General features: G+C 41.9%; 1 protein-coding gene and 2 long non-coding RNA genes across 6 annotated transcripts; 2 read left to right on the top strand and 1 right to left on the bottom strand.

Moving 5' to 3' along the window:
* Positions 1-18040: 18040 nt before the first annotated feature.
* On the top strand, positions 18041-37534 carry LOC121170212. Its single transcript, XR_005885935.1, has 3 exons — positions 18041-18254; positions 36218-36292; positions 36735-37534. It is a non-coding gene; the product is annotated as an uncharacterized LOC121170212 (long non-coding RNA).
* A 2196-nt stretch (positions 37535-39730) lies between these two features.
* LOC121167858 lies at positions 39731-212925 on the bottom strand. The gene is made up of 3 exons (XR_005885654.1): positions 212420-212925; positions 45446-45601; positions 39731-40232 (listed from the first exon to the last, which is right to left on the bottom strand). It is a non-coding gene; the product is annotated as an uncharacterized LOC121167858 (long non-coding RNA).
* Positions 212926-213213: 288 nt separating this feature from the next.
* AP1S2 (adaptor related protein complex 1 subunit sigma 2) lies at positions 213214-241714 on the top strand. 4 transcript variants are annotated; one of them, XM_040997524.1, is made up of 6 exons: positions 213284-213400; positions 215398-215576; positions 223585-223693; positions 224965-225102; positions 239521-239529; positions 240502-241714. In XM_040997524.1, the coding sequence occupies exons 2-6, from the start codon at positions 215398-215400 to the stop codon at positions 240547-240549; spliced, it is 483 nt and encodes a 160-aa protein (XP_040853458.1). In that variant the 5' UTR covers positions 213284-213400; the 3' UTR covers positions 240550-241714. The 4 variants fall into 4 exon arrangements, with proteins under 4 accessions (XP_040853449.1, XP_040853458.1, XP_040853467.1 ...); XM_040997533.1 differs by lacking the exon at positions 239521-239529; XM_040997542.1 differs by lacking the exons at positions 239521-239529; positions 240502-241714 and adding an exon at positions 236184-237556.
* The last annotated feature ends 4484 nt before the right edge of the window (positions 241715-246198 follow it).

Raw genomic sequence — 246198 nt, 5'->3', positions numbered from 1 at the left:
CCATATTGGAGTGCCTGAGTTGCAGCCCCAGCTCTGATTCCTGTTCCAGCTTCCTGCAAATGCACACCCAGAGAGACAGTGGTGTCAGCTCAAGTACTTGGGCCCTTGTCATCTGAGAGGGAGACTGGGACCGAGTCCCAGGGTAATGGCTTCAGCATAGCCCAGCCATGACGATTGCAAGGAGTTAGTGAATGAACCACTTGATGGAAGATTCTCTCTCTGTGTAACCACCTTTTAAATTAATATAAACAAGTAACATTTTAAAGCATAATTTTTAGAAATTCTTGTCTTCTATAGAAGTGATCAGCCTACTTTGTGTTAAGTGATCAAATACCCATCTTAGACTTTGTCAACCCTAAGGACCCTGTCTGGGAAAACAGCCAACAAACAATATGTAGATTAATGGATGTGGCTTTGCTCCAGAAAGCTTTATTTACAAAGCAGGATGTTGGCCCACAGGCCAGAGTTAGATAACTTTGCTTCAGAGAAACTTAACTAAAATACATATGGATGAAATGATGTAGTAGGCATATATGCCCCCAAAACTCACATGGAAAGTAGAAGTGGATAGTGGCAAAAATAAAACAAGACTTGACCATTGTAGAGATTCATATCATGTGTCTGGGTGTTTGTATATATGTTTAATTTCTTACCAAAGAAGCTTTTTATACAAAGTGTAGTTTGTGGTTAACATCATTAATCACAGCGGGATGATACGAAGCAGAGTGCCCCAAGAAGGGGATGGCAGCATTCTGCCATGCAGATAGATGCTTCCTCTGCTTCACATCAGTAGATCTGGAAATGCAAGACTGACGTGTCATGACGTGCCCAGGACTTGGCATGAACTTGCTGTATGGTCAAACTAGGAAAATGCCTCTTGGATGCAGTGGAGAATTGGGACAATTTGTTCTTTTTACTGAAACTCACCTCCTTGTTCCCTTCTCCCCAGGGACATATTCATGTCTTTTAACTTTTGTTTGTGGGAGCAGGCATTGTGGCATAGAGGGTTAATCCACTGTCTGTAATGCCAATATCTCATATGGGCCCCAGCTGGAGTCCTGGCTGCTCCACTTCTGATCCAGCTCTCTGCTAGTGTGCCTGGGAAAGCAGTAGTGGAAAATGGCCCAACTACTTGAGCTCCTTCTACCCACACAGGAGATCCAGATGAAGCTCTAGGCTCCTGGCCAGGGCTTTGAGACCATTGGGGAATGAACTAGCAGATGGAAGAACCCTTTGTCTCTCCTCCCCTTTCAGTAACTCTTCCAAATAAATAACTAGCTCAAAGCAAATTCTGCTTGCGTTCCACAGAAGCCATTTGACTGGCCAGCTGCATGGTGATGCAGGCCAGGATCTGCAGGCAGGGCTGATGCCAGAGGATGGAAGGACCGAAGGGGCTGTCTATGATGCTGGATGACGCAGGTCCCCCCTGGAGTTCTGGCAGCCATCCTCAGTTGGTGGGCAATGCTGAGGCCTGGCCCAGAGGAGGAAAGGCCAAAACAGGGAAAGTGACTCGCCAGAGCTTCCACAGCTGACCACTAGGTTCAGGTAATTGGCTGCTGAGCTCTTCTACCACACTGCGTCACCGGAAACAGGGTGGAGCTAAAGAGATGACCGTGTTTCGCAGTTCTCCTGGGAGGGGAAAGAGATCAGTAGGACAAAGGAGAAAAAAATGTGTGCAGAAAGTAAATAGCAAGCTGAAAGTCTAGTGGACACAAGCTGCCAGGAGAGGCAGCTGGGCCCTTGGCCCTCCCGCGGCCGCAGGCCCTGTGTTCTCTGGCTCTTTGTGTCGCAGAGGTTTTTGTTTCTTCGGTTGGTTTTCTTTTTTCCCTCTAGGTAAATAAACAGGCTGCCTCATGTTTATAGTCACATTTCTTTAATATCAAAGTAATTCAGGATGTGGAATAGAAAGAAGCAGAAATGCAGCAAGCTTTCAACATGGTGCCCTTCTCAGTAAACAGGGTGAAACATATTCTCAGGGAGACATGAGGCAAATTCTGCGACATTCTGCTCCCTGCTAGACTTCAGGGTGACCCTTAGCGACAATGAACATGCCTCTGCTTTTGGTCTCACGGCAAAGAGGCTTTCTGTAAGATTGGAACAAAGCTTGATCTATTGTTTTCCAGTTCCCTCTGTCACATCCCACTCCTTGTCCTAACCTCATTGTGCATACCTTTACTCAAAAGCCAGATGCCAGCGTTCAGATCAAACAGCCAACCTGATCTGCTTGGATTAAGCTGACCTCACTCTACTGAGTTGCAAGCAGCCACTCTTCTTGCTGCATGTGTACACTCTCCTCATGATTATGATTAACAATACTCTCTGGGTTTTGTACCATTGGAATCAATTAGCCAAGCCAGGTGCTTTCCTTACTCGTAGGCTAGAAGATGTGGGTCTCAGGGAAGTGGTTGACCAGAGCGCCCAGCTGGGAGGCTGACTTCAGGGGGAACCCTTGTTCTGTCTGCAGCAACAAAGTCGGCTTGCCAAATTTACGAAAGAAAAGTCTTGAAAGTTAAGAAAGCTGAGCCGATTGTAGCAGCTGATGGTATTTATGGGCTTCCACAGCATTTTCTTTGAGACTAAGCCACTTCCAGTGGCTGGGGAAGCAGAACTCAATTAATAATGTTTTTGAACTTTCAATTTAAAAAATCGTTGAGGTGAAAACAATCAGATCACAAAAGAAATGAGGAGCAGCTTTAGTCACTAGGCAATCTAGAAACAGTGCAAGCTGCTCTGGAAGAAAGCCTCATTCACTCCCCCACCCCAGAAACTGGGGCCTGTGAAAAGCAGCATGCGAGCTTCTGCTCAGATGGAGCTGCTGTAGTCTCTCCAGCAGGACAGCGGGGTGGGCCAGGGCTTGGGGGAGGGATGCTCACCCCTCTTCTGCTGGCTCTAGGTGTGTTAAAGAGCATTTGTGCATGTGCATGACAAGGCATTTGGAGAAAGAGTGTGCAAGGAGCTCAAAAGCTTCTAAGTCGAGTAAATGTATGTTTTCTTTTTTTTTACTATTATTGTTATTAACATTGTATTATGTGATACAGTTTTATAGGCACTGGGATTCCCCCCACCCCTCCCACACTCCTCCCCCCATAGTGGATTCCTCCACCTTGCTGCATAACCACAGTTCAAGTTCAGTTGAGATTCCTTCATTGCAAGCATATACCTAGCATAAAGTCCAGCGTCTTATTGTCCAGATAAGTTCAGTGGTCTCTTGGGGAGACCTTCTCTGGTCTGAAGGTAGAGCTAACAGAGTAAAGTTCCGGTCAGTTAAAAGCCCCAATAAAGCATCAGCAACAATATACAACGTTATGGAATTAATTGACATAGTATTGAGTAAACAATATGTTAAAAATAATACAAGTTCAATTCTTCAAAACATCTGGGTTGAGACAGTATCAATGACAGGCTCAAAAAATAACAAACAACCAAACAAAAATTACAGGTTAAATCAAGGCAAACATGTGGTATCTAACCTTTTGGGCTTCACCCATTTCCCTTAGCATTATAGTTTCCAGTTGGTCCCATTTAGCCACAAAGAACTGCATTTTGTTTTTTTTAACAGCTGAGTAGTATTCCATGGAGTAGATGAACCAAAGCTTTCTTATCCAATCTTCTGCTGATGGGCATTTCAGTTGCTTCCATGTTTTTGCAATTACTGATTGTGCTGCTATGAACATAGGGATGCATGTTGGTTTGTCGTGAAACATGTTTTCATTGCATCTTCCCATAAGCTTCTTTAAACGTACTTTCATACATGTAGGAGCATCAGAGCGGAAAGTGGCATTTGCTGAATATTTTCTATAAATGCATCAGACACTATTTGTGATGCCTGTGTCTCTTTGAATTTTGACCCCTATTGGTAGAAAATATTATTAGTCTCATTTTAAAGATGGAGAAAGTGTGGCTAGGAGAGGTGTTTATAACTCGCCCAAGGTGACACCATCAGTGCTAGTGCTTGGTTTCCAAGGCGGGGGGCCTGGCCTGAACCTGATTAACCTGCTCATTCCATTGGGTCTTTCACTGGAAACCCTTGCTATCAGGAGCCAGATACCTTTTAGATCTCTCATAGAACAACTTCTCAACCAAAAGGCTGAGACCAAGTACAGATCTCCTGTCCCATCATTGCTCGGGTGATGAGGACCCAGAGGGCCCAGCAAGCTGTCACAGTTGCTTTGGGTGTGGGTCAACCATCGGAAGCTCAGCTCCTGCTGCCAGTGGCTCCCTTCTCCCCCAAACAACTGCCACCAGCTGGAGAGGAAACCCTGGGAGGAAAAATCATCTATGTCTCTCTCTCTAGCTCTGATTTTAAAATAAATAAATAAACACACACATCTTTACAAAAACTAATAAACATTAGAAAGCAGTAGTTCCTTTTCATAAGGTCATTGTGAAATTTTGTACTTGAAGTTCACAGTCAGTTCCACGATACTGCCTTGAACTATATTTCTGAAAAATTAGCTGTTTCCCATATTATATGCTAAGATTTGGTTTTTCTCTGTAAGCCCTCTGTATTTATGTAATTGATAATATAAAAATATTCAATAGAAATTGTTATACATTAGAAATCATATGATGTCCTATTAAAAAAAAAAACAGGCCACCCAAATTGTTTTTGAAATGATTTAAACAAATTTGAAGTATAAGTTTGACTAGAAAAAACAATCTTACTGGTAAATAGAAGAGATTCTGTTCTGATTCGTGACATGATCAGAAGGGCTATTAGAGTACTAGTAAGGCATGGAATGTAGCTGATATTTTCACTCTCCCCAAAGGAGACCCCAAGTCACAAATTTGACTACAAAGAATTTTTTTTTTTACAAATAATTTATTCCGAAGTTAAGTCAGTATCTTGTGACAGATGAGTGGAGAAATGTGCCAGGAAAGGGAAAAGCCAGCAAGGGCTGCGTTGTTGAGCTCAGGGTCATCACCACGCAATCGCACATCATCCAGGATTTCTCCAAAAGCGTTATGAGTCTCTCAGTGCCTTTGCCCCAACATGTACTTCAGTAAAGAGGGTTTTGGTGGCCAGAGAAAATCCTCAGGAAAGGAGACTAGAAATTGAGTCCGGCCGCTAAAATCGCAAAGCCGGAGTAGATATGGGTGAGAGCCACACAGTAAACAGCTCACAAACAGGACTTAGAAAGGCGATTGTGATGGAGGACAAAGAATCAATCTGTACATTCATTATAATAATTTTCATTGGTTAATATTTTATAGTAGTCCTTGTCACTTGTACTGACAAATATTCCTGCATTGATTAGGGCCATTGTACTTTGTTTATAGGTAAATCGGAATAGCTGGGAAACATGTATAGTTTGGAAAACCATACTACATGTAATTTTATCTTCACAAAATATGAAGTTTTTATGTACTTGGTTGCTAAATCTACGGAGGAGATGGTGATCCCCAATAGAGTTTGGTATTCCAGTACAGTCATGGGAAGAGATGAATGCCCTCACAGCAAAATGGTGTGTAAGGAGCAAAGCACTTGCTAAAGCGAGACTTCCGTTTTGTTTTTCTATCCAATGTGAAGCAAAGTGCAAATGTCACAACTGAGAAGGGAAACTGAGATTGCTATCTCCATCTCATCTACATCTTCAGAGCCATTTTGCCAGTGAATCTCTGTGGGAGAAAAATAGCAGGTGCATTTAGCAAAGCACTCCATTTCTGAAGACCATTCTCAGCAAAATCAAACGGGTTTGGTACTTTATGGTGACTTAGGCCACCTGAAATGGGGCAACAAGTTGAACTTTAGAAACCATTACATTTTTTTCAAGTGATTTCTAAGGAGAGAAAAATCACACTACAGAGCAAGTCTTTTTTTTTTTTTAAGATTTATTTATTTATTGGAAAGTCAGATATACAGAGAGGAGAGACAGAGAGGAAGATCTTCCGTCTGATGATTCACTCCCTAAGTGAGCACAACGGCCGATGCTATGCCAATCTGAAGCCAGGAGCCAGAAGCTTCTTCCAGGTCTCCCACATGGGTGCAGGGTCTCAAAGCTTTGGGCCATCCTTGACTGCTTTCCCAGGCCACAGGCAGGGAGCTGGATAGGAAGTAGAGCTGCCGGGATTAGAAGCGGCACCCATATGGGATCCCGGTGCATTCACGACAAGGACTTTAGCTGCTAGGCCACGTCGCTGGGCCCCAGAGCAAGTCTTTAAAATCAGCAATTCCTCACTGATTTCCCTTTCCTAATGGAAATGACTGATTCACACCTTTGCTGCATTCTATTTTGAGCAACAGTATTCTCCTACATTAAAGAGCTCATCCTTGAAATAAAATATGTTGATAAGGTCTAGGTTTATACCTAAGCTTTGATTCAAACATCTAATGAATTTATATGAGTACACTAATTTGCATAAACATCCTCTGCTGAAGGAAGAAGAGAGTTGCTCCAGTGCGCATGGAAGACTCCAAAGTCATCCCAGGCTATTGCAGGTATTTGCAGAGTGAAGCAGCAATGGGAGATCAATCTCTCTTTTGCTTGCTTGCTCTGTGTGTGTGTGTGTGTGTGTGTGTGTGTGTGTGTGTGTGTGTCTGCATTATTGCCCAAGCAGGTGTCAAACTGCAGAATAGCCTAATGGTTTCTTACGTGTCAGTACCTCAATCTCTGGGAGCACTTCCCATGGTTTCCTGTAAGAAAGAGAGAAAATCACTTTAGAGTTCTCTCTTAAGTCACATTTTCTAAAGCAACGTTAAGAGTACAGGCATAGAAACTGCACAACTACTGGAATTGCCAATGCAAAGGCACATTTACATTTCCCCCTTACATGAAGTATCATTACCATGTCCTAGCCTAGAGACACACGGGAGGTCTGCTCTAATCCGGCTTTTCCATTATCCTAGTGACTCTGAACATTGCCCAGCAGCCAGCTGGGTTCTGCTTGGCTTATTCAAGGACAGTTAGAGTTCAGGCTGATCTTCTTTATCTCCCTAATTGTGGGAGAGAACAAGGAGTCCTGAGGCTGTCCCTGAATCGGGCAGTTGGCCCAATAGTCACTCCTCATCAGCTCCTAAGCCCTTCGGAAGGAGGAGCTCGGTCCCTGGCAGAACCAACAGCTGTGCTAGGAATTTACTGTCTCAGCCCTTTCAGAGTGCTCACTGAAGCCTTGCATGCAAGGGAGACTTGGTGAGGGTTAGAAGAAAAGCTTTGTAAGCTACAAGTTGTCATTACAACTCTATTGAACTCCCTTTCTCGTTCCTCTGCTTGTCTTTCAAATCCCACATTGATTTTTATAGACTTCACAATGTCACCCAGGCTACTCTTGGCAGAGAGTTCTTAATGAAATAGCAATAGTGGGATGCTGTTTAGCAAAGTCAGCAAATATATTACATGAAAGGGCAACTTCCCCTCCCACCTCCGGGGCTCTTCTGAGGCATGTGCACACACACACGTGCATGGCTGTGGTGTGTGTGTGTGTGTGTGTGTGTGTGTGTGTGTGTGTGTGCATGTCTCTGTTGTCTGCTTCCTGGCCAAATACATTTCTGCTGCTCTCTCCCTTTTGGCGTTGCACCTGCAATTGGCTTTTGCACTGTGATAACTCGGTTTTGCTTGATCTGATTATACTTGACTGAAAATGAAAAGCAGTGTTTATGTGACGTATTGGAGGAATCGTAAGGGGAAAATGTTTAACCTTGCAGCAGATGGTAGCAGTTTGTTGCAGGGTTTCTCAGCCTTGTCAGTGTTAGCATTTAGAGCTGAGTAATTCTTTGCTGCTAGGGAGAATTTCCCATGTATTATAGGATGTTTAGCATCATCCATGGCCTCTACCCAGAAGCTAAGCAAGTATGCCAGTATCACTCCCTCCTTCATTTTGCACAACCAAAAAATATGTATGACTGTTGCCAAATATCATCAACACTGGGAAGTGAGGGGTGTTGGAGGATCCCTAACTGAAATGTAAAAGCCAGTTTGTGAAAGACTCTTGGATTAGCGTCAGAGTGATTGTATTGAAAACATGTATATGTTGGAAAACTCACTGGGCAGCCTTCAAGATGGCTCTCAGGGACCCTGCTCCCTGGTCCTCGTGTCTGTTGCCCTTCTGCCCTGCATGGGGCTGTCTGGTGCGACTGGTAGAGGGGGATTATTTTTCCAGCTAGGTCAGAAGGGACATTGTTCTTTTTGATTGCTTGTTCTGGAGGAAAGCTAGCTGCCATGTCAGAAGCCCTATGGAGAACTCCCCACGGCAAGAGTCTCATGGGACCCATCTCCAGCCCTGGGTCAGACCATAGGGCAACTCGAACCCTGGATGACTTTTCTACTGCAACCTCTGGAGAGCCCAAAGGCAGGATGACCAAACAACCCATTCAACAATTCCTGGTATATTGAACTTGCATATTGTTTACTGTTGGTGTTTTAGACTTGTAAGATTTGGAATAATTTGTTTCATTTTCTATTTATTTAAAATGCAGAGCTGGTGTATGATAGATATATCACATATATATAGATATAGATATGTACAGATATATAGATATAGATAGAGAGAGACTAGAAATCTTTCTTCTGATGGTTCATTCCCCCAGATGATCACCATAGCCAGGGCTGGGCCAGGATGAAGCCAGGAGCCAGGAACTCTGTCTGGGTCTCCCCTGGGACTTGAGCTGTCCACCATCTGCTGCTTTCCCAGGTGCCTTAGCAGAACAGCTGGAAATTGATCCCATGCACTATGATGTAGGCTGCAGATGCCCCAAAAGACCTCAACTCACTGTGTCGCATTGCCCACCCTATGGGGGAAAATTGCTACGCAGCAACAGACACCAAAGGAAATTTAGAACAAATATCAGTTTTGAGCACAAGACCATGTCTCTGGAATATCTGAGGATCTTTAGTCAGAGGGACTTTGTTACTTTTCTGGTTAAGCAGAATTTTAGAGCAGAGTAAAATCTTACAGAGCAGACTATTGATAATAGCAGAGCTGACTGAAGAAGAGAAAATGCAAAAAAAAAAAAAAAGAAGTTGCATTTTTTTGTTTGTTTCTTGGGAACAAACAGAAGTGGGATCCATTATTCCAAAAAGAGTAAGATTTGATCAAATACATGTTTAAGTTAGCAGATACGGACATGTTTCAGCTTTGAAAATGTTGATTTTTATTTATTAATAAATTGGGATCCAGCTAGAATGTCCTTATAGGACATTACTCTATTACTTCTTGCTATTTTTAAATAATTATTTTCTGGTATATTTATACATGCAGTTTATATAACTATATTTTTGTAAGATTATTTATTACTGTTAAAAGCTCACACATAAAGTCACTCTTTCTCAGGAATCTGAGAGAGAAAACTTTTCTGCTGCTGAAACTCCTTTCCTGCTAAGCAACTTTCTCAAACCATTAAAAAATTATAGGCTATAAATGGATGAAGCATGGAATGTTCATATGATAGTGTACTAGTTGGTAATAAAAAAGGAATGAGGTGTTGATATACACAAACATTAATGAGTACCAAAATAGTTACACTCAGTGAAAGAGTTCAGACAGCAAACTTTATGACTCCATTTTTAAAATTCTAAAAACTGCAAAGCAACTGATAATATCACAAAGCCAATCAGTGGCTGTGTGCAAATGGGAGGGGGGACGCAGGGGGAGGAGGTCGTGCCTGGAAGAGATGGCTATGTCCCTTACCTAATTATGGTGATTTCACAGGTGTCTACATATGTCTAAAACCTATCAGCTTGTGTTCTGTAAATGTGTATAGTTTACTGTAGCAGTGTCATCTTATAAGGGTGTTTTTAAAGGGATAGACAACATGTCACACAGTAGAAAGAAACGGCATGATCATAAAGAGATGGCCAAGAAGGGAACATGGATAAAAGAAGCGATAGTTATTTTTAAACGTATTATTCAGCTGATTGAACAAAAAGTGCACTGAGATCTTTCAGCTTAAGCTTACTGTTCTGTGTACATTGACAGCAGACCAGACCTGTCTAACACTGTTGGTTCTGAGACACAGAACGAAGCCCATGCCTCGGATCCCAGGCCCTCAGCTAGCTTCCCCTTGGACTGACTGCAGAGTATCGGTGATGTCCCTCATCCTCCCCAAAGACGAAGACCTTCACGCTCTCTTCACAGATTTTCACAGAAAGCAGCACTGCAAGTGAGTGATGCCCTGCCAGGGTCCTGCCTCTGTTTCTTTGGAGATGGTGGATGAGAATTCTTTAGAGATTTTCCTGCTTTTATTGGTAAATAAGACATTAAAACTCATGCTAACCCTCCTTTGTAGCAGCGTTCCCCAACTCTCTGAAGTTAAAACCACAATCACAAGCACAAGACCTGTCCTGCCTCCTTCCTGCACCCAGGGCCTCTCCAGAGCCTGAGGGGCTGAAGAACTGTCCAGAAAAGAATCATCTTGTCACTCTGACTCACAGTTTGCACTGAACAGTGTAGTGAACAGCTGGCAAACTGTTCACTGTTGTTGTAGCTCTTGCCATGAGATTGTGCTGGCAGGGCTCTATGCCAGCTAGCTGTTGACACGCAGATGCTGCATAACACAGCATCACATGTTACATACACACATAATGCACAGTGACACCCAGTGACACTTCTCATTCATGGGTTAGGGCCAGCTGGTCTTGCTGTGGTATAGCTCTGGCTAGGGATTCATTTCGCCTGTACTCATCACAGCTCTCAACATTCTAGAACCTGTATGTTCTCGTTGGCATGGTGATGGCAGAAGTACCAAGAGTACAGATCAGAAACACATTACTATCTCCTAAGATCTAGTCACAGAACTGGCCAGCTCTTACTACTCTCCACACCCTGTTTGCCAAATCAAGTCACAGGGCCACCTAACACCATTGGGGAAGGAAAGCAAACACCTCCCTTGGAGTTTCAGGAAAATAGATTGGGAGGAAAGAATGTATGTGGGATAATAACGTGAACTGCAAGTTGCTCTCTATCTGTTCCTGTACATTTATCATTCTTTCACTGCTGTAGACAAGTAGAAACTTGTGCTTCACAATTTGTAAAGCTGATTTCATGAATTACATGGCTTTGCTTTCTACCATTTTTCTGACAGGTGCAATATTTTTTCCTTTGGTTTATCAGGCTATTATATTAAAACATTATTGGGGGAGGTAAGGCTTTATATTACAGATGGTGCCAATTGGGAATGCATTCAAGTTTAAATAAGATGAAAAGCAACCCACAGTTGCTGGGACAAACAGGAATTTATTTCTCTCACATGACAGAGTGTTCGAAGGCAGGAGATTGGGGCTGGGAACTCCTCAGAGCTGCAGCTCTTCCTCTCTCTGGTCCATGCCTTAGCACGCTGCTTTCTGTCTTCATGGCTATAGGAGGCCTAGAGCAGCTCTGTCCATCAAGTCAGTATTCAAGAAAGGGAGAAAGGGCAAAGGATGTGGCTGCTGACACAGTCTCCCCTCATGCTCAGAAAGCAAACTTCCCCCAGAACAACCCTTAACAAATGCCCATTTATATCTCATTCAAAACGAGATTTTCAGTGTTCTAAGCCAAGAGAACAAGGGTGAAGGTTGTTACAAAGGAGAATTGAGACAACATGCAGTTCCTGCCATAGGGAGGCCCACGTGGTCCTCTGATTTGCAATACTGCTCCCCCTCTAAACCATGCTGACCTTGAGGTAGCCATGTATCAAAAATATAAAGTATATTCCCCTGGGTACCTTGACTAAGAGAAAAAGAACCCTCTCCTGCGGTCTCTGTTTCACTAAGGGACATGTTCATCTGTATTTCCCATCAGGCCACATAGAAATTGGTCTTGAGTTTTCTGCATTGATTAAGACATTTCAAGTTCTCAATCAACTTTATGTGAGAAGACTTCAAGAAGGTTATGCAAAATGGAATTAAAGAGCCAACTGCAAAAACGTGGCCTTTGTGCCCCATGTGCACTCCCTCACCTTCATTTACCCCAAAACCTGAAGAACTGAGGGCCCCCGAAATGTGATCATGTCAATGTAGTCTTTCTCACATTATTAGCTGAAGTGAAAATGGGGATGTTTAAAGATTTTTCAGGATCAGGAAAAAGGAGTTAGAAGCCAAACCAGGACCACCAGTGGTGCCTAAAATATTTCCTATTGAAACTTTCATAAAATGGCCTTTTTTGAGAAGAATACGTAGAGTTGTCAGCAAGGCCTCTTGGGTGAAGAATTCCTGGTGGGTTTTCCGGCTAAAGCTTTTCTTGGCTTTCTCAAAGCAGCTTCATTAGAAGCAGACATCATCATTGTCCAGACCTCTGGAAACTCCACCAGGAGCCACCCACACGCTCAAGTGGCGAGCCTGACTTTTGCTCTGGAACAGTCTTCTTTGGGTCAGCTGACCGTTTGCAGCTCTTCAGAGCCATTGCCTTAGCTGTGGGCTGTGTTCAGGGTCGTTAGGGAAAAGCGGGGCTTCACATCCTCTTGCCTAGGATCTCGACCGCAGTGATGTCCAAGTTTCACTGAACAAGCTCCACTTGTGTAAGCTGCTGAGCTGATTACAAGAGTTTGGGCACCCTTCAAGCAAACAGTTCACTTGAGTTTTTTCCATCTGAATTGTTTCAGCTAAGAAAGCAGAGGTGTCTATGATGTTAATTCCAACCCCTTTCCATCAGCACTCAGACAAGATGAATGATGTCCTTTGCAAGTGAATGTGGATGGTCTGTCATTGCAAGATTCACCTTCACTATCTCCTCATCTTTTCTTCACATGAGTTCCCCAAAGCAGGCATTTACGCTCGGGGTTCAGCTGGCAGACTGCAGGCCAGGGTTCCCGACTCCGGCTGCAGATTCCTGCTGGCTGCTGGTGCCCGCAGGAGACAGCAGGGGCAGCTCCAGGAGTTGTCTTCCCAGCAGCCATGGTGGAGATCCATGCTGTGTTGCTGGCTTCTACCTCCAGCTCCAGCCTTGGAGACCTTTGTGGAGTGAATCAGCACATGGCATTGTTCCCTCTCCCCCTCCCCACCCCATCTTCCTCTTTCTCTCCCTTTTCTTCTCCCTCCCCGACCCAGTATAATTTTGGCAGAATTCATGCCGTCCTCATACTGATTTTTTTTTCCAGACTGGTTTCTTTACCTTCTTAGTGTTGCAAATCTTTGTCAGACACATTTGTAATGAGTTAGTTTGTTTTGGTACTAAAAACTTTGAAATCCATGAAGGCTTTTTTTTTTTCAAAATACACATTTTCCACAAAATTTGGGAGATTAAAGTCTGTTTACTGCTTGAAAAATACTGAAAGACTATTATTTGGAAGTGTGTACTTGAACATGTTACTTAACTGCACTGGATTTTAGTGTCACGATGAAAAACTAGATTAATTAAGAAAAAAAAAAACCCTGCCTCTCAGCACCGTTGAGAAGAAGCACAGGTGTTAGTGGGGAAACTGACTTTGGTTATTTGCAAGTGAATGCATTGCTGAGTGGCACACTTGCTCTGCGGTAAGGCTTCCCACCTCCCGCGATGATTCAGTCACCATTCTGACAAACCAACGGGGAAAAAACAGGCCTGTGTTGTGAAGCCTCGCACCCAGTGCTTCAGGCCTGTCCTTGTTCTTCAGGGCTGTCATTGTTCTAGGGCGCTTGGACTCATTGATTGGGCAATTCATCCTAGAGGGAAGATTGCCAGCAGACTCAGAGCAAAACAAGGCTGCCACTAACAGACCAGCAATCCGTACCCCAACTTGTTTCTCTCTGGCTGCTGGTTCTCCAGTATGCGCCAGTCTTCTGGAATGCTCAGATGGTAAGAAGGTGGGATGAGGGATTTTTTTTAACATGAAGAAAATACAGAGAAATATAAACTTCCCTTGCTTGACCGAGAGTCTCAAGGCCGGACACAAAGCCTTGCCCTGCTCCTGTGCTCTCCCCGCCCTGGCTCTGCCCTGCGCTGCTCTAGCTTATTCGAGAGACGACTGCAAGTGAACTGGGCAGTTTTTGTATGTGTGTCTCCTCTCCAGAGCTAGCATTTGCTTTTGCTGTTTTTCTTCTTGTACTTCAAACGCACTGGCTCTGCCATTTACACATTTCTTGTTTTGTGCTCACTACTCTAATTGGGATTCAGCTCTAACCACTCAAAACAATATTAGCTGAATCAAAAAACAATTAAACTCCTTGATGATTAATTACCCCTGACATTACCCCAGATGAACAGATGTGATCTCTTACAAGATCCTTGATAAGTTGAGTGTTCATGTTGAATTTTTCTCCATTTCCCAGAGTAGAAAACCTCATAGCTTCTTTTTCTCTACCCAAGAATGATCCCAATAATTGTTGAAGTAAGAAGGATAGAGTAAGCTACCATCAAAAATATAAAAAGAAAGTTTTTTCCCAGTGTTAGTACTCAGTGATTCTTTCACATGTGAGAGGGTTTATCCCTGATAACAGTTCTTGAATCAGAGATGTTATTTAAAATTGTTCATTCTCCACATACTTTCCTGTTGGATAATTTCCACATTTTCAGCAGATGGAAGCGTGGGTACTAGCTTTGTTCTCTCACCAGTGGATACACGTGAAGACGACACTGTGACCATGCTGTCTGTAGAAGGGAGGACCGCTCCGAGTCAGCTTCACCCACCTGCTGGTCATGACACAGGAGGCCATGATCTGCCGTTTGTGCGCGTGCGTCACATGGCAGGTATCCATGAACACATGTGCACTGTTGACAGGCTCTAGAAAGAAGTTACTGTAGGATTACCAGGGGAAGAGTGTGAACGGCTTTGTCCTCAGAGACATAAGCTGAGCAACTCTTAGTCCTGGGAAGCGTTTCAAAGTGGTCATGTTCTAATCAGAATTGATGCATTCTTTATCAGCACATTTTCATTTATCTTTACATGGTGGACATATATTTGACATGGAACCAATAGACAGGTTGACCAATAACCAACTGATTACATGTGCAGATCCAGATAGGCAAGCAGATGCCATAAGCTGCCACTATCCCCTTACCCCTTACGTGTTGATCAAAATGTCCACCTTCCCGCAATGTAGCTGTCCGTCTGGGAACCTGCGTGCAGAGGCTGTACAAGGAGCGGAAGACAGGAGAGCAGCCCTTTCTGCATCGGCCCCATCTTTCCAGCCCGACTTTGCAGCAAGCGAACTGCAGGGCACAGTCACAACGTCTGCAGGTGTGTGGGAATATAGACTGTGCTTGTTTATACACAATAGCGGTCTCACTTAACATTCCCATCTGTGCAGCAGAGCAGAATCTGGATGGAAAGTGAATCAACCCGTTGCCCACATCAGAGTGGGGCACCTCCAGCCAGGTGCGTGCTTTTGCCTTGAGAGCTGTGGGAGACCAGCACGAGGCTCAGCCTGTGAGTGTTGTGAAAAAGAAACCAGAATTCTCACTAATTGTCATCATCAGCCATTGTACCGTGATGTGCGGTTAAGTTTTCAGAACTAATATTTGGTGTGGTGCACATCAGTTGTTAGTGTTGAAACATAACTGCTGGTTACCACAGGTCCAACGTGGCTTTGCTCCCTGCGTGGCCTCCCAGCCTCCCCTTTGCTTATGCGAGTGGTGATGGTGAAAAGCCATTTCCTGTCATCTGATTATTACATTCAGCCGCTGAGGGATGGGACTTCCTTCTCTAGCAGAAGTAGTCAGGAAGTAGGGCCCTCCCCTCTGGCCTGCCCTTTCCAGGACACGTAGGCTGGCTGTGTTGGGTGGCAGCCAGTCTGCTCACAGTTTAGTCAGGCTTTGATGGACATTGCAACCCCTCTGGGACAACTAGTAGCTGTGAGGCAGCCGCATTCCAAATGCAGTTGACCTTTGGTTCCTAGTTGTAACTGTGGTTTCTGCTACCCAAATGAGACCTAATATTTCATGCATAGTCAAAGCTTCTCTCACTGCAGGGATGAGCTTCAAGAAATCAAAACGCTGGGGCTTTTCAGCTCCACCAATCAGACATGCTCGGATGCTGGCCGCACGCTGAGGCCTATGCTCCAGACATGGGATTTAAGATTGCTTAGGAACTGAATGCCCTAGGAGTGGCAGTATAATCCCCTAAGAATTTGGGGGGGGGGGGTCACTGGAGCTTCAGGGCTTAAGATAAATTCTTATAGCTGCTATTAGAATTTTATTTCACAAATTTACTTGTTTTTTTATTAGAAACATCAATTTAGTGAGAGAAGGAGGGACAGAATGATCTTACATCCACTGGTTCACTCCAGAGCACACATTGTCTGGCATGTTTGCTATGGAGAGAGTGCCACCTAGTGGCCAATTACCCTAATGTGGCGATTCACAAAATTCCAGGGCTTTGCGTGTTAATAACACTGCAGACCTAGATCAACCTGCAGGGGAGCCCCTGAGCAGGCTGTAATAGGAAAGCCCGCCTTTGGGTGGTGGACTTTAGATCACAAAGTTATCTATTAGGGGCCTCTCAAGAAGAAATTATTAAGGAACTGCAAAAGTTTGCCCAGGTAGGAAGAGGAATCCTGCTGGCGAAATGGTTTCTCAGATACTTGAAGGGAAAGGACTCACTGTTGTGAGGCAAGTTTTTCCTTCCTGTCCCCTGTTGGCAAAATCACCGTAGTGCTCACATCAGGGCACCTGCTTCGCTCACGGACCTGTGATAAAGCTGCAACACAGACTTTACTGCCATGCCTTCAGAAACAGCTACAGATCCTTGCTGGGCTTTCTTGATCCACTCTGCAGGATGGACAGGTGCATTTCCTGTACAAAGACAGGATTCCTCCCTTGGGCTGTCCAAGGTCCCTCCGGAGTGATAGTGGGCTCTGTTGATGTGCAGTAGCACTCTGAAGCAGCTCCTCAGGCAGCTGCCTGCTGTTCTTACGGGTCTCTTAGCATCTCCAGGCTGAGGTCAATTCCAAAAGGCTCCTCTGGGGTGGTGACAGAATTCTCCCCGTTCCAGGTCCCCTGCGGCCCATCTCCCCAGCAGGAGCCCCTTCTGAGCAGCTGCAGCCCAGCTGGCGGCAACCGCACACACCTCAATGCACTCAAGGGCAGTCCTGTCACAGCTGAAGCCTCTGGCTTGGGCGCCTTCACACACGGCTGCACCCAGAGGCCTAGTCGGCCTGCTCTCTGCTGCTCTTCTGATTCCCGCCAGGTGCCACTATTGAAAGTAAACCTCTCTGGTGATTTCTCTCATCACTGTAGAAGATGCTGACATCTTCATAAAGCCACTTCGAAAAACCTACTGCCTGGGGCAGCCCAGCCTACTTTCCCACAGGTTTTCTTTTAGTACTTCCCAACAAGTACTAAAGTCTGTGGATGCTCTAAGATCACCTGCACAGCCAGCTGGCCTTACGACGTGCACTGCTACAAGGAGGCACGTGCACAGCAGATTTGCGATGTAGTTGGTAAAGATCACTGATTACAATGCTCACATCCCATATAGGCACTGGTTCGAGTCCTGGCTGCTCCTCCTCTGATTCAGCTTTCTGCTAATGGTCTGGGCAAACCAGCAGAAGAAGGTCCAAGTATTGGAGCTCCTGCATCCATGCGAGTGAGCTGGAAGAAGTTCCTGCCTCTGGGATTTGGCCTGGCTCCGCCCTGGCCATTGTGGTCATCTGGAGAGTACATCAGATCTCCAGAGTTCTCTGTAAGTCTAAGTAAGTAAATGATGTCTGCTCTAACAGCAGCAGGCTCACTGGAGAGGATAGTAGAAGTGTTTGTGTCCAGTCTAGATGGTTTAATGATATGTCACTTTGGAAGCAATAGCTTATACCTTTCGTATCTTAAAGGGTTTCCATCTGTGACTTTATCTTTTCCAATTACATTCATTCTGATTGATAAACGTGTCTGTCTCAGAATCGCAAAGCTTTGCAGAACAATGCTAATTTGCAGAGAACACAGCCATTGGCTGTCACAGATGAAAATCTCTGAGTGGCTAATGATGTGGGAAAAGTAGTTTGCTCTGTGGATCCAGATAGGCGAGCAGCAGAGCTGGATAGGTGACTAGCTACTTAGATCTGCAGTGTGAAATAAGCAAACAACCAGTTCGGTAGTCTCATATGGATAGGCAAGCAGCAAGTTTGGTCTGGGAATCAGGATAGGGAAGTAGTTTGGCCTGCGGAGCCAGATAGGCAAGCAGCCAGATAGGTCTGTGGAGCCAGAGACACAAGCAGTTAATTAGTTTAGAGTGGGGTGCTGAATGGCTGAAAGCAGTGTTGCCCTCCCACCCGTTGCCAAATGCTTGCTTTCCCATAGTGCACCTGTTGCATCCGGGTCTGTGTGCAAAGGCTATAAAAGTACTGGCAGCTGGGGATGAGTTCGCAGCCTTTCAGCTCAAGAAGTTGGGACTTTTCTTGCTGTGCCGCCTGTTGGCCAGAGCCTCGTCAGCACAGGTACTGGTCAGCCCTTCGCTCTGTGGTCCATCTGCGCTGCATTCATGTTGTGTATTTGGCTGTGCAGGGGGCATTTCACGTTTGCGCGTGCATATTGGCTTCCATGATTATCCTTAAACTGGGCTTTTCCCCCTGTCAATCTATGTTGCATTGACTTAATTCCGAGCCAGTCTGAAGAAGCTGGAAGGAGGCGAGAGAGTGGAGTCTGGGAACTCGACAATACTCTAGTTGCAGGACCTCCTGGTCCTTGTGCCAGCGCCCTTCCTTCCGCGACAGGTTGTCAGCCCTTGCCCAACAGAGGTGCCTTTCCTGTTCATATGCTTGTCTGAGACAGCGAGCTGGGGCAAAATTCCTGCGTAATGGGGAGCAAAAGAAAGGCAAGCCCTCGTGCCCCGGGGTCGGTGGCTGTAGAGGAGTGCCAGCTGTGGAGGATCCCAATCAGGGCTCGTTAAACGCGCCTCGCTTTGCTGGTTTCAGAGGTCTAGTTGAAGCTACTCTGTGGGCAGAGGGAATGAGGCTACAGCGTCGGAAGGTTTGTGTGCTATGCCTGCCAAGTTAGGAAGTCTGGTGTGGCTGGCTGCGGTCCTCCTTCAGCGCGTGAGCGTCCCCGCATCTCCAAACGGGGACTGAAAGCGTTGTGTGTCCTGGGTGCTGGACAAAGTCAAAGAACTCAAACTTGTGTTCTTTGTCCATTACATTCATCTTCAAAACTTAGCTGCCACAACAAAAGGATTTTGAAAACGCATCACTTCCTCATTCATTTTTCAGTTAACATTTTAACTTTTTACCATAAGCTTTAAACATAAATAAGAGGCTTACCAATGCACTGTAAATAAGGACAGTTAAAAAGACGCTTCTCTGTCAGTCGTTACAGTGCGTTCAACAAAATCGAAATACCATAGTTACCGTAGTTTGTTTAAAAAACAACGTAGGAGGAAAAATTCCGGTGTTTCTTTTCCTTTTTTACTTATCTGAAGTGAACAAGTTTCACATATTTCAGGATACACCCTCACTCCTGCCAGTGTTCCGCTCGCCTTCCTCCTCCCCCACCCCCGACTTTTACAGGGCAGTATCTTCCCTTCTCTGAACACCGCATTAGGTAAAGATACCAACACATAGCACGAAGACAAGCAAAACTATTCCTCAGAGTATAAACAAATCCTATGAACAATAGCAAAATCCCTACGTTTCAATCTCACTCACATGAGTTACTGGGAGTTTTGTTCCCTCTGTATTAGTTATCACAGATCGGGGGAACATGCGATATCTGTCTTTTGCGCACTGGCTTATTGCACTAAGCATAATAGTTTCCAGTTGAATCCATTTGGTTGCACAATGCTGTATTTCATCCTTTCTCTAGCTGAGTAGTATTCCACAGGGTTGCTTTATCATCAGTTGATGGACATTTGTGATTATTTTGTATCTTACCTAATGTGAATTGAGCTGTTATAAACATGGGAATAGAGATAATTCTTTGATATGTTGATTTCATTTCATTTGGATAAATTCTCAGTAGTGAGAGTGACTGGTCATATGGCAGATCTAGTTGCACATTTCTGGGGAATTTCCATATGATCTTCCATAATTGTTGTACTAGTTTGCATTTTCATTAATAGTGGATTAGGGTACCTTTTTCATCACATCCTTTCCAGCATTTATTATTTTCTGATTTCTTTTTTTTTTTAAAGATTTATTTTATTTTTTATTGGAAAGGCGGATATACAGAGAGGAGAGACAGAGAGGAAGATCTTCCGTCCGATGATTCACTCCCTAAGTGAGCGCAACGGCCGATGCTGTGCCGATCCGAAGCCAGGAGCCTCTTCCGGGTCTCCCACGCGGGTGCAGGGTCCCAAAGCTTTGGGCCGTCCTCGACTGCTTTCCCAGGCCACAGGCAGGGAGCTGGATGGGAAGCGGGGCTGCCGGGATAGAACCGGCGCCCATATGGGATCCCAGGGAGTGCAAGGCGAGGACCTTAACCACTGCGCCACCTCGCCGGGCCCCTGATTTCTTTTTGATAACCATTCTAATTGGGGTGAGATAGAATTTGATTGTGGTTTTTATTTATGTCCATATGTTGGTCATTTGGATTGCATTGAGAACCGTGTGTTCGTGCCCTATGCCAATGTCTGAACCGGGTTGCTTGAGCTCTTCATGGATCCTGGATATTATTCCTTTAACAGTGGCATAGTTTGTAAATGTTTTCTCCTTCTATTGGCTGACTCTTTGTTGACATAGGAAGGAAACAGGAAAAGCCATTTACAGCTTTTCCATTTTCAGTCTCACATTTCCATTCCACTTCTCCAACAGAATTTTATCCCAGTGAAATTTGTTTTTATGTCTGAAAGACTAGTTGATTACCCTATAACACACACATACATGCATTGTTTTATTTATTTGAGAGCGAGAAGGGGAGAGTCAGAGGCTGGCCTTTTATCCACAGGGTCACTCCCCAGCCGATTACCGCAGCTGCGGCCGGGCCAGAACCAGCAGCGGCATCCCAGCTCCCTGCGCCTGCACAGCACTTGGCCTTCCTCCACTGCTTTCCCAGATGCAGTAGGAGGTGGATCAGAAGTAGGGCAGCTGAGACATGAACTGCCGCCCATATAAGGGATCAGCATTGCTGCTAGCAGCTTCAGCCACTACACCGTGCCAGCCCTTCAATTTTCTTAGTGAAGTGTAGCTTTGCCAGTGCACGGTTGGGTTCAAATTTTAACTCCACTAATAGCTGTGCCTTTAGGCAAGTTATTTAACCTTTTAGAATTTCACTTTCCTCTCCCATTACATTAAGAAGTTAATATTACTTATTTTGTAATGTTGTTATACGAATTAAATAAATCAACATATGGAAATACATAGTCCTGTGTTTAACATATAATAAGAACTTAATAAGCAATGATAAATTGTTAATCTACACATCTTCACTCCATTGTAAGAGCTGCACGTTTTCTTGCCTGTATATTAGACCCATGGTTTCTTCTCCAGTTCTGCCTTCTTACTTTCAGAGGCCCTCACAAAAAACCACCAGAGTTCCACTGATTTTTTTTTCCAAAAGTGCCCCCGAATTTAACAGATGATCACATTATTGCCTTCCTCTTGACTCTCTTCCTATTGTCAAAGATACTGATTTTAAAACAGTGGGAAATTGAGCTTTCTGGCCATTGTAAGTAGCTATGAGGCAATGATACTGATAGACGCATTTTTTTCTCTACGTGATTTTTCATAAATCACACTGTGGTCAGAAGTGTAAGATGATTTATAGTCAATCCTGGCTCAAAAGCTACCTCCGTTGTGATCAGTCCATGCTGGGCTTTTCCTTAATCCTATTAGCTTACTGTAACTTTTCAAGTGGATTTTGTTAGTAACAGTGATCAGCCCTTAGGTTTCCTCAGGGGGCTACCCGGGGGAAGCGGACGACGTCCTTGGGATCGTTTTTCTCCACATTTTGACAGCTCTTTATGAAGTTAAGATCCATATATCCTATGAGCCACAAAGAAGAAAACAGCACAGGTCTAGCTAAAGATTTATGTAAAAATATTGCTTCTTCCCTCTTCATAATAGTCAACACATCCAGTTTGCATCAAAAGGAAAATGGCCAAACGGATTTGATATATGCAAGCTGGGACTCAGCAATAAAATGGAACAGAGCATAATGTATACACTACCAAGCCAGCTGCAGAGCTTTGCTTGGATGAAGTTCTAGAATGTGTGCTTCTAGGAACCAGAGGAGTAATTACCTATGGAGAAGAGGGACTAACTGCAAAAGCCCACCAGGAACTTAATGGGAATGTGTTGAATGGTAGGGGTTCGAACGTGTTTTTGTCAAAAGTCATTGAATACTAAATACAGATACATATGTATATACACACACATACATGTACATTTTATTGAAGGTAAATTATATGTTTCTGCTGAAAGAAAGTAAAAAAACACAGCAGTATTCGAATTTACTGTTGTAAAGCTCTTCAAATATTTCACTTTAACTTCATTTTAATGCTGAAAAATTTCATTAAGTTCCATGTTAAACCTTATGGGGGGGGGGGAGGGAAACCCAGAGTATAGCCTAATTTATTCCATCTTCAGGCTTCCTGGCTGAACCACACTGCTGGTACATGTTGGGTTTGCAGTTAACTAACCTTTTGCCTGTACCATCCAGGCCATTCCACACACATGCTTTTAACCCTTGAATGTGCCATCCAGTTTTGTACCTTAGCACATGAATTAGTTACTTTGTCATCACTACAGCAAGCACTTGACAAAAGTTAGATGTGAAGGAAGAGGATTTGTTGCTGCTTCCCATTTTGGAGCTGAGATCCACGTGGTGTGCGGGGCAGAGCATTCAGGCAGATGGCTTTTCAGATGACTGAGAGTGGCTAGGCCAGCTCAACTCTTACAAGCAATCCTGCCATGACAACCGCTGCCACCACCTAAGGGTCTCCTGCCTCCTAGACTCCATGCTTTCGTTACGTTTTCCCCATTTGCCCATTAAGCTTTACCATAAGACTTTGGGGTACAAGCCTTTGAACATATGGACACTTGGGGGCTCCTAAAATGATATGCAAACCATAGGAGCAGCACTAACATGCACACTAAGCGTCACCACTTCCTCCCAGTACTGGTTGGTCGTGGCCCCAGGATTTGTCATGGAAGTAGACTATCTCAGCACCTTTAAGCAATTTGGGAGTGAAATTTGCAGAGTGCAGTATAGCCATACCTATGAATGCAGCAGGAAAGAACTGCTTCACAACACAGGAGACCTGCATCAGGATAGGCAGAGCCTGGCGGCCTGCATAACTTGTGTAGGAAGCCTTATAATTACCTTGTCATTCTTGATAGAAGGCAGGGCTGGGAATACAGCTCACATGGTGGGGAAGTGCGTGTCTGTGCCCTCTGTTACAGCGTGGCCTTGCTGCCAGCCTGCCACTGTGGGAAGGAAGGGGAGACAGCACCTTCCGCCCTGCACTGAGCTTGAGGGGTCAGGAAAGTTGAACAATCCCAGCTTGGGAGGGGCGAAGAACATCATTGTCCACCGTGGGACAATTAGGAATACACTTAGGGGAAATCATGCAATTTAAGATATTCTATACTTAAAAAACATGAAACATTTAACTTTTCTGATTTTTCTTTGTGAGGAAAAGCACAGCCAAAACCTGTCAAATGTCTCAGAGCAAAGAAAGGTGAGCCTCCAAGCCAGTTTTTTTTTAAAGATTTTATTTTTATTATTTTTATTGGAAAGTCAGATATACAGAGAGGAGGAGAGACAGAGAGGAAGATCTTCCATCCGATGATTCACTCCCCAAGTGAGCGCAACGGACGATGCTATGCCAATCCGAAGCCAGGAGACTCTTCCGGGTCTCCCACGTGGGTGCAGGGTCCCAAAGCTTTGGGCCGTCCTCGACTGCTTTCCCAGGCCACAGGCAGGGAGCTGGAAGGGAAGCAGGGCTGCCGGGATTAGAACTGGCGCCCATATGGGATCCCGGGGCGTGCAAGGCGAGGACCTTAACCACTGCGCCACCTCGCCGGGCCCCCAAGTCAGTTTTTAACTTGGCACACACAACTGAATACATAGCAAACAAAGGGAGGAATCAAGAGCCTTGTGGAAAATGACAACTTCTGAAAGCAGGGTTTAAGAGCTATAGCACTGAGATCCCAGCCCATTCCTGTTGAGTAGTGGTTTATCTAAACTGCAAAACTGACCCAGACCTTAGTGTGAAGTGGCCCTGCTGACCGCCTCAGCTCCTCCCTTTGCTGTGTGTTATCTCAGGCCTGGTCTGTGGGGGCACACACACAATGCCAGCTTGCCACATGGTTATTAGCAACTGCTCCACTTGTTGACCTTCAGTGTGACTGTTGCAAATTTGCTGCAAGAAGACTTTCACACTGGGTTTTCTTTTTAAAGTCCCTTCCCCAAATCTTTAATATTGCTCCATAAAGATTGTGATTTTCTGGGTTTATCAAAGTAAAAATATTTTAATTATTAAAAGCATGACTCCTACAGACTTAAAATGAGCACCTGTAACTGATTTATCTTACTAATGAGGCAAGAGCAGGGGAGTAAAGCTGGCTCAACGGAGGACTTAAGAGGCTATAGTACATAGAGGCACTGAGAGAAGTGAGAGCAATAAATGACTAAAGAGACAAAAGGAGGCCTGGTGTGGTAGCCCAGTGGCTTAAGTCCTCGCCTTGTAAGCGCCGGATCCCATATGGGCACTGGTTCTAATCTCAGCAGCCCCACTTCCTATCTAGCTCCCTGTTAGTGGCTTGGGAGAGCAGTCAATGATGGCCCAAATCCTTGGGACCCTGCACCCGCGTGGGAGACCCAGAAGAGGCTCCTGGCTTTAGATCGGCTCAGTTGTGGCTGTTGTGGCCACTTGGGGAGTGAATCAATGGATGGAAGATCTTCCTCTCTGTCTCTCCTCCTCTCTGTATGTTTGACTTTCCAATAAAAATAAATAAATCTCTTTTTTTTTAAAAGAGACAAAAGGAGCCAGTATCCTGCAGTATAACACAAATGTGCCTTTCGAGGTTGTCTGTGTCACCAAACTTCTTAACCCGGCCAAGAACTTCAAGTGGGATAACCTCTAAGATCCTGAGCCCCAAGCAACAGCCAATGAAGGCACAGCTGCATTCAGGGTGAAAAGCCCTTGGCTGCGCTCTGGCCCTCACAGACCACGCAGGCTTCCTTCTACAAGGGCTCCAAGGATGAGCCAGGGTCATGCAAATAGTTTATACCATGTACTTCATATTCTTCCAGGAAGCATGGGGTTTCACCTTAGCATTCTTCTAAATCCCCAAGAGTGAAAAGATTCTTTCCAGAAAGGCCTTTGCTTGCTGAGTCTGGACCTCTGGCACGATGCCTGGCAATCAAATTCTCCTTGATGACGGGTGGTAAGCGCTAAGCCACCATCCCTGTCAGTATCTGTCTCCTCGCTGCCTGCTTGCCGGAAGTGCCTGGGGAGCAGCCACACAGCCAGGTGGCCTCTGCAGGAAGACATGAGAGGTTGTCAGGTTCTCTGGGTCCACTGTTGGTGTCATCTTCCCTTCCGGACAGCCTGGCACACTCAGGCTGTGAGGCCTCGAATCTAGGCCTTTGATACCACACTGGAAAGATGCCCAGAGCAGGCAGCCTGTCTGTAACTCCATGTTGCTGTCAAGGTTTAGTTGTATGTGCACCTGTCTCCATGCGGTCTAATGCCATCTGACTCCACCTGCTGGTCTTCCCAGAAGCCAGGTAGAAAACTGCAGTAAGCAAAACCACAAACTGGAGACTGTGGCAAAAGGCAGGATGTCTTCCTGCAGTACAGCAGCAGGATGGGGGAAAGGCGTGCTGAGACACGGTCATTAGACTGGCAGTCCAGAACTGTTTCCTGGGCTCCATTTGTTTTTATTTGAAAGGCAGACTTATAGAGAGACAGGAACAGAAATATTCCATCTGATGTTGCACTGCCAAAATGACCACATGGCTGGAGCTGAGCCAATCTGAAGCCAGGAGACTCCTCCAGGTCCCCCACTCCCATGGGTGCAGGGGCCAGAGGCTTTGGGCCGTCCTCAACTGCTTTTCCAGGCTGCAAGCAGGGTGCTGGATGGGAAGTGGAGAAGCTGGGACATGAACCAGGGCCCCTATGGAGTGCTGGTGCCACAGGTGAAGGCTTAGCATGCTATACCACAGAGTTGGATTTCCAGGTCAAATTCTATGTCAATGATTTAGCAGTTGTATCATCTTGAGCAAGTTACTTAACCTCTCTGTGGTTTAGTTTTTCCATTTACAAAAGGTACAGTGAATAAATTTATTTCAAGTGCTTTTTTTAAAAAAAAGTTTGTTTATTTGAAAATTGTAGTGGGAGAGACAGCTTCTATCTGCTGGTTCATTCCATAAATGGCTACGGTGGCCAAAGCAGGACTGGTTCAAAGCCAGGAACTTCTTCCCAGTGTCCCCCATAGCTTCAGGGACCCAAGGCTTTGGACCATCTTCTGCTGCTTTCCCTGATGCATAAACAGGGAGCTGGGTCAGAAGAGAAACAGCTAGTATATGAACTGACATCCATATGGGATGCCGGCACTACAGTGGCAGCCTTACCGGCTATGCCACAGTGCTAGCCACTGAAGTATTATTATAAGGATTGAACGAAGCAACTTTTGTAAAGCAAGTGCAGCTGTGCTCAGCAGCTAGTAAGTGTATAATACACTGAAGTGGGGGGATCGCAGGCGGGCCAGAGCTCTTACAGTTGACGAGACACGCAATGAGATGTTTAAAAGAACTTAATCATGTTTCTCCTTATCTGTGCTAAGTAATAAAATACAAAAATGTCATTTTTGTGAGCAAGATCATTGTCTTGGGGTTGGATTATTGTCTAGACTCCTAGTCACAGTTGATTCTTTAAAAAAAGTTGTTTCTACTTGTTGTGTGTTGGTATCTTTACCTAATTGTGTGTTAAATGAAATGAAGGCATTCCATTGTAAAAATGTGGGGGGGAAAAACAGAAGTAAGGAAGGAGGCAGGAGGTGGGACCCCTGGGCATTTATTACTGTGTTCCTACATCTGTCTCATGAAATTCTGTGAAAGTTGTTGACTTCATATAACAAAAAGAAAAAAGCCCCTAAGGTGTAGAAATCAACACGATACTCCCTGAGCTGTGCTCCATGGGGAGGGGGGTCGGGGCAGAAGGCAGCTGTGCACACAGTGTGTCCTCAGTTGCAAGTCGCAGCTGCGCCCAAGGCGTGTGCTGAGTTTGGTGGGGTTCACTGGCTTTGGGTCCTGCAGAGCCGCACAGATGTGTATCGCCGTGTGTGCCACGCCTTCACACATGCAGGCTTCGGAATGCAGTGGTCAGGAAGCAGGGCCAAGTCTTCGCCTGTACGAAGGCAGCCTTCCTGGCAAGCGATCCGTCCGTTGTGTCGGCTGAAAACAGCCACTGGGCCACATCACGTGGCCTTTCTCAGGAATGGCAGGGGCATCTCTCCGGCTCCCAGCCTCTCCCGAGGCTGTGTGCATGTGTGTCTATGCGGACAGATAGGGTTGCTGTCACCTTCCTCGGGCAGTGTGCTCAATCACCCTCTTGCTCTGCCGCACAGTTCACCATTCATTCCCCGTCTCAGGTCTGCTGCTGTGGCTTTTCTTCTTTGATCCGTTTTTTCACAGATCATTGCTAAAATCCAGCGCTTCCTTCCTAGGCAGTGGGCTCAGCTCTTCTAGACTATTGGCTCAGAGGACAATAGCCTAAAGTGTGATGCCTTGACTTGCAGAGTGGAAGCAGCAGCCCGAGGCCCGTCCTCACCCTCTTTTCTTGAGCTGCCTTCTCTGCTGACATCCAGGAAGGGGTTTGGGCTGAACTTCCTATCTAGCTAAGGATCTGCTCCAATTTTGCCGAGGAAGATTGACTTCACAATCAGACAAAAAGGGACTGAGCCCTGGGGAATCTGTCCCAGACCAGCACCTGCTCTTCTTCCCTGCCTCTCCCCCAAATGCCTTTAGTCCTCTCAGTCTCCTGTGTCCCCTTGTCCCTCAGCACCAGGAAGCAGGTGTTTGAACCTGAACCCTCCGCCTCCTGGGAGTGCCAGACTGCACGTGCTCCTACGCACACGTGCTCTGTCAAGTTTGCTTCAGCAAACTCAGTTACCAAGCCCTCAGAACTGAGGTTTGAACTTCCCTACGAAACCCAATTCTCTATTACTTGTATGAGGTTTGTCTGCTTTCAATTTAGCCTTTAATTGTGGCAAACAAGAAAAGTAGTCCATTGAAAATTGAATTTAATAGAAATATTAGCAGTATTTTATCAAATTATTACATTATTCTAAAACACAGATTTTGCTGTGAAAATGTTCTCTGCATAACTCATATGATATTCCTACATTTAGGGCCCATTTCTTTTTCAAATGTCTCCATTTTAAAATGTATCAATTCTCAAATGCAGGAAGATGGCTTTTTCCGGTGAGTTCCCCAGTTGGAGTGCGGTGGTGTGCTCACTAGCCTTCTCTCCTTTTTGCCTTTGTAGTTGAGACTTTTCCACAGAATCATCCTTCCTCTTTGTCAAAGAGCCTCACTCCTCTGCACGCAAAGGCTGTAAAAAGAGAGCATCCAATCTGATTACGAGAACCGAATCCCACTAGGAAATCAGGCGTGACTCCCGTGTGCTGTTACTGAGAAACCCCAGGTGTTGCTTGTCTTTTGTTAAGGGATTATTTGTAGTGCATATTTTACTAAACTTATCCTGTTCATTGCTATTGTCCTGCCAGAAAGTTCCTGGTTTTGAGTCTTAGGCTGCTGATTCAGCATCAACATGGGTATTGGTATTGTCCTGCCAGAAAGTTCCTGGTCCCATTTGTAATACACACATATAGCTGTGCTTTTTGGCTGGCTGCCATCAGAGACGCAAGCTGTGCCCATTTGGCAGTGTTCAGAAAAGCCAGCAGTGGTTGGTGGTGGGGGCAGTGCTTGATTTGCTGCTTGGGACACCTGCACCTGGTTTCCAACTGCCTGGGCCGTGTCTCAGCTCCTGTTATCCAGTTGCTGCTAACAAATACCCTGGGAGGCAGCAGGGGAAGGCTCCAGGGCTTGAGTCCTTACCACCTGTGTGGGAGACGGAGCTCGAGTTCGAAGCTTCAGCCTGCCGTCAGCCCTGACTGTCGTGGTCTTTTGGGGAGTGAGCCAACACATGGACAATGTTCCTGTGTCTGTCTGTCTGCCTTGCAAATAAAATGAAAATAATTAACTTTTTATAAAATGATTAATTAAACTTTCATATAATCTTTGTTGTGTTGTCTGGATTTGAGAGTAGTTCCAAATTTCTCCTATTCTCAAAATGTCCTGAAAGCTTTCAAGAAATTAGCACATGAGATAAACTTTGGCTCCATCCACCTAGTTGAATGTGTTCAATTTCAAGGAAATTACATCCACTAAATTAAATTAAAAGATGGTGAAAAACTAAATGGTAGCAGAAATCCTACTTATAGACTATTTCTATAAATAGACATTATTTTGTTAGACCTGGAATACTACACAACAAAAGCAACACATTTTCTCTCTATATTAAGCCTGTGTCTGCATGCGCGTGCATGTGTAACCGACATGACAGGACGAGCTGAGCTCCCATTGCCCTCTCACAATTGAAGTGTGCTCTGGTGATCCCACTGCCCAAATGGAGGGGTGTGTCTAGAATGAGACAGCAGTCACCAAAAATACTTAGGAATAGAAAAGAAATTTTTAATGTTAAATACTATTCCAAATGTTAAATTTCTGAGCTGCAGGCAGGCGTGGCAAATCTACTTGTGTATCTTAGCTTGTGGTATACACAAGGACTTGACTTAGTCTCGAGAAGTGTTCGCTCTTACCCAGAGATATAAAAAGATCAAAATGAAGCATTCTCTTTTCTCTTGTCCCTGTGCCAAGGTATGTACTGAAATTACTCAGATGAAACAGATTCATTCTAGCATCCTGTGCTCCCCTGAGATTTATATATATATATATTATATACTATATATAATTATATACACATTTATAAATTTGCATATTTACAAACACATTACAAATTTACATGCACAATTTTGCATATATACATAATTATATATTATGTATACACACATACATATATACACACATATACTTTCACTAAATTAAGCATGTTACATGATTTCATAACCATTTCTTTTTTTAAGATTTATTTATTTTTATTGGAAAAGTCCGAGAGGGAGGAAGATCTTCTGTCCAATGATTCAATGCCCAAGTGGCTGCAATGGCGGGAGCTGAGCCAATCCTGAAGCTAGGAGCCAGGAGCCTCTTCCGAGTCTCCCACGTGGGCGTGGGTCTCAAGGCTTTGGGCCGTCCTTGACTGCTTTCCCAGGTTAATTAGCAGGGAGCTGGATGGTAAGTGGAGCAGCTGGGACTCACCCCAGCACCCATATGGGATACCAGCTTTGCAGGCAGCAGCTTAACTCATTATGCCATAGTACTAGCTCTCATCACACTATTGTGTAAAGATTTTTTTTTTGAGAGGCAGATTTACAGAAAATAAAGACAAAAAGATCTTCCACCTGCTGATCCACTCCCCAAATGGCTGCAACAGCCAGAGGTTAGTCAATCCAAAGTCAAGTGCCGCCTTCTGGTCTCCTGTGTGGGTGCAGAAGCCTAAGGCTTTGGGCTGGCCTTCACTGCTTTCCCATGCTACAAGCAGGGGGAAGGATCAGAAGTGCCATATGGGACGCTGGCACTGCAGGGAGAGGATTACCCTGTTGAGCCACGGTATGGTCCCCAACTAATTCCTACTGTTTTTACTTAAATAGCTGTTTTCTGGCCTGATTTCAGTAAACATTTTGTAATGGTACAAGAAGAAAAATAGTTTTGATTAAACATTGACATTTTCAACCATCAAACAAAAGGCATTTGTGTGAACTCAGTGAGGACCCTAAGCCAGAGTTAGATCATCCCACAGTTTCCTGCTTAGTTCCAGAAATGAAATCAAAGCCTCACATGTGCAAACATCCACTGCAAGATGATCTATTGAATTCAAGATGGAGACACATCTGTCCACCACAGCCATTTAGAAACATTCTGTTTCTTCATTGGCTAGGATCAGGGCTGTGCTGGACCTGCCTTGCCAATGGTGGAACACAGCTGAGATGTGCTGTATCCAGTCTTGGAAAGACTTCGTGGCTCTGCTCCTTCCCGTGGAGGATAGCAGCCAGGAGAGATGTGCAGCCACCCCAAAGCACAGGGAAAGCGCCCCCTCCGCACACACGTACACATTGGCTGCAGCCTCACGGGGAGTGAGAACCCCAGAGCAGCAAGGAGCTGTGCACCTAAGATCAGTCAAGACAGTGCTTCGGAAGGGCGGCATGTGGCAGAGTGCTCATTGGAGATTCCTGGAAGGGCTCCCCTCTCTTCCATCCCAGTGTCTGCTTTCAGGCCTGACTCCCATTCCAGCTTCCTGCTGAGGCTCACCCTGGGAGGTGGAGTTAGTGCTTCAAGTACCTAGGGCCCTGCTACTTGTTGGGAAGACCGGGATTGAAATCCCAGCTGCCAGCTGTGGCTTAGCTCCGCTCCAGCCACTGCAGCCCTGTGAGGAAGAGTGACCCAGGACATAGGAGCATGCATGTGCCTGCTCTCCTCAAATACATAAACATGATTTTTTAAAGGAGAATGAAACAGTTGTGTTAGACTTTTAAGTTTTATTTGCTGAAACAAATGATTAACATGTGACTCACTTTGCATGACTGAAAAATTCAGATTTTAAAGGCTTTTAAAATGAGGGAAAACCAAGCATACATTGGGTTTATGCCCCTGTACATGAGCCTGTGGGCTCCGGTTGACATTGCCTTTCCTTCCTCAGTCAACTCCGGTAAGTGAGATAGTAGACTCGTAGCCTAGCACATTCCCAATGCTCTCCCAAGGGCAGTGGACAGCAGCACAGCAAAACAATCATCACCCACAAGAGCCCTTCCTTAGGAGAAAGTTTCCTTGTGGCCAAGGAAAGAAACAGAATAGCATACTACACCCTCACACAGTTCAGATAAGATTGCTTCATTGCTGTATTGGAAAGGCAAAGTGACAGATGATGCAGCAATGGGAGATCTTCCGTTCACTGGCTGGTTCTCCAAGTGCTTGTAGCAGCCAGAGCGCACCAGGCTGCAGCCAGGGCCAGTGCCGCCATTTGGGAAGTACACTAAGCCATTAGACCTCTTTCTCTTTCTGCTTCTCTACTAAATAAACAAAAATGAAAATATTTTGTAAAAAGAAGAATACCAGGAAACGGTCATCTTTTGAAAGACAGCCCTTTATTATGACTTATTTAAAACAAAAATGGTCTTTGCCTTTTAGAAATATGTTCTGATACATTTATGGAGAAAATGATACACTGTCAGTGATCATATTCAAAATAAGACAGTAACTAGGGGAACTTGGTGGAAAGTAGAACTGAAACCAAACTGGCAATGAGTTGCTAACTGCAGTCACTGAGACAATAGATACATGGGCATTTGCTATATGTTCTGTCTTATATGTACATTCTGAACTGACCATAATAATAATAAAGGGCTGTGATTTGAACAATATTGGGCCCTGGCCTCACGCACATGTGTAAACCAGAAGTCTTAAGTTAATCATATTAAGAGGATGAAAACAAATGTTAGTGTTTGGAGGTGGAGCTTTTGAGAAGTGGTTAGATTAAATTTGGTTGTTGATCAGAGGGATGGCTTTATAAGGACAGACAGATGGATATGTGTGCTCCCTCTTGCCATGTGATCTTTTGTGGAGACTCTGGACTCTGCCACCAAAACACCAACCCAGAGGCAGTACCAATGGGGCCTGCTCAGTCTTGGACTGGGTACCTCTAAGACTGCATCAAAACAAACCTCTCTGGGGCCCAACGTGCTAGTTTAGTGGCTAAAGTCCTTGCCTTGTATACACAGGAATCTCATGGGCGTCAGTTCATGTCCCGGCTGCTCCACTTCCCATCCAGCTCCCTGCTTGTGGCTTGAGAAAGCAATTGAGGATGGCCCAAAGCCTTGGAACCCTGCACCTGCATGGGGGCCTAGAAGAGGCTCTTGGCTTTGAATCAGTTTGGTTCTGGCCATTGCAGCCACTTGGGGAGTGAACCAGCAGACAGATCTTCCTCTCTGTCTCCCCTTCTCTCTGTAAATCTGACCTTCCAATAAAAATCTTTTTAAAACAAACAAACAAACAAACAAAATAACCTCTTTCCTTTAGAAGTATCCTATGTCCAGGATTTTATTGTAGTTACAAAAAGCCGAGGAGGAAGAAAGCACCCCTACTACAGAACACATCTCTTTTGTGTATGTTGGGAATTTTGTTAGGTTCCTAAGGCTGCTATACTGAGCTACCACAAACCTGATGTCTTACGAGGAGACAGGTTTACTCTGTCCCAGTTCTAGAGTTCAAACATCCAAAACCAAGATGCCAACAGAGCTGCATTCATTTCCAAGTCTCTACAGGGAAATCTTTCATTGATTCCCCCAGCTGCTGGTGGTTCATGCTAGCCCTTGGCTTGCAGACACGTTGTTCCAGTCTGGCCTTCCATTCCTATATTGTCTTCTCTGTGTTTCTGTTGTCTGCTTAGGTGAGCACCATTTATTGCACTTAGGGGCCCATAACTCCAAAATGATATCATGTCAAGAGCTTTACTTACATCTGTAAAAACATTATTTCAAAATAAGGTCCCAGTCTGAAGTTCCAGGGAGCATGAAGTTTAGAGGAATACTATTCAACTCACTACAGGGATATAAAAGCTGGCTGTGAACACTGAAACTGGAGATTGGGAAAAATGAAAAAAAATACTGTAAAGTAATGGGATTCAGCAATGAAGTCCAGAACTAAGGTATTGCTGGTGGCAACTCAGCTGGACTTTACATGTAGAGATGCACACCATAGTTGCTACTTGAAGTAGTAACTAGTTGACATAGGGCCAGGAAGCAGCTGGAGGCCAAAGCAGAGCCCAGAGCCAGCTTCATAACAGCTCATCATGGGGATCCAATTTCAACATGAGCTTAAATGTAGCTATGCAGACCATAGCAGGGGTTGATTAGAATGAATCTATGGTGCAAGCAAAAGATGATCAAGCCCTGAGTGATGGTAGCCATTAGAACCTAACATGATTTGAAAGCTATTACCTATCAGTATAAAAAGTGATCATTTAAATGCTCATTAGTAGGTTAACCCTAAATAACTCTGCATATGTAGTGTGCCTTTGGTATAGTAGTTAGGATGCCACTAGGGACACCCAAATCCTTTCTTGCTGTGCCTGATGTAATACTGGCCTCTGCTTCCAGTCCAGATCTTGTTGCTCTGCATCCTGGAGGCAGCAGGTGATGGCTGAAGTAGTTGGGTACCTTTCACTTACATGAGTGATCCTGAAAGAATTCCTGGCTCCTGGCTTTGGCCTGGCCCAGCCCTGGCTGTGATGGGCATTTGGGGCATGGATTAGCAGATGCAAGTCTTCTCAATCCCTGTACCTTTCAAATAAAAGACATTTTAAGTACTTGTCATCATGAATCAAAAATTACATTCAGCTTGGATGTAAATGCACAAGTTAGGATGAAGCGATTTGACCAGATCAGATCGCTCCATTTTAGTTGTGATATGGCTGTCATAACAGTTGACAAATTTTTTCTGTAAAGGTAAAGAAAATATTTTAGGCTGTGTGAGCCATATGTTCTCTATCACAACTACTCAACTCTACACTGGAGTGTGAAGGCACCGTAGGCAGCGCTTGTATGTAAATAAGTGAGCATAGCTGTGTTTCAGTGAAGCTTGATTTACCAAAGCAGGCAGCCGCTGGATTTGGCCCACAGCTGTGGTTTGCCAATCTCTGCTCTACAGAATACGGAGTTCTTGGCTGGTTCTGCAATCAGCTCTTGTGGTTTGGAGCAAATTCTCCTGTCCTATTTTCTCTTTATTGTGAGAATTAAATAACATATATGAGTACAAATCAATTTGCCAGGTGATACAAAACTATAGGCTGGTTTTACAGTTTTCAAATGATCCTATTTTGGTTACATTCATTGTACTTTAGTCTTATGAGCTGCCTCTGAAGGTAGGTATCTAATCCTCGTTTCCTTGAGAAACCCGTTCATCCTCAGCAATCATTCTGCACACTGCTGGTCTCCAGAATGGGGTGAAGGTGCCCCCCTGCCTCTCAGAAGCTGACAGCTGCTCAAGCAATCTGACAGATCAGAGAAAGAGAGTCCAAGTCAGGAGCCTCGTGAGAGTTGGAGGCATGCACACGTCTTCAGAGGGAGAAGCACGAGGGGCAAGCTGCAGGGCAGTGAATGCTTGTAGGGGGAAGTACCCTGGGGTGGCAAGTGTGTCCAGGCTCCAAGGGAGGCAGTGGCACCTTAGGCAAAGGGGACGGGCAGAACTGCAGAGAGCACAGGCTGTCTTCTCACAGCAGCTCTCTCAGGAAAGCCCTGGAGCTGCCCCTGGGAGATCAGAAGAAAAGACTGCTTGGGCTTGCTGACAATCCTTAGTCTCATCTCTGAGGTTAAATTTCCCCTGGTTTATGAGATCTTATGAAGGGAGTTCAAGACAATTGCATTCTTTTGGAAGAATTCCTTTCACTCAGATAAGGAAAGTAGACGGAAGATGGGTTGGGAGTTAAGATGGAGTGGTCCCTGGCCTTGGAGGATGGGGAAAGCCCAAGGGAAGGCTACAAAGACCTTGATTCTTGGGCCTTCAAGTGTCCTGGGGTTTTAAGTGCTCAGTATGGCAGACTGTCACACTTTAGGGTATCATTTTATCAGTTCCAACAGAACCATGAACTTTAAAAAAAAACATTTTTAATTAGAAAGCTTTATAGAGAGGAGAGACAGAAGGATTTTCTATCCACTGGTTCACTCCCCAGGTGATTGCAACACCTGGAGCTGAGCCAATCCAAAGGCAAGAGACAGGAGCTTCTTCCCAGCCTCCAATGAGGGTGCAGAATCCCACAGCTTTGGGCCATCCTCAACTGCTTTCCCAGGCCACAAACAGGGAGCTGGATGGGAAGCAGAGCAGCCAGGACATGAACTCATGTCCAGGACAGGCACTCATATTGGATCCTGGTGCTTGTAGATAGGGGGGTGGGATTAGTCAATAAACTCATCATGCCAGGCCCCAGAACCATGAACTTTATCCATATGATTGGAAAGCTTCCTCTTTAGGTCATTCCTCCACTCTCTGGTCTGGAGAGCTTTTCATTTTTAATGTCAGTTTCATGGCTATGTGACCTGTGTATCTGCACAGGTTCTGCTGTTTAGAAAGGCCCTGGCTTGGTTTTTATGTTCTATTGTTGCGGTCTTGCAATTTTTAAAGAGTTGTTTAACTAAGGTCCTGCATATTTACAATTTGGCAGTCTTGCCCTTATATATCAGGAAGAAATACTAACTTTCCATTTTACATTTATAACACCTTCAAGCAACCCAAAATGTTTGACAGTAAGAAAACCTAAATGACCTCTTTTTCTTTCTTTTTTTTTTCTTAGGAAAAGAGTCCTGCAGAAAGTGTCACCTATCTTCTTCCATTTCTTGAGTCTGCCTTCCTTGAAGAAAAGTCCAAGGTAAGCACTTATATTCAGTTAAATTGATGGACCTCTTCTCCCAAAATTGGCAGAAATAAGTTGGTGGACTCACATTCAAGTATAAATAATCAAGGATATTTTCGTATTCTTACTAATAAAAGTGCTTTATGAAGGTAGATCTCAATATTTTTAGTGTCATGAAAGCATTGAGAGTCAAAGTGATGGAATTTTTGCATTATGAATAGCTACTTATTTTGTGGTCTAGAGACAAGTAGATACTTTCAAAGTACTATGTTCAGGAATTCCTGCTGCATTGTCTTTGAAGGCAAAAATATGCCAGAGCAGTGGATTATGCTTGTCTAGGAAGCACATGGCAGTGGGGATTGCCTGTGGGGAGGATGAGGGAAGAGTTGCTGACAAGGGCACAGCATTGCCTTGGAGCAGCTGTGAAGTCCCAGGGTTCTATCTTTGCTCTCTACAGCACACTGTCAGCTTTGTAGCATTGCACAGGACCCACAGCTGCAATGTCTAAAAGGGGAGTGTATGTATGTGTAGATGCAGTGAGCCAACCCACTTGTTTGGGTAAGTAGCTTGCAAGTCAAGGAGAGTCAACAACAGCATGACTTCAGGAGTGTTTTACTTGGTAACAAGTTTAAAACCAGATTTCAACAGCTATGCTAGGATTCACCAGTGCTATGGCTCCAGACACATTTTATACCAAACACTCCAAATTAATTGAAGGCATTGTTGTAGAACCCCCAAGTCAAGCCACTCATGTGATATGCAGAAAGCCAATCCCTGAGATCTGGGAAGCCTGAGCAAGGAGCCTGGCAGCTACTGCTTAGCTGCTGGGTTCCCTGAGCAGTCAGGGCTGAGAGGTGTGAGATCAGCTCATGTCCAAGCTCCTGGTTGGGCAGAGGAGTTCATGAGTTTCTTTTGATTGGTCAGTGATGCAGTACTTTTTGAGGGAATTTGTGATGGCCAGGTCAGGTGGGTTGCAGTTGATCCAGAGGTTATCTGTAATTCCTCTAAACCAAACTGGCCATCAAAGTTGTATCTTTTGTGGAGGACTCCTTGAGTTACGTGATTAAGCCAGTTGGCCCTACAAAGTTCTACTCTTTCAAGTAAGTGAATTCCTTTTTGATAAAGGACAGGGAGGGGCACCTTGTCCTAAGGGAGACAGCCAAGAGGCTGGGTCCTGCTTTTTGTAGGGGCTTGGTTTTAATGTTACTCCAAGATTGAACCCTGTTTATGTCCAGAGAAAAAAAATTATCTTTTAATTATGAACATTGTAGACACACACAAGTGTGCATACACTTAAAAATTTTGTGGAAAACAGAACAGAAAGTGGTCGGTCTGGGTGGACAAAATTTTGAGTTCCATGTGTAATGGGGAGTGTCTTCGAAAAGTTCATAGAAATGCATATTGTGAAAAAAATTCTACATGGATTTCTAATTTTTACAATGAAACTAAATCTTAATTGCATTTTAGCATGAACTTTTGGAAGTAAGCCCCCAACCATACACGCGTTGTAGCTGTAAGTATTTTCATTTTTGTTATAGTGCCGAGTTATGGCTGATATATTTATAATTGCAGTGTGCCACTGTTTGTGCCACATATGCTATTAGGTTCATGGGGCTTTATTCCTCAATAAGGAAATGAGACAATAGTTTGAGGCAGGAGAGTTTTATTGAAGGTCAGACAGCAGAGAATAAAGGTGGTGGGAAGGGGATGGTAAGATGCATACTTAGACAGCAAGCAGGGTCCCGAGGAACACTCTTCCTATGCCCACCCCCAGCTCTGGAGAATGGGCAGTTGTCCTATCCTCCTGGCCTGGGAAAGGGTTGTATAAATGTGTGCAAAGATCCATATACAGCATAAGTTGGGCCTCAGAATCTTGAGGGTCATTCTTAAGTGGGCTCAGTGGGCCTAGGGTGAAGTTAACTATTTGTGTTGCAGTGGTCTATCAAGTTGTAACATATCCAATATTTGTGTGTTTAAGGAAAGGAAAAAGTTCATGTATTGTAAATGAAAAGGGTCCTGGGGGAGGGGAGCCAGTGGGCAGGGGCAAAGGCACTCACGAATTGCTGCTTGCTGGCAAGGGGCGTAGTTAGGGAGGTGTCCCTCCCTTGGTGGGGGCCATGAAGGTCCCTTAAGAGACCATCACTGACAGTTTTGAACCCTTGGTGGGACAGATCAGATCAGCAAGCAAAGGAGGCAGCGTAGGCCTAAAGGTATGAGGAGGAAGAGTTGGGAGGGGAGTGAGAAGAGGCACAAGCCACAGTATCTACCAACATTTCTGAAAGCATTTGCTCTGAAGTTTAGACAGCCACCGTTACATTTTGGCTGCCTTATCCGGCAGGGTGTAAGCAGTAATCTTGCTCTGAGAACAGATGCCCCTGTACTGTTGCAAGCAGATCTTAGCCCTGCTGGTGCTGAGTTGCTGCTGTCGAGTGCTCCCCAGCTGGAACCCTGCAGAGGCCTGCCAGAACTCACTGAAGCCATTCTGGCAGCAGAGGAGATGCTGCAGCAAGTCTTCCTATGACTGTGCCCACCTCAGCAGCAGTTCCTAGGCTAGAAAGGAGTGCTCGCGGATGCCCAGCTCTTTCCTGGTGGATATTTGAGGTTGAGGAACCAGTAGATTGGCTATTGGGGTGGGGAGGGTAGCATTAATATTAGGAGACAAGAGTTCTGGTGTAGTGAGAAGCAGAGGTGCTGGTCCCCCAAGACAAGCAGGTCCCGTTCATGGAAGTAGGTTGCTAGGTAGATGGGAAACCAAGCTTTAAGTTTTTAAGTGCCTTGCGCTGTTCCTGGCTCATCCTCCCAGACACTGCAAGTGCCTGCCAATGTGGTGCCTCAGAGAGGTTGTAAGGGATTGTTGTCGGTAATTTGGGTTGCACATGATTTATTTTCATAGAGAATATCTATGAGGAACCAATTGGTACAATTTTTATATGCATTTGGAAGAAGGCACTGTGTCATTTGTGGTTCCGAGGTAGGTTGCCAGGGAAAGCGCCCATGCTGTGTAGAGGGACAGCCTACACAGAACTGGGAAGTAGGCACAGAGAGAGTGGGGAGCCCTGAGAACAAGGGGAGACATAGTAATTAACCCAGTATGCCTGGTATAGACCCAGGGGCCAATTAATAATTTTGATCCTTATGCCCCAAAGCTCAGGAGGGAGATCCCCAGGAGGAGGTCCTTGTGATGCAAGAGGGGCTGTAGCTAGGTGCAGGGCAGCAGTGTAGCAGTGTGCACATAGCAGCAACAACCGGGCCAGGCATCTGGAGATAAGGAAATTCTGTGACACGAGACAGAGTACTCAAATAAGCTTTAGGGCCCTGGGTACTTGGGCTGTAGGAGAAATTTCGAGAAATGCTATTCTCTTCTCCATCTTAGCAGACAGATGCGCTGTGTTGTAGGTCAGGCAGTGTAAGCAGAGATAGATAACAGACAGCAAATTTTTTTTTTTTGCAAGATCTGTGTTCTGTTTAGAAGTGAAATGGTGAGTTTGTTCCAAGCAGTGTGCAGCAAGGAAGCCTTGTTTGGGGACTGGCCAGGAGGGAGGCAGGGGAGCGGTGAGAGGCAGTAGAGCAATCAGCGTTAGGTGTTGGAGTCGGAGTAGGCAGAGCATCCTAACCAGAGGCAAAGGCAGTCAGGTGTGTAGTCGACAAAGTCTCCCTGCAGGAAGCACTCCCACAGGAACGAGAGGAGCTCTTGTTCTGATTGGATAGGGCTAGCGCAGCTTTCAAGAAGGGTCAGGACAAGATCATAGAACTGTCCCGGGTCAGACATGGGGGAGTCTGTTTTGTAGCCAGGCGTGCCGTCGTCCTTAGGCTCTTCTGGCCCTGATTTGTGAGCAGACACCGAGTCCTCTGGCAGGGTGGTTGAAGGGAAGAGTCCTGTCAGTGCTGAGCTCGCCGCCTCTTTGGGGCCTTGCCCTGGTTCGTATCTTCCTGGTTGGTCAGGATGCGTTTTAACCTGGAAAAAAAAATCAATCCAGGAAGGAAAGCATACCAGGTTAGCCACTGTGAAGGTTATCAGAACCATCAACCAAGGCCCACTCCAACTGGGTTGGGGCTTAGGGTTTTTACATAGATCGTCTCCTTGGTGAACCTGTAATGGCGAGGCCAGGGCAGACTTTGGGAAGGAAGGAATCTGCCACATGGTACAGGAACTGGTGAGTCTCGGCTAATGTCAACATACAGTCTCCAGGGGGAGGGAGGAGAAGAGGGGCCCAATCACCATCCCTGAGCTTGAAGGAGGTCCGTGGCTGCAAGGCATGGGGCATGCTGCAAAGGCACACATTGCAGTGGAGTGGGGGCGGGGTGGTCAAGCCGTCTGGGTGCACAGCCTAACTTTTGTGAGATAAGCCTTAATGTGTCTGTTGAGGATTGTGGGCAACAGGGGAGATATAGTTTCTATCATGTTTGGGGCAGTGGGTATTCCCTGGGAAAACAGAAATCAAAGCTTGTCCAGAAGCCAAGGAGAGGGTTCTTTCTAGAAATAGATTGCCCAAGAAAGCAGGCACAGTGGTAAACAAGGCAGTCTCCAACCATCCAGAAAAGGTGAGCAAATACTTTGTACTCAGCTGCCTCTGGTCAAAAAGATAGTCTGCCACTCTTGACTAGTAATTTGCTGTCTGACCTGGTAAAGGACAGAGGCAGTCTGAGGTGGCCATGAGGAAAGGCCTTGGGCACTTAGGGCAGGACTGAGCAAGCAGGCAATTCACATTGTGCCAAGCAGAGACAATGAGATGGACGAGGATTTATTACCCACATTGGAATTGGCTGGGAAGGGAAGTGAGAAGGACCTGCCAACTGCCTATTTTGGAAGTATTGTCTGGCCATTGTTAAGAAACTAGCCGTCTTGGGTAACTGCTCTCTGGAAAGGCAGAGAAGTTTTCTGGTGAATACTGAGGAGGGCTGAGGGTGAGAGCTAGCAGTAAGGAGGTTGGGCACATGGCCTGGTGTTTGTCCTTCTGCATGCTTTATTTCCCAGAACTGCAAGAGGTTGCTTAGCCTGGTGCCCCGCAGTAGGTGATGGCTGTTTGGTTTGGGAGTGTTGCTGCCCCCCAGTAGTTTAAAGATGAGGGGGGCCATTACAGTGGGAGAGCCCCAACTTATACCCAAAAGGGATGAGTGTAAATGGAATTTGTATATATACTCACTTTTGAGGGCTTGGAGAAAAACAGAAAGCTCTATCTGCTGTGAGGCTGTATTCCTGGAAAGGACCCAAGTTACAGGATAGAGCCAATAGTAAGAACACATTGCCGAGCAGAGAGGAGCCCTTAGTCTTGTTGATCTCCTGTTTATAAATCTGGAGCAGGTGGGTTTAGGTAAGCAGGAATCAGAAACACTAGGGAAGAGGTTTAAACAAAAAATAAGGCTTTTTTTTTCTTAAAGATTTCTTTTTTTGTTGTCATTATTGGAAAGGCAGATTTACAGAGAGGGAGAGAGAGGAATATCTTCCATGTTGATTCACTCCCAAAATGATCACAATGGCCAGAGCTAAGCCATTCTGAAGCCAGGGGCTTCTTCCGGGTCTCCCATGTGGGTGCTGGGTCCTAAGGCTTTGGGCCACCCTTGACTGCTTTCCCAGGCCATAAGCAGGGAGCTGGATGGGAAGTGGTACAGCCAGAATATGAACTGGTACCCGTATGGAATCCAGGTGCATGTAAGGTGAGGAATTAGCCACTAGGCTACTGCACTGGGACCAATATCAAGGTTTTCATTACAGCTGTGGTAGAAGTCTTGGGAGTCAGGAGAGTGAACAGATGTACCCTGGAGAAAGCCACTGGGATTTATAGAAGGGTAACCTGGAGGGGTTGGTGTTGTTCTGAAGTAGATTAAGCTTCTACCTATGACTTCAGCATCCCTTGTGGATGCCAGTCTGATCTCAATTGTCATACTTCTGATCCAGAAACCTGCTAATGAACCAGGGAAAGCAATGGAAGATGGCCCAAGTTCATTGATACTTGCACCTATGTAGGAGATGTGGATGAAGCGCCTGGCTTCAGCCTGGCCCAGCTCTGGCCACTGTGGCCATTTGAGGAGTGAAACAGTGGCTGGGGAGCTTTCTCCATAACCCTGTCAAGTAATTTTTAAAAGAAAGGTGGTGTGGCAGGTCTAAAACCGGATACCTGAAATCATAGAAATAGGATGAAAGGTTTGAGTGTGATGTAGACAGTGAGATTGTGAGAAAGAGCTGATTTTGAACTTTATAATATTAGCTATAAAACAGTATCAAGAATATAGACACGGGGTAAGTCGATACAGTTTTACCCAACTGTCTTAGAAAAGTAAGCTACTGGTTGAATATCGGGGCCAGAATACTGTGCCAGGAATTCCAGGTACAAAACTTGTGTGTGTCTACTCACAAATGAAAGAGTGTGGAGGTGCTGGGGCTGAGGTGAGGGCCTTTTTTAGCTGGTTAAAAGCTGTCCTAATAGTGGCTGAGCAGTAAGGAAGATCCCCAGGGCCCCCAGTCCAGGGATTTGGCAATAAGGTTGAAATGTGGAAGAAACTGGCCAGTCCCAAGAAAGACAATGAGTTTGGTTTTGACTGGGGAACTAGAAACTGGTGAACCGTTTAGGAGTCTTGTTTGTAAGCCTGTGGATAGGTGTAATGTGAAATCCTAAATTGTTGCCTTCATTGTGAAAAATTGGCCCTTGAGGAGACCCGATAGCCCTGATGGTGCTAGCTGCTTGTGAAATCCATTGTTAAGCATTGTGCAGGGCTCACACAGCAGCAGGGTGCCTATACACTAGGGGTAGAGTGCCGTGTTATCGAGACAGTAGGTAGAGGTCATTTTACAAAGGTTGTCCAAAACTCTGGAGGCCATCCCTCCATTCCTTGGGGGCAGACTGTCCAGGTTAGCTGTGGAGAAATCTTAATAGAGGAGTCTGGCCAACTAAAGGTGAAAATCCTAAGACGACCAGCAATGATGGCATCCTTCAGAAGTGCAAAGTGAACTGAGTAGTGTCAGGGGAGACAGAAGACATAGAGTGTATGGGTTAGGAACAAGTGGAAGTATGGGGGTGGAGCCTCATTTCTAACATGTAAATCTTGCACTAAGTGGTAGGGCCCATCAGGTCTCAATTTTTCACAGGAAGAAAAGGGTATTATAAAGGTAATTGGCTGGCCTGCCTGTTGCAGCTGACAGCAGTCTAGTGATTCAAAGTTGAAGTTTTTGTAAGGCCTATGGATGAAGGGGATCATAATGTTAAGGAAATGAGAAGGGGTCCTTGAGGGACATTTTTATGGGCTATGGTGAAGGGCACCTGAGGGATGTTTAGTGTCCCAAAGAACGGGAGTCGACTTGGCTGGAAAGCTATCTGGCAGTTGTGAGATGTGGGAGGCCTTGGGGGAAGGGGCTGGCGGCAGTGGAACATAGCTTAGCAGGATGTCCCACCGACTGAGTGGAATGAGAGTGCAACGAAGAAGCTGGGTGGAAAGACAGTGGATCCCTGCTAAGCAGATGACAGCGGCTGTGAGAAACCCAAACAGAAAAAGAAAGGGAACCGAAGGTACGCATGAAGCCTTATGTGTTTCCCTGTTTCCAGTACAAGGTGGTTGGTTGACTTAGCTGCAATTTTGGGAAATACCATGGGGTTCCCCCTCGTCACAGCAATGGTGGAGGCTTTCAAAATTGTCAGTGCATGACAGCCCATCCAGAGAGGTCAGGAAAGCACAGCCCTGGTTTAGGTCTGGGATTGGAAGGAATGCCCCAGCTTCTGGAGGTACAAGGGCATCTGGACTGCCATGTGCCCTTATCTTGCACACTGGAGTCAGAAGAGTCCAGGGCTTGCTGCAGGCTCTCACCCAGGGCCTGTTCTGACAGTTGGTTCTGAGGGTGTTGGCCACAGGCTTTCTGCAGGCACCCTTGAAGTGTGGAGGCCTGGAGCTGGTACTTAGCACAAACTACAGTTTTTGGTTCTTAGATTCCTCTTCTGTATTACAAAAGACTCTGAAGTGGGCCTCCTTTGAGGAGTCTGTGGCCTGGGGAGCCTGGGAGATAAAATGCACCTAGAGCATCCCCGCCTCCAACCCTGAATCTTTGTTGGAGCATCTGAGGAGGGCTTCTTGAGCCACCTCCTAAAAACCATGAGGTTCCCATCAGGACAGCCTTTTCCACGCCCTATAACAAGAAATGGGTCAATTTTGATTGATCCCTAGAATTGGGTGGATAATTCCATTTGGGGTCATTAGGGTAGGGAACTGAGTCTCCTCCAGTACATGTAAGGAGCTGGCACAGACCATGGGCGCAGCATAGGTAGGGACCTTTCCTTCGGGTGTACTGGAAAAAGCAACACCACATCCTCATAGGTTGAGTTACGGGTGCAAGTAATATCCGATCCCTTGGTGTCGGGGCAGGCTCTGTGGTGTAGGGCCAAGACACGTCGGGCCACACTAGGGAGAGGATGGAACGTGGACATCAACAGCATCCCACAGTAGCCACCTCCCCGAGGGGCAAGCAGGGAGTAGAATGAGCACAGCAGGAGGCAGAACAGGTGGTGGGAGGAGAGGAGATTCGGAAAGAGTGGGGCACAGTTTCCGGTGGGAGAGACAGGGAGCCAGGACAGAGGTTCTGCGGTGGTGGTGGAGGGACAGACTGAAGCTCAGACCTTTGAGGCTCCGCAAGGTGAGGCCTGCTGTCCTTTTGAAGAGGCTCAGGAGATAGGGGTTTGATCTTTTCCCTGTGGAGGATAATGCAATAGGTACAGCACTGACAGACGATTACAGAGCTAGAAACATGCCCATATAGAGGGAACCTTGGAACTTGTTTCTCGTGATTAATGAAGCTATCTTAAATCTCTGATTTTGCGGGGCAAGAGTCCAATTTTCGGATGATACAATATCATTATCCAGTTTCTGCTGTGGCCAGGACAAATTGCCAGAGTCATCATTTTGGCCCAATTCTTTCTCTGTATATGAGGTGAATCCTTAGATGGTTTTGTGTGCAAGCGTCCCATGTAAAAAGGAAACAGCAGTGAGTTCCAGAGTCAAAACTCAGAAGAAAGAGCAGAGAGGAGAAATTCAGATCTCTTTCCCCGCCTTCTCAGCTCCAGGCACACGTAGCTGGACAGCCGCGCACCAGAGGGGTAGCCCCTCACCTGCCCTAGAGCCAGGCTTTTCAGACACATAAAGCAGAAGTACAGCAAGGCCCCCTCGACAAGACTCAAAAGAACTCACCTTGCCTCCAAGGTCCGTGACCGCTGTGTGCTGTTTATGGAGTGACAGAGAGCTGCCAGTTCTCCACAGATGGAGTCACCTTAAAATCGCCACCTGGGTTGCAGCACCAGTTGTCAGGTGTGTGGGGCTTTATGTCCCAGTAAGATGAAGAGTCATCTGATTGAGAGAGACAAGAATGTTAAAGTGAGAGGTGGCAGAGACAATTCAGGGAGAGTGGTTCAGTGCACATTGGGACAGCAAGCAGAGGGCCAAGCGAAAGCTCAACCCCTCCAGTTGTCTTCTTAAACTTCAGGCTGTGTGTGTGGGGGGGGGGGTGTCTTATAAGCTAGGAATGTCCCAGGCTAGCAACTGTGAAAGCCAGAGCTGAAAGAATTTCAGCCATAATATTCTCCAATATCCTCAGGGTCATTTTTAATTAGGCTCAGTTTACCAGGTTTCAAGGTCACAATTTGTGTCCAAGCACGATCCCAAGTACTAATACACATCTCCAAGTAGATTTCTTTTTTAAAGGATTAATTTACTTGAAAAGCAGAGAGAAAAGTATTCGATTTGTTATTTCACTTTCCAAATGCCTACAATACCCCAGACTAGGAACTCCATTTCAGGTTCCCATGTGGGTGACAGGAACCCAAGCACTTGGTCATCGTCCATCGCTTCCCAGAATGCATTAACAGGAAGCTGAATTAGAAGCAGAGCAACCAGGACTCGAACTAGGCTCTCCAATATGAGGTGCAGGCATCCCAAGCAGTGATGTAACACACTATGCCACATCCTTCAGCCCCCACGTAGCATCTCCAAATCTCATGTGTGCTTTCTTCCTATTCCAGAATTTTCATCATGTGCCTCAAAGATGTTAACTCTTCATAAAACCATAAATAATGTCAATGTAAGTGATCAAAAGCCCTCAGATGATATAGGATAATGAGGAAGGGCTAGCAAACAGTTAAATCAGTGAACATGTAAGATTTAGATTTTGAAAATAATCTGATCATTATTTTTAAAATTCAGATTTTTCTATCTCTTTTGACTAGCTATTCTCAAAAGATTTCACTGTCAATGAAAAAGCTAATAAAAAAACAAGCAATTTCCATCCTGCACTCTTGTAAAGAGCACCTGCTTCCTAAAGAATGCCTTTCATCTAGCTTGCTCATGTCACTTCCCCATGGACATAGATTGTCTGCCACGGTCATTTAATGACATATACCTTCCGAGTTACAAATTTTATTAGGTTTGATTTTGAAAATTACTACTTTGTGACATAACAGAACTCTTGGAGAGGCATACATTTGCTAATCATGCCTGATAATAAAGGAATGTTCCATTTCCAAAAGAAACTGCACAAGAAAAACATTTCATTATTCGTGGTCCAGAGTAAGTTATATAGGCCGATTATGATCTCTAGGTTAACAGTAACTTTGATGGATAGGGAGTTGATCCAAGTTAGGGAAGAAGATACTCTTGCTAGTGCCTATTCCAGGTTCAAGGCCAGGGTCTCTATGATTACAAAATTAGCACCAAAAAATATACAAATGTATTTTATATCAGTTTTGTGTTTGAGCCTTCAAAAGGGAATGAAATGAGTGCAGCTCAGTGGGCTTTTTCTACTAGATCTGACGTACGGAGTTGTGGAGAACTGGGCCAACAGCAGCTGAGCTGCAGGTGCCTCACAGTGTCATTGTGGCTCTCCCGTGAGTGTGGACTGCACAACGCTCCCCTGAGCCGCTTAAGCTCTGCCTCAGGGGAAGCAGCAGCAAACCGTTCCTGGCTTTGATGAACCTGCTACAGAGCAACAGGGCAGAGGAAAACACCAACCCACTGTTCCATGTTCTTAAATTCCCCGTGCCGATGTCCTCAGCAATAGCTGCCATTTTTTGGAATAATTTGGGGGGGCTTGAGTTGCAAGCAGCTCTTTAATTGCTATCCTGCCACACCAGCATCCCATAGTAGAAGGCCGATTCAAGTCATAGTTATTCTGCTTCCAATCCAACTACTTGCTAATGCACCTGGTAAAACAGAAGGGGAGCCTAGCAGCTTGGGCCACCCATGTGAGAGGCTGAGATGGAGCTCCTGACTTCAACCTGGCACAGCCTTGGTTGTCGCAACCATTTGGAGAGTGAAGCAGTAGAAAGAAGATCTCTTTCTCCCTTTAAAAAAATCTTCTATTAAAAAGAGACTGAATGATTTATTTATTTTTATTGCAAATATACAGAGAGGAGGATCTTCCATCTGATCATTCACTCCCCAAGTGACCACAATGACCGAAGCTGAGACAATCTGAAGCCAGGATCCCGGATCCTCTTCTAGGTCTCCCACACGGGTGCAGGGTCTCAAGGCTTTTGGCCATCCTTTGCTGCTTTCCCAGGTCACAAGCAGGGAGCTGGATGGGAAGTGGAGCTGCTGGGATTAGAACCAGTGTCCATATGAGATCCTGGCACGTGCAAGGCAAGTACTTCAGCCACTAGGCTCCCATGCCAGGATCAAATCATTCAATCTTAAGAAATTAAAAGCCTGGGAGAAGCACGATAGTATAGCAGTTGAAGTCCTAGCCTTAAACGTGCTGGGATCCGACATGGGTGCAGGTTCTAATCCTGGTGGCCCTGCTTCCCATCCAGCTCCCTGCTTGTGGCCTGGGAAAGCAGTTGAGGACAGCCCAAAGCTTTGGGAACCTTCACCCGTCTGCAAGACCCAGAAGAAGCTCCTGGCTCCTGGCTTCGGATTGGCTCAGCTGCAACCGTTGTGGCTGCTTGGGGAGTGAATCAGTGGACAGAAGATCGTCCTCTCTGTCTCTCCTCCTCTCTATATATCTGCCTTTCCAATAAAAAAAAAATTAAAAGCACATTTATAGTACAGAATCTGTACAAAGAAAGCAAAGTTCTTTTTCAGAGTATATAACCAAACCAAAACAATAGAAACCCTTGGAATCAACCAAAAGATCTGTTTTTCTAATGGAAACAGTCAATGTCATAGAAATATCAATTCTCTGAACTGTCAGAAATTAAAGTATTATCAACTTACTGTAATAAAAACAGCTTGATTCTGGCACTTAATAGAAAGATTAATGCAACAAAATAGAAGATAAAAAAACAGGAAAATGCAAATTTAGTAAATCACAAGTAAAATGTCAGTGGAGATAAAATGGATTATTTAGTAAATGATATTAGAGCAATGAACTACCTGTCTGGGGAAAATCATTCCTTTCTACAACAAAAACAAATTCATGATGTATTAAAATTGTAAATGTAATGAAAATTAAAGCAAGTATGCAGGAAAGCTGGAGGCTGTGTTGGCAGAGTAATTTTTTAATATATTGATTTTTATTGGAAAGGCAGATTTACAGAGAGAGAGAGAGACAAAGAGAAGGATGTTCCATCTACTGGTCCACTCTCCAAGTGACCACAACAGCCAGCCAGAGATGAGCCGATCCAAACTCAGGAGCTTCCTCAGGGTCTCCCTCGCGGGTGCAGGGTCCCAAGGCTTTTGGCATCCTTTGCTGTTTTCCACGTCATAAGCAGGGAGCTGGATGGGAAGAGGAGCAGTGGGGACCTGAATTGGTGCCTATTTGGGATTTCTGCACTTGCAAGGTGAGGATTTAGCCACTATACTACCATGCTTGGTCCAACAGTGTAATCTTGAGTAGGAATGGTTTTGATAGGACACAAAAGCTAGATTTCATAAAGTGGTGATTCTCAACCTTTGCTGCAGAGGGGAAGCACCTGAAGAACTTGTACAAGTTTCCATCCCTGGACTTCCCTTCAGACCTTCCGTACATAGGCCCACATTTATCTTTGAGCTCATTTCTTTGATTCATTGGTTTTTAACATGTTCTCTTATTTTGATACATGGGTGGATTTGAGAACAATTGCTGAAAATGAAACTTCAGATTATAACCATTTCCAGAATATGAGAGACATTCTTGTCAAAAATGGCCCATCTGCCATTTTGGCTTTGTGGCCGCCACACTGCACCCTTCTTTTGCAGCAACTTGCTGCCTTCTTGGCCCTCATTCAGAAATAAAAGTTTTGATACATTGTGAGAGGAAAGAGGAGTTGTCCTTTTAAGTATGTGTCACTAGGCCTGCAGGCAGCAAACAGCATGCTCAAATCAGGTAACTTGGGACAAGTTTAAGAAAGATCTACACAGGTGGGATCCTTGATGGTAGTCAGCACATGTGAGAATTTCTTAGGACAAAAAGCTGGTGAAGTGCAAATGGAATCTGTAGTCCATTCAATAGCATTGGGCCAGTGTCAGTTTCCTTATCTTGAAAAGTTACTCTTAGAAGTGCTAGCTGTTGTTACTGTGAAAAAAATGTAAGGTGTTATCTATTATTGGAGGAAGCTGGGTGAAGGTACACAGATTTTCTCTGTGCTATTCGCACAACTTCCTATGAATCTATCTCCTGTTTTAACTTCTTGTTTTGAAATAATGAGACTACATGTGAAGATATGAAAGGAGAAATGCAACTGTCTGGGGGTGGGGAGAACAAGTTACATGCAAAGAACCATCTGATAGGTGCTTGAGGTCTATCATGGAAGCCAAGACCTCAAATTCATTAAAATTGGACTCCTATTCAGTGTTTGACAAAGATTAAGTTGGACCTTTGCTAAAAGAATTTAGGAAGAATGGACATTGGCTCATGTGGTTATGGAGGCTGAGATGCCTGAAGATCTGCTGATTGCAGATGTGGGAGAATTGACATTATAATTCCAGAGACTGGGTGCTGAGAAAAATTGGTGATGCAATTCTAGGCTGAAAGCCAATTGGTTTGAGACCCAAGGAGAGGCAGTGTTTCAGCTGAAGTCTGCGAGCTAGAACAGACTGCCATCTGAGCTCCAAGCAACCAGGCAGGAGGAACGCCCTCTTGTTTGCAGGGGATGTGCCTCATCCCATCCCCATTTAGGCCTACAACTGGGTGACTGAGGGCTATTCACATTATGGAGGGAAATCTGGTTTACTCAGTGTATCAATTTAAACATTAATGTCATCTAAAAATACCCTCAGATGCATACCTAGCCTAACATTGGACCAAATATTTGGGCATCCTTGGCCTGGTCAAGTTGACACAAAAACTATCGCAAGGCTGGATATGCAAGCTTTTCCTATGAAGGAATAAGTTATCAGAATAGATAGCTAAATTCCCCTCCCTTTATCTCACTAATAGGGCAGTACAGTGAAAAATAAGACTCTTGGATATTGTCATTGGGCGAGTCAGGTAATATATGAAGATAGTTTCATTTCTTTCAGTCATGCTAGCTAACCTTTCCAGAAGCATTGGAAGTTAATTGACTTCGACTGTATTTTTTTCCCGAGTAATAACTTGAAAATGTGCTCACTGGCTTGCGAAGCTCATCTGTGCTTTGAGCTGCTCTCAGTAGGACTGCTCTTCTACGTGCACATCATGTTGCATCAATAATCAAGCAGCTATGAATCACATCATGCTCTTAATCTAAGAAATGGTGACTCAGAGAGGTAACACTGTGGGCATTTATACTGCCAAAGATCTTGTAAACCACACTTTTTTTTTAAGGAAGAGTGGGTGGTTGACCTTAAACCCTATTAAGCCTGCCAGAAACTATAGTTAAAATGTAACATTTGATGCTACTGTTACTTTTTCACTGGCAAAACATTTGATTCCCTCCTGGATTCTTCTTTGGCAGGGAAGGTAAGCTGAGACCACATACCTAAGACAGTTTTTCCAGATGTCTGCTGTGTGCACAGAAAACATCCCCTTTCACGCATTTGTTCAGTCCTCAGCCTGTGTTCACCTGGTACCCATGGTGTGCCCAGAAGTGTGTTGCATTAATATTTGATGGGAGAGCCTGTCTGGTAGAAGCAGCAGCAAACAGCAGGAAAGCCAAGCCAGGCAGGACTCTTAGTAACCCAAGAGTATTCAGAGATGAGCAATCATATGCAAGGGCCTTTTTATGAAATTATTTTAAAAGTAAAGCAAAAACAAGCATTATAAGGACTCAAAGAAGATTTCAAGTTTCAAGAGAGCTGAGGAAACTTACATTGATTTGTATCTCTATCCGAAAACCTAACCTGTGCCCTGATAAGCCACACACCCTTGAATAAGTCTGTCCCTCGTAAGTGCAGGTGTGAACTACGATTCACCTGTAGCCAGCTAAGTATGCAAAACCTGCTGGCTTGTCATTTGGGACTATTTGATATCAGATGACTTTACCTTATGTAAGATTCCATCTTAGTGGGCTGGAGAGACCGGCCCTTCTGCTGCTAACCTGCTTCCACTAGCTGGTAGGTAGCCTATTCGTGACCCACAAAACTGTGAAGTAGTAAGTGTGGGTTGGTTTTTGGCCATGGTATTTGTGGCACTTCGTTATGCAACAATTGCCCCCAAAAAATGTACTATGTAGACTCACCCTGGTTTCCTCCTCGGGCATAAAAATCCTTCCCACAGCCCTTTCCCCCGAGCTTGCTAGAGTCATTTAACAACTGGAACATGTTCATGAACTCGGGTCACAGATTACCTCAGCTTCAAAGACTTGCTGGCTTCTTGTCACCCCAAGTTTCCTGGGAAACTTCCAGGGGGGGAATGGGAGATGTGGTATCTAGGATTCAGCATTCTTCTATCAGATTGAGGTTTGTTATTTTTCATTTCCTACCTTCATGCTGTTTTTATGGCTCTCTTGGTTTTCTTAATGCCTGAAACAACCAAGGCTAAGTAAATACTCCTGTGCTATTCATTTTCATTGAAGACTGGAGTTTATCTAAAATATTGTTTGACACAGAACAGGCACATAACAGCTCCAGCACAAAGCACCCTTTGCTAAGAAGTCAAACTCTGATAAGACAGATTGCTCATAAATCATTTGCTGAGGTGACAGCCCAGCCAAAGGAAAGGTCTGAGGGAGGATCAAGTTTGCAAGCACAGGATAAGACATGGGCAGTAGGGACTCCTCTAGGCCCCCTCACCTGCTCAGGGTCTCGGTCTCAGTTGACCTGACGACTACATTCTTTCTAAGAGGTCACAGCTGCCTCCTTTCAGAATTGTTTTCTAGTCAAACAGGAACTGACTTGCCAAAGTGCATGCACAGATACAGAAGAACAGCAGCTCCCCAGCCAGTCATCATCTGCCATTGGCTACTAAAAATATCAACTGTGGATTGGCATTTAGTGTAGCAGCTAAGATGCTGCTGGGATGTCCTTGTCTCATTAAAGTCTGAGCCTCAAACCCTGGCTCCAGCTTCGTGCTAATACGGACTCTGGAGGCAGCAGTGTTGGCTCAGGGAACTGGGGCTTTGCCACCCACATTGAACACTTGGATTGACTCCCCAACTTGCAGTGTAGACCCGGCCATTGGAGCCATTTGAGCACTGATGCAGCAGATGGGAGCTCTGTCTCTACTCAAACAAATAAGCATTAAAAATAGAACAGTCGCCCCCATGCTTGCACACGGGCCCACGCTGCAGGGCTGTCCACGCTCAGGGCTCCCCATCAGCGCTGCTCCGCCCTTCCCTGCTTTCTTCACTGCATCTCTAAGGGCACTGCTTCGGGCAACCGCTTGCACTTAAACTCATTTTACAACATTTTCTCCCTCTACCCCCAAAGAAAATGTGTACCCAATAGCTGGCATTGTCCAAATCCCACTAGCTCTTCCCCAACCAGCTACTAATCTACCCTGTTTATTTCTGTAGATTGGCCTATTCTGAAATTTCCATGCAAATGGAATAATACAGTATGTGTGGCTTCTTCCACTTAGTATAATATTGCCAAGGTTCATCCATGTTGCAGCTTGTTTGAGTACTTCACTTCTTGTTGTCAGGTAGTATTCTACTGTATATCTTTCTTATCAGATGATAGATATTTGCGTTATTTTCATCTTTGGCTATTTAAAATGCTGCTATGAGCATTCACATAAAATTTTCTATTTAGGCATATTTTCATTTCTCTTGATTATATTCTTATGACTAGGATAAGCAACACATGGCAGTTTATGTTAAACTTTGGAAACCAATTGGACAGTTCCTGCAAAATGGCTGGACCATTTTACATGCCCATCAACAGTGTGTGAGGGTTCCCATTGTTCCTCAGGCTCACACTTGGGAGTGGTCTACTTCTGCAGTAGGTCATTCTGGTGGGAGTGAAGTGGCATTTTATTGCTGTTTTGATTTGTTTTCCCTAATGAATGCTGATGTTGGATATCATTGTGTTTATCGGTCATTTGTGTATCTTTTCTGGGAACATGTTAATTTATTTGCCTGTATTTTAATTGCACTGTCTTGCTTTTCACATGTAAAGACATTTTTAATATACAAATTCTGGATACAAGTTACTTATAAAAAACAATTCGATTACCCTTATGCTTTGGGCTTTCTCTTCAGTTTACTATGGTGTTATTCAATGTTCTTTCTTTACCTGGGTGTGGTTTTATGGATATATTTGTGACAATTCATAATACTTACCTCTTCCTATGCTGTTTATGAATGAATAACAATCCCAGTTTTGACTAGGGAATATAAGGGAATTTTTAAATCCCTTATTATCAATACAATAGGATTTGTATCTCAGCTATCCATAAATTTCTGTACGGATAAGTATTAGGGTAATTAGTAGTGATATTAGCCTCACCATATCCTGTTTGTTTTGCTTGATTCATCCCATCACCAGAATATACTGCTATATCAATTCTCATATCATTCTTCAATGTCAACATATGTAAGTGACCAAATCAGATAATCAGGCACCTCAGAAGTCAACTTCCTTGAAGCCTTACAGTACCAATAACCTTGAGTGAATTAAATCTGTTCTTTTTCACTTTATCTACAAGGCAGAAAAGGGAGAAGGATTTCCCGCCTGCTGGCTCACTCCTCAAATGCCTGCAGCAGTCAGAGCAGGGCCAGCCTGTGGCCATGAGCCCAGAGCTCAGGCTGGCTCTCAGTGGGGTGGCAGGGACCCAAGTAGATAGGGATCACCTGTTGGCTCCCAGGGTGGGTTTCAGCAGGAAGAGCAGCTGGAACTGGGACCAGGCACTGCAACACGGGGTGTGGGCATTCCTAGTGGTGTCTCTACCATGCACCAAGTGTCTGCCCCTGTGTCCTTCTGCATTAGCTGGTCTTCCCTCCAACCCAAATTTATTTGTGAACAGCTACATGCTGAGCACGGTACAAGACACACAGTATCCAGTGGTAAACTCTTGTGGAGTTTTCTATGTGCTGATAACTAAATGACATACTGCATATTGAAAGCATGATTTCTGTCTGTGCTAAGGATTAAGAAGAAAATGTTTACGACACTCTGAATAAATAGAACCTGAGTCCTGAGTTAGATTTGGAGTGAGAGAACAACTTTCAGCAAGAGCAGAGTCTAGGAAGGGTCACACCTACCACTGAACACCCCAATTCACTGATGCAGTGTGCCCCACCTCAGGCTGACCTCTTGGAATGTGGACTTTAGTGACCATCCCTTGTTCGTGTGACTAATCACCACAGAACATCCCACTGATCTAGCCTAGTTGTTACTAATGCCTAGTGGTAAACAAGTTTGATAAGAACAGAACAGGCCTGAGTGGGGCTAAGGTGAGGATTCAGAGTCCTAGCTATCCCACACCATCTCTTCTAGTGCAAGCCTGGTGGAGAACATAAGAAATCAGTTCTAAAGCTGCTACAACGTAGTGAACACTGTAGACACACTGACAGTCTACAACAATCCAGTGTACAAAATTACTGTGGCTGGCCAGCTCAGGAAGACAATAAATTCTGTAGGACTGTCAAGGATGGCAAATCGCAACTTCCTTTCAGCTGAACCAGCTCCAGATCTGCAAGTTACTAACTAAACATATCCAGGATTGAAAATTTTACAGACCACAAAATGTCTAACAATTTGAAATGTATAGCTGTTCACATTTTCTATCCATTTTCTGAAATGTATAATAGAAGTTTAAGTGAAAAGGGCAGATGTGCAAATTTCATGTGCAACCTGAACCACTGTAGAGAAATATAAGCCAACCCAGACACAATGCATACGTGAGCCAGATAGATTTGTTACTATGGTGATTACTGGAGAATTACGACTTATTTTTAGTAACACTCCCCTTCATATTATTTTAAATATAAAAACTCAGAAATTTCTTTCTGGAAGATAAATTGTAACAAGGAAAAAAAATGTTCCTTTGCTTCATCAATATCACTGAGATGGAGAAGTAAGAGGTTTCTCCCGGGTCCGGCACGATAGAATAGTGGTTAAGGTCCTCACCTTGAATGCGAGATCCCATATGGGCGCTGGTTCTAATCCTAGTGGCTCCGCTTCCCATCCGGCTCCCTGCTTGTGGCCTGGGAAAGCAGTCAAGGACAGCCCAAAGCTTTGGGACCCTGCACCTGTGTGGGAGACCTGGAAAGAGGTTCCTGGCTCCTGGCTTCAGATTGGTGTAGCACCAGCCATTGCCGTCACTTGGGGAGTAAATTAACAGATGGAAGATCTTCCTCTCTGTCTCTCCTCTTCTCTGTACATCTGCCTGTCCAATTAAAATAAAATCTTAAAAAATATGCTTCTCCCAGGAACAGGTGTTGGAGCTGTGGAAATCCTGGTTGAAAATTTTCCTATCGGGGTCTGGCGAGGTGGCGCAAGTGGTTAAAGGTCCTCGCCTTGCACGCCTGGGATCCCATATGGGTGCAGGTTCTATCCCGGCAGCCCCGCTTCCCTTCCAGCTCCCTGCCTGTGGCCTGGGAAAGCAGTCGAGGACGGCCCAAAGCTTTGGGACCCTGCACCCGCGTGGGAGACCCGGAAGAGGCTCCTGGCTTCGGATTGGCATAGTATCGGCCCGTTGCGCTCACTTGGGGAGTGAATCATCGGACGGAAGATCTTCCTCTCTGTCTCTCCTCTCTGTATATCTGCCTTTCCAATGAAAAAATAATAAAAATAAATCTTTAAAAAATAAATAACTACAATAAATCTTTAAAAAAAAAAAAAGAAAATTTTCCTATCTGCCTTCTCAAGGTATCGTATAGAGAAATTACAACCATAAAGGCAGCTGGGTCAGTGATGTGTGCAGAACACCCATGAAGTCAGTTCTTTACATTACTACAATTTCTCTGAAAATTCTCCATACAAATATTCATGTTGTTTTATAACAGATTTGTTTTAAACCTCATTTTGATATATGTTTAATTGACTTAATGGTTCTCCTGGGGCTAGGTCTCACTTCAAAATTCTATATATTATTTTATTGCTTGCTGAGAATCCAGCCAATAGTTAAGAAATTTTTAGTTTTAAAATTTTCATTATTTCCATAAGAGCAGCATCCTTAGCATGCAAGGAAGCTTTAGAAAACAGGTGGCTCAGCAACTTTGCAAGGAGCAACCCTTGCAGCTGCCAGGTGGGCATTGTTCCGCTCAAGCCAGGAGGAGGTAGCAGAATGCGTTGAGGTGGTTTGAAAAGGATGAAAAGAATTAAAGTGACAATCTGAAATTAACATCCTGCCGTTTGAAAGTGAAAAGGCTGTTTCTCCGCACTAGTGTATTAATATCTGAACTAAGGTGGGGGAGGAAAGGAATTTGAACGCCTGTCTCATTGACAGGTTTCTGTAGCTGGTTTTGTTTACCTGAGAGAAAACAGACTAGTTACGGTCTTGGACAAGACTTAGCCGTTAGCCTTGGGAAATCATCCCTAGCAAAGGCAGCATGTTTGCATATGAGCATTTTACAGGTGGGATCACTTTCCATTTTTTCCTTGTTTCTCTCTCTACCTACCTGTTCCTTTCACAGCATCCCTGAGTCAGGGCATTTACAGATCAGAAGCAAAATCACCCTTTGTGCAGGGGTGGAATGTTGGGAAACAGAGGGAATAGAAAACCAGTCTAATTCTTGCATAGAAAGAAAGCAGAAAAGGTTAGCTAAATGGTCTCCTTTACAGAAGTCCTGAAAAACTGCCTGGATCTGAGAGGCATTTTTTATTTAGAACAGTAAAAGCAAAAACAGACTATTTAACCAGTTGTGGAGACGCAATGCAGTATACATCTCTACTTCCAAACCAAAGATGAACTCCCAAGGAAACTGCTGAATGTATCTTGGTAGCAGGACGCTGGACTCTCTGCCATTGTCCAGATCTACAATGTAGGTCACACTTACATAGCACAATGGTGGACATATGACTGTTTATGAAGGACTGTACTACTGCAATAATATGGGGAAAATCAGTGGGGAGAGGAGATTTGGGAAGGGGAGACGGGAAACCCCAGGGCCTATGGAACCACATTGTAGAATACAGTTTAAAGGCGCCAGGCCCCTGTGTAGTGATTTTAAATTTTTTATTTTGCTAACATTTCTTTTAAAGAGCCTTAAAGACAATAAAATAGGATCCTTGGGCCTGGCATGGTGGCCTAGCGGCTAAGGTCCTCACCTTTAACACACAGGGATCCCATATTGGCACAGGTTCTAATCCCGGCTGCTCCACTTCCTATCCAGCTCCCTGCTTGTGGCCTGGGAAAGCAGTCGAGGACGGCCCAAGGCCTTGGGATCCTGCACCCCTGTGGGAGACCTGGAGGAAGTTCCTGGCTCTTGGCTTTGGATTGGCGCAGCACCAGCCATTGGGGCTACTTGGGGAGTGAATCATCGGATGAAAAATCTTCCTCTGTCTCTCTTCCTCTCTGTATATCTGACTTCCCAATAAAAAAAATAAATAAGTCTTAAGAAAAATAGTATGCTTAATTACTAAAAGGTAGTGATACGATTGTCATGGTTTCTCAAAGGCACAAAAAGTTTGGAAATATATTTGGGGTGAGACAATTCAAGAACAAAACCAGGGCCCGGCGTGGTGGCGCAGTGGTTAAGGTCCTCACCTTGCACGCCCGGGATCCCATACGGGTGCAGGTTCTATCCCGGCAGCCCTGCTTCCCTTCGGGCTCCCTGCCTGTGGCCCAGGAAAGCAGTTGAGGATGGCCCAAAGCTTTGGGACCCTGCACCCGCGTGGGAGACCCGGAAGAGGCTCCTGGCTTTGGATTGGCATAGCATCGGCCCGTTGCGCTCACTTAGGGAGTGACTCATCGGACGGAAGATCTTCCTCTCTGTCTCTCCTCTCTGTATATCCGCCTTTCCAATAAAAAAAATTAATAAAAATAAATCTTTAAAAAAAAGAACAAAACCAGAAAACTGTATCATGTAGTAAAATGATATTTAAACCATGAGTTAGCAATCTATTTTTGTATTTGAAGGCAAATACAGTTTCTAGCTTGCTGTTGTAAATACAAGTTTCTTGAACACAGCCCCTGTCCGTGAACTCATAGATCAGAAGTTCTCACCTCGGCACCATGAGCTGCAGCACAGAATTTTGGTTTGTTTTGTAGGATACTAGACTCTGTCCACTAAATACCAGCAGTACCTGTCCATCCCCACCCACCATACCATCAAGCAAACATTTCTCAGACTGTCCATTGGAAGTGTGGGTAGGGAAAGCAAATGACCTCTAGTCAAAAACCACTACTATGACAGAGATGCCTGGGAAGCTCAACACGCCTACCTGATCTACTATTTGGCCCCGTACCGAGACAGCTGAACTCCTTCTGCTGTCAACAAAGGCAAAAGATACATACTAGGCTAAGAAAATAAACCACAGAGCAGATGACAAAGCAATCTCCTTAGCAAAGTTTCTAAAAATGGATTTTTTTCAAGTTTCCAATTAAAGAGGAACAGATACAAACAAGCAATTCACAAAAACAAAACTCAGTTGAGCCTTAGGTATGCTAAACGTTCAACTTCATTAGCAGTTAATGAACTGCAAATGGAAGGTCCATTTTTCCCTCTTAATCATAAAGAAGTCCAGTCCTGTTTATAATTGTCAGGAAATAGAATACAATCTTGTCTAGATGAATCAGAGTTCCAGACAATAAGACACTAACAACTTACAACATATCAAATGGTAGGAGTTCACCCAGTCTACAGAACATAAGCATTAACATACGATAATACATAAGAAGCCAACTATATTGGTATAACAACAAATGTGAATTTTCATTAGTGGAAGAATTGGCTGAACTTGTTCTGGCTGATATTATGTAAGGATCAAAAGTTATGTCATATTTAGATAGTTCACGGTATTTTATTGATAGAAAAAGGAGGGGGCACTTCAGAAGTATATGCATAATACCATTCAAGCTACTCTTCCATTCTTAACCTCCATTACAAAACAAATCTAGAGCTATGTGTCTAAGAGTAAGGAGAATGGAAGCATACACTTCTGGATTTTAATAGCAATGTGGTTTCTGCTTTTCAGAAACTTTGGGAGTATCCTGGTTTTTGGTGAAACATACTATGACAGAAATTGCAAACACAATTTATCTGACAGCACTTATTACTGTCTTAATCCATTAATTCAATTTACTCTTGGGGGAAAAAAGGCTGATGTTTTCAACAATAAGACTTCTCATATAAATATACCAAAGAAGCTAGAACTCAGTACTGTCTAGTGACTTCAGCTTTCTTAATGAAAAAGCATGAGATATCATCATCTAATAGTGCAGGGAAAGAATAACTGTAGCACCGGAGAAGAGTACGAATTGCCGTCTCTTAAAAGGGAACCAAATCTACTTTTCCCTAAAAATAAGTGTCCATCAAGGCCTGCATCATGGCACAGCATGTTCTGGTTTCCCAGCTACTCCACTTCTGATCCAGCTGCCAAATGCAGTGAAAGATGGTCCAAGTGCTTGATCCCCTATACTCATGTGGGTAACCTGGATGAAGCTCCTGGCTGTATCCTGACCATTCTGACCATCTGGGGAGTGAACCAATGGGCGGAAGATGGATCTACCCCATTACTCTCTAAAAATTTTGTTTTCTTGAATGGCAAAGTATCAATCAATATGAAGCTCATAAGGATGGAGAAACAGAATACTGACATGGGATATTTATTCCAAGCAAACAATTTTGTATACCTTATCTCCAGACAAAAATGGAATTGAGTATGTAATATAGCATATTGGTTATTTTCTAGTTTTGCTTTGCTTTGGAAAGATTCTGAATGTTTTCTAGGACGGTACTGGAATTATTTACAAACAAGCTTAGCTGGGGATTTTTGGTGGTGATATAAGGGGAGAAAAACCAAACTTTTCCTCACCTTCAGCGAGCTTCATGGATAAACCATTCAAAACATTAACTAGAGAAAATCACTACCATTTCTTTGATAAGGTGTGTGACTCAGGGGATTTCAGAAATGAAAACCCAAAGAAACAAGGAAATCCACACATTTCTATGGACGCTCATGCAGAGGAATAACTGGAAGACAAGAGGATATGATCTAACTATAATAAACTGGAAGAAACTTGGTACCCTTGTGACCCCTGTGTGGCACTTCTTCCCTCTGTACAGGGGGAGCTCTGGCAGAGAGGTGGTGGATGGTCAGAGTGACCTGCCCAGGCTTATGGCCTGGTTCAAGCAAGAAGAGTGATCTTCCTGTTTCTGCCGTTTGCACTAAGGTCAAAGGGAAAGGTTCCACATCCAGAGTGAGATTCCTGAACACATCAATGGTGTGGGATAATTCTGGATTGTCTTCTGAAGGTGAAATTCTGTTTATTGTGTCCTGGGACAATACTAGCACCCAGCTTGCAACTGTATTACATGTTCTCATCCCAGAAAAAAAAAAAAGGCTTTCTATTTGAGCTTTAGAAGAATTTTAAGATGCAACTTTTAGTGATCCATGAAATATGACTATTATGAAGACAGGCTTATAAAAATTGCTCATCCACAACTATTTATGTGAAAAGTGCCTAAATGTAATGTCTGGTATATTTTCACTAGCTGATTTTTATATTTGGTTTGGTTTTATTTTATTACTTGTAGAAGATTGTGTTTTCTAGATAGCCCTGATTGATGATGACTTAAGTTCGCTGATGATTTTGAGTGCTAACTGGAGTGATGTATATATTTTAAAAGCCAGTGATGAAACAGAAGTCCAGTTATAAGTAAATAAATGTATACTTAGACCCATGAAAAAATTCTTACTAGTCTGATTTACAAGTGAGTGAAGCTTCTGTGAAACCAACACTTATTACACTCAGGTAAGAGGTAAGGGTCTTTACATCTTGTCTCCCCAAAATCAATTCCAGTGTGATCCAACTCCCTGAAAATGTACCTGGGAGAGCAGCAGAGGATGGCTTAAGTACTTGCGCACCTGCATCCATGTGGAAGACTGCTGGCCTTGGCCTGGACCAGCCCCAGCTGCTGAGGCCATTTGCAGAATAAATCAGCCTTGTATTTCTTTTTGTCTTTTCCTCCCTCATTGTGCAACTCTACCTTTACATTAAATCTTCTAAAAGATGAAAATAAAGTTAAAATGAGAGGTTTGCTATCACAACTTCTTTGAGGCACTTAGCACAATAATAATCAAGTGATCAAAGTATTTCTTTGCTTCTATCAAACCCCTCTAAGTCAAATGTTCAATGATAGCAGGAATAATTTTTGTTTTGTCCCTAGTTATACTCCTAGACCCTAGGATGGTCCTGGAAATATGGAAGATATCCAATTAATTTGATGGAAAAATTGAAGCAATTATTTTGATATAAAGAATGACAGAAGGGTTTTTGAAATGGCTGAATAGGGTAAAGACAGGCTGACTTTGGCTGAGGAGGTTAGCAAGAAAGAGATGGATGAGGCCTGCTCGCTCAGGAGAGCTAGAATCCAGTGGAAGAGATGCTGCAGAAGATGCAGAGGCATGGAGCAGCAGAGAAGAAGTGGCTGTATAATGCAGGAGGGTGTGCCAGTGACAGCAGTTCTATGGAAGGAGGGTGGAACAGGTGGCAGCATCTACAGCAGTGGGAGATATGACCTGATGTAGAAACCTGCGGGACCACATCAATCCTGGGTTCTGCCAGAAAATGAAAGGGAGGAGTGATGTCACTGCTGGATAGAGCTGAAGTGGAAGACATGCCTAACCCCTACCCACCCACCCCTACAGAGAACCCAAAAGAGGGAAAAGGTGCAGTCTCGGCGGGAAGGCGGGGGGTGGGCTGGATCAGTTGGCATAGTCCTCCACACTGAGACTGTGGAGCACCCAGCCACAGCAGCACAGGCAACATGCTCTAGGCTTTACACAACCACACAGCCAGTTCTCAGTTCTCTGTGAGCATCTACATAAACTTATGTGGTGATTACATCTCACTGGTTCCTCAATGAAAATATGTCCATGTTTCCCACTAACTTAAGAGACTAGGTCAGAGATTAGGCAGCATGAGTTGCACTAGTCAGGATCAAAAGCCTACCCACAAAGTGGAGAACTCCTAGGTAGCTGGTGTAGAGAACAGCTTGCTCTCCACAGCCGGGAAGACTCATGGAGCTGAGAATTCTGTGGCTACATGATAGATGTACTGTGTAGCTTGGTCTCAGAGCACACAGAGAACCGCAGAGTTCTTGTGTGGTACTTGTGCTGGTGTGAGTTGGGGTTACAGCTATTGTGTTATAACCTCTGGCATCGAGCACCTTGAAAGACTAGAGGGGAGCCAGTGTTTATACTGACAGTCATGATCATTGCTCCCCCTGTGCAGCCAAAAGAGGAAACTCACCACACACAACCTGGATGCCAGCCTGGATTCTCAGCCCAACACTTGAGCCCTGACCTGAGTATACTGCCTAATCCAAAAAACCTCCTATGCCCCCGGGTATCCACTGAAGGAACAGTTACTCCACTAAGCCTCAGGCACAGTTTAAAGACAAAAACAGAGAAAACACCCAAATCATTATTGAAATGCCTAAGAATATAAACAGAGATATATGAGCAATTTGAATGAGGAACACAATATGACTCCCCCAAAGGAATAAAAAAACACCCTCTTTGTTAGAATGTGAAGATGAAGAGATTGAGGAAACATGGAAAAGAATATAAAAGTATCAGATGTGTGCTCAAAAACAATGAGAAGAAAATGCAGGAATCAAGGAAATTCATAGATGGTATAAAAACATTTTTCCATGATAGAAGTTATGAAGAAGAATCCAACTGAAATATTAGAAATGAGGAAATCATTATGACAAACAAAAAATAACAATGGAAAGCAATCTGTGCTACAAGATAAATATTTTGAACACACCAATTCATACAGAAAAAAGTGAAAACACAAAAAATCATGTTCACTACTCATGGCACACTTATTAGTCAACCAAACATACATGTCTTAGGCATTCCTGAAGTTGGAAAGACAGAATAGATTAGAAGGCTTATTGAGCAAAATAATAATGGGAAACTTCCCTAATATGGAGAAGGAGGTATTCAAATACAGGGAGCACATAGACATAACAGGCATGACCAAAGGAGATCATCGGGGGATCTCCAATCAGACTTACAGCTGACTTCTGCCAATGAGGCCAGAAGAGTGCAGGTCCTAAAAAAGAAACTGCCAACCCAGAATACTATACCCAGAAAAGCTCTCATTTGTACATGAATGTGAAATATTTTCCAAAACAAAGAGAAATTGAAACGATTTGCCACAACCCACTCAGCCCTCCAAATGATGCTGAAGGACAACAGAAACACAGTATGATAATTACCATAATCAAAGAAGGCAAAGGTAGAGAATTCCCTATTAAGGTACAAAGGAAATAAAAAGCAAACAATAATATTTATGTCAAAATGGGATGACTGAACATAAATGGCCTAAATGTTCTAATTAAAAGAGACAGACTGGCTGACTGGATTAAAAAACAACAACGCGGGTGGGCGGATCCCAAGTTAAGTTTGGGCTGGAGACACGGGTGCTTACTCTTCAAGCTGCATGGCTGCAGCTGGGGGAACTTAGGCTGGATCAGGCTTGAGGTTTGGGATCCTAGCTCTGTCCACTGCTGCCATATGGTGGGCAGATTTTGAGCTAGTCTGGGCTTGAGGCTCAAGAATTTTCTCCGTCCATGGCCACCATGCTGTGGGAGGACCTCAAGCAGGTCTGGGAGGGAACATTGCTCCACCCACCACCATCATGCTGTGGGCAGATCCCAAGTACGTCTGGGCTGGAGGCATGGGTGCTTATTCTCCCAACTGCTGCAGTTGGGGGCGCTCAGGCCAGATGGTTTGGGCACCAAGGGTTCCAAGTGAAGCCCTCAGGCTGCCTGGTGGTGCACTCTGGGAACTTGGGAGTGTGGGATTACAGGGAGTCTGGGGGATGGCACAGGTGGGGACAAGCAGGGACCTGAAGGTTCTTATGTCCAGTAAGAAATGACTTCTGAGGGACTTCCATGGACAAGGCCACTCTACTTGAAGGGCTACAACATGAAACCCACCAGTGAGAGTCAGAAAAGGGAACTGGTACTGTGAGGCCAGGCCATGAAGCCAACAAATACATGAGTGATCAGGTCTGGGGGTAGGATTGGGGCCGGGGTTATGTGGGCTCACCCATGTGGAACAGCAATTTCTGTTGGCGCACATGAAAACTGTGGCTGGAAATAGGCCTGGTTGGGGAACTAAGGGAATGCCCTGGCTGGGCTGGAATTCCCACTGGTGAATACAAGAGCCAGAATCGGAGCATTGGGCTGGGTTGAACATGGCTGCAATCTCCCTCGCCACAGGTGTGGACTGGGCCTGGGGAGTGCTAAATTGGGCTATATTCCAGTACCCACTGGTACTCCTGAGAGCCAGCGTGAGTGTGGAATGGGCTGGGCTAGGTCTCAGCTCCCACTGAACCATGTGAGAGCTGTGAGTAGGCACAGACCATTTGTGATTGGGCTGCAACCAGAAAGGGTATAGGCTGGTTAGGCAAGGATACTGCTCCTGCAGGCCAAGAGGTAGACAAAGTCAACCTGGGCCAAGGACCCACCAGTGTGTGCACAAGATCTGCCACTGGGAGGAGACCAGATATTGGAGCTTGGAGAACTCCTTTGTCAGGCTGCAATCCCTGCAGGTAAGTTCAAGATGCAAGACAAGGAGCAGCCCAAATTAGGCCAGGTTACAGTACCTGTCAGCATACATGTGGGTGAGGTCTAGGGGTGGGCCAGGACGGGCCAGTTGATAACATCCACCAGCAGATCCAAGAACCAGGATGAGGTTCAGAAGGGACCAAGTCGGGCCACATCACCAACCAGTTCACACTGGGGCTGGGATGGGGAGCTGAAGTTCCTGCTGGTGGATGCTGAGGTAAGGTGAGCCATGCCAGTCTGGGGGCAGTGGGTGTTGGGTCCATGAGCCCCAGGGACGGAGGGGTCCTTGGGCCTGCCAACAAGATGGGTGCTGGATCCATGAGCCCCAGGAGTGGGGGGTCAGGCAGGGCTTGGGTATGGAGCCCATATCCATGGTGGGTTTTGGGTCCATGATCCCCAGATGCGGGGTTTGGTGGGGCCTGGGCCAGCCTGCCTGTGAGGTGGGTACTAGATCAGTGAGCCCCAGGGTTGGGGGTCCAGAGGGGCCTGGGTCTCCTGGCCCAGGTTACTGGATCCACCGGCATGGTGGGTGTCAGTCCGTGAGCCCTGGGGGTGGGGGTTCCGGAGGGACCTGGGTCTCCTGGCCCAGGTCCATGAGCCCACCTATGAGATCTGGTCCTCCTCAGTGTAAAGGATGTAGTGCTGGATGGCCGATCATGGTGCAGAGGACATGGTAGCCCATTGGGGCCTGCAGAGGACATCTGGTACAGTAGCAGAGTATGAAGAACAGAACATATGGACAACTACCCCTGCCAAATGATGACAGCAAATATCTGGGCAGCCAATGGATACTGGAAGGGATTCCTCACCCATAGATCAGTGAGAGCAACAGCATTTTGGAATAGCATTTACCTGGGCAGAACCCTCAGAGCATATGCCACATTGTGACCCTGGGTTGATATCAGGTAGCTTTTCCCCATCCTTAGGTACTAGGATGGTTGGGAGGCTGGAAATGGCCTATCCCCTTATCTCCCAAGAAATGGGAAGAAAGAAAGTTTGGAAACAATGATCATACCTACTTCTCCCTAACCCTATATCCTTCCTACCCTGATCAACTATGCAAATATCATCTAAAATGAAACAAAAAAGGAAACAAAATACTCATCTTTTTTGCTGCCTACAAGAAATACCCCTCAAAGATACACAGATTCAATATGAAAGGATCAAAAAAGATATTTCATGCCAACAGAAAGATAAATAAGCAGGTGAAGCAATTTCAACATGACAAAAATAGATTGTAACATGAAAAATATTAAATGAAGAATGAAAATACATAATGATTAAGGAATCAGTTCAACAAGAGGATATAATTATAGTAAATGTATATGCACCCAATACCAGGGCACCAGGCAATTTAAAGCAATTATTAATGGAGTTAAAGGAAGACAAAGAATCCAATGCAATAATAATGGGAGATTAACACTGCAATATCATCAGTGGACAGATGGACTAGACAGAAACTGAACCAAGAAACAGAGTTAATCTATATCATGAACCAAATATGAACCAAATGAGCCTAATTAATATGTGTGTATATGCATATATAAAATTTTATCCCACAGTCACAACATTCTTTTCAACATTTTGTGGAACTTTCTCCAGGACAGACCATATGCTAGGCCATAAAGCAAGCCTCAGCAAATTCAAAAGGATATAAATCATATCCTATCTTTTCAGACTACCAGGAAATAATTCTGGAAACCAACAACACAGGAAACCTCAGAGCACATGCAAACACATGACAGTTTAATAATATGCTACTGAATGAGCAATGGATCATAGAAGAAATCAAGGGGGAAAATTTTTTAAATCCTGGAAACAAATGAAAATGATAGCACAACATATGAAAATTTGGGATACACAAAAGCAATGCTAAGAGGGAAGTTTGCACCAATTGGTGTCTTATAGCAAGAAATCTGAAAGGCATGACATAAATGATACATCAATACATCGCAAAGACCTAGAAAAACAACAAGCTAAACCCCCAGTTAGCAGAAAGAAATAATTTAAATTAAAGAAGACATAAATAAAATTGAAGCAAAAAAAAGATATGTATGATTGTAAGGTCAGTGAATCAGTCACTCTCAGCTCTTTGGCCAAGATCAGTGAATTGAAGAACTTTTTAATTAACAAAATCAATGCAAGGCCCAACTAACCAAGAAAGAAATAAAGGAGAATATCCAAATCAATAAAATCAGAGATGAAGAGGGAAATAAAACAATGCACATTAAGGATATACAAAGAAACATCAGGAATTATTATAAACAGCTTCATGCCAATACATCAGAAAATATGGGAAAAATGGATACGTTTCTGGACATATATAATCTAAGCTGAACATGATATCCAAAGTCTGAATACGCCTGAATACATCAGTAACTAGAATAGAGATTGAATCAACAATGAAGAATCTCCCCAGCTCCTCCCCCCCAAAAAAAGAAAAAGAAAAGTGTAGGACCAAGGGCTTCAGTGCTTAACTCTACCAAAGCTTTCAAGAACTATTTCAGTTCTCCACAATCTATTCAAACCAACTGAAAGGGAAGAAATCCTCCCAACCTATTTCTGTGAGGGCAACATTACTTCAATTCTAAAACCAGAAAAAGATATTGCAAAGAACCATAGATCAATATCCCTGATGAATTTAGATGCAAAATTCCCAATAAAATCCTAACTGAATTCCACATCACATCAGAATGATCATTTATCCAGACCAAGTAAGATTTACCCTGGTATGCAGGGATGGTTCAACATAAGAAAATAAATGCAATATACTATATTAACAAGTTGAACAAAAATCATTTAGATGCAGAGAAAGCACTTGATAAACTATATTATCCTTTCATGATAAAAAAAAAAACCTCAAGTAGACTTGGTTAGAAAGAACATTCCTCAGCAAAATCAAGGCAATATATGAAAAAGCAATTTCTAGCATCATATTAAATGGGAGGAAATTGAATGTTTCCACTAAGATTTGGAACCAGACAAGGCTGTCCACTCTTACTGGTGCTATTCTATATAGTCCTGGAAGTTTTAGCCAGAGCTCCTAGGCAAGTAAAAGGAATCAAAGGGATACAAACTAGAAAGGAGGAAGTCAAGCTATTCCTCTTTAAACACAACATAACTCTCTAGAGCATCCAAAAGAATCTACTAAGAGTCTATTAAAAATCAGTTTGGCAAGGTTACAGGAAATAAAATCAAACAAAAATCAATATTCTTTGTATACACAAACAATTCCATGGCTGTGAAAGAACCTGTAAGATCAGTCACATTCACAATAGTGGCAAAAACCTTAAATACCTCAGAATTTAACCAAGGGAGAATAGATTGACCAAATTTGAATTGCCAAGAACATACCTGGATGATACTTAGAATATGGAAAACTCAGAATTACCCTGGGCAACAGAAGAAATCCTATAGATGAATACAGGGTGACCAATAATGAAAGTTGAGGAAAATATTAACTGTGGGGAATATAATCCTGCTTTAGATACATGCTTTGAGTGGCTCAAGATAATTTATGTTGTCCTAACCTCCTTTTTCACCTGGCCATTTGCCTGCCTCTAAGCTTTTTCCACATATTACCACCTTGTATGCCTGTATTAGCAGATTATCTCCAAAATGCCTGCATGAATTAGTACATTTGGCTGCATATAGGGGCTTACCCAGGGATTTCCTTCTCATGAAATAGTGTCAAGTTGGAAGATACAGAAATAGTGTGGCAGAAGTATTCTAGGAGGGCATCCAACAACCAGGCCCCCTTGCAGTTATATGGCTGGGCACCTTGTGTAATTCTTTGTGGTCTAGGATGATCTGACGCCACAACCACATAATAATTAAAAAGATAGTGAAAGGAGGGGGAAGGGAATGTACAAAGGAATGCTACCTTCCTTTTATGAACATGTTACCTAAGGTTCTTCTCTAGATCATGTCATTTGCTAGCAATCAATCACATGACCACATCTAACAGCATAGGAGTCTGGGAGAAGTGTAGTTTGCATTTCTGGGAAGCCACATTACTGCTTTTAAATGGGAGTGGTAGATTCTATTCATTCGAGAACAGAGACATGGAGTCATCACTGCCAATATTATCTTTTTTCCTCCCCAGTATAACAATCTTTTCTATACTTCAACATCTGGCTTAGTTCTAATTTTACACCTTCAATGAAGCAAAGGATACGATTAGAAAAACGTGGGGAGAAGCAAACCAAAAAATGGACTTGTTTTGCCTACTGTGGCCTCTCTAAGTTCTCTTTAGTTACCAAGATCAAATGAGACTTGGTTTGTGAAACAGAAACTTGGAAGAGCTGCAATCTAAGAACATAAAATGTATTGATCAAGACAAAAAAGGTGGGCCATGTTGTATGCAAAGACATGTTTTAAACAAAATATATTTTTTTCAGAGAATCTAGTTCCACCAACCATAGGTATTGCTCGACTCATTCTCTCGCCTGGGATTGAGAAGGATTCCTTTGACTCTGTCCCACTTATGATCTTGCTTCTGGTTCAAAGATTGGAAACCAATAATTACCACTCACCTGGCCTCTGTGTTTTCATGTTCCCTTCAAAAGTGCACTAGGCAAGCCAAGCTGTCTACTAAACATTCATTGCAGACAGATATACAAACACCATTGGGGATCCCCAGGTTAATTGCCTTACCTAGAGCAAATTTCAAATATTACTAAAATGCCTTTAGAGATAATCAATTCCATAAGTTTACTAGCCATTAGGATCAAATAGAGAATCAAGTGTTTTAAAAATAACCACAATGCTTCTTGTGTTTCTTCCAAATCAGACAGAAACTGGTAATGCATTATTTTCACAAACTCAAGCTACAGTGTGAACTGTAAACAGATGATATAATAAAGTGTATGAAGGAAATTGGCAGAGAGAAAGGTACTGGGCATTAGAAATATGCCAGTTTGTATAACAGGAATCAGACCGTAGTAGCAGAATTTAATATAAAGTTAGGATCATGGTAAACTGACCCCTTGAGCCTATCCCCAAAGCATACTCAGTGACCTCTTAATTACTCTAGTAGTAGGCATACATATAGAGGTGATAAGAGCTCGAATAGTAGTAATGAAACTTCTAGAGGATGCACAGGTTGGGGTGGGAGAGCTGTTCTGGATGGGGTTATGGGCAAAAATTTCGACAATCAAACCAAAAAAAGAGTGGAATTATTAAAGTATAAACAAATGAAATGTAAAACGGATTTCAGGATTCATGAGGCAAATATTCTGAAAAAATTCAAGATTATGAAAAATGGAAATGGCCTGGCATGAAGGCTCAATTGACTAATCCCCTTGCAAGCACCAGGATCCTATATGGGTACCAGTTCATGCCCTTGGCTGCTCTACTTCACACCCAGCTCCCTGCTTGTGGCCTGGGAGGGCAGCTGAGGACAGCTCAAAGCCTTGGGACCCTGCAGCCGTGTGGGAGACCTGCAGGAATTTCCTGGCTTGTGGCTTCAGATCAGCGCAGCACCAACCGTTGCAGTCACTTGGAGAGTGAATCATCAGATGGAAGATCTTTCTCTGTCTTTCCTTCTCTTTAATCTGCCTTTACACTAATAATGGACAAATCTTTTTAAAAAATGGATATTGTCTATATAAATAATGCACTTGTTGCTTATTTGGGTAACAAGAGCAACTATCTTGGTTTAAGAGGTGAGGGGTTCAGGTATTGAGGCACAGGGTAAGCCAGCACTTGGCCAAGATGGAGTGCAGTCCTCACTTGACATCCACCTTACTAAAGACGACCCTGGAGCCAGCAAACAATGGCTAGAGTGCTTGGCTCCCTAGCACCCATAAGGGAACCTCAGATGGAGTTGCAGGCTCTTGACTTCTTCTTGGCACAGCCCTGGCTGTTTTGAGCACTTGAGATGTGAATCAGCTGCTAGAAGATCTTTCCCAATCCTCAGTTTCAAATAAACACTTTACAAAGAATTTTAAAGCAAGAATAAACAGATTAATCGATACTAAGGATATCTTGGAAGACAAGCCTGTTAACAATAGCACATTTGACTCTTCGATAATGAAAAGAATGAATTTAATTTTTTCTATGTTGGTAGAGGTCCAGAGATGGTTGGGATGTTTGTTAGAATGGTCAGTATGAGGTGTCGACATGCCAGATATGGGGCAGAGCCAAAGACTAGATAATCAAGACAGTACATACCACAGCTATATAACTTGTCTAGTGTGTCTTTTAGCACAGGTGGGTAACTAGTGTAAGCCTAGAAGGCCAGGGCTTCTATCTTAGTGCTTCTGACCTGCTAGGCTCACAGACTTCTCTCCCCTTTGTGTTCCAATGCCTCTCAGCTCTTAGCAGCTCATTCCTGCCCAATTAGGATTAGGACCCCACCTGTCCCATCAGTGAGCTCCATTTCCTTATCAATGAGCTAAGACTGTAGCTAACCCTGCTTTGTAACTGTTTTTCACAACCCAAATCATCCCCCGAACCCTAAAATTAATCATTTTTGTGCTATATAAAACAGAAGCATTAAGAGTTAGTGAACTTCTTTGTACAGTTCTTTCTCTTCATTGAAATCTCTAGTAGCTCCTCTTCATTTACAAGAAATGAGAACTGAATTCTGCATGTTCAGTCAATGGATGGAGCAGGAGAGGACATCGCACTAAAGGCCAAAATTAAACACAAGAGGCTTATGGAAGGACATGACATTTAAATTTTAGTGCTCAGTGACAGTCATAGTCTTGAATGATAATCCAAATGTCATAGAGATGAATGGTTTCCTCAAGTGGGAAGGCATTTAAGATTTCTCATTCTAATCTCACCACCATTTTGTATTGTATTACTTATTTGAACCACTCAATTTTTTATTGATGTTAGCAAATATAAAGAGGTATATTCTTCTAAGCCATTGCACAATTAATAAGCATTAAAGGATACAGTAACAAATTCATGAAAAGAAAAACCATGAAAAGATTGTGTGGTATCACAAAATGTGCAGAGTGATAAGGAACAGAATGATTAATAACACTGTATTATGCTAATTCCAGCCAAAAAAACTTATACATTTCTTTCTTTCATCTCTGAGGGAAGAAAATTTAATATATTCAGATACATTGTTTCATCTGTGTGCTATAGATTACAAATTTAAGGCTAAAGGTTTTCTGTAAAGAAAAGGGTTATATATGCAATTTTAAAGTCATTCACTAGCTCATTTCCACATAAAATAACTAAAAATAGAAGAGGAAGCATAATTTAAACAAAGTGAAACTAAAATTGAATTATGGACATCTTTAAGAATCCCAGCATATACCTGTTTTTAAACTATTAAAATCACTACTTCAGAATGATTTCCAGAAGTAAATTCCTCAGGTCAAGCTTCAAACTAAGGAGATACAAAGAGGAAATCATGATTTTATAAAAGCAAATATGATTTATGCCCAAATTCAAAGCAAACACACAGTTCTATTGTCTGCTTGGAGCCATAAGGAAATGACAGTCTGAGCCCCTGAGCCACCCTCTGGGTCTTCACGCACTCACCTAAGATAGGTTAATATCAAAACCAAAAGATACAGGGTATAGGGTCCTGCGTGATGATCCAGTGGCCAAATTCTCACTTGTGCGTGCCAGGATTCTGTATAACTGCAATTTGTATCCCAGCTGTTCCCCTTCCCATCCAGCTCCCTGCTTGTGGCCTGGGAAAGCAGTTGAAGATGGCCCAAAGCCTTGGGGCAGTGCACCCACATGGCAGACTCGGAAGAAAATCCTGGCTCCTGGTTTTGGATGGGCTCAGCTCCAGCCAATGCAACCACTGAGAGAGTGAGCCAGTGGACAGAAGATTTTTCTCTGTCTCTCTTTCCCTCTGTAAATCTAATAAAAATAAATAAATCTTTTTAAAAAGTATAAGAAGGCAGAAGACATCTTTGGATATTTTCATTCTACAAAATAAAGGCAAGATGACTTGTAGAAATTTACATGTATTGAATTTATATATAACATCTTAAAGATTTTTCAATAAATAGCTCTAAGTTAATTAGTTGAATGACATGTATGGTATGCTCACATGATGTAGGGGTGTGTGATAGCCACTTTATATAAGCACTAGTTCAGATGTATGCACCAGTCGAATCCTTGGACTCAGCAACAAGCCTTTTTCTCACCACACATTCCATTTTTTAGTGAATAACAGCAGCCTCGCCTTCAAGTCACAGCCCATGTGTGCCGACTTCTCACTGCTCTAACTGCCAGCATCATCATCAATGTCCACCAAGTGTGCCCTGGCTGATCAAGTCTCCAGAGTAGTCTTTCACTCTCTTTCTATAGTCCTGGTCCCCACATATAAACAACTTCTGACCTGGTGGGTGTTCTCAACAGCTTTAGAGAACAGTGTAAAAGCAAGCCAAACCAGTCTCCTTCTCAAACCTTCCAATGGCTGCATCCATAATACTCAGAATAAGATTTCTTTCTTGGGGGTGAACAGTTTACATAGTGTGACCCACTGCTTTCTCTGCAAGCCTCTCTGCTCTGGCCAGCCCAGTCACCCCATCTTTGCCCTCATCTCTGCGAGTCCAAGCATCATGGCTTTGGAACCTATCCCTAGCACCTTTGCAAACACCGTTAATATGTTCAGTAGTCCTCTTCTTGTTTTGTCAGTACCTCATTACACCCAAATGTAATTACGGTTGTGTTTTCTTTGCACAAATTTTGAATACTACTACACATTCTTTCTTATAAGGTTTATTAATTCTATGACAGCTTAGAGGAGCCTATTTAAAAATTTAAAGTAGATAAATTAAAGCAGTTCCTTTCATCTGCAAAGTAATAGCAGTGGTGGCACATCGTCTGGAAAATCTCCATTGTCTGCCTGTCTCCACTAGCAAGCATGTTCTGCCAGGACACAGACTTTGCCTTGTTCACTGCTGTATTCCACCACATATAAGTAAATACTTAAGATATGTTCTTCAAGTTACCTACTAGGCAACAGGGATATGCTCACACGCTGACCATAAGCTAAAAAATGTTAGTATGCTGCATCTTGTCATGTGTATTTACCCACATTTCATATCATTACCACTTCCAGTTTTTCAAAGTTGTGAAATGATCTCCTTTTGCAAGAAACCATAAAAACATGGCAAGGACACTGGCCTGAGATGTGTGTGCCAGTCGGTGGCCATACCACCCTGAACATGCCCCATGTTGTCTGAGAAGCATGTGCCAGGATGTCTGGCATCACGCCTGGCATGGCAGTTATGGAACTCAGACCTGTGCACATGGGGAGGACAGACCTGGACTCATGGACCTTTCTGAGGTGGTACCTCTGCAAGCCAGATGAAGTCAAATGGGAAGTAACTTGCAGAAGTGAGAGAGAAAGCAGACAAATTGACCACCAAGTTGGCCCTGTGGGCGGTGAGGTCTCTTGCCAAGCAGAGGACAATGAAGAAAAGCTGGCATGAAAGAAATGATGGGCTATTGAATCTTGGTCCTTTTTCTTGTGTGTTCACAATGAACCAGGCCAGTGGTGTGATTGTTCAGTGCTCCAGCCAGCTACGGTCCTAGAAAATTAAACTCCAACAAGCTATTTTTTAACTCTTCACACCTTAGGTCCACATTATTTATTCTGAAACTTCCAAGCTTGGCACAATCACTTTAAATTCTTATATATGCATTTTTTCCAGCAAGGTCGCCATTAATTCCAAGTTAACAACTGACTATGGCTTTTCTCTCTCCTCTTCAAGCCTCTAGATATTCTTTCTTCCATGTCAATAAAGGCCTTCCTTGTACAACATATGCTTTGTAAATTAAATTTGGATAAGAAAACAGTCTCTGCCGATTCAAACACACACCAAGTACAAAGATCTGGCTCTAGGAGGGGAATGTAAAGGGCCAGTGCAATAGTTCAACAGGCTAATCCTCCACCCTGTGGCAATGGCACCCCAAATGGGCACAACATCATGTCCTTGCAAGTCTATTTCTCATCCAGCTCCCTACTTGTGGTCTTGGAAAGCAATGGAGGATAGAAAAATCCTAGGGACCCTGCACTCATGTAAGAAACCTAGAATAGGTTCCTGGCTCCCAGGTTCAGACTAGCCCAGTCCTTGCCATTGCAAATATTTGGGGAGCCAACCGGCAGGTGGAGAATCTGTCTCTCTTTCTCTCTGTAAATCTGCCTTGCCAAAAAAAAAAAAAAAAAGTATTTTCTTTTTTAAAAAAGGGAAATCTAAAGCATTATTTTTCTATAAAAGGTCAAGCAATCTGTCAAACTTCTCAGTTCTGTCATTGTAACAAAATCAGACACAGACCATAAACAAATGTACATGGCTGTGTTCCAATAAAACTTCACTTGCAAAAAAATAACAAAACAGATGGTAGGCTGTATATAGCTGCACGCCATAATTTTCCATCCTCTACTATAGAGTAATGCATGTACAAATATATACATCCCCATATTTTAAAAAAAAACAAATATACACATCCCCATATTTACATATATGAAAATAGATAACATACTAATTATAAAGCATCACTGATTTTGAAGAAGAAAAGCTCTTGATCATACTAAGTGATTGATTTCTTCAAAGGCAGAGACTCAGACTGAATGCATGCACTCATCCAGTGAGTTCCCAGGAGTGGCAGGGCCCCAACTCTCAGAGTTGTCCACACTGCCTCACGAGCTCTGCACCAGCAAGAAGCTGGCTTTGAGGCAGGAGACAGAGGTCAAAGGCAGCCACTCTGATGTGGCATGAGGGCATCTCCACCAGGCCAGATGCCTGCCCCTCATATTCTTAGAACACAAAAACAAAAAAACAAACAACAGCAACAACAACAAAAAAACCTTTTCCAAACTTTGATACATATTCAAGTCCCTTTTATATTTCAAAACATCAGATTCAGAATATACCCTGTGAGAAAAGATCAGACACTCTACCTCCCTGCCAACATTCTCTGATGTTGCTGACAAGTATTCTCCTCTCAAAAAGTTTCAGCCCAAATCATTACTTTCATCTTCATTTTCATGGAGAAAGTTAATAGCTAATTAAAAGTGCCAACCCAATTAAAGATGAAAATCTCGATACAGCATTGATAGCACTGAACGAACAGGTAGGCTCTCAAGCTTGAATGAGTTTTGCAGTTTTGAAAGAAATAAAAAATCTAATACTGTTTGTACTGTTTCCCACCAACTAGGCATACGGGACTGAAACACTGGGCTCTGTCTGTATCTGCTATAAAAAGGAGCTTCAATGTTCTGGTCAGGAACCACTGAAACTTAGTATTGATTTTCTGTGCTCAATTTCACTCCCAAGTCTTGGTCTTTTCACTTGAAGATAATTTCATTACTATCAAGAAGCTTACACAAGGTGGAATGAACAGCAGGAAGGTAAGTTCCATAAATAGATTCAATGTCTTCCCTCTAGTTGCTAGTTTAGCCAAGCTCATTTCCTCAATTAGAACCTGGAGCATCACCCACTTCCAGAGTCAGATATTTTTGAAAGCATGCAGTAGTTAAAAGAATTTCAAATTACGTCTCCCCAAAAGTCATCAATGAACTGTCACAGGCATATTGCCACGTTTCAGACCTTGTTTCCAGTGTTCGCAGAGAGCCTCACCTCTGTCACATTATTGCTCTGTGGATCTCTCAGGCTCTTCCCAATTACTGCCAGAAATTGACTCAATAACATTTTATTCCTGCATTCTGTGTTTTGTGGTAGGACTCATGATCAAACATGCTGTTGATTTCATCTCTCCTATGAGAAAGTTGGAATTCAAGGGAAAGTTATAGCAGTGGAGCAACTGGCATTGTGGCGTAGCAAGTTAAGTCATTGCCTGGGAAGCAGGCATCCATATGAATGCCAGCTCGAGTCTTGGCTGTTCCAGTTTTAATCTAGACACCTGTTTATATGCCCAGGAAAGCAGCAGAAGACAGCCGAGTATATAGGCCCCTTCCAACCACGTGGGAGACCTGAATGGGGCTCTAGGCTTTTGGCAATTAAGATATTTCTTTCCTTCTCAGTAACTCTGCCCATCAAATAAATCACTCTTAAAAAGTGCAGGGGTGGTACAGACAATACATCATCCCATTGTCTAGATATGTCCAAAACTTTCATTGGGAGTCCATCTTTGATTTGGAAGTAGGATGCATATTGCATCCTGTCTTCACAGCTGGATATGGTAGTCCCTATTACTCCATCACTATACATTCCAATTTCCATGATGGTTTTGTAATATTAGAGAAAACGTATGTTATTTTTATTTTTGGAATTGGCTCATTTCACTGAGCATGAGCATCTCTAGTTGGGATCATCTAGTTGTGAATGGTAGAATTTCATTCATTTTAATGGCTGAGTAATATCCCATGGAGTAGATGTAGCACAGTTTCTTTAATCACTCCTCTTTGGAAAGGCATCTGGATTGTACCAACAATTTCAGGGCACACTTAAACAACAGGGTAATGGAATTATAACTCCTTATGAAGGTCTATACTATTGTAACAATATGGGGAAAATCCATTGGGGTGGATTTGGGGGGCCGGAATCACAGACTCTACGGAATTGTATCATAGATTCAAAATTTTAAAAATGGGGGAAACAAGTGCAGGAATGGTCCCAGTAGCAGAATGTTTTGAGGAAAGCAATAGGAAAAAAAGTTTCCTATTTCCATGTGGATTTCAAGGTAACTTTCTTGGTAATAGTTGATGTGAATCTGGGTCATTAAACAAACTGATATGGTAGACTAGAAATACCATCTACCCCTAGGCTTGGAAATAGAAAAGCAGTGACTGGGATGCAGGAGAATGTGGCACACATGCAGATTCTCGATATTATTTTTAGTAACCAGGCACACAAGTATAATCAAGAAGAAAGAGGCTGTCACTGAAAGAAAACAGATTAAAGGCACATTTTCTGTGACTTGGCAATTTCTTATGGGACACTGCTTTCAAACTTTGAAATGACATGCCTCTAAACAAGAAAGGGTCTCCTGGGCCTCCTCAACTTGCTTGTGTCCAAGGAAATGAAGGAATTCAGCATTTACTGGATAACCCTTTCCTCTAGAATACAATTTTGGTAATAGGACTGGAAAAGGTCACAATGGAATCATCAGTTTCTAAATTTGGAACCGTGTCTTCTATGGCTCAGCATTTGTGTATCTGTATTGACTAAATATCCTGAGGGAAATGGGAATTTAAACTATTTCTTGTCTGGTGCAGGCACAGGGCTCAACAAGCTAGCCCTCCACTTACCAGCATCAGCATTCCATACGGGCACCAGTGTATATCCTGGTTGCTCCACTTCTGATCCAGCCCTCTGCTAATGCACCTGGAACATTAGCAGGGGAGGGCCCAAGGATTTGGGCTCCTGCACCCATGGGAGAGGCTGGGGAGGAAAATCAACTCTGTGCACCCCATTGCAAAATCTTAGTAGGAATTTGGTAAGAATCCAGGAAGTTGAATGGATTCTAATGTTGATTTATGCATGAATGAGCAGAATGTGTGTGTGTGTCTTTATGAGAGAGAGAGAGAGAGAGAGATCTTCTATCTGCTGGTTTACTCCTCAAATAACCGCAACAACTGGGGCTGTACCAGGCCAGGACCAGGATCTGGGTCTCCCACATAGGTGCAGGGGCCCAAGCACTTGGGCCATCTTCTTCTTTTCCCAGGCATATTAGTAGGGAGGATGTTTCTGGCTCCTAGTTTTGGATTGACTCCGCTCTGGCCATCCACTGCAGCCATTTGAGGAGTGAACCACTGCATGGAAGATTGCCCTCTGTCTCTCCTTTTCTTTGAAAATCTATGTTCCAAATAAATAAAATAAATATTAAAAAAATATTTCTGGCCTATACGTAGTCATTTCTAGATGAGAAGGAAGTGGATGCAGAATTTTTTCACAGCACACAACATAGTTCTATGCATTTGTTCATGGCAAGCACTTAATCCATTCTGGTTAAGTTGAGTCAATAAAAATAACACAAGAGACAGACATGGAGGTGGACTAAATATATGTTCACCTATTTGAGAGTAGTGGATCTTCACTGGAATCAATTTTTATCTCCAAGACACATTTGGTAGTCTCTCGAGACATTGTTCTGTGTCACAGTTTTGGGGGTTGGTGCTACTGATATCTATCTCATAGTAGAACGCGAGGATGCCCCTAAACATCCCAGAGCCCACAGGACAGCGCTGCATACCCTCAATAGAACCAAATATGGTTTGGTGCTATATGCCAGTGGGGCTGAGGCTGATAAACCCTGCTGAGTATGCTTTTAATGTAGTGGGTTTAAACCACCACCTGCAACTCTGGATCCCATGTGGGTGCCAATTCAAGTCATGGCTATTTTGCTTCTGATCCAGCTCCCTACTAATATGCCTGGGAAAAGTAGAAGATGGCCCAAGTGCTTGGGCCCCTGCACTTATGTGGGAGACCCAGATGAAGCTCCTGGTCCTGGCCTGGTACAGCCCCAGTTGTTGCGGTTATTTGAGGAGTAAACCAGCAGATAGAAGATCTCTCTCTCTCTCTCTTTCATATAAAGATACACACACACACACACACACACACACACACACAAGCATTCTGCTCATTCATGCATAAATCAACATTAGAATCCATTCAACTTCCTGGATTCTTACCAAATTCCTACTAAGATTTTGCAATGGGGTGCACAGAGTTGATTTTCCTCCCCAGCCTCAGCATTGCGGAGTCGACCCAGTGAGAATATAATCCCATCTATATACACGGAAGCCTAGTGTTGACATGTAGCATTAGAGCATCTCAGAGTTCAGCAGTACCTCCCTCCAATCTCCCTCTTTGTTCTGATTTAAATAAAGCTTTTCTTTTAGACACCATCTAAAAGCAATCCAATGAGACGCTATAAAGTCTGCCAAATCCAATTACTTTCTGCATTCTTGTCTATTATTTGGGAAAAAACAATCCTCCCTAAGCCATTAAGGTCATTCAAAAAACATGCCAGGGTGACCACACTAAAGGAAGTGGAATCTTGATGAAAGTCCTATCACCCACAAAGTACTGGGAAGGCAGGGTTGGCTGCTTAGATGAAAGTCTCAGTTGTGCTCAGAATATTAATAGACAATCTTAATCCTGAGCCAAATCGTTGTCTCATAATGACACACAGATGGTCCACTAATGCCTGACTCATATGCTTTATCATAGATTGAAACAGCCATTAATAAGAACCGTGACAGTATACAACATGGACAGTCCTAGTTTGCAATATGTTTTCTATTTTTTAGGGAGATTATTTTCATCTGGCAGAGAAGCAGATAGTTGGTGAGAGTGGTATTTTCCACCAATCATCAAGCCAAATTCATTACCCCAGGTGAGCAAGAGCATCAGGGTCGCCACGGGGCCACACATGAGAAGTGGAGGAGGGAATGTCAACTGGAGAGTGCTCTGTTCTCCCACATACAGTCCAACTCTCTTACCTTGGACATACACAGGAATACTGATAACAAGTACATTCCATTTCTTCATGTGTAATAAATTCCCATGAGCATCGTGGCTTACAAGTATATATGCTAGCTCATAGGTTTTATGGACCATTATCTGTGTCCTGTGCAATTAGCAAATAGAAATAAACCACTACTATTCCTCACAAGTATAAAAAAAGACTATAAACAAAAATGAAGTCCCAGGATATCAATCATACTCATAAGATTACATTTTTTAAAAATATTAATTTTTATTGGAAAGTCAGATTTATAGAAAAGGAGAGACAGAAAGATCTCTGTCCAACCCCCAAGTGGCCACAATGGCTAGAGCTGAGCCGATCCAAAGCCAGGAGCCAGGAGCCTCCTCCAGGTCTCCCACATGGGTGCAGGGTCCCCAGGCTTTGGGCCGTCCTCAACTGCTTTCCCAGGCCACAGGCAGGGAGCAGAATGGGAAATGGAGCACCCAGGACACATTGGTTTGTGTCATATGGGATCCCGGTGCATACAAGGCAAGGACTTTAGCCACTAGGCTACCATGCTGGGCCCAAGATTACATTTTTTCTTGTATTCTGTATTAGTTATGACAGATCATGGAAAATATATGATATTTGTCTTTATGAAACTGACATAGTTCACTAAGTATAATTGTTTCCAATCTGGTCCATTTTCTTGTGAACAACATTTCATTTGTTTTGATGGTTGAGTAGTACTCCAAAGAATTTATATGCCACATTTTCCTTATCAAGTTAATAGTTGTTGGACATCTGAGTTGATAATTTACAAAGTCAATAAAACTTTAATGAAATAAGTGAAAATAAAACATGTTAAAACATGTACAATATAGCAAAAGCAGCTTTAAATGCTTACATAAAAAAGTCTCAAACTAAGGATCCAATCATTCTTCTTGAAGCCTTACAAAAATAAAACTCAAATCAGAGGTGAGAAATCAGAGGTGAGAAATAAAGATCACAGCAGAAAAATGAAATTAAGACTAAAAAAATACAGATGATCACAAAAGTTTATTCTTTAAGATAAATAAACCACTAGCTAGAATAGCAAAGAGACAGATACCTGACTCAGAGCATAATGTAAAGCTATAGTAACTAAAGCTGCATGTACAATACCCAGAAAATAATCCATATACATAAAGCCAACTGATTTTTGACAAAAGTGATCAACCCGTACATTAGAGTAAGAATCTCTTCAACAAATGATTCTGACAAAACTTTGGCTGTCCAGCTTTCTGCTAATAGCCTGGGGAGAACATAAACTGGGCCCAGTCTGAGTCCCAGCTATCCACGTGGGAGATCCAAATTAAATTGCTGGCTCCCGTCCCAGTCCTAGACTTTGTAGCCACCTAGGGAGTGAAGGGTAGATGTTTTGCTTGTGTTCTTTCTCTCCCTCCCTAAATCTTTCAAATAAATCAATCTTAAAACAAATAAACAGACCTACACCTTCAAATCCTCTCCCTAGAGCTCATCCCAAGCAGGCAAGAAGATGGACAGGCACCTTGACTACCATTGGAGTGCATGAATTGGCTGTCTATCCAGCACAGAATCTAGGTAAGATCACATTCTGAATTTAGCTGTTATGTATATTTAGCCTTTTTATGGGGGGGGAGGGGAGTTGATCAATTTTTAAGTTTCATTTATGATTCTTAAAGCACAAGCGTCATCTTTCTATATAACATCCCTTACAGATTTGTCTAACATTTTCTCATGACTTGATTCAAGTGTTGCATGTTGACATAGCTTTCTCAGGACCATGAGACACATGCAATGCCTATTTAATGTGAAATTCATTTTGGTCACTTGGTTAAAATCTTCTTTCACCATATAGATATCTCCTTTTACAACAAGTAATTAACGAAAATATACTTTGACACTATGTAAATGTGAGGACAAATCAAGAAATTAGAATATGGCATTAAGTAATTTGATACAAATCTTTGTATATAGGTTTTTCATAACTGTATGAATTTTTAAAGACTCTTTGTATCCTATTCCTCATTAAATTCCCTGCCTCTAAAATTTAGTAAGAGAAATTAAATAAGCATCACTAACACTGATAAACAGGGAGTATTTTGATACATGTTTGTGTCAAGGTTATTTTATAGTCAGGTGAGCAGGAATTGGTACATAAAGGTTAACTAGGAAAAATTCCTAGCAACAGTGAAAGATGAACTAAGATTGAATGTACAATATTTGAGACGTTCATTCAATGGTTTCTATTCAACAAACTTTTAAAAGTTTCATACATACTGAAATTTAAATACCTCCAAGACATTTTTAAATGAAATAAGCAGGGTATATGAAAGTATACATGGTGTAATCCCATTTATGTTTTTAAAGGTAAATTTCCATATATTAGCATATGTAAATTTATAGAAACTAGCCTGAAAGAATACACAAATTAGGAGCAGGAACCACCTCTCTGGAGGCAAATGGGAAATTGGAAAGGAGCAGAGCTTGGCAGTGAGGAAGAATTTCATTTTTAAAATCTAGACAAATAAACCTGCCATATGACCCAGCTATCCCGCTCCTAGGAATATACTCATTAGAAGTGAAATCTGCACGTGAGAAGAGGATCTGTAACCCTATATTTACAGCAGCACAATCTACAATAGCAAAGACATGGAAACAAACCAGGTATGCGTCCAAGGAAGAGTGTCAAAGAAACTGTGGTACATCTACTCCATGGAATATTATTCAACTATTAAGAAGAATGAAATTACTCTATTTACAACCAGGTAGTCCCAACTAGAGACCATTATGCTCAGCGGAATGAGTCAATCACAAAAGAATACCATATATTCTCATATAAGGAAACCAACATGGAAAGTGTAACTCCAATAGTCCAATCCATTCTGTTTAATTGTTTGTTTGCTTTTTTGGCTGTATCCCATGTGTTTTGGTGTTTATTTCAGTTTGGTTCATTCCAAATGATCTCTTTTCTCTAGTCAAATTCATCACGGGCTCATGAGTTATACGATGGCATCATTTTTCCCAAGAGCCTTCTGTATTTCCTTTTTGTAACTTATGTGTTGGTTACTCAGTGTCGTGTTTTTTCACAGTACTGTAATTTGTTGTGGTGGTGGTGGTGGTAGTTCTAACTCATGCCAGTTGTTGGCCTTGTTTCATGGCTTCTCACATATGGAAATGTATAGTGATGGAGTACTGGGGTCTATCATATACAGACGTGGGGGTATGCATCCCTGCATCCAGATGAAAGATGGATTCCCAATGAAACTGTTGGACATGTGTAGACAATGGGATTCTGGACTGTCTGACATTGTCTGTACCAACAATGTCGGGGTACACTTAAATAAGATACTGATGGAATTATGATTCCTTATGAAGGACTACACTGTTGTAACAAAATGGGAAGAATCTGATGGGGGGAGTGGGAGTTGGGGGGGATCCCAGCCTATACAAAATTGTAAAAATAATAATTTAAAAAAATAAAAAATATGCATCCCTATGTTCATTGCAGCACAATCAGTAATTGCAAAAACATGGAAGCAACTGAAATGCCCATCAGCAGAAGATTGGATAAGAAAGCTTTGGTTCATCTACTCCATGGAATACTACTCAGCTATTAAAAAAAACAAAATGCAGTTCTTTGTGGCTAAATGGGCACAACTGGAAACTATAATGCTAAGGGAAATGAGTGAATCCCAAAAGATTAGATACCACATGTTTGCCTTGATTTAACCTGTAATTTTTTGTTTGGTTGTTTGTTATTTTTTGAACCTGTCATTGATACTGTCTCAACCCAGATGTTTCGAAGAAGGGAACTTGCATTATTTTTAACATATTGTTTACCCAATACTATGTCAATTAATTCCATAATGTTGTATATTGATACTGAGGCCTTGTTGGGGCTTTTAACTGACCGGATCTTTACTCTGTTAGACCTATCTTCAGACCATAGAAGGTCTCCCCAAGAGGCCACTGAACTTATCTGGACAATAAGACGCTGAACTTTATGCTAGGCAAGTGTTTGCAAGCAATGAATCTCAACTGAACTTGAACTATGGTTATGCAACAAGGTGGAGGAATCCACCATGCGGGGAGGGGTATGGGAGGGGTGGGGGGAATCCCCAGTGCCTATAAAACTGTACTACATAATACAATGTAAGCAACAATAAAAAAAATAAAAAAATAAAAAATATTTAAAAATCTAGACAACATCCAATTTTAGAACAAGATTATATGTTGTACTAAAGTATATGGATTTTAAAGATTTTGCTGAAAACAAATTAGTATAATCTTTCAATTTTCCTTCTTGAGAATCTGATTACTAGTCATGTGAATAAATGGCTTTGCACATAAAGGAAGCTTGCTCTGTCTCCCTGTCACTGACATTCATGTGGCATGTAGACTTAAATGATACACATCACTGTATATACATATAAGTATATGTGATATGCACATGGTACTATCTAAACCTTAAAAAGGTCATTTACGATCACTCAACAATATTCCTGACTGTCACAGGAATGGTGAAAGTGGCAGTCATTTAACCTATAGAGACTTGAGCTAATGATATGGAAACTGTCAATAGTCTAGAAAGGCGAGAACATTTAATGAATAGACACCAAACATTTGCTTAGTCAAGTTTTCTTTTTTTAAAGATTTATTTTTCTTGGAAAGGCAGATATACAGAAAGAAGGACAGACAGAGAGGAAGATCTTCTATCCACTGATTCATGCCCCAAGCAGCCACAATGGCTGGAGCTGAGCCAATCCGTAGCCAGGACCAAGGAGCTTCTTCCAGGTCTCCAACATGGGGGCAGAGTCCCAAGGCTTTAGGCTGTCCTCGACTGCTTTCCCAGGCCACAGGCAGGGAGCTAGATGGAAAGTGGGGCCACCAGGATTAGAACTGGTGCCCATATGGGATCCTGGCGCATGCAAGGTGAGGACTTTAGCTGCTAGGCTATCGCGCTGGGCCCTGAAGTAAAGTTTTGAGACAATGAGGAGGTCCCATTATCTCTCTGGATCTTCTTGATCATGTTTTTTATAGAAAGAGTCACACAGCACCTTAGTTAGAATAGTATTCATGGAAAATATCAAGCACAAACAAAGGCAGATTGTACCTCAACATAGCCATCATCCAGTGTTAATAATTAACTGCTAATTCATTTTTTTCATTCCTTATCAATATCATTATGTGGAGATAACTCATGGTTCTCTTGTGTTTCTACATGCTTATAAGCTCAGGCACCAACTGACTTTATTACAGATGTCAGACATTTTAGTGAAGTCATGGATGATGAAAGTGCCTTTGAAGCAGGGGAAGGATTTGTTTACTGACATGTGTAATTAAGATAGTATTTCTTTCCAAGGAAAGGGCTACATGTTTATTTATTGCTCATTAATATAGACCCGGGATCCCCCAGCTATGATACAAAATTTGCTTGCATAACATTTAATTCAGTCACTTTACATTGCCCCCATGGAATTTGAATGTAAGAGTGATCTAGTGTGAATAAAAAATCCATGCTGCTTGCTGCTCTGTGAACAATAATGTCAAGTTTGAGTTTGGATCTTGCCAGTGTCTCCAAGACTGGCAGAATCTGACACACATCCTAGCTCCTGAAACCCATTTCTTCCCTCCCATATTATTTTCAGCAAATCCCAGACATTAATTTCAGTCAAAAATGTTTATAGATAAAAAATATTTTGAGGATTCTTTGAAACCAGTAAAATCAAAGATGGGAAAAAAGATGGAGCTTAATTTCACACAAATGTTTGTATATAACACCAGCAGCTCAGTATTAAGTTTGGTAACTTTATGAATGACCCAACTTTGGTCAAAAAGCTCTTCTAAAAAAAACTTCTTGGGACTAAATATATTTCAAAACTCAGACATTTGGGGTTTTAGGAATGCCTCAGAGTACACAGACTATATTTTCAATAACATTTGGCAGTAGAGCCTGGGACAGCATGAAGTAATCAAATACTGATATTTTCCAGGAAACATGAATATTCATGTAAAGAAGCATAGACAGAGACCATAAATAACCTCACTTTGGTACAGCTTCAATTTTGTCACTAAGTTACAAGTTTAGCTTGTCAAATTTGGGAAATTTTGAAACTGCAGACAGAAATTATGGTCCTAAATTCCTTAATCAAGTTAAGATTGATGTGCATAGTATCCTGGTAAGACTGCTTTTTAAAAAGAATAAAAAAGTAATTCACAGATTTTCATTAATGAGTTTGGTCTTTTAAAAACAGAGCCAGAATAAAGTTTAGATGCACTGATAACATTTCTAATCACATGTACTAATTTGTGTCTATCAGGGATATGTGATATTTTACCATGTTTCCATGTTGTAAACATTGAACATTTCTTAAACTTTGCTGATCAAAGCAGAAAACAAATGTCATTTGATGTACTCAAATGCAAAAAAAGCATGTACATGAATTAGGAGGGAGGATATTTAATCAATGATGAATAAAAAATGGGTCTGAGCCAGAAAAATCACGTGAAGAAGGTGAGGGGTTATTTACAGTTTTGTTCAGCCAGCAAGATAAGCCATGAGGTCTGCACACAAATCCTGTCCTTGTAAGAGAAAGCAGGAAGCTGCACAAAGACTTTTCCTGTCCCTTGGTCAAGGACAGAGGCATACAGGCTGGTAAACTTGAAGCTGACACAGATGAGAACATGGCCCCTGGACATTCAAGCCTTTTAAAAAATATCTACTTATTTAAATCTGGTGGACTATCTCTGCTTCATTTATTATCTGTTATGTGTGTGACACCTTGCCAGGTGCTTTTTGCACTGTTACTCTAACAAAAAGCAAGGAAAGTAAAAGGAAGATGAAATAACAAGAAGGCAAGGTGGGCGGTAGGGGCGGAATGGCAGACAGACACAGGACTTCAACCCTAAGTTCCCAATTTAATTGGGCAGATAAATACACATTCATAATTATAGAGTAATTTTGTATGTGCTGCTGTTACAGCTCAAAATTTAATAAGCACACTATTTCATTAAAGCTGCATGGCATAAAAAATGTAGATGTCTTCCCAGTAAGAGGTTGAGAATATCTCTCTCCAGAGACCGAATATTATTTAACACCTTATTTCAAATTCTAATAGGAAGTGAGATCTCTCTTATAGTCAAAAGGGAAGAGGATTCGTACTACCCCTAAGTGAAGGGAAGCAGTATCTAATGTCACTAGTAGGCAAATTCACAACGCTATAAAAAATTGTTTGCATTTGCCTTAGAAAGCAGTCAAGAGTGGAGCCAGTGCGTAGTATTCTAAGCCTCACCTGCAGTGCCATCATCCCATACGGGTGCCAGTTGGAGTCCCAACTGCTCCACTTCCCATCCAGCTCCCTGTCTATGGCCTGGGAAAGCAGCAGAGGATGGCTCAAGTCCTTGGGCCCCTGCACCCACATGGGAGACCCAGAAGAAGCTCCTGGCTTCAGAATGTCTCAGCTCTGGTCATTGCAGTCACTTGGGGATACACAAAGACCTATCTAATTCTCCATGTCTCTGCAACTCTCTTCCAAAAATACTAAAACACATCTTTAAGAAAAAAGGAAGGTAGTCCTAGTGGTATTTTTGCTTCATGTTTTAAAGAAATGCATTGAGATCCTAACACCTTGTTGAGACTTTGGTTTTCTAACTTACATATACCATCTTCTTCAGGGTCTCCCTTGTCTCTTACTAGAGACATGAACCAGGAGCTGCCCAATACAGAGGATCAAAAAGACAATATTATTCTTACAGTTTCCTGTACATCTTATCCATGTCCTTATTCAAGGAGTGAAAGGCTTGACAGCAACCTCAACAACCTGCAATGTGAAGGATGACTCACCTTACCAGAAAAGGGGAAGAGCTTTTAGGCATTTCTCACCACTCAGAAGCTCTCCTGCCATTCATTGCAGATTTCTCAACCATTCTCAATAAGTTTCAGGTACTGGCTCTTTTGTTTTGTTAGATATAACAGGTTTTGGGTTTCAATGTTGGCTCTGTCACCAGTTCTGAACCATATCTAACATACAGATTTTTAGAATTTGATCAAATGCTTAAAACAAAACAGAAACCTGGAGGGGTCAGCATTGTGGTAAAGCCAGGTCAATGCTTTAAACCGGAAATGCTGGTGTCTTGTATAGGCACCGGTTTGAGTCCCAGCTGCTCTACTTCCATGTAGCTCCCTAAGAATGCAACTCAAAAATCAGTGGAAGATGGTCCAGGTGCTTGGGCCACTGTACCCGTGTGGGAGACCTGGCTGCAGTCTGACTCCACCCTGGCCATTGCAAGCCATTTGGAGAGTGAGCCAGCAATGGGAGATCTCTACCTCTACTCTGTCACTTGGCCTTTTCAACTAAATGAAACAAATCTTTTAAAAATATCCTGTTTTAACAGAAGGCAATAAGCTAGCAGAACTCAATCATAAGAAGCACCCCATAGTCATTATTTTGAAGAGTGTGGGATTGAAGGATGCCAAAAGCAAAGAAATAAATGTTTTTTTCACAAAGAGATTTGTGAAAACATAACTGAGGCAACATTAAAATTAAACAGATTAAAAGCAAAAAGATGTAATTATAATCTACTGTCAAGCACATCCCCATGTCATCATAAATAATTTGTGCTTCCATGTTATACCCTGGCCTTAAAATCGTGTGGCATGAACGTTAGTTCTTCTGCTAGTCTGGGTGCTGACCTCAAGTACCCCGTTATGTCTTCCTCTGGTGAATGTGGTAGGAGACATCTCCATGGGCGCCTGGTGGAGACTCTGGCAGTCAAAAGCTACCTGGAACCACCAAATCCCCGACATTAGAGATACTACAGAGCAGGAGAGGGCCTTCGGCTAGCTTCCTAATGACACACGGTGCATGTTTCAAAGTTTGCTCAAGGACCATTCACAAATCTATGGGAAGCCACTCTGTTTTGCCTCGCTGGGCTCTAAGAAGATGGTGGACAGCTTCCAAAGATTCTTTTTACTATATCACCTCTACTCACTATGGGAATTTGAACTCTCTCTACTTCCCTTTGGCATTAGGATTTGGTGAAAGTTCAAAGCACTTTCTTTTCCACCCATTGAATTATTTTTGTGTGTGCTTATTTGGCAAAATCTTGACTTCACAAATCTCAAGCAACATTTCTGCCTCTGTATAGGCACTTGCACCTTTCACCACTATCTGGTCTGTTTAGAGACTTCCTTCTCATTGCTCACTGCCCTACAGAAAGAACATTCAACAACTCCAAGTAAAATTCCCTGGAAGATAGGTAGCCACTGTAGTCCACAAACCCTATCATTGCATTTCTATTATGAAATTTTCCTACTGACATTTTTTTTCTTTACGTTTATTCTTTTCACTCGTCTATAAACTCCTTCAGTGCTACAGAAGATTTTTATCATCTCTGGGGTGGCCTGAATGTATCAAGAAGCTTAACACCAGTCCATGAGTGCTTGTGCCTTAAATAGTAAAGCATTAAAGAACATGTCCTTAAGTTTTCCTGTCTCTTGGGGCCCAGTGCAATAGCATAGTGGCTGAAGTCCTCGCCTTGAACACACCAGCATCCCATATGGGCACCAGCTCTAATCAATGTGACCCCACTTCCTATCCAGCTCCCTGCTTGTGCCTGGGAAAGGCAGTCGAAGACGGTCCAAAGCCTTGGGACCCTGCACCCATGTGGGAGACCCAGAAGAGGCTCCTGGCTCCTGGCTTCAGATCAGCACTGCTCCGGTCATTGAGACCGCTTAGGGCATGAATCAGTGGACAGAAGATCTTCCTTTCTATCTCAACACCTCCTCTGTATATCTGCCTTTCCAATAAAAATAAATTAATTAAAAAAAAATTACCTGCCTCTCTCATGTGTTCACTCTTTTAGTAACAATGACATGCTTTATTTTTGTATCACCAGGTACTGTGTTATCCATTTTGCAATTTTCTTACATTCTGTTATTGATTGTACATAGTCTCCCACGTGGCTTCCAATGATGTCTACATCCTAGCATTCACATCCTAGTAACTAATGTAATATCTAAAAGAGATGAGATGCCATTTCTGATATTAGGCTGTACACCATTGTTATGTGGGTCTTCCCCATACACCATCTCTTTTGCAGGCACTTTGTCCTGGCCTCTCGCTTGTATCAGCCAGCCACCATGTTGTGAGCTCGTCTATGGATGAATGTGTACAACACAGACGGGGAGGCCTCTGGATGACAGCTAGGCACTGGACCCTCATTCCAATTGCATGCAAGAAACCAAATTCTGCCCACAAGCCCACAAATGTGAGTTTTGTGCAGATCCGCTTCAGTCAATCTTTCAGAGCTTGAAGCAAAGGACCCAACTAAGCTATGCCCACCTTCCTGAACCATGGCAACTGAGATCATAAATGTGCCTTACTTTAAAGCACTAAGTTTTGAGAGATTTGCTAAGCAGCCATAGATGTCTACAATAGCAGTTATTACTCAGCTAGGTTTCACAGATGATCAACTATAGCCATATCCCAGTTTGACTAGGCCTAGCCATCACATAATGATTGGTCTATAATGTGCATTACATTATAGCTCTCAGCATTCAAAACTGATTTACTCTTCAAAATGTCTTCCATCTCACATAATCAAATCAACTTTGTATCGATCTGAGTTTCTGAAAAACGCCAGTTAAAAGATGGTGTATATCCTAAGTTTGGGCTCATTTTCTCCTTGGCATACATGATTTTCTTCTATGGGGGTACACTATTGCACGATAAAGTTCATGTTCCTAGAAAGCTCGTACATAATGGGGAGATAAATATCTGAACAATTACATGTTTTCATTTAAAGTGATAGAAGTCATAAGGGAATGTGTGCATGTACACCTATGGTTGCTGAGACAAGACAACCAACCCCAATTGAGCAGTAGAGATGTTCAACAAACCTAGCTCTTCAAGGATCTACACAAACCACAGGGATGGATGATTCTATTTTATAGCCTTTTTGCATAAGCAAGATGCCCTCCCTCTTGAGTTAAACAAATCCATATACTTTGTAGGCCGAGTTACTTAATGCGTAGCCTCATCTTTGATATATTCAAGTGCTGGTCCATGACTGCATAGACAGACATGAAGGACTGAAGGCAATAAAGGGCTGGTGGTGGAGAGGTACAGAGTCCTGGGATTTCCTCTCTCCTCTCCAATCAGAAACAAGGGTGGGGCTGAGGGGAGGATGCTGGGAATCACATGATTGCTTACGTGCCCACACTCACATGAGTACATCTCTAAACATTACATTTCATTCTCATAAGTCACCCTTAAAAAATCTTCTCACAGATGAATGGTATAATGGAGACCATCATGCTGGGAAGTAAAGTTACGTTATAGTACACATCTCTACTCCTGAATAGAAGTAGAAATCCCATTTTGAAATATGTAAATATACCTATACAGCATCACACTAGATTCTCCTACTTCTACCAATATCTACCATGTCATAATACACTTAAATAGCAGAAAGCTGATCTTGTGTTATTAAGGGACTGTACTATTGTGGTAATTCAAGGATTAACAGTGGGAGGTGGGTAATGGAAAGGGAGAAAGAGGAGGAAGAGGGAAGAACTATGCATACAAAACAAAAAAAGAAATATTTTTCAAAGTTTCAAACAAGAAGTAATAAAACTTCTCTAAAATTAATGCAGTGTTTTACCTATAACATACTTGCTTGAAATTCTAAACTGAAAAGTCCTTTTGATCATTATAAAACTTACCACTTAGGTATTGGACTACATGCCTAGCAGCACCTTTTAAGTATTATCTCTTAGGCCACTTTCTGAAACACTTTCACCTGCCATGTAAGTCCAGATTTGTAGCTACCATATTACAGATCCCACATGGAGATGCACAGCCAGGGAGCCCGCCTGTTGGCGTTTCTCCAGCCCAGGTACTGGATGGAGAAGTGAAGAAACCTTTGAGATGACCCTGGGCTCATCTGTGACTGGAGCCACCTAAGAGCACTCCAGACCAACTGCCTGGCTGAACCCAGTCAACTCACACAGCAGTGAACCAAGTAAGTTCTTAAAGTTTAAGACTCTATTGTGGGGTGCTTTAATAACGAGCCCTGGATAATCAAACTAATCTTGTTGAATAAGAATTTTTGACATAGTCTTCTATTATCACAACATTCATGTTCATCTTAAACATTGGAATTGTGTACCATAGCAGTTGCATTCCATCCTCCAATTTTGGCACTCCCTGTATATGCTTAACTGCACTCCAAGGCTACCAGGACAGCTTGCAGGCAGAGCAAGAGCTATTTTCAGATCGAAGAGGAGCATAGCTAGATTCACCTTGTAAGTACGGCTCCCCAACTGTTTCTACTCCATGTTCTTGTCTCCACATGAGAGAAGAATTTAAAGCAGAAATATATAAAGCACAGGAATGGGTGTAGAATTTAAACAGACCAAAGCATGCATTCAGAAGCAAATACAGGAAGCCCCATGAGGACAAATATATACCAAAAGGAGAAACATCTCTGTGCCTTTGGCTGCCCCCTTCACCGTTGGGAGATGGAACCCTAAGTGAATATACATAAGGAGTGAAGTCTGTGCAGGGTTCAGTGTGCATGATCTTGGTGTTTCCAGGCAGAGTTCAGTTTCCATATATTCATCATGGCATATTCTTCCTGATGGAGACTTGGGTGTACCATAGGTAAGTAAGTGCACTGTGCTGGCATGGGGAGGGATGGAGTTGGGATATAAGGCTGCAATACAGACTGCAAGGAAGTGATCTGCTCCTTTGTTTTCGACTCCCTGCTTAGCCCACATTAACCTGTCCAAATACACTGGTACCTGTGTTCATGAAATATATCAATGAGATGAGCAGTTTAGTCTCATCTCATTGTGGATTCCAAGCATTTATACTCAAAATACAACAGTTCTGAAAAATCTCCAGTAATAGCATTCCCAGCCTCACACACTTTAGTGGAAACATACACTTCCAAATTTTTTCATGTGTTTATTACAGCCTACCTGAACTACTGCCAGATTTGAATTGGCAATGTAATTTGTGAACATATTGTAAAGCTATTGCTTCACCCAAAAAATGCAGGATATTTTTTCTTTTAGAAATACTCCAAATTAAAAATGATCAGCTTGAACAAAGAGCTTTAAGAAAGTGCTTATATATGGGACTTTCTATCATTGCCTATACCTACAATGCCATCATATATACCAACAGCAGAATGATGGAACTGGTAGCTGTTGAAGGACTATACTACTGTAAGAATACAAAGAATAGAGTGGGGGATGTGAAGAGAGCAATGGGAAATCCCTGAGCCTATGAAACTATATCATGAAAAATAGAAATTAAAGCAGTAAAAAACAAAAAAGCCAAAGGAAGTGTTCATATAGCCCATTACAGTTTAAGATGACATTGCCCATCAAGGGCTGCTTTTGTTTCAAAGAAAAATTTCTGCTATAACCCAGAGGAATAAACATAAAAGTACCTCCTCACACACACACACACACACATATCCTTGTAGACAAAACTTTGACAGAGAAGACTTGCCTTTTCTAGAAGGCACACAGAAGCGACATCCCATTTCTTTCCAGTAGACAGAAACAAACGAGACACCCATTAAGCAAATTGATAGATGATGGGTTATCAGCAGAGCCTTCAAGACTTGATCAGTAAATTTTCCCAGCAGGAGGAATCCAACAGGACACAGCAGGCGCCTTGGAGGCGCAGACGCAGCACTGTGGAGGCACGCTGCTAACGGCTGCGACAAGCTGCTTTCCTATACAGCACTCTACCAGAGGAAGGCAGGGAATATTACACTACAGAAAGAAGCGCCACATGAAGGTCTTGTTTTTCTATGTAACTTGCTTTAATTTTCCACAGCAATTTTCAATTCTTGTCTCAGCCTGCTCCCCCATGTTTATGAAGGCAAGCTACATGTGCAGAAGGATATACTTTTCAAAGTATTCAAGGGCTTGGTTTCAATCCCAGCTTAAGCTACTCTCCAGTTGTATGAAATTGCACAAGTGACAGTTCCTCTTGTATTTGGCTCTTTACGCAACATGGCAATCATAAAGCATATAACAGTGATGGCGCTAATATTTATTGAAAGTGGCTAGTTCAATGCCTAGAGCATACAAGGTATTTAATCAGTAACCAGATAAACAGCAACCTGATTGACCACTAACATGTTTCTAATGAAATTGTATTTTCCAATTTCAAACATTATTCTCATATTATTGCTTATTACTTAAGATAATTTTTAAACTCTCTGGCCAGTGAGTCAAGAGACCTATTCTGATGTCAATTTTGACCTTTATGCAAAATACAACCTGGAAAATTGCTTTCCATTCATTTATGAGATTTTGGTTTGATTTTGCTCACTCTCTCTCTCTCTCTCTCTCACACACACACACACACACACACACCCCTCTCTCTCAACCTCCCACCCCCACACGCAGAGTGAATGAGAGCACAAAGTGCTGGACTTGCTGATATGATCTTTCCAACACACACCTTTTAGCAATTTGATCACTGTAAATTGTCCTGGCTCTCACTCGTGTTCTTTGTGCAGAAGGCAGCCTTACAAAGGACAGTAATGTTTGTGGCACATGCTCTAGGATGAGTGCAGCATTAAAAAGGGTTTAACTGGCTCTCTAGGTAAAGCAGGGGGGAGTCCTTGATTTGCAGCACTTTCCAATTTCCACAGTACAAAAATTTCCATTGTGGTCAATTTCAAGCTACCCATAGGCTGTCACTAACGGAGCAGTCGGGAAAAGATACACTATCGACTCTCACACAGCTGACTCCAGCACATCACTGCCCCAATCCCAATATCCCAACACTCATTTCACGTTCGCTTCCCAAATAGTTTGTATACCATGCAGAAAAGGCTGTTCGAGATTTCAGGACACTTTATATGTTCAATCTCAAGTTAACAGACACAGATATAAATCCTCACTTATTACACAGAATGTACAGTTGAGTCCATTGCCATTTTGAAAATTAAAACAAAGATCACAAAAAGATCTTGGAGACCACAAAGCACTGAAATGCAAACTTAATCTCCTTCTCTTACATGCCACTCCAGTTCTCTCCATTAGAACTGTCCCTAACCTCAAACTAAGCCACAATTTTTAAGATTCTAAGTCAGAAAATTCTTAAGAGCAAACTTTGTCTTCAATTTCCTAAGGATGGAATTTGTCAAGTCCATAAAATTTTTCATCACATAATAACTTAGTCTGCAGGTACAGTGTTCACAAAGATCCTGAAGTTTAAAACACCTGCAGATACAGAGCAGGACCACAAAGAACCAAGTGCAAGGGTTTTTAGTGCCTGATACATCATCTATTATGGAAGCAGTAAAAGCCTGCAATGCACTTTGGGAAAGGCCCTCAGACAAAACCTGCAGCGATTCTCTCACAGATCTCCAACATCTTTGATCTTCAAACTTCTCAGACCTCAGAGATCTGAAGTTAACAAAACTTGCAAGAAGTCAATGTGCTGTTAGGAGTTGTGACAGCTAATATCTGACAGCCCAGCATGCTGTGCTGCCTTGAACAGCAGCTCCCAATATTTGTCTAAAAAGTTAGAAAGGAAAATCCCATGGTTCAATCCCCACAAAGCGCTTAGGTTTCCTAAATATCCCTCTTACCTACTTGAAACTTGAAAACACTGTATTGATTGTGTTATTTCCTACTATGTGTAAGGAAAATATGATACATCTTAGAAGCATTCCCAGCAAAAAAAAAAAAAAAAAAAAAAACGTTAAAAGTGCCATTTTCAATACTTAGAAAATGTTATCACACAGAATGATTTCCTTCTTGGAAATGTGATATCCCTGAATTTAAGATACTCATATAGAATGCCTCCTGAGCCCAAGCATTTTGAGGATAAAACTTGAACGATCTAGACATGTCACTCTTCTGCCCATGCCCCTTTATTCCATGTGCACTGCCATGCTCCAGGTACTGGTGGTGCTGCCCATGACTAAGAGCCAATGCTCCTTTAGAACATCCCGAGGGACGAGGAGTTGTCTCACTGAGGAAAGGCATCCCCTGCAAGAGGTGGCTTGTTCCCACTTAGTGACCAACGTATACTAAAGCTATCTCATCCCCTACTCTTGCATAAAGGGGAACCAACTTTGCAGTGAAAATGAGGTACCAGAGGCACAGGCTGAGAAGGTGGCCAGCGGAGGAAAAGCACTGCTAAGCACCTTTCCTGGTTTGACCTGCTTCTCTCAATTTTTCTTGTGAGAACACCCACTCAATAAGGCATTTGCTGAGGGATCCATGTCTCAGTACACACTTCTAAAAGTACTCAACCCAACAGCTACCTTCTCCAAAGGAAATAAAATATATAGAAAAGTCAACTCAATGACTATTAACAGGACATGGATGCAGACAGTGTAAAAGACAAGGGAATTTATTGAGGGGACCCTTCAAAAACTTCATAGAAATACATATAATGAAAACTACTATGTACAGATTTCAAGATTATTGCACCAAAAATTATTTTTTATTTCCCACTCCCCCCCCCTTTTTTTAAACCTTTAAAAGTACCCTCCTATATATCTATCACCAGCTAAGGGTTGGGCATTGCCTGCCATACTAGCATCCTCCATGGACACTGGTTCAAGTATCTGCTGCTCCAGTTCTGACTCAGCTCTCTCCTGACGTTCAATGGAAAGCAGGTCTCACACACATGAAAAATACCCAAAAGAAGCTGCTGGCTTCAGCCAGGCACAGCATTGGGTGTTGTGGCCATTTATTTTTTTTAATTAATCTTTTAAAGATTTACTTTTATTGGAAAGGCAGAGTTAGAGAGAGGAGGAGCGGCAGAGAGAAAGATCTTCTATCTATTGGTTCACTCCCCAACTGGCCAGAACAGTCAAATTGAGCCAATCCAAAGCCAGAGGCCAGGGGCTTTCTCTGGGATCCCCACATGGGTGCAGGGTCCCAAGGCCCTGAGCCATACCCCACCACCTACCCAGGCCCAAGCAGGGAGCTGGATTAGAAGTGTAGCAGCCAGGACACAAGCCAACACCCACACAGGACGTCAGTGCCTTAAGATAGGGGATTAGCCTAATCTTGAACTAAGCAACAATCTTTGTGTATGCATCTAAAGACAGAATTGCTACAATTAAAAACTGATACAAGCATAAAGAGTAGTGGGCAATCCATCAACTCAGATTTCTCACCCCGTTTCCCAAACAGTTGAGAGAAAAAATAAACAGTAAATAAATATACAAAACATTTAAACACTTCTAATCAAATTGACCTAATTAGCATTGATACAATATTTCAAAAAATTACAAGATGCAAATTTGGTTCGATGCACAAGGAACATTTTCCAAAATAGAGCATATTCCGGCTCATAAAAATATTTTGCCTCTTTCCCTTGTGGTATTTTTTTTTTGAAAAGGCAGATTTACAGAAAGGAGAGACAGAGAGAAAGATCGTCCCTCCACTGCTTCCACTCCCTCAATGGCTGCAATGGCTGGAGCTGACCCAATCCAAAGCCGGGAGCCAGGGGGTCTCCTCTGGGTCTCCCACACAGGTACAGGGTTCTAAGACTTTGGGTCATCCTCAGTTGCTTTCCCAAGCCATATTCAGAGAGCTGAATGGGAAGTGGAATAGTCAAGACACTAACTGGCACCCCTATGGGATCCTGGGCACTTGAAGGTGGAGGATTAGCCTGTTCAAACACCATGCCAGCCCCCCCTCCCTTCCCTGTGGTATCCTTCAAAGTGCTAAAACCTCAACGCCTACCCTTAACCCCACCGAACTTTCTACCAATAAGATTTCATGACGAGGGGAGATGATCAGGGCAATCTTCCAATACCAAGTATACCTGATACTTGCTTTGGACATAAATATTTCAGAGACAGAAAAGAACAGGTAGGGAAGAAACTACCTCCCTGTACCACAGCTCCAAGAGTCAGCTGATAAAAAGGCTTTAAACATGCTGAAATCCATATGGCCTAATCAATGCTTGAAGCAGACTGTCTTTCATTATCACAAAGGTCCAGAGGCCAGCATTGTGGTGCAGCAGGTTAAGCAACACTATCATCTCAACTGAGTGCCAGTTTGAGTACCAGCTGCTCCACTTCCAAGTAATGGCATCTCACAAGTAATGGTCTGGGAAAGCAGCCGCAGACAGCCCAGTTACTTGGATCTCTGCCACCCATGTGGGGGACCTGAATAGAATTCTAGGCTGCTTGCTCTAGTTCCAGATCCAGGCATTGTGCTAATTTTTGGAGTGAGTCAGTGGATACAAGGCAGTTTGTTCATGCATTCATTCATTCTCTCTCTTTCTCTCCCTCCCTCCCTTCCCTTCCTCCTCCTTTTCCCTTCCTCCCTCCCCCACACACAGCACTTTTCAATATATAAGTCTATCGTGAAAAAAAGAAGGTTGGGACTTGGTGTGGTAGCCTAGCAGCTAAAGTTCTCACCTTACACATGCCAGGACCCTGTATCAGTGCCAGTTCATGTCTTGGGAGCTCCGCTTCCCATCCAGCACCCTGCTTGAGGCCTGGGAAAGCAGTCAAGGATGGCCCAAAGCCTTGGGACCCTGCACCCATGTAGGAGACCTGGAAGAGGCTCCTGGGTTTGGTTCAGCTCAGCTCCAGCTGTTGCAGCCACTTGGGGAGTAAACCAGCGGACGGAAGATCTTCCTCTCTGTCTCTCCTCCTCTCTGTATATCTGACTTTCCAATAATAAATTAATCTAAAAGAAAAAGGTTAATGTCTACAGGTAGGCATTTAATCTGTTAGTTAAGATTTGGGGAGACAGTGGTGACAGCCCAAGCAGTAGGGTTACTGCTACCTATGTGGGAGACCTAGATTGAATTTCAAGTTCACACTGATAACAAAAATCCAGATGCTCAAGTTCCTTATAAAAAAGGCATAACTTTTACATATAATGTATCACATCTTATATCTTAAGCATGTCTAGATTACATAAAACCTAATGGAATGCAACTGTTATGTACAGCTACTGTAGTATGTTGTTTAGGATGTAATGACAAGAAAAAATGTTCAGATATAATTTTTGCTGAATATTTTCAATCCATGTTTGGCTCAATCTCCAGGTGCAGGATTCACAGACACTGAAGAATGAATGGTATAAAATGGCATTGAGATAATCAGTAATATTAAAGGGTGATTTAAAAAAAAATTCAGTATCACAGGGGGAATATGAGTATTATGTTTATGGGAATATTAGTAGCCAGGTTAGGGTGGGAGACAACTTAGTTTGTGAGAAAACTTAAGTGTGGAGTGGTACTTGTTCATCCATGTGAAATCAATCAATATACTCCAATTCAACAATGTTGAGTCAATGAGTCGCTTTAAAACCCAAAGCTATAATTGAGAACTCCCACAGAATTTCATTGAGAGTAAGCCAACAAAAAACCTTCGTTCCTGTGTTGCCTGGCTAGAGAAAGTCCACAGGTATGTGCACAGCAGTACTGACGGGGTGACAGTTCCTGGAATGAGTAATGAAGATCCTAAAAAATTCTAGATTTAAATTCACTTTAACATTCAATGCTACTGGATTCTTTCTAGGGGAAAAAAGCTGAGTAATTATATCAACAATTGTTAAAAACATACAAATCTTGTGCAAATTAATATGTCCATTCTGGAGGATAATTGTGTTTCCAAATATAAAATTTGTATATTTTTAGTTCCCAAAATATTTAGTGCTCAACTATGTCCCCAAAGTTGACCTCTAAAATCTTCCCACAAAAGATGTATCATGTAGAAACCACTTTTAAGCAAATAGCAAAATTAATGCAATTCTGTTTAAGTGATGGGGGGGGGTGCTGGTTTATAAAGTTGGAAATTTTGGTGCAATATGGCTTAGATTTAGGCTTGGAAAAGTGGAAGGAAACATTACAAAAGAGCAGAAAAGTGAAAATGCAGCCATTATAGGATGCAGCATTTAGGTCATTTCCACTCTGGACACCTGGAGTTTAATTCCACTGCTAATTCCTGTTTAAGGAATTGCTGAGAATGAACATAAAACATGTGCCTCACAGGGAACCTGTCCAGGACTGAGAGCTTGCCCTGGAGGAAAGCTCTCTTCGGCCGAGTGAGTGGCAAAGAGAATTCCAGTAGTAAGAGAAGCCCCTCAAGCAAATCTTTCAGTCATGACAGGCCAATGTACTACCAAATGCTGGGAACCAGTGGGCACTGGTGGTGCAAAGAGAATGTCTGCTGAGGAGACTTGGTGCGTGGGCTACTCAGCAGGTCAACAATGTCACCAATTTGCTCTTCTCTCACTGATCTTCAGGGTTAGGTTTTTCCAAACAATTTCCATGATGATCAGGAAATGAGTTGCAGTACCAATGGAATATATGGTTAAGATATAGAAAGAACTTCCAAGTCAATGTTTCAAGCAAAAATTTTTATATTTACCCCCATTGGGCTGAATGGAGGCAGGAGTACACCACTGACCCAAGACTTTGCTACATGGTTTTAAATCAACCAGTTTCCATAACTCAGAAACAAGGATGGGCTGTTTTCCCCAAGACCGAATTGAAAAAGCTGGGTATTGTTAGTAAGAGAGAAGCTGTAACTGAATGTTGCGAGTTCAACCACAAATACAGTCAATCAGCCACAGAATGAGGTCTTGGTCAATGGCAGGCCTCACAGAATTATAATGAAGCTGAAAATTCCTGTCACCTTATGACTCTGTACAATGCCAACACTGTGCAACGTGTTTCTGATGATACTGATGTAAACAATCCCACTGTGCCAGCCATATAAAATTATATCACAGTTATGTACAGTACATAATACCTGAACAGAATCATTACATTGCTGGCTTATGTGTTTACTACACAATAATGTTTACTATTAGAGTACGCCTTCCACCTATTAAGAAACTAACTACCAAAGAGCCTGTGACAAGTCTTTCAAGAGGTGGCCAGAACACGACTTAGTTATCATAGTAGAGGACAGCTCCTTGCATGTAATTGTCCCTGAAGCTCCTCAAGTGGGACAAGATACAGAGGCAGAGGACAGCAATACTCATGATCCTTACCCTGTGTGGCCCTATGCTTTTAATTTAAAAAATTTAAAATATCAAATATTATAAGAAGATGAAGGTAAACATTTGCACAGATGTATAATGTGTTTTATGCTAAATGGTACTGGAAAAAACTCAAAAAAGTTAAACATTTAAAAGCTTATTAAGTAAAAAAATAAACTTTAGGTGTATTTATTATTGAAGAAAAAGTGTTTATACATTTGTTAGAGCTTATGTGTATAATGCTGATGAAGCGCACAGTAAGGACAGTAATATACTAGGTCTTCACTAGCACTCATCATTCACTGACTCGCATAGAACATCTAATCCTGCAAGCACCATTAACTATTATGTGCCCTATATTTAGATATATTTGGATACATAAATACTTAGTATTGTTTTACTCTTGCCTGCAGTATTAAGTTTAGTAACATGCTGTACAGGTTTGGTATCTTAAAGAATTTGGCTAGGGGCCTGGCGTGGTAAACTATTGGCTAAAGTCCTTGCCTTGCACCCACCGGGATCCTATATGGATGCTGGTTCTAATCCTGTTGGCCCCACTTCCCACCCAGCTCCCTGCTTGTGGCCCGGGAAAGTAGTCGAGGATGGCCCCAAGCTTTAGGACCCTGCACCGGTGTAGGAGATCCAGAGGAGGCTCCAGGTTCTTGGCGTCAGATTGGCTCAGCTCTGGCAGTTGCAACCACTTGGGGAGTGAATCAATAGATGGAAGATCTTCTCTGTCTCTCTTCCTCTGTTTATCTGTCTTTCCAATAAAACTAAAATAAAGCTTTTAAAAAAAGAATTAGGTTATGCCACATACTCTAGGTGTGCTGTAGACCACACAATTTAAGTTTGTGTAAGCAGTCTACAATGTTCACACCATGATGAGTCACCTGATGATGGGGTTCTCAGAATTTCCCTGTCAGGAAGCAATACACAACTGTATAGCATGTGTGCAAACATGTTAATTGTGACCTTATTTACAGTAGCAAATTATGAATATAAGCTACAGATGGATTTCCATGAAACAGCATCAAATGAAAAAGGCATACACAAATTAGTGTGGGAAATAAGCTACTTTTGTAAATTAAAAGGCCAAACCCACCAATTAACTATTCCTGAATTTCTGATACCCAGAAACTGAAATGTTGATTCTCCTAGACCAATAAGTTTTAGGGTGATTGTTATTTAGTAATGTATAGCTAATACTGTAGCCTAATAAATTGCAGCTACCAAGAAAAGTACAATGTTTCTTTTCTTAAGTATGCGTGCAAAGTTTCGAAATAAATTTAAGAGATCTTTGACTTAGAAACTCACAAAATTCTTTTCAAGTTTCCATACTTTGAGTTACAAAACACTTAAAGGAAGCTGCAGTTTCCCATCAGTCCCACAGAAGGTTCTATATCCCAATATCCTTAGCAGGCAGAGATGATCACATGGTTAGCAGCAAGGGCCTTCACAAGCATCCCCAATTCTATCTCTTCCATTTCCAACGTCAAGAAAATCTTAAGCCAATTTATAGTTATGAGAAGTCTTGTTATAATCTAAATCCACATTTGCCAAAGTTATTTTAAGATGACAAAAATGAAAGATGGCATTAAAATTAATAGCAGCAATCTTCAAGTTAGGGTTATACCCTTGAAGGCTTTCTCAGGGATATGGCCATAACTAAATTTTTGAAAATCAATCTCAACTACTACATATATGCATTTACTACTCAAAGTGCTCTAGCTGAGCTACGCATTACCTTACTCTGCCCATGATGCTATAAAAAGACATGCTCTTATGCAACTTACAGAGATGAGAGGCAGAGACACAAAACAAGTAAATGGTATGCTTTTACTTGTTTTGTGTCTCTGCCTCTCATCTCTGTAAACAAGTAAATGGTATGCGGTAGACTACAAAACTGTGAGTGTATAGAGAACAAGAGCAAAGGAAGGGCAGAGAATTCAAGATATCACTGGTCATTTCAAAGAAAGTATTCAGCGATGACTCCACTTAAGATGACATTTGTGCAAAACATGAAGATGATGAGGAAGAAACATTTGTAGATATTTGAAATGAATATGTGCAAAGCAGAAGAGAAAGCAGGTGTACATGTCCTGGTGTAAAGCATGCACGACCTGCTCAAGGAATAGCAAGTAAGCCGCTGTGAAGGCGAGCAACCAGGAAAGAGGTGAGAGGGCATGGCAATGCTGCCACATGCAAGTTTTCAGGCTACCGCAAGCATTCTTTCCTTCCGAATGAGGGTTTTGTCTGGTGACACAATCTTCATTCTGGTAAGACACTGTATTGGGAAAAGAGTACAGGGATTAAGGCTAAAAGTAAAAAGTCAGAGGCCAGTGCTGTGGCATACTGTGTTAACCTGCTGCTGCAATGCCTGCATCCCATACGGTTGCCCTTTAGAGTATTCCACTTCCAATCTAACTCTTTGCTAATAATGTACCTGGGAAAGCAGAAGATGGTACAAATACTTGGGTATCTGAACCCTAATAGGAGACCCAAATGCAGATCCCAACTCCTGGTTCCAGCCTGGCGCAGCCCCCAGCTACTGGGGCCATTTGGGGAGCAAACCAAGAGATGGATGATCAATTTCTCCCTTTTCCCTCTCTAATTTTGCTTTTCAAATAAATCTTAAAAGCAAAGTCCAGTAAGGTGGCTATTGCAATCATCTGGAAAGGAACCATGGATATTTCATCTAAATGATAATCAAGGAGTTTCTAAAGATGAAATCCTGGATACATTTTAAAGATCAAGCCTATAGGCTTTGTTGATGGATTGCATGCAGAGGATGAGTGAATAGAAATATCTTAGAATATCTTAGAATAGAAGTATCTTAGAAAAACGAAATTCACAAAAAATTTTCCAGGGGCTGACACCATGGTGCCAGGGGATAAGCCTCCACTTACTGTGCCAGAAACTTATATAGGTGCTGATTACCATCCTGACTGCTCTAATTCTGATCCAATTCCCTGTTTTATAGCCTGAGAAAGCAGTGGAGGACGACCCAAAGCCTTGGGAACCTGCACCTGCCTGGGAGACCTGGAAGAGTCTCCTGACTTCGGATGGGTTCAATTAGCTGTTTACAGTCATTTGGGGCATGAACCAGCAGGTGATAGAGGACATCTCTGTCTCTCTACTTCTGCCTTTCAAATAAAATATAAATCTTAAACTTTTTCAAAAAGGTCACTCTACATTCAGATGATTTCACATGAAAACTGTATGAAGAAATTTCACTAATCTTACCAAAACTCCTTCAGAAAATAGAATAGGGGAATTCTACTCAATTTTTGCAACCAGCATAATTCTAGTTCTAAAACATGATAAACAGTCTGACAAAGGAGGATGCAGATGAGCATTTTTCATGTACAATGATGCAAAAAAGTCAAATATTGTTGAGTTGAATTTAGCAATATATCAAAAAGAAGAGCATACACCAACCAAAGGGTTTATCTTAAGAATGTAAGATTGTCTCATAGTTACAGATTTATCAATGTTATTTACCATACTGACAGAATAAAAATGTACAATTTGAACAGGCACATTAAGAATCCAACACCCACTCATCATACAAACTCTTAGCAAAGCAGGAACAAAGGGAACTTCATAAACCCAATAAAAGACTTTCTTTTAAAAAATCCAGCTGTGTATTTATAGTATCTGAAAGTTTTTCATTAAGATTATGAGAAGGCAAGGCTGCCCATTGTCATTTGTTAAGTATTGTACATATTTCCCAGCCACTTTCATAAAGCAAAGTGAAAAATACTCAAGAATAAAAGGAAAAAAAGATTGGGAAAAATTGTCTACATTTGCTGATGGCATGACTGTTTACATTCAGAATTCAGAGGAATTTATAAAACAAATACTAGAACTAAAGTAAATATATTAAAGCCACAGGATACAATATTAGTATAAAAATCAATTATGATCACAACCAAGTGGATATTAAAATTTAAAACTGATTGCATAACATTTAAAACCAGGGAAAACCTGTTGCATATTATATAATTTAGCATATTACATAGAATATTTATAATGCTATAGTACATATAGCATGAAAAATCTATTGAACATATGACATTTTCTACACTACATAACAGATATATCTGTAGAGGTATTAGACATCTTATGTTACACTAATGTTAAAACTATATATAATAGCCAAAAGAACTAAAAAAAGCAACAAGGAATTTAGACTTCATAACTTTATAAAATTCTGAAATTACCAAGACAATGGTATGGACATACCAGTCAGCATGTAAGTTAGTATCACAGGATAAAGCCCAGAAATTAATCTTCAATTAAATGATCTTACTTTTTTATGATGATGCCAAATGAACCTAATAGGAAAAGTAGAGTCTTTCAGAGATACAGTTCTGGGAAAACTGTCTATTCATGTAAAAAGGTAAAAGAAAAGATCAAGGATCAGCCACCTGTACTTCACAGTACACACACACATTAATTTGATGTAAATGCTAGACCTAAACATAGACATTAAGCTCTTAAACTTTAGAAGACATCTGACAAAGGACTAGACTGCATGATATACATAAAACTGAAAAGTACACATATAAATGTATATGCACAAATATTTCCAGTGTTTAAAAGAACATATACCAATGGCCAAAAAGCACAAGAAAAGGTATTTGATATTAGTCAATAATGAAATGCAAATTCAGTAGCAATGAAATTACACATCACTATGATTAAAATTAAAAAGACTGTCAAGATGAAATGCTAGCAAGAAAAGTGAAAAAGTATGCCCACAAAATGAGTTAAAACTGTAAAATTTCAGGTATCCAGAAAAATTAATAGGCAAATTGTTCATTCACATACTGAAATTTAGTAACAGAAGGATTGAGGTATAAATCCATACTACAAAATGCATGAATCTCAAAAACACAATGATGAAAGAAGTTTCACAGAGTACCTATTGTATGATTCTATTTCTGTACAGTCCTAGAATGGGCAGAGAACATCATTAGAACATGGTTTCCTGTTGAAGGAAAGAATGGGAGATGGGGACAGAGTTAGTTCAGGAAAGAGTACAAAGAACTTTCTGCAATGATATTCTACACCTTGACACAGGTTTGTAGTCAAAGCTCAGTGGATAAACACTTTAAGATTCGTGTATTTCAGCAAGTGTAAATTTTACATCAGAATAAAATCTTTAGAGAAATCTGAACTATAATTGACAATATGCATACTGAATGATATGGTGGGAGTATACAGATGTCTTCAATTTACTTTGAAATGCATCAAAAACTAAGATCAGTTGACAGGTGATAAAAAGACTAGCAAAATTAAATGGTAGATTTGTAATGATGGCATATAAATATTCATGATAAAATTCTTGCCATTTCTCTGTATGCTTGCCATGTTTCATAGACCAGTTTTTAAAATTACAATGTACAGAGCACTGTTGATATCTCTTCAAAATAATTTTTAAAAAATACTATTCCAAGAAATAAAACTTGGATATAATTAGGCAAGTCTGATTCTTCAGGCATTCATTAGTTTATTCTGACATTTAACAACTACTTATTGAGCATCTGCTACTTGCCAAGTATTTGCAAGGAAATGAAAATGCAGAAAAAGCCATTCAGTAAGTAATTATCTATTTTCACATACTGTAGCCTGCTTGGGAAAGGAGTGCTTTGAGCAAACAGCACGTGATGAAAAAGCCTCTTATTCATAGTTATTGTTTTCCCTATTTTTGATTTCTTCATTTGCGTAAACTGAAAAATGCCATGTATTTCTTATATACATTTTTAGCAACATAATAGTTCCTACCCTACCCTCCCTGTTATATCTTACCCAGCAAAGAAATCATTTTAACAAAGAAAATTAATACTGTTACATTAGAAATAATTGAGCAAACACGAGTGTCAATTTAATTGTTCCTTAAATATATTTTCAGCCTTGGAAGCAAAAGTAAATCAGACTTTGGGGAAAAGAGGGCCTCACTAACATAACATGTGATTTTTTTAAAAAACCTTGGTATTATGCCGCAGATTGAGAGGGCTCTAAATGTTATTGCCTCACAAGAAGCTATTATACACAGTGCTTGAACAGGGCTGAAGGGCCTAGCAACAGAGGGGGAAAGGTTTCCAAGGCGAATGGGCTGCTTGTTTCAGAGCTAAACCTGAAATTGCCCCGCCTCAAGGTCTGCACCTGGAATATGAATAGTCACCCAGTACCTCAGCCTAACAGCAGTTCTTGCTTCCTTGAATGACACTGGATTTATTAGATCCACATTTTTAAAACAGTCTATCTCGAGTTACATCTTGTGGCAGAACACAGACACTGATTTTTTATATAAATATATTCTACTTTATAAATGTGTTGCCTCTTTCAGACAAAAAAGCAAGGCTTCAGGATGGGAATTAGAAATAATCTGAGCTATGTGCTGTCATAAATTGTATTACACTACCAAATGTGACTTTGGGTAATTTAGATGTTAGGAAATGTGGCTGAACAACTAGAAAGAGGCAGGGAATTTGCTAAGGAGAGAATCTGAAGTCCTGTCTGATCCTTATTTTTGGGCAGCCCTGGATGCTTTGAAATGCACTTGAGTTTCATGACTCACTTTCCCCTTCTTATGCCGGGGAATTAACCCACTTCCTGATTCATCCAAATTAGCCATCAAGCTTCTGCTATGTGAAAGCCTCAAACATTGCCCTCTTCTTCAAGGGCCCAGAGGAAGAATCTTGAATTTTACCTTCATCTTTCTTTTAATGTCTCCTCTCTTTGTAAACACAAGGGAGGAAGTCACTGAAAGCTCTATTCTATATATAACAACAGAACTGCGGAAAGACAGTTCTTGGCATTTACTTCAGAGTTCAAACAGACATGGCTGGATTCACATTCGGAGATTCCAGGGCTGGTGTTTGTTATTGTGGTTAAAATGTCCTTTGGGGCGCCCACCGCCATACTGGAGTTCCTGGTTCAAGTCCTGGCTTCTCTTTCAATCCAGCTTCCTGCTAATGCACACCTGCTAATCAGGCAGCAGGTGATGGCTCAGGTACATGCGTGCTGCCACCCACATGAGACCCAGATTGAGTTCCAGGCTCTTGGATTCAAATTGGCCCCACTCAAACCAGCAGATAGGAGAGATCTCTGTTGCTCTTTCAGATAAAATGAAAACAAGTACAAATTCGTTGAATTTAGAGACTCCCTGACTTACACTTGGACTGTTTTCATCTTTTAGGACATGAAGTCACCTCCTTCTCCCTGCAGCTTCTGTGGAACACTGCTCAGTGTCTGCACTGCAAGCACAGAAACCTCTGCATCTGGGTATGTGTGTAAGTATCCTTCAACAAAGGGAATAATAATTACAAGTAGCTACAGTCAGCTCCTGTGCCCTAACCTCCCCGATATACCACCACCACACATACAGAGATGCTTTGCCTAATTAGATGGTCTCAAACACTGTGCCACATTATTGGTTCTATTATTAGAGTAGAAATTATGAACTAAGGAAATGTTACTACGGGATAAAAGCAACAATCAGACTTGGAACATAACCTTTTCTTGGAGTTTCATGTGGCCCTTAAGTCTCTATATGGTAGTTTTCGAAGCCTTGAGACTATGTCTCAAGTCAAGACAAATGTCTTTCATCCCTACCAATTTCCACCCTAAAACTAACTCAGGCAACTGTTCCTTGTTCTATTGATTGCTCTTATTCTCCAGATGGCTTCCTTGAAATTGCATTAACAGAAAACATTGCTCCAATTCCTTCAAACCATCTGTGGGCTAAATTCACCAGCTTGTTCCTCGATCCAAGTTGCGCTGTTGCACCAAACCAGGACAGTTTATGCCACTGACAGTTCTTGCTTGCTCTATGGTCTTTACTCTCAAATCATTCTTAGTATCTTCCCCATGTTTGTGTTTGATCTCATTTTACTCTGGAATTCCATGTGTTTACACTACTCAATGAAAAATAACAAATTCTTCCTTCAGCTACTGGTTAAAAATCCAAGAGAAAGTATTATTTATAAAAAAAAAAGTTACCATGTAATTTCTGCTTTAATAAAAATTCACTATGGTTTCAAGGAACCAAAACTGGAAAACTCAGCCCAAATTTACTTATACACAAGCAGAGCTATTTTATTCCACTTATTTCATTGACAAATTGAGTCATTTGGCAGGAGTGCAAAAATGCATCTCTCTCCATTTCCTAACCTTTTCTATGCCAGTTTTGTTTTCTAGCAGAATGTGACAAAAATAAACATCAACAGCTAAAGGATCAAATCCTACACTTGCTTAGCCTACCATCTGAAAGAGACAGGAAGGTAATGGAGGGCAGGAAGGCATGAGGGCAGGGTTTCCTGTGGGTCCTAAGCCACAGGCTTCTGGATTTCTTCACCGTGTCTGAGCCCAGCAGCTGACCTTTGGGTCAAGCCAGGGCTAACAGTGCAGCTAGAAGGGTAGCAGCTAGAATTTCCCATAGCTCCTGCTCTATCCTATCAGCCTGTTCTCAAGAGAAGAAACTTCTGCTGCTCCAGAAACTGGCAAGTTCCAATTGAGGAGTCTAAGGATGAATGGTCACACTGCTGACACCTAACGCATATCTTGTGTGTGCAACTGTAACCTTCTGAAAACAAAGGCCATTTCCTTGTTCTATCCTGGAGAAGTAGGTAACTATCAAGATTTCAAGCAAAGTAAAAATGCTGTGTGTCAACAGTTTCCAGGGTATTGAAAGTTCTTCCAGGTTAAATCATGCAAACAGAGAGCCAAAAGACCCACATAAGAATCTGGAGTGAGGCTTGCTGGTGGTAACAGGTAGCTATTTAAACCGAATTTCTCTTTCAATATATTACATTGACTAGCAACTTTTATGCTTTAAGTTCTGCAGCTCTAATTCTAGGTATTTTCATTTAAATACAAAATGACAGTTTTAAAATAATTATCCCTGAAGTTTTACTAAAATAACACAGCTGTAAGTAAGTAGCATTCCTTTTAAGACTTCCATTTGAAACAAGATGCATACTTCCCAGATTTTAATGCATCATAAGCCATCAATTTCATAAAATTGCATCCACTTTTCAAAGCTTATATTGCCCCATGGAAGCAACTTGTTGAAAAGAGATGAGGTATTTGATTCCCTAATGTCTCCATTTAGCCAATTATAGGCAGGTTTTAGTACGTCGTCTTCTTAAAAATTGTATAAAAGCACTTGCTAGTATGCTTCTAGTATGGATAGAAAATGATAAAAGCACTAATTTCATTGTACAATACGGAATTTTTAGATTAGAAAATAAAACAATGAATCATTTTCCTTGTGCTTAGTGCAGATTCAATCACATTTTAATAGCTAAAATTTTGAGAAGAAAAAACAAAGGAAAATTTGGACAAAACTTTAGGAAAAGTTACACAAAATGAAGATAATTATTATAGGGCCAGGAAATGGTTTTCATATCAAAGACACATGTATACTTATCAAGTTCTAAATATTCAGATATCCATAAAAGAAAAAACCACTTCAACACAATAGTTCCAAACAGAAAGAGTAAGAAAGCCTCTAAATTTCACCTGTTTTTCACAGCAGTCAAGAACTTCAGGCTTCATAAAACCAGAAAAGATAGAAATCAAGGAAAAGTCAAATTGATGATATAAACAACTACCATTATGTAAGACAGTGAAAACCAAAATAGGGATAAGATTATAAATCCTTTTAGGTCCCAAAATATCCTATACTCCTTAAACATTATTTTGATTTCCATATTTGAGAACAAGAGAGCTGGTTTCCAAAATAACTAGCCAGTAATCCGTCTCCTGTCTAATGCCCTTGTAGGGCAGGGCTGATGTGTTACCAAGGTATTACCCAAGAGACAGAATATGACATTGAATGGGTTACTCAAATTGTGGCTTGTCTTCCTCTCACTTGGTAAGTCACTCTGGAGAAACCCAGCTATTATGCCATCATGCCACTCAAGCAACAACTGCAGAGGCCCAGGCCACAAGGAGCCATGTGAGCAATTCAGCTTGCAAGTGAATCTACTAGTCACACTCAACCCTCTGCAGCTCCAACCAGATCCAGGCTGAAACTTGAGTGTGCCTGGGCTGCAACTGCGCAGCTTCTCAACTCCCAGATTCTCAACCTACCGAAATTGTATCATAAATGTTTAAGCCACCACGTTTTAGAGTACGTCATTATACATAATGCAGTATTAATACAGAGGAATGTGATGTAGTTTAGATCTGTAAATTTTATTGAAATATTTTGTTAAGAATCAATTGATGGAGGGCCCGGCGCGGTGGCGCAAGTGGTTAAGTCCTCGCCTTGCACGCCCGGGATCCCATATGGGCGTCAGTTCTAATCCCGGCAGCCCCGCTTCCCTTCCAGCTCCCTGCCTGTGGCCCGGGAAAGCAGTCGAGGACGGCCCAAAGCTTTGGGACCCTGCACCCGCGAGGGAGACCCAGAAGAGGCTCCTGGCTTCGGATCGGCATAGTATCGGCCGTTGCGGCTCACTTGGGGAGTGAATCATCGGACGGAAGATCTTCCTCTCTGTCTCTCCTCTCTGTATATCCGCCTTTCCAATAAAAAAATAATAAAAATAAATCTTAAAAAAAAAAAGAATCAATTGATGGAGTATATTGGTAGCATCATCTGTCAATTCAGCTTTCCAGGGAAGATGTAGTTTGACTGGAGCTTCAAAATGGTTCATTACCTTCTGTAGACATACAGAATCAGCTGGGATTTCTTTAAGGTCCTGTTAGGCCAAGAAAGTAAGAATTTGTATCCACTTATTAAAGAAACTAGGCGTCAGAGCTGTGATTGGACCTGCTTCAGACAATATGAACTGCTGGTGGTCTTTAGGCAGACCTATGAAGTCAACATCTGAGATAGATTTGCTATCACGTGGAAGCTTCTCAAAGCCAAACCTTAGATACTAAAGACTCATCTACCTGGAGATGAGCAGCTAGTGTGTGAAATGCTCAGCACAATGAAAACCAGCAGATCAGCCACTGACTTTGAAGTCATCTTTCAGTGTCACAGCCACCTGCACTTAGTGCGATATACTGCCTGTATAGTTTGGGATGCCTTGCCACGCTAAAAGCCAGGCTCTGGTTCTCTTCATTTAACATTTTCTTTTACTTAGTTATGTGAAATATAGAGAGGCAGACACACAGACATCTCCCTTCCTCTGGTTCACTCCCCAACTGCCCACCACAAACAGAGCTGGGGACTCCATCTGGATCCCTATGTGGGGTGGCAAGGAGCCAAGTCCTTGAGCCTCCCAAGATGCATGTTAGCTTCAAGTTGGCATCAGGAGCAGGGCCTGAACCCCAACGCAGTCACTCAGATGGAATACAGGCAATCCAAGCAGCCCCTTTAGAGCAGTGTCAAAGTCCTGCCTCTTCTTCTTGGCTCTATAACTAAGTGCTATGTGTCTTCCAAAGCTGACAATTTTGTTCCCAACTTATTCTTTGGAAATATTTTGTCTGGTTCTTTATGTACATTTTATTTCATACATTTCATATAGTAAAATATGTATTCAGTTTATAAATGTTTTTATAGTCACCTCTTTTAAAAATATGACTTTTGTATCTCTGAATATAAAATTTGATAATGAGGGCACACAGCCCCCCACAAGGCATGTTCTTAAGCACAGATACTGTGCTACACCATAGTCACTAAAGCTAAAACAATTTTAAAAATGATGAAATGTTAGCTAGATGGATGATGTTCTTTCTGTCCAGGGGTTTGGGTTTTTTGTTTGTTTTTGAGATAATAAATTGGAGACACATGGAGAAAGGCAGAAAGCTCCCATCCAATTACTCACTCCCAAAACATGTTCACTGACCAGAGCTGGGCAAAGGTCAAAGCCAGGATCTGGGAACCTAGTCCAGGTCCCCCTGACTCAACTATTTGAGCCATTACCACTGCCGAGTTTGCATTAATGAGAAGCTGGAATCAGAACCCAGAGCCTGGAATTGAACCAAGCTACTCTGTTGTGACACATGGGCATTTTTTAAACATTATTTTTTAATCCATTTGAAAGTTACTGAGAACATGAGAGAATGGGAGAAGATGAATAAGAATCTTTCATCTACTGACTGGTTCACTTTCCAAAAAGCTGCAATGACCCGAGCTATGTCAGGCCAAATCCTGGAGCTTCTTCTGAGTCTCATGAATGCATGCAGGGGCCCATTCACTTGAGCCATCTTTCCCTGCTTTTCCAGGCACATTAGCAGCAAACTAGATTGGAAGTGGAGCAGCTGGACTTGAACAAGTGCCCTTATGGGATGTTGGCATCACAGGCACAGATTTATTCTGTTATACACCAGCCCCAAAGACATGGGCATCTTAACTTCTAGACTAAGCACTTATTCTTGCCACAGATCTTTGATGGTTGTCTTGCATAGTGAAAAGTCCTTTTCAGAATAGTCACAAGCAAAGGGCTTTACTGTTGTAATAACATAGGGAAAATCAGTGGTGGCGGGGGGATGGAGGGAGAATAGGAAGAGTGGAAGAGGAAATTCCTGAGCCTATGGAACTGAATCATAAAAAAAAACAATTTTAATGAGAAAAAGTAGCCATAAGCCTTGAAAAATCTGGCAATTCTTTATAGAACATTCAATTTATTTGATTACCACAAATAGCATTTTAGTGGGTGGTTTTCTCATGGGCTAAGTATTTCAAGTTTCAGAAAATAAACTGAGAAGCTTTATTTTGTGTTTGGCAATTAGCGTCATTTTCTGAAGACAACTTGGAAAGGACTTAGAGACTTGATGCTGGTGGTGAAAGCATAGTCATTAAAGATCTAACATTTGCAACTGCCAAAATTTTTCACTTTTCTGATGATCATGAATTAAATAAGACTTTCAAACCTCTGAAGTAAGCATCACTCTGTAAGTGAAAAATATTAAATCCCAATCAGAATCTTCATGAGTAGGTGGAATTTTTAGGGCAGTGAAACTACTCTGTATGAACATGCTATATTGCCTATAATAATTGTAGATACTTGCCATTATGCATTTGTCAGAGACCATATATTGTACTACACACAGTGATACCTCCTGTAAATGATGGACTTCGGGTAATAATGATGAGTCAATGCTGGTTCATCTATTGTAGCAAGTGTACCATACTAAACAGTGATGTTGGCAGTCAAAGGAAGAGAGAGGGTATATACAGGGAACTTTATATTCTACATAAATTTGCTGTGAATTGAAATTTCTCTAAAAAATAAGGCATGTTAATAAGGAGAAGAATGCCTGGCAGTGTGGTGGCAGAGAGTTAAGCCAGCACCTGCAGTGTTGGCATCCCATGCGAGCACCAATTCAAGTCCTGGCTGCTTTACTGCTGACCCAGCTCCATTGTAATTCACCTGGGAAAGAAACACTGTAAAATAGTCCAAGGATTTGGGGCTCTGCACCAATGTGGGGACCTTGAGGGAGTTCTAGGCTCCTGGCTTCAGCCTGGCACAGCCAAAGACTTTGCAGCCATTTGGAGAGTAAACCAGCGTATGGAAATGTGTTCCTCCTCTTCTGTCTGTAACTCTGTCTCTCAAATAAGTAAAATCTTTTTTTTTTTAAAGGTTGGGGGAGGGACAGTCTCTGCCACCAACAAACTATTTGTTTAGCAAGTAGTTGGCATTACTTTTTACATTCGTTTACTCTACCTTTCTCAGTATTTTTATGTGTACTTTGTACTTTATGTGTACAGGGCTGGATTTTTTCATCTAACCTAAGAAGCTCTAATGAGAAAAGTTAAACTCTCATTACTATACATATGTGTATATGCATATATGTAGAGAGAGAGAAGCCTTTTCATTATTTTGGATGTTCTATCTATTCATCTTTGCTCTTGCTTGCTTTCCTTTATTCCTTGTTCTTTCCTCTATTCCTGCTCTATTGGCAAAAGACTTTAGTACACTTACTTGACATCCTGGTTTTGAGCATAGTCCCATGTTTAGACTTGTTCTGAACTAGTCAAGTTATAGTTAGGATCCTTTATCTCCACGTGGAGTCATTCCCAATTCTCCAGGATAGGACACTTTATTTAAAACTCATCCCCCTTCCAAGCAGTCATCATTGCTCTTCTTATCAGGGAAGCTACTGTTTACCAACTTATCTGATCAGCATGGGTTCTCAGATATGGACTTTTATTTGCAGGTTTGATTTCTTTCATATAGAAATACTTCCTTTAGAGTTAAGAGTTTGTGAGTAACTATGTCAGAGCTTACTGGGAAGTTTTTATTTTGTCTATATATATGCCTAGGACATTTTAAGATTTTCCTTAGAGTAATTTGATTGTTCTCCCTAATCTACATTCTTTAACACTTCTAAATTTCCTTGGCTTCAGGACAGATAGGCATAAGTTAAGCATTCTTATATATTTCATATTAGTCTATTCTGTTTCATAATTTCTCTTTTTATCTGTATGTGCTGATTCCTGGGTAAATATTAAAACCTATACAAGCCTTCTTCAATAAGTACATGGAAATGCACATAAGACCTATGCCTTGATCTTTGCTTGACCATGAATAAAATTTATATATTCAAATTCTTGAATGGAACTATATTTACAAAACTGGGTGTCTACAGGATATGTTCTTGTGTCCACTAGAAGAGAGCTAAAGCAGAATTAAATCCAGATTTGGGATATTGGAAAATAATTAAATAATGCCTACAACTTAAAAAATATTAGAAAACAGTAATCCCAACATGCTATGGAATGCTATAGAGGTAAATACCAAAAAAAAAAAATGCTGAAAATGTTGCTGCCAAAGAAGGAAAAAGAGGTGAATGGGAATTGGGGAAAGGAAAACTATCTGTTTAAATTATCAAGAATAACAAAAACTCAATTAGACAAGCAAGTGGTTGAATGGAAATTATGTAATTTGAATTATTATGTAATGATGTATGATATTCAAATTATGTAATTTGAATATATCAAATAATGACACAGCAGTTGCGAAAGCAATTGGGATTACCCACATCCTATACTGAGAGCCTGGGTTCAATTTCTGAATCTGATCAATTCCAGCTTCCCCCAAATTGCTGTCCCTAGAGACTCAAGCTCCTTTCTCTTTGTCTCCTCACTTCTCTAACAAAACAAAAACACCTGCTGGTCTACACTGAAGTTTCCATATATGCAGGAATTTAAAGCTACCTCTCTGAGAACTACTCATTCTCTGGGTGTCTCCCATGAGAATGTATATGCAAAATATTCATGGAAAAATGAACTTTGTTTCTTTTGTCACAAAAGTCCACTTCAATTAAGAACTGAAAGAGTTGAAGAAAAAAACTGTTTCCTCCATTACAAGGAAATTTGTTAAAGATTTAAAACTAGAACTTGGGAATCTAGAGAAAGAAAAGACGAGAACATAGGCTGTAGTGTCCAGTCATCCCTGTTTTGACCATATACCTGACATGGGTATACCAGCCATAGAATTGACCTGTCCTTAGCTTCTTCCCACCAGCTAGAATTTTCATGGCAACTTAGATGAGTCCAGTAATAACTCATATACTTATACCACATTAAATATCATATTTTAACAGAATCTAGAAAAATTTACTATTTAAAATGCAAGAGTCATAATGACTTTGTTAAGAAATAAATAGGATTGCAGACACTTATAGCTTAACACTGCTATACTAATTTGGAGACAATTCTTACCATAAATAAGTCAACTGTCATTATCTATGCATTATAATAAAGGACTCCGCATTTGACAATTATGGATCCTAGTTCCAATTATTATTTATAGTTTAAAGAAATAGATGCATATCTTAAATAGTAAAATTGTCTGCTTCCCTATAATTAGTCCAAATACTTGTTGTGCAGTATTTCACATTATTTCTTATTTTGTTTTGTTTTCTGATTTTTCACAAGTCATCCATTAAATCGCTAGAAGGCAAACTCAAACTCCTTTTATTTTTAATACTTTATTTTCTCTTTAATATTGTTACATAATTGAGAGGGATACATGCCCATGTGGGCGTCTGACTAAGGTCAAGTATGGAGCAAGATAGGTAGGACAAATGTGTTAATTTGCTCCTAGTCCCGGGTCTTGCATGTTTCAGCAAATGCTGTGGCTTAGTCTGAGATGGCTCCTCCCCCACCCCCCACCCCTGTCTCCGCATTCGCCAGTAGATTCTACAACCTAGGTCAGCCCAGTTCACCCCTAGTCCAACTCTCACCAGCAGGCACAGCAGGCCCAATTCAAGCACCAATCCTCATGTGAGCTGGCAGTTGTTGCAGTCCAACCAGGCCCAGCCTGAACCCCTTCCTTGCTCTGACTTGTGCCAGTATGTGTTGCAGACGGACCCAGTCTGACCTGTTCCCAGATCCAGTTCATATGTATGCTGACAGGTGTTGCAGCCAAGTCTGGTCTGGCCTGCCCTCAGTCCTAGCTAACCCATTCATAGCAGGAGCTGTGGCCCAAGTCCCTTAAAAGGCCCACCCCCAGCAATGAATCTCATGTGTGCCAGAAGGTACTGCTGCCCAGTGTGACATGGCCAGCCCTTAGTCCTGGCACTCACTGGTTTATACTGCATTCTATCGGCCTACACACATCCCAGCTCTTACCGATGGGTGCTATAGCCTAGCCCACCCTGGCCTATCCCCAAACCTGGCTTTCATGTTACCTGCTGGCTGCCGCAGCCTAAGCTATCCTGTCCCACACCCATTCTGGCTCTTGTGAGCATCAATTGGTGCTAGAGCCTAGAACAGTTTGGCCCTCCAGACTCAGCCCACAGGCATGCCAATGGATGTTATAGCATGCCAGCGGGTGCTGTGGCATGAACCAGCCTGGCCTGCCCCTAGACCTGACCCACACAAATGCTGACTAGTGCTGCAGCCCTTCCCTGCTTGCCCACAGCCCTGGCTGTTGTGCTTCCCAGGGGAACTATGGCCTAATAACAGAGTTGCCCAAGTTCCCTTATCAGGCCTGTTCCCAGCCCCATATCCCATGGGTGTCCTGGGTGCAGCAGCCCTGCTTGGCATGATCTGTCCTCAGTCCTGGCCTTTGCATATACTAGAAGGTGCTGCAGCCTGACCCTGCCCATGGTCCTCCCAGTCCCAGAAGTGTCAGGTGGGTTCCTGTCAGAAGAATTTTGTGGTCCAGCTTGGCTCAGCCTGTCACCACCCCCAATTCTCCACATAAACCAGTGGATGTTGCAGTCCCACAGAGGTGAGCCCACAATTCCCCTATAGAATCTGCCTCCAGATCTGATTCTTTTGCATTCTGGTGGGTGTTGCAGCCCAGCCTGCCATGGCCTACCCTCTGCTCTGACCACAGGCAAGTACTGTGGCCTCACCCAGCCAGGTAGGCCCCCTAGCACTAGCTTTTACGAATGCCAGTGAGTTGCCACTGATGTCATTTAGCCCAGCCCAGGTCACCCATGTGCACAGGTGCCTTAGCCTGACCCAGACATGCCCTCTGGATTCCCCCTGGTACACCACTCCATCTCAGCTCCCTCACCCACTTGTGAGTACAGCAGCCCAGTCCATGGAAGACCCCAGAAGTCATTCTTCCCCATTAAACACGTCCTCAGCCACTCTGCACTCCAATAAGTCCCCAAACCCCTTCCCTGGACAATCTACAGTTCCTCCCCCCAGCCCCCTCACCTGGGAGGCATGGTGGTAGAGCCATGGTGATTCCTGGTCTGGCATCCCCTGCCTTCCCCGTATCGTTGGGGGGAGGGGGTGGAATAAAACCAACTATGCTGGCACACTGGTATAGTTAACACAAATTTGGCATTAACCAGGCTCAAAATGCCTGCCAGCTACTGGCTGCTTTTCTCCTGGCCATATAACACTTGTCTAGGTACAAGGCAACCTTAGGCAGTTGCCTACAGCTGGGCTGAACTCTTCATATAAAATAACTACTAGAGCATAGTTCTGAAAGCTAATTTGCCAAGGAAAACTCAAATTTAAGTGGAAAGGCAATTTGTTTATTTCCTTATTAATCTTTAAAATGAGGACGTATTACCATAATGCCCTGCCCCATGAATTTCAATCACAAAAGAGAAAGCAACAGAGTTGCAAGTTGAATGAAACAGTGTCAAGTGGCCTCTCTCAAACTATTCCTACCCCATCTCATTTCCCTTGATTTTATGAAAAAAGATTGCAGAAATGTTAATTGCCAGTATTGTTAGAGATGACCACATGACAATGAGTCCTACCATAAGGTAAAGAGAGAAACGCCTGAGCAGAGTTATTTTTCTGAGTAAGAGAAACTCCATGTCTTTCCCTCTTCTCCTTACCTACAATGGGGAAATAACACCTGGGGCCTAGCAGCCTTTTTCACAACTGTGGAGACAAAAGCTACTTCCTAAGAGTGGGAAAATAGGAAGCTACAAAGAAGCTGGATCCCTAAAGCATCATGCTAATACTCTGGACAACTGCCTGGACTGTCTTTCCTTGGAACTGCTCAGTTTGTGAGAATAGTTCAAACTCTTTCCCTCCACAGCCTCAATGTGCTGGAGTTTCCAGGTAATTACGCTTACATCTGAGAACCAAAATGAGACAAGAATTACTTGAGATCTATTGCATACCAGTGATTCTCAAACTAGAACGTGGATCACAATTACCTGAACAATTTATGAAAATCTATTGTGTTGTATTGGTTTCTGATTCTATAGTTCTCGGATGGCTCACAAAAGCAGCATTTCTAACAAGTGCCTAGGTGATGTGACTCCTACTGTACCACTTTAAGAGCCAGTGGATTACACAATCACATTTCATAATAACACACAACACATTACATAAGCCAGTGTGGCAGGGAACAGAGCTTGTGTGTTTCAATCTCCAGACCAAATACTGCTTAGTAATCTGCACTTCAAGTGCAAAATAAGTTGCACAAAAGATCAGCAGATATTATAGTTCTGCTGCTGCCTGGAGCTGAAAGATAGGGAAGAAGCCGTCTAGCACTTGCCAGGCCAGACTATTTGCCATGTCATTTCCTGGCACATAATTATGCTACTTGCTGACAACTATTCTGCTTTTTGTCCTTCTGTAAATTGTAAGTGACAGTTTGGAAGCTGTTGGCTGAAAATCCTGATAAAGAAACTTTGACAAAAAGAGGCAAGGATAAAATCAATTTAAAGTCAATTTAAAGTCAATTTAAAGTGGTTGCTGATAAGCTGGCCCTGAAAAGCATCCTCAAGTTAGCATGCTGTGAAAGAAATGGGATTTCCTGTTTGTTCTTCCTCCCCACCTCCACCTCTGCCACCTCTAGTCCCAGAGCATGTGGTCCACTCAAAAATCCAGATGTCACTGAAATGAGTTGGCATGTGTACTACAGGGAAGCCCGCATCTACCTGCTAAGATATGCAAGGACTTCCTCTAAGCTTTCTTTAAGTCACTGGGTCTAGCGCCACTCTACAGTGCAAGTCCATAAAGATAGAATGTGTGCTCCATTCACTGAAGGCACCAAACAGGCAGAATTTCTCTTACTGCAGAGGACAAAGAGATGCATGAGCCCTGTCCCCTGGCTTCACTGTGTGCTTTTCAAACACAAAATGGAATTTTTCTGATGGCAATGTATGTATTCTTTGATGGTTCATTTAATGTATGCTCTTCCTTGGTTCCCCAAAAGGATTAACTGAGCCTGTAAAGGCCAAACAACGTTTTGACCTTTACATATGTAGACTTTTGAAGGCTGTGATTTAAAGAAGAAATTGTTAATGAATACATGTGAAGTTTCCCCTAATTCAAACGCCCATCTGCTCTCTTCCACACAGGTTGGAGAAAGTTGAACAGACACTCACAGCAGGCCCAAAGAGTCCCAGGAGCATCACAGAGCTAGACTCGGAGGGACCCTGCCATGTAATTCACAGCCTGAGGGCATCGGCCTGGACCAAGAAGGCAGGAGAGATGGTCCTGGTTGATACAGCATACTTTGTGAGAGATCGGAATGCCAGCTAAGAACTTAGCAACAAAAGGACAGTGCGTCAAGTTTAACAGCTGATTATATATACCATATAAATTAGACACTGAAACACCCCCATTTGTAAAATAAATCCCAATTTCAGAAGCGTTAAAATGTAAAAACAAAAAAGCCAGACTGAAAAATATGATATTCCCATGTGTCCAGAAAACCAAAATATCATTTATGATGTGCCTATAAGTCCCAAGAACTTTACATAAATATTTGTGTGCAATCTTCACACCCATTTAAAGTAGCTAATTATCCTCTTTGCTCTCTCTACACTTGCTTCTAAACCACTTCTAGTTTCTTGAACAAGCCATTCTTTTCTACAAGTGTCTTACAAATTATACTGCCTCTCCCTGCTGCCAGGGCCCCTTCCCACAATTCATCAGTACACAGTAGCCTTCAGGCATCAGCCTTTTTGTTTCTCTCTCAAGCAAATACTTGCTATGCAAGATGCTCATGTTACCATAGTTCAGAAAATCTAAGACATTTGCTGTAAGACATCATTATTTCAAATACCAGGGAAAAGAACAACATGTTGACAATTAAACTCCAGGCTACTATCATTCATAATATGTATTGCAGTTACACAAATGTGAAATATGTGGGGGGTGGGATGATGGTTTGGGATTAACCTGTTTGTTTTGCAACTGATAAAATCTAAAGTCAGTGGATTGTTGTCTGATTTCCAGAAAGACTTGACACCTTAACTGAAAGGTGATATCACAGGGCCAGCATTATGGCTTAGTAGCTTAAGCCTCCACTTGTGATGCCAATACTAGCATCCCATATAGGTGCTGAGTTGAAACCAGGCTGCTCCACATCTGAGCCAGATCCCTGCTAATGTGCCAGGGAAAGCAGCAGAATATGACTCAAGTGCTTGGGTTCCTGAAGCTTCTGGCTTCAACCTGGCCATTGCAGCCATTTTGGTAGTCAATCAGCAGCCAGAAGGTTTCCCACTCTCCTCTTTGCCTCTGCTCTGTTGATAAGAGCAAGAGGTCACACTTGACACATGTGTAGGATTCTAGGTGTCTATCTGCCAAGCTTGGCCAGAGGCAGCACCTGCTACACTCCAGGAACTACTGCTCTGCAAGGTCGAAGTCAGGGGTTTTGTAGCTTTCATTAACATGCAGCAGCCAGGGATTTCAAATCAACTCAGGTGTTATAAATCAATCAGCTTGTAACTTAAGCTAATCAGGTACAGAGCCAGATAGCTGTGTTAGCCACGCTTGAAACCTAGTACTGCCTTGGGGTTCTGTTAGCCAGCTGCACCCTACTATAGTCCCTACTGGTGTTCTTACACTTGAGTCAAATTTTTGACTCACTCTCATGTCCAGGGGCACACTATCTTATTAGTACATTGATTTCCATATAGGGAGGTTGAGGACTCAAGCCTGCCAGCAATATTCCAAAAGGGGTTTGGAAGTCTACGGCAAGCCCAATGGAGTTGGGGACTACAGAGGACTTAATTGGCTTTTGTTGAATCAAAAAGCTCACCTGAGCTTCTCTCCCATGTGTACACGATCTTATTCCCATGTTTTCCCAGATCCCACATTGACTTCAGCCAATGTGAGTAGTCAGATCAGAAATCATTCTGAATGTTGGCTGGGGTCTTGGTGGTTCAGTTCCTAATATCTGCATCCTGGGGCTCCCATTCATACAGGGCAAAGGCATCATGACAGAGGAGGAGAGAGTCATCTTTAAGGGACCTCCGGTGGGTGAACAGTCCATTTTTCTTCTGGTTCACATGTGGCCTTCTTTAGCTGGGAATAGTGAATCCAGGGGTCGATTCCTGTCACCCTCACAATCGTGGGGTGCTCAGGATCATGGGGTAATGTCCTTTCCAGGGAGACTCAGGCCCACGGGTCTCTTAACCTATATGACGTCTCTAGGCTAGTATACAGGGCTGGCAGCTCTGTCAATGTCCATTGCAGCCTAGGGGAGCCAGAACTGGGGACAGATCTGCTACACCTCCTGGAGAGGCCTGTCGAGTCAGCAGCCCATTGTAATTTTATCCATCTTTGGTTCTATCTAATCTGTTGGACAGGACTGGGCCAGGGTACCCAGCACTGTGGGAGGCCCCACTGGTGTAGAGCTGCCTGCTCGGCTGCTGTATCAGCATGGTGCTTGCCCTTAGTCTGGGTTAACTTCAACAGCCACATACAGGATCCCCAGAGGGATCTGGGGGCAAAAGGGCTTAGTTAGTATCTTCTGTGTAGGCAAAAGTGAATCAGTTATAGAAAGCTGTTCTCAGATACATCAGCCAATCTTAGGTGACAATGTCCAGATAACAATATTATGAGTCAATGCCTAGCCCTAATCCTTACTTCTCAAATAAAAGAAGTCAAAGAGCTTCCTCAGCACCTCACTAATTACTATCTGCAGATTTGGGTTTTCAGACAAAACTTGGGTTTTTTCTAGTTAGCCCCTATGAAATGGGGACCCTCTCTAGAGGACACAGTTCAACTGCCACACAGAAGAATCCTTCTTTCATAACCTCTCAGCATTAGCCAGTTTGGTTTAGGGTGGATACTAGTGACTCCATCTTGATTTTCATGTCCTCTTGCAGTAAAATCCATTTCCAAAATTAAAGCTGATCAATCATGTTCATACTCCATTTGCCCCTCCTTCACAGGTTGGATTTGACCCAGTTATTGATCCAAACCCCGCCAGTAGGGAAATATCTGATGACAAGGAGTCAGTGTCAAATACCCATTTAGGCCACACTTAGCAAAACAGGAGGTTTAGAGGGAATGCACTGTACGCTAACCTCACCTGACGCCTACTGTCATCTCCTCTGCAGACATGGTTACCTTCTGAGAGTGCTAGCTAGCATTACCTTGCTGGGAATTGCACTTTTGTATAACTATGACAGACAGTAGACACAAAGCTCAAAGTCAACATAAACACAACAAATCAAGCTTGCATCTTTGTCTAACTACAGAACAGGTTTAGGCCTGGTTCTCAAGTCTCCCAAAGGTTGGCCAACTCCGGTTAGCCATTACCAGCAACAAGCTGGATCGGGTTAACATGCTTACTTGCAAAGGAAGCACTGGCTCATATGAACAGCAATACAACTTTAGGCAGGATGGATTTCACGAAATAACATTATAGCTAATCCAAAGCTACAGTAATAGTCAATGTTTACATCTGGTGTAGCCATATACACAGGTCTGTAACTTATACATAATTGAAAGTTGAAGGTGCGAGAAATGAACATGCCATTTGCTCTAAGAGACATCACGCAATTTTATAGAAACAAGTGCACAGTTTGCTGCATGAATATTTGCATTAAGTACCCATAATCACAGATCCCCAAGGCAAAATGCCAATCTAAAGGACACAGATTTTTTTTAATTACAATGCTGGATAATGTCACTAAGCAAAGCCAGATTATTTTGTGACACCTGGAGAGCACACTGCAGACAATAAGATGCCATAATTTAACATCTTGGCAATACTTTGCTTACAATCCAAATAGCCAAATTAGTTATTACTTTTACCTGAAGATCTGACTTCACATTCTTCTCACTTAGAGATGCCCAGCAGCCCATCTGGAAATCTCAAAGTCAGAGGAACCAATCCTGCCAAATCTACCAGGAGACCTTACCCAAAAGCATCCTTTACTCTTGAAACTCAGCTTGTCCCTATCAGAACCTGACGGCTTCACCTTACTATCTTTTCAAAGTTAGACATCAACTAACTCAGATTCTCAAATCTTCTGTAAATGTCTCACCAACAATCCAAAAATCCTCCATCTGCCAATTTCTTTGACATTGGAACTGGCTAGGAAACCCACAGTTTACAATTTGAAAACAATCCATTTGTCCTCACATTCAATTTTAAGGAGCACCAAGGCCAAACAATGTTACAGTAAAATATCACCTTTTAACTGTACCAAGATGACTTAGGAAACATACAGCAAACACATCTTCCCTTTTCAAATAATATTCTGTTATTAAAATTCGCAAACTACCCCTTAGGGGACTGTTGGAATAGAGCTTTGATTACCAGCTGTTATTTCGGCACTAGACCTGTTGAAGCAAACAGCTTTCACAAAAGGGCAAACATCAAGACAAGTGACCACCATACTCTCACAATCCCATATTCAGAACTCAGAACGAGACAAAATAAAAGAACAAAACAACAAATTTCACAGACACCAGCACCTGCCCCTCTCACCAGTGGCTGCCACACCCAAATCTGACAGGAACCCAGAGACCTGCAGACCCTTTCATGATGGGCCACACAACGTCTCATACGGACCCTAACTCAAGAAGTTGTGCTGTGTCCAGCCTTCTTAGAGTCCCTGATGAGTATTCAAACCAGAAGCGCATAGTGGGATATAAACTCACTCATGACCGGTCTCCAGACGACTCCTCCGAAAGGTCAACGTGAATCCCGTGAGCCAGGAAGCCAGGATCAGCTGCTGCTGGGGCTGTGTGGAATCCCTTCACGGTGGCCTCCCCAGACTACCGAGCTGGGTTCTGGAGAACAGGATGGCCACTGCCCTCTGACCCAGGCCCTCAATCTCACTGGTATCTCCAGAATGCTGATGAGAGCAAGAGGTCACACTGGACACATGTGTAGGATGCCAGGAGGCGTCTTTATCTGCCAAGCTTGGCCAGGGCAGCTCCTGCTTAACTCCAGGAACCACTGCACCAAATGGTCAAAGGCAGGAGTTTTTAAGCTCTCATTAACACGCAGCAGCCAGGGATTTCAAATCAACTCAGGTGTTACAAATCAATCAACTTGCATCTTAAGGTATAGAGGCAGATAGCTGTGTTTAGCCACGCTTGAAACCTAGTACTGCCTTGGAGTGCTATTAGCCAGCTGCACCCTACTACAGTAACTGTCTTTTCAATGAAGACTTTTTGACAGAGAGACACACAGACGCAGAGAGCACAAAAGAGAAATGAGAAAAATAAGAGATACTAGGGTAACGAAAAGATGTGCAACATATAATTTGAAACCCTCCTGTATGACAGTCCCTTGGCTGCATGAAATCCCCTAGCCAATGAACTCCTGATCCTGCTTTTGCCCAAGCTGTGCAATTGAGGGTCTCCCTCATTAAGCTCCCAGAGTGAAAAGTGGGCTCCAGGTGATTGAAGGCTTCTACCTTACTGGGGAGTATGGGGACTGCCAAAAAGAATGCAGCATTAGAATCTTGGAAATCAAGAATCTAGAACTTAGAGAAGTTAGAGAAAATTGACCCAAAGAATACAATTTAGGGTCTTATAGTCTAAGAAACAGTCTATCTTAAGGCCTGGACAAGGGAATAGATTTGTACTGAGTTACCCAGCAAATCAGCAGCACTAGTCTCCCGTTGCTCTCACCACACTGACATTCTGACACTTTGCCAGTGACATATACTTCTGAATAGAAATGCGGCCTCCAATCACCTGGAGAAATATTGCAGTGATAGCAGAGGTCATAGGGAATTTGATTTGTGTCCACTTAACACTTTTCCATGCAGGCATTTGCTACAAACAGACCTTTTATTTTTAGCAATACACTCAGTTGGCAAGGCTCCGATAATCTTGAAGCCCTCGTGCACTCCTGGTCACTCATTTGAGGTTGCTGGATTTTCCCAAACTAACTCAATCTAAAAAGTGAAGTGAGTGAAGGGCACATAAGACTCAGTATGGATATAGGAATCTAGATCAAATTTGTCTCTCAACTGACCTTGATTAGACTATTAAAACTCCAAGAGTATCTATTTGCTAGCCTATACAATGAGAATGTGGCAAGGCAACATTTACAAAATCATCACTATCTTCTACCCAAACACAGAAGGCTTCCTACTTTTATTGGCCTCCCACTAAATATGCCTGGGAAGTCCACGGAATGGAACAAAGCTGGAAATGCACTGTTACATGGTTTCTCCACTACAATATTTTCTAGCAAAAGACATCTTGTTAGCAAGCTACTCTATATACTATATTTCACCATTTATCCACCTCCTGCAGGATGTCAAAATAATTGTACTATAATATTTCTAAAATATTAGGCAGCCATCTCTAGATTCATTACATGTTTATGTATTTACATAATGGTGACTGAGTTTATACATCATACATCTTTGCAGACGTTAGGCTTCCATTACTTTTTCTTTTAAAATCACAAGGCTTATGAAATGCAAGAGTCTCAAAGCATAGATAACCCTTCCTTCAGCATAAAAATAAGTATGCAGTATTCCACTATTAGCCTGGAGATGCAAGCTTAAGGAGCACTGATAATAAAGTTGGAATTTCGCTTTTATTGGTCACAGATGAAATGACTGCAGAGATGCTGTTCCCGCAGCACTGTCTTGCCAGCCACCTCCACCTCAGTACAGTAGCAGCACACTTGCTGCTGCATCATTTCTGCTGCCACCATTTTATCTGCTACTGGAAAAATATTTCACCAAATTCAATCCAGGGAGAGTACCAAAAGAGAGACAGTGACTCAAGCAGAAACCAATGGCTGGCCCTGCTGATCAATTGCTCCAAAGCCTTCACCAACACCCTTCTCACTTGTTGTCTCACCCTATATAATAGCAAGTCCAGTGCTTCTTCATCACCTCTTGCCCAGATCACTGCCATATGACCCAGCTCTGACCCATAAGACACAACTGCATCTTTTAGTTTTATGGGTTTTTTTCTCCACTGGGTATACACCATTAGCAGAATATCAATGCTTAAAAATTCTTGAAAAATGCAAAGCAAAAATTAGAAAGCATATTATGATGTATAAAAAGAAGCCCATGAGTAGTATTCAAAGAGTTCATGAAAAATGTGTATAACGTAAAAATTGAATTTCAACATTTTTTGCTCTAAAATAAACTTTCCTTTTAAAATATTTATTTGGGGCCTGGTACAATAGCCTAGTGACTAAATCCTTGCCTTGAATGTGCCGGCATCACATATGGGCACCTGGCTGCTCCACTTCCCACCCAGTTCCCTGCTTGAAGCCTGGGAAATTTGTAGAGGACAGCCAGCCTTGGGACCCTGCACCCATGTGGAGACCCAGAAGGAGCTCTTAGCTTTGGATCGACTCAGCTCTGGCCATTGCAGCCACTTGGGGAGTGAACCAGCAGAGGGAAAATCTTTGTCTCTGTATCTTCTTTCTGTATATTTGCCTTTCCAACAAAAATGAATGTTTAAAATAAAAACAATAAAATATTTATTTGAAAGGTAGAATTAGAAAGAGAGAGAATATCTTTCATCCACTGGTTCAGTCCCCAAATGGCCATACTGGGCAGGCTAAAACCAGAAGCCTGGAACTCTATTCAGGACATCCACATTCTGGCAGTAGCCCAAGTAGTTGGACCATATTCAGCTGCTTTCCCAGGCATATTAGAAGGGATCTGAATTGGAAGTGGAGGAACCACGAGTTAAATCGGTACATACAGCAGTGTCAGTGTTGCAGGCAGTAGCTTAACTTGCTATACCACGTCAACTCTAATCAAAATAAACTCGTTTCTTAATTCTACATTCCCACACATTTTTTTCAAATGTCAGATTCAGTTAAATTGTTATGGTTTAAAATTATTTGAAATATATTTTTTCTCTCAGTGCTTTTGCTAGTAATTATTCATTCAAAGTTTGTTTCAACTTTGGTAGAGTTTCCAATTTTGTTTAGAGTCACCCAAAACATTTACATGACTCCAAATTCAAACATACAAAAGTTATTTTAAAAGGTCTAGGTTTCTTTCTTTTCTTTTTAAAAATTTTCTCATTTGAAAAGTAGAGTGACAAAGAAAGAAGTAGATCCTCCATCTGTTGGTTCATTGCCTAAATGCCTGCAAGAGCCAGGGCTGGACAAGGCTAAACCAGGATCCAGGAAATGTTTTCTGCATAGGTGGCAGGGACTCAAGTGGCTGAGCCATAATCTGCTGCCTACTAGGGTGCGCAATAGCAGGAAGCCACGTTGGAAGCACAGGGAGGATTGAGCCCAGTCCTATGATACAGGATGCAAACTGTGCTGCTACAACTCCCACCCTAGACCATCAGGTGCCCTCCTCCCTCTCAGTGTTGCCATGTAAAAGTTTTTGGTTTCTTTCTTTCCCTTTTTATTTTCAGATAATTTGAAGTTTATAGAAAGTTACAAAAATAGTTCAGAGACTTCCAGTATACCTTCTTCTGAAGGTAGTATTTTATTCAATCATTTTTATTAGTATAAACGCATGGATATTTATCTTACTCTATTACCTTATCTCATTGTTCTTCTGATTCATTTTGCTGCCAGTATTATCCCAGATTTGATCATTGAGAAGTCCATCATATTGCCTCCTGTGATCTTTAGCACTTTTACTTTATAATACCACAAAAATTTCAATTTTTTCTAGGACTGGGATAGGAAAAGTACAAGAACCAATCATTTTTTTTTTCACAAAACTCTAATTCCTTTCATTAGAAAATGACAATATGGAACCAAGTTTGGGGCACTATGTGTGCTCCTTTTTTCAAAGATTTACTTTCATTTCAAAGGTAGATATACAGAGAGTCAAGAAAGATCTTCCATCCACTAGTTCACTCCACAAGTGGTCAAAACAGCCGGAACTAAGCTGATTTGAAGCCAGGAGCGAGGAGCTTCTTCCTGGTCTCCCACGTGGGTGTAGGTAAGGTTTTGAGCCATCCTCTACTGCTTTCCCTGTCCACAGGTAGAGAGCTGGATAGGAAGCAGAGCAGCCAGGACACAAACCAGCACCCATATGGGATCCCAGCATGTATGAGGGGAGGATTTAGCCACTGAGCCATTGTGCTAGGCCCTATGTGTACTCCTTGATAATGAAGTATACTGACCATTAAAATCATCGCTTTGATCTACAAAAGATCTTTGTAAAGAAAATTGAAGACAAGCCACAGATTTGGAAAAAACGATGCGATACATACCTAATAAATGACTTGTACCAAAAATATACATTTAAAGAACTTGTAAAATCTCAAAAGTAAGCATATGCCCAATAAAAATAGATGAAAAATTTGGACACCGGGTTAGCATGATGGCTCAACTGGATAATTCTTAGGCTGCAAGTTCTAACACCCCATATGGGTACTGGTTTGGGTTCCAACTGCTCCACTTCCCTTCCAGCTCCCTGTTTGTGGCCTGGGAAAGCAGTCAAGGACGGCCCAAAGCCTTGGGACCCTGCACCCACATGGGAGACCCAGAAGAGGCTCCTGGCTTTAGATGAGCTCAGCTCTGCTATTGTGACCATTTTCAGAGCGAATTCATGGATAGGTCTTTCTCTGTCTTTCCTCCTCTCTGTAATCTGCCTTTGTAATAAATATTTCAAAATCTTTAAAAGAAAAATCTGTACACTTCACCAAACTAGATGAGTAACAAAGGGCATGTGAAAGCACATTAGGAAGCCAGCATGGTGGCGTAGTAGCATAATCCTTAGTCTTCAGTGTCCCAGAAGCCCATGTGGGCACCAGTGTCCTGACAGCACCACTTCCAATCCAGCCCCATTCTGTGGTGAAAGTGCTTGAGATCCTGAACCCATGTGACCAATGTGAGAAGCAACTTCTGGCTCCTGGCTTCAGAATGGCTGAGTTCTGGCCTATTAGATAGAAGATTTGTCTCTCCTTCTACGTAATTTTGGCTTTCAACTAAAATAAATCAATTTTTTAAAAAAAGTATTCAACATTGCTAGTCATTTGTATATGTAAATTAAACAAGAAACTGCATTGTACTTATCAGAATGGCCAACATCAAACAAAAACAAAACCTGGCACTGTCAAGAACCAATAAGCAGACAAAACAGTTGCTTTCTGAAGTTGCAAAATGGCATGGAAAACAGTCCCATGATTTCTTATAAAGTTAAACATATAACTCAGTAACCTCCCTGCTAGAAATTTACTGAAGACTAATAAAAACCATATGCACACAAAACCCTGTGATAAATGTTTATATCGCCCTTATCCATAAGCACCAAATGTTGGAAATAACCACATAGCCTCCACTGGAAAATATATCAAGAAACTGTGGTACAACCATAAAATGAAATGCTATTTAGCAATAAAATGGAACAAACTACTAATACATGCAACAAAATGGATGAATCTCAAGTGCATTATGCTAGATGAAAGAAGCCAGATCCAAAAGACTATCTCCTGTCTGATTCTATTTACATAACATTCTGGAAATGGCAAAATTACAAAGACAGAAACCAGATCAGAGTTTACCAGGGTATGGGATACAAAGAAGGTTCATTAGAAAAAGGCAGGAGAGCGCCTTTGGGGTGACAGAAATGTTTTAATCATATTTGTCATGGTATATTAAAAAAGAATGAATACTTCCCGGGTGTGTGCCTGGTGGGGCAATTAAGCTGCCATTTGGGATGCCCTCATCCCATATCAGAGTGTCTGGGTTCAAATCCTGGCTCCACTCTCATTCCCAGTTTCCTGCTAATGCAGACACTGGAAGGCAGCTCAGGTAGTTGGGTCCCTGCTATTTAAATGGGACAAATGAATTATATTCCTGGCTCCACGTTTCATCCTGAAGTCTCAGTCATTGAAGGGATTTGAAGGATTAACTAACAAATAGGATGTCTTTCTCCCTCCCCTTCCTTTTCTGCCTCTCATCTTTAAAAATACATTCTAATAAAAAGAATAAATTTTCCTATATATAATTTATTCCTCATTTTAAAAAACTTATAAAAGTGAAAAGGAAGGCATACAAGATATTCTAGCTACATTTCCAGAACTTAAGCCCAGATTTCATCAGGTCAAATGCTGGGTATAAAACTGAGGATATCACTGAAATACTCTGGAACTATCACATTTATTTATGTATAATGACACAATTATTCCTTCTGTGTTACAATGAAATAATGATAAAATCCCATTTGTGGTAAAGTACCTTATATGGCCAGGCGCAGTAGCCTAATGGCTAAAGTCCTCGCCTTGAGTGCGCCAGGATCCCATATGGGCACCAGTTCTAATCTCAGCAGCCCCGCTTCCTATCCAGCTCCCTGCTTGTGGTCCGGGAAAGCAGTCAAGGACAGCCCAAAGCCTTGGGATCCTGCACCCATGTTGGAGACCTGGAAGAAGCTCCTGGCTCCTGGCTTCGGATCGGCTCAGCTCTAGCCACTGCGGCTACTTGGGGAGTGAATCAACAGACAGAAGATCTTCCTGTCTCCTCCTCTCTGTATATTTGACTTTCCAATAAGAATAAAATAAATCTTTAAAACCTAAAAATATATAAAGTACCTTGTAAATTTAGAACAGTGTTGTACAAAAAATGTTGAGAAAGCAGCTATTCTTTTATAGGTATAACAAGTAACAAGGTAAGAGGCTTAAAGGACTGAGCTCAGTAAATCTGAATTTAAGAGAGACAGGTGGGAAGATTGCTCCTTTTAAATAAAATGCAGGAAAGCTTCCCAGCTTTGTTACCGCCACTGAATCATCTTGAGTGACTGTTCAGAATAATTAAGGGCAACAGGTCTCACTCATATTACTGTGGCTGAGAAGACATGCCAGTCTGCTGGCAAGAGCTTTCATCTCTGGCCCCCTCTGCACCTCAAGGAAGGTATGTTCTTCTCACAATATTCTTCTCCCTTCCCCTAATCCACCTGCTGCCTAGCCTTGAAGGATCCTTTAGTGAAAGGTCATTTTTTGCATTTTTAAAATGATTATCAGGCACGGTGCAAATAGCCTGATAGCTAAACCATTGCCTTGCATGTACTGGGATCCCATATGGGTGCCAGTTCATGTCCCAGTTGCTTCATTTCCAATCTAGCTCCCTGCCTGTAGTCTAGGAAAGAAGTAGAGAATGGCTCAAAGTCTTGTAACTCTGCACCTGGATGGGAAACCAGGAAGAAGCTTCTGGCTTTGGATCTGCTCAGCTTTGGCCATTGTGGTCATTTGTTGAGTGAACCAGTAAACTGAAGATCTTTCTCTTTGTCTCTCCTTTTCTCTGTATAGCTGCCAATAGTAATAAATTCTAAAAAAATGAAGAGTAGTAATACCGATTGTGAAAAGTACATGTAATCTGTATTTTAGCATCCACAAGTAGCACTTTGCTGGCACACAGTGAGACCCAGTCACTACCGTACCATCTATTCCTGCCTCTATGTGGTAACAGCAAAGCCAAGAAGCTACAGGAGTCCTGCCTCCCCCACCACACCCTGAAGCCCCATGACTTGCAAAGTCTCAAAGATTTACTATCTGGTCCTTTGTGGAACAAGTTGGTCACCTCTTGATTTAGGTATTTTCGTTCTGTTGCCTCAGCATTGATGTGAAGACTGTACATTTATAAAAAGTCAAGGTTAGGCTGCATTCTCTGCAAACCAGACCATGTTGCTGCAGCATCATCACAACTAGTACTCATGCATAATTCTTTTTGTTGTTGCTGAGCAAGGATAAAGATCTGTAGCATTGTAGTAGGAAAAGGAATAAATTGAGGGAAACAATTGATCCCTTGTTTCTCAAACCACCCGCTTCAGTTGATAGCACTCTGTATCCAAGGGTTCCACAACAACATATTCAGCCAACACAGGACCAAAAATATTTGCCAGCATTCGGGCAGAGGGAGGAAGGAACATATGCACTGAAACGTACACACTATTTTCTTGTCATTACTTCCCTGAACAAACAGTAAAGCAGCTGTTTAACTAGCATTTGAGTTACATTAGGTATTTGTATATGTATAAGTTCTGTGCAAACACTTCACCATTTTGTATAGGGTACTTAATCATTTGTGGACTTTGGCATCTGAGGCAGAGATCCTGGGACAAATGCACTAGAACGGTGCAGGAGGAATGTATCCCATAGGAATACACTCTTTAATTTGTAGTTTTCAAAAAAAAAAAACTAAAGAAGGAACTATTTACTACATATTTCATGATATCCTGTTATACAACTCAAAGAATATATTGCAAATTCATCAACTCAACTCTACAGGTTATATGTTTCCAGTAAATTGAAATTACAATTATAATCTTCAGAGCCAAGAGGGAAGTTGTACCAATTCTTGCATTTGTCTGCTTGTCTGCTTTCAATCTAATATTGGCCATGTTTTCTATTCATATTAATTAGATTAAGAGGCCAAATGATACAGCAAAAATGGTACTGAAGGTAGGATTTAACATCTAAACACTTTCATTTAAATCTTGATTCTACCACTTACTTTGGATATGTTTCCTAACCTCTGGTATTCCTGTGTAAGAAAGAAATACCATTTACACATCATGGGATTTCAAAGTAGAACCAATACTTATGGAAAAGTATTGTGCTTTTGTGATGATGATGAGGATGTAGTTCATCCTGTCTTCCTACCCCCTTGCCTTCCATTCCATTATTTTCATTTCATTAAAATGATTTCTCAACTTTCAGGAAAACAATCTGTCAAGTAAAAGGTTTTTCCAACTACTATGGCTAGCAAACCATATAAAATATCTGTTGCTTAAGTTTTCTGATGAATGGTGCCTATAAACTCACTTGACTAATATTTGGCCCATAAGCAAAGACTAAAATGTCTAATATTGTTTTTACTCTGTGCTAAGGAAAACATTCATTTTCAATTAGTAGGATCAAAGATATGTCATTTATCAAAGATGAAGATGAATTACTTAGGAACTACACTGCAGTAACCAGAAAATATTCATTTCCCCTCCTCAGTGTTATTGTTTTTCAGAGGGTCTATGGCCAAATATAGCAAAGGATTATTGGATCTTATAAGCTCTGAAGTAATCATTTAAATGTGAATAATAATTTCTATGAAAAACACAAGGCAACCACAATTGCATCTAGATGTCATTATGGATATCAACTCCTACGTACAGCATTTAATGAAAAACAAATGCTGTGTAACATTATTATACTCAAATTAATCTTCCTTTTAAAAGGGTCTTCAAAGTTTTCTTTGATTACCAATCACTGGTGAAAATTATTGGTGGACCATCCATGCAACACAGTTTGGCTAGCCTCAGACACAGACCAAAGGCTACAGAAGAAACAGGGAGTACATATGTCTATGTTGCCTTTAGAGGACTAACAGTCATGAGAAGAAGGACTAAGGTAAGAATAGGAAGCAGAGTCAGAGCTAGCTGGGAAGCTAGCAAAAGCAGTCAAGTTCAATAGTATTCATTTTCATTACTTTCTTGGATTTCTTTCCAAACATATATCTGTGATGAATTCATCTACCCACTGACAAACTATTCCCCAAATACAAATTGTATATTAGGTTATATGCTAGGCACTGAGAATTTAATAGCACTGCATTGGGAAACAGAGGCCTGAGTTCTAGTCCTAAAACTAACACTAACCAGATGTGTAAAATGGCAAGTGTTCCTGGGGGGACGAGGTCTTCAGTTAATAGAAGGCAGCTCTATATTTTAATGTAATTTTCTAAGTGTGCTCTTCAGTGTTGTTGGCACAAATGGAGTAAGATGTGTTGCTTCTTATACAGCAGAGACTGAAAGTTTCAAATTTTGAGGACATTATTTAGAAGGGTCTGTGGCTTATCAAAGTCTCTTACTCTATTAATTACCCTATACAACAGAAATGTGAGTCTATACATGGACACTTTGCAACCTGCATGAAAAGTTTTTTTTTTTTTTTTATTATGGCAACTGTGCCCTTTGACACAGTTGGCAAAGGAGACGATGTCCCAAAGTCATTACCCTTGGAGGAGTTTTGGGCGCAAAAAGATCTGCTTTGTTATTTATATTTTTCTCCATTTCATTATTATTATCATTTTATGACACAGTTAGGCTCTGGGATTTCCCTTATCTTCTCCCCAAACCCCTCCCCCACACTGAGTTCCCCTGTAGTATGGCAATAGCACATATGCCTTTTTCATTCCCCCCTTTTTGCTCTTTAAGATTCTTTAGAGTAACTGGAGGAAGGAAAATTACGACTCTGTATGATACAGACATGACCAAATAGTCCATTGAAACTTTAACTTCAAAGAGAAGAAAAAACTGCATTTTCCTACAGCAAGAAGAAATAAAAGGGGAATTTGGGGAAAATATAGCAGAATTGTGAGAAGACACTTTGTAAGTGGAGAGATGAGAAAACGGCAAATCTCAAGCTGAGTAACCCATGTTCTTAGGTAAATGAAAGCTGAGAAAATCCACTAAAATTACAACAAGATATCTTAAGGTCCTTAAGGAATGAAAATGACTAGACAAGAAATTGAATTGGAAGCTTACAAGATATGACTGACATCTTGGAATAAAATTTGATTAGAAAATGTTGCTTATAACCATATATGGGAATTATATTTCTTTTATTAGTTTTGTGCATTTTTGAGATTTTCAAAATAAAATGTCTAAAACATTTTTAAACTCTTGAGTCACATACCCACCTTTTTAAAATTATCCATGGCTTATCAATAAGAATCGTTTCCTTGGGTCAATGGATTTCAATAAAAATTGTTTCCTTTGATCAATGGTTTTCAATCCAGTTAGGATATTTTTATTTGTCTCACACCTATCACTATTCTGAATAAAATTTTAATTAGTTCATACATACCCATAAAATCCTGTCTAGTGCTTTTTTAAAATGCCTGTCACATAGCTTAGTCAAATTCTGAAATAATTTTGCTTATTTCCCCTAGCAGCATATTATTGCTTCTTGTTGAAGTAAAGTATCTTTTTTCCTTTTTTTATTATTATTACTTAAGACAAGTTGGCTGCAGATTGGATTTCTATTCAATATTCTCCACAGTTGTGCCCAAGTGAAAAATATCATAGGGTTCCCAATCTTGCTAAATTTCTTCCTGGCACTGGGAAAACATTGAGCTGGTAAAATAAATAGCTCAAATCTCAGAAAATTAAGAGTTATGGGTTTTCTATATGCTTCATAGCCCTAATCATCAACTCATTTATATGCTTGAAGATTGAAGGAAACCATATTAAGAAAGGATAGTTTTGCCCTGTACAAAATTGACACAGTCAGCTAGCAAAAAAGAGTGAAGACTAAAGAAATCTCTTCAAAGCAGCTCTTGGTTTCTTAAAGTTGTCAGCGATACTCAGAATTTGTCAAATTCATGGTTCCACATCCTAAATTACAAAACGTGACTAGGCAGCATGCATGGTTTTGACCTTTAATCAATCTTTTTCTGCATTATATTAAGAATAATGAATTATAAAGAACATGCTGCCCAAATCAATGTTTTTCTGAAAAACAGAGCTAGTGAGTTTTAGAAATTATATGGCAAACAAAGTAAAACATTCAGATGAACTGTTAAGACACTGTCTATTTCTTAAAAGTGGAGCAGCCCCACGGCAGCTCCTACCAAGCCATCCGTGCGGTCACTGTAATCTGGTTCAGGTAAGAAGGCCAATAATGGACACTGTGTGTAACAAAGTGGTTGAAGAATCTGAACAGGATGGAGGAGACGGAGTGAAGGCCAGGGACATTGATGAGATGAAAATGGAAAAGCATGAGGGGCAGAAAACATCAGGGAACCCTTGTTGAGGGTTCAAATTTTAACATCAGATCAGGACAATAATGCCCAGGTAAAAACTGAAAATTTTCCACCCAGACACACTTTACTGGGCAAAAGAATGACTAGTTAACTTCATTCACAATGACCTTTGACAGTTATTTAAGGAATGCAAAGGACAAATGGCAGTACTCTGACACGATTTCTTCCCTTGGCTGAAATCAAACCTGAGTTGTCATTCAGAAAGAAATTTTTATTTATTGGAGAAATAAAAAATATAGCACCTGGTCTTGGTGTCTTACTAAATAGTAGTTCCGGAATTCATTTGCATGGACAACTATGTCTGGAATCATGAGCCCGATTTTGATATTGAAAAGGCTATAATGAGAGATAATACCTGACAAACCAGGTATTAGGCTGGATTTGAGGACACTTGTGCATGAGATTCAATAGAGGTAAACTTATACCAGCGAAGAAAGCTAGATGAGGCAGAGAAGAGGAGATCTTCAACTCCCTGGAGTTCATCTTTCCCATCACTAGGAAACTTTAAAGTGAAAAATTGCACCCAAGAGTGGAGTAGTGCACTCTGAAGGCAAGGGGGCTAGCAGGGCTGGGCATGTATTGGAGCTATCAGAGCAACTGGGCTCTACTCCTGGTTCAGGTGCAGAGCCTGGGAAGCAGGGATCATGGCTTCAGTAGGTGGGTTCCTGCTACACACACAGGAGAGCAAGATTCATGTTCCACTTCCTGGCTCTAGGTCTGACTCAGATGCAGATGTTGTAGATATTTGAGGAGTGAACTAAATCACTTGTGTATGATTTCTGTCTGTCCCCCAAATAAAATTTGTATAAAGGGAGTTAGGGGATAGTGCCTGCATACTGGCATCCCATACAGCTCCCGTTTAAATCCCTACTGCTCCATTTTCAACACAGCCCTCTGCTAACGTGCCCGAGACAAGCAGCAAAGGATAGCCCAAGTACTTAGGTCCCTGCACCCACACTGTAGACTGGGATAGAACTCCAAGCTCTAGGCTTTGGCTTGACTCAGCTTTGACCAAATGGTCAGCTCAGGAGTGAATCAGCATATGAAAGATCTCTCTCTCTCTACCTCTGTCTGTCTGTAACTCTTTCAAATAAATAAGTAAATCCTTAAAAATAAGTAAAAATACAAAATGGGAGCTAACATAATGTCTCACTGTATCAAGCATTAGCCAAAGCAACAAAATCTCTCGGGTGAGACTCCTCCCATTCTAACGCGGGCAATTTCTCAGAAAAAGAGTCAGCTCCAGGCTGAGAACAGGCAGCACACGCAACAGCTGAGAGATCCAGCATGAATCTTAATAGGAGATGTGGCCGAGCACCAGCAGCATCCGTTACAGTGACCTATGAGCCGATTTGAAGAGCATGGATAAACGGAATTAGAAGATAATGTCATTCAGGTATCAAAAGCATTGGAAGGTTCATGCACAGTTTTTTCATAACATATTTTCCACTGCTTTGCTGTGGATCCCGGGTGTAACACAACTGACAGTGCCTGAAAGACGCCCCTGTCCATCTCCCTGATGTCACCACTGCTTCAAAAATTATCCTTTTCTTCCTTCTTTCCTTTGTAATGACGGAAATGTCCTTGAGTCCGAGCTCTACTTTGCCTGGAATGAGAGGTCCCACAGGCATTTCTTTTTCCCCTAATGGCCTCCAAATTTTCAGTTCCAAGTTTTATCAAGATGACCGATAGCCCCCATTTCCCAATCTTCATCCTAGGAGTCCAAGAAGACATAAGAACACAATAGGCCAAAATCAATACTTTTTTTCCAAGTCTGACTCACATAAGATTGAGTGGCATTCATGTACAGCACCCATGGTTCACTCCTCCTTGGAGAGCTCAAGATTAGTGCTCCACTTTATTCTTGCCATCCATAAACAGCTCCACGAGAACAAGCAATAACATGCCGACAGTGAGATCTATAAACCCTCCTTAAGGAAGAAACATATCACCAAGAAATGTTATTTATACTGCAGGGGGCATTAGTAGTCTTGAGGGAAAAAATAATGAAAAGAGAATAGAGTACAAAATATCAGGCCACAGCATAGCAACTCATGCCTGCAGCTGCAGTGCTAGCATCCCACATGGGCCCCGCTTCGTGTCTCAGCTGTTCCAGTTCGGATCCAGCTCCCTACTGATGGTCAGAAAAAGCAGTGGAGGATGGTCCAAGTGTTTGGGACTGTGCACACATGTGTGAGACTTGAAAGAAGCTCCAGGATTTAGACAAGTCAGGCTCTGGATACAGCTGCCATTTGCGGAGCAAAGCAGCAGAAGGAAGATCTGTCTCCTCTCTCTATAACTGTGCCTTTCAAATAAATCTTTTTAAGAAAGAACATTTTAGGGCCCGGTGCAGTAGCCTAGTGGCTAAAGTTCTCACCTTGCACACGCTGGGATCCCATATGGGTGCCCATTCTACTCCCAGCAAGCCTGCTTCTCATCCAGCTCCCGTTTATGGCCAGGAAAAGCAGTTGAGGATGACCCAAAGTCTTGGGACATTGTACCAGCATGGGAGAGCTAGAAGAGGCTCCTGGCTTCGGATCATTGCAGTTCCAGCCATTGTGGTCACTTGGGGGGTGAATCATTGGACAGAAGATCTTTCTGTCTCTCCTCTCTGTATATCTGTCTTCCCAATAAAAATAAAATCTTTTTTTTTTAATCTTTTTAATCTTTTTTTTTTAAGATTTTATTTTTATTATTTTTTCATTGGAAAGGCGGATATACAGAGAGGAGAGACAGAGAGGAAGATCTTCCGTCCGATGATTCACTCCCCAAGTGAGCGCAACGGCCGATGCTATGCCGATCCGAAGCCAGGAGCCTCTTCCGGGTCTCCCACGCGGGTGCAGGGTCCCAAAGCTTTGGGCCGTCCTCGACTGCTTTCCCAGGCCACAGGCAGGGAGCTGGAAGGGACGCGGGGCTGCCGGGATTAGAACCGGCGCCCATATGGGATCCCAGCACATGCAAGGCAAGGACCTTAACCACTTGCGCCACCTCGCTGGGCCCAAAAATAAAATCTTTTTAAAAAGAAAGAAAACATTAGTTTCTTTTTAGAAAATAAAAAGTTCATAAACTCTTTTTTAAAAACAATATTTATTTTTATTTGAGAGACAGATTTTACAGATAGAGAAGGAGAGACAGTTTTCCATACACTGGTTCACTTCCCAAGTGGCTGCCAAGGCCAGAATTGAGCCAATCTGAAACCAGGAACCAGGAGCCAGGAGCTCCTTCTTGGGTGCAGGGACCCAAGGAATTGAAGCTTACTTTGTTGACTTCCCAGGCCACACGTAGGGAGTTTGCTCAAAAGTGGAGCGCGTCAGACAGAAACTGGGTCTCATACGCCATGCCGGCACCACAGGGTGGACGATTAGTCTGCTGTGCCGGCTCTACATTCCAGTTATACATCTTCATACTTGTACATTCAACAATTAGATCTTTGGGGACATCATGGGCAAGAATTAAAAAAAAAGGGAGGGGGGAGAAAAACATTGACGTCAACACTTTTCACTGCACAGATAACCTTTCATTTTCATTCAGGAGAGCTTGGATTCTTGATGTTACCAGAGGTTCAGAAATCTCATTTATTGCTGTAGGTTTTTGCTTCATGTCTACAAAAGGGAAAGACCTTTGGATGCTTTTCTTCCCAAAAGGTATTCTCAATCCCAGTGCACATTCCAAAGGTAAACTAAACTCTACTTCTCCATGAAGTCTGCTTGCAGCTGTGAAATGATAGCATTATGAAGTTGAGGGAATTTGTCCCTTAAAAAGATGTGTTCAAGTCGTAACAGCCATTACCTAGGAATGTGGCCTTATTTGCAAATGGTGTCTTTGCAGATATAATCAAGTTTGGATGATTCCAGTGAACCACAGTCCAATGAGGATATCCTTAGAAGAGGAAAATTTGGACTTGGGGACATTCAGAGAGAATGCCATGTGACAACATGGGTCGATATTAGAGAGCTGTACCTACAAGCCAAATAACAGCAAAGGTTGCTGGCAATACCACCGGCAGCTCGAAGCAACAGAGAAGGATCCAGCTCTAAAGGCTCGTCAGAGTGTATAGCTACACAGGTGCTTCAACTTGGACTTGCAGGTTCCAGAACTATGACAGAATGGCTTTTTTTCTGTTGTTTTAAGTCACCCAGTCTGTGCTAATTTAGTACAGAAGTTGTAGGAACCAAATACCTGGTTTTCTTCCTTCTGCTTTCACCAGCAAATTTGCAAAGATTTTGGGAAATATGCAGCTGTCTAAACATCTAGAAAACATCTCTGAAAAGACAACTGAGTCACTGACCATGCTGATGGCCTTTGGGGAAAAGGACTGGAGACCTATAGGATAAAAGATGGAATTTTTGTTGCTGTTATTGGTGTTGCTTTGTTTCTTTTTTTATATTACCGATTTTAATTTAAAATCATATGATTGATTTATCTACTTTTTTTAAAGGTTTATTTTTATTCCAAAGTCAGATATACACAGAGGAGGGGAGACAGAGAGGAAGACCTTCTGTCCAATGATTCACTCCTCAGGCGGACACAATGGCTGGAGCTGAGCCAATCTGAAGCCAGGAGCCAGGAGCCTCTTCCAGGTCTCCCATACGGGTGCAGGGTCCCAAGGTCCTGGGCCATCCTCAACTGCTTTCCCAGACCATAAGAAGGGAGCTGGATGGAAAGTAGAACAGCTGGGATTAGAACCGGTGCCCATGTGGGATCCTGGCGTGTTCAAGGGAAGGACTTTAACCCCTAGGCTACTGCACCAGGCCTCATTATGTACTTTTTAATTAAAAGGTAAACTTTAGCAACCTTACACTTAGGCTCAATCAAATTTTCCTTGTCCGCAGCAATTGTTGCTGATGGACAAGTACCGCTAAAAATGGGTACAAAAGTTAAAGAGGAAAAGTCCTAACACAGCTCTTTCATGGTTCACAGATAATTTACTTTTGCACCACAAACCTGGGAAGGCTAACTGTCCAGCAATATCTGCACTCAGCTAGCACCTCTTTCTTTTAAGCTATTTGAGGCTGAAAGTTCTCATGAAGAACAAAAATGCTAAAGGTTAAGATAATCTTCTTATCCACAATGTTCCTTAATTACTGACTTCAATGAAGATCCATGGTAGCTTTTCTCAAAGACATCTTTTATGTGCAGATAATGCACATGGATAATTGAAAAACAAATCCAGGAGATCATACACACCACTTTGGATTCAGTCTAAAACAATGAGTTATATGATTCAAACTGTTGGACATAACAGAAAGAAGGGTCAACATCAACATCTCCAGCGGAGAGGGAAACCCTGTACCTGGAATCCTCCAGTGCAACAATGACATAAGGCATCTCTACACAGAATCAGTGATCCATGTATGTCTCATGAATGGAATTAGATTAAAAGCATAAAAAATAAGGAGCTAGAAGAGACTTTGGAGTTATCTGGCATACTTTGCATATAAGGCTTTTGAAAATCAGCACCAAGCTCTCTGTGTTAGAATGCAGAATTCACTTTAGCCATGCTTTTGGAGTGTTTTTAGCTTCCTGATCTGAAAAACAACAGTGTAATAATGTCTGCCTTTTACAGTTGCTGATGTCAAATGAGATAAAGTATATGAGAAAACTTCAAAATGCTTATGGAAAATGGGAGAAAAAAGCTTAATCTGGTGCAAAAAAATAGAAATCCATGCATAATTTTCTTGTAATACACACTTGCAAAGCCTCTAAAAAAATGTATTTCATTTTTATTGAAAAGGCAGCTCCACGGAGAGAAGAACCATATCTGCCGGTTCACTCTCCAAGTGGCCACAACAGCTGGAGCTGCACTGATCCAAAACCAAGGAGCCAGGAGCTTCTTCCGGGTCTCCCAGGTGGGTGCAGGGTCCCAAGGCCCCAGGCCATCCTCTACTGCCTTCCCAGCCACGAGCAGGGACTGAATGGGAAGGAAAGCTGTCTAAACATGAACTGGTACCCATACAGGATGCCGTAGCTTACAGGTGAGGATTAGCCAATTGAACCATAGTACTAGGCACTTCCACAAACATTTTTAAGGTCCTTCAAATCTAATAGTTGTGATGAGTGCCCTGCCCAGACCCCATTGGCTGCACTGATTCGAAACCAGAATCCTGGAGCCTCTTCCAGGTCTCCCATACGGGTGCAGGGCCCCAAGGCTTTGGGCCATCCTCAACTGCTTTCCCAAGCCACAAGCAGGGAGCTGGATGGGAAGTGCAACAGCTGGGATAGAATCAGCGCCAATGTGGGATCCAGGCGCGTGCAAGGCAAGGACTTTTAACCATTAGGCCACTGCGACGGGCCCAACGTTTTTCTTAAGTGAAGGATATGAAGGCACTAAAATATAAATAAAATTAAGCATCAGGTAAAATATCCACTATTCATGATGAAATTTTAAAACTGATTCTCAGTCTTCAACAGTTGTAGCTAGTCATTAAACAACTTGGCTACCAATTGTTTTGTAAACCACTCCTTCACATATGTCACCCTGGGCAACTCTTTAATTTTTATTCATGTATTTTAATCTACGCAGAGAGACAAAGAGGTTCCATCCACTGGTTCACTCTCCACTGCCCAACTGCCTGAAACAATCAGAGCCGGGTCAGGTTGAAGCCAGGGAGCTAGACCTCCACCCAGGCTCCCCATGTGGATAGCAGGCATCCCAAATGGCATCTTTACCAGTAGGGCAAACTCCACTGGTCTTAGCCTTGGGTACTCAGCATAATCACAAGGTCATTGGGCATATGTTTAAAGTGACCAATTTCAGAACCTTATAGGGGAAATCTTTCTGGTAACCCCTTTATTCTGGACTCTAAAATATGCATATAGTGAGCTCTATACTATGAAATATACTCTATGTAATGTTGCTTCATATGTGAATCTATGGTATATGAGAGAATCTGCCCTTTCAGCAAGCCCACAATTGACTTGTATTCATCCCAAAGTCTGAGGAATTAAAACTTAGAAAAATAAAAAGGGAAAAATGAAAAGTCGAAGCACTACCATTAAAATACAAGCTAATTCAGCAAACATGCATTAATTACTAACCAAATAATAAATGCTGTGCCAGGTAGATAACGGTTTCCACTTCAATCTGGCTGACTTTGTGTTTGAGAGACATTTTTTATTATGACCAAAAAAATCCAATTTTGACTAACTCAAATAATAATAATAAAATCACACTTCATTCAAGTGACATAACCCACCAAGGACCTGGTTCCTCATTGGTTGGCACCATCCTCAATTTCCACACTGATTCCCTGGCTGGCCATTCAATGGAGCAAAAACAGTGGCTCAGATCCAAACTTTACATCCTGACACCAACTCATGAAGACAAGTGTTGGTCTCTTTATCCCTTCTCTTTCAACTCCATCCTACATCATGATCTCACTTGTTCTCTGTGCTTCAGCGCAGTTAGCCTGTTTCAAGTTTGTCTTACCTCTTCCGCTGCATGTAAGAGTCCAAAGTGTATTCCATTGGCCTGCTGTATTCTTCTTCCTCTATAACTGGTTAACACACACTCAAACATCATCTCCAGGCCTGATGCAATGGCTCAGTGGCTAAATCCTCACCTTGCAAGTGTACAAATCCCATATGATCGTCATTTCATGTTCCTGCTGCTGCTGCACTTCCCTTCCAGCTCCCCGTGTGTAGCCTGGGAGAGCAATAGAAGATAGCCCAAAACCTTGGAACCCTCACCCACATGGGAGACCTGGAAGAAGCTCCTGGCTTCAGATCAGCGCAGCTCTGGCCACTGTGACCACTTGGGGAGTGAACCAACAGATGGAAGATCTTTTTGTATATCCTTTTCTCTGTAAATCTGTCTTCCCAATAACAATAAATAAATCTTTTTTAAAAATCACCTCTAAGCTTAGACTTCATAACCTCAAGTAAGTCATCCTTGCCTCCTTCACCTACCAAAGTCAGCTCCTGCTATGTGCTCCCGAACACAGTGTAGTTTTCCTTCACAGAATTAATATAATCACTCAATGTTTGTGTCTTCCAGGAGAATAGCAATCATGTCTCATTTTACACAACTGACATAAAGTGTCTTCACAGTGGCCATTCAGTAATTACTTTTTCATTGTATAGATGGGTGGATGCAGAGTCGGAGGGATAGACAGATGGATGGATGAAACAGCTTTTCAATTTTGCCATGTAACAATTAGCTATGTAACTTTCAGCATTTTTGAGATTCAGTCCCCTCAACTGTGAAATGAAAAGGTTGGGCTAGTTGACCTTTAAGATTCTTGCTGAATTTCAAGTGCTGAATTCATCAAGTATCACTGGCAAGAGAATTTCTTACACTAAAAGTATTATGGAACTAAACCAAATAAGTGATGTTTTTTGGCTATTCTGCTATCCTTTTGCAAATGTCATTTTTAATCAAATTCTGACTTTATATGGTCTTATGTAGTAGTTAGCAATCTGGAGAAAATGGGATACTCCAACTGTTACCAAGCAGGTGGAATTTGCAAATAGATAACACAAGTTAGAAAAAATGTATTCTGATAGTTTAGGAGGATGTTAAATGAAATGTTACTGAGAAAAAAAATTACACATTTCTGTTCCTATTCCACACCCCCAACTGGTAATATTCATAGTAAAAAGCATTGTTTGGTTTAATATACTGCTAAAATATAAGATTTACATCTTTAGCTGATGTTCAACAGAGAGAGAGCATTATCACTATATTGAAACAGTTTTAAGTTTACAAAATACAATTGTATTCAAATTTATGGAAATTTGATTAGTTTCTGAATATATTCTTATTCCGAATCTGATTCATAGCTAAGTCTTGCCATCTATTTGTATATATTTTTTAAAAATATAATTTTTCTTTTCATTTGGCATGCCTGTAAAACACAAGACAAAATTTCCTACCTGCTCTCTCATTTAACATCTGGATTTGAGCTATAATCTGCCTATAAATAAGAAATGAGAATTTTGATCAGGCAGCTTTGCAATCTGTTCAAAGTAGTCTGGGAATACTTGATAGCATAACAAATCTCCAAGTAAATTAACTTATGTTAAGACAGTTTAACTACCATGAAATATTTTTATTGTATCTTATATTCCCTTAAAAATTGATACTTTTTGATGCAGCCAGAGTATTGATAAAGAGAAGGCACTACACATAATTTTCCTTGTAAAAAGAAATAGCATTGGTGAGGAAACAAAGCCCCGTTTTTTCCTCTTCAAAGCGGCTGGGGAAGGAACTAGTTAGCCATCGCCCCCAGAAACCATTTCTATTTGCTCTTTGCCTCCCAATGCCAGATTCATGGCTCGTAGAATGTAGGCAGGAATGTCTTGCCTTGGGGTCTGTCCATTAAAAAGTATCATGCAGTTCTCTGCCATCTTTGCTGACACATGTTGGAAATAGTAAAGCTTAGCCTGGTTAATTTCCAGAATACTGTGTTAGGCATATACCCTCTGCTTCTGCACATGCCCAGGCAAATCAGGACCCAGCAAAAGACAGGCTATGTTATCTAAGCCCCTCACTCTTAGTAGCTTAGATTTCTTAGTACAGTACACTACCAAACACTTCTATTAAAAATTTGCTACAGGCAATGATCTCTTTTGCTGCATTTTCCTTCATTTTGAGGAAAAACTGGGCAAGGTAGGAGCTTGATATTCCATGATATTCACCCTAGAGTGATCCTTGTACAAATTGGACTCTGAAATAGATCAGTTGCAGGAATGAAGTAAATCTCAAACTTTTTACTTGAAGACTTTGGACATGAGGCCAGCATTTTGGCTAAGTGGGTAAAACCACTACCAGTATCCCATTTATTTGGGCCCTTGCACCCACATGGGAGACCCTGATGAAGCTCCTGGCTCCTAGCTTTGGACTAGGCCAACCCTAGCAGCTATAGCCATCTGGGAAGTAAGCCAATGGATGGGAGATCTCTCTCTCTCTCTCACCCTCTCTCTCTGTAATTCTTTCAAATAGATAAATACTTTTTAAAAAGACGTTGGACTTAAAGCAAGCATGGAAACAAATGAGTGTTATGTCCTGATGCACATAGAAATAGATGCCAGGATCCAATTAAAACAGAAATGCCTGGGCCTTGTGTGGTAGCCTAGTGGCTAAAGTCCTCCCCTTGCACATGCCAAGATCCCCTATGGGTGCCAATTCTAATCCCAGCAGAAACACTTCCCATCCAGCTCCCTGCCTGTGGCCCGGGAAAGCAGTCGAGGATGGCCCAAAGCTTTGGGACCCTGCACCCGCGTGGGAGACCCAGAAGAAGCTCCAGGCTCCTGGCTTCAGATCAGCTTGGCTCTAGTCATTGCGGCAATTTGGGAGTGAATCAACGAACGGAAGATCTTCCTCTCTGTCTATCCTCCTGTTTATATATCTGCCTTTCCATTAAAAGTAATTCTTTAAAAGAGAGAGAGAGAGAGAGAGAAATGCCTGTGAAAAAGAATGCAGAGTGAGGCAGGTGAGCTAAAGAATAATCAGACCACAACACAAGTGTGACACCAAGTGAAGGAGAGAGAAAAGGAAGGTTGGGTGGAGATATGCCAGGATTCCACATAGACTAAGGCTGGGCCAGGTCATCAGGAAGTCCTCATGCCACAGTCAGTCATTAGGACTGACAAACTTGCTTTGGAACCTGCCACACACTTTCATCAGGGGCTCGGAGCAGCCCCTGGGAGGCAAGGTCTTACCTCAAACCTCGAGACAGACTTCAGAGCCCAGCAGTAGGGTCCAGCAGTCACTTCTGTCCTGTGTGGTTCTTCAACGCACCTTCTCATAAGCTCTATAGAGGTTTTTTAAAAATTGGCATGGGTTTTCCATCTCATCTGTACCTCATTTTAATAGATTTTAGCAACTATTTCAGCATTGACCAGAACCAGCCAATCTCAGAGATAGGTCACATCTTGAATTTAATTCATCACTGTCAATCACAAAACATTCCCCCATTAACACAGATTCCTCAACCTAGTCAGAATATAAACTCAGCTAGTAGTTATATGGAGACTGCAAATAAACATAATTTAACTAAGACATTTCTTTCCCTCTCTTAAGTGTCTAGTTAAGCAGTGTAGTAATAACATGTTGGCCATGCAGTATCATACAAGATACAGGGACCTCCTTGCTTTATACCCCATCATTCTTAGAACAGAACTACTACCATCAACATCACTTAATGTTCGTTTTTGTGTTCTAGGTGGAATGAAAGGTAAGGAATTTAACCAACAAAGGAGGTTTTCTAGCTATATCCCTCTTTTTGAAAAAGACTTAGGCACTAATCATCTACCTGTGGTGCTAGCATCCTATACTGGCACCACTTCCTGTGCCAGCTGCTGTGGTTCCAAACTGCTTATGGCCTGGGAAAGCAGTGGAAGATAGCCCAAGGCCTTGGCCCCATCACCCACATGGAAAACCAGGAAGAAGCTTCTGGTTTCCAGTTTCAGCTCAGCTCAGCTATAAAATTTGTAGCCATTTGGAGAGTGAACCAGTAGATGGAAGACGTTTCTCTTTGTAAAATCTTTCTAATAACAATAAGTAATTCTCTAAAAAATGAATCCTGGGAAGTTATTTGAAGACCATCTCAGCATAGAATTTATGAGAGACAGTTTGCTGCACAGCAGACTGGGAAATGTGAAATAGTCATGAAAAAGTTCATGGGAAATGATTATGAAAAATGGAAACATGAATGTTCAATTGTTTTGCACCAAAGTACTTTTTGAAAATTTTCTGTTTCCATGAACTTTTTGAGATATTCTTGTATTATTTGGGTTGTATATAATAATACTCCAACTCTTTTTATAAAGAAAGGGTAGAATAAATACTGGACAGGGTTTTTTTTTTTATCATAGCCATTTCTAGGACTTGGTTCTGAAAGCAAAGTTTTAATTGGAAAAAAAATGCTGAGTTTTCTTTCCTGGGATACCAAATGAATGAATATATAGGAGAGACACTGATCTAGTTCATTTGCTATCTATAAACTTACACCTTTTGCTCATTGGTTACTTTGTTAATATATCTATTCATGTTCTATTTTCTTTCCTTTACAGCCAAGAGTAAGTTTTTCTTTTTCTTTCTTTTTTATTCTAGCGAAGACCTTCAAGGCTAGCTGCTGTCTCCACCAAGAACAGCCCTGGAAGCTATGTTTGTAACTGACAACCCATCTTTCTGACTCTAAGATATTCGATCAGGGAAAGTAACCTAAGTTGAGTAGACTTCTTTCCCATTTGCAAGATCTCGGAGCTGGGACCAAAATCGCTAGTCACTTGGAAAAAAGGAGATGTAAATTGGTAAACTGGTAGGGACAACTATCTTCTGCCATATTTATGAACCAAAAAGGCAGCTGGTTCTCAGGAAAGTAGGAAGAAGCCACAGAACATTCCCTGTTTCGCTGTAGTTATGTAGGTCAACACTTTCTACAGATGTTTCCTCCAAACACTACATCCAAGAAAGTGAACTGAAAGGACAAAGAACAGCTGGTATGGCTAATAGCAAATGCTCCCTGAACTACCTTGATTTGGATCATTTAACCAATGCAACCTCAAAACTTTCCATATGTGGTCCCTCTCAGTGACAGCCTGGACCCAGCATGAAATTTAATAATTGTTGTATATATTCCCCAGCTCCCACCCAGTGCGTATCTCTTTAAATGGCTACATGTTACTTCCTGCCAAGAGAACCATCCTGCCTCTTACACATTAACATAAGGATTAACAGACAGGTAGTTTTAAGAGTTTGGACAATTGCTTCAGACTACTGGATTCATTTTAAGAAATTGAGTTGAATTAGAGTTGCATACCGTACTAGGTATTCACTGCATAGATAAATAACACATGGACTCGACCCATGAACTTGTAATTTGGTCTCAGAAGTTACTCACAAAGTGTAGTACCATATATGCACATCTAGTGAGAAAGAGTTAAGATTTCTCACTTGGAAGATGACTCAACAGCCTAGAGGCAGAAGCAGAGAAGATAGTATTGATTTCTTAGAGGAAGTAAACCCATTTCAAAGCACTTTCCCCTCACTGACCTGGTTTTTACTTAATCCCCTCAGTTTTTCTGCACTCATACACAGAGATAGCTCTACTGAGTAGGGGATCAAAAGGAATGTCAAGGCAAGAAAAAAACAACAAAAATGCCTACATATAGCTACACTTAGCTGCATTCCGAATGAAAACTCCGAGTTATGGAAGTCAATGAAAATTTTATGCAGACAGAAGAAAAGAGCAATTGTTTTTCATAGCCTTCCCTTGTCACTCTGCTATGTCCTGCTATTTAAAGCAACCATCACGACCACTACCACTACTACAACCACCAACAAAAAATCCATCCAGTTTCCTGCCTTCTGGAATTTTTGAACATGGAGGGAGTGAGGGAGGGATAAGAAATCATATAAATTGCTGGAAACAAATGGTAACAGTTGTTTCATCTATAATGGACTATTAGATTTGCTTATTTGCAAGTATCATTAAGATTTATTGCAATGTCTCTAACGGAATACAGTGCTACAGATCTCATCTGCCTAATACAATTAGAATGTAGGCTTCTGCGGTTGAGTTACTACATATTTTCCTTGGAGGAAAAAATGTGTATCTTCTGCCATAAGAATACTGCTGAGAATTTTAAAAAAGCTACTCTGAATGCTTTTGTCCAATTTAACATTTTTCTATCATAACAAAATTCTTATGAATATATTAACTGATAATTTGAACCCAAACATCTTCCAGAACAATGTTTACCAAAAAGCAACCAAACATAGGATAATCAAGACCAGGAACATATTCCTTTATTTGTCAGAAAAGACAGATGCTGGGCCCAGCACATGAGCCTAGTGGCTGAAGTCCTCACCTTGCATGTGCTGGGATTCCCATATGGGCACCTGTTGGTGTTCTGGCTGCTGCACTTGCCATCCAGCTCCCTGCTTTTGGCCTGGGAAAGCAATCGAGGACGGCCCAAATCGTTGGGTCTGCACATCAAAGACCTAGAGGAGGCTCTTGGCTCCAGATTGGCGCAGCTCCAGCCATTATAGCCACTTGTGGAGTGAACCAGCAGATAGAAGATCTTTCTCTCTGTCTCTCCTTCTCTCTGTAAGTCTGCTTTTCCAACAAAATCTAAAATAAATATTTTTTTATAAAAAAGAAAAAGCAGATGCTTTATGGGCACAGTTGTCAGTTGAAGCCAATGTTATGCATTTAAAGCAATTGTAGGCAGCATTTGCCTGAACAATGCTTCTTCATGGCAGGTGAGAAACAGAACTAGACACAAACTCTCAAGTAGGCTAAGACAAAAGGCATGCCTTTATTTAGACATATCCCCAGGTCCATCCATACACACACACACACACACACACACACACACACACACACACAGAGAAGCTGGCTTCCCGGACTGTTCATGCTATAAGAGTTAATACTCATAGTTGCTTTTCCATCAGTATTTTGAACTCCCAATCCAACACCTCCTATCCCCACCTATACTCTCCATATTATCTCAGGTGATTATTGTTCCTTTCAACTCCCCGGAATAGCATAACTTTACATCACACTTTCCAACTGTTGTCAGAGCTCCTAGGGCACCAGCTTTTCTCCAGGGAAACCATAAAATTGCATGGAAATCCAATTAAATGTAATTTTGCATCCAGAAGAACTAAAGGAAATCCTCCTCAGCTCTGTGGCTTTTTACTAAGTTTCTAAGTGAACTTAAGCATTTTAAAGATTTTTTAATTATAATATTACATATTAAATATTATGCATATAACATAAGGAAAAGTAGGAATACTCAAAAGAGAACAGAATAAAAACCAAGTAGCTTTAACATCTATTTAACAACATGAATAATTCAAATCTGCTCCTGGCATCAGAAAAATATTCTAGAGTATTTTCCAGAGATGCATTTTTGTTGTTTGAGATTGTTGTTATGTGACAAGTTTTAGCTATATTCAAATAGATCATTATAAATGCAGTATGGCTAACTCAGGGGATGCTAAAATCACAAAGAAAATTATTGAAGAAAACGATCTGATTTGTTAGAAATTCAGAGGCCAAAATTTTAAGTAACATTTGAAATGCATATAATGTACTATATTACAAATGAAGAAATGGAGTGTGAAATTAAATGGACTGTTGAGTGGTCAACGAGTTTATCAAATAGAATATTCACCAAACTAGTTACATAGTGTTACTTCAGAGAGAGTCACTGTGGGATACATAAACTTTGAAAAGGATCTAAAACCATGTAGAGCTAAGTGGATCAATGCTTTCTGAACATACTTTCCCAAATGCTACATCCAAATGAGATGACTGAAAGAATCCTAAATAGCAGGTAGATCTAGCACCAAGGGCTTTCCAAACTGCCCTACTGGAATATTTGGTTTTTATTACAACACTGCTATCACTATTCCTATTGTTATTATTCTTATCATGGATTTGTAGCCATTTTTCAAAAAGTGGTTGATGCAGTGTTTTCAAATGTATATGGTTGAATTTGAACTTGAAAGATAGAGCATGACTCATGATTTTGAGCTTGACTCATGAGAACAGAATAGTAAGAAAGTGTTTTTACTGGAAAATTCGTGAGTTAGCAACAATAGCCCTGTTTGTTAAATTTCAGATACAGATAAACAGTGAGTATGATTCAGGAATAATTGCAGGGTATCCATGGTTACAGAAAACCTTGTCAACACCCATTGTTCTATCTATACCTCGGGAGTCACGTCACCACAGTTCTATAAACAGAGTATAAATTCATTCATATGAAATCTAATAATTATGTGCAAATTTTTAATTTTTCTCTGCAATAAGAAGCTGAACTCTAGAGTGTAAGAGGGGAGTATGTAATGCCATGGATATAATGCACCATATGCTTGAAGAAGAGACAACATAACAAAGAAAATAAGCTTATAAGGAAGAAATGGAGCTTGCTAAGCTCTCTGCAGGATGACTGGAAAGAGTGACCGAGCAGAAGGAGCTGAACAACCTGGAGCTACTTACAGTCCCCACTGAGCACCCCCTTTCAGTTTTAGATTCAAAACAAAAGTATGTGTACATGGTAGATTAAATATGAAAAGAGAGGAGATTTTTTAGAAAGCTCATAAAGTCAAAAAGAATGAAAAACTACAGCAAATGAGAGAACACCATAAATTTTGAAAAATGGAAGTTGAATGCCTAAGTGATAACTGACTAGGCATAAAGTTAAAACCAAAGTTTCCATAAGGTTTCAAGGTCAGGCAGCAGTGGCAAAAAAGCCACACACCACACACACACACACACACACAGACGCACAGAGCAGAGGCAAGGAAGCCATACCACACACACATATACCCTGAGCTGCAAAATCCCAGGGATGCTTAGAAACTGAATGCACCACATATGTCTGAGGGTTGAACAGCAGAGGCCTGAAAATATTAACCAGGACTAAAGGCAGGAGTGCTATGTTAAAAAGGGGAGAGGATTAGTTCAAGGTTATTATATCCCAAATCATGCTGTCCTCACTAATCCTTCTCCTATCTAGCTCTGAGAACACTTGCAGCCAATCACTTACTTTGCAGGTAAGAAAATTATTCCTGAGAAAACACCTAGAGATATTCATGCAGAGATCCGCAGTGAAATATCCAGAAACTCCTATTAATCATCTTTTTTTTAAAGATTTATTTTTTATTTTTATTGGAAAGGCGGATATACAGAGAGGAGAGACAGAGAGGAAGATCTTCCATCCGATGATTCACTCCCCAGGCGGCCGCAATGGCTGGAGAGGAGCCAATCTGAAGCCAGGAGCCTCTTCCAGGTCTCCCACGCGGGTGCAGGGTCCCAAAGCTTTGGGCTGTCCTCAATTGCTTTCCTGGGCCACAGGCAGGGAGCTGGAAGGGAAGCAGGGCTGCTGGGATTAGAACCGGCACCCATATTGTTGATAAAAAGCTTTAGAATCAGTTTTTCGATTCTTTACCCCTATTACTTCATTTTATTTCTCAGATAACTCTGAGATTGGCAAAGGGTTTTTGCTCCTTTGCAGGGGAGTGTTTAGTAACATTCATTGTGCCTCTGTCTCTTTTTTTGCTCTTGATCACTGTACTTCTGGTTAGCAGACTCTTCTCCCTAGGGCAAGCTTCTAAAGAGTGTCAACCACAGGTCTACAGCTTGACTTTACTGATTCAATTTAGTGCTCAGTTCTTTGTTTGCAGTCACTTGTGCCACTTCCTCCAGCAAATTTCAGGTCTGAGCTCTTGTGTTAAGCTTCCACCATGCTCTCCAAAGCCCCAGGTCCTGGCTCATCACTCTCCACCTCCTATGAACCTGCGGTGTGGCTACACCATTGTCTGTAGAACCCTTCTCCCACTTCTGCTTCAAGAAGTTCCCAGGATTAGGGTGATACCAGGTATCCTAAATAACTAGATTGTTGGTGCTGCTGATCTTCCTAGAATCTGCTGGCTGTTAAGTCTGGGGCCACCCAGACCTATTTTGAACCACAGGATGCCAAAGTTGGTATTATTTTCCCTGGGGGACCAGTGCAGTGCACTGAGCAGAAAATGAGTTTGCTCCCAGCTCAGTGCATGTACAGCTCACTTTTGTCCCTCTAGCCTCAAAGCCTTTGCCACGCTGTACAAAATGGCACCTCATGTGCCACTGGTGGAGTTCTGGACCTACTGGCCGCTAGGTCTGGGGAACACCCAGATCTATTTTGGGTGGGCCTTGTAGGATGCCACATTGCTGCAATGTACTGAGGTAGAGAAGAGTTCACTCCCAACTTAGTGCATGCATATTTTGTCCCACTGCCTTTGCCTTCCTACACAAAATGGCACTCAGTGCATCTCTGATGGTGATCTGTGCTGTGAGATCCACCCTGTTCCTACACTGCCTGTTTGGGGTATACTGCTGTGTCTCTGTGCCTGGTTGAATCAAACAAACCAGTAGGACAGGCAGTCTTTGCCTGAGTTCATGTCCTGAGCTCCTGGTAAACTCTCCTTCCCACCTGGCTGCTGGTGGAGCTCCAGCCTCTGGAGTTCAGTTCACTGCTTGCTGACTGCAATGTCTGCAACACCACACTGCTGCCACTGCTGCTTTCCCATATACATCAGGCTCCATGAGCTCCTCTGCCATCAGCCTGTCCTCTCCTATTTCCTGGAATGTGCCCTCTCTGCTTCACCCTGGCTAATGATTCTTTGTCTGTTTAAACATGTCCTTAGAGCCTGGCATGATTGCCTAGAGGCTAAAGTCCTCACCTTGACCATGCCAATATCCCATATGGACGCAGGTTCTAATCCTGGCAGCTCCACTTCCCATCCAGCTCCCTGCTTGTTGCCTGGGAAAGCAGTCAAGGACGGCCCAAAGCCTTGGGACCCTGTACCCATGTGGGAGATCTGGAAGAAATTCCTGGAATTGTGCAGCACAGACTGTTGTGGCCTCTTGGGGAGTGAATCATCAGACGGAAGATCTTCTCTCTGTATATCTTACTTGCAATGATAATAAATAAATCTTTAAAAAAACAACCTGTCCATATCCTAATCTGCCATTTTGATTCTCCTTAAATTATATTCCATTCTGTGTCCTGCAAAGTGGCAAAGCAAACTAATCATCCTCTCTGTGGTCCCAGCATCCTCTATGGGTGTCACCTTGTGTCCTGTCTGTTCCATTTCTGATCCAACTCTATGACTTCCATGACGTGGGAGACCCTGAAAAAGCTTCTGGCTCCACATTTCAGATAGTCAGCTCTGACCACTGCAGCAATTTAGGCATTGAATCAACAGAGGGAAGATTTTTTTCTACCCTTCTTTCTCCTCTAAAATCTGCTAGTCACAATTAAAAAAAAAATCTTTAAAAAAAAATCAGAGAATGGCCTGCTATAGTATTTTTTTAAAATTCCAACCAACCTATGAAAAAATATGTAAAGTGGGTTCTGCTTTATCTCATAACTCAGTAACAGTTGAATAAAATGCAGTGTTTACTATACCTTCCCTTACCAATTTGCTAGGCTTACCCACATCTTTGGATATAGCTTATTTTCAGAATTCTCTTCAAACTATCTGATTTAAATGTGTCATGTACACCCTCCCACAACCTCAACTGATCCAGAACTTCAGCTACATCTTGATGTAGATTAACAAGAAATTAGATGATGATATTTCATTAATTAATATCATATATGCATCTCTTCCCTGTAAAACCTTGGAATCCTGCTGTTTAGGAATGTTAGAAAATAATCACACAATACCATGTGCCTAGGTCTATTGATATTAATACTTTGGTTTGAAACACAATTGCAGAGTAGCAGCTTGGCATTCCCTCAAACATACTCTTTAATTGATGTTCAGAATCTCTAGAGAGGAGAGGTAGTACAGGGGGACAGTACAGCATAAGAATGCTAGGCAGTCGCAGCCTTGGTGCGCCCAGAATTGCATCTATACCCCCCAAATCCCACAGTTGGCCCAGGTACACTTCTGACTTCACCAGCCCCACCTCCAAGTAAATTTGCAAAGTGTTTCCTCCAACTATTTCCAGGTTTGTGAGAGAAATTCTGTAAACACCATTTTTCCCAATTGCCAGCATTTCCAATGATCTTTTACCTACATGGCTTCTTGGTCATTGGTATCCAGGCTAATGTTCACACCTTTTCTCCATTTTAGCATCACACTAACCAGGGTAATGGGACTACAGTCACTCTGACAGCGTACCAGCAGTGAAGCCAAACAAAGACATGATGTGCACTGTCCCTGTTTTCCTATTAAAAAATAACAGGATGTCTTCTTTCATAGTTGACTTCAAAGCCTCTCTATGGTGTGTTCAGAGATATTAACTTGGATCCATAATTGGTATAAAAGGAAAGAGTAAAATAAGTATACAATACATGCTTTAACTTGAATGAATGGAATAGACTACTCATAATGAACTGATTGACAGATACACTCTTCTTTCTGTGAGGGAGGTACCTCACACAATCAGGAACCAAACTTACTGCTGTGTAACTTTATACTTTTGCTAAAAGCACAAGAGCAATGGTGACATCTTGTGTCAGGTTAAAAAGTAACAGGACCTTAATTCCTTATGGAGTCTACTGGGAGGACCTTCGATGAGCCCAGACTAAAACAGTCACCTTTAATGGCTTCTGTTAGCTGTACGACAACCAACAAGACAGAGACTTTCTCCTTATGTAGAGGTTAATACTTAGAGGAATGATGGAGAAAATTCCACTTGGCATTTGACTCATCCAACTGCCACCTCAAGGACAGGGCAACCAGAAGTTCCAGTTTTGTTGTTCTACTCAGCCTTTTCCACTTATCAGGATCTTCCCAGTGAAATACACACAAGCCCTGGGCCACTCATCCACTCTTCATCTGAAATGGCCAGAAGGGAGTTGTGGAGCTCTGGTCTAATTGTGCCTATTTATCATACTGCTTTGGGAATTAAACTGATCTTGTTTTCTTGGCAGCCCTTTGAACGTCACATGACGAGCCTGGAATCTCTGGGACCCAACAAATAAATAAAACTCACTGCCTGTAGCAGTTGGCTGAGAAGGCAAATCTCCCGTTTCCTGTGCTCTCTATGACAGCAATGGATCCCAATGCTGGCCCACACAAGGTCACCTGAAGAGCTAATACAATTTCCCATACCTGGATCCCTTCATTGCAAACAATTCTAGAAGTTGAAGCGAAACATCCTGTAAAAAGTCCCCTCCCTGGCATGTTGCTGGCCTGCAGCTTTCACCTGACTCTACCGTCCTGGGAACCCAGCAACCACACTACAAGTAAGTCGCAGCCACACGTGGAGGTTTTGAGTAGGTAATCAGCCTAGCCACTATGCCAGCTGAGGTCCCACCCTATAGCAAGCATCAGCCAGCAGATAACTGAGTGTGCGAGTGAGCCTTTGGTAGATGCAAGCCCCTAGCCTTCCAGCCACACCAATTAATGCCAAGTAAAGCAAAGACAGGCTGCTCCCACTAACCTTTGCCCAGACTTCAGATTTATAAGCAAATTTGGTGTTATGTAAGGTGCTAAGTGATTAGCTGTGCTACACAACACAATAACTGGAACAATTTGTTCCCCATTTGTAGAGGAGGAAATGGAGGCCTCTCCTAACAAGATTGTGGAACTGCAGTCACTGTCTATGCTTGTGGCAGAGATGTGATCACTCGCCTCTACAGAACCTCCCTCTACTGCCATCCACCACGTGCCAACAGAACCATGCAGATGCATGTGCCACTCCCTTGAACTTCCAAAACCGTGAGTTAAATAAACCTCTTTTCAGCACAAATAGCCTTTGTCATGTATTTGCAACAGTGCTGGAAAGCAAACATACCTAAAACACATGTTTTTCTTAAGATATGCAAAGGGAAAACAGGTCATCAAAAAGATGTGAACATCACTAATAGTTAAAGAAGAGTTAAGCAAAATTACAAGAGCTCTCTCCATACCTATTCATCTGTCACAATAGCCATTATATACATTTTATATCTATAGTATATATAATTGCATATATCTATAAAATTATATATAATACATTTGTGTGTATACATACATAGGACACATTTTGTGTGGTGAGATTATGGCAAAAGAGAGACACTGGTATGTTGTTTATGGGAAGGTCATTTGATATAGCTGTTATGGAAAATAGTACGCAAGAGGTTCCTCAAATATTAGATATAGAACTACTATATGAACCAGCCATCATACCTCTGTGTATTTATCCAAAGGAACAGAAATCAGGAACTTGAACAGATACCTACACTTCTGTGTCTCTTGCAGTATTCTTTCACAATAGCCAAGACACCCAGGTATTTATCAATTGAAGACCGTATTTCTTAGAATGTAGTGTATGCATGAAGCTGAATATTATTGAACCTTGAAAGAAGAGATTCTGCCATTGGTAACCACACAGATAGACTCAACAGGCATTGCTAAGTGAATAAGCCATACCCAGATAGGCATATAATGAGATGGCATAGGCACAGAAGTGCCATCTCACTTCTATGAGGAATCCAAAATCGTCACTCATATAAACTGAGGGGAGCACAGATTGCCGGGGCTGAGAGGAAGGGAATATATAGCAATGGTGCTAACAGGGTAAAAAGTTGTGGACATGCATGATAAATAAGTTCTGAAGAGCTCATATACAGGATGAGAGCTACAATTAATAACATTGCACTGAAGACTGAAATTTGTTAAGAGGGTAGATCCTAAGTGCCTCACTCCCCCTAATACATTTTGTGATCTGAAATGCTAATTGCTTTCATTGTGGCTATTTCACAATGTAAATGTATACTGTATCATGAAGTTATATATCTTATGTATGCTATTTTTAAAGATATTCCCAGTAATATTTTATTTTAATTTTTTAAAGATTTATTTATTTTTATTGAAAAGTCAGATATACAGAGAAGAGGAGAGAGAGGAAGATCTTGCGTCCAATGATTCACTCCCCAAGTGAGTGCAACAGCCAGTGCTATGCTGATCCAAAGCCAGGAGCCAGGAACTTCTTCCTGGTCTCCCACATGGGTACAGGGTCCCAAGGCTTTGGGCTGTTCTCGGCTGCTTTCCCAGGCCACAAGCAGGGAGCTGGATGGGAAGTGGAGCTTCAGGGATTAGAACCGGCGCCCATATGGGATCCTGGTGCGTGCAAGGCAAGGACCTTAACCACTGTGCCATCGGGCCGGGTCCTAATATTTTCATTTCAAAAATAAATGCCCCAAGAGGGCAATGCTTGCTTGTTAACAAATGTTTGTGATATCCCAAACTTCTATTAGTCAAGATTCAAAATACCAAAAATATGATTTTACCAATAAGACAAAGAAGTAGTCTTCTCACATAATCATTCATTAAATATTTATTGATCAACTATTGTGGGTAAACGGTGAGTTACACACTGGAGACGGAGTAAGGAAAATAGGATTATGACCCTCATGCAGTTCTAATTCCAAATCAGAGTTTCAATGCTTCATCTAACAGTCTTAATATGACAGATTCACAATTGGTAACCTAAGCTTCTCTCCAAAAGAATCCAGTATGGTTTTAATTATTAGACACTGTGCTCACCTATTTTTGTTTCTTTGCCAGACAAACAGAAAGCAGAAGGAATTTCATGCTATTAGTTAAGCATGAAAGGGCTTAAAATAACCCACAGGATAGCTTTGAGAAGAAAAAAATCTGGTACTGTAAGCAGAGCCAAGACATTATCTTACCATCAAGTCAACAAAGGATCTTGATACTCTGTTCTGAATCAAAACCAGCCATGAAAGGGTCAGAAGCTGTACAAGCCAGAACTAACCTCTTTCTACCACTCCACCTGAGTTTTAGGGTGTGTTTGTGGATTCCACTGGTCAGGCTATGAGCTTACTGCGTTCCTGATTTTATAATGGGATGACCGAGCTGGTTACATATTGCCAGCTATGATCCGTATGCCATCTGGTAAGGATGGCATTGCAATTTCCATTTCACAGATGAGGAAATGAGAAGTAGGACAATAATTCACACAAGACTATTCACACTACAAACTGCTAATATCAGCATCCCCAAATTCCAATTCTCCTGCTTGCTGTATTTATGGTACTTTTACTATGACATGGTACATCTGGATGGCTATTTCACCAGAGGAAAATAGCTAATTGTGATATTAGACAAGTAGAACTATTACAGATTGAACAGACTTGACTCTCCAAACCCAGAGATATTTCAAAACCCTGAAGTCTTATATAAACAATTAATGGGTTAAGAATGGACTTATGATCTACTTATAGCCCCTGGTATGAGAGCCTGGAGCACAGCTTTAGGGAGAGGGGAGAGTGAGCTGTGGAAGCCAAGCGTGCCCTGCCTCGCTACTTCCAGGCTCACCAGCTGAGCCTTCCTCCACACCCACCTGGCCACAGCCAGCCTCTACCAGGGCACAGATCAACGAAGTCTTAAACTCCCAAAGTGTGAGCCAAAGTAAACCCTTTCCTTCCAAAGAAGCTCCTCAGGCATTTCAGTTAAAGTCACGAAAAGCTGACTAATACACAAACCAAGTGAAGATTTAAACAGTTCTTGGAATTGACAGTAGTAGAAATAGTAGCAGCAACAATAGAGGATGGCCAAATCATTTTTTGTGTGTCTAAGTTTCTTTAGGAAAGAAATAGGAATGTCAAAACAGAAAAAGTTCAAAGGGACGTCAGACAAATCAATCTAGTAATTACGATAATTTGACAAAGGCATATTAAATTGTGGAGAGCGGAGCCGCACCTCAAAGATGGTGCTTGTTGACCATTGCTTCATGGCACAAAGGTGGTAAACAGGTTTTGGGAAGTTACTGAGGATTGGGCCAAGCACGCAGGGAAGCTATGTGACCTAAGTCATGATTGGTGTGCTTACCACATGATGTGAGGAACTGTGTATGGATTGGTTTGTGTAATGTAAAAAGGTCTGGGTGAAAAATAGTTAATGAGGAGATTCTCCCAGGCGCGCTTCAAGGCTAGGCTAGAGCTAGAGCTATCGCTATTACTTCAAGGCTATTGCTAGCTAGCACTAGGCTGCTTTTGCTTTACTGTAATAAATCTTACAAGTGCTGTAACTGCTTTCACTTTGCCACAACGCTTGAAGTCTTGACAAATAAACTTTTTTAAGAATCTTTACCGTATCGGGGTCTTGCCCGCGGGACGAGGGACCCCGATACTAAATGAACATTTTTTTTCACTTGCAAGACTGTTATGCAAGCATCCAAATGCAATCAATAATGAGGGTGCTGTAGATATTTGGCAGAGCAGTTAAGCCACCACTTGGGATGTCCACCTCCCATATCCAAGAGTCCAAGTCCCAGTACTGTCTGCAAATGGGCGGTGGCTGTGATGACTCAATTTTTTGGGTCCCTGCCACCCACATGGGGGATACACATTCAGATCTGGGTACCTGGTTTTAGCCTGGCACAAATGTTGTGAGCATTTGTTGAATGATTCAGCAGATGGGAGATCTTGCACTAACTCTTTCAAATAAAATTTTTAATGTTCATAGACATTATTGTCGATAAATGAACTGTATTTTTTCACCAAATATAATAGAAAAGCACTAGTAAAAACATGAATTTCACCTACAAATATACACATAATGTTGAATGCCAGAAATTTGATTGTGAAAATATTAAATGTTATGATGCCACTAAGAAAACATTACATATTACAGCTCCATTATTTCAAAGCTCAAAAGCTCAAAAACAAGCAAAATTTTATAAGATTTATAAATATATTTGTATTTGTTAAAAACTATTTTGTTTTTAAAGAAACACAAAATTCAGGAAAGCAGCTACTAAGGTAGAAAGGCAGAAGTCATGGAAGAGAGCACAGATACTAATGCTCCAGCCAGTATGTTTATACTTCTTTACCTTATTCACAATTTACATATTAACTACATGATTACAAACTATGACCTACATTTATTATTTTACATATATCATGTAGTGGTGTGTATTTGACACAGCAGTTAAAATGCCACAAGGAACACATACATCCCATATCTGGAGGGCTGGGTTTCAGTCCCGTCTCCACTTCCACTTCCAGCCTCCTGCCAGTGCGCACCCTAGGAGGCAGCAGGAGATGGCTCAAGTTCTTGGCTTCCTGCCGCCCACGTAGGAGACCCAGTTTGAGCTCCAAGCTCCTTTTTTCAACTTGGCTTAACCCTGGCTGTTTTGAGAAGTGAACCAGTGGAGGAAAGAACTATCTTCACCTCTCTGCTTCTCAGAATAAAAAAGGCAAACTTTATTTAATACAAATTTAAGATAAATGTTTTCTAATAATTTTGTGAGGTAAATTCTTAAAATATCTTAATATCAATTTATTCCCCTTGATAATTTAAGGATTTGTAAGAATAGGAAAGTAAAAACCTCAAAGTGAAGTCTGAATTTTAGGACAACGAGCCCACTCTTCATGTACACATTTCCTCAGCCCTTACCGGATGATGGAGCAGTTCTGTACAAGCCAGGATCAACCTCCCAACTACAAGTTGGCTCATGTTAGCCATCTCCCTTCCACAAGTTAAGACTATTTGTCTTATAAGTAATCACTTAGATACTTCACCTTCTGCTTCACCAGGACAAACTTTTAGTCTGGAACATTGGACAGGCGTTTTTCAAAGATCAGGAAAATGAAAGTTATTAGCAACCTTCCACCATTCTTTGTGTCACTGATGTTCCCTGGTGAGAATTCATGAAGCAACTGAGGAGTACTGGAAAAGTGTTTGGGGGACTAGATTTATATTTGTGAGCTTTCCTTCTGAGTTCAGTTCCCTTTATATTTACAATCTATTTTCAAGGTAAAATCAAAGCACTTGACAGGTTGTTGACTTGGTTTTTAATCCCCCTCAACCCAGGTTACTCTGATAGCCTGAGAGAGTGGAAAGGAGAGAGGGAAAATAGGGAGAGGGAAGGACAAAGCATTAAGGGAGTAAACAGGGAGAGGCCCGCGGAGCAAGGAACAGGAAATGTGTAGAGGGAGGACGGATAAAGTCACATAGAGCAGGCAACCACAGTTTCATATATTATGCTTCATTATTTCCCTGCAAGTTATATCATTTCACTCCTCACAGCCTGGTGCATTGGTTGGGAAGCTTGTGACTTAGTAAACATAGAATCTGGCTTAGATCACACAGTAAGTGGTTGTATTTAACTCTGGACTTTTTTGACTCTGGAACCAAGCTCCCCTGACTAGTGCACACCTCTGGGAATGAACAAGGGGTTGGATCACAGCAACAAGAAGGGAAACTATGTGAATATCCAAAAGTCCTCTCTCACTAGAAGGAAGATTCTTTGAGGATTCTTTTACATTATTATAACAAGAACAGGTTTTGTGTGTTGCATAAGTACACTTTCAAGAATATAACCACACACCCCTCACTCCCCTGCTCCCTGCAATACCCCTTCCTTCCTTCCTTCCTTCCTTCCCACTTGTCAGTTTTCACAATCATAATCTAATCCACCATTTAGTCACAGACTTAATTTGGCCACAAATCATAATGTTCAACAAGTAAAAAAAAAAATTGAAGACTACATTTCCAATGGAGTATAAACACAAACTAAAAACAACAATCTCATATCCCAAGTAAGACTTCTTGATCAGTATTGATAATCATTTCATTGATCATAAAAGGACAATCCTGTATAACCAAGGACAATTGGTTAAACAGAGGAATCATGAAGAAAAGAATCATGTGATCTGAAAATCCAAAGATGGACTCCCAGTGAGACAGTTGAAAATATCCTAAGAGTAGGATGCTGGGTGCTTCAACATTATCCATGCCCACAATGTCAGGAAACATATCAGTAACAGCATGATGGACTTACAACTGTTTGTGAAGAACCATCCATTGTGATATAGTGGAGAGATCAATAAGGGGGAGGGGAAGGGAACCTAGGGAGAGGGTCAGGTAATCTCAGAACCTATGCAACTGTATCATACAATAATAATAAAAAGTAATTATAAAAAACGCAGGATATAGACTTCAAGAAAACATTTCTATCGATTTTCAGAGAGAGACGTTTAAAAAAAAAAGAATTACAAAAAAATCATACCAAGGAACTCTGATCCAGGCTAGAAGCTCTAAAAAATACTTAAAAACATTGTAATACCATTTAAGAGAAACAATTAGAGAAATTTTCCTATGAACTGAGATTATTAAAAGGTAAGAAATGGCCACCAATCTCTCCCTCTCACTCAGCCTCTAGGGAGGGTTTTAGGCTTTAAGAACATGGGGGAGGTAGAAGCCACCTCGGTTGGCTCAAAGCTCTGGTGGAGGAGCTGTCGACAGAATCACTCTCTTGGCCTTTTCCTGGCCGCCCCTCTGCCCACAGTGCCTCAGTTCTGGTTGAGAAGTCCTCCTTCAAGCATGGTGGCGGGGGTGGGGGGGGTTGTCTAGCAGAGAAAATAAGAAGACAGCTCCACAGTAATTGGGACTCAGGCCTTCAGTCAAGGAACGTGCCCTATGCCGTCCATGCAGAGTCTCCAAGCAAGTGAGCAGTTATGGCTGCAGAATATGCCCAAAAGACAAACACTGCTTTCATCATGCAGGGTCCTACCAGGAAGCAAATGGTATACTCACCTGAGGTAAGTAGAAGAGATTGATTAAGAACTCTTTGCAAGTGCAAGGGCAATGAGCAAAGCATATAGTACCATACAGGGGCTAGCAACTCCCTAAGAACTGAGCTCTGGGAGGGGCTATCCAGGCACCACAGCCATTGGTACAAAAACATGGCTACTATCAAGCCACAAGGAGGCAGATGGGAGGCAGAACCTTTCACCCATTCTCCGGAGTCTTCCTCCAATGTCCTGAAGGAGCTTCCTACTGCCAGCAGGCCAGTGAGCACACTGGTGTAGTCCATGCAACAAGGCAGTGAAAGAGAAGATCCTGAGGGACAAACACAGGGGAGCCAGCAATACTGTTCCAAAAGTATGAGCATATGCAAGGGCTTGGCTGTGAAAATATTCATCCACAGCATTATTTGTAAAAGCAAATATACAGAAATGACCTAAATGTTAAGGGAAAAATTGTGTGATATCTTCACAAGAACAGAGAAATCTTAACCTGGTTTTGTATGTAAACTACAATAACTAGAATAATGCTTTCCATAGAATATAGTCATTCAACATTAAAATGCTGGTGTGAGGCTATATTTACTGAAACGGAAAGATGTACATGATTCAGTTAAAAAGGCAGGTCACAAAATTATGTGGTAATGATCCCATTTCTTTGATAGCTTCCTATGTAGGTAGCTACACGGCGCAAGCCTGGGAAGACATATGTGCAAATGGTTGCAATGATTACTAATGCTCTGCCTTGGTCGGCCTTGGTGTTTTGTGCTTTAGTTTCTGATTTGTCTGTAGTGAATACAAATTGCTTTTCTGATAAGACACGTCTTCTCTGTTTTATTTAGAAAACTATATTTGTTCTCCTTCCCTTTGCCTGTGTCCTCTCTCACTTTGTAACCTTGAGAGTGGCAGCAGATGGTAGGGCAGGCGTGTAGATGGAGGGGAGCAGAGGGAATCCCACCATATGGGAATCATGACTCATGGCTGTTACAGCTTGTGAAGCACCAAAGACCAAAATACAGAAGAGTGGCAGGGGCCTAGAAAAACCTGCTGTTCCCAAGGCTGAAATCCCAGGAAGCTGAGAATTACAGTACATGCTGAGGATGACTAAAAAGTATTTTAAATCTACATTCAGGAGGAAAATAAACAAACAAGGAAGAGCACCACTGCTAGAATGCAATGATGTCACATTTCCAGACAGCACAAATTGGAAGCCTTCCATTCCCATTTGGCTTTAATCTCAATTACAAATAAGATGTTGCTTTTTCTCCTTCTTTATCATCTTCCTCCTCATCATCATCACTATCACCATCATTAGCAGTGTTTACCTCTCCAAAAAAATCACTGCTATTACCATCTGTATCCCCTGTCCTAAAACTTACAAAGGACAGCAAATATGTGTTACTTTCATAAGAGGGTACTTCAAAAAGTTTGTGGGGAACATAATAAAAGGATAAGTTTACTTTGGGGTAAAAAAGATAAATAAATAAAAATGGAATCCAGGCCCATGATATTGTCTTTAAAAAATTTCATGGAAAATGCATATTGTGGGGAAAAAATTATGTATATGTCTCAACATTTTTACAAAACAAATTTAATCTCAATTCTATTTGTCTACAAACTCTTCACACTTATCAATGCTGTAACATTTAACACCTGATGATACTTAGTTGCGTCCATGTGAATTGAGTTGATAGGAATGAAGTCAGACATCAAATGTGAATACAACATAATGGTACTAGCAAAGCTCAATATACAGCATGGAAAGTTTACAAACTGATTTGAGCAAGCTTCATAAGGGAAGAACTTTTGAACACCATATTCCCCAGTATGCTTCCATTTACTTACAAGTTTTACATTCTCTACTACACTATATAAATCACACACACACACAATTTTAAATGCTGCCATGAAATGTTAGATTCAAATGCACTGGTTCAAATAAGCTGTGGGGATTCGCACAGACAGCATGGGGGAGTACCAGAATCAGAAGACTCACTACAGAAGGTTAGATATAGATGAAGGTCAAATGCTGCATTTGAATCCCCAAATTAAGCCTAAGTTGGGGAATTCTTAATTTAAAAAAAAAAAAAAAAAGATAGGCAGAGAAAGTGACATAGAGTGAGCGTGACTTTTCTCCTGCTGGCTCATTCCCCTCCAGTCTCCCACCAACCAGAGCTGAGTCTGGCTCAAAGCCAGGAGCCTGCAACATCTCACTTCCATGTGAGTGCCTTAAGTCATTGCCTGCTGCCTTCTAGGGTGCACATTACAGCAGTGCAGACAGGTCTCCATCCTAGGCATTCCACCATGGGCTATAGGTGTCCCAAGCAGTGGCTTAGCTTGCTACGCCAGAGCACCCGCCTTAAGTTGAGGAATTTAATGTGAAAATACATTCTTTTAATGCACACATCAACACCATATGAATTCTAGATCTTGAAATTCAATACAAGTAGAATGAGCAATATAACAGCATTTAAAGCAAAGTCAACCTTGACAATTATTAAAATATACCAAATGATACCCTATTCTTGCTTTTGTCACTATTTAGCATTACTATATTTTCTGTGTATATAAATCTTATTTTTGATGATGTTTGTATAGTTGATTAGGGTGGGAAGGGTCGAGGATTAGAGGAAAGTGGGTAAAACCATAATTTCCAAATTTTCTTTTTCTTCTTGCTGTGTTGGGGGAAGGAGGGAGGCAATGGGAGAAGCTGCACCCAGTCTCATAACTACCTCAGTGCCCGGGGATGGGGAATGGCCACCTGATGTCATCCAAGGTCCCCAATGTGGAGCACGCTCCGAGAATTCTGCACAAGTGGCTTTAATAATTCTGAAATTCCGTTGATTTTGCCACTCCAAGGGTGAGGAAATCCTTCCAAGATCCAAGACATACTCCACATTGGAGCCTTGATTTGCCCAGATATTTGCTATCAACAGTTGGCTGGGGTAATTGACCAATTTGTTCTGTTTAGCATTAGTGTATTTTCTTTCGAGAGATTTCTTGCAACAAAATAACGGTTTCAGAAGGCAGAAACCATAGGCACCTGTTTCCATCACTTTTAGTCCTGCTCCTCAGGCCCTCGAGGAGTACCCGAGCTCAGGGTTGGCACAGAAGGAGGGAATGCAGGTGGGTCATCCTTGCTACATCCAATCTGCTTCCCTTGAACCACTCCATCTAAATCTGGATTTTTGTTATCCTTTCAGGTTAGATCAGGGAACTTGGGCAGAGGCTATCAACTCCAACGAGTAAGCTTGGAGCTAGCAGAGGCACAATGCTGCATAGATAATTAGACCACAGAACTGGGCTCAGGAAATGATACCCCAAGATAGGTGCTTTGGTATGCTGATTGCTTCCATTTTTTTAAGGTTTCAAAGGATTGTCTTTTGTGCTATCTGAAACATACAGACAGATCTTCCATCTTCTGCTTCATTCCCACTCCTCAGCCTTTCTGGCTACTTGGGGAGTGAAACAGTGAATGGAATTTCTCTAACTCTGCCTTTCAAGTAAAATAATAATAATAATAATAATAATAATAATAATAAATCTTTAAAAGAAGAGGAGGAAGAAATAAATTACAAGAGAGCAAAGAGAAAACAAGAGGATTTTATTCAAGAAATCCGAAAACAGAGCAGTCCTGTGTTACTGCATTTTCTTTACAGGTTCTGGGAAATGTATGTTCATATCTTCTCTCCTTATACAGTTCACTTCCATAGGTTGTCATGGCAATTGTAAACTGTCATGGTGTGAGCTGAGTGATTACTGCTCTGCCAATGTTTAACGATGAGGGCATAATGAGCGCTCCGGCCTCCTTGAGGTTAAGCTGGGCACCATGTTGGAGCCAGTGTGTTTGAACCACTCCATTTGAATCCAACATTTCAGCCTGTTCCTGGTGGGTGGCACTGAGGCTTGCCACCTTATATCTCGCCACAGTAAGAGTGGAAAGAATGAAGGGTAGAGTGAGGCCTGGGATGGAATTTTCCACCTGCATGTACAACACTGGTCAAGCTATCTAATATGTCATTTTAAAATGCAGTTATGGGCCTGGCGCGGTGGCCTAGAGGCTGAGGTCCTCACCTTACACATGCCCTGGATCCCCTATGCGCGCCTGTTCTAATCCTGACAGCCCCACTTCCCATCCAGCTCCCTGCTTGTGGCCTGGGAGGGCAGTTGAGCACAGCCCAAAGCCTTGGGACCCTGCACCCGCGTGGGAGACCTGGAGGAAGTTCCTGGCTTGTGGCTTCAGATCAGCACAGCACCGACCATTGCAGTCACTTTGGGGAGTGAATCATCAGATGGAAGATCTTCTTCTGCTCTATCTTTCCTCCTCTCTGTATATCTGACATTCCAATAAAAATAAATAAATCTTTTAAAAATGCAGTTAGTAAAATGCCATAACATATTCTTGTCCTAATGAAAGCACTGGAGATAACATTTATGGAACATAAGACACAGGATGCAGGTTAGTCACTCCCCGCTCCTGTGTGTGACTAAGGGATTGGCTTGAAATGTATAGACTCCTATTTCTCCCCTAGAGATTACGATGTCATAAGGCCAGGGTGAGTCCCTTCCTCTGAGCGTTCTAGTTTTTAAAAAAGCATGTTTCCTGGGCCCGGCGCGATGGCGCAAGTGGTTAAAGGTCCTCGCCTTGCACGCCCGGGATCCCATATGGGCGCCAGTTCTAATCCCGGCAGCCCCGCTTCCCTTCCAGCTCCCTGCCCGTGGCCGGAGAAAGCAGTTGAGGACGGCCCAAAGCTTTGGGAACCTGCACCCACGTGGGAGACCCGGAAGAGGCTCCTGGCTTCTGGCTTCGGATCAGCATAGTATTGGCCCGTTGCGCTCACCTGGGGAGTGAATCATCGGACGGAGGATCTTCCTCTCTGTCTCTCCTCTCTGTATATCCGCCTTTCCAATGAAAAAAAAATAATAAAAATAAATTTTAAAAAAAGCATGTTTCCTTCCTCCCGCGGGGGATTCTTACTGTGAACACATTAAAACCCCTGCATTGGCAGTTAAAATGTAATATATTGTGACTATTGCCCTTACTGCTTTGTTCTGTGCAGGTTCCTCACTCCAGTAGTGCATCTGTCACCTTCTTAGACTTCCCTCACCCTGTCCCCTAGTCAACCTGCTCTCCGCCATTTACTGAGATTTTAAAGGCTAAGGTGGATTGACTCCTGTGAAAACTTTGAACTGAAAATGACTTGCAGTGTTACATATGTAGTCCAGGGCTAATTCATAAGAATTGTAACTTACAGAAATTCATCGCAAATAGTGGCAATAATGACCAGTAGGAGCTCATGTGAAAGAAAGGTCTCTCGATTTCTGTTACTGCCTGCGAGCTGATGGTCGTGTGCACACAGATCACTCATATCTGCTCAAAACAGTCACTCTCTACGTCCATGGGCTCCGCACACGTGAATTCAATCAGCCATAGAGTGGGGACAGATTTTACATGAGCATGTATGGAATTTTTTAAATCACTGTTCCCTTAAAAATATGGTAAAACAACTATTCACTGAGCATTTATATTACCTAGTATAAGTAAGCTAGAAATGATGCCAGCAATGTAGCTAGGGTATATGCAAATACTATGCCATTCTATACAAGGGACTTGAGCAGCCACAGGTTTTGGTATCCGTGGAGACACCCCAGAATCCATCTTTCACAAATGTCAAGGGATGCCTATACTGTAGCTAAGCTGAATCCTTAAGCTTTTCTAACAAATTTCAGCATGAGGCAATGTTGGTGGTTCAAGGACATTTTGAATATCAAAGGACAGGTACCAATGAAGAAAAGAGCAACTTCCAAAACCTAACTTCGGAAACCGAAAGTAATCATGAATGTCACAGTCTATTAGATGGAGCAATGAAAAAAGGTCTATTTCCAAGCAGTATACCCATGCATGCACATACACACACACACACTTCTCACAGATGCCATATGCAAACATTTCAATAAGCTCAACAACTTAATCACTGCTTTTCACAAGGCAGGGCACTGACAAAGACCTTCCAAGTTTATTGTTAAGGAACTTCATTTAATTTTATCTCAGTAATCTTAAAAATAAGGAGAAGTAGATGTGTTTATTTTACATACAATAAACATACAAGATCACCAAGACAATCGTCCACACAGCCAGCACTTCTGGAACTATGAAATTCCCATTAGCCTGTGTGGCATTGTGAGTACTACAAATTTAAAAGGTTTTCAAAACATTCATCTGGCTCTGCTGTTAATGTTCTGCAGGAATTTAAAAGCACAATGTGGAACAATAAATATGAAATGGGAGAGCTGGAGCGATGGAAGCACAGTGCTTGCTTTATGGAGTTTGACCAGCAATCTATTCGTGAACCTGCAGGGCTCTACAAAGCTGATGTTTAGTCAAAGACCTAACATGGTGCAAATGCCACATCTGTGACCATCTGCTACCTTGGGTGTGTGAGAGAGAAACTTCTAGGGACCCTGATATCCAGGATCATGTGCATATCATCCGAGCCTTCAGCACATCTAGCCCCTGCAAAGCCAGCTTTGGCGAGTACAGAGCAAAGCCTCTGACTAGGGCAGGAGCCTCCTAGGGCAACATGTCAGTGTCTTTTGACATTCCAGTTAAGGGCATTTCTCTCATATGACCCCAGTTATATGGCTATCCTGGAGTCTACATTGCCCTTATCCAGAAAGCCTATCTCCTCTCCCTAGAAACTTGGCTTTTTAGCCCTCAGCTGCTAAGCAACCAGGCTGAGCAAAACAGCATCAAGCAGTGTCAGCCAGAAGTTTTAACTGTGTCTGCAGTTCTGTCTATGCCTTTGGGAAGCTAATGTTATCCTCAGCATGAAGGCTGGTCTTCATTTACTCCAACTCATTCGATATTAACCTCCTGTGACCTTGTAAACTAAAAGGACGAGGGAGGAGCAGCCTGTTCGCAAAGATGAGACAATGGGGTAATTACATAATTAATTTCATGTATTAAATATATCAGTGAGATTTATTTTTATGCTTTCAGTTGGTCCATAGCACATATTCAGGAAAAGCTCAAAATTATACATAAACAACTCAGCAAATATTTACAAGGTGATCCTGTAGTTTAAAATCTGTTTCTTTTTTTTTTGTTAATGCAAAGGCCTAATACTAAAGTGCTGGGTTTTTTTGTTGTTGTTTTTTAAGATTTATTTATTTATTGGAAAGTCAGATATACAGAGAGGAGGAGAGATAGAGAGGAAGATCTTCCATCCAATGATTCACTCCCCAAGTAAGCACAATAGCCGATGCTATGCCAATCCGAAGCCAGGAGCCAGGAACCTCCTCTGGCTCTCCCACACGGGCGCAAGATCCCAAGGTCTTGGGCCGTCCTCGACTGCTTTCCCAGGCCACAAGCAGGGAGCTGGATGGGAAGTGGAGCTGCTGGGATTAGAACCAGCGCCCATATGGGATCATGGGGCGTTCAAGGCAAGGACTTAAGCCGCTAGGCCACGCCGCCAGGCCCTGGGTTTTTTTTTTGTTTTTTAGGCTTTTTTTTAAGATTTTATTTTTATTGGAAAGTCAGATATACAGAGAGGAGGAAAGACAGAGAGGAAGATCTTCTGTCTGATCATTCACTCCCCAAGTGGCCGCAACAGCTGGAGCTGTACTGATCTGAAGTCAGGAGCCTGGAGGCTCTTCCTGGTCTCCCACACAGGTGCAGGGTCCCAAGGCCTTGGACCGTCCTCGACTGCTTTCCCAGGCCACAGCAGGGAGCTGGAGGGGAAGCGAGGCTGCTGGGGTTAGAATCTGTGCCCATAGGGGGGTCCTAGCACATATAAGGTGAGGACTTCAGCCTCTAGGCCACCGCACCAGGCCCTGAATCTATACCCAAAGGAAAAATTGAAGAGTGAAGCTCCTAGAACACCCCTTTATGCTGCCTTTTCACTCCCTCCTCCCGCCTCAGAGTAATGACTATTTTGGCTTAATACTACACATATTAGCATATTTTCATACCTTAAATTCAAACATGGACTCATCCTGAGACATGCAACTACAAAGTAATATTGATAGCAATTTTTTTAAAGCTTGGCTTTTTCGTAATAGTTTGTGAGCTCTAATATTGAAATCTTGTTTTCAGGCCCGGCAGCGTGGCCTAGCAGCTGACGTCCTCACCTTGAACATGCCAGGATCCCACATGGATGCAGGTTCTAATCCCGGCAGCCCTGCCTCCCATCCAGCTCCCTGCCTGTGGCCTGGGAAAGCAGCGGAGGACGGCCCAAAGCCTTGGGACCCTGCACCCACATGGGAGACCTAGAAGAAGTTCCTGGTTTCTGGCTTTGGATCAGCTCAGCTTCAACCATTGTGATCACTTGGTGAATGAATCATCAGACAGGAGATCTTCCTCTCTGTTTCTCCTCCTCTCTGTATATCTGACTTTGCAATAAAAATAAATAAATCTTTTTTTTAAAATCCTGTTTTCAGTCAAGGCCAGTTGCTATGGAATAAACTGTCTCCTTAAAAGCACATGCTGAAAGCCCAAACCACTATGTAACTGTATCCGTGGAGGATCTTGAGGTTAAGTGGAGTCTTAAGTGTGAGCCCTCACCTGGGCTGTGGCCTTCTAAGAGGAAAGCCTGCCTGCTTTTATTCTCCCGCACATCCCAAGAGATGGAGAGCAGGTAAAGGTCCATAAGCCATAAAGAAAGCCTTCTCGGGCACCAGGTAGGTTTCAGGCGCGAAGAAGCACATTGCAGTTGGTCAACCACCACCAGCAGCTCCAGCACCCCTGCCCCACCCCCTGGGAGTAACATCCTATTACAACCACTCAAGCGGACTAATACAACAGCTTTTCTCAAAAAGGTTCATTGACCTTTTTTGAGTTAAAACTTTGGAGCCAAGTTTACCACCAAAGGCTAACCTCTACATTTCAGAATATGTTGGTTTGCTTCAACACTAGCAGAAGTTGGCACACCAAGTGAGCTTAATCATGTCCCATAAGAAAAGTGGTCTCATTAGATAAACATAATGAGGTCAGTACACTAAGCACTGTGCCACAAAGGCAAAGGACCCATCTCTTCTTTGAAATTCACACTTAATGCAGAAAGTTTCAATTATTCCACATCAAAGGCAGATATTAACAACATCTCTAATGCAGCCCTAGGTGCTCTGACTTGAAAGCAATACATCAAGACCCTGTCCTTGACACTGCCTTCGAAAATAAGTACAGCTGCAGTGCTCCACACTGGAGGTAGACATCCAAAACACACTGTCGATTCAAGAGGCAGCTGGAGGAATTTTGAAGCATAGCCGGAGGAGAGAGGGACAAGGAGCAGCTCTCTAATTAACACTCCACTGGGAAGAACCATCAGCTCCCAAAGGAATCACCCATAGTACCCAAAGGGGTGCAGTGATTCTATTTGCAAGCCCATGTGATAAGAAGCATTTCCACTGAGTCACATTTTCAAAAGCCATCATTTTCCTCTCCTGTAAACAAATGCCAATTAATGTGTAGGGTGTGACTTTCTTACAGTCAAATAAAAATATCTTAGCCACAGTGTGCTATGCAATTTGCCACTTGTATTTTAATTTGCAGACCTAGCGCATGCCACTTGTGTCCAGCAAAGAAACAAGAAACAATTAGAAGAGAAAACTACAAGGGAGAATAAGATGTTAGTGATATCTGGGTCGTCCTTATACCTCAAAAGGCACTGTTTGTTATGCTGCAATCCAAGTAGCAAACAAATGATCTGCCTCCAACATAAACTATTTAGACCAAACACCAGCCAAATGAAAGCAGCTGCCACTAGCTTAAATAGTGATTTTCTTAGCCAACTCAGATTAAAGAAACATTTTATGAGCATATTTCCTCAACTAAAGCCGATTTTTTCATTATTCTAGGTTTCAGTGGCATCTCCTGGCATGTCCATTTGCTAGAAATTTAATCTCAGATAAACAGACGGGTACTAAACTAAAAATATTAGTAAGAGATCATGTGTAAAATTCAAATCACTCTAGTTATGTTGTCTCCAGTCTTTTTTTTCTAAAACAAAGAAGCTTATCGTTATAAATCTATTATACCTAATTGTAGTTACTTTTTTCAGGATGTTAAGAGCCTCTTGCCCTTACTTCCATTGCCCATATCTCTAGGAGTTCTTGACAAGAAGTAAACTTAAAATATACAATTACATTTTTCTGAGGGCCCTGAAGATTACAAAACAAAACAAAACAAAACAAAACAAAACAAACTTGAGTCTAGATTTATTTGTTAAAATGTATTCATCTGAGAGGCAGAAAGGTACAGCCCTGTTGCTGGCTCAGGGCTTGTGTAGCTAATGCTCACATTCAACAGCTGAGCTTGGGCTGGGCCAAAGCCAAGAGCCACCAGCCCAATCCGGGTCTCCCGAGGGGGTGTAAAGCACCCAAGAACTTGAGCCCTCACTTGCTGCCCACAGGTTTCATCAGCAGGAAATTGGAATTGGAGCCAGGACTGGATCCCAGGTATGACGATATGGAATGTGGGCTTTCCAAATAGTGTCCTAACCACTATGCCAAATGCCCACAGCTTTGCACAAATTTTTAAAGGCTACAAAGTTAGATTTCTCTTTACTGGCTGATCTATTTCCTATCAAGGGTTGATGAGCATCTTGTACCCAATTTCTACAGCGCCAACTTCAGTTGAGGTACATGGATACAAATAAAGAAGAACTGGCTCAGCAAAGATCTGAAAGACAAGTTTCCCAAGTTTCATCAACAATTGCTCCCGTCCCTCCAACTGCACTGGAGAGTTCTATTTCAGGACCATAAGATACAGCAACTCCGCGGACCAATAAAGGCTGTGTGCTTCATATCATGGATTCGATTACACTGCATTTTCATTGCTTGCAGTCTCCCTGCCCAGCCAGAGGCACATCACAGTGCCCATATTCAGCTAGTTTTGATCACCATATGGTTTGACCTATAATTAGGCTACTTTCCAAGACCACTTTATTTCTAACCCTGCCCTTATAAAAGGGAAGAACATTAGTCTATAAACACAATTAAAGGTACACATCTGATAGCAAGAATCTATTGTTAATACATGCTAAAAATTTTTTAAAAAGCAGTCTATTCCTGCTGCCTCCAACATCCATAATAATAAGGGAACTAATCTAAATAAACAGCACTGCACTACTTTTCCAGGAAGCAGAAGATGCCTAAGCTTCACACAGAAATATATTGCTACCCTTAAAGGGATAAAAATGTGTGTGTTTCTAGATTTATACTATCTTAAATACAAATGATTTTTTTTCATGCTAAGTGGTTTTTTAAGGCAAAATGAAGTGAAAAAATTCTCTTTACTCATTGATGAGCTATTTTTTCCATGCAAAAAGAGGCTTATTACATTTATTTCTTTGTATTTTTGTTTCCATAATTTATGATGTTTTATTGATTTATCCCTATTATTTCTAAAGACAGAATCTTCTAGTTTTGGTACTGCTGCACTTGGGGCCAGATAAGTATTTGTTGTGGAGTCTGTGCTGTGCATTGAGGGCATTTAGCAGCTGGCCTGGCCACTGTCCCCTAGACGCCAGGGGTAACTTCCTCTTGAGCACATCTACAAATTGCCAAAGGTCTCCAGAGGAGGCAAAATTGTAGTGCCTAGTTAACTTCTGAGAATTCTTTCACGTCTAAACTCAGCAGCCAGCCTAACCCATGTGCTTCTCTTTAGAGAGTGAATCCAGAGGACCTTGGAAAGGTTTTCACAACTCTGGCGCAGCAAAGCCAACAACTTCCCAGAAGTATCAAAAACCACTCAAGTAACTCCCTTGGAACATTCTTCCCCACATCAAGATCTCCAAGGCATGTTCAAATAATCATCCCCAATCCCTGGATGCTGATGTAGTTTGAGAGAAAGGAGACAGCAGACAAAAAAAAAAAAAAAAAAAAAAAAAAAAAAAAAACCTTGACCCTCCAGACCCTAGTCATTGGCCCACATGGGCATACATCCCTCTCAAACTATATAAAAAATATTAAAATAAAAAAAATTTAAAACAGGAAGACTCACTGGGAATCATATTTGCTCACAGCTTTTTGCCTAGGGTTGCCAGATTCAGCAAAGGAAAACTTCAGGGCATCCAGTGAAATCTCAATTTCAGATAAAAGATGATTTTTATCATGTTACTGTTTAATCTGGAAACTTTATTTTCAGTACAATATTAATAGCACAAGTTACTGTATATTAATTGCTAATTCATGACAAGATTTGAATGACTAAGATAACATTATAGATAGTAAGTTATAACAAAAAAGCACATACTGGGCCCGGGACCAAAACGTAGTGGTTAAGGTCCTCGCATTGAACGTGCCGGGATCCCATATGGACGCCTGTTCTAATCTCGGCAGCTGTACTTCCTGTCCAGCTCCCTGCCTGTGGCCTGGGAAAGCAGTTGAGGACGGCCCAAAGCCTTGGGACCCTGCACCTGTGTGGGAGACCTGGAGGAAGCTCTGGGCTCCTGGCTCCATATCAGCACAGCACTGGCCATTGCGGTCACTTGGGGAGTGAATCATCAGACAGAAGATCTTCCTCTCTGTCTCTCCTCCTCTCTGTATATCTGACTTTCCAATAAAATAAATAAGTAAATAAATCTTTTTTTAAAAAAAAAAAGCACATACTTTGGACAAACACAACTCAGAATCTATTTTTGAAGATGAGACCCTGAGCGAGTTGATTTCTCAAGGCTTCACTTCCTCTTTCATTAAAAAAAAAAAAGTGGGAGGTTAGGGTAAGTAATTACACCATATGTTAGAAAAGTTATGATGAAGTGAGACAGCTCTTTAAAGATGAAATGACATGATTTCTAACACTGTGTGCTCCCTGGACATACTGGACAAGACCACAACATATGGCACACCCAACTGGTACAATACTGTTCTAGACCTAACGGCACCTGCCAGGGCCAACAGGTGGAGAGGAGAGGACCGAGGTTACGTGTCCATTTGTGCTTGTCTGTCAAGCAAGATTAACAACAGCTGAACTACCCTTCAACAGAGTAGATGAGGGTATTCAAAAAATGTACACATTAAATGTAAAAACTTTAGTGAAAAGAAATGAAATTCATCCCTGAGGGATCTTCAAGAAAGCTATGTATGGATTTCAAAATTTCTTAACATCAGAATAAACTTTCAATTCTCCCTTTCCGCAACCTTGCAAGTCCCCTTGTATACTTGGCAAACAAGCAGACAAAGACTCCGAAAAGCAGAAATACAATCCTATTTGGGAGACGATGGAGTTCTTTTAAATTGCTCTTCCCTTTCTCATTTCTCACAAGTTTTCCACTTTGTAACTGATCTGCTGCCGTACAAAACATATTAAGCTTTCTTTGAAAAATGCACTTCCCCTAATCTCTATTTCTGCGTCTGCAAACACAAACGGGTGGGGCATCTGCAATGTGAACATGCATCTTAGCTTAGAGAAACGATGTGATTCCTCTCTTTGAAGGCTCAGCTGGAATCTCAGTTCCTTCTGAAGGGCCTGAAAGCATTAATCTTGCCCTTAGCTTTTCTGATCTCTACTGCTCATTAAGAAAAAGCAGCATGGGCCCAGTGTGGTGATTCAGTGGCTAAATCCTTGCCTTGCAGTGCCAAGATCACATCTAGGTACCAGTCATGTCCCGGTTGCTCCATTTCCCATCCAGCTCCCTGCTTGTGGCCTGGGAAAGCAGTCGAGGACAGCCCAAAGCCTTGGGTCCCTGCACCTATGTGGGGTACCCAGGAGAAGTTCCTGGCTCCTGGCTTTGGACTGGCATAGCATCGGCTGTTGCGCTCACTTGGGGAGTGAGTCATTTGATGGAAGATCTTCCTCTCTGCCTCTCCTCCTCTCTGTATATCTGACTTTCCAATAAATCAATAAAAAATTCTTAAAAAAGAAAAAAGGACAAAGCACCCTTCGGATATATATGATCTTTGTCAAATAATTTTAAGTCACAGAGAAAAAATATTTTAGAGCTATAACAGAAAAGCTCAGTTTGCTATGCCAGTTTTAAAATATATATATATAACAGCAATCAGTAAAAATGGAACACACTGAATTTAGATAGTGTTTATAAACACAGCAAAAAAACAGTATCACAAACCACTTCATACATCTAAGAGTAAATTATATACATAAACTATACATAATTTCTGTGTCCACCATTCCAGATTAGCAATGTTTTCAAGGTTCCCAATGCATCCTGTTTATCTGCAGCAGAAGCAAATATTTTGACTGTTTTTATATTTTTATTATTCATCTGTTTTCTTAATAGCTTTACAACATATCCCTAAATATTTGTTTAGAGTTGCATGCTTTTGAATGTTTTATATTCGTTTTATACTATGTAGTCTATGCTCAGAGGACTTTTATTAAATAGCATATCCCATGTTGATGGGTGTAATTCTGTTTCAGTTATGACCACTTTTCTACAGTATACCATTGTGGGAATATTTTCAGTATTTTTTCCTTCAATGCATTTTTCTTCTAACTTTTGAGCATTTATTTACTTGAAACGCAGAGTTAGAGAAAGATATCATTGGCTGGTTCACTCCCAAAATGGCCACACCAACAAGGTAATGGTCCAGACCAGAGACAGGAGCTTCATCAGAGTCTCTCTCATGAGTGGCGGGGCCCAAGCACGTGGGCCATCTTCTACATCTTTCCCAGGTGCAGGGAGCAGAATCAGAAGTGATGCAGCAGGGACTCGAAATGACTCCTTTATGGGATGCCAGCTTCGCAGCCAGCAGCTAGCACTCTACCACAGTGCCAGCCCCAAAGTGAACTCTTTTTCTTTTTTAAGTTTTTGGGATATATTTAGATTTGCAAGAAAATTATCAACAGAGTTTAGAAATAATAGTGTAACGTTTATGAAAAAACGTATCTGCCTGGGGAAGGTGTGGCTCTGTACTTACATAAGGCTTTCTCATATGAAGAAAAGCCTCACTGAAATTAGTGGTAGAGGTTGGAAAGGATCAAATCCCTTAAGAAAATTAAAAAAGGAGGGCATTTGGCTCAGGAGATAAATGGCAGTTGGGACACCTGCATCTCATATTAGACTGTCTGGCCTTGAATCCCAGCTCTGGTTTCCATCCCAGCTTCCTGTTGGTGCTCATCCTGAAACGTGATGGCTCCTGTAGTTGGATCCCTGCCACTCACATGGGAGACCTAGACAGAATTCCATCTCTTGGCTTCAGACTGGCCCAACCCTGATCCCAGCTGAGCCATCTGAGGAGGATGGAAGATCTCTTGAGCTTCCTGTCCATTTTGCTCATCTCAAAGTGTTTTTTTAAGGAATTTGTGTTTCACTTGTTATGAACAAAAACAGAGAGTGGGAGGGGGGAGAAAAGAAGTGAACAAGTAAGCAAGAAGTCAATGCTGACTTGCAGCAAGAGCCAAATAGTCATTTTAAGAACCAACTATCCAATGTTAAGTTTTAGTTATGCTTATTGTAAACTGGAGGCGCTCAAAATACTCATTTTAGTCATGTGTCCATGAGTCCAAGTCAAGGCTAGAACTAAACTGTCTCCCTCAGGATGACCATCTGTATAGAAAACTGTACTTTAAAATATTATAAACTGGACATTTTACTGAGCAAGAACTGACCTCTTTCAACCACTGCTGCATGCTGACAACATTGTACGGACTCTGCTTCCAGCTGAAGCCAGAGAAGGCAAATACAATGCTTTAGCCAGCACTGCTAGCACAAAGGTCTATTGCTGGTGTTCTTTTATTACATTTCTTTCCTAACAGGCCCAGTGTGGTAGCCTAGTGGCTAAAGTCCTCACTTTGCAAGCACTAGGATCCCATATGAATGCCAGTTCGTGTCCCAGTGGCCCTACTTCCCATCCACTCCCTGATTGTGGCCTGGGAAAGCCATGGAGGACGGCCCAAGGTCTTGGGACCCTGCACCCATGTGGGAGACCCAGAAGAGCCTCTGGGCTCCTGGCTCCAGATCAGCTCAGCACTGGTCATTGGGACTGTTTGGGGAGTGAATCAACAGATGGAAGATCCTCATCTCTGTCTCTTCTTCTCTCTGTATATCTGACTTTCCAATAAAAATAAAATAAATCTTTAACAAAATAGTTCTCCTCAAGTCCAAGGTAACCAGACTCTAGGAGAAATTTCACTGAACCAATCCCACCAATCAAGCTTTGTGTATAGTTTAAAAAATGAAATCCTAAATCTGTTTCAGGAAACAGCCTTAAAATGGTTTTCCCTCATGTCCTTACTTGTAATATGTGTACCACACTGACAATGCTTCCTATGATCAAGGGATGTAAAATTTGTCCTCAAAGCTTAGATCTGGAAATAAGGCACTGGAGCAAGTAATTGGCTTTCAACAGGGCAAAACTGTCTCTGAATTTCCACTTGCAATCTCAGCTTTCATTGCATTCACACCAATTTCAGCATCTTCAGAGAAAAATGATAGAAGGATCTCTCCAGCAGGTCAGGTAGGAAATACTCGCAGTGTCAGGCCACATCAGTCTGATTAACCTCCTCAGCAGCCTTCAGCAACTAAACCACCCACACAGCAAGGAACCATGGACTGTTAATAAGCCCGGGGATGTTGTTGTCATGAGTCGTGAAGTACAGAATGAAAGGTTCTTGATCCAAGTGACATTTTAAGAAGTCAGTTACTGCTGCTTTTACATTTTGTTGGACCAGTTTGGAGACCACCGCTGACAGCACCTAGCCCATTGTTAAGGAAGGGAAGAAGCTAGCATTTCTGAAAAGCAACAGTGACTTCAACTGGTGCTTCCTCAACTAGACTGATCCCAGAGATCCCGACTGGGCAGTTTGGGGGAAGATCCCAGAGTGTGCATTTCTAAAGTGCTCACAGAAGACAGCTGGCGTGAAGGGCTCACATTTAACGGTCCAACTTGGAGACTGACCTTGTCTTCGCCCACTATCTTCAGCTAGAGGAGTGTTTACCTGTTTTTCTTATTTTAATAGTTCCTATGCTTCTTTATGTTTTTAAGTTGTTCCTTCTCCTTAAGGTATATATTATTCATTTGAAAAACAGAGTTAGACATAGAGAGAGGTTGTCCATCCACTGCGTCACTGCTCCCTTTGCCCAAATCCCAACAGCCAGGCAGGAGCCAGAAGCTTCTTCTGGGTCTCCCACATGGCTACAGAGGCCCAAGAACTTATGCCAGGGCAGGGAGCTGGGTCAGAAGTGGAGCAGCCAGCATTCAAACCAACACCTATATGAGATGCCAGCACGAAGGCTTAACTTGCTGTGCCACTGTGCCAGTCCTCCGAGGCTTCTTCAAGGAAACCCTTCATCCCTCTGCTTTTATTTTTTACACAGCTTTTCTGTTATAGAATTTACATATGAGTTTACTTCAAAACATTTGTGAAAAAATGGAATGAAAAATCTTGGTGGAGAAAATGTTTTAAATCCTTCTTAATCCATGCTTTCTGTGAATTCTGTCTCTTCATCCCATTCATTCATGAAAGGTGTACAATCCAATCGCTTTCAGTGGAAGTACTGTGGTTCAATTGTGTCCCCTCCAAAACTCAAATGTTAGCCTGAATGGACGATGTGATTGGACTAAGAGGTGGGGGCCTTTAAGATCCGTTTAGACCAGGAAGGCCCTTGTGAATGGGATCAGGTCCCTGACAGAAGCAGCTGCACACAGCAGCGGGCCCTTTCGCCCTTTCCTCCGTCCCTTCAAAGGATATACTCCTCATCGATGAAGCCTGCGACCCCTTGGCCTTAAGTTTCCCACCCTCTAGAAGCAACCACAACAAAACTGCTCGGGCCAGCATAGGTGACAAGAGTACCCGAAATTGGGGCCAGCTCTGTGGCACAGCACATTAAGCTACTGCCTGAGACGCTAATAACCCACATGAGCAAGAGTTGGGAGTCTTGGCTACTCCACTTCTGCTCGAGCTCCCTGCTGATGTGCCTGGGAAAGCAATGGAAGAGGGTTTAAGTGTTAAGTCCCACATGCAAAACCAGGATGGAGTTCCAGGCACCTGGTTTTAACCTGGCTCATCCCCGGACATTGTAGTCAGGTGGGGAGTGAACCAGAAGATGGAATATCTGTCTCTCCTTCCCTCTCTGCAATTCTGACTTAGAAATAATTAAATCTTTGTGGAGAAAAAAAGTACATCAAGTCTATTCTCTTAGCAAGCTGCTAGGCTATATTATGATTTTATTAAGTGTAGTCCTGTGGTGCCTTTGCTCTCCAGACTTGTTCTACAGGACTGTAGCAATGGACACTTTCACACACATCTTCACATTTCCCTAGCCCCTAGTAGGCACTCTTCTACTGTTTGCCTCTCTAAGACAGAAGTTGATGCACTATTTTTATTTTTGCATCTGGCTTACTTCACTTAGCTCATCCTCTACTTTCATTCTTGTTGCAGCCAAAGGCAGATTATCCTTTTTAAAACTGAATAATTCACACACATATATATATGTATATAAACAGTTTCTTCAGACAGTTGATGAACACTTGGATTTCTCCATACCTTGTAGATAATGTTGCAATGAACACAACGGATTTCTCCATGAGCTATTCATTTCCCTGTACTATGTGCAGAAGAGGGACTGCTGGGTCAAACATTAGTCCTCTGTAATTTCTTTAGAAATCTCAACACAAATTCCCACAACGGCTAGAACAACCTACATTCCCACCTACAGTATTTAAGGGTTCCTTTTCTCTGCACCATCACCAACACTTGCTATTTCTTCTAATTTTGGTAAAAAGCCACCCTAAAAAGAGGACTAGAATTCTCTATGGGAACAAATGGGTACAGAATTCTACCTCCTGTCACATTAGACTTTTCTGATTGGAAAAACCCATTTCAGAAAATAAAGAAGGATTAAGCCTGGTATTTGTGGCAGAGGAATTCCTAAGAGCTACAGGAATTCTCAAGATCTACCACAGTGACCCAGGCTGATGGCTTCGTTTCTGAAGTGTTGACATGCATTGTAAATGAATGAATCCAGGCCTGCACAAAAGCAACTCAGTTTTCTAATAAATATAGAAGTAGGTTATTTGAATGTAGTATTCTTAGCTAAGAAGCAGCCCAAGAAATCTGGAGGCAACTTGCCTCACCTAGGGTGTTCTAAAGGTAATGATTTTCCCTGTGATTGAAGGTATTTCCAATTGGGTCTTAAACTCCATATAGCCACTCCATCAGAGTAAGATCCTAGCCTAGAGTTTCCACTTATCCTTGGCAGGGAAAGGCTCCCTTACTATCCTAAATCCCTTCCATAAGAATCCTTTGACAACTGTATGTTAGCCAGCTAGTGGCTTTCTTTAAATGCACTCAGTTTTTTGTTCCCTTATTGCAGTCTCTTCCACTAACTTGTAACAGTGTAAAAATTTCATCCTGCCCTCCTCCTCTTGTTCTTACAGTTGTACTGTCTCCACCGATAAATGAAAACTTAATATTCATGCTTCAAAGTACGGACACAAAGTAACACTTTTCAGAACAAGTTGGCCATTCTTGAAAAAATGACAACTGACCTTTAGTACATGCTAGCTAACTCTGTGCCAGGCAGGAGAGTAGACTTTTCGGCATCCAGTCATTTAATTTTCAAAGAAGTCTGGGATATGCATGTATTATTCCTGTTTAAAAATAAATCAAGGAAACTAAGCCCCAAAAGGAACCATAATCTCACATAAAGTTATACAATTGCTTAGCAGAGTCACAGAATCCTACACCTAAAGCCATTCCATTCCACAGCTTTTCCAAAATTAAGCTCTCTTCATCACCTAGTGGTTTCAAATTTGCTCATAAGAATGAGCACTTGTGTGCACACCCAAGCCTGGCCTCACTCCGTGAGGTCCTAATTTGAATGCATCAGAACTGAGTATGTTTCTTCAAAGCCTTTTGGTTGTCTAATGAAAACACAGGGTTACAACAAACCATAGGAAGGCTGCTGCCTCTCAAATCACATCAATAAATTTCATGAGACGGCACAGGCTGGAGAGCACCTCAATGCTGGCATCTAAAAATAGCTAATAGTGGCATCAATACATGGTGTTAAGGGAAACACGGGGCAATTGCACCTCGGTAGGATATTTTGCTTATATAAGAATATTAATGATGAGCTTGGCCCCAAAGCTGAGTACATTTCAGATTCCAGAAACCTGCTTTAGGCTTTGCTTCTGAGCACGTACACAGTATAACGACTTAGCACACACTCTAAGTGCCTTGCCTCCTATGCCCTTGACTGCAGAGTTCACCGGTGGCAACCATGGAAGACATTCTGGAACATGCCAACAGCTGTTCACCTCAACTAGCAGGCAGGACTCTGCATCTCTTTCAAGGACTTTGTCCAGCTGGCTTAGCCTGCAGAGTGTCCGGGATGTGCCAGGGATTTCTCTCTCAGAAACCCTTAACCGAGACACAAGTCAAGAGCTCAATACTCTGGTTTCCACATCAACAGTGCAACAATTGGGGGGCTGCTCATAGTGCTACTAATGCAGCGATCCATCCTTTGGACATTTCCTCCCTCAGCTGGATAAGGCTCCCAACTCTCATTAGGCCTCCTGAGAGCACCTACCCAATTAACTCTGCACCCAAAGCCTAGTGTCAAGTCTGCTTTGGGGGAAGCAAACTAGATCAACCTCCAGGTGTTTCCCACTGACCTCACATAAAAAAAACCAGTGAGCTAACAGAAACCAGTGTAGAGGTGCAAGTACCTTATAGCTTACGAAAACACTTCTACAAATACTTTCTTTCCCATCACTAAAGCAGGATAATATCCTCTAACACCTCTCCAGGAAGGTTTCAAAATGGTTGTTAATTTCTTGGGAAAAAAGGTATTATCATAACAAAGAGTAATTGCTTTTTCCCTGTATGCAGGTACTCTGCTAACTCCATTTAGGAGACTCCTCTGAAGAAAAATTATCTATTCAAGCAAATAGTAGAAATAATTCCTCGTGTATATGGAGGATGCTCAAGCAATTAATACAGCAATGTCAGTGGATATCTTTGGCAAGTCTTATCACACACAGACATTGATACTCCTTTATTTAACATTATATGTAAAAGTATGTGTCATAGAAACATTTCACCAAGGAGAGCAAGAATTCAACATAGGTCCCAGACTAAGGATAACAGAGAAATGTAGTACATCTTCCTGTCTTGTACAACTTACAGATGCAGAGGCAGATCACAAGAGTTCCATCGTAAAAAGCAATAGACCTCACTATAGCTGGGCATGGCAGCTTATGGCAGTTTTAGCTCAAAGAACTTTCAATACAATTGATCTGCTCAAGGAAAGGACAGTATTATTTTGAGAATAATAAGCAAAAATGGGGCCTGGCACACTAGCTTAGCAGCTCAACTCCTCACCTTGAACGCTCCAGGATCCCATATGGGCACCGATTCTAATTCCGGCAGCCTTGCTTCCCATCCAGCTCCCTGCCTGTGGCCTGGGAAAGCAGTCGGGAACGGCCCAAGGCCTTGGGACCCTGCACCTGTGTGGGAGACCTGGAGGAGGCTTCAGTCTCCTGGCTTCAAATCAGCTCAGCTCCGGCCATCGCGGCCACTTGGGGAACAAATCAATGGACAGACAGAGGATCTTTCTCTCTGACTCTCCTCTCTGTATATCTGACTTTGCAGTAAAAATAAATCTTAAAAAAAAAAAATAAGCAAAACCACACAGCTCTGTGAGCCCAAATCCCTAATGAAATGGATATTCCCACAGCAGAAGGATTCAATTTCGGCTATTACCATTTTATCTATCTCCACCAAAGTCAGGGCAAGCCACCTTGCAGGTTTCTCTCCGGAAAGTGGTGTTCTTTCTTAAGTAGAACTGCACTCTTTTCTCCACCATTTCAGCATGAACTTTCACTACTTATATCTTAAGGAATTTTAAAGAGTGTCCTTGGGAAACAAGATCAGAAGTTCAGAAGTTTACATATATACCTGGGGTGAGATGCAGTAGCCTAGTGGTTAAAGTCTGCACCTTGCACACTCCGGGATCCCATATGGGCACCAGTTCGTGTCCTGGTGGCTCCACTTCCCATCCAGCTCCCTACTTGAGGCCTGGGAAAGCAGTGGAGGATGGCCTAGAGTCTCGAGATCCTGCACCTGCATGGGAGACCCAGAACAACCTCCTGGCTCCTGGCTTCGGATCAGCTCAGCTCCAGCCGTTGCGGCCACTTGGGGATTGAATCAGTGGATGGAAGATCTTCCTCTCTGTCTCTCCTTCTCTCTATATATCTAACATTCCAACAAAAATAAATAAATCTTTAAAAAATAAATACCAGTTCAGGTTCTTTAAGGTTTAGATTTGAGTGTTACAGTTACTTTCCAAGACAATGTATGTGATTTCTTAAAATATCTAAGCAATAACATTCACAAATGAAATAGACTTTCCAGAATTTTTTCTCTTAAATCATTGACCCTGATCTTGGTTAATTTGCATGATTTCATTAATTTGGTAGTGAGGAGATGTATGTATCAGGACTGGGTCACGGTAGTCATGATAAATGGATGGAAAACCGGGTGTCTGTTGAAAGAATGTGACAGTGAAAGGGGACAAGTCACTTCAAGGAACATAAGAACGAAACAGGAAAAATTGCTCAGCCTCATTCATGAGTGAGAGGGTACCCAGCCTCACAACTCCCTTCCTGTGAAGGCCAAGAAAACGCAAGAAGCTTGTCTTCCGCAAGGCAGGCCGTACGAACTCCCAGTTCCCCTCCCCCACCAGTGCCAGCCACAGAAGAGTCCTTACCCTGTCTGGTGGTAGTCCGTATGCTCTCCATTCCAGAAGGAATCCGGAGCCCCGCGTTGCGAATGTAGTAGGGTGCAGCTGGCTAATAGCACTCCAAGGCAGTACTAGGTTTCAAGCGTGGCTAAACACAGCTATCTGCCTCTATACCTTAAGATGCAAGTTGATTGATTTGTAACACCTGAGTTGATTTGAAATCCCTGGCTGCTGCGTGTTAATGAGAGCTTAAAAACTCCTGCCTTTGACCATTTGGTGCAGTGGTTCCTGGAGTTAAGCAGGAGCTGCCCTGGCCAAGCTTGGCAGATAAAGACGCCTCCTGGCATCCTACACATGTGTGCAGTGTGACCTCTTGCTCTCATCAGCACTGAGAGTATAATATGAGCAATAATGTCAACTGCAGATGGTTTTTCTTTCTACATTCTCACAAGACAAAATTTTTTAAAAATTTATTTTTATTGGGCCCGGCGTGGTGGCGCAGTGGTTAAGGTCCTCGCCTTGCACACCCGGGATCCCATATGGGCGCCGGTTCTATCCCGGCAGCCCCGCTTCCCTTCCAGCTCCCTGCCTGTGGCCCGGGAAAGCAGTGGAGGACGGCCCAAAACTTTGGGACCCTGCACCCGCCTGGGAGACCTAGAACAGGCTTCTGGCTCCTGGCTCCTGGCTCCTGGCTCCTGGCTGCGGATCGATGTAGCACAGGCCGTTGCGGTCACTTGGGGAGTGAATCATTGGATGAAGATCTTCCTCTCTGTCTCTCCTCCTCTCTGTACATCTGCATTTCCGATAAAAATAAAGAAATGTTTTAAAAAACTGTGATTGAAAGATAATGCAGGGCCTGGTGGCATGGCCTAGTGGCTAAAGTCCTCACCTTGAACTCACCAGGATCCCATATGGGCGCCAGTTCTAATCCCGGCAGCTCCACTTCCCATCCAGCTCCCTGCCTGTGGCCTGGGAAAGCAGTCGAGGATGGCCCAAAGCTTTGGGAACCTGCACCCGTGTGGGAGACCCAGAAGAGGCTCCTGGCTTCGGATTGGCATAGCATCGGCCGTTGCGCTCACTTGGGGAGTGAATCATCGGACGGAAGATCTTCCTCTCTGTCTCTCCTCTCTGTATATCCGCCTTTCCAATAAAAAAAATAATAAGAATAAATCTTTAAAAAAATTTAATTTTATTGTAAAGGCAGATTTACAGAGAGGAGATACAGAAAGATCTTTCGTCCGCTGGTTCAATCCCCAAGTGGCTGCAATGGCAGGGCCGAGGTGGTCCGATGCCAGGAGCCTGGATCTTCTTCCAGGTCTCCCATGCAGTTGCAGAGTCCCAAGGACCCGGATCTTGCTCTACTGCTTTCCCAGGCCACAAGTAGGGAGCTGGATGGGAAGTGGAGCAGCTGGGACACAAACCAGCACCTATAATAGATCTCGGTGCATGCAAGGATTTAGCCACTGAGGCATCGTGCGGGCACAAGACACAGAATTTAAAACCCTGTGTGTGGTCATCCCTTCTAGAATCACACAAACTGATGAACTTTTCAAACTGTTATGGGAGGAAGAGAGCAGGTTTGCAAAGTGTATATGGATATCAATTCTTTTGGAACCAAACTAAACTTCCATTTTAATTTTCTGAACTCCCCTCCCAGAAGAAAAGCCTTTGAAAATCGGTGAATTCCCACTCCCACTCCTGCCCCAAGAGGCAGGATTTGCTAAGTGGCTGAAATATTTGACTTCCACAGAGGGTCACTGTTTCTAAAACATCCAAATAATTCTTGTTTTAGCTATCTTATGCCAGAATATTCCAAATATTGGTGTTGAGTGTGATCTGTGCTCTGATAGTTTCATTCCTGATAATACTAATATGGACATGGTCACGTATTCGTTAAAAATTGGAGTAGTGTTCCACAACATAACAATAATTACTACTGCAGGCTTAGGGTAGATTATAAAAGGGTATTCACTCGCTTCTAATGGGGAATTCGCATGCATTTTCCTGGGGAAGTGGGAAGATCTAATCTTCAACATTTTTCTTTGGGACTTTCCTTTCTTTGACTGGTTCTTACATTTTAGATGGAAGCCAGTTTTTGCAGGAAACTCAACATGCATTCACATCTTCTTTGAACCAAATTTTCAGCTCAAATCTCTATTTAAGAAAACATGTTATTAACATCCCAAAATGTTTTTTTTACTTGATCCTTGCTTTCATATATGCTGATTTTTATAACTTATCAAATACCAGCATCCTGATGTGCAACCAACTTCAGTAGATAAAAAACAGTCCTAAAATGCATGGCCCGGAGCTGAGGGGACATGCTGGCGTTCCCTTCCTGTGGCCTCATCGAGACTCAGCTGGTTACATTCAAATCCTCCCAGAGCCTCAGAGTGACTGAAATGGTATGTGTGGCGTTCGTGAACACATCATCTTCTCTAGTTCTAGAACTGAAATTTCACCCCGGGTTTTAGACGGATTTCACTTTTCCTCATTGCCAAGGCAGAAATATATTTTTGAAATAAGCATCTGATTTTGAATTATTTTGAAATTCCTATTTATTTTCATTTTCTTTGAAAAGCGGAGATCTCCCGTGTGCTGCTTCACTCGCCAATGACCACACTAGCCAGGGCTGGACCAGCTGAAGCCGAGAGACCGAGACTCCCGCAGGACCCCGCGTGGGTGGCCCCAAGCACCTGAGCTGCCATGTGCTGCCTCTCAGGGCGTGCCTTAGCAGGAAGCTGAGTGGGAAGCGGAGGTGCCAGGACTCAAGCATTCAGGCATGGGATGAGGATGTCACAAGTGGTACATCAACCACTGTGGCAAATGCCCATCCTAAAAAGTTTTAAATTAAGTTCAAACACTACCACGTTACACAGAATAGTTTGTGTTTTCAAACACCAAATAGTTATTTTAAAATCATGTGTGCTGGGCCCGGCGCGGTGGCGCAAGTGGTTAAAGGTCCTCGCCTTGCACGCCCCGGATCCCATATGGGCGCCGGTTCTAATCCCGGCAGCCCTGCTTCCCTTCCAGCTCCCTGCCTGTGGCCTGGGAAAGCAGCAGAGGACGGCCCAAAGCTTTGGGAACCTGCACCCGTGTGGGAGACCCGGAAGAGGCTCCTGGCTTCGGATCGGCATAGTATCGGCCCGTTGCGCTCACTTGGGGAGTGAACCATCGGACGGAAGATCTTCCTCTCTGTCTCTCCTCTCTGTATATCCGCCTTTCCAATGAAAAAATAATAAAAATAAATCTTTAAAAAAAAAAATCATGTGTGCTGTAATGTTTAGATCAGTTTTTCTTTCAACACTTGGAAATAATAACATCATTGGATGTTTTATTCAGTTTCCTTTCTTCTATGCTGTTTCTGCATGTTGAAGAAATGGGCGAGCCAAAACACTGAAGTCAGAGCAAAGGTATAAACAGTCAATACTGTGACTGGTTAAGTTGGATGGCTCATAGGTTACGTGAAGCTTCTACTTAGTTGTTTGTTTATTTATTTATTTATTTATTTAGTGTTTCAGTCTCAGAATTAGATCCATGGATATCTGTGAAAACTGCAAAAATTAAAGTCAGTTGTGAAAATTTAAGCTTTAGGAAACATTCCTTATCCAAAAATCTGTAAGTATGGTGCTAACTATCTAGGCCCCCAGGAGAAAATGCAGTAAACAAGGCTGCAAGAGCAGGTTCAAGTTCCCTAACGCAGGTTTCCCGGTTGGAAACAAAATACTTTTATTACATTTTCCATATTTTTCATTTGCAATTTGTGAACTTACAAATATCATACAGTTAAAAATTGAATAGAATCCAATGATTTGCTTTTTCATAAAATTTTTAGAAAGTAATAGGCTTGTTTTTGGTATATTCCTGATATTGAAGATGAAAATATAATACATAAGCATTCTGATGGATTTTGAGATTTTAAAACATTTGTGGTGGGAAAGCAAGAATAAATGGTTTCTGATTTGGAGTCTAAAATGCTTTTTCCACCTCCACCTCCACTCTCATGTCCACGCTCCTGTCTTTAATTGGGTTACACATGGCACCTGGGCTGCAGAGCGTTTTTGTGAAAGCTACTCCTACAAGTAGAGGTCAGGTGTCAGTATGTTTAGCAAAATGACCGTTGCTAGAGACTTTGGGGTTTGCTGTTGTAAAAGGACAAGTTGAACTTTAAGCATTCATCTACCATGGGACACTATATGTGTATGTATAACACTATCTGTAATTAACCAGGTTAGAAAACCTCTCAGTTTTTCCCTAGGTGGCCCATATCACTACTCTGAACTTTTGATATGAGTATTTAAATATATTTGCAAAAGAAAAGAATAATTTTTCCCATCCTTCTTGTTCGTTATAATTTCCAAATACTGATTCTGAATTTGCCTTCCAATTCAGTGTCATCTGCAAATGTGATGAGTCTGCCAACTCAAAAGAAGCAGCCTGTTAAACTTCACTGTGCTTGTGTGAGAGAAATAATTTCAAGATTTTCAGCTGAGGGTCTTGCAACCACCAGGATGCAATATGGGCACCGGTTCTCGCCTTGCAACCACACGGATCACATATGGGCACCAGTTCATTTCCCAGTGGCCACACTTCCCATCCAGCTCCCTGCTTGTGGCCTGGGAAAGCAATTGAGGACAGCCCAAAGCCTTGGGATGTGCGAGACCCAGAAGAAGCTCCTGGCTTTGGATTGCCTCAGTGCTGGCCATTGCAGAGTGAACCAGCAGACAGAAGATCTTTCTCTGTCTCTCTTTCTCTCTGTAATGTTGCCTTTCCAGGAGAGTGCTGTTTTTTCAAGAGCCAAGCCTTGCTGCTTCTAGATCTGACAAGGAAAGAGATGAGTTATGATTAGGGGTGACATGCCAAAAAGATTATGGAAGATAGAACATAAACGTAAATTTGTTTTGGTGCCAAAAAATTTGAAATCCATGCATAACTTTTTCATAATGCACATTTTCAAGGAAGTTTTTTTAAGATCTCCCTCCATATAATGTATGTATGCCATTGTTGCAAAATTCATTGACTCTCCACCTCCAACTTTCCTCAATAGATCTGCTTTCCTGATGCATGATGTATAGTACTATGTACAGTATTAGTCCATATTTCAGCTCTAATCGTTGGCACTCAATGCAGGGCCAATATCAACCTAATGCTATATAACGGTGGTAGACATCTTCCCTGAGGTTATTGGAAAGTCACCTGGCTGAATTTGAATGGCCAATGACTAGGCCATCACAAGACTTATGCATAAAGATTACAAAAGCTTTGAAGCAAGCTATCACGCCTAATGGTTAATGACACAATTCTGCTGGTAATTCTATCCCCAATCTCCTCCACAAAAGTTTCAAGATCTTTTTAAAGCCTAAAACAAAAACAAACATGTATACAGATGTTTACAACAGTACTATTTACAATATCCAAACAGTGGGAACAACCTAAATTTCCATCAACAAACAAAAAGATAAATAAAATGTGCCCTGTCAAATAATAGAATATTACACAGACATCAAAAGGGGTGATATCCTGATACATACTAGAATGTGGAAAGATTTTGAAAACATTTTGCAAAGTGAAGGAAATTAGACAAAACGGTCACATTTGGCATGATTGCACTGTTATGAAATGTCCAGGGCCTGGCACAGCAGCTAAAGTTCTCACCTTGCACTCGCCGGGATCCCATATGGTTCATGTCCCAGCTGCTGCACTTCCCATCCAACTCCCTGCTTACGGCTTGGAGAAGCAGTCAAGGACGGCCCAAGAACTTGGGACCTTACACCCATGTGGGAAGCCAGGAGGAAGTTTCTGGCTCCTGGCTTCAGATCAGCTCAGCTCAGCTCCAGCCATTGCAGCCACTTGGGGAGTAAACCAGCAGACAGGACATCTTTCTCTCTGTCTCTCCTTCTCTCTGTGAATCTGCCTTTCTCATAAAAATAAATAAATCTGTAAAAATAAAAAAGAAATGTCCAGGGTAGGCAAGCACACAGAGACAGAAACTAGATTAGTGATTGCCAGTGTCTAAAGTGGGAGGGAATGAGAAATGACTGCTAATGGGTACAAAGCTTCCTTACAGAGTGATGAGAAAGTTCTGGAAGTAGGTAGTGGTTATGGCTTTACAACATTCTGAATGTACTTAATGCCATTGTATTGTAAAAATCATAAAAATGGTAAATTTCATGCCAATTTGTATTATTCAAAACAAGAATGATGAAAGTGACCATGCAGAATATATTGATCCATCTTTTTCCTGGGGACACCAAGACCTTGCCAAATGTCTTGCCAAAGTGTCTGCACACTACTTGCACTACATTAATGTGATCAGCCAGCCCAGAATTCTTATTAGTGAAACACACATAAAAGGCAGTCTAATGGCTTGATGTTCTTTATGCTTCCATTGTTCCAGCTCCTACAGCTCACTAACTTCCTGTGTGGGTGTTTGCAAAATTATTCCTTCAATATTGTGATCCATTAGCTAGTAATAAGTTTCAACACACCAGATTACTCTGGTTAGTATTGTCTTCTTTTTGTCAGAATTACAACTCTTGTTCCATTCCTCTGGCATTTCTCCTACTTTCTCAGAGCAGGTCTCAGGGTCTCACGGTCAGTTTCCTCTGAGTGTTCACTGTGTGCACCTGTGCCACTCTTGTTCTTTTCTGAAGTCACCTCTCACCACTCTCCATTTTGTCACTGTTCCAACTACATTAGCTGCCTTCAGGTACCTGAAATCCCACCAAGTGCTAAGATTTAGCACTCTGTCCCTCCATCTGGGAAGCTTCTCCACCACGTTTTCTCTAGTTGATTCTGTCATCATCTTCAGATCTTCTCTCAAATAAGCACTGCCAGGGAGACTTCCTAGAACACTTTATCCAAAACAGTACTGCCCATCACCCCTGGGTGAGATGTCTCTCCTGCTATCCTGATCTGTTTATCGGTTCTTCTTATGTTTCCCACGCATACTCTCTTCTTATCTGTTGGCACTCCTCATTAGCTGACATATTTATGTGGGGTTTTTTGAATTTGTATTTATTTGAGAGGGAGCTGACAAAGTGAGACAGAGTTCCCATCAGCTGGTTCACCCAATTCTCCAAATGCCCACACAGTGAGCCGTTGGGGCCTACTCCCCTAATGCCACAGAGCGAAGACTGATCCATGTCCAGGCTAAGGGCCAGGAAGCCAAGCAGGTTTGCCATGGCGGTGGTGGGAAGCCAATTCCTTGAATTGTCGTCCCAGCTGCACAGAGCATGCCTTGGCTGTGGGCTGGGAGCATGCGCCAGAGCTGGACTCCAATCGAGGCACTCCAGGGAGGGACAGAAATGTCTTCAACACTAAAATAAACCCTTATCCCATGTGTTTGTTTTCCAATTGCGTAGCTGCCCTAGCTCAGGAATCATTTATGTAATTAAACAAACGTATGCTTCAATTATCCCATTGCTCATGCAGTCCATCAACCAGGAGTTAAGGAGAAACCCTTATATTATGTGTCTGAAATACAAAAAATGAAAAGATATGGGCCTTTTTTGTAAAGGGGCTCTGGCCTAGTAGGGATGGACAGACCATTTGTCAGACAAGGGGCCAGAATATGGAGGACATTAGGGAGGCCACAATGAGCGGCTGTGAAGGGCTGAGATCTTCTGGAAGGCTGAGAAGGTTTCTACGGAGGATCAAATCACTCTGGTGTGAGAGAAGATGGCCCAATTAGGGACCTTCACTATTCTGAAGCTGGAGTTACAAAGCTAAGGTGTGTGGCACTTATTATCACCTGCTTCTTTGTTTATCTCAGTATGTGTCCTCTACTATCTCGCCCCAGCCTCTTAGGGCATCACCTTCTGAGCGAGGCTCTTGGGGGTGACACCTGTAAGTTAACAGAGCACGCGATAGTTGATATGGAGAAGTGGGGAGCATGAGGTAGAGAGCCCAGCAGCTACCCTGTTTTCACAAAGTGCTCGTTAGTCCTGCTTGCACATGGCCATAGTAGTTAAGAAAGCTGCCAACCCAGATTATAATTAATCAAGTATGTAGAATACAGGTCTTAGATTCAACAGACAAAACTACTAGCCAGGGAGTGGTTGCTATACAAAAGCACCCCTGTTTCAGTGTAAGCTGGAGCAGTGCACTGTTCAGGGAAAGGCCAGTTGACCAACCCAGCATGTAATTGAGTCTGTTCTTTTCTCTGTTCTACTAATGACTCATTAAGTAGAGTGTACTGCTCAGTGCCATCCAGACTCACAGTCTAAAATCCCACAGAGCAGACAAAAGCACAGGAAAGAAATAGCCACTATCCCCCACTTGCTAAGGAAGGTGACAGAGGCGGGGACCCTGCACTTGCTTTCCTCTGGATGAGGTATTCTGAGAAAACTATAGCTTCAGCTCTAAGATGGGTGGTCAGACAAGCCTATGCTACTGAGTGACACATGCCTCCTTGGGGGCTGCTGATTAGCATGCCAGTTTTCTTTAAACTAACCTCTAAATAATTATGAAGTTAGAACATTTTAATTTAAGCTGTTAGGCTATAGAAATGGACACATGACACTAAGTATTTTAAATATAAATATAATTTTTAGAAGTCACATTTGATCTTTAACAAGAGGTGAGAGCTGTTGGGAAGTTACTGTATGGAGAATTAACCATGTGCACACTGCATTGTACCTCTACCTTATATAAGGGCTCTTTCAAGATCCCTGGGAAATAGAATCAAATGATAAATGTATCTGGGTACAAAATAATTTTAAGATCCACATGTAGTTCTTCCATAATACCCACTTCCCATGAATTATTGGAAGGCCTCTTGGTACGCATGCATTTCACTTTTTGGCAACACAAAAAGACCATCTTTAATTCTATTTTCTAGAAACTCTTTTTGAAGTGCCCTTTTGCCTAGCATTATGGTTGGTCCTCAGCATACTTTATTTCATACTCAAATAAACAAAATAACTCTGATATATATTATATATACATTTCATCTAAATCGATGAGAAGACTGAGATTCAGAGAGCGCAAGCAAGCGGACTAAAGAATATAGGAAACCAAGAATTAAGACCTTGGTCCACCTGCCTCCAGGATCCACTGCTTGGAATGGCGCCCCAGGAGGCCCATTAGGGCTTTTGTGGTAAATACTAAGCACTTTTCTAAACAAAGTCCTGTTGGAGAAAGAAGAAATGAGAATTAGACAAGGACTTTTACTTTGAATTTACAATGATGGAAACTTTCAGAACCTGTGCAAAGGCATGATTCTCCACTCAGGAAATATCCACAAACACAAGGAATAACTTTTGTTTAACAGGAAGAAAATCAGCTCAACTTTAGATTCAATTGTGACTATAAATGAAGCACAAACTAAGAAGGCAGCTATGTGAGAAACCCAGAGAAGCCTCCAATCTTGAAGAGACCCTTCATGAGCGCCTGGGTGTTAGGGACAATCCAAAAGAGATTCTAGCTAGTCTGCTGAACCTGACTATCAAGACTTCTAACTCGTAACTATGAAACACTTCATTTCTGTTTTGAGTAGGGAGAAACATACAGGCACCCCAAAACAACAGCAGGAGAGGGCTCTTCAGGATCCTCAGGTTCAAAGGACCCTTCAGGTTCTGACTGGCCAGTCCTTCCTCTCCAACAATTGGGAACTCATCTACATCTATTCCACACTCCTAATTATTACATAATACTTGTTTATATCTTATGTGAAACCTACCATTCTATAACTTTCATACATTGATCATTGTTTTCTTCCTAGAGTGAAACAAAATATGTTCTACCCCATCTCTTCAAACCCTGTAAAAATACCATCCTTTTGCTCCTAAAAATTTTATTTCCTGAGCCATCTATCCTCACTAATCCTGGCTGTTGCTCATGCATCAAGATTTATATCACTGTACGATATGACTCCTATGAAAGAGTTGAAGATGGTCAATGTCCTTACAAAATATGTTTCCCTGAAGTGAACATAATAAATCAAAGAATGGTAAGATTGATTATGAAGGCATAGAAGTGTCAGAATCCTATGTTTCTATTTAAACATTTTAGGAATCTTGCTTTTTTTCTTGTTTCTTTTTTTTTAATTTGTTTTGATGCCCCATCATAGTCTCGATTATTAATGAAATTCCCAAGTCTTCTTGTTTCTACATGCTGCTACTTAGCAAGTTCTCCCTGTACCCTTAATTTTGGTTCCAAGGATGAACACTAAGACTTATTCTATTTAAATTACACATTAACAGGCATAGCCATTCATATATTTTTATGCATTTATGCTCCTTTAGAGTACTAGGGAGTTGACACACTATCCCCAAATTAATGCCAGTTTGCATCCTGTCTTGTCATATGATTTCTTTACACTCTTTCGCAGCTGCTCTCTCTTCAGCCACTGAGAACCAGCCCCTCTCAGCCTATAGCTGGGTTACTAAAGACGTGTTGGAAAACAGTATGCTGGGAAAATAGCCATTTCATACCAACCTATGACAATATCTGCCAGGTTTAACAAAGGAACATTCATTCATTAATCAGCATTCTTAGGATAAAGCAGTTAGACTGCTAAATTAGCTTATCATGCATCTATAGTTTCTCAACCTTTTGCAGAAGGATGCTAGAAAGACTTTGAAACGTACCTTTCAGAAATACAGAAATTCTGTGCCCATGGGATGCCTTTGATCTAATAGTCTAATAAACATACAGGAAAAAGAAAGCAAGCCTGTTTGTCATGCTGTCTGGTAAATTCATGCTTGTGTCATTAAGGATCAACGTGTCCCTATGAAAGTTCACACAATATCCATTTAATATTAACATTGAAAGCCAACTGAACATTTGCATTATTTATTTTTTTCTTCAATTTTAGAAAACCAAGACATTTCCATTTCTAACTAACTGCAGATATTTTACAGATCTCCTTTGAAGAGTTTCGTACCATCAGCACAATCTGTCCAAGTCTGAGCATTTACATTCGTTCAGCTCTCATCGTTGGACTAGGAATGATGGCAGTAAAGAGGAAGACAGTGTTCCCAAAGAATGAAAACGCTACTTTTAAAAAGAAGTGAAAGAAAGACACTGGGCAAACCAAAGGGATTCCAGCACAACAGCGAACCTTCAAACCCAAATGCCTTCCGGCAGGCCTCTTTGCTATCTAGTCTTTCTGGCAACACCAAGACAAGTGTGTGCTGTTCTTGGGCTTTAAGCCTCTCGTTACAATGTCCTCCCCTTGTTTTTCTGTAACCTTTATAATGTGAGCTGTTTAGATAGCTCCGATCCCACTCACCAGCAAATGTGGTCTCTTAAACGACCTTCTCCATGCTAGGGGCTTTATGTTTCTCCTCACAATTCGTTCATTGAAACCTTAATCCGCAATGTGATACTACTCGGAGCTGGGACCTTTGGCATGTCACCAAGTTCTGATGATGCAGCCTTCAGGGTGAGATGCTTTTAAGAACAGACTTGCAATCTTGCTTCCCCCAGCTTTACTAAGCCTTTACCTTGCGAAGATACAATGAGAAGACGGCTGACTGCGAACAGGGAAGTGAGCCCTCACCACAGGGTGGATACAGCAGCTCCTTGGCTTTGAACTTCCCAGCTTCCAAAACTGTAAGAAACAAATATTGCTTGTTTAAGCTACCCAATTAGTAGTATTCTATTATAGCCACCAAACGAAGATGTTCACTATTATTTATAAAACGGTGTAGTCCTTCCATACAGACAAGAAAAATTGTGTACACTTGTTTGTAATTGTCATTTCCTGGAGATAAATGCTTTCATTCCATTTTATTGCTTCATCCCAATTTATTACCTCATCCATTTCCATGATTTCCAACGTGGTTGAAAATTAGCCAGAGATGAGAGAAGATGAAGCCATCAAGGGCTTCCGAGGTCGATAGGCTAGGAAATAAATTATTTCATTATCAAGATGAAAACTAAATCCTCGAATTAACCTTCCTAATTGCTTGCTTACCTTGTTTTTATACTTTCTAAGTGAACAAGAACAAAGCTACTTGCTGCTGTTCTCATTAACACTAATGATCAATAAGTAGAAAAAATTTTTTGCTGATTTTTATATTTGGTCCAATATGATGTATGGCTAATTTAGAGCTTATTAGGGCAGTGCCAGTTGTGCTCATTATCTCCTCTGTAAGATGAATGTGTTTCTTAGGCAAATAGTTCAGATGAAGCAACAGTGACTGACTCTGTTTTTGTAATCAAGCAAGGCATTCAGCGATATTTACTGCTGGCAATGAGAAAGGAAGAGGCAAGTCTGTGCGTTTAATACGGACGGATTTTAGGAATTCCCAAGAGAAAGAGGCATGTGTACAATTTCAACACTGAATATTGAATTGGTGTCCAAGGAAAATGTTTGGCCTTGAATCCACCCCCTAAGCTCCTTTAACTTTCTTTCCATTAAAGCCATGCTGTGTAATGAAATACTGATACATGCCACGAAATGGACACAATTTGAAAACATTGTGGATGTGAAAGAAGCCAATTACAAAGGATCCCATACTGTTAGATTTCATTTATATGAATGGCCATAACAGGCAAATCCAAAGACAGGAAGCAGATTGATAGTTAGAAAGAATGGGAATGGGAGTATGAAGACTTCGAGGTAACGGCCAAAGGGCATGGACTTTCATTCTGGAGCAATGAAAATGTTCTGACATTGATTGTGCTAATGGTACGTAGCTCCATTATAGTAAAAGACATTACGTCGGTCTGGCGCGGTGGCCTAGCAGCTCAAGTCCTCAACTTGAACGCCCTGGATCCCATATGGGCGCCTGTTCTAATCCCAGCAGTTCCACTTCCCATCCAGCTTCCTGCTTGTGGCCTGGGAGAAAGCAGTCGAGGACAGCCCAAAGTCTCAGGACCCTGCACTCACGTGGGAGACCTGGAAGAGGATCTGGGCTCCTGGCTTCAGATCAGTGCAGCACCAGCCGCTGTGGTTACTTGGGGAGTGAATCACTGGATGGAAGATCTTCCTCTCTGTCTGTCCTCCTCTCTGTATATCTGACTTTGCAATAAAAACAAATAAATCTTTAAAAATATATACTAATACTGAATGCATCTACCATCAGAAATCTCATTCTTTCTAAAAAAAAAAAAGGCATTACACTGTATACTATAAATGAGCTAATGGAGTGGTGTATTGTGAATTATATCTTACTAATACTGCTTTTAAAAAATCACACTATCACTCTCCCTCTTTCTTTGGAGTGTTTGGAAACTAAATCCTGGTCACCTTTTCTATCAGGGTCTGCTAACCATCCCAAATGACTTTGAGGTTCACGTGGATGACCCATTGTTCAGTGCCCCAATGAGTGTCTTCCATAGGCTTCTGTTCTCAAGTGACCTTCACTTCCTTTCCATTCAGTCCATTTCATCCAATCTGACTCCTCCACCTACACTAGTTTAGTTCTGAAACTGTGCATTCACCTGTCTCAGAAAACAACTTCCCAATTTTCCAGAGGTTGTACTTAGTTGCTCTAATTATAACCTGAGTTAGAAAGCACACACACACTTTGTTTCCTGGACCCCAACACTTTCTTTCTGTTCTATGAGCAAATGCAGCTGTCTGGCTTGAATCTCATCACTTCAATATCTCATCCTTCCATCTCAATTGTCAGGCAAATCTCAACCCCTTTCCTCCCCAGTCAATACAGTTGTATAGTCATCCGGTCACAGATATCATCACATCTGTACTCTTTGTGCCTTTAATTAGCCTTCCATACTGCTCCGGAAGCTTCTCTCTATTTCCAAGGTCTCTAGTAGAAACCTTCTCAATACTTCTCAGCCCATCTCCACCCCTCTCTCTTCACTTTCAGCAGATAATCATTTTTTTAAATGGGAAATTATTTAAAAAGCAGAGACCAAGAGAGAGATCGATCCCATTGGCTGGTTCACTCTACACGGATACAGATTAGCAGGAGGGAAATAGAGTAGCCTGAACTTGAACCCAGACACTCCAATATGAGAATATGGACACCCCCAGTGGTGCCTTAGCTGTTATACCAAACACTCATCCTCCCAACAGATTATCTTATATGCTCCTCTACAGCAAATGGCAAGCAGCTCTTTTTCTACTAAAAATATATATTCACCTACATCTATTCTTTCCCTCCTACAATTTATTGTCCCGAACAAAATAGAAGAGGCCTCCTACTCATATTAAACATATCTTTCCCTGTGTTCTAGCTTGCATCAATTCCTCACCATTCAGTGTCATCAGAGTGTTGAGTATTTATTTTTCCCCCGTGTCATCATCATCTCCCAAGCCCTAATTCCTTCCCATTACAATGTCCCTCCTTCCTTAGGCAACTAGAGCACCTCTAACTTCATGCCATGTGTACCATCCACTGGCCACCTTTTTAAAAAGAATTATTTATTTATTATTGCAAAGTCAGATATACAGAGAGGAGGGGAGGCATAGAGGAAGATCTTCTGTCCAATGATTAACTCTCCAAGTGACCGCAATGGCCAGAGCTGAGCCAATTCAAAGCCAGGACCCAGGAGCTTCTTCCAGGTCTCCTATGTGGGTGCAGGGTTCCAAGGTCTCCACTGCTTTCCCTGGACACAAGCAGGGAGCTGGATGAGAAGCGAGGCTCCTGGGATTAGAACTGGTGTCCATATGGGATCCTGGGAATCCAAGGCAAGGACTTTAGCTGCTAGGTCACCGCATCGGGCCTCAGCCACCTTTTTTTTTTTTAACCTCTTTCAAATCTAAACATCCAAAAAGAGCTGTTTTAGCTTCCCCTTTCTCTTTTTCCTCCACATGCCACAGTGGATATCCCTATACATCATTCAAATTAAAAGAAAAAATGATGAGCCCTTTTTGCTCATTCTTTAAGTTTCAGCAATAATTGGTACATTTGCAGGGCTGGCATTGTGATGAAGCAGGCTCAGTGTCCTCTGGTAGTGCTGGCATCCCATATCATAGGACTGATGTCAGTCCTATCTCATTCTACTTCCTATCCAACTTGCTACTAATATGCCAAGGATGCAGCAGATACTGCCCCAAGTACTTGGGTCCCTGACACTCACTTAGGAGATCCACATGGAGTTCCTGGCTCCTGACTTTGGCCTGGCCAAGACCTGGCTGTGGCAGCCATTTGGGGAATAAACCAGCAAGTGAAAATTTCTCTTTCTCATTTGTGTATCTCTGTCTCCTCTATCTCTCTGTGTTTGCCTCTTCCTCTTTCACTTTGACTTTCAAATAAAATAACTTTTAAAAATAGTTGGTACATTGACAACTTTCTCTTTATCAGGATCTCTTCCCTTCCTGACTTCAGGACTCAACACAGTCTTATTTTAAGGCTATTTTGTTGCATGTCCCTGTACAGCGGCATTCCTGAGTGGTGTCCTTGGTATGGGACCTATTAACATGGAACAAATTCACACAAATCTAGCAGTTTGAAACAAAATCCATGGATCATCTTTCAATTTCTGTGGGACAGAGTCCCAAGCCCATGGTATCCGTGTCCTTTGTCAGGTTTCACAAAGCTGAAATCAAGGTATCAGCTGGGTCCTCTATGGAGTTCAGGATCCTTTCCTAGCCAATTTCAGACGTTTTTGCGGTTGTAGATCCCTGAGCCCCCTGGTTTCATCCTCACATCCTAGGGTCTGCTGTATGTCCGTCCATCTCAGCCATGAAGAAACTTCTCTGGTTGAAGTCCTCTTATGCTTGAAATCTCTTTGATGTCTTCCACTAATTGGAGAAATTACTTTAAAGAGCTCAATATGACTATGCTAGGCCCATTGGGGTAATCCACCTGAAGGTCAAATGATGAGTAATCTTAATTATATCTGTAAATCTCCTCTAGTCAAGTAACATAACATTAATCATAGAAGGACACATAGAATGACACAATGTCAGGAATGTCATGAAAATCACCTTAAAATTCTGATTTTCATAGTAAAATCAGAAAAATATTATTTATACATTCCTAAAAGCAATCTCATCCCAACTCAGCTTTACTAACCAGTTTCATGCTGACAATTCACAAATCACTAGCTCCAGCTCCAACTTCAACCCTGAGCTTGCAGATCTGAATCAACAGTTCCCTCTGGGAATTTGGAAACCCCACAGATACGTGATTTTGGAAGTTGAAAAACGACTTCATCAATTCACCACCAGTCTCTCTTCTCTAGGTTGCTCTGTTGGGGAGTCACCACATTGTCATTCATGACTTTATGCTCATTCACCCTGCCAACACATTAAATCTATCCGACCACCTAAAATCTCTCCAACTGACTCCTTCTCTTTATTTCCTGTGACTTATTTAACAGCCTCACAGTTGCTCTCTGAGCCAGCAGTCTTGACTTCTGTAGTAGACATCATGGATCTACTTGTTCAGTATCAGTAACAACCTTCTCATCATGCTTTTTGCAGATAACTAAAAATTATATTCCTTAGCTAGGCTTCTGGTTGTGATACTTATTCTACTAATCAGGTGTACCCATGCAAGATCTGGAAGGTAGAAAGGGTATGTCATTAATAAGGGGCCTTGCTCCTACTATTTCTACTCATAAGCAGGGTTATGGAGGTATTCGGGTTCAGAAGTTGTACAGGAGCCCAGCTCTCAGTCCCAAGTCACATATGTGAGAAGGAAAGAGACACAAGGTATCCACTTTGCTGACAGAAACTTTCTGGTTCCCAGATCACCACAGAGAAAGGATAATCCTGGGGCTAGTAGACCTACAGAAACAGCCAAGACAGCAACACTCCAGCAATCCAGTGCTAGTCTGCAAGGTTTTCCTGGAAGCTCAGCCTAGGTTTTGTGCGCCCAACAGGCTCAAACACTTGTATCAGTTAGAGGAATTTAAACTCCAGCTACAGTATAGCCTACAATTAACCACTTTCTTTCCAGAATGATCTTTCTGAAACACCAAAATTCAAATTCAGTAACAGCACTACTAAAACCTTTCAATGCCCCCTCTCCCTACAGTATCCGTATGTAAAGTCTAAGCTTTTAATTTTGTTCCAAAGTTCTTACACAATCTATTTCTCCCTTCGTCTGCAAACATCTTTACCCAGTTAACTTTTGGCCACAGCAACATTCTATTTGGGTCCCTAAGGCACTAAGATGGTCATGCCCCCATTGCATTTGCTAGTTTAACTGTGCAGAAATCTCATTTCTAGTTCCCATTTCTTGTTTGAGCTTGGCCTACAGAGTGTGTCCTCCAGGAAACTTCCTATGATCCCTACATCCCTCGTCACCACCGAAACTCTGGGTTAGGTGCTCTCCTGTCCGCTCCCACAGCACCCTGCACCTCCTGAATTGAAACCTTTATTCCACTGTATTGGGGCTGGCAATTCTACCTCTACCCCCTTTAAGCCTTAGGAACCTGATGGAAGTTTCATGTTCAAATTCCTATTTTATACCACCAGTACTCATTGCCTTTTTAGACTTAGCTGTACAGAGAGAATGAAATAAATGAAGAAGTTGAAGCTTAAAGTATAGTCTCTATTAGCTTGATGTTTTAGAAAAATATCATGTGTGGGTGGGGCCAGCATTTTTGCATAGTAGGTTAAGCCACTGCTTGCAATGCCAGCATCCCATATGACCACCAATTTGAGACCTGGCTATTCCACTTCCCATCGATCTCTCTGCTAATATGCCTGGGGAAGCAGTGGAAGACGGCCCAAATGCTTAGGCCCCTGCACATGGGAGACCTGGATTAATCCTCCTGGCTCTTAGATTCAGCCTGCCACAAAACTAGCCATTGCAGCCATTTGGAGATTAAACTTATGGATGGAAGATCTCTCTCTCTCTCTCTCTCTCTCTCTCTCTCTCTCTCTGTAATTCTGCTTTTCAAATAAATAAAAATAAACCTTTTTTAAAAGGAAGGAAAAACACCATGTGATCATGAGCAGATAGAACTGTAATGGGATCAAGTGGAGGTAAGGGGCTGAAACACAAAGTCCAATTTGTTAGTGAGGATGGAAAGAAGAGGAATATTCCAGAAAATCTGATAACATTCAAGAATAAAATAATCCTATTAAATCTTATTTTGACATTCCCATTCAATTTAATTAACTTTTTTGAGTGTTTCTTTTATGTAAAGCATTTTATTAGGTTATGAAATATAGAAATGGATGTTTTCCCAATGCTAAAAAATGCAAGGGTTTTGGTTAGGTAGTAGACACAAATGAGTTTATCACAGAATCGGTAGAAAAATGGAATTGAATGATAAGTATATTTTGGTGCAAACATTTTGAAATCCATGCACACTTTCATCAATTTTTGAAAGCCATGCATACTTTAATACCAGGCAGAGAAGAAAGAGGAGGCCGAAATGAAGAGTGTATGTTTTGAGGGTGAATGAGAATAGTTTCTCAGTTGATTTCTCTTTGCTCTTTTCTTAAAGACAATGGACTAGTGTGGTGTGGCAATGGACCGTATGCTGAGGTGGAAAGGACACTGACTGGAGACAGAACACAGAGGACCTAGCCCTTCACCTGTCACTAACTGTTAACGTGGTCTTGAACCATTGCCTAACTTCTATAGCACTTAATTTCTTCAGTTGTAAAATAAAGTTTCTGAGTGAAATGACCTTCACAATTACATTACCTTCTGTATTTGTTGTATTCAAAATGTCTGCAGTGTTTCTAAAGAAAAAATTCAAGTCCTATAATAAAAATGCCCATGTAATTTAAGAAACTGATGCCAAGTAGAAACTACTTCCACACACGTGTCTTTTACCCTTTCGGTCTTACAGTGTATGTGTGTACTCACACTTGCACGCCTGCTGTTGTAAATGCAAGGCTTTGTGTGAGAATTTTCAAGAGCAGCCTCCAATCAGTCCTTTTCTTTCTTTCCTTCTTTCTTTCTTTTTTTTCATCTTTGATAGATGAGTGGTTTTAAATTCTGGGCTTGGGCTGTGTGACAACGGTCTTCAAATTTCAATGGAAAAGACATATGAAGGAACACACAAAGCAGGATTAGAATAAAGAATGGTCCACTTGAAAATTCACCTTCTCTCCCCATCTCCATGGCTCTCTTTGTAACCAAGCACAAAACAGCTTATAAAATGGCCAATAATGCTAGCAGCTGTAACATATAAAACCTAAAAAATTAGTGGCTTAATACAAAGTTATTCCTCACTCAAAGGACAGTGGGTGAGGAGTAATGATGGTTGTGGTGCTGTTGTGTGTGAGTTCTGCAGTCACGCAGGAACCTGAGTTGCTACACTGTTCCCCACAAAACAGGACTTCTCAGGATACCTGCGTGTGAATATTGAGATGGCAAACCTAGGGTCTGGTGAGGGAGAAGGGACCTTCCTGTAACATTTTACCGCTCATGCCTGATATTACTCCTGCCCACACTCCATTGGCATAATCCCACTTGCATGGATTCTGAAAAATGGGGTCTAGCTGTGTGCCAAGGAAGACAAAGAGCAGATGTTGATTAATGCAAGGTAGTCCTCATCTCTATCTTACTCAGGAATATTGATTCTGTCTAGCAGTTCCCTGTCAACTTCTTCCCTTCTATGGGAATATTCTGGAACCACTGACCTAGCAATTTAGAGCTGAGTTAGATTACTGCTGAAGCATTTCACTTGAAGGACCAGGTCAAACCATTATTTGAAGCCACTGCCTAAAACATAGAGAGCCTACCTCGTACAGGGCTGTGAAGCTGTGAATTAAAAGTGCTGTAGGAAATTCACAAAAGGAAAATAATTGTTAAGAGCCCTTGGGAAGTTATGAGGGCAAAGTTTTGAAAGATGTCAGTCACCACAAATCTAAAGAAGCTTATCTGGGGGTTTCCTAAGGGCAAATGTACCCATTGATCTGATTAGTGAGCGCTCCTTGGACCATGTAAGCTTCACTTGCAAGACTTGGAATCCAAGCCCAGGAGAAACTATTTAAGAGGTTTGGGAGGGAAGCAATCTTATTCATCTTTTTACTCTCATTATCTTCCAGAGTGTCCAGCACAGACAAGACATATGATAAACATTTATGATAAATGAAATCTTATGGATTTGGGTCCTTAAGCAGTTTGCATTAATATTTTGAGTTCACTTAAAAATAGCATTTGGATAGTTTATTCTAGCAATTATTCATAAATACTCACTGCTTTATGTATGCCCTGCCTTTTCAGCAATTGAGGAATTTTTTTCCGGCCAAGTATTAAGAACAATGTCTGCCACTAGTGAAAGACAATGACAGAGAGATAGAGAAGTGAGAGAATCAACTCACATGTAGTTAGTGCTTGTTTTTCTTGAAATGTCTATAAAAGATCTGCTATTATATGTTACCCTTTTCAGTGTCAAACCCAGGGTTTTCCACCTTGACACTACTGGCATTTGCTGCTGGACAATTCTTGGCTATGGGAGCTGCCATGTAAACCGTAAGCAGCAGTGCAGCAGCCCCAGCCTCTACCAGTAGACGCCAGCAGCATCACCTTCTCCCATTTGGGACTATCACAATGTCTCTAGACTTGCCAAGACTGTTTGCTTGGAGAGCAAATGACCCAGGCTGTGCATCACTTTCCCAACCCAATAGTAATAGAAATACATATTTCCCTGTATTTTATTCAAAGCTATAGAAATAGGCTTAAGGAGAAACGTGTGTTCCATATTTCTCTTAGCTTATTGTTGAGGAGTTTGGCAGACAGCTTTATCTATTTTGAAATTATCTGGTTAAAAGATCATTATTTTAGATTAATTTTCTCATTGGAACTTTATCTTTGGGGATGCAAATTCATGAACTCAACATCTTTTGTAGACATATTGTGATTTTCTACACCAATTCTGCTGAATTTCATTATTGGGCATCAGTCCATCATAGCTAGCAACTAATTGAATGGCTTTTAAAATTTGTTTCATTACTGTATTTTTAAATATTATACAAGTAAAATGTAAATTAAAATAGTAGCCTTTTTATTACATCTCCCCACAAGATTCAGTACCTGGAAAGAAACTGGTGATTCCAACTGCTTCTGGAATCGACTATTTGGTATCTAATGGGTTTGCCAATGGTCCCAAATTCAAAGGACCTCTTTCCTTGGCATGTCACCAAGTAATCAGCCTCAAGCCAAAGCTGCTCAGAAGACAACACAGGACAGTGGGAAGGCCTAGTTCCCTAAAGAAAATGCCACCTCAAGAAGCAGTTTGCTAGGGGTAGAGGAGTATCCACGATATAGAAAATGAGGAATTGGGGAACCCTTCCTGCTTGCAAAACATTTTTCTGCATCCTATGCTAACAAGTCTAAATTAGCCCAGTTTCTCAGGTTTAACCCATTTTTTTTTAAATTTTATTTATTTTTATTGGCAAGTCAGATATACCTAGAGGAGGAAAGACATAGAGAAAGATCTTCCGTCTGATGATTCGCTCCCAAAGTGACCACAATGGACGGTGAGGCGCCAAGCCTAAGCCAGGAGCCAGAAACTTCCTTCAGGTCTCCCACAGGGGTGCAGGGTCCCAAAGCATTGGGCCGTCCTCCACTGCTTTCCCAGGGCACAAGCAGGGAGCTGGATGGAAAGTGGAGCAGCCAGGATTAGAACAGGCGCCCATATGGGATCCCGGAAACGTTCAAGGTGAGGACTTTAGCCGATAGGCCACTGTGCTGGGCCCATATCCCCCTTTTTCTTTGTGGTCATCCTGTCCCCTCTGAGAATGTTGTAGGATGAAGTCTCCTAAATATCCTCTAACAAAGCAACTTCTGCTCATCCCTGACTCTCTGCTGGCACCCCAGGGCCCCTTTTACCTAAACTCCACAAGCCTCGTTAAGCCTCGTTAGCTTCTGATTCTTTTAGATGCTATCTAGATGCCTCCTGTTAGACAAATGCAAGGATTTACATTGATTCTGCTTCCCCTTCACTTTTGCTTCTCCTTATTCTTTATATTACATTTTTTTCTAAATCATGAGTTGACAGTGTATCCCGACCTCTTTACTGACATCCCCATGACAATGTCTCCTCCTCATTGTGCTTGTGGGCACGTTTTAGACTTTACTTTCTCCCCTTTTCCACTGAATGGTGATTTGAGAGAGAGAATAACATGTGGCCATCGCACCTTCAGCAGGAGACTAAGATGCCTTTTAGCCATTTTGGAATGACTGTTACAAGGCAGAAGGCCAATTTCACCTTCACTTCCGTGTTTAGCATAAATGACACTACAAGCCATTTTTAACATTTAAAAACAAGAATAAAATGTTATTTCCGATTTTTAAATAGAAATCTGTATTATTATTTTTTCTATCATAATTTTTGTATTATTTTTAGCATCAAGAAGTTAGGATCATCCAGAAAAGAAAAACCAAGGAGTAAAAAAATACCCTATTGACATGACAGATGAAAAGATACTAGGTGAGAAAAACATGCCTATAATAAAGCCTACAATTTGGAAACTGCAGGAACCAAAGTTAAGCACTTAATTACTAACAAAGATGGCAACCGTGTTTCCTTTGTCTTCCACAGCGAATACACAATTAACACTCAATACTAAGACTGGGGAATAAACCATCTATAATCTACTGAAAAAGACCATCTGCTTCTGTAAATTTTGTTCTCATACACTTGCCAAAAGAAGAGACCGTATTAACAAAACAATGGGCCCTGCACTGTTAATTGCTAGGTTGTTTGCAGTTGTGCTGTTGCTATTAGAATTTAATAAGCCATTCCTTCTGCTAAATTAATAGGCAACCAAGATTATGTAATAGCTGCTTTCAGCTGCTAATTATTTTTCCCATAATTCCTTCTTCTCCCTGCCCCCACTTTTTTTTTTATTTAACTAGGAACACAGAGAGGAAACTGCCAATATGTCATCAACTAGTCCTTGGCCCTCATTTTCAGAGCTATTTACACCAACATCAGGTGCACAAGCAGTGAGTTTAAATTTGGAGACCAGTATCTCAGGAAGGTGGAGTATGCAGAGGCTTTGTACAGAAAATAGAAAGGCAGCATTTGTCCTCAGGGGGCCACTTTTCATTGCATGGGATTAGAGCTAGCTTTGAACTGGTTTAATGGCATCTGTCTCAAGCAGCAAGGGAGAAATGGGACTCAGCAAGCACCATGGGGCATGTTCGGGCAGCGAGCAGGAGAGATTTGGGGAGGGGCCTAAAGAACCATAGGAAGGCAGCTCTGTGCTTTCTGGCAAGCCGTTTTAATATGCCAGTGTCCATTCAGCATACGTAGCAACAGGAAATTTTCCAAGAGGTACAGTAATACTGAAATGGAAAGGTAGTATGCATTTTTAATTTTGCCAAATAAAGGCATTTTACAATGGCGCAAAATCTATTTTCCACTTTAGTTTTATGTTGATCTTAACTCACACCCCCATACAATCTACACGCGTGCGCTTACACACACACACACACACTCTTACATAACATCATCTGCAATAAAGGGTTCCTTTAAATTCATTTGAATTCAGCATCCTGAAAGTTGAGCATTTCTTACTTTGGGTCGTTTTAAAAGAAAAAAAAAGAAAAGGAAGGCAAGTACGTTCAGGAACCTCTGCAGAAAGGGCATGGCCGAACAGAAGCAATTTTCTAAGTTCCTTTGTAGGAACCTGCTAACTGGGGTAACGCAAAGCATTCCACAAGGGAAACCCGTGGCTATTCAAGCAAGGTCACGAACTCCCGTGGGGCTCCCCTTTCCTTATCCATAAAAGATGACTCGGACTAGCTGATTCACTCATTGCATCACGCCAGCACCAAGCACGCACACTCGTCCCATGGCCGGCACCATGCTCAGCATCACATCTCGTTTCAGACTTTACAGTCGTGTTCTACACCAGCAGTGAACTAAACTGGAATGCAAAATGAACAAATTCAAGATGTGCTACACAGAGGCGAATGGACATGTGGGTGAAAGAAGGTATTGGTTCTTACAAGATTCTAGGGTGAGGCTTCAAAGATGTGACATTTGAGAGGAAGGGCATGTCAAGCAGAGCAAGTCGTAGGCAAGGCTACAGCCAGGCGGCTGCTGGGGCCGATCCCGCGGGAAGACAGCGGGATGTCCAAGGCGAGGCGCTGTCTCGGCTTTTCACCGAGGACGGGCAGTAAGTCATCCAGTCCGCAGCCCTGAGACCAGGGTGCAAGCACGAGACCAGGATGCGACGCTCGTGACAAAAGCGCCTTGGCTTAGGGCTGTCACGGTGCGACGGCAGGGAAGGGCGGTCTACCTGGCACACGGCCCTGCGGCCGCCCGCAAGGGCTCCAAAGAGCTGACTTGTTTCCCCCACGCTTGCGGCACTGCCTTTCTCCTCCCACCAGCATCACAGGCCGTCACACCTCCCCAGCCCATCCTCCTGGGGCACGCAGAGTCATGGGAGCCCGAAGTTGGCTCTTGGCGTTCCGGAACTGCTCTGCCCCGCACCACGGGGTCGCCTAAGGTCGCCGCGGCACCACGTCCTCCGGTCCCTTCAAACCGCTGGGCTAGCCACCCGCTCGCGTCCCGCAGGCGCCAGGCAGAGCACGCAGGCGCGTTGGCTGCGGCCGAAGCCGCTTCCGGGTGCCGCGGCCCGACTTCCGCTTCACACCACTCCTCTCGTGCAGAAACGGCCAATCGCGTTGCAGGGAGCTCGCGGTTCCTGCGCGGCCTCCGGTTGCCGTTGCTGCCGCGGGGCCGTTTCCCGCGCGCCGCCAGCCCGCCTCTCCGGCAGCCGCAGCCCCGGCTCCTCCCTCGGCCGGCCCCCGGGGCGGAGTCTGCGGGCTCGCCCTCCCCTCGCCGCCTCAGCCGGCTAGCCGACAACTGGGTCCCCTCCCCGCAGCAACACGGCGTCTCCCGCTCGCCGCGAAGACAGGGGCTTCCCCGCCGCCGCCGTCGCCGCCTCCGGCCGAGCCCCGCCGCGCCCGCGGCCCGCGGCCGCCGTAAGTCCCGAGGGCGAGCGGGCGAGCGGGGGATGCTGAGGGGCGGGATGGCCGGTCGCGCCCCGCGCGCGCTCCCACGACCCCACCCGAGCCCCGCCGACCCGCCACCTGCGCGCCGCGCCCGGGACTCACTTCTTGCCACGCCGGCCCCTTCCCCGCCGCGGCGCGGCGCCTGGCAGTGCGGGGTCCAGTCCGGGGCTCCGCCGGGGCGCCGCGGCACCTGTGGTTCGGGAACCGTCTAAGTTTTGCGGGGCGTTTTAGGGAGGGGCCGGCGGCCGTGGCCCACGGCAGGCGAGAACTCTTGGCGCCCCCCTGCGCGGCGGCGGATGCCATTGTCTGCTCCGCTGCTTGGCTCCTAGCCCGTCACCTCGCTCGGGCTGGGTCAGTGATGGAGGGTAGCCCACAGACGGCGGCACTCAAGGAAAGCTGCCCCCGAACCGCCTCGGAGGCTGACTCCATTGTTTTTTAACACCCGTTTCTCAAATTGTGGGGCCCCGAGATTTGCCGCAAAAATCAAAGCGTTCGTGTTTAGTAAGACAGAAACGGTACTTGGACCTTGCAACCGAATTTCGTCCCGTATTACTACATAATTGATTTACAGAGAATGCGTTGTGTGGTTCTCTTACAAAGCGGTAGGGCGGCCACAGGACCCTCCTACAGACAACCTTAAGCCCATCCTCTCTTAGGCGAGCAAACCCCCACCCCTGCTGACCGCCACCGAGACCTAGGAAAGCAAGCCTCATTCTTTTCCAACTTCTGCTAACGGATTTGCTTTAAATGCCCTCTGGCAGCTTCACACCTGCTGCCCCTTGTGCAGCCGATTTCACAACTCACACAGAGGCACTTGGACATCTCTGAGTGATGTCTGTGGCTTTTGTGCCGCTGAAGCATGTTAAAAAAACACTAAGCAGCTGTAAGTTTAATAAAGTTGAAATGATCCTGTCAGAAATTTCCAGATATCTTGTTGATGCCATTTTGCACTACTAGGATGTCGTATCGCATAATTTCATATAGACATTTGAGGCTCAGTCTGTTCTGTCTTGGTTGTGTAAATCCCCCCCCCCCCCCCGTGTTGGAGATGGTGCGTTGAACAGGAAGTCGGAGTGCAACCTTCCTTGCCGTGGTTAAGAGAAAGCGCAAGACCTGGCGCAGTCCTGCTTGCAGCCGAGCAGGCCACGGACAGTAAGCTTGGCTCAAAACATCCCAAATCAGGATATACAAATCAACTTACATCTAAAATGCACTAGAATTCGGTATCCATTCCATCAGTAAATGCTATTTTTATTGTGTGAAATGTAGTTTTTCATACAATAACCCTGAATATATAGAACTCCTATTTTAATCCTTTAAAGCTTTGTTTTTCACAACACTACATCAGATCGGTTCCTAACTATGTCAGTACTTTAAAATGACATAAGAGATAACTAAGACATTAGATGTTTTATTAAGAAAAGCTTTTTGTGGAATCCTCTTTTTTGGGCAAATATTTTAGCTTCTTCCAGTTTTCTTACAGTGTGCTACCGTAAATGGAAGAGAGTATCACCCTGGGACTGGGACAGCCTGGGGCTGCAAAATGCTGGCTTTCCTGTTCATTGCAAATGTACCTAAACTAATTGATGTCTACAGTTCTGTTTGCACGCGTCTAGGATGTGTGTGACGTACGGACACAGGTAGCAACTAGCCCCCACATCACAAGGGGTAGCTTTTGCTTTAAAAATTTCACTACCAGTATTCCTGGTTTTCGTTTTTCCCCCAGTTCTTCCTCTCCAAACTTACATGGGACCACAATGAGGTGGCAAGGGAGCTCACTAAAAGACTTTTAAAGGAAAGAGACCTTTCTAAAGGAATTTCCTGCTGGTTTATCCAACATCAAAATATTGATGGCTGCCGAATATCAGATTCCCATTCCCTAAGTTTTTCTGAAAAAGCTAAAATATGAATCTTACTGTGTTGACTGCAGGTACCTCACATAATTTTGACTTTGCTTGTTTTAACAGATGCAGTTTATGTTGCTTTTTAGTCGTCAGGGGAAACTTCGACTGCAGAAATGGTATGTGCCACTGTCAGACAAGGAGAAGAAAAAGATCACAAGGGAACTTGTTCAGACCGTCTTAGCACGGAAGCCGAAAATGTGCAGCTTTCTGGAGTGGCGAGATCTGAAGATTGTTTATAAAAGGTATAGTTCTTGTCTATCAGAATATGAAATAAGAGGATCAAATGTTAGGTCATTTATTATATGGAAATGGCAGATTTTTCATGATGACATTTAGAAACAATGGTTAATAAAGATTTAATAAAGCATTTTAAAAATAACTGCTGTTTAGATGGAATGTCCAGGCGAACATGATAAAAGTGCGGAAATCATGTTCAAACGGATTGTGTGGAGAGAAATGATTGTTCATGATTTATCATCTTTGGAAAAACTCAGTTCGCTTCATTGCAGGGGTGAGTAGGGTCAGGATTGTAGCTATCTCTGACTTTAGAAAAGCAGGGCTATCTAGCAGCTCGCTACGCCCTTTCCCTGCAACTCCGTAGAGGAATAACTGATGTTTGACATGCCTTTTGTCTGACTTTGAGAACCTCCCGGGCACCTCTTCAATCATACAGACGTGTACAGACTTTGCAGAGAAGCCATCTGCTTTTAAGTAGCGGCTGTTCCAAGTGCACTTGTTGCTGTGGTGGTGATGTGAGTAGGTATGACAGATCGTTTTGCAAAGAGATTTTTTTTAACTTGTGTGTTGTGGAATGACTCATAGATTGCCTTTCGTGTATCTTTATGAAACTCTTTGACACCTTAAAAGAAACGTCAAGGTTATTGAAAGCAGACTAAATGAAATATAACTTCTCTTTCTACCAAACATTCTTGAAGGAACACTTTTGTTTCTTCCCTATTTATGTACCCTTTATAATAATTTACTGAGTTAAAGGTAAGAGCATTTCTGCATATAAACAGTTCCCGTGTATTTGAGCGCGCAGGTAGCTAACCGTTGGAGATGCAAAATGGCCAAGGAGGTCTGCTCTTCTCAGCTCTCCTGTATTGCACTCCAGAGGATGGGCTTGTTTGTTCAGGAGGTGTGGCCACGCAGAGGCAGAGAAAAGGGAATTTTGGAGGCAGAAAGCGTTTCTTAACTGCTGGAGACTCCCCTTTTATTATAGAAGGGATTTAGCCACTTCTGGGTGATTTTGTATCTAGGACCTTGTTTAGTACTTGTTGGAAAAATCATGGAAACGTCCTAGCATTTGAGAGCTGGAGGATGTCTTTAGAATAATTCATCAAATGCTTTGAAAAAAACAAGTGCCAGTGCAGGTACTGGTGTGGCATCAGGAGTGAGAGTCCTTCTATGCTTTGAACAGGAGACGGATTCTGAATTTGAAAACCATTTTTGTTGATGAACCCTCAGTTTTATGAACAATGATAGTTTGAGAGAAATGACTTGTCAAGATAATATGCATATTAGAGATGGACTACAACCCAGAGCTGAAGCATCCAGCAGTGGTCAAAAAAGACTTGCTTTTTCTTAAAGGTAGAAACAGGATGGTTAATGGGGGACAAGTGGGATGAGACCAACCCCTGCGGCTCCAGTAGGGATGACACGTTACAGAGGGCCTGCGCAGCGGACAGGAGAGCTGTTGAACAGGTGTGTTTTGGAAGATGTGCTCACTGCTAGAAGCAGAAAGGAAAGGGAAGGGAAGAGTGGTGATTTCCGTACTCCTGGTTTGGCTAACAGGTTGATAGACAATGCAGGCTTTGGGGAACACGCTGACTTTGGGATATCTGTGTGGCTTTTGTTTTCTGATGGGATTTGGTGGGCATGGAGAGCACCAGCATTCTACGAGAGATTAAGGAAGGACCCCCACAGTGGAATGAGACCCAGAGAGCCTAAGTTCTAGTCAGTAACGTCAGGGGAAGCAGAGACTTTCAAGGGTTAATTCACTCAGTGTAAGCCAAGAAAGAACTCAGTAGATTTTACAATGAGCGTTTCATACCTTCGCCACATTTTCTCGGAGATAATAAAACTCTGTGTAACCCATTACAAAGTGTGAAATCAGAAATTTGAATAGTGTCTGTGGACTGCTTTGGGAAGCTTTGCTGTGCTGGGCAGAAGAGGCAGTCACCGTCCATACACGGAGCAGTAGGGGAGAAGGTTTGAAAAATAAAAAGGTTGGAGAAGCGTAAACTTATTTCTAGGTAGGGAAAGGAGTCCCCCGTGTGGAGAAGGAAAATACCAGCAAGTGATTCCGTCCTAAGAATGAGCTGTTAATGGGAAGAAAGGAGAGCATTACTTGATGTTCCTGAACACACCGCCCAGCCTGGCCCGTATCGCTCTGCCACTGTTCCCTCCCTCCCTCTCTCTCTCTCTCTCTTCTCTCTCTTCTCTCTCCCCTTCCCTCCCCTTCTCTCCCCTCTCCTCTCCTCTCCTCTCCTCTCCTCTGCTCTCCTCTCCTCTCCTCTTTATTTGACAGAGAAAAAGAGACCTTGCATCCACTGCTTCACTCAGCCAGAGCTGAGCTGCTCCGAGGCCACGATTTTCCTGCGGGTCTCCCATGTTAGTGCAGGGTCCAGAGGCTTTGAGCCGTGCTCCAGTGCTTTCCCAGGCCACAAGCGGGGAGCTGAATGAGAAGTGGAACAGCTGGGATATGAACTGGCACCCATATGGGATGCCAGCACTGCAAGCAGAAGCTTAGTCTGCTATGCTATGGGACCTCCTCCGCGCTCCCCCCACAGTTTCTTTTAACATCTATAAAGGAGTAGCTTAATACATACATCAAAGTGCCTTCCAGTGAAGGTAGCATAAACATGTAACAGCTTTAGTGAAATACATTGATGTACAAAGGTGGAATTTTTTGTTTGTTTTTCTATACTTCTCGTCTTATACTGAAAATATTCATGTATTGTAGCATTTAAAGGAATTTTTTTTAACATTTTATTTATTTAAATTGCTTAAAAGACAAGGCAAGAGAGAGAGATGTCCCGTTTATTGGTTCATTACATGAATGAACCACAACAGCCAGGGCTGGGCAGATCCAAGCCAGGAGCCAGGAGCTTCAGCTGGCTCTGCCGTGGGCCGGCGGTGCACGGCCACCTGACGCCTCCCTCGCTGCCTGCCGGCTGTCCATTAGCCGAAATCTGGAAGCAGAGCTGGGGCAGGGGCTGCAGCGGCACAGCCCCAGGCTGCGTCCACAGTCTCAAGTAGATTTGGGGGGTTTGTGATTGATTTCTTTTTCCTTTACTAGCTGGAAGAGAACTTTGAGGAGTGGGTGTTCGTGCTTAGCTCTTGAGAAATTCGGAGAGAGCACATCAGCAAATGTTTTCGTCATCTCTTTCGTCATCTTCATCCTAAATATTTAGCACACAGATTCCCCCTCTTGGGGGGGAGAGGTGGGGACATGCTTGATAGAGCTGGGAAGACTAAAGCTCGGTTCCACTTGCGACATTAGCTAATGCTGTGACTTTGAACAAGTTGCTTTCCCACTGGTTCATGCTGTCTGAAATAACATGTTCTGGAAGATTGGTTAAGGATAGAACCTTGTATGACTTTTTAAATTCCTATTTTGGGCTGTATTTTATGTAACAGACACTGGATTAAAGTCTTAAAATGAATGCATGAATACATGTATTTGAACATTACTAGCTTAGGATTTGTCAAAGAGAACAGTTTAGCAACATTTACCCACGTCAGCTGATATTTAGCTGACTGCAGAGAGTCACATGTTTGCAATATAAGAATAGACACTTCCAGCTTCTCTCTGCCTGCCGGTAATTAGAGTCAGGCTTAATCCACTGCACTAAAAATAACCAAACGTACCTTTCTTCTTACTAGTCTATTATTAATTTTATTTCAGTTTAGACTTACAAATATGTACTATAAGAACAAAATGAGTCCATTCTCCAATTTTATTTTTTTTTTATTTTTTTTTATTTTTTATTTTTTTTTTATTTTTTTTCATTTTTTTTTTCATTCTCCAATTTTAAAAAAACATTTAGTCTTAAAAATAGGGTGCATAACCCCAGGTTCTCTTGGTAACCTTTTTTTTTAAATTATATTTTTAAAAGATTCATTTGTTTTTATTGCTAAGTCAGATATACAGAAAGGAGGAAAGAGAGAGAGAGGAAGATCTTCTGTCTGATGATTCACTCCCCAAGTGACCACAATGGCTGGTGCTGCGCCGATCCGAAGCCAGGAGCCAGGAACCTTCTCTGGGTCTCCCACACGTGTGCAGGGTCCCAAGGCTTTAGGCTGTTCTCGACTTCTTTCCCAGGGCACAAGCAGAGAGCTGGATGGGAAGTGGAGCTGCCGGGATTAGAACCAGCGCCCATATGGGATCTCGGCGCTTTCAAGGCAAGGACTTTAGCCACTAGGCCACCACGCTGGGCCCCTCAAAACTCTTAAAATACTGCTTTCATCACAATTTAATTTTTTAATACAGTTGCTGGCTATGGTCTTTTATTTAAAACTTAGGCTGTGAAACTAATTGCTTTTGCTAGGCAGGTAACTCAAGCCTGGCTCTCCTATAAACAGGGGGAAAATGCTATCTGTCAGAGTTGTTTGGAGGAGTAAAATAAAAAACCATGCAGAAGCCTTAGCTAACATTTAGTGTGTCACTTGGAGCGCTTCCTTCCATCATCAGGACAACTCTCTGTTCACCTATAAGAAAATAGTCTAATTTGATGACTGTTGCATTTTGAGCTAAAGTAAATATTTGGATAGCATTGAGGTTGTTTGGGTTTTGTTTAATGTTACTCATTGCTACTTAGACACATGGTTCCTCATGGTTTTTACATTAATGCCCCCAGGACCGACACCATGGCATAGTACACTAAGCCTCTTCCTATGGCACCAAGATACCAAATGGGCACTGGTTCGTGGCCCAGCTACTCCACTCAGATCCAGCTCCCTGCTAATGGCCTGAGAAAGTAATAGAGGATGACCCAAGCCTTGAGACCCTGAACTCACATAAGAGACTCGGAGGAGGCTTCTGGCTTCTGGCTTCTGTTTCAGATCTGTCCAGCTCCAACTGTTGTGGCCGTTTGGGCAATGAACCAGCACCTGGAAGATCTTTCTGTCTTTGTTTTCTGTAAATCTGCCTTTTCACTAGAAACTGAAAAATATAAAACTAATTAAAGCTTTCAAATGATTTGTACAAGTTAGAACCTTTGACTGATGTTTAAAGTACCGTTTTATTTGTTTGTTTGCTTTTTTTGTTTTATTTGGAAGGCAAAGAGACAGAGATCATCTACCCACTGGTCCACTCCCCTGATGCCTGTGATGGTTAAGACTGGGCTAGAGCAAGGCCAGGTCTTCATCCAGGTCCCCCGTGGGAGTGGCAGGACACAGATATGCTGGCACCCAGGCTGCATCAGCCAGAAGCTGGGTCACATGCAGAGTAGACCGGCACTCTCACGTTGGGTGACAATATAACTGCTATACTAAAAGCCTACCCTAAGTACTGCTTTGTTTTGTTTTAAGATTTATTATTATGTGAAAGGCAGATTTACAGAGAGGGGAGACAAAGATATTCCATCTGCTGGATACTGTGCAGATGAGCATAATGGCTGGAGCTGAGCTGAGCTGATCCGAAGCCAAGAGCCTGGAGCCAGGAGCTTCTTCCTAGTCTCTTACATGGGTGCAGGGGCCCAAGGACTTGAGCCAACTTTTGCTGCTTTCTTGGGCCATATGCAGATCAGAGTTGGAGTGTCTTGAGACACAAACTGGACCTCATGTGGGATCTGGTCCCTAGGAGGAGGGCTAGCATGCTGTTCCACCTTGCCAGTTCCAATAATTTTTTTTTAACTTTTATTATTATTATCATTTTATGATATATTTCTTTATTTATTTTTAAATGAACATGGAGTACTATGCATAATAAGTGAGACCGTATAAATATTAAATTGTTAAACTGTAGCATTGAAGTTTTGAAAATTTCATTTAAAGCATTTAACAAACTTAGTATTTGGTTGGTACTGGCTAGTCCTCATATTTGGTTTTGAAAATATCATTTTTAATCTTTTAGTTTTCATAATCGAAGGCATTGTGTGTATAATTTGTGTTAATTTCTCCAAATTCAAAATCATATATATTGGTAAGCAGAGTGGAAGGAGAGTTGTAGCTCATTGCTTTCTAAACATTTGAAAGCAAGATAGTGAAGTGAGAGAAGACACACTCGTTCAAGTCGGAGGCGAGGCAAGTGCTCTGGCACGCCTTCCAGGAACTATTCTTCTCCCAGTGATTAATGAGCACATTAAAATCCCAACTTTATAAAAGTGCAGAAGATTCTCCATTTTAAATAATTAGAGGGCCCGGCACGATGGCGCAGTGGTTAAGGTCCTCGCCTTGCACGCCCGGGATCCCATATGGGCGCTGGTTCTAATCCCAGCAGCCCCACTTCCCTTCCAGCTCCCTGCCTGTGGCCCGGGAAAGCAGTCGAGGATGGCCCAAAGCTTTGGGACCCTGCACCCGCGTGGGAGACCCGGAAGAGGCTCCTGGCTTCGGATCGGCATAGCATCAGCCCGTTGCGCTCACTTGGGGAGTGAATCATCAGACGGAAGATCTTCCTCTCTGTCTCTCCTCTCTGTATATCCACCTTTCCAATAAAAATAAAATAAATTAAAAAAAAAAAAATAATAATTAGAGAATATGGAAGTCAGGTGGAACGGATATGCAAAAACAGACGGTGTGCCAGGGAGAGGTCTGGAGCTCACGTTGAGAGCCGCCCCGGTCCTGCGCCGTTCGCAGGCCCTCTCTTCTTGGGCCTGGCTGAGTTTTGGTTTTTTGCTTTTTAATTTATCATTAAGGATGATAGTATTTGCTGTCGAAGAATCAAATAAAAATCTGTTTTTTTCTAAGATTGAAATTAGTAGTGTTAGTAGTTATTTTAATACCATTGAATAGGAATTTAATGCTAAAATTCAGGTTGTATATGTTTTCCTGGGTATTATTTTTGCATTAATGCTGTGATCAGTAATTATGCTATGTTTTTTAAAAAATCATCTAAGTGTTCCACAGTGAAAATGAACAATTTCGATTGAGACTAAGAATGTCTTGGGTTTTTATTTTTTGTTCTTTTCAAAAATCTTATCTGTTCTTAACCCATTGAAAAATAGTCTTTCCCAAAGGACTTGCTATGTCACAAGTTTGCTCATTAACAAGTTTGGCTTCTCATGTACTAGAATCCTAATAAATAGGATGATAGGAGTCTCCTACTTTCTTCCTTCTGTTAGAAATAACATCCTATTTAGGCGAATAGCCCACACTTCACTTTAATACCATAGGACTTAAAACATTTGAGGCTAGATTGCAGTTTCCCACAAATGATAAGAACTTTCTGTTCTGTCTCTGACTTCTATGATAACCTGGAGCTATTTTCCTTTGAGGGATGCAGGAGTTACTCCACAATCCTAAAAACCTTATTAGAAACAATTCTTGGGGCTGGCATGATAGCCTGTTCTCACTTTGCATGTGCTGGGATCCCATATGGATGCCAGTTCATGTCCCAGCTGCTCCACTTCCCTTCCAGCTCCCTGCCTGAGGTCTGGGAAAGCAGTAAAGACAGCCCAAAGCCTTGAGACTCTGCACCTGTGTGGGAGACCTGGAAAGCTCCTGGCTTCAAATTGGTTCAGTTCAGCTCTGGCTGTTGGGACCACTTGGGGAGTGAACCAGTCGATGGAGATTCTCTGTCTCTCCTCTGTAATTGATCCTTTCAAATGAAAATAAAGCCGCTGTTTTGAAAAAGGAGATGAATTGACCTTTTGTCTTAAGATTTTCTCTCTGTATATGTTACACTTCAATAAAATGTTTCAAAACATGAACCTCTTGTTAATAATATCTTTAGTAAGTCATTAGCAGATTTACTTACACTTTTAATTAGTCACACAATACATTCTCTTTTAATTGATAAATTTAAGGAAACTCTGAGTTTGCTGTGTTTTCCAATGTTCATAGAAGGGAGCTGTGTAACAGGAAGAAGGAAATCCTTTACCATTTCTAAGCAGTGCAAAGGAGTAGTATCGTGCTCTTTTGCTTGCAAATGCCTTTCAGCGTGTTTATGCATTGACTGCACTTGCAGTCTAGGAGAAGTATAGAGTATCCAAGCGTGCTTATAGCATGGGGTCTGGCATGATAGGCTTCAAAGCTATATCTAGAAAACATGATCCCAGACATTTGCACATTGTTTGTTTGCTTCAGGTACGCAAGTCTGTATTTCTGCTGTGCCATTGAGGACCAGGACAATGAGCTCATTACCCTGGAAATAATTCATCGCTATGTGGAGTTACTTGACAAGTATTTTGGCAGCGTGAGTACATTTTATTTCAAAAAATGGAATGTCATCTCTTTTTTTTAAGATTTATTTAGTTTTATTTGAAAAGTAAAGTTACAGAGAGAAGGAAAGACACACAGAGAAAGATCTTCCATCTACTGTCTCCTAAATGGCTGCAACAGTCAGAGCTGGGCTGATCTCAGGCTGGGAGCCAGGAGCCTCTTGCAGGTCTCCCACTTCGGCGCAGGGACCTAAGCACTTGGGCCATCTTTTGCTGCTTTCCCAGGACAGAAGTAGGGAGCTGGATCTGAAGTAGAACAGCTGGGACATGAACCAGTGCTCCTTTGGAATGCCAGCACCATAGGTAGAGGATTAGCATGCTACATCAGCACACTGGCCCCAAATGCCATGGTCTTTTGTTTTTGTTTTATTCCTTTTTAACACCTTTTAAAAACAGGTTTATTTGGCTGCCTTGGGCATTCTAAATGTGGAAGAAATCCAGAATGATGCTATTTCTTGTCAGTGGAGCTAGTTGGAAACTTCTAGAATTGTCCTGTAGACCTTGTTTTATTAAAATGAGAAGAATGAAGTTCAAAATAGTGAAATAGAAAGGAATTCAAGTACAAACATTACAATTCAGAAAGTACTCAATGTAGAAGTTAGATTTGGTTAACAGTTGAGCTCACATTACACAGAAAATATATTTAAGTATCAGATTGATGAGTAGAAAGTTATTAGGAACCTGAAGACCCACATCTTGTGTACCCTGTAGGCATTATATTTTCAAGTTCTTGAAATCTGAAAATGTAGCTTAATATAAATCAATGACATTCAGTTAGCATGATGGCCCCTTTTTTTTTTTTTTCTTAGAATTAAGATGGATTCAGTCTGGTCAGGTTTTGTTCACTTCCTTATGATACTGATTGAGATTTGTTAGCTTCAGAGCTGATGTTGTTTTGTAATGAGCTCAAGCATCACTGCCTGAAATGCTGGATCCCACTGGGGGCCTGCTCCCATCCCGGCAGCTTCTCTTCCGCTCAGCTCCCGCCTGCTGCACACCTTCTGTACCCACAGGAGAGTCCTGAGGAAGCTCCTGACTTTAGCCCAGCCCAAGCGCAACTGTTGTAGCCATTTGGGGAGGGAGCCAACAGATGAAAAATAGCATGCTCTCTTCTCCATCTCTGCAACAGTGCCTTTCAAGGAAGTAAATCTTAAAACAAAGCAAAACAAACAAACAAAAATAACCAGCTTTTCTAAGTTTTAACAGTGGGTCTTTGTGGGGTTTTGTTTGCTTGCTTGCTTTTCAGGTGTGTGAACTTGATATTATCTTCAATTTTGAGAAGGCTTACTTTATTTTGGATGAGTTTCTTTTGGGAGGAGAAGTTCAAGAAACATCCAAGAAAAATGTCCTTAAAGCCATTGAGCAGGCTGATCTACTGCAGGAGGTAAGCTGCTCCTCTTGGCCAGCTGCTCGCATGTTGTGCTTCACAGAGGGAATCTGCCCTCGTGGCGACACTTGCAGCTTTGCCTGTAGTGTCTTTCCTCCCGTGGTTTATTGGTTGGAATATGTGGTGGTGGCATCACAGCTCAGTCATCTGTGGATGCATGGTTCACTTTGGAGATGGTCTGCCAGTCAAACCTCTTCTTGTCGGCTTGTTTTGGACCCCCAAATTACTAAAGTCTATAGTGTTAGAAGAAAGAAAGGAAAAGATTGGCCAAAAGTAACAGCTAAGAATGCTCCATCCGTGGTTTGTTTTGAATTACATAACACAACCCCCTTTTCATTAGTGTGGCGTAATCAAGAGTTGACTATGATTTTAGGGTGTTTTATTCCAAATTGGTTCATGTTTTCTCATGCCCATTAAGTACAAATGGAGCCAAACAAATCGATCCTATTTTCCAGTTACATGTTTTTTTAGAATCCTCTAGTTTTGTATTAGCCAAAGTAGCCAAGTGCTTGTTTCTCTTATTCTTAAATAACAAACCATGTTCAGTCAAAACTTCCCCATTCTTGACTTCCTTCTGTATCCCCAGAACTGTAATAACCCTTTTCCCTTTCCATGTAACATTGTGTGCTGCTTTTCTGTGTGATGTGTGTGTTATCTATTAGTGAAGTTTAAAATTTCATAGATAAGTCTGGCTTTTAGAAGCCAGACTACTAAACTGAATTATATTTTAGAGCTAATTATGGTTTTAGTCACATAGAAAACTTGTAGCATGAGGAGTTTCATTAAGATAGTGAAGTATGTGTGTGTGTGTGTGTGTATATATATATATGAATGATCTTGAGTGGGTTTTATTTGGGCTCATTTTCAAGAAACATTGAAAGCATGGTTTTATGTTTTTAGTTTATTTTAGCCCCTTATTTATTACATATTTATTAGTTTGTTCTTGTTTAATTATTAAAGGAAACTTTAAAGGTAATTTTTTAAGCATTTTTGTTTAACAGAAATGTCAAGTGTTAGGGGAATGCGATATGTGAGAAGAGTATTTGTCTTTCTCCATTCACCCTCATAATTTTCTACCTCTGTGGGAACCCCCTCATGAGTGAGTCATCACCAGGATCAATTTTGGGGGAGTGGCTCAGTGTTGAGATGATATGATTTGGAATGTACAGGTATTAGATATGAAAGAATACATTGACACTTATTAGTCTTATTACCAGAAATAATAGTTAAGGTGCCTGCAAAAGTGAGGTATTTAATTGGCCTCTCTGGTACCAAGTGACATGAGCAAGGCTCTTTTCCTTGTGTGTATGGTTTGCAGTGATGCTTACTCAATCACAAACCATGTCATTTTCTACATTTTTTTTTACATCAGCTGTGTTAACTACAAGCTCACATTCTGTTGTAAAATTGGCCTTCCAGTTAGCATATCTTTATTTTGCTATTCAGTAAGCAAACTTTTATTTTAACAATTAGGTCAAAACCATGGTTAAGACTTGGGAAGTGTCCTTATTTGGGCCTTCCTTCGATCACTTTTATGGTTCACTATTGTGGAACTGTATTCTGTTCTATCAGAACCCGCTATTTCCTCCACGTTTTTCATTTGCTGATTAGTTATATTAGCCTTTTAACATTTTCAACATTATTGAAGTTCAGCCTTGAATTATTTAATGTCTACCCAGAAAAATAATGCTTAGGGCATGATATCTATCTACTTGTGCCTAGATTATTTTTTCTAAATGTTAATCGGAAATTGTTATAACTTTGATATGACAATTATGCTATACTCCCTTATAGCATATATTGAATATTAGTGTATTAGGGGTTAAAAATGTCATTACAGGTGCACAGTTCCATTTGAAATGTTCCTTATCCCTTTTCATCCTTCTTGAAAAACAAATGGACTACTCGTGACTGTAGTTTCTTGTTTTTAGAAGAGAACTTTGGTCCCATATTTGGCTGCTTTCACATTGTTTTGTGCAGAAGTCAAGCTTGAGTAGTAACTTAAGATGCTTTCTATGTAGCTGTATGGGTGACCTTTTTTCTTAGACATTCAAGATTTGAGGAAACAAGATGGTGACCTGAGAGTGCGTGAGAGTACACTGCAAGGCCTGGCTCCCGCTGCTCTGCCCACTTCAGCTGCAGACGTTCAAAGGCAGTGCGGTGCAGCCCAGTGTCCCTTCCTAAAACAAATGTGTGTATGTTTACACATGATATAGGCTTACATCTCTGGGAGAGTAGTTGAATATTATGTTCATAAAATGCAAGGTGGAATGAGAAGCAGCACTGCACAGATGGCTACCAAAAAAATTCTAGATATCATGACAATAACATACGCATGTTAGCTAATGCTAACTGAGCAATTATGTGTGAGACTCTGAGCTCCTTTGGACTGGTGTACCGGCAGCTGGTTAGCACCCAGCAAAGCCACATCTGCCTCATTGTGGAGCTCTGTGGAGCCTTAACCACTGTGCCCTATTTATGCATTGTCTTGATATGTGCATTTTCAGTGTTGTTTTACATACGAACTTCTTTTTGCCTCAGTCCTATAGCACAGAAACTCATAGCTCTCCAGCAGGTGTTTCTGTATGGAGCTGGTCTCTCAGATTAGCGATTTGCACTGCCCAGATTAACAGTAGTAGAAATTTTTACAGGTTATGTAGATTAATGTGTTCAAGTCATTTCTTATAGACTTTGTAAAATGTCTGGATCTATATTAGTTCTTTTGGCCTTATGGTTTGGGATATGAGAAATGATGTTGCTTCCAAAATTGTAGATGTAGCTTTAAATTTGTATCAGAAATTCTAACTAATTAGTTTCAATCTGAATCTTTTGAGTCATGATTCTTCTGTTTAGTGTAAGGCCTTCTACTTTAATTCACTGTTTCTACACACTAAAGATAGCTCACAGTGAACTCTTGTCTGTTGCTTTCAGGATATATGGAAATCACAAAGTAATTTTACTTTGTTTTAAGCTAGTGAAATAGACATTTTTACTCTTAAGAATGTTTATCTCTCTCAGAAAATTTTCTTATATTTTTCCTTTTACCCAGTTTGCATAAATGTTACATGATTTAGGTAGTCCTTCATTTTATAGGCAAACAAGGGACACAGTCACATAAAGTCAATTTTCTGTTGGCTTATTACTACTAATAATAAGAATATAGCATAAATATATATTTGAATAATAATTGCTAAAAATCAGACATTCTCGTTAAATATAGATATTTTGTTTCATTACATTATAGATAGAGGATTACTTTCAACAATTGCAGCCCAAATTCTGTGTTCCTTTTGGTATTTGACTGCATAAATACATAATTAGATTTGGGGGAAAGCCAAGGAATTGGCCCATTATGCAGGTTTTAATATTTGTTGTAATTTTTTTAAGATTTAGTTATTAACAACAACAGCAAAAAAAGATTTATTTATTTTCATTATAAAGTCAGATAGAGAGGAGGAAAGACAGAGAGGAAAATCTTCCATCCAGTGATTCACTCCCCAAGTGAGGGCAACGGCCAGTGCTGCGCCTATCCTAAGCCAGGAGCCAGGAGCTCTTCCAGGTCTCCCATGCGGGTGCAGGATCCCAAGGCTTTGGGCCGTCCTCAACTGCTTTCCCAGGCCACAGGCAGGGAGCTGGATAGGAAGTGGGGCTGCCAGGATTAGAACCGGCGCCCATATAGGATCCGGGCGCATTTAAGGTGAGGACTTTAGCCACTAGGCCACCATGCCAGGCCCTGTTGTAATTTAAAGCATGTCTTCTAATGTGCCATTGGTGATGCAGTTGCTTCCTAAATTATTAAAGCACAACATGCTGAGGTTATTAAATTAGTATTCTTTGTAATACGTGGAATGAATCCTCCCCCCCCCCCCATTTGTTTTGAGCTAGATCTGAGGCAGGGTGGGAGGTAGAGTGGGGAGTGGTGATTCAGTTAGATTTATTTGATAAACACACACATGTGTAATGAGACAGGAAACGCTCAAGTGCATTTTTGTTTGTTTTTGTTTTGTTTTGTTTTTCAGTAAAGTCAGGTACTTACCGGCTTTTCTCTGCTCCTTGATTTTATAGAGCCAGAATGAAGAATGGGGAGGTTTGGCTGAGGATATCTTATGATAAAGAGCAGTCTAAAGGTTTAGCCCCTTTCACCCCAACTTATATATTGGTAACTACTAAATTTACCATTTTTGTGGCATGGAAAAAAGGGGTGCTATGCGAAACCTGTTGCACGTGAGATGACTGCTAGTCCTTGCAGTAGTTAACTGTCGGGCACCGGGCTTTAACCTCAGCAGACAGTGCATGATAGTATGGGTCAGTGCTTGGAGATGTGTCATCCTTTCTTTTGGATACTAACAGCATCATTTTGAAATTTGTGGGTTTTTTTTTTGTTGTTGTTTGGTTTTTTTTTGAGCTTTGTTTGCTGTTGGTATTTGTTTCTCACTAACTTAGCCTGGGAGGCACCAAAGCAAGCTCACCCTCAGGAATTTGCTTCTACTTCAAGAGGGTCCCCTCTGTGAATACAGTGGTGTTCTCCGGAGAATTAGTGCTGTTACACTTGATTTCTCTTAGTGCTGGGAACTGCATGATACATGCTGGTACTATGCCGTATCTCTGTGGGCAAAGTAATAATTAATAAGCCTGTGAGACTGCATAAAAAATGGACAGGTAAGAATCTTGGGAGAAAAAGTTACCTCTTGAAAGTCAAGCTTTTGTAATTTCAAATTATTTTAAGTAGAAGCATTTCATAACAATCTACTGTTTAAAAGTTTGGATGTTCTTTTAAAGTTAAATCTTGCTAATGGAAAATTGAGACATGCTAGTCAAATTTAAAAATATATTGTTTTTAAAAGGATCATATGTTTTTAAATCTGTATAATGTCATTTGATAGCAAGAACAAATTATCTTGCTATTAATCCCTTCAGGATTTGCTTTACTAAGAAAAATTCCTCTAATTCTTGTGTTGTACTCTTTCATGCTTGCACATTTTCATTTTCCTGGGTAAGCCTAATTGGGGTCTGCAGTAACAGATTTTGGATAAATGGAGTCTAGTTGCACTAATGTTTGAAATAGAAAACATGTAAGGGTCGATATAAAAAATACAGAAAATTTAACAAATCTTGCCTTATGAGAAACAATTTGGCCAGTGTCCTTGGTTGCTGGTTTTTCACTTGTAATTATTTTTCTGTATATTTGTGGTTTTTAAGCTCTTTTTCATTGTCTGCTTTTTCAGAATTTTGAGGATTTTTCTCCTTGCTGTTTCATTTCTCATTCGAAGCCAATTCTTGGTGCTCTGGACTATTTGTAATGATGAAAAGTTGTAATAATTGCAAATAGCCCTGGGATTGGGACCTGCACAAGGATAGTCCAAGACATTGGTGGTAATTTTTTCATTAAAAAGTACTTTCTGAAAATGTTCAGGTTTCACTTTTTCCCTCTGCCAGCATAATTTTTTAATTTCTTCTATAGCCTTTTTTTTTTTAACCAATATAATTTTTTATTATAGGAAGATAAGCAAGTTCGGGCAAGTACACTAGAATATACTCTTGCATATGAACCAGAGCCAGTTCGATTAAACTCAGTGGCCCTAACTGGGTGGCTGTAGGGCATCTGTACCCTCTTGGGACATTAGGCAACGTCTGCACATTTTTGAAACTCACAGTTGGGAAGGGAGTGCAGTGATACTGACACCTAGCAGGTACAAACCAGTGGATACTGCTAAATGTCCTACAGTACAGGTACACAGCACAGCACCCCTCCCAAAACGATTGTGCCCACCTGGAGAAATCCTAGTTTAATTTAACTCCTTCAAATAGATATTTCTCAATGAAGTATAGACTGCAACATCTTTTTAGTATTATGTGTAGTCCCTAGTATAAATAACTGGTTGAAAAATAATGAAAATTACAAGATGAAGGAGAAAAACGCTTAAAGTTATGAAAGAAGAGATGTATTAGACTGACCCAAAATGGTACAGACATCAGCCCTGTGACTTCCTAGAATTACCTTCACTGAAACCTCACCCACAGCCAAGCCTGTCCTCAACAACAGCCCGATATATTAACTTACGTCATGACAATCCACTTCTTGTGTGGAAACCAAATTGGGTCTACCCTTGAACAGGCACAACCCTTTGGGCTTTCCTGTCTACCTCTCCATCCCCTCAAGAATTTGAATTCGTTTCATAATGGAGGAATAGTTTACATAACCAGAATTTACACATCCACTTTTGTTGTATATTTAGACTTTTTGTTACTCTCTTTTGCACCCTACAAAGAATTTATTTCATAAAGGTATTAAGAGTTGGTGTTTGAAATTCATTGATTCAGTCGAATCTTTTATATTTGGAAAATGCTGATTTAGAGTATCTCAAGGAAAACGTAACAGAGTTCCAGTAGAGAATGCTTAATGTTGTGCTAAGTTTCTCTGATATTTCATTTAAAAAGGATAGTCAACTGCCAGATAAAGTAATTTTTCTTTAGTATTTTATAACCAGTTTTAGAACAGTGTTTATAAATTATAGTAAAATTACTCTGTCCTTAAGATAAATTTATGAGAAATAGTATATCAGCAACACATTATAACAGAAGATATAAGTAATTCACAAGTGGAAAAAATGTCCCTTTATTAAGGGATCAATTAAAATGTCAACCAGACCTCCTTACTTATTTTTGTCTTTGATGGGAAAAGATGAGAGATACTCTCATTGCTGCTTATAAGCATTTGAAGTTGTAGTTCATCTTGCTTAATTAGGCAATGTCCATTCACAATTAAATGTATACTATACCTTTTAACCCATCAGTTACGCTTCCAGGCTCCAGGAGTTATACCCAACAGATCTATACAAATGCATCAAGAAACATACTCAGTATAAAGTAAGCCATTAATTTCATCAGCAGGAGGTAGGTAAAGAAAATTGTGATACAACCATATATGAAACTTGTATAGCTATAAGACAAATGAAATGGATTTCTATGCAGTGATCAACTATATCAATGAGGAAGGATCTAGGGGCAGGATATTAACAGGTGTTACCTCTTAAAATCTTTGAAGTGAAACAAGCATGTCTATTACAGATATTTAAAACTGGAAAAAATGGTACTATGTGAATGAAAGTGTACTTTCTGCAACCCAATGGTAGAATTAGAGTAACATTTACAAAGCAAAAGTGTCAGCAGATGAAGTGTCTGTTCTTGGCCATTTAGACACCAATTATCTATAATCACATAGCTGTTGCAATTCATCACTAACTTAATGTTTAAAATCATTTGCTACTTCACAAATGCTTGTAAAAAAGACTGACAGCAAATGCCTTATCCCCTAAAAGGCACTTTCATTTCTTTTCTCTTTTTGAAACTCATTGGTCAAAATTAATCTTGGGGGATTAGATACTCCCCAATCCTTTGGCTTTAACACAGGACTGGTATTCCAGAGTTGAGCGTGAAGACTTTGCTGTCTTTGCCATAGAATTCAGCTGGGGGCCATGAGAAGGACCGTCCTATATTCAAACAGGAAGGGTAAAGTCTGCTATTTCTAAAATTCAAAGAATAGCTCAAGAAGCCCCTTTACAAGGAAAACTGCAGTAGGGCATTAACTCAAAATTATCCTTATTTATATATGCCTCTCATTAAATGTAAACTACTTTATCTTTCACATTATGTACTAGAAAGAGAAATCAGGAGGCTGGACAATCGACTTGGCCTATGCAGCCGTTAGTGTACATAAGCACTTCTCAGGCCCCCGGGAGGTACTGCTGCCTTCCCAGTGCTCCTGCTTTCCCGGCTTAGTTTCCCTTTGCAGTCATAAGCCTGGTATAGTATAGAGGAATATCTAGGAAATGACAATATTGTGGTCTGTTCTTTTTTTAGGAAGGCAGGTGGCTCCCAGAACAGCTGTAACTTGATTCACTCTGCTGTTTGTTGTCATCCTACACTTCCCACTACAGCTTGTCTTTTTTTGTAGGGCTTTGAGAACAAAATTATTCTTAGTGCACAGGAATGTTGAAGATGCATCCTAGGGAGAAAGAGCTAATGGAGGAAATGATGACTAACAGGAATAAAAAAATATCCTCTTTTGGAAGAAGGGGGGGATGGGATAAAAAGCATCTCCTTGCGCAAGAAGATTCTTCTTGTTAAGAAGCTGGAACATATTTTTTTTCCTTCATGAATTAAATGAATGCAATTGAGCAAGCTCTTTTTCTTGACCTTAAGAAACATACCGTCTAGCGGACAGCCATCGGGGACTGGGGAGAAGACGTTGGCTGACAAGGATGTGTAGGCAGTGAACTTAGAGGGATGCAAATTATTGCTGGACAGATGGATGGCCAAGGAGTAAAAGACCATTTCAGGTCAAAAATAATATGCCTGTTATAGTTTTATTCAAAAATCATGTTTGAGAAATCAACTGCATTAAAAATATTTTTTCTCACTACCATTCTGGCTTTTATGCCCACATAATGTAAATCACTGGCCTTTTAGTGTGTTAAACCTCTAGTCTGTTGAGTGCGTGGTATATGTGATTAATTGCAACAGATGGAAGCTACCAGGCCTAGTGCTCCACAGAATCCCTGTGTGCTGTGGCAGACTTTCCTGTCACCCTTCATGATTCTTAGATAATATAATCTTTTTGTGATACACATAATGTACTTACAATGTGAGACCCAGAATGCTGGCACTTATATTGATATATCCACTATAATATTTTCTTTATATATGAGAGGAAAAAAGGTCTGTTAATTATTGCCCTATCTATATCAATGGGCTAAAAATCCAATGTTTAAGGATTACTGGGCATTTATTGCTATAGAACCATTTCAGACTATAGCAGACTTAACTGGGAAATTAATTAAACACACTATAGCAGTTTAAAAATGGGAGAAGGAAACATTGAAGAGCAGGAGTTGTGGCACTGCAGGGTGAGCCACCACTTGGCATGCCCACATCTATATCAGAGTGTCTGGGAGTCAGTCCTGCTTCTGCTTTCAATCCAGTTTCTTGCTGATGTACCTAGGAAGCAGCAGAGAATGTCACAGGTCCTTGAGTTCTTGATACCCATTTGGGAAACCTGGCTGGTGTTCCTGGCTGAGTTGGCCTGCCCCAGTCCTTGCTGTTGTAGCTGTGTGGGGAGTAAAGCAGTAACTCGAGGCTGGATCTCTCTCTTCCTCTTGCCTTCTTCTGTTTCCTTCTCCCTTGTCCTCCCTCTCCCATCCCTTGCCAACCTCACTTCCCGCTCCCTCCCTGCCTTACTTCCTTTCTCAGTTACTCTGCCCTTCAAATGAACGAAGAAAAAACACTTCAGTTTTCATGTGTTTTAGGGTTTCCTTTCTTCTTGAATGGTGTTGCCACTGAAGGGGACTTTTCTCCTGGATGCTGATTTCTTGTTTAAGCATGGTGATATAGGGTCATCAGGCATGAGCAGTTGAGCTGACTGGTGAAGCCTGTCCTTGCGGAACAGGCAGTAAGAGAGCTGTTGGATAGTGAGCTGCGAATGCTTGAGGCTGTCGGTTTTTTTCAGTGTTCACGCAGACTTGAATGTGGTGCTTCACAGCCAGCGGTGTTCTCTGGTGAGCAGTGGCTACACGTGAACCCTATTTAGGAAACTCCCTTCCCCGAAGGACCTTGACTTTATTTGTGGTTGGTTTCTACATGATGTGATATAAACTGAAGAAAGAAACAAAAGAGTCAAAACTGAGATATGATGGCTAAAGAACTGGTATTAGTTAGGTGAAAGATGCTATGACAGGCAAACTTCTCCCATAGCAGGAGTTTCACCGGGTGTGAGGGAGCATGGATATGTGAATTTAGCTTGTACTTAGAATTTTGTTAAGCTTGTGATTTATATTTTTAGCATTACTTGGCAAGTCCATTTACATTTAAATTCTCAGCGATACTCCCAATTATTTCATTTGACATTTTTCTGACAGAAGTTTTCCCTGATAACGATACATCATTGGGATTGACAGTTTATTCTTTACACAGAATATTGAAATGGGTTCAGAGATTCATTGACAGAAAAAGTATTTGGTTAACTACTAGGAGTCACTTACACCGGTGGTGCCCTGTGAGAACAGAAGCTGCTGTAAGAAAATGAAACACTGGGGGGTTAATTTATTATCGTTTAACTTGCTGCTTCATTCTGATGTCATGCAGTGTGAATTTGGGCAGGAGAAGGCCAACTGTCCGATATTTTAAAGACATGCTAGGAATTATCTGAGGGTTAATGTTTACTTGACTTTTCTCCTCAGATACTTTTGTAATAGTTATTTGAGATATGTTACATATTTGGAGGCATTTTACATGATTTTGTAGCTTAGTATTTTAAAGTTCCAACTTGAACAAATATTACTACTAGGATACTTTAAGAAACATTCAAATAAGTAGGCAATTTTAAACATTTTGGAGTCGGAAGCCTTTGAGTGTGAGTATAATCACTTTGAAAGCGGAAGGGTGCCGAGGCCTCTCCCCGGCACATAATTCAGTCTCTAGTTTTAGAGAAGCCTTGGAGCGCTCAGCAGTCCATCTGTAGAACCTCATCTTGGAACTTTAGTCCTGCTTGGGTGACACATCTTACGAAGACCTGGATGACGCTGAACAAATCTGGCGATGTGAAAGCCCATCTTGAGGTCAAAACCAGTAGTCTCCAGGTTTCGAGATTTTTGTTTGTGTAGTGAACAATCAAAAACCTTCATTGTTACTTAAAATATGAAATGACGACTACGTTTGCTACGTTTTCTTGGGATTTTACTCTAGGATCTCAACTTTGTGGAGTAAAATAATTCACAGTACTGGTAGGAATATTTCAATTCAATTTTGATTTAACCTCACTACTGACAAGAGACCTTACATTAACAATCTTTTCAGAGTATTATTAGTAAATGCACAGATGGTTAAAGGATTTTTTTAGGGCCCAGTACATCATTTTATTTATCATTATATGCAGTAAAGTTAGAAAAGGCAAATCTGAATTTCTGGGTGTTATGTAAAAGCCATAGAGCAAAGAACAAAGCCAGCTTTTCTTTACTGTGAACTGAATGTTCTGGAAATCTGTATCTGTGTTAGTTTTAAGAATATGTGCATTTCTTTTGTAGCCACGGCATGAATATTTTAATGTCCCTGTGTACTAACTGACTACTCGTCGTGTATGCAGAATTTCACAGAGGAAATAGAGCTGATGTACTTATGAAAGAAAATACCCTCAGCTTGGTGACTGGTTATCCTGTATGAGAACTCCAGTACCTTTACCGTTGGTTTTTTCTCCTCCTATTCCTGACTCATCTGTTTTATTTTCATTATATTCGTAAACTTGATATTGCTTATTCCTCTACAGCTCACTAATTTCTTCTCAACAAAAATATGGCCTGTGAATGTTTTGAGTTAATTTCTATCTTAAACACATACATATTGTCATTAATAAACTACCTATGGTTAATCTAGAGAAGATTCTGGCAATCGTTTACCAAACAAAATACAGCTCAAGTGCCAGTTCATAATAAGCAACGCCATGATCCATGGTGTGCACTGGCTTTCGAATGTCAGGACCAAAATAAACACTCTAATGTGATTGTATCAGTCTAGGTGAGCTAATGTCTCCTAATGTACCACACCAAAGTATATGCGGAAATAATACCAGAAAGTGAAATTAATTTGATCATATGATATATACAGTTAGAACACTCCATTTTTAAGAAAGTTTGTAGTGCTACATACATGTCATCACTTTCATGCTATATTGTATCACAGTGTCTCTCCAGGGACTTTGAGAGAACTGTTTCAAGTCCTTTATGCAGTATCTGCTGCTCAGTGGTAGCCTTTTCTAAACGTTACGGAGTTCATTCATATAGCTCAAAAATTCTAACAGCCTTAAAGCCTAAACATATTTTGCTAGTTGTTGCTTTCTAATATTTTGAGTATTCATTTCACTACTGCTGTTAATTATATTTCTGAATGTTAAAATTTTAATAGCACTATTACATATGCTTTTAAATAAAATGTAGCACATTATAAAAGGCAAAGTACCAAATAGTTCATTGTTTATATGAGTTAAATAAGATGTCGTGAGACAGTAACCTCAAGGTAGTTGAACTACTTAACCAGTGGAAGAAAACCAATGACCAAACTTAGTATAAGCAGGAAATGCAAATCTACAGATCACTTCCACTTTTAACCATTTGGTAATGGGTGGAGCTCTCAAGTGAGCATTTGAACCGAATCCATTTGAAACATTGGTCCTTCATTTCCATGTTTTTCCTCCACCAACTCTCCCCAGCCCTGCAATGTGTTATTCATCCTGTTTTAATGCTGCATAAATATGCATCGTCTCATACCAGTGTGCTTTTGATGCTGTGTGCTGAGCTGTAACAAAATGTTGCTTCTTTTGTTATCCGTAAACAGCTGCTTGCTTTAAATTCGTAGATTCTGAAATAGCTTTTCTTGCATGTCTTAAATAAAAGTATTGCATGTACTTCGTCTCATGTGGATGACTTTTTTCTTTTCCATTCCTTTTGATAAAATAACACATTTTGTATTTTCATTTTTCCAGGTAATGTTAAAATTGTGATTCAAAAAAAATGTACCATAGAATTCACCATCTTAACCATTTCTCAGTGCACAGCTCATTAATGTTGAGTAGGTGCACACTGTTCCACATCAGACCTCCACAACATTTTTCTCTTCCACAATGGAAATGTCGTGCCCATTCACCAGTCTCCATTCCCGCTCCCACTAGACCCCGCTAACCACCATTCTGCTTCATGTTTCTCTTCACTTGACCATTTTCCATACCAGTTCCCACAGGTAATTTTGAGCTAAATTTGAGGGCGAACATATGAAAATCACATTTGTAAAGTTTATAAAAATCTATCCATGTATATATCAAAATCTATAAACAAAATCAGGACTTTTAGAAAGGACAAATTTAAATAACACAGTTTCAGAAAGCAGTATGAGTCTCCTTAGGAAATGCTGTATAAGATTGAGGGCAGTGAACAAATTAGGGAAATATGACCAGTTTCAGGATGTAACTGTGGGATATGTGTAAATTGCAAAATCCAGTGTAGGTAGCCTTTTATTAACACGTTAAAGGCTACATGGAATTTTGAAGAATTGCTTTAAATTAAAAAAATAACTTTTAATATGTAATTCAAGTGTTCAGTGTAAAATAATTAAAGCTAAATATAAATTTTTGTAAGTGAAACAGGTTAACTTACATTACTTTTGGGAGTATGGCCTAATTTCCAAAAATTTATTTTCACTTTATTTGAAAGTTGGAGAGCTTGATCCATCTCCTGCTTCACTCCCCTGATATCCAAAACCTTCAGGGCTGGGCCGGGCTGCAGCAGGAGCCCAGCAGTCCAGTCCAGGTCTCCCGCACCAACAGCAGGGACTCGAGTGCTGGGGCCATCAGCTGCAGTCACCCCAGATATACCCTAGTCGGAGGCAACATCTGAAACATCTCACACAGCAACGTAATGGGTAGACCCAGTGCCTGCCCCCAAAACATGTACCATGGAAAATTTGAGACACACAAGTAGAAAAGAATGCTATAAAGAACTCTCTTGTACACAACATTCAGCTTTAACAACCATCAAGTGAATATTTGTGGCTCCCCCTTTTGCCTCAGTGTCTTAGAGCAAGCCCTAAACATCTTGTCCTTTCTTTAGTACTTGGGTAACACATCCTTAACAGACAGGTGCCATGCCTAAGAAGAATAACAGTGTCTTGTACCTGGTTCAGTTTTTTCAAATTATCTGAAAAATGTCTTTTTATGATTGGCTTGTTAGGACTAGATTCCAAACGAGTATCTGATTAAAATGTGTTTTAAACTTTAACAAGTCTGCTTTCCCCCCTCTGCCACTTTTTTTTTTTAAGCTAGGTGATCATTTCTTCTCTTAACTTTTCCTACATTGTCTATTTGGCACAATACATTGTTGTGGCAATGTTTAGCTTGTTCTTTGATCCCCCAGCTATATTTCAGATCTGTAGCCTGATTAAATTAAAATGCGGTGTTCAGGCAGCGGCAATACTTTATAGCTAAGACTGCTTTTAAACATGTATCAGACACTTTTGTAAAAATGCTTATCCATTTTTCATTAGTTACAGATACCATCAGGTCATTTTATGAGCTATATAGCTGATTTATATATGATACTGAGGTTAGTACTGCACATTTCCATTTAGATTTCAGTTGTGTAACTGTTGGCTAACGAGTATTGAGCACTATAAATCATGTGCTGACTTTTAGCTCAGTCTCGGTGTATAAAGGTAAGTGGTCTTGTTCTTGTTTTACAAATATGGAAACAGACCAGAGTTTAACTAATTTAAAAGATGAGCATCATGAAATGCTTTACATACAATTAAATCTAACGTTCTAAGGATTTATGGTTTAATACAATTTTCCTCCTTCTTTTTGTGCTGTACCACAATTAGGATGCAAAAGTAAGTTAAATTATTATTCGATGATAATTTACATTTTTGTTCCCCATTAAAAACAACGCTGCTTTCAGTACAGTACTGCTGCTAGTAACACCTGAAACATCACCAAAACTGGTCCCTTTCTATTTTGTGATGTGTAAGATCAATGACTTTGAAAAACTTTTCCAGATATACCTGTTTTGTTGTTCTTTGATATTGAGAAAAGATTTTATTTGTGAAACAAAGATCTCCCATCTGCTGGTTCCTAGCAGTAAGGCAGGGATCAGGGAACTAAGAATTTAAGCTAGGTCTGCCCCTTGGGTGGCAGAGACCTCATGACAGGCACACTTTCCTCTGCCTGCCAGAATCTGCCATTAGCAAGCGGCAAACATGGGCACTGTGACAGGGGATAGCACAGCAAAAATGTGGCCTCCACCAATGCCCTTTGTTGCCCTTGGGAAGTCTGGGAAGGTGGGTATCTGAAGCTTCCATGCTGTGGACATATCAAGTAAAAACCCCAGGAGGGAAAACATTTCTATAAATGCATGTGGCCAAAAAGAGCGGAGCCTGGAACACAGTATTTGGTCAAGAACTGTGGGAACTCAGGTTGGGAGGGAGTGGTGTGGTGTTTCATTTATATTTGGAGGAACTTTAGAATTTTGCTACTAAAATAACTACTGCTGCACATCATTGAGTAGCAATGATTTCATCAGTCCCAGTGAGTTTGCACTGGGCATGACGGCTGTTTGCGACAGAAGCGCCTGGCATTTGGGTAGGTAATTGGAAGGTATTTAGTGAGTGATCAAAACAACCTTCTGTAATCTGCAGTGTTTGGGACACAAAACGCTAAATAACCACCAGCTGTCACTAATGGATGGCTCCTATGACACGTAACTGCTTGGTTGATTCTCAAAACTAAGAATGCCCTTCCGTGTCAACTTCCCTGCCTTCGGACTCTGTATCTGCTTACTGGAATCTCACGTTTTCCCTCCACAGGAAGCTGAGACCCCACGTAGTGTTCTTGAAGAAATTGGACTGACATAACTCTCCTCCCTTGTTGATGACTTCTTGTGGCATTTTACACACTGTAGATGGTCACTGCCTTCATGTCCATGTTAGCTAATGGTGTAAGATGATGTCTTGTCAGTATTACTGTTTTGCTAATCTGCTTTATTTATTTATTTAGGGCCACACACTTTTTTAAAAGGGAACTTTGGTTAGCCAAATGATAAAATGAAGGGACCTAAGTATGATCAAAATGATGCGGAATGATACTTTTTCTTGATAAAGTTTATGGATCAGTTTCTCGTCATCTGGATTATGTACATGTATGGAAATGACATCTATGTACATGTAAAATCAGGCAATACATATTTGTCAATTACTGTATATGACAAAGCAAACTCAAATGATATGAAACCTGGTTTTGTGAAGCCAAAGACTAGTGCTGCATGTCAGCATACATCAGAAAAAAGGGAACTGATGTCACATACAAATGGATGGAAATTTAACTGTTAAAACTACAAATTCATACCAAAGATCCCTATTGGAAAGTACATACATTAAAGGCAATATAGAATCTTTTGAATCACTAAATTAGCTAGGTAGTTAACATTTTGCACCTGGTGCAAGGAACCAATTGCTTCACAGTAGTGAGCACAAGATTTTTAAGGCTGAGGCACACAGAGAGATGAAGTCTTTGTGATTCTGATCATTTAGTCACTTACACTGCTGGTTGATGCCCTAAAATAACGTAGAAATATTAGTTTTTCTCAACTCTTCCCAACAGTATCTTACAGGCTTTCTTCACAAAGCATTAAGTCATTGTTCCAAGCGCGAATGTTCCTTCTAAGGGCACTGATGCAAACCAGCGTTAGTTTGCCTCCCTCTCCTTCGAAGTGCTGCAAGCTTGAGAGCGCTTTCTTTTCCTTCTTTGAGATTGCCTACTTATCAGAAGTCTTAATGATAATTTTAGAAAGATACCTTTCTTAGAACAAAACGAGAGCTGAAAGAGGTCAAATGGCATTAGTAAGTGTAGAGCATCACCTTGTACATACTTCCACATATCCAATCCTGTCTTCATGCTTTCCACCTTCACTTGTATTTGCTGGGCTGAATGAAGCTTTGTTGTGATTGTGACCAGTATGCAGGCCACGTGAGCATTGTCTTACCACATTGCCGACTAGTTGTAATAAATGTTCAACAAACACTGTAGTGTGTTTCTGTCTTTGCAAGCTTATCAATCTACAGAGAGCTGCTGATGGGAAAATTTCTTTTTTTTTCCTCAGTAAAAATAGTGAAAACTCCCCTCCACTTGAAAGCTGGTGGTGGGTTCTAAGCACACTTAAAGACTCTTCATGTACTTCAACTTCACGAAAAAAAATTGATTCAATGCTATGAGAGCTTATCAGCACATTTTCAATCAATAAATGCCACTTTAAAAACCTTGATGCAGTTTTTTACTCTTTCAAAATGAACAACTGAGATTATTCTAGAAAATCAAAAAGCACTCCAAATCACCTGGGTTCCTCTTTTGCCAGTATGAACTAGAGATACAAGGAGGCAGAAGAAACACTGATGTTTGCAGACTCGACTAATATAAATAAGCCAAAAGTGGTTATTGTAATAACTAAGGGACCTCATAATAAAAAAAAAAAATGCTACAACCTAAAACTGGGAGAGTTAAAGAGTTCAGAAAGGACTACCATCCAAAATAAGTTGTTAGTATACCAAAAATATGTTAAGTGAGAGCCCCAGACATGGAGCTATTCACTGAAAATAGGACTGTGGGCTTCCCTTTCTCTGGTTAACTGAAAAGATGGAGGCAACAGCGATCTCCCGTTCAGTTGTTCACTCTCCCACGCGCCTACAAGCCCAGGGCTGGGGCGGCTGGGAACTCCACCCAGGTCTCCTACACGAGGGGCAGGAATCAAAGCGCTTGCGTAGGCACCTGCAGCCCCGCCCACTCCCGTGCACATGAGCAGAACTGGAGCTGGGACTCAAAGCCAAGCACTCCAGTCTGGGAGGGGGTTTTAGCCAACAATGTAGATGTGCAATTTTTCAGTAAATAATAAAAAAATATTACTCCCAAAAAATATGAGCAAGTTTCAGAGGAACATATGTCAGAATAAAGTAACCAATGAATGAACAGTTTAAAATTTCCCACCCACAGCAGGGAACTCATCCACTTCTGAACTATGTGCAGATCCACAAGGCAGTTTCCTTTTCCCTCCAAGATCTGTTAAGACTGGTCAGCGTGTATACTACAATTGTGTAACTGAGTGATCTTACCTATAGTTAGAAAAGTATGGCGAATCCTGAACTTAGTGATATTTAGCATTAGTGAGCTCACTTATGTACTTGAGGAATTTTTTTCACTCATTTATAGGGTGAATCAGTTGAATTTTTAAAGTGAAATTATTCTGGGCCATATACTTCATTTCTTAACCACAAATTAGAGAACTCATCCTTAGTGGATATTATGCTGTAATCTCAATTTTAAGAAATTTTTTTCCTGGGGCCAACACAGTGACTCAACAGACTAATCCTCCGGCTGCAGTGCCAGCATCCCATGTGGGTACCAGTTTTAGTCTCGGCTGCTCCACTTCCAAGACAGCTCCCTGCTAGCTGCCTGCAAAAGCAACAGAGGCTGCGTCTTGCCTTGGGCCCTTACACCCACGCGAGAGACCCTGAAGAGGCTCTTGGCTTTGGGTCTGCTCAGTTCTGGCCATTGCAGCCATCTGGGGAGTGAACCAACAGATGGAAGGATTTTCTCTATTCTCTACAAATCTGCCTTTTAAATTTAAAAAAAAAAAAACAAATGAATAAATCTTGAAAAATTCCTATTTCATTAATTTTCAATGTTTTGTGCATCTTAAAACCCTTAATCCTGAAAATCCAAAATCTAAGATTACCAAATACCACATATTCTTAAGTCCGACGTATCCAGTTTACCCATGGAACTAAATTTATATTAAAAAGTCTAAGCATGACAGCATTTTTATCTGTGATTCATTTTTGATTTGTGATCTGAAATCTAGGAATATGTCAGGCTTTTTTGACATTAGTCTTTCTTTCTGACCACCCTTCTATTATTTTTTTAAATACCAGATTTGCTTTAACACTATATTCAGTAGCAGTGGTACCAATTATCCTAGAAATTACAAAAACAGGCTCTTTAAAAGTTTTTCAACACAGTATAAAAGAATGTAACACCCTGGAACAAAGCCCCACCTGACGAGCGTGAAGCTGCACAGGACAGGAAACGACTGCTTCCACCCTCAAGTACTTCAAAAACAAAATACCTACATTTTGCCCGTGGAATAATCCAGTAAGGCCAACAAGAATCAGTGGCCATTAAATACAGAAAAAAGTGCTGGGTAGGCAACAAAACAAAATTTTCCAGGTTGTTAAAGATGAACGTGGTGTTGTGAAAATAGTAAATCTTAGTCTGGACAGAGTCAATTTTGTTTCATTAAGATTTATTTCATTTGAAAGGTAGAGTTGGAGGGAGGGAATCATCTTCCATCTACTGGCTCACTTCCCAAATGGCCATGAGAGCTGGGGCAGAGCCAAGTCAGTGCCAGGAACTGAGAACACCCTCCTGGTCTTCTGGATGGTTAGGAGGGGCTCAAGTCCTCGGACCATCTTCTCCTGCCTTTCCAAGTATATTGCAGGGAGTTGGACCAGTACCCAAATGGGAAGTTGGCATTACAGGCAACAGCCTAACCAGAGTAAATATTTTCTAGTCTTTCTGGAGGGCAATTTGGAAGTATTTTAGTATTTATCTATTTTAGTATAATTAATTCTAGGGCCTGGCATGGTGGCCTAGCGGCTAAAGTCCTCGCCTTGAAAACGCCAGGATCCCACATGGGCGCCAGTTCAAATCCGGCAGCCCTGCTTCCCATTCCAGCTCCCTGCTTGTGCCCTGGGAAAGCAGTTGATGATGGTCCAAAGCCTTGGGACCCTGCACCATGTGGGAGACCTGGAGGAAGCTCCTGGCTCCTGGCTTTGGATTGGCTCAGCTCCAGCCATTGTGGTAGCTTAGGGAATGAACCATCAGATGGAGGATCTTCCTCTCTCCTCCTTTCTGTATATCTGACTTTGCAATAAAAATAAATAAATCTTAAAAAAAATTAAAAACATAATTAACTCCTTGTCTATTGTCCTGTCCTACTTTCCTGCTATCCTGGACCCGGTCTGCACTGTGTGACCCAGCCCTGGTTCTGGCTGCGCTCAGCAGGTCCAAGGGAAGGGCTTTGTGTGTTTAGGTCTCATTCCTTTGTTTCTTTCCTACTCTGTTCCCAGCATTTGCTGATTTCTAGTGTGTACTTTGTAGTCCAAGTCTGTTTGATTCCATTCCATGGAAATAAGAAGTATCTTGTACATACTGCCCAAGAGTTGTCTTGCAAGTTAAGGCTTCCCTCTTTACTATAAGACTATAAATAAAAACTTATTTTATCCTTAAAAAAATTCTAAAGAAATTAGGGCCTGGCAGCGTGGCCTAGTGGCTAAAGTCCTCGCCTTGCACGCACAGGGATCCCATATGGGCACCAGTTCTAATCCCGGCAGCTCCACTTCCCATGCAGCTCCCTGCCTGTGGCCTGGGAAAGCAGTCGAGGACGGCCCAAAGCCTGGGGACCCTGCACCCGTGTGGGATACTCGGAAGAGGTTCCTGGATCCTGGCTTCGGATCGGCATAGTATCGGCCGTTGCACTCACTTGGGGAGTGAATCATTGGATGGAAGATCTTCCTCTCTCCTCCTCTCTGTATATCTGACTTTCCAATAAATAAATAAATCTTTAAAAAAAATTCTAAGGAAATTAACAGAAACATGAGACATATTTAGGAAATTCACAGGATTGTTTTCACCAAACGATTCTTCAATAGTGCAAAATTTAAAATCCAACAAAAAGGACGTGGTTGAACAAATAGGTAGATCAGGGCTTCCACAATGGTTCTACTGACTAATCTTCCAAGTCCAAGCGCCGGGATCTCATGTGATCGCCAGTGCATGTCCTGGCTGCTCTGTTTCCCAGCCAGCTCCCTGTTATGTCCTGGGAAATCAATGAAGGTTGGCCCAAAGCCTTTTGGGAACTTGCACCTGTGAGGGAGACCCAGGAGAAGTTCCTGGCTTTGGATCGACTCAGCTTTGGCCACTGTGGCTACTTGGGGAGCAAATCAACAGACAAAAGACGTTTCTTTCCTTCTCTCTGCAGATCTGCCTTTACAAGAAAAAAAATAGATTTTTAAAATAAGTAGATCCTTGGGGCCGGCGCAGTGGCGCAGTGGTTAAAGGTCCTCGCCTTGCACGCCCGGGATCCCATATGGGCACCGGTTCTAATCCCGGCAGCCCCGCTTCCCTTCCAGCTCCCTGCCTGTGGCCTGGGAAAGCAGTCCAGGACGGCCCAAAGCTTTGGGACCCTGCACCCGCGTGGGAGACCCGGAAGAGGCTCCTGGCTTCGGATCGGCATAGTATCGGCCCGTTGCGCTCACTTGGGGAGTGAATCATCGGACAGAAGATCTTCCTCTCTGTCTCTCCTCTCTGTATATCCGCCTTTCCAATGAAAAAATAATAAAAATAAATCTTTAAAAAAAAATTAGATCCTCACCACTAAGTAAAAACAAATACAGCGCTTCCTATGAAAAAATGAAATTCATCAGCAATCATATGTTATCTTTATGTAAAAAGCA

The sequence above is a fragment of the Ochotona curzoniae genome, unplaced genomic scaffold (assembly GCF_017591425.1).
Source record: "Ochotona curzoniae isolate NIBS_2020 unplaced genomic scaffold, NIBS_Ocur_1.0 contig_1274, whole genome shotgun sequence".
NCBI lineage: Eukaryota > Metazoa > Chordata > Mammalia > Lagomorpha > Ochotonidae > Ochotona > Ochotona curzoniae.
The sequence above is the reverse complement of the archived record's forward strand: the minus strand, read 5'-3'. Positions and strand labels throughout refer to the sequence as shown.

What these genes read in the sequence shown, in the direction of transcription:
- AP1S2 (XM_040997515.1), top strand. Translation starts at nt 215,398, where the DNA reads ATGCAGTTTATGTTGCTTTTTAGTCGTCAGGGGAAACTTCGACTGCAG. An exon ending in CTGAAGATTGTTTATAAAAG is followed by an intron (nt 215,577 to 223,584) that starts GTATAGTTCTTG and finishes TGTTTGCTTCAG; the next exon opens with GTACGCAAGTCTGTATTTCT. An exon ending in TTGACAAGTATTTTGGCAGC is followed by an intron (nt 223,694 to 224,964) that starts GTGAGTACATTT and finishes CTTGCTTTTCAG; the next exon opens with GTGTGTGAACTTGATATTAT.